At 36.6% G+C, this 288,358-nt stretch overlaps 3 protein-coding genes and 1 pseudogene across 6 annotated transcripts in view; 3 read left to right on the top strand and 1 right to left on the bottom strand.

The window, feature by feature from the left end:
- Positions 1-70,764, top strand: part of Magi2 (membrane associated guanylate kinase, WW and PDZ domain containing 2) — a 1,283,222-nt gene extending 1,212,458 nt beyond the window's left edge. For both annotated transcript variants that reach the window (XM_076862515.2, XM_076862511.2), the window contains 2 exons: positions 12,129-12,267; positions 70,106-70,764. In XM_076862515.2, the coding sequence (XP_076718630.2) occupies positions 12,129-12,267; positions 70,106-70,764 (798 nt within the window). The remainder of the gene's footprint in view (positions 1-12,128; positions 12,268-70,105) is intronic.
- Positions 70,765-145,049: 74,285 nt separating this feature from the next.
- Phtf2 (putative homeodomain transcription factor 2) lies at positions 145,050-280,661 on the bottom strand. 2 transcript variants are annotated; one of them, XM_076835020.2, is made up of 18 exons: positions 280,515-280,660; positions 244,704-244,783; positions 206,328-206,384; positions 199,571-199,640; positions 198,864-199,022; positions 195,524-195,686; positions 194,154-194,318; positions 185,330-185,516; positions 177,522-177,677; positions 172,718-172,936; positions 161,532-161,660; positions 159,806-160,078; positions 159,465-159,596; positions 157,360-157,446; positions 152,116-152,271; positions 150,446-150,541; positions 148,146-148,271; positions 145,050-147,508 (listed from the first exon to the last, which is right to left on the bottom strand). In XM_076835020.2, exons 2-18 carry the CDS (start codon positions 244,746-244,748, stop codon positions 147,488-147,490), a joined length of 2,241 nt encoding a protein of 746 aa, XP_076691135.1. In that variant the 5' UTR covers positions 244,749-244,783; positions 280,515-280,660; the 3' UTR covers positions 145,050-147,487. The 2 variants fall into 2 exon arrangements, with proteins under 2 accessions (XP_076691135.1, XP_076691143.1); XM_076835028.2 differs by lacking the exon at positions 194,154-194,318 and having other exon boundaries at positions 280,515-280,661.
- On the top strand, positions 273,093-274,105 carry LOC143404268 (E3 ubiquitin-protein ligase RING2 pseudogene; annotated as a pseudogene).
- A 312-nt stretch (positions 280,662-280,973) lies between the features above and the next one.
- On the top strand, positions 280,974-285,428 carry Tmem60 (transmembrane protein 60). Of its 2 annotated transcripts, XM_076862501.1 has the most exons (3): positions 280,974-281,263; positions 281,893-282,047; positions 284,735-285,428. In XM_076862501.1, the coding sequence occupies exon 3, from the start codon at positions 284,785-284,787 to the stop codon at positions 285,184-285,186; it is 402 nt and encodes a 133-aa protein (XP_076718616.1). In that variant the 5' UTR covers positions 280,974-281,263; positions 281,893-282,047; positions 284,735-284,784; the 3' UTR covers positions 285,187-285,428. The 2 variants fall into 2 exon arrangements, with proteins under 2 accessions (XP_076718616.1, XP_076718613.1); XM_076862498.1 differs by lacking the exon at positions 281,893-282,047 and having other exon boundaries at positions 280,976-281,263.
- Positions 285,429-288,358: the final 2,930 nt, after the last annotated feature.

Here is a 288,358-nt window from a genome sequence, read left to right as displayed (position 1 = left end):
GGATCACAACAAAAAATGTACAAGTGGGAACACCTGAGAAGTGGTGGCATGAGAGTGGGCTGGACTAAACAGAGAAAGGGTGGGAATAAGCTAGAAGGTCAGAGGGACAAGTCCTGAAGGATTCGCACACTAGGTTAAGGAGTTTGGATTCCGTTCAGGAATTTTGGGGGAGGAGGGCTGGTGTTTAGGAAGGAGAAAGCAAAGTCAGTGAAATTCAAAATATGTCTGTGATGGCCACGTGGACTCAAAGAAGAGAGGAAGAAGAAGCGGTGGGTGTAGAATGGTGGCCAGAGGAAAGGGAAATAATGAGAGGCAGCCGCTGGGGCAGGATGAGAATAGAACCAAGGAACGTGGAAAGTGACTGGATGCAAAGGCAACCCTGAAGTCTTAGGTAAATTCAAGAGACCATTTACTTTTCTGTAATGATAGCTTAAGAGGTTATCCATATTAAAACAAATAAAGGTTTCCGGAACCTGTTTGTCCCATATGATTTGGGGAAAGTAACGACCACCTCTTTTTGATGTCTTGTTCCTGAACTATTTCTTAAAGCCCTCATCTGTCACAGTATCTGCCATACTTACTCATTGTTTTAAAATCCATCCTATCCCATGCCCACCTCACCACAGTGCCAGTTCTTTTGTTAACTGTCTCCCCCAGAGCCCTTCCCTTTCTTTCACTGCCCTCTTCTGTGTCCTGGGGGACTGGTTACTATGTCCGTATCACCCCAGCTCTCTTGCCCTATGGTCACCCATTGGAGTTGGCCAATGAGAAACACCTGCAGGAAATGGGAGAACAGAAAGTGAGAATGTGTATTAGTTTTCTGTCCTACCATAATAAATCATCTCAAACTTAGTGGTTTAAAATGACACAGATTTATGATCTTACAGTTCTAGAGGTCGGAAGTCCAAACTCAGTTTCACAGGGTTAAAATCAAGGCGTCAGGTTGGCGGGCCAGTTCTTTCTGCCAGCTTTCAGGGAATCTTTTCCTTTTTTCAGCTTTTAGAGACCCTTGCTTTCCTTGACCTTTAGCTCCTCCTTCCATCTTCAAATCCAGCAGCTTGGCATCTTCTCTCTGACCTTGGCTCTGTCCTCATGTCTTTCTCTTTCTCAGACTTTGACTCTTGGAATTACATTAGGCCCACCCCAATAATCCAGGACAATCTTCCCATTGCAAAATTGCTCAGGCAAGCACATCTGAAAAGTCTTTTTGTGCCATGTAAGGTAACATATGAACAGATTCCAGGGATCAGGAGAGATTGCTATTTCTTACCCTGTTGCTCCGTGCCTTAGTGCTCGGGGCTTGGCAGTATTCCTTCCCTCCACAGCTCCAGCTGGGTAAGCAGCCTCTCTTTCATGATTCTAGCTCTCACATGGCCCTAGTAACTTTTTTTCCTCCTTGGGTTCTTCCAGACTAGAGATGATAACACCCACTATAGTTACCCAGCAGTGCTCAAGAACCCTTAATCCTGTCCACACTTCTAAAATAATTGCATCAGTAAATTATCTTCAAAATCCCAGCTGACTGATGTACCTGGCACCCTCCTTGATATTCCTTCTGCACTCTACTTCTAGACTCAGGTCTAGAACTGGCTCTCACACAAAAGTCTAAATGTAAATCCGATACACAAGATGTTTAGCTTCAGGAAAACAAGGAATCCTTAGCATGTAACCATATAGCAGTCATTGCACAAAGCCTAATGCTTACATCTGGAAAATAAATATATCTGATTAAATAAGTATGCAGAATAATATTCCCTTTTCCTCTCAATTACATGCAAGGAAAGGAAATGATAGTTTGCAGAGTCCACAATAAAAAGTTTTCTCTTTGATTTTCTTTTTGTTTATTTTCCAGTCAATGAGGGAAACTGACTTTATGACCTAATGTAAGTGATTTCTGAGCAAATTATAAGCTGCTAGCTGAGCTGCCAATGATAGCTTTCTATTCTTGCTCAGAAGAATAATTTTAAGAAGTAGTCCCAGGCTCTGCTTCTTTCCTCCACAGTCAGACTAACATGTGAAAATGGAATGGCAGTGGTTATTTTTTTCCTTTGTAGAAACTATTTCCACTTCAGCCAGCTTGTCCTTAAAAGTCTCTTTCTCTGTATTCAGGTCTGTGTTGTGGATGTTTCTCTTGGAGAGCTGACAATATTATACAAGCAAAGGCCAGTGCTCTAAAGAAATGCATTGGCAAGGCACCCAGCTGAGATGAGTGGGGTCACAGGAGCCTCCCTGGGTGACATCATACCTAAAGTTGTTCCTAAGGGATGAGCAGGATTGAGCTGTTTGAAGGGGAGGATGAGAAGGAAGCTAGAAACATGCAAAGACACAGAAAAAGAAACATTCTAGAAACCTTAAAGTGGTAGGAAGAGATGACCTAGATAAGCTACCTAAAGCCAGAAAAAGGACTTTAAGAAGGGGGCATCAGTAAAAACTAAAAACCCTGGAAGAGCAAGGAGATTTAGAAGCAGCAAGTGATTTGATGAGGAAAAAGGGAAGATCTGGTGAGAAGGATGCCAAATTGTCATTTAGAGTTCAACTATTTCTGCATTAGGGATGCGGCATCAACCTAAATTTCACAAATATTTCTATGTTGAAATTTAAAGGATTTTTTAAAATTATGATGAGAGATGGAGGCTTCTGAATGGAGCCTCCAAAGCCAGTCCCCTAATCCCAATGTCCAGCCAAGGCAGCAGTGGGGCAGTATGCACATGTCAAAGATGGAACGATTTTTTGAGCTGTGTCTAAATCTTTTTAAAGGATTTTTTGTATGTATGTTCCACACACAAAAGCGTGGAACCTTAAACTATACTACAAAGCTATAGTAACAAAAACATCATGGTATTGGCACCAAAATAGACATGTAGATCAATGGTACAAAATAGAAGACACAGAGACAAACCCACATAAATACAGTTATCTCATACTAGACAAAGGCATCAAAAACATACTTTAGAGAAAAGAAAGCCTCTTCAACAAATGGTGCTGGGAGAACTGGAAATCCATATGCAGCAAAATAAAAATAAACCCCTATCTCTCACCATGCAAAAAACCCAACTCAAAGTGGATTAAGAACCTAGGAGTTAGACCAGAGCCCCTGCGCCTAACAGAGGAAAAAGTAGGCCCAAGTCTTCATCATGTCAGGTTAGGCCCTGACTTCCTTAACAAGGCTCCTAAAGCACAAGAAATAAAATCAAGAATTAATAAATGGGATAGACTCAAACTAAAAAGCTTCTTCTCAGGAAAAGAAACAGTCAATGAGGTGAAGAAAGAACCTACATTTGGCAAGCAAATTTTTGCTACATGCACATCAGACAGAGCACTAATCTCCAGGATATGTAAAGAACTCAAAAAACTTAACACCAGAAAAACAAACAACCCAATAATAAATGGGCTAAGGAGCTGAACAGAGACTTCTCAGAAGAAGCTACACATTCAACCAACAAATATATAAAAACTGTTCAACATATATAGAATTAGAGAAGTGTAAATCAAAACTACTCTAAGATTTCATCTCATGCCAGTCAGAATGGCAGTCATCAAGAAAACAGACAAAAATAAATGTTGGTGAGGATGTTGGGGAAAAAGCACACTAATGCAATGCTGGTGGGACTGCAAATTGGTGCAACCACTCTGGAAAGCAGTATGGAGATTCCTTTAAAAACTTGGAATGGAACCACAATTTGACCCAGCTATCCCACTCCTCAGTCTATACCCAAAAGACTTAAAATCAGCATACTACAGTGACGCAGCCTCATCAATATTTATAGCAACCCAATTCACAAAAGCTAATTCTATGGAAGCAACCTAGACACCCTTCAATAGATGAATGGATTAAGAAACTGTGCTATATATATGGAATGGAATATTACTCAGCATTAAAAGATAATAAAATTATTGTATTTGCAGGTAAATGGATGGAGTTGGAGAATATCATGCTAAGTAAAGTAAGCCACTCCCAAAAGACCAAAAGCCAAATATTCTCTCTGATAAGTGGCTGCTGATCCAAAAGGGGGGGTAGGGGCATGGGGAAAATGGAAGAATTTTGATTGGGCAAAGGGAAGGGAGGGGAAGGTTGGGGACATGGGGGCAGCATAGATGTGGAATGTGATGATCATTATTACCCTAGGTGCATGTATGACTACACATGTGGTGCAACACTACATCATGTACAACCAGAGAAATGAAAAGTTGTGCTGCAATTGTGTACAATGAATCAAAATGCATTCTGCTGTCATATAAACCTAACTAAAATTAAAACTTAATTAATTTTTTTAAAGTGTGGAAGAAGGCACACCACCCACATTGAGGGTGGTCCCTCAGATTTCTGCAGCAGCCTTCACTCCCCACAACCACCTGATGCCCTTACCTTCACAGTCCTTCGAGGCAGGCATGTGCACAGACATAAACTTTATTAAGGTCTCTATACGTCCTCAGGGTTATTTCATGCTTCTATTTGGATAAAGTTTGGCCATTTGAAGCTTCTATTTAGGTAAAGTTTCTTGAGATATATTGGGAAGTTGTCTAAAATAATTATTGCCTAGAACATAGTATAAAGAATCTCAGACAGTTTTCATATGTACAAATTGATTGAGACAAAATTCAGTTTGGGTGGTCTCAAACGTGTTTCAATTTCCAGTTGGGTTAAGAGTTTTCTCTATGGAAAACCCTGCTGATCTGGTGGACTCCTGCCCCTTGCTGTGGCAACTATGCCCAATAGTTTAAGACAAGAGCCAGGCACTATAATAGGTCATGCATCCTATCAAAGCAATTCTAACAGGAGAAATGAAGATTCACCAAAACACTCATTGTGGCCCCTTGGAAATTATGTTTATTATAATGATTTTTTTAAAGAGAGAGAGAGAGAGAGAATTTTTAATATTTATTTTTTAGTTATCTGCGGACACAACATCTTTGTTTGTATGTGGTGCTGAGGATCAAACCGGGGCGGCACGCATGCCAGGCAAGCGCGCTACAGCTTGAGCCACTTCCGCAGCCCAATTATAATGATTATAATAATGTTATGTTAAAGAAATCATTGAATGTATGTTCAAAGATTCAGAAAGAAGCAAGTGATTTGAAAATTCTGGAGTAAGCTAAGATTTGGGGAGTGATAGCAATGGACACCGGAAAACAAACAAGGCAATTAGCAAAGCCAGGCAGAGCTCAAAGAGGCCCAAAACTAAACCAAATGCTGGAGTAGCCCAGAGATAAGGAGATGGTGAGGGAAGAGTAGGGGACAAAAGGAAGGTTAATTGTTGAAGTGTCAGACCAGAGTAAGGGTTAAGGGACCATGCTTTAATTGGGCTTCTTAGAGGAGAAATTATAAAGGCTATATACACAGTTAACTGGTTATCTAAGAACAAAAATAAATAAATAAATAAATTCTGAGATTATTTGCTCCTCACAGAAAAAGTTAACCATTGCTATCATGCCATCATAAGGAAACTGAAAATGTTTCTCCAGCCAGACTAAGGCAGAAGGATCTCAAGTTCAAGACCAGCCTCAGCAACTTAGGGAGACCCTATTTCAAGGCAAAAAATAAATAAAAATAAAAAGGGAACGTGGCTCAGTGGTAAAGTGCCTCTGAGTTCAATCCTCAGTACCAAAAATAATAATATCTAACAGGAGCTGGTGTTCAACCCACTAGTAGAACATCTGCCTAGCATGTATAAGACCCTGGGTTTGATCCCTATCACTGCAATAATAATAACAACAATAAAATAATATCTAGAAAAGGTTCATCATGAAAACAGCCATTAAATATGAAAAGTCACTATGAAGTAAAATCTCAACCTGTCATTTGTTCCTACAAGGCCATTAGGACCTGGCATTTTGTTGTTTGAGTACCCAGTGGCGATACCCATAGCAATGAAGAAGCCCCTAATTCTGATTAATTTTCCCTGGGCACTTCATGATTTCAATCAGTTCAGCCTCCATTTCCTCTTTATCTCAATTCTTTAGCATTTGTTTCTAGTACCTTTACCTACCTCTTTGCAAGTCTCCACTACTGAAGCCTAATTTGTTCTGTAAGAACTACTAAATTGTTATGGTTTGGCTGGGAGTGCTTAACGCAGTATTTCCAGAAAGGTTGAGGTAGGCTGAGGTGCCCTAAAGCTTAACTTTCTATGTCACGAGAATGAAGATGTTCATTGTATCTGAAAGGCAAACTGGATATTCTTTTACTCAATTTTGGTTAATTCCTCCTTATCAGGAATTATGACAGGGATGGATAACACAAATACAGCTGTCGTTTCCCTGTCCACGAGGGTCCAGATCAGTTGGAAAAATCAGCCTGTGAGGCATTATCATGACAATTAACCTGTGGCCTCAGAATCTATTTTGCATGTTCCACAGAAAGTCCTTCATGAAATAAGGGATAGAGATTATCCATTATTTATTGGTATAATATTCTGAAGATGTTCAATTCTTCATACCTAATTATAATCTAGGATCATTTCACTCATGTATCATCATGCAAAATAGGTTCTTATGGTAGAGTAGTAGTACAAGGGCAATTAACTAATAACAGCCAGCTAAGCATATTTATAAAGATGACCAAGCAACCTATTTCAGTCAGCTTTTCCTGACTGGCAAAAATACTAGCCAGGAACCGTTTAGAGGAAGAAGTTTGTTTGGGGCTAATGGTTTCAAAGGACTCAATTTATAGATAGTCAATTCCATTGCTCTGGGCATAATTTGAAGCAGCACATCACCGAGGAAGGACCTAGCAGAGGAGAGCTCCTCAGCTCATAGAAGGATCAGGAAACAGGAAGAGAGGAGGATAAAGGGACCACAGGGAACATGAAGCCAGCCAGGGCACATACTGTGACCCACCTCCATCCACCCCACCTGCCTATAGTTACCACTCAGTCCATTCAATCTAGAATGGACTGATTAGATTATAGCTCTCACAGTCCAATTATTTCACCTCCAAACATGCCCGCATTAACACAAGAGCTTTGGGGGACCACCTCATATACAAACCATAACACAACCCTTTGCCTGGGACTGCTATGCTGAAATAAATCCAGGACTTAATCAAATTCTTATAAAGTTTTCATTGAGCCAAACCAAATACTTTATCTATGACTTGGCACAAAAAAATGCATTCAGTGCAGAGTTAAAAAAAAATCTTTCTTACAACCTGAATTATTAATTACTTAAGAAATACTGAACATTTACTTTTACCTGACTTGGTCTTCCAATAAGAAGAGAAAATGTTTTTTTAACTGCAGAGCCTCAAGCAAGTTCAAGGATTTGTAATAGTTCTCTTAAAGAAAAATCTGCTGTGATGTATGAGCAGGAATTCAAGACTAGAAATGAGAACTTATTAGGCTGTGTCAGGGGATGGCAGTCATCCGCATCTGCCTTGCCCCAAGATATAACTGTACTTTCAGGTTTGTTAGCTGCCCGAGGGGGGCCATAGGAAAAAAGTATGTCTTCCACCAGGGAAAGAATCAATCAATGCATAAGAATTCCTCTTAAATCCTTTGGTCAGTTTCCTAAATGTGATATCCCCTTGACGCACACAAAGCTATACACACCTGCTCCCAAACTACCTCTTTCTCATTTGAGTTTCCGTACATCTCCCTCTCTTTCTCTCTCTTCCTCCCTCCTTGTCTTTTCCTTCCCTTTCCTTCCCTTCCCTTCCCTTCCCTTCCCTTCCCTTCCCTTCCCTTCTCTTCTCTCTCTCTCACTCTCTCTCTTAATTCTAACTAGAATGTGCTATTTAAAATGTTCTCCAAGAACAACTGGAGAACTTTAAGCTTTCATATTAGCCACACAGCTCAGTGGAAGGTAGTGCTATAGTGCAAAGAGTATAGAAAGAGTGCATCAGAGTCACAGCTGGTTGCTCTCTTCATCCTGAAAGGTCTATGAATTTTCCCTTGATTTTATTAAATTAATTCTTCCAATGGTGATATGAGAAAGTGATGCTCTTAGGTCATGTACTGGCAGCTGCCGTGAAGTCAGAGATAAAGAGAAAACATCTTCTCCCCCTAAAAAAATCCATCTTTTTGTAAATCCATGTAATACAAGGATGAAATCACATCTAAAATGTATTTTTAGAGTTTTGGTGAAAATGATTATACATAATACTGGTTTGGGAATGAAAATTAAACCTTTTTTATAATTTATGCTGTCACAGGGAAAGACAGGAGTTTTAAACCTGGGCTTGAACTAAGATTGTTACCATTGAAACCAGCTCCAAACAAGTCAGCCCACTTTTTAAAAAAAATGCCCAGAACACCTTGTATGATTGAGTCTGTTAGTAGAAGTTGTTTCATCCTGTTACCTAACACTTCCACTCTGCAACAAGAATTTTTTTTTTTTTTTTTTTTTTTTTTTTTTTTTTAGTTTGGTGATATCTTGAATTATTCCCAAACTTCCATTGTTCCCAATGACATAGGAAATCAGCAGACGGCCCCCCACAGGTACTCTGGCACGTGGGAGAAGGCTTAGAAGAGATTAAAAGCTCTTAGATGAAGGACTAAGGACCCTGGATTCAAATGGTATCAGATTGTTCTCTTCTCCTTTGGGGAAGACCCTGTATAGAAACCTAAAATTATGGAAATCTGCCAAGCAAAGAAGTCAGCCCAGGCCCTGGGAACTCAATGAAAAAAAGAACAGGGCTCTTCTGAGAGCACCATCCCTGAGATACACAAAGGGCCATCCACCCTACCCTTGTGCAGCTCTTGAACTCCTCTGCTGCTCCACCTCCCACACAGTCTTCCAAACCACCCCCTTCTTCCTTCCTTAATTTCCATAAGCTCTGTAGGAAAGAGGGGAACACAGAAGAGAATGAAGACATCAAATTTCTAAGTCTTGAAATGTTCAAGCATGGGACCAGAGGGCAGTTACTATTTCTGTCATAACACAAGATCCCTTCTAACCTCTTTCTTCTCAAACATGGTATTTTCTTGAAACATCAGTCTCAGGGTACAAGTGGTAGCTATCAAAGTTCAATTTTGGGGTCAGAGGTGTTTATAACTTTTCTTCCCATACAACATACCTCAAACCCATTACACAGTTAAATGGGATGGAGCCCCTCACTCGTTTGGAGTAATTTTGGAATCACATCCAAAATGTATTTTGAGAGTCCCAGTGAAAATGATTATACATAATGCAGATTTTGGAATGAAAATTAAACCTTTTTATAATTTATAAATTATATACACAAAAAAATTGAATTATAAAAAAACTCCCCAGAGCTTCTAATGCCTCACTTGTATAGACAGTGTGACAATCCCACCACTCATCTGTACTTCAGACTCCCACCTTTCTCTCCACTCCTCTTTCCATGCTGATGTGTCAGGGAGGCTTTTAGACATCATCCTGCTTCCATAGTTAGATTACTCCATATTTAAACTTCTCAATGAATTGCTGTTTCCTACAAAATAAAGCCCAAACTCCCAAGCAGCACAGTAAACTACCAAGAGTTCCCCAGATACACTGCACTCTGGAGTCTCGGGGTCTTTGCATTTGCTGTCCCCTGCCTAGGATGCTGTCTCCCACCTTCACCTGGGCAGCTCCTACTAGTATTTCAAAACTCAATTGCAGTGTTACCACTCCAAGCAACTCTCCCCAATTCTTCCCATTCTGTGTTTTAGATGTCCCTCCATTCTGCTCCCTTAGTACTTTGTGAATTTATCTGTTATAAAAAAATACATTGAATATTAATTATCTTATTTATCCACTTTTTTCCCAACTAGACTGAGAATTTACTGTAAATAGAAACTATACCATTTGCCTCTGTCCCCAGTAGGCTCTCTGGCACATAGTAGGAGTGAATAAAGCATTTGCTGACTTGAAGACACTTGTGGTCTAGGAAGGAAGGCTGAGGGTAACAAATCTGTAATGAGGCATGATACTTAACAGAGTAAGGAGCAGGGACAATGAACAAGAGACTGGACACCTCTGCTTGGGAACAGGATAGATTTGAGGAAGGTGCTCTAGAGCAGAAGAATCTTGGGCTGGCCTTGAGAAAATCCAGGTCTCACTCAACTAAGTGAGACCCTGTCTCTACATAAAATACAAAAAAGGCCAAGGATATGGCTCAGTGGCGAAGTGCCCCTGAGTTCAATCCCCAATACCACCCCCCCAAAATAAGTAGAGATGGGGAAAGAGTAGCCACAGAATATTGGAATAATCCAAGTAAAAATCCAAATGGATCTACTGGGTAGAGGACAGGACAGATGCAGAGATGTTGTGGAAATTAAGAGTCCAGCATGACACCTATGCTCTGGCTTTGGTAAATGGTGTGACATTAACTAGGATTAGAACTTAGGAGGAAAAAAAACTGCCTTGGGAGAAAGGCCTAAGCCCCAGATGGTGCTGTTGAGATTCAGTTACTGTTGGACTTGCAGTAGAAGTTTAGTAGTCAATTGGATGTACTATGGGTCTGAGGCTCAGAAGAGAGCCAAGCCAGGAAGGAAGCCTATATGTAATTTCTTTGGAACTTTTGTTTCATTATGTAATTTAATACTGTGCCACGAAGTTTCAGTTGTAGGTGGGGAGCAGGTGGGACAGATAATTGGTCCCAGTTCAGCCACTGATTTAGCTACATATCCTCGGGCAAGCTATTTGACTCCAGGTTGTAGCTGTAACATGTCTTGGAGGAAAGGAGAAAACTAAGGAGAGCTGAAGAAAGATCTTGGCCCTAAAACAAATTTAGTCCTGTCTTTATGGTTCTTCAGGGGAATATGGAAGTCATGCCAGGAAGGCTTTCCTTTTGCACTGCCCAAAAACTGTGCTTCCAAAGTCCACTAAGTTCACAAAGGGATGTCTTTACCTTCATTACACTGGGAAGGGTAAGGATCCCTCGTGGAGTCCTTCTGAAGTAGATTCATCACTTCCTCACTCAACAAAAATGTTTGTTTCCTCCCCAGACTTTGGGGGTCTTATCTCAATGCCCTCCTGCCTTTGTGTGGCAACTTTTTGTTCCTGTTCCTGCCCAACCTGGATAATTGTTTTGGCAGTTCCGTCTCCATTACAGAGTTTAGGCTGAGAGCTGCTTTAAGGGCCCCAGCTAGAATAGCATTTTTGCAAAGCAACTCATTGTGTTTTTCCTGGCTAATTTGTCTTGAATAACTTGCACTGGAATGAGACATATTTTCATTCAAAGGTTCCTGGCAGTAACAGTATTGTGGGAATTACATGATGTGCTCATGGTTGAACCTCTTTTATTTCAAATATTTATTCACAAAGGCAAAATGGGAATTGCTTGTGGAACCCAGGCATTTTTGACAATTCAGGAGGGAATGCTACTTAACCAAACAGCTTCTGGCGACCAGGTGTGAGCATGGCAAGGACTTAATGAGGGCATTAGTCATGTGTGAAGAATAAAGGATCTCATTTTTTAAATCAAGGGACTGTGATAGAAAACTCATCATCAAACTTGAATATCAACCAACCACTGGTTACAATGAGGGCAATATTGCAAGAACACCCAGGGAAATTTAAGTGATACATAATAAGAATCCTCAGAGAGGAACAAAAAACATTCATTCCCTCCAAAATACTGAATTAAATACTGCACCAAGTTGAAAGCTGGCAGTGTGTTCGATTAAAAGGCCTTATCATATTTGCTTTTTTTTGGGGGGGAAAGGGTGGTACCAGGGATTTAACTCAGGGGCATTCAGCCACTGAGCCACATCCCCAGCCCTATTTTGCATTTTATTTAGAGTCAGGGTCTCACTGAGTTGCTTAACACCTCATTTTGGCTGAGGCTGACTTTGAACTCTTGATCCTCCTGCCTCAGCCTCCCAAGATGCTGAGACTACAAACATGTGCCACAGTGCCCGGCAACATATTTACTTCTTGATTCAAAGATGCCACATTTTTTTTTTTTAATTGTGTATCAGACATATTTTCTAATAAATAGTTTTAAGTACAGCATCTGCCATGTTGGCCAAGGGTAGGCAGGATAGCACCACAACCTCTGCAGTTAAAGTTTAGGGAAATTCAGGATTCAGCCAGGAAGTGGTCTCTTCTAAGAAGCAGTAGACCGCAACCAAACTACTCAGGGTCTCTTAGGAAACGGATTTTCTAGGGATGCTCTTTTTAATCTGTAAAATGCAACTTGAGTAAAAAACCATCTTTGACTGACTTAATGTTTCTTTAATTAACAGGTAGGAGATCAAATCATTGAAATCAATGGGGAAAGCACAAGGGACATGACGCACGCGAGAGCAATAGAACTCATCAAATCTGGAGGAAGAAGAGTGAGACTGCTACTAAAGAGAGGCACAGGACAGGTTCCAGAGTATGGTGCGTTTCATGTTTTCATTCACTTTTTTTTCTGCTTCTGTGTACTGTAAATGCCTAAGCTTATTTACAAAACGACATCAATTTTCTATTTCTACCTAAATATATATTTGGCTTTAAATAGATATATATGCACATATGTATATTTAAGCCCAAGGTGTATATGTGTGTGAGCTCTTTCTTTTGCTCCCTCAATTAGAGAATGTTTTAAATATCAAATGTATGACTTTCAGGGCATCTCTGAGCGTGCTGGGAGATCCAGCACCACTTACACATCAGAACATTTGCAATTTGGCTGATAGTCCTCTGTTCATTTGAGTCTACAGTAATTTGTGAGTCATTTCCTAAAATTGCTCATGATCAGACTGTCCCATAGGATTTTTAAGTGGGGCCAGGAGACAAGCAAGGATACATCTTCAGGTGTGAAGTTTAAAAGGTTAACTTTAGTTCATGCAAAGGTTGCGTGCCTTTAGGGATTATCCCGAAAACTCACTCCTATGTTGTATTTCTATATGCTTTTGAGAAAAAGCTTTAAAGTACATTTTAGTTCATAGATTTGTCTTTAAAGATTTTTAAATCTTTAAAGTTATTTCCAGCATCCCATGACAGGTCTCACCAACAGTGTAACAGAAAGAACTGAGTGGTCAGGACACAAAAAGCCTTAAAACCTGAGCTGGTCCTCAAAACAATGCAGGGAGCCACAGAGAGACAGACAGACAGACCTGAGAGAAGAGGAGCACAGATAATCCTATTCAGGGTGAGAAAACAGAATTTAACTGCTGACCTGAACAATGAGCTCAAATTGCTGATGTGGGCAAAGTGACTCACTTTCACCCTTCCAATCTCTACCCAAAAGAATTTCCAAGAGTGTTTTTCCCTTTCAGTTTGTGCTCTTTTTCATACATTTTCTAAATAACTAACATCTCCACATTTAGCAGGAAAGATCATTAAGTTCAGTTGAAATAGCTGAATTCAAAGGCCCCCTTAATAAAGATATTGTGTTTCTGGAGAAACAAGCTCTCACATTGAGTCAGAGAGCATTCAGGCGTTTCTGTAAGGCTGGCTATAGTGTTGAGGAAATATTTTATCCCAGGTTTTTTCCTTTAATGCTTGAATCTAATGAAGTATTTTTGAATATTAATATTAGCAAAAATCATAGGACTTATTTCCTAAGTAGCACCAGCATTAATCCCTTAGTAAAGAATCTGAACTTCTGGAATAAAATAACTTTTGCATTAACTAATTCAATAATATTGAAGTGATCTGTGAAATTCTATCACTTCGGAAAAATACCTCATTCTCAAGCAATGTTTCACTCCATGGCAATACTGGATAATTAACTGTGCCAAGGAATTTTCAGAGGGCTACTCCCTTTCTTATTGTTCCAACAAGTTAACCTTTTAAAAATTAATCTGACTGACATAGCTATCCTCGAGTTTTCATTCTTTAGTTGAGCCACTATTTGGCCCATGCTTTCTGCATCCACCACACCAGATGTTTGTCTATAGTGCAGTTAGGACAACTGACCACCCTGTGGCTTAACTCAAAGTGTCATGAGTAAGTATGAAGCCGCTTTAAATTATCTTGAATAAAATCACATTTTGGAACAAGGCAAAAATCTAAGATCATATCAATATTATTTTATTAATTCCAACATCATCCAAAAATAGCTGGCTAAGTTAAGTTCTCAAATTAACCAATACAGAGAACATTTAAAATATCTGGGCATGCTTTTGAGAGGACAACTGCCAATATTATTACCTATAGCAGTATCATGAATTTTTTTCTAAATATATTTTTCTAAAATGTAGCATTTAGTTGTACTGTCTGGTAACGTCAGAGCTTGTCAGCTACTTTTGATGTTGACATGGATTTTGACTATATAATTAGTTCAGAAATGATGCCACAAAACAAATTTCTTTCCACATTTTTTATTGGCACTTTATAGTTGTACATATGGTGGGATTTGTTGTTATATATTCATACAGGCACACAATATAACACACAAAAGAAAAATTTAACAGAGTAGACCAATCTCCTTTAGGGCAGTAAAAGAATAGTCATAAACTGAGTAAATTTTATTTCTTCAGGAAAATCTAAGTTGAAAGATGCATAGGATACATGAGAAAACAGAAAGATGAGGGATCACATCAGCATCTTTGAGGAAGATGCCATCAAACAATATTTCTGGAATTTCATAGCAGCTAACGGGGAGAGGGGATGATCAGGAGTCCCAAGATCACCCCTTCGTTCAGAGATTTGCCAGGAGGGATTCTGGGGCACAGAACACAGTTGTTCTCATGGCTAAGATTTCTTACAGCAATGTAATAAGGATGCACAGTGGGCTCTATGGGAAAAAGATTTAGGCAGGGTCTGGAAGCTTCCTTATGCTCTCTCCTCTCTTCTCTCCCTCTCTTCATCTCTAGTTCTCCCTCTACCCTGAGAAAAGTCACCCAGAGCGTACTTTGCCCCCCAGCAACAAAAATGTAGGGATGGACCTGGGAATTCATTAGCAACTCAGCATGCCAGCTCTTCAGTGGGGCTTGTCAAGCAGGCAGCCTCTGCCTGGCACACACCAAAATTCCAGACTCCCAGAAGGAAGGCATATGTTCAACACAAACTGCATCATTTTTACAAACAGTTGGAGTACAATGAGACACCCCAATCATTTAGCAATAGTTTTACATCAGCATCGGGGACAATTTACCAGTCATGTTCCCAGACACAAGGCCTGGGCCAAAATTGTAAGCAGCCCTCCTAAGGAGAGCTGTCTTTGGCCTGTGACTGAGGTCTTCTGCATCAGAAGCCAGACAAATATGCATCCACATTCATGACTCTACAAATGACCCCCGTTTACAAGGAAGGCCCACAACTAGAAACACAATTTCTCCACCTTCGGTTACATAGACTACATACTGAAACAGACTTTAATGTCCAAGATAAGCTAACGTGTATTTTAATAAAATTCTCCAGAGGAAAGGATAACAAAACACAATAACAGAAAAATAACAACAAAAGAAAATGCTTGAGTTTGTCAATAGATAGAAACAAGCACATAATCTACTTTGTCCAGACGGACCCTAATCACAGAAGAACTGAATTTTCTGTCCAATATTAATCTAAACCTGTTTGTTTTCTTTTATTTGCCTTTTAAGTTCCTAAACTTGGCACAAAATCCATCCTTAAAGGATTGTTAAAGGGGGTTCTCAGAGTCCACAGGAAACATACTTGGCCTTCAGGCTAAGCCAGCCTGAAGCGGAGTAGACTCTGAGGATGAGGAGAGAACAAACAGCAGATGCCGGTTGCCAGTGATTTCCACAGCGCTCCCTCTGAGACCAGAATCCAGAACAGCTTGGAAGCAAGACCCTTATCTGGATTTACGAACTTGTCAAGGAAAAGCTGATCTCAGTCAAGAGAAATGCAAAACTCCAGCTCTGAGTTCTTAAGGTGATCTGTGACAGAGAGATAAGCACAGGTACAATTGAAAGGAAAAAAAAATACCAAGGGCAGTCTGTCAGATCACTGCTTAGCCAAAACCTGTGTGAAGCCAAGTGAGGGAGTGAGAACAGGAGTAAGTACACTGCTGCAAATAGGCCATCCATAATTATCATAAGACTCATTGTCAGGTGACACCTTGGCCAATTCAGAGGTGTAAATCAACAAAAGCAGCCACAAAGGCAGTGGCTGCACAGAGGGGGCTGTCAGCAGCTGAAGGGGAGTTGGAAAAGGATAAGGGCTTTGAAGGAGAAGTTGCTTTTATAGTTAAGTCCTTGAAAGAGAGAAGCTCAGGAGATAGGTACTTCAACTCTACTCTAGTCCTCAGGATGAGAATTTGTTGATTATAAACTCAGTGGCAAGTGTGAGTTCCTCTTCTCTGACATGCATCTCAGCAACTGGCAGGCATAATGAAACTTACCTACTGAGAAAAGAATCAAAAGAGGAGACATCAAAAGCAGTGCCCTCCTTGGCACTGGTTATTGCTATTCAAATTAAATCTAAAAAGTTGAGAGAAAAGAAAGGGTGTATCATGGTTTTAAAACTGCACAGGAATAAATTATACAAATTAGCTCCCACCTTGAAACACAGGTGTCCTTCATTAGCATTCAGGGGACACAGCCACACAGCCAGGGCAAGGTAAATAGAGGTGCCACTGGATGAAAAAAAATCCAACACAAGCAGTTCAGAACAAAGGGGAACATTTCCCTTGGTAACATTTGCTGTTAGGAGTTGATTGAAATAAAGCAAATATGCTTTTCGGTCTTGGTTGGTGCTCTGGCCTGCTTGTTCCCTTAAAAAGCAACAGAGCGGGTCTTTATGAATAGAATACTGAAGAGAGTCCAGTTGTCAGTGGGAGCCTCAGTGGTCTTTAGGAGGCCAGGCAGGGTTAAAAAGGATGAAGCCGAATTCTCACAATGTAAATGGCCCAGTGACAACGAACACCAAATGCCCACACAACGGTACAGAAATAGCCAATCTGCAAATTATACTTCTGCCTACACTTCCATTTTCAAAGTTAATTGCATCTTTAATAGGTTTTGACTTGATTACAGGCCCTTGGTAAACGAAATTGTTTACATTTTATAAGTATAATAAAAACGCACTAAGTAGAGAAAAGATCTATCTGAGCTAGTGACTATCGCTGAAAAAATGAATTGGCCAAATACTTGAGTTAAAAGTCTTCCTTTAATCAGTAAATTAAAATGACTTACAGCCATCATATTCAGGCACCAGTTTCAGCAGAACTGGTCCTTACTTAGATGGCAATAAGCAGTGCTTGTCTACATGTTCTTCTTAATAACGTATACTGACATACAGAAATAAGCATACCCTTATAATCTTATTTATAATTATTTGCTCAGCAATTCCTTTCTTCCTTCTGATTATTCAAACCTAAATTCCAGACACTATGCCCTTACCAAATATTCTATATGGGACAAATCCTGGGATGAATGTTGTTAATTAATATAATTAATATTTCCTCAACCAAACCAAGATATGCTACATACCTACTGCCTGTACAAACTCTTTGCAGGCACTGAAGTAAGGCACAATCCCAGCCCTCAGTGAGCAGACAATCTAATAAAGAGGGCATGTGTAACAACACTTTCTAACAGAGTGACAATGGATGAGAAGGTCTCGAAGGATCTGCTCTCGTAAAAAAAAAAAAAAAAAAAATTGAAATGGTTTTTATTAATTATTCATAGAATTTAATAAGTACATCTAGAGTGTTAAGAATTCTTGAAGAGCACTTGGCTTCTTCAGTTTGTTAAGCATTTCCTTTGTAATATTCAAACCAGTGATTCACACTGTTTCTGAGGAAAGGACTTGCTGAGTATGGATGAATCTCTGCTTAGATCTTATCTGAATAAAAAATTCCAAGTTAGTGAGCCAGAAGTCCATCCAACAAATTTGCTAATCATTCCTCTTCCCAGGCCAGCAGCCAGGTAGGAAAGCCTGCAGCACTGTACTATCACCTAAGCCTCAGGCGTGCTGATATGCCCCATGGGAAGACAAAGGGAGAGTGGCCATTGCTTCACCTCCTCCTCAGAGGCTGGTTTATGGGAGCCGTAAGTGGCTCTGTAGCCTTTGCACTAATTCACCTACATTTCCAATAGGGCAAAAGGCGGCTTGCTTCAATAATAAATTCTGAAATTTAATTTCATCTTCTGACATTCATGGTTGAGCGTATCTTCCTTTTCCATGAGAGGTTCCACAAATCACTCAAGAACACCTTCTGCTGAGTAAGAGGAAATGATAAAGCACCCAGGGAAGAGGACAGGCTGTCTGGCAGAACCCTGGGCTATATCACAGACAGCAGGGTTCCTCTTCCTGCCTAAAAGGCTCAACACTGCTCTCTGCAGCATTTAGACCACCCGAGGAATTCTCTACCTATAAAAAAAACTCACAGTACGCTCCTGTTCCATGGAGCCTGAGGCAGGGGCTTCCTTAAAGAACACATAACTTTGAAATTCTTTTCCTCAGTGCTCAGCCCAAACCTCAGATACTATTTTATGTGTTCTTTGGGTGAAATCCAATTTCTTCACATTGTTTTATTGCAACTCACAGACTATAATGATATTCCTCCTTGTTACATATTCTTACATGTTTTCCAACGTGCATTTTTTTTCTCCTTAAGTATATATTAAGTGACACACCACCAACCCCTGCAAATCCTTGCTTGTTAGGCATTTAAGACCCTAATAAAATGTATTTGACCACATAGTGACCAAAACTTCTCCCAAGGAGAATCCATTTCACTTTTAAGGTTCAATCAAAGTTGTGAAAGGAGATGAATGGACCAAGAGATATCTTCCCCAAATCCCATTGAGAAGAGTATCCAAGTGTATCTTGGAAAACCTAAATTTCTGCTCATCCAGTAACCCAGGCTGGAACATCTTATTTTTAGGGTCTATTTGAAACATTCTCTTCCTTGCTCTAACAAAAATGAAACTGTCCATAAGAGGCTACTTTCTACAAAAGTCCAGGAGGAAAGGCAGCTTTTTTAGCAGAAACACTGATAAATGGCAGTGATGTCACTGATAATATCTGATGAACCTCAGAGAAATCACAAATTCAAGAAAATGTTTCTTAAGTGGTGGGGAAGTGAGAAGTGAGTAGCAGAGGTCAGGTAACAATATTAAATATGAAGATTCAGAAAACCCTATGAGGCTAGAAATGGGGACGGGACACTTCTTTGAGAAGAGTCAGAAGCATCTCTCTCTCCTTTTCATCCTCACTCCCTCCTCCTCCTCTCAGTCTTTGTCCCCACCCCACTCCCAACAAGCTTTAGAGCAATAATTCCAACTTTTAAATATACAAATGCCCATACCTCCTCTCATACTCCAGGAGATTCTGATGGAGTCCAGTTGGGCCCAGGACTCTATTTTTTAAATACTATCCCAGGAAATTCATAGAACTCCATGCCCTATAGGTTGCTGGATCTGTCTCTTCTAACTCTGTTGTAAAAGAGGACCTTGCCTCCTCCTTTGCCCACCTAGGGAATCACTCTGCATTTCTATGACTTTCAGCCATAGCAACTTAGACAAAGAAAGAAGACTGAATTTTCCTCCCACTGTTATCCCATCTTCCATCTCCTTCCTTTTTGACAATCTGAGCCTGGTTTCCACTCTCCTCATTGAGGACAGTCTGACCCTGTGCTTCACAGCATGAGAGTGTTGATTCAAGATGAGCTTCTAACCCCTCAGCTAGACCATTAGGAAGTTACTGCTACATGCCAGAGATGCTTTTCCTACTGTCTGATTTTTACTTATCTTGAAATGAAGACATTACAGAAAAGGTTTTAATACTTGTGAAGGAGTTTGTCAACAATACCCTGGTATCCAGGTGTTCAAAGCAAAGTCCCATACCTTAGGACCAATTTGGGGGTGAGTTCAGCCAATTGCCATACCAGCAAACATCAAGTCTCCGAAGCATCATTTCAGAGGTGCCTGTGCCTACTGCCCTACCCTAGTTCTCCCAAGTCATGCAACACATCGGCCACAGCTTCTAAATTAAAGTATCCTAAACCCCTCTAGAGCCTCAATTTCTAATGCAAGAAATAGTCCCTAAGCCAACTCTCTTTATTAAAGACTATTTCTCTATATTAGTTTTAGTTCACAGCAAATTTGAATAAAAAAGGTACAGGTATTTCCCATATATTTCCTGGCCCCACATATGCACATCATCCCCCATGGTCACCATGCCCTGTGACAGTAGTACAGTTGTTATGTATGCGGACCCTACATTAACATACCATTATCACCCAAGGTTCATAGTTTACACTAGGGCTTACTCCCAGTGTTATACATTCTATGAATGTGAACAGATGTGTATACATGTATCTACCGTCATAATATTTTACCTGCTCTAAAAATCCTCAGCGTTCTGTATATTCATCCCTTTGTTTCTTTTAACCTGTGGAAACCACTGATTTTTGTACTAACTCCATATTTTTGCCACTGACTAGATTTTTGTTTTTCACAAACAGCTTCCAACTCATTCAATCCCCAGTGTCCTGTTCTGATAAGGACTTCCCAATAATTCTTTTTAAATGAATTCCCTCAGGACCAAAAATAAGTTCATACAACACCTTACTCTAGGCTTAAATTCTATGGTCTATTTGCAACAAAATCTCTAAACTTTGTGAATCACATATTCTTCAAGGTGGTATTTGGGCACAAAAACATTTTAATAGAACAAAAAACACACAGTCACAACTAAACAGTTATTAGCTATAATATGGCTAATACATTTGCTTACAGAATAGCTTACCTTTACACTTCTTTATAAAGGTCTCTGGTCTTTTCAGGGTGACCGGGGCTTCATGAGGATGCTGTGTTTAGGGCTAAACACATAACTCAAAGTGTGAGCCCTGAATAGACCGTGCGCAGTATGCAGCTCTCTGATTCTCACATTTACTAGAGTTTCTACTCCTGCCTTCACAACTATTTCTTTCCACCATGTTCTGAGCCCTTTTATTTGACCTTCTGGGTATAAGGTTTCCCAGCACTCTATCTTTCAAGCCCAGTAAATGCCATGCTTAAAACCAAATGAGAGACTTCTCTGTGTGACACTAAACAGCTTGATCATTTTCTCACAAAATTACTTGCATCTTGGCAGGGCTAAATGGTAAACTCAATTAATAAATCCTAAGATTTAATTTCCACGTGTGACATTCATTGTGAAGCATTCACTCCCTTGCCACAGGGAGTTCTCCTCCCTTTTAACCAGAGGCATTAGGTCTCCCACTGTGTTCTTCCTTAACTCAAACGTGCACCAGCACCATCAGAGGAAAAAGACTCCTGGGGAACCATCCAAAATCAGTGCAGAGTCCTAGTCCATTCTGCACCTTAAAGCCATATATACAGGACACATGTGGAACAAGTCAAGTCTAAGGGGGGGGGGGCGGGGAGTTTCATTTGTGTACACTGGCAAAGAGGGAATCAGGCCTCCACATGTCTGAGCTGCTGGACCAAGTGCTCTGCACAATGAGCACATGCTCCCTGACCTCACACTGTGTGGCACTGAGAGCACGGTAGCAGGTGTAGCAGGGCCAGTTATTACTTATACTATGGGTCTTGTCTCTTGGAGATTGTTGACCTAGATATTCCAGAATTTTTAGTGTCTATCTTTATAGAGGTAAAGAACAGTCGTCCATCAACTAAGCCAGACATAGTCCAAGAGGTTTTAGTTAGTTCCAGTGATACTAAGAGGTTGGTTTCAAAGCACAGCTCAGATCAGGTGAGTAGAGCAGAGTGGAACAGGCAAGACATGGCTGCAATTCTCTTTAGCTTTATTTTTCTTTCCTGGAAAGCAATTACACCCAGCAAGTCAACTGTGAACTTTGAATATAAGTAAGCAGAATGTTAGAGGTAAGGGGAACTATAAGAATTTATGAGATTATTAGACAAATCATGAATGTAAACATAGAGATACCATGTCATTATTTTAGAATTTTTTAAAATTTAGAAATGATTACTGATTCTCAAATGACAGCTGATAATGCTAAAACATCTCATTGTTACAAGAAATTCTTATAAGAATTTTGGCATTACCATTTCAAATTTAATTAATAGTTGTGCCTCCCTAAAAGCACCTCAGGATGCCCTCCGTGTTTTAAGAAAATTCTACTTTGGAAATACACATGTAGCTCAGTCTTTCACTAATTTCACTTGCTGCATGCTTGACAGGATTAGCTTTACTTAAAGTCTTTATTCTTACTACCTAGATAATTTTTATTCAACTGCTCTAAACATACTAAGCAATCTTGATTCTAACAGTAATAATATATCTTTGTCACTGGTTCTGTTAATTCTAATGATTGGTCCTAGGCTGTTCCTCCCCTTCCTTTAGGAATGGTACCTTCCAGTCTCTCCATGTGCATGAAAAGTGACAAGCATGGGTCCCCATATTTCTACTTATTGGGCCACCCTAAAGACACGGTTTGTAAAATCTGCATGAATATTATCTTTCTTCTAATGAGCCTTGGTTTTGCATATGTTTTTAACTGGTGTATGATGCTTTCTCTTTCATAGTAGCTTGTCTAATTACTGCTAGAGTTCTGGAAGACATTTATAACAGAGACCTTATAAGGGATAAGGATGGGATTTGTGAGATCATGAGAATTTGAGATGCACTGAATTCTAGAGGGACCAGCCCAGCCTGGACCCAGCAGGACGGAAGGCATGGGGAGAGAACAATGGGAGCTAAACTCTAAGTTCTTTTCCACATGGCTCAAAAAATGTCCCCTGGGCTTCAATGCAGATACTTCAGTTTAGTTCCTCTCAGCTCAAGTACAGACAGCTCCAACCTAAATCACCCTTTTTGCCCCAGACAGAAAGAGCCACGGTCAGCATCCCTAGGAACACTGAACTCCAGGTGGCCTCATAGGTACTTCCCAGCCTGCTTTGTGTCAGTGATCCAGTCAGCACTGGTCATCTCATCTTCCTTCCTCCATACTCAGTGATGTGCCAAGTTTAAGGGGAAAAAAAATTTTGTTCTAAAAAGAGTCCATTTGTGACTATGTTTTCAAAGTTGTATATCCAAACAGTATTCCCCATTATTTCAAAGTAGATATTCCCAGGTATTGGCGATATTTCATTTTAATATGAGGTTAAAAAATCTTAAGGTAAGAAGAAATATCCCACATATATTAGAACAGAAGTTTGATGGTAGCCTTGCAACTATGATTCAAGCAACTTTTTACCCCAAATACATTAGCAAAGGAACCCACTTTCCACTGCCCAGTCCTACAGTGGCATGTGGCTACTGCCATACTTTACCTGGAATGATATTCTTAAGTGTCAGTTTGGCTTTTGAACAGAAACTGAAACTCATGCTCAGTCTCCACAGTTAGCCATGTAAATATGAATCAAACTGACACATTTCTCAATTCTGATTTGATTATCCCCCACTCACACAGTCACCACCACCGCTAAGCATCTCTCCACCAAATTCTTTTAAGCTAGCTCTCTAAGTTTTTTCTGAAACATATTTTGCAATTGTTAATGATCTTGCTAATTATCATTACCATTCAGGATTGATTTAAATTTAACATGAAAGACAATATTATTCACTCAGGGAATTATTTAATTGGTCTACTGCTAAACATTTCCTTATCGAATAGTTTTATGCTGATATAATTATCTATACACACACATACCCTGTCACAATCATTCCTGGAAAATGTCTACAAAAACAAGTTTTAATTGTATCAGTTCTCCAAAGTGTCTCTCAAGGATAGCTTATTGATTGAGGTAAAGCTAAGTTAGGGCCTAAAGGAAAAAGTTGCAATGTGTTAGAAAAAGTATAAAGCCATGGAATAATTATTGGGAAAATCTAGTCCAGTGACCATAATTTAAAGGGGTATGTTTTTCTGCTTCTAACAAAAAAAAAAAAAAAAAAAAAAAAAAAGGACTGTTTTGCTGTATGATTGACTTTGTCTGTAATCCAATGGGGATGAAGAGGCCAGAATCAGCTCCCTGGAGTCTCTAACTTTAAAAGAGAGAGAGAGAGAGAGAGAGAGAGAGAGAGAGAAATGACTCTTTGTGGTTTCAGTCCAGTTCTACAAATCTATCAAGTGCCTCCTGTGTCCCCAGGCACGTTCTCAGTACTAGGGATATAAAGATTAACAGGCAAGACTCTGCCATGTACACCCACAGCTGGTAGGAGTGACAGGAAGAAAATCAGGCATTGGAACAAATATTAATAGTGTTGGCAAAAGGTGATGAGAATCCAAAGTAGGTGGTATACTAAATCTGCTTAGCAGAGTTAAAGAACGTTCTACCCAAGAGGGTAGTATGGACCTTGAGTGACAAGTCTGATTTCACCTGGCTGAACAAGACATAAGGCAGTTTCCAAGCAGAGGAAACAGCTAACACAAAGTCAGGGGAATGTGTTCAAAACAGCTGCAGCATAAGCTAAATGAGAAAGAGGAGCAGATAAAAGGAAAGAAGCTCTACTTGAAAATCCTTCTGGGGCTGGGTATTGCTCAGTGGTAGAGCATGTGTTGAGCATGCACAAGGCTCTGGGTTCAATCCCCAGCCACAACAGTGGGGGTAAAAGTCTTCCTTCAATAAGCAAAGGAATTCAAAGTTTATATAATCAAACGCCATCAGAAAATGTTTTAAATAAGAAGGTACAAGTATCTATATTTAGAAATCTACCTCAGTAATATTTAAGATGGGTTTATTAGGAAAATATAGTTAAAATGTTACAGCAAAAGTTGAGGCAAATGAAGTGTAGGCCAGAATTAAGGAAGTGAGGGTGGAAACAGCCCAGGGGGTTGGATTTGGGAACTATTTCAGACATTTCACTGATGGAAGTACTGAACTTGTAAGTAACGACAGTGAAGGAGAGAGTCAGAAAGGTAATGAGGTTAGTTTGGGACTTGTCATGTTTTGGGTGTCTGAAGGACACTTATGTGAGGCAGCCCAGAAACAGGGCACTTGAGTGTAGCTCTCAGGAGGTGGAGCTAGAGCATCTGGGGATTCCAGAAAGGACAGCTGGATCTATGAGTGGGGATGAGCTCCTCCACAGAGGTCACACAGTGTACAGAGAGCCCAGTGACAGTTACATTTAAATGGCAACTAGGAGAAGATGGCTGTGTTCCCAAACAGTACCCATTTTTTTCCACCACACAGTATGCTGATAACTGAGATAATGCATTTTGCAACAGAGAAAGAAAGTTTATTTTCAAGGCAGGTAGGAGGCCCAAGTCTCAAATCCCCTCCCAAGGGTAAGCTTTGGGCATATTTATGTGATAATTAAGCAGGGTGATTTAAGGCATGGGAAAGGTGATTTGAGTGAAGTAGTCTATATACACATGTAATCAATCTTTATGGCTCTTCATGGGAAGCATATTCAGAAAATGGTGAAATTGGCATGATGTGAGGGTGGGGTTTTCAGCTTTTGATATCAAAAGATCACCAATCAGACACTTGTGGAGGCCCAAGTGAAGAGTCAGTGGTTTCAATAAAAGTGCCCTTCAAGTCCCTGAAAAGTAACCTACAGAGGCATTATCATCTTTATCTACAGGTATAAAGTTAGTGAGAGGCTGATAATACATTGCTCAGCTATGTGACCTCCAAAACTGGCGATTTTTAAATAAGTTAATGAAAAGCAACTGAAGCTAGAGTTTATTCAGGTTTTTAATTCGTTTCAGCAGTCTGAGAGGTAGGAAGAGAAGGAGAATGTATGGAAGGCAGAGAGCAGGCTTCAGGGAGGCTGCAAGGAGAATTGCCCACTTACTTAATAAAATGTGGTTGTTCCACCCTGAGATGACTGGGGAAAGGGTTAGAATGGGAGAGGCTGGGAACAGAACCAAGCTTTCCTGCCTGTTTTGCCCAGTGCCAGGCATGTAGTCCTCAAGAAATGATGGCTAGGACTGTGAGTGGGAAATGGCCTTAGCTTTACCTGCCACTCCATGGACCTCACCATAGACCTTTCCCACACCATGCCTCATGTTCTGAGCCACTGAGGGAATCCACCCCAGCATGGATAACCACCTCAGATAACTAGGGCTCCTACTGAGCTCCTGTCATGGGAAGCCAGGCCCTGGGTTTTCTGGCTTGTTTTTTCAGAGGACTGGGTAGTCACAGTACAAAGATGAATAAGACACCATTTCTATCCTAAAGTAACCCTCTGTGTGGAGAATGTTTAAGAAAAACAGGGTGCTCATTATGTATTTTAAAAAGTCTGCCAGGCACAGTGGCACATGCCTATAATCCCAATAATCTAGGAGGCTGAGACAGGAGAATCATAAGTTCAAAACCAGGCTCAGCAACCTAGTGAGACCCTGTCTCAAAATAAAATATAAAACAGGCTGGGGATGTGGCTCAGTGGTAAAGTGACCCTGGGTTCAATTCCCAGATCTCATGTAGAAAAATAAAAAGTCTTTGCTGGGTCTAGTGGCACACACCTGTAATCCCAGTGATTTGGGATGGCAAGAAGGATTGCAAGTTCAAAGACAACCTAGGCAATTTAGTGAGATCCTGTCTCAAAATTTAAAAACGCAAATAAAAAGGACTAGGGATGTGACTCAGTGGTTAAGCACCCCTGAGTGCAGTCCCCAGTACAAAAAAAAAGAAAAGAAACAGAAAAACTCTAATTTGAAATCATGTCCTATGTGCTTAAAGTTTCAACATATTCTGAAAACAAGCATGCTGTGTTTAATTTTCTCTTTTCCAATGATACATTGCATTTTAAAATCTGAATTTCATCAAGGATGAAAAAAAAATGTGAAAGTGTCCCCTTAAAGACCACCAGTCTCACCATGTAACAAAATCCAATAACTAATTCTGTTCTCTAGCCCCTTTGGACTCTCTGTGGCCATCATCACTATTGGTGAGTGCATCAGCTGCATTCTCTTCCTCTCTAGTTGTTCCTGTACGACCTCCAACTCTCTTCCCATTGATATCACCCCTTCCCATCCTCTCCTTCATGGCTTCACCTGCTCTCATCATTCCACCTGTCACCACTGTGCCCATTACTCTGATATTTGTGATGTTATCTCTTCCTCCATTCAACTCCATCCCAAGACTTCCAAGTGCCTGCTGGACATTTTTACCCAGATAACCCCCATTTGTACATTCAAAATTGTATCCATGACCTTTCCTCCTACAACTACCTAACAAGGTACCATTAGCCCTCATAGTTGCCTATCTCAAAACCACCTTAACTGACTTCCCCACTCAGATATATACAATGAGTTCCCAAGTTTGAACACTACTTTCCTTTCACATCAACCCTCTCTTCCATTCCTCTGGTCATTCTACCCCAGTTCATGTTCACTCTCCTGGAACAACTTTCTACCTGTTTTCCCTACAACGGTGGTCAGTCTTCTCTGCTTATTGAGCCCACAACAATTGCACTAGAAGATTGCCCACTAAAGAAACATTTCCACAGGCTGGAGCTGTAGCTCAGTGGTAGAGCACTTGCCTCACATGTGTGAGGCACTGGGTTTGATCCTCAGCACCACATTAAAAAAATAAATACATAAAAAGATATTATATCCATTTACAATTTTTAAAAATTAAAAAAAAAATTCCACAAGAAACAGAAACAAAACAAGACCTAATTAAGTCCCCAAAGCCATCCCTGATTTGGCCTCATTTTACTTTTAAGTTCCTTATCTCCCACAATGTCCTATCAGATATCTGAGCTTCAACTACACTGGAACAACTTTCATTATTCTACATTCTGACTTTCAAGGCTGGGCATATGCTGATCTCTTGGCTTGGAAAACCCTTTCCCAAAGTTTTTCCTCCTTTATGACTGGTGTCAAAGGCTGCCTCTCCATGAATCTTTATTTCCCCAAGTCCATCAATCAGAAGTAGCATCTGAAATCTTATCACCTTCAAAGATCTCTCCTGTTCTCTCACTTCCTGTTTTACAACATCCTTATCAATATTTGCATATTTCCTTTTTCTTAAGGAATTCAAACTCCTGGAGGGCAAGGACTTTATGTTATTAGCCTAGGTTTATTTGTTTTTTTAAAATATTGTTTTAGCTATTGATGGACCTTTATTTTTTATTCATTTATATAATATGGTGCTGAAAATTGAACCCAATGCCTCACACATGCTAGGCAACTGCTCTACCACTGAGTCACAAACCCCAGCCCAACCTTCTTAATATAAGGCTTTGCAGGTTCAGAAAAAACAGAGTGAATAAAGAAGTGAATGAATAAACACCTTGCAGCATCACAAAGTAATCATTCTGATGGCAGTTTCAATATAGGTTTTAATTTTTTTTAGTTGTAATTGAACACAATACCTTTATTTTACTTAATTATTTTTATATGGTACTGAGGATCGAACCCAGTGCTTCACACATCACACCTGCTAGACAAGCAATCTACCACTGAGCTACAATCCCAGTCCCTCAATATAGGTTTTTGTTAAGATAGTGGAAGAAGACACAAGATTAATGGTCCCAGTTTTTACTAACCCTCCCAGCCTCAACCTAATCCAGAAGTATGGTTTTTTTCTTTTTCATTTTCAAATTTATTTTATTTTTGACTGGGGCTATAGCTCCGTTGGTAGAGTGCTTGCCTCACATGCACAAAGCCCTGGGTTTGATCCACAGCACCATAAAAAAATATTTTTATTATAATTATTGACACATTAATTGTACAGATTAATGGGATTCACTATGATATATTTATATGTGCATGCATGATACACTGATCATGTCCATCCACCCTTTATTTACCCTTGTTCCCCTCCTCCTAGCATCCTTCCCAGTCCCTAGTAAATTCTTCTTCTATTTTCAGACACCATTTTTTTTTCTTTTCCAGTTCCCACATATGAGAGATAACAAGTGATACTTGTCTGTGTCTGGCTTATTTCATTTAACATGATATCCTCCAGGTCCATCCAATTTCCTGCAAGTGTCAGGATTTTATTCTTTAGGCCTGAATAATAATCTAATGTGTATATATTCCACACTTTCTTTAGCCATGCATTCATTCATTGTTGACAAGTACATAGGCTAATCTCATATCTTAGCTATTGTGAATAGTGATGCAAAAAAAATGTGTATGCAAATATATCATTTTTATGCTGACTTCATATACAGTATATGCCCATGGATAGGATAACTAGATCAGATGGCTGTTCTATCTTTAGATTTTTGAGGAACCTCTACATTGTTTTCTATAGCTGAACTAATTTAAATTCCCGACAACATTGTATAAGGGTTTCTTTTTCTCCACATTCTCACCAGCAGTTGGTTTGGTTTTTGTTTTCTTTTGATAATAGGTATTGCAATTGGGGTCAGATGAAATTTCAGCTTTGAATTGCATTTCCCTGATGGCTAATGATAGTAATCTATCTATAGTATCTCCTCATGTATTTACCAGCCATTTGTATTTCTTTTGAGAAGTGTCTATTCAGATCACTTGCCTATTTTTTGATTGGAATACTTGTATTTTTTGTTAAGTTTTTTGAATACTTTATGTACTAACTCTCTGTTAGAGGAATAGTAGGCTAACATTTTCTCCTGTTTTGTGGTTTGTCTCCTCACTCTATCAATTGTTCCTTTTACTGTGCCGAAGCTCTTGTTTGATGTAATCCCATGTGGATATCCTGGACTTCTGCATGTGGATATCCAGCTTCCCCAGCACCATTTGTAAAGGGGCTGTCTTTTTTCCAATCTATATTTTGGCATCTTTGTTGGCGATTAGTTGACTACAGATATGTGGGTTTATTTCTGGATTCTCTATTCTATTCCACTGGTCTATATGTCTTTGTATGCCAATACTATGCTGTTTTTGTCACTATGGCTCTATAGTATATCTTGAAATCAGTATTCTGATGCCTCTGCCTTTGCTCTTTTTGCTCAAGATTGCTTTGACTATGCAAGGTCTTTGGTGCATGCTTACAAATTTTAAGATTGTTTTTTCTAGTTCTGTGAAGAATGTCATTGATATTTTGCTGAGGATTACATTGAATCTAGAGATCACTTTCAGTAAGACGAACATCTTAACAATATTAATTCTTTCAATCCATGAACATGGGAGGTCTTTCCATCTTTTAGTGTCTTCTCAATTCCTTCTTCAGTGTTTGGTAATTTTTTTTGTAGACATCTTTCACATGCTTAGTTGAGATTATTTTTAGATATTTTATATCTTTGGGGATTATCATGGATGGAACTGTTTTGATGATTTCTTTCTCAGCAAATTCATTATTAATGTGTAGAAAAGTCACTGATTTTTGTCCATTGATTTTATATCCTGATTTTGTCCTGAATTCATTTATCAGTTCTAAAAGTTTTCAAATGGAGACTTTAGGTTTTTCCATATATAGAATCATATCATTTGTAAATAGGGATAATTTGATTTCCTCCTTTCCTACTTGTATGCTTTTTTTCTTACCTAATTGCTCCGATTAAAATTTCTTACACCATATTGATTAAGAAGAGTGAGAGTGGACACCCTTTTCTTGTCTCCAATCTTAGAGGAAATGTTTTCAGTATTTCCCCAATCAGTACAATGCTGACTATGGGTTTGAGGTATGATCCTTTTAGCTTGGTTTAGAGCTTTTAACATGAAGGGATGCTGAATCTTACCAAATGTCTGTTCTGCATCTATTGAGCTAATCATGTGATGTTCATTCTTTTTGTGAGATGTATTATGTTTATTGATTTGTTTATGTTGAACTGTTCTTATATTCCTGAAATAAAACCAATTGGATCATGGTGTCTGATCTTTTTGATGTGCTGCTGAATTTGATTTGCAAATGTTTTGTTGAGTATTTTGCATCTGTATTCATCAGGGATTCTGGCCTACAGCTTCCTTTTCTGTTGTGCCCTTATCAAGTTTTGATAATAGGATAATGCAGGTCTAATAAAATGAGCTTGGAAGGGTTGTCTCTCTTTCAAGTCTATGGAAAAATTTGAGATGAAATGAATTAGTGTTAGTTCTTTAAAATTCAGCGGTGAAGCCTGGGCTTTTCCTTGTAAGGTGGTTTTTTTTGTTACTGATTCAATGGCATTTCTTGTTCTAGGTTTAATCAGGTTTTTTACACCCTCTTGGTCTAATTTTGTAGGTCATATGTGTCAAGAAGTTTGATCATTTCTTCTAGATTTTCTAGTTTGTTAGTATTATTTTCAAAATAATCCCTAACAATCCTTTGAGTTTCTACATTGTAATGTTTCCTTCTTCATCTCCAATTTTATTTATCTGGGTGTATTTCATTTATTTCTGCTCTAATCTTTATTATTTCCTTACTTTTACTAATTTTGCATATTGCTCTTTCTTGTTTTTCCAAGACCTTGAGAGGCATCATTAGATTATTTATTTTAAATCTAGTTTTTAAATGTATGCTATAAACTTTGCTCTTAATGCTGCTTTGCTGTATCCCACAGGTTTTGGTATGTTTTGTTCCCATTTTCACTTGTTTTAAGGAATTTATAAACTTCTTTCTGACTTCCTCTATGATCCACTGTTTGTTCAAAAGTGTGTTGATCAGTCTCCATCTGTTTGTGTAATTAATGTAGCTTTTCTGTTTATTTCTAGTTGCATTCCCATGTGATCAGAAAAGATACAGGATATGATTTCAATTTTTTTTAATTTGTTGAGATTTGTTTTATGGACTTATATATGGTCTATTTTAGAAAAAGCTTCATGTCTTGATAAAAAGAATGTTGAGTTTATTTCCAGCTGGACATGATAGTATAAGTCAGAGTGGGAGAGAGACCACTGTCTCTGCAGATCATGCCAGAGTGTGGACACTGTAGCAGTTTAGGCAGGTGTGGGATAGGTAGCAGAGGGTGGAATATGCAGCCTGTGTGTTACCCCCACTATGGGAATGGTGGTTCCTATCAGGTGATAGGAGTTTCCTCAGGTACTAACATTGGCTGTAACTTGAATGGCTCTCTGGTATTTGCTGCTCCAGCAATGGTGAGGACTCCAAAGCATTTGTCATCTAATTAGACACAGATCCAGGTCCAGGTATGGGTGCTTCATGGGGAAAGACAAGGGCAGGAATCATAGCACCCCACTTTGTGGCCCTCATACCCACTCTCATCAGCAGTGCATGATCAGAAAAGGTATGGGGACCACCAGTGCAGGAAACCCCACCTATATGCAGATGCAGGAATAATTGTTAATTCCCTTGCTAGTACCATGGGCATATCCACCCAGAAGCAGGACCTCAGCCCTCACCCCCCACACCCAGGTATGCATGCCTGTGGGCAGGGACTTTCCCCCCACCCCCATTCTTCAGTTGTAGTGACCACGGGAATGGATTGCATCTACAGCTGGGTAAAATTGCTCTTGATTGAGGTATTGACAGGAGAGAAATGAAACACAGCCATCACTAGACAAAGTTTCTCCCAGACCTTCTTAGGCTATGTGCCTCAGGTGGGTTACAGCCAGGGCTGTAGTAATGATGTTCATATCTGCTCCAGTACATCCTGTGGGCACCTCTCCCAAACACAGTTCTGGGAGAAGGATTGAGAACAGGTAACCATCCTCAGTCCTGGCACCATGGGAAAACACACACAACTGGCCACACACCCAATCTCAGAGGGCAGGCTTCCTGAGCCCCCAGTTCTAGAGGGAGCACACCCTCCACTCCCATCCTGTAGTATGTAGCATTCTTTATGGTTTATATCTGTCACACCACTGAGGCTCAGGAGGCAGCCACCTGTCAAGCCAAAGCAGGGGATTATGCCTGGGGTCCTGGAGAGAGGAATAATGGGGGCTTCTGACCACTAAAGCAGTCTAAATTCAGACAGTAGGTCCCCTCTTTATAATAGCTCTGGGCCATAACACTGGGATTTGCTAGGAGTTGAAGTGAATTCCTTTGACAAAGCCAGACGCAATAGTGCAGATTTCAGGCCTCTTGTCTACTTAGGCTATAAGCCTGTAAGGAATGCAAAACTTCCCAACAGCTAGGATTGCCAGTATCTGTACTGATCCACTTTGCTGAGACTATCTTTAACCTTTCCCCTGCGGAGAGGAAAATTCCCCTCTCCCTCCCCGCGGTGGAGCCCGGGTGGCTAGAGATGGACATTTTGTTTCTCTTGTTCTAATGCTGTCCCAGGTCTCTGTGTTTCACAAGTCTTCTGTTTGTCTAGTGTAGAATTCCAGTGTTCTCCCACAGTCGCTCACCTCAGTGTTCCTACACACCTGTTGCTTTGGTTCTTTGTGGAGAAGCAGTTGCCTCTATGCGGCCATCTTGCCTCTCAGCTTTATTCCTTAACAGATATCTTCCTGTCTGTCCACTTATTTCTTGTAAAGTATCTCTTTGTGTTAAAAGTTAAGTGAAGGAAAACTGGATAATTGAATGTTCCAGGTTATATTGTTTCTGTGAAGTGTTTCTCTCAAATTGTAGTTTGCGACATATGCTGGCAGCTCAGAATGTAATGCAATGTGCCAGGGCTACTTCTGGGCTACAGAAATGCTGTGTGTAGCTCAGTTTCCTGGAGACTTGGAGCAATAGGGACTTGCAAGAAGGAGCTAATGTTAGGTCTGTCTGAGCAGAATTCTGTGTCTGCCTTCCTGCTATGCCTTCTGGGTCTATAACAAGTTCAACCAAATGCACCTCTTGTCAGGACATGGTTTGTTGTTGTGGGACTTGCAGGAATAAAATGTGACAGTGTTCTTTCCCCCGAACCCACCCTTCAGGGAGTTCTCCCTCTCACCAAAGAGTCAAAAAAAAAAAAAAAACTTGAAACGAAACAGTACCAATCAGAATGATAAGTGATTTTGAGATTAGAGGAGGAAATCATAACTATAGTAGTCAGGGCTCCATGGAGGAAAGTGGTCTTCAGATACCCTTGAGAAACCACTGGGGTTGGGATTGTTAGAGAGAAGGGCAAAGGGTTCTGCAATTCAAAATGACTATAGAACGTTGTGAGAAATTATTTTGAACCAAGTAATAAATGATATGACCATAGGATTCCTACAGAAAAGCAAGGGGAAGAGAAATGCAAAAACTTGGAATGTTTACAAGACATTACAATGACGTTACAATGTTCTTATATCTGGGAAATAAGGGGTCAAGGAAGATTCTCACACATCATACCACAATGGCCAAGGAGAACCTTAGGGGTGACGGGAAACATTTTTGGAAAGGGTTTTCAATCATAGCTACCCATTAGAATCACCTTACAAAATTTGAAATAGACCCATAAAGCTTCCTTCCCACACCAATTAAACTAGAATTTAGGGGTAGGAGGCTGCAGGCAGAGAAATACATCTCTTGTTGCTAATGTATCCCAGGTCAATATAATGAGCAGACACAGTTGAGAACCATGAGACAACGATAGATCAGACAAATATTACAATAACCTAGGAAATGCAGGAATGGGATTTTGAGGCACTAGAAACAATAGAGTGATATTCAGGAGAATTTGCAATAGCAAGAGTCTGGAAAAAGTAAGATTTAGTGACTGGTGATATAAAGGAAATAAAAGAATTCCAAAAAAATGTCCCCAGGTTGGGTCCTGAATATTTTAGAAAGTGGCAGAACCATTGGCAGTTGGGAGGGAGGAAGAAGGAAAATTCAAAAGTGATGCTTTAAAATAACTTAAAGTTCTTTAAGAACTACTAGCTTCTTTGGGTATCAATTTTCTCAACTATATGATGCCTTAGTTCTTTTCAAATGCTAAAATTGAGATTACTATGAGTGATCTAATTTAGGAATATGAGAAAACATGGTATTTTCAGATGTCTATGGACATTCAAATGTAGTTCACTACAAGCAACTGCATCAGTCTCCTATGTAATCAGCAGGTGAAACAAAAGATGAATGGGGTCCCCAGGTGAGAGGGGGGCTGGAAAAGGAGAGTAAGAACAGGAGTTACCTAGTTGCCTATTCCATGTTCTGTGTCACCTCCCTAATACCTGGGACAGGTCAGCAGTGATTTAGAAGGTACTTCCCATCATGCCTCAACTTTAATGTGTAGACCCAATCATTTTACTAGGACCACTTGGAGTTGCTTTCATACACTAAGTTTTTCTACTCATTCCTGAAAATTGATTTTAATGCATTTTAAGTGATATATCAAAACATAAAAGTGTACATATTAATGGGATATTATATAATATTTTAATATGTATATTATATAATGTTCATATCTGGTTACATATATCTCCAACATTTATCATTTTATCATGAAAACTTTGAAAATCTTTCTAGAATTTTGCCAGAAGTACAGTACAGTATGTTATTAGTATCTATAGTTAACCTATGGTTCAGTTGCAGCCAGAACTTCCTGCCCCTATCTAACTGTATTCATTGATCCACCTTGCCCCATTCTTTGCGCCACCCCAAGCCTTTAGTAACCACCATTCTACTCTCAGCTTCTATAAGATCAATAGTTTTTAGGTTTCATGTGAGTGAGATCATGTGATACTCTTTCTGTGCCTGGCTTATTTCACATAACATGATGACCTCCAGTTTCATCCATCTTGGCACAAGTGACAGGATTTCATACGTGTCACCTTTACTTCATCACTCATCAGGTAGAAAGGCCTTTAGGTTGTTCCTGTTTCTTGGCTACTGTGAATAGTGCTGGAGTGAGCACAGGAGTGCAGATGTCTCTGAAATTCTGATTTCATTTCTTTGGATGCACATCCAGTAGTGGGAGTGCTGAATCATATGGTAGTTCTATTTTTAATTTCTTTGAGGAACCTCTATACTGTTTTCCATTGTACTAATTTACATCCCCACCAAGGGTGTGCAAGGGTTCTCGTTCACTACATCCTCTCTAGCCCTTGTTATCTTTAGGCTTTTTGATAATATACATTTTTACTGGGGTGAGGTGACACCTCATTATGGTTTTGATTTGCATTCCCCTGATGATGAGGATGTTGAGCCTGTTTTCATATATCATTGCCCATTTGTATGTCTTCTCTTGACAAATGCCTATTTAGATCTGTTGCCCATTTTTTAATCAGGTCATTTGTGAGTTGGGGGGTTGTTTTTGTTTTGTTTTATATTGTTGTTTTGCTTTATTCCTAGAGTTCCTTATATATTTTGTATATAAGCCCCTTGTCACATGTATTGTTTGCAAATATTTTCTCCCATTCTTCACTCTGTTGACTGTTATCCTATATTGTGCAGAAGCTTTTGAGTTTGGTGTAATCTCAATTGTCTGTTTTTCATTTCCTGTGTTTTAAAGTGTTGTCCCAAAACATCCTTGCCCATCCCAATGTCCTGAAGCATTTTCCTGTTTTCTTAGAGTATTTTTATAGTCTGAGACCGTATATTTAAATTCATTATTAGTTGATGTTTGTAACAGGTAAGAGATAGGCATTGAGTTTCATTCTTCTACATGTAAATATCTAATTTTCCCAGCACTGTTTATTAAAAAACTGTCCTTTTTCAGAGCACCTTTGTTGAAAATCAGTTGGCTGTAGATACGTGGCTTACTTCTAGGCTCTCTGTTGTTCTATTTGTCTGTGTGTCTGTTTTCATAACAATACTCTGCTGCTTTTACTACAGCTTTGTAGTATGTTTTTAAGTTACTAATTCTAATACCTCTCTTTCTTGGTTCTTTTTGCTCAAGATGGTTTTGACTATTTGAGGTTTTTTTGTGGTTCCTACAAATTTTAGAATTATTTTTTTCTAGTTCTGTGAGGAATGTCATGGTATTTTGATAGAGATTGCATTGAATCTGTAGATCTCTTTGGTTAGGATGGACATTTTAAAAATATTGATTCTTCTAACCCATGAACACAGGATATCATTCCACATTTTGTGTCCTCTTCTCATTCCTTTCATTGATGTTTTATAATTTTCATTGTAGAGATCTTTCACCTTTTTTGTTAAATTTATTCTTAAGTATATTTTTTGTAGTCCTTGTAAATGTGATTGCCTTCTTGAGTTCTTTTTTATATAATTTGCCTTATATTGATTTTGTATCCTGCCACTTTGCTGAATTTATTACTTCTAAAGGTTTTTGTTGGCACCTTGGGGGATTTTCTATATAATATCGTGTCATCTGCAAACAGTAATAATTTGACTTCTTTTCCAAACAGGATGCACTCTATTTCTCCTCTTGCCTGATTGCTCTGGCTGGTACTTCCAGTTTTACACCTTCTCATGTCTTCTCCTTAGTCATCAATGTCATTTTCTTTCAATTTGAAAAACAGATCTGGTGGTGATAGATTCCCTTGGCTTTTGTTTGTCTGGCCATGTCTTTATCTCTTCTTCATTTCTGAAGGATAACCTTGTTGGGGACAATATTCTCAGTTGACAGTTTTTTCCTACAGTAATATGAAAATATCATATTATTCTCCCCTGGCCTGTAAGGTTTCTGCTGAGAAGTAAGCTGTCAGGTGAATTGGGACAATCCTGTGTCATTCTTTTTTTTCCTTGTCTTGATAGTCTTTTTCTTTGACTTGATTTTAAGATGTCTTGATTTTAAGATGTCTTGGGGTATACTTGTTGAGTTCAATTTAGTGATCTTAGGCCTTCCTATATCCAGATAATTTGTATCCTCCTTTAGGTTTGATTTCTTTGAATAAGCTTTCTACCCATTTGGCTTTTCAAGCCCCTCTAAACCCTGGTAACCTGAATTTGCTCTTAGAATGCTATACCTAAGTTTCTGTACACTTTTATTCTTATTTCCCCTCTGGATATTTTCAAATTGCTGGTCTTTAAGTGCACTAATCCTTTTTTTCTATTTGATCTGTCCTGCCACTGATCTATCACATTTTTAATATTGCTAAGTATTCTTTTCAGCTGAAGAATTTGATTTTTTAATTGCTTCCATCTCTTTAATTTTCTCTGTTACATCATTAAAATGTTTGTCTGTATTTTCTGCAAGCTCATTGAGTAATCTCAAATTGTCTGAGATTTTTTTTCCATTCTTACTACTACTTGTTCTGGAACCTTATTAGATCATGGTTTTGTGAAATCCCTTGATGCTTATTGTCATGTGACATCATTTGTGTTTTGAAGGATTCTGTATTTATTCCAGTCTTTCTGATCTGGCTTTGTTCCTAAGCTATCTTTCCAGAACTTCTAATCAGGCTGTTTAGTCCATAGTCATTTACTCTATTTCATCACTAGATGATACCCAGGTCCAGATTTGACTTCAGTCAGCTATTGGTTTGTTATCACTATTTCAGAATTAGAGGGAAATTCAAGACCTAATTTGTCACAAATACACTATTCATGTCCTTTTTAGAAAGAACCAAGACAATACCTAGAAGAGTAGTCTGTCCCCTTAAGCCTAGATTCTGTCCTGCCTAGATTCCTCATCCACAGGTACCAGTCAGACACTCTGGGACCCTGCTCAGCTCTAGGCAGAGTCACCATGAATGACCATCCTAGACTGTGTCAAGCCTATGGCCACCAATGCCATCAAGCCATCAAATCTTTACCCCACCAAGACTAGCCCAGAACTGGGGTAGGATCAAGGGTTGGTATAGGTGGCTTAGTGCTGAAACAGACTCATGACTCAAGACTGCTGCAGACAGCCACAGGTGATGCTGGCTGGAATGGAAGTCTAACAGACTGGTGCCCCATGGCCTCCCCCTGGCACTGTGCAGAGTCTTCAGTTTCTGCTGGGTGCTGGGTTTCACTTACATAGCACTGGGCTCTAAGGCAACATCCTCTGCTAGCTTTCATGCCCTGCTCCCCAGCAGGTTGAGTCTGCTCTGCACCTGAGGTGGGAGGGATACTGGAGGCAGTCAGTTGCCTGTCTAGTGTAGTTCCAGAGGCTGAGCCCTTGGGTATTGACCTTGCAGTCGTCGGACATGGCCCAGCACTGGATTTCACTGTGGCTGGCCTGGTACCAGGTTTCAAGTCTAAGGCCTGAATTTAATTCTCCCCACTGGCAAGCAGGGGGCACCTCTCTCCACACTGAGCTGGTTGGGGTTGGGGCGATATAGGCAACTCTTACCTTTCTGCCTTCTTCAGTGTGTATTTTTGTTTTGTTATGCTAAAAGCAGGCACTCTGGTCTCTCACCGGATTTCCTTAGCTCTTGTGGAAGTCATTTGGTGCATGAATAGCTCTTCAACTTGGCATGTCTGTGGGAAACCAATCACCAAGCATCTTACTCTCAGCCTCCTACACTAGGTTTTTCTGGTGAAAAATCTTCCCAAGTTAACATAATACCTTCCGAACTTGATCTGGGTTTGTCATATACTATGTTTCTCACTAGCATAGAGAAAGCAAATGGCAAGAATTATTAATGTCTCTTTTGATACTCAAAATGTTCTTTTCTCATATAAAATGCCAGGAGGGAAAACAATTATAAAAGTAAGGAAAATCCGTGTGTTCAGTTGACTTTTTCTATTGTAGCCATCAATAGCTTATTAAATGATCGATACCTTTAGCATATTTCCAAAGTGAAAACAGGCCAAAAAAGAAAAAAGATACTTGCTGCTTATTCAGTTTCAAAGTGAAAAGTTGATTGCCTCTCAGTGGTCAAATACAGTGAAACAATGTGCTAGTGTTTCTGCATACAAAGCCCCAGGGGAACTAAAAGTTCTAGCTAAAAAACCCCCTTGTGCTGTGATTGTTCAAAGATACAAAGACACAGATGGCTAAGAAGCATAAGAAAAGATGTTCAGCAACATTAATCATTAGGAAAATAATTAAAACCACAATGTAGATGACCACCATCAAAGCAAAACAAAAAAAAGTAACAAGTAACTCCTGTAACAATTATAAATGGTACCCTATAGAAACAATATCAAGGGTCCTCAAAAATTTTCAAATAGAGTTACCATGCAATATTGCAATCCTACTTCTGGGCTTATATCCAAAATACTTGAAAATAGGATCTCAAAGGCCATAGCTGCATACCTGCATTCGCTGCAATTTTATTCACAGTAGCCAAGGGAACAACCTCAATGTCAATCAGTGGATAAACAGATTAAGAAAATGTGGCACATTCCTACCACCAAACATTATCTAGCCATAAGGAAATCCTGTCCTGCATTACAGCCTTGTGGAACCTTGAAGACATTGTGCCAAATGAAAAGAGCTAATTACAAAAGACAAATCTTGCATGATTTCACTTCCATGAGGCATCTAAGGTCATCACACTCTTAGAAAGTATAATGTGGTTGCCAGGAGGTAGGGGTGAGGAGAAAGAGAAGTTGTTCAATGGATTAGCGTTTCCATTTTGCAAGATGAAAAAGTCATAGAGATCTGCTGCACAGAACACCGCTGTACCGCATGCTTACAAAGGGGTAAGATGGTCAAATTTGTCCCATGCCTTTTATCACACACACAAAAGCACTGCTACAGTGGCTCTGAGATGTTAGCAGAGGTTAATGCACAGATGATTTCCTACATTGCAAGCTTTATTTTGAAAATTGTGCTGATGTTTGGCAGCCCTTGGGATGAGAGGTGATGTTTTTAAAGGAGCCATCGGTAGGAGAATGGCAGATGATGTAGGACTGGGGTCATTATCACTTTACTCTGGTTCCCAGATTTTGTTGAGCTTCTGTTTCTACTGTTGTTTTGGTTCTTTGTTGTGATTGATTTTAGAATGAGGACTCTGCCAGGAGCAGCAAGGAAGTAGGACCACCTGTGTAGAGAAGGGGTCACTGAATCTGAGGTTCCAGTGGTTTGCTTGTCCTTGTTCCTTAATACACACCACTTCTCACAAAGACTTCTTTGAGGCAGCAGCTCAGGTTCAGTGGGAAGAGGAGTATCAATTGTCCTGCCAGGGCTCTAAGTAGGAGCCTGCAAAATAGACAAATGCTAACAGAACACAATCCTGATTCCCACTGAGAAGCTCATAGACAAGGGAAAAGTGTTCCCATCTGTCTTCATTGGGAGCCTGGGTGGCCAACCTGGAAGCCTTCACCGCAGGGGTGGGGATGTGAATGTAAACACATCACCAGGTTATTAAGTAGTGCAAAGTGTGCCGTAGAGATGAAGGCATTCTGACTGCTTATCTGTCCTGTGAATGAAGGGGCTTAAAAAATAATTGTGGCATAAGAACTCAGTACATACACAACCCCAAATGAAGGAGAACTCCAATTCAATTAGGTGAGTGGGGTAGGAGGGTTTGAAAGAAAGAATTCCCACCTCTCCAGTCTTCAGCCTGCTGATATAAAAATGAAATCCCTTTATCTGCAGCATCTGTTGCTTAAAGCTACACTAAACTGCTCCACTTTTTTATATGACACATGAAGTCACTTCATTCTAAGAACTTCCGTATATAACTGGTAGCACCGTTTTCCTCCACTTACAAAAAGCAGGTAAAAAATAAACTCAGTTCCTCAAAGAAAGTGGGGCTGGCTGCAGCTGATTCTGAGGCTGATCTCATGGGAGTGTGAGCATGCTTGAAAAAAATCAAAAAGCTGGAACTAAGCCTTCAGTGCCTCCCAGCAAGCTAGGAGTCCAGTTTGGACTGTGGAACAGAGTGTGGCACAACCCCCTTGATCATCCCCACCTCTCTAGCCCAGAAAAGGGTAAACAATTTTCAGCTGAAGTGTGTTCTCAGCCTTTCATCATCTTTCTCCTCCATTTGGTCTTTTCTCAATCCACCCACCTCAGAAAATAGGCACTTTGAAATAAGGAAAGGGCCACAAACTTCTGCCAGAGACTTCAGAGGAGAAAATACAAGAATGTATTTCTATTTTCTTGAATTCCTGGTTGATAGACTACTCTGGTGAGAGAAAGTGTTTACAGACCTTGGCCTCACTTTTTGACCTATGAATATACACATATTCTGGTGGAAGAAATATAGTGGTCTGTCCTCACCTGCTTGGAGCCTGTCAGGCTAGAGCCAGAAGCAAGGCAGAGAAGGCCCCTGCACACTCCCAGTTGCCTGCACCCTTCCGTGGAGGATGCCATGGTCCTGGGGCCCCTTCTGTTCAGAGTCTCTTTATCCACTGCTCTGATGGAGCTATTTGAAAACCAAATATTTGGAATCTTTCTCTCCTCTCTCCCCCTCCTCCTCTTTCTCCATTAAAAAGAAAAGAAAAGCTAACATTCTGAAACTTCCAGGAGAGAAATTTTTTAAACATTTTTTTTACATATAAATTTTGAAAATGTCCCTTCTGTTATTCTGAAGTTTTTTAGTTCTCAAATAATATCATAACGGGCTTTTAAAATAACTTTTAAAATGCTATATATTAATCACAGAATATCTCAAAAGTAGAAATAATCAAGAGGAACTTCTCTCTTTCTACCATGTAAACATTTGTTTTGAAACCCGTTTCTTTCATTTGACAATATGTTTAGACTCGTCTCCCATGATATTATTCAGCCTTCTGCATGTCAGTTTTAATGGCAACTTCACATTATGTTGAATATATTTATCATGTAGCCAATCTTCTATCAAGCTATTTTTAATTTTTCTAATGTCACTATATAAAAAATTCAACCAAGTAAATATGCTCTTGTGGCTATATATCTTCCCACCTGTTTTTTATCCATTCCTTAATAACTGTGGAAGGCAAAACAGGTTAGAGCACAGGCACATTCTCGCTGGATGGGTGAGGTCAGGGAGTCAATCAAGTCCTGGTTGTTATGTGGGAGTTACTCTTGAGCAATGGAGTAAATTCTTTATTAAAGTATCTTTTCTAATAGCCAAGCCTGTGGGAGCTCTGGCAGAGGCTGTGTGCTCCAGTAAAAAGTGCCAAGAATTGAGAGAAAGCACAGGGCCAAAATGTCAGGTTTCCCCACACACCTAGCAGAGGAGCTAAGCCATGGCCTCCCTTCTGGGAGGCTCTTGAGCTGCACTTACAGCATGTGAGATGGACACCCAACAGGTTCACCCTCTGGCACTGACCCAAGAGGGCTGTCTTCAAAGCTGGGAAAGACAAAGGGGAGCAACCACTGTGTCATATTTATGTATATATACAGTTTACTTTATTTTTATTGTTCCTGCCATTTTCTTGAGTTTGTTTTTAAACAGCACTAACAATATTTCTCAGACAGAGGGCTATGTACAATCTCCTAACCCACTTCTTTGACAGTTTAAAAAAAAATCATGGGCCTTCTCCAGTAGCTCAGAACTTGCCTGCATCTGTGTGTTTTATTTCTTTGGGGAAGGGCAATTAGTCAAAAGGAAACCCAAGCCCATGACACTTCTGACATTACTATGGCTTTCTTCTGAAGTGTTATGGGCCATAAGAGCTTTCCAGACATTTCTCTGAGAATAAATGCCAGGCAGGCTTCATTTGCCAATAGCAGAACTGACCTATGGCACACTAAACAGTGACTTATCTGCAGAATCAAAGCAGGCTGATGCGAATTCACCTTTGCCAGGAGACTGCTGGCTTCTGGTTCAGAGAAATTGCTGGGAAAAGCAGAGTTTTGTGGTCAGTTCCTGTTAACTTGATGTGAAAGTGCTCCAATTTGGGAATGCAGAAAAGCCCATGTTAACTAAGCTATCACCCTAGTAACAGTGCCTTAGCCTTTAAACCTGTGCTGTTGCATTAAGGCCTTATTTTCAGGCAGAGTGAGAACTGGATGAGGCAGGTCTCTGAGAATCCTTTAAATCAGATTAAAACAGATCAGACCCATGGGAGGATGATCTCCTCCTCACAGCTAAGAAATAACACAATATGTATTTCTGACCACCCTAACCTATAAACCTGATGAAGAACGAACTGCCTCCTTCTAATCATTCAACAATATTCCTAGCTGCACTGCATTTGCCTTTGAGAATCTTCCACTGTTGTGTGGTTGCTATCTAGAGCAGACATCCCCCAGCAGACATCCCCCAGCTGTGTCTTGTCTCTCCAAAGCACCTTGACTGAGCTGAAGGTGTGCATTCACATTAACTTGCACTTCAACAGCCATCCTCTCTTTTTAGTAATATTGACTTAATTTGAAGATCCTCTGGTATGGACAAAATGAGTCACACTGATGATCAGTGACATTGGTCTAAAACCATCAGGCAATTTAAGTGAGAGCCCTAGGGTTCTGAGCCCTAAGGTTTATAGCTAAGGGTAATAACTATTTGAGGGCAAAAATTGAAGATGAAAATGTGTTATACAAACACAGCTGTAGCACTTAATAAATATGTAATAGCTAGCAAAGTGAGTTGAGGAAATTTTCTTTAGCTGGGAAAAATAGAGGATTTGGACATCTTCTACCTGATGAATCCCCTCTGTTGTGAAAGATTTATGGACCTTTTACATAAGTATCATACAGCTTTCATTATCAGTCCCAATGTAGTAAATGGTATTTGAAAAGAGAAATAGTGACATACTTCATAGGCCAAGGGACCATAAGATCATAGAGTGAGCATTGTCATTGCCAAGAGCACAAATGTGTGGAAAATTACAGATATAAATTCTAAAGCACATCAGTGTTCAATGAGACCCTGAATACTTGGAGTTCTCATCTTCCCCTTCTGAACTAAATAGGAAAACATTGAGACCTCCTTGTAATATCTTAAAAGAAGCATTGCATTGATGCTTTTGCTCTGCCAGGTGTATTGTTAGAGGACATCATCTGGCAGACTGGCAAGTCTTATGCTTGGATATGATGGGTTTTGTTTATTAAGTTCAAATAGATCCTCCCCCCACCCACATCCACTCCTGGGGGTAGAGAAAGGTTAAAAGTTGTCATGTGCTCTACCACAGCCACTAAAACATCATGGAATTACAACTCTGTCTGTGACGATTTGTTATAGGCAGAGCAGATTACAGGAGGAACTACAGAGCCCTTGGCCATGATTTATGATAGAAGAACAGCTCAGAGAGGAATGTGGTCAAGACGAGCAGCTGAGCAGTGCAGCTGAAGTCAGCCCAGGCATGAGCACTAAGTGAAATATCTAGAAGGAAAAAAATCTTCATTCATGGGCCTCAGCCCTCCATATCCTGAGCCAAGGAAGAATTAAGCTCCTCTCACCCCTCATCTGTGCACTTGTTTTCAATTTGCAAGGACCATTTCCAGAGGAAGCACTTTATTGATCACACTAGTAATGGCAGTGGTAATTATGAGACTCCTTCTCTTTTTATCATGTCCTGTCCTTTAAATAAAGGCAGCACAAAAGTCTGAAGGTGAGAGGAAAGAATACATTTAAATTAAATTTGAAGTCTTTTTTTTAAATTCCCCAGCTTTCCTTATGAATATAAGGAGGATTGGAGACTCCCCAGAATGCCTTAAAGCCAAGAACAGAAATCAATACAACTATTTATGTTTCTGTTTCATCCACAAGCGAATGGACACCCTGGGACAAACCACTCACCACACTCAAAAACAATAGGAAGTAAAAACCCAGTTTACATAAATATGAGGTTAGAAAGGATAAATATTATAAGAAGAAAAAACTGGAGGAAATTAAGTTTTTAATAGTCTTTTTTTTTCCTCCTGGGTAGTGAAAAATACTAGAAGATAATACACTTTTATATATTACCCAAAATAGTAATATAATAATATATATTATTTTATATATTATAAATATACTAATACAAGTCTCTAATAAATCACTTTAGTAAAAAGTAAAAAATATTTTTAATGAAAACTGAGAATAAGGAAGAAGGTAAGAGAGTGACTGCAGCTGACAAGTCTCATCCTGATCATCATCATAGTAGAGTCGGGCATGTATGAAAATACTGAGTATGTGCACAGGGACTTTACTCCCAACCTAATATGCCCTGCCTGTGGAAGACACTCAGTGAGGACATTATAATATCCCTTTGGTTACCTGCTTCATTGCACCTGGGTGAAGCTCTCTCTTGAAGCAATTCTTTTCTCTAGTCAACAACATTTGGGTACAAGGCACGCTCCTTGGCAGAGTGAAAAGAAAGACAAGCAAGCCACAGCTGTTATCTAGTAAACAAGACCAAGCAGATCCTATCGATAAGTAGATATCGGCAACTTGTGCTCAGAAGGCATGTGCAAATTTGGTCTCAGTGCAAGCTTACCAAGAAAGATTTCAGGAATGTCGAGGATTGGAGCTATGAACAACAGACAGAGTTTCAGGAGGCAGAGAGGGATTGCAGCAATCCAGTCAAGTGAGGGTTTGGAGGTTAAGGCAAGAGAAGTAATTTGACTTGAAGGTAAGATGTCTGCCAGTTACCTGATTCAGGGGAAATGGAGGGAAAAACCTTCAGGATTAGTCCCTGAGTGAGTGACTAGAGGAGGAAAGAGATGAAGGAGTCAAGATGGCAGGCAGCAGGCCTGAGGCAAATAACAAGGTCATCACCAGAAAATCCAAGAAGATGCAGCAGCCCTCAGAAGGCAACATGCTGCTCTGCAAAATATAGACTGGTGCAATTCCAGGCTGGCTCACCGGGATACAGTCCTGTTCATTTTCTCCTCCCTGGACAGTTCCATTCCTGAGCTTCCCCAGACAGTGGAGCTAGGAAAGAAGATTACACTGTCCCTCCCATTTTAATAGCATCCCCAACCGAATCCATTATATGTGGATAATTTAATCATCCTGCCCCATGTTGTTCCCAATACACACAGAACACATTACAGAGCCTGTGGTCCTCTGCAAAAAGTGCCTATTCTCTGACTGGTCAATATCAAAACCTTCCCATCCTGTTGATGTGGGTTTCTCCTGTATATTATATAGATCTATAAACAATTGCCTAGTTACCTAGTGATGCAAAATGTCCTTAAGCTACTTTATATTGTCAATTAATATATTGAATATCATAAACCAACATGCAATATGTGACTTTTAAATTATTTACTCCATATATGTTTTCATTAAGGAAGAGCATTTTTATTAGCATATTTATGATACCATCTCAAAACTTAATATGGCTTAATTCTATTAATAAAAACTAATTTAAAAGTCATTATCTTTTTTAATTACAGCTTTTGATTTAGTTCTTTCCTGCTCTGCAAATAAGGTGGCAATAGCTGTTATTCTGTTGGTCCATAGCTAACTATATTCTTTTTACTGCTATCATAAATTACTTGGTGGGGAAGTTGTTTAAAACCAACAGCCACAGAACTCCTGATGTGACCCCATACTTGGCCACAGCTCAGTTTGTCATCTGCTCTGTGCAGATATTTAGCCTCAAGTAAAGCTGTTAGGAAATTCTGTGTTGTGATCACAATCTTTAGCTCATGTTGAAAGCAATTCAAAGTAGAAAGTCAGCAGCCTCACCTACAATGCCCCAGGTGATCTCAGCAGCTTCTTCCTTGGGCCTGATACTAGGCTCATTACTAATCCTGGTCCTTTTAGGTCCCAGAGAATATGAGATGCTTCTGTTGATATGAAGTTCCTAGTTGCTCAGTTTCTCAACTGTATGTTCATCATTCAGGTTCTGTAAATGCAATGCTGCCAGGTCTGGAACACCAGAGGCCATCAGGTTCTTGACCTTGGCATTGACAGGAAAGATACAACACTGCTGAGTGTCTAATAGAGCAAGTGTACCAAGGTCAAGGAAGCACTAAGGAAGAGAGAGTGGAAATGAGATGTCACAACTCCCATCCAGATTGTTGGTCACCTGGGATAGCCTGCAAAGCACCCCAAATATAACAGTAGAGGTCTGCCTGAAAAGAAAGCATAATGGGAAATACAGGAGGTCTGTGGCTCACCCACAAAAGAGTATGCCCAGACCTTGGTGGTTAATAAGCATGTTGCCATAGTCACCAAATATCTTCCATTACAGGAAAAGGCAGCTTGTTTTAAGAGTTAAGCCAGAGTACGTCAATTATAGAAAAACTGAACTTTGATCCAGCTCTAGTTTCCAGCTAGGCAAGGTGTTGAGCCAGAAAAGAAAAGAAGAAACAAAACAAAATGCAGTGGCCAGAGGTGAGCCAATTATGCAGCTCCAAGGAAACAGCTGAGTGTTTCCCTCACACTGTTGCATATGGAAAGTTCGAAGAAATCAGCTTGTGGCACTGCTACAGCTCCTTTCAAGAACAAACTTCAACTGGTCTGTACCTTAAAGGAAGTTGGTCCAAGCAATGATAGAGCAAGAAGGGCAAGTGACCTTGAGCAGTCAAATCATTTCTAATTCATCATATGCCTATTCATTTTAAAATTAAGATTCTTTTATTTGTTTCTATGCTCTTTGCTAAGAGAACTGCACATAGTTTAAATGATATTGGAGTTTGACTCTGACTTGGATGAGTGTTCAGGTAGCAGATGAAGGCAAAGAGGGCATATCACACGTACACATATAACCATAAAATTGTTGACTGGAACTGAGAAGGCTCATGAAAACACCACACTATTCAAATACATTCACTCAAACGTACATTGCTAAAGAGCTTCTCTGTATCTTTATATCACTCACTATACAACTCCATAATGATTTGCATCATATTTATTTTCTTTGCCCTTCTCCCTTCCCTAGAATATGAGCTCTAACAGGTCAGAAAGAGAAGATTCCAAATTCATTTCCATATTCCCAATGGCTTGCACATTGCTCTGCATTGAGGATATGAATAGACCCCTCAGTGTTTGATTGAATGGAGAGATGAAAGAATGAAGAAATTAAAGAAGGAACACCAACCCAAGAGCATACAGTCATTGCTGTCCTGTGTGCCTAGGTCTCTCAATTTAGATCTACCCTTCAGCATTTGAAAGAGACTTTCCAGGTGAAATCTCTTGAGTCCTAAATTTCCATTCACATCTGGCCTTTGTTCCTACTTTTAGCAAAAGATGACACCAAGGTCTTTTGAATGGTCACCTTGACTTTGAATGGTCACCACTGATTCATGATTATCTCTCAGTGGGAGTCCCTGTGTGTCAACCACTCTCCATACACAAAGTATGTTAGCTCTATAATGGCACTGACCTTGCCTTATTGACCACTGTAGCCCAAGGTCCCCCATCTCATAGTCACCCCCCAAAATATTTGTCAAGTGAGGAAAAAGAATTAGAGATTTCCTCACCTACTGCCGTGCCATCCAGTCTTCTATACTGCTGTGATGAAAAGCTATACATTTACTGCATTAAGACTGAAAATGATTCCTTAGTGCTCAGCAAAAGGAAACCCTGGAGTCTGAGGATATGTTAATAACATTGGGGGTGGTTCTCCCACCTCTGTCATTCTGTTCTTGGAATGCAGTGACAGCAATGGACCTGTCTTCTTCATGAGGATGTCTGAGGAAGAAAAGGCCTTTTCTCTAGTCCTGCACACACATCTGCTTGTGCACGTGCACGCGCGCGTGCACACACACACACACACACACACACACACTATACCCACTTAAAGCAGCAATATTTCCACTTAGAAATAATTGATGACAAACTTACAAAGAGAAAGAATGCCCTTGGAACTCTGGATCCTGTAAAGGGAACATTAATAGTGCTGTAAATTTCGGGAAGAGAAATCACATTATTTTAATGAATGTTTCTCATAAAATAATGGAATAAAGATGTCCTCTTCATAATAGAAGTACAAGTTCTGACAAAAATTACCCCTTTTTTCCACTTACCTTTAATCAAGCTACCCTGGGAAGATGAAAGAATAAAGAGAATGAGCTTGAACTTGAAGAGAGATAAGATTTATACCCAAGTAATTGGCCTGATCCATTCATCGTCGCTATTCCTTTTGCATTTGCTTTTAGTTAGGGTTTAGAAAAAGAAATTAAACTTAGTAAAACTATAATAATTATATCAAAAATGCATTCAGTCTCAGTTTTTAAGGTTTTGAGACTTAAATTTAAACCTCTTAAGATTTATAAATATTTCCTCTCGGCACAGAGTGGATTCCTGTGTCCTAGGGAAAGACATTGCCAAAAATAAAGAGCAAGGCTGATAGGTCTTCACTCATTACTAAGCAGACAACAATGTGAAAAGCTGACCGTGAAGATATTGGCCATGCAGCCGTTAAAATTCCTTTGACTTGCTTGATTCATTCAAGCTTAAATGCTAAAAAGAGGAAGACACTGACAGGCCATCCTCTGGGACGCTCTGAATCCAGAATCCAGCTTTGTCAGTTATTTCAAGTGGATATAAATGGAGATTCTGACCAATCTTTTTCACCCCCAGAGGTCAAGAGAGCAGCTGAACTTCTAAAAATTCATCTCTAAGTTCCCGGTGAAACTTTCTATTGACCTTTAAAGCTGATGTGAAACTCCAAAGAACAAATTTACCTTGTAGAGTTTTCCCACCCCACACTCCACCTGCCACACACAGACACAACAGGACCACTTAACTCACCTGGGATGTAATCAAAAGCCTTTGATATTCATTTCAGTTATTAAAATGTAGCTCCCAAAATAATATTTCTGAGTTAAGACTTTTCTTGTCAAGTGATATAGGTAATAAAAATAACATCTTACTCTACATTTGTATAACGCTTCTAAGTATCTCTTAAAAGAGAACTTTTTGAAGAAAGCAAGGGATGTAGTAAACATTAACAGTTACAAAAATTGAGTCCCAGAGAGATTAAGTGGTTTTCCCAAGGTCTCATACCTTAAGCAAGCAATAGACAATATACTTAAACCCATCTTCTGACCTCCCAGAGATGATGCGCTTTCCACAGCATTGTGCCCTGTTAGCCTGGTTGACAAGATTTACTCAGCTTGCTTAAGGGATGTCGGTACATCCCAGCACATTAAATATATTGATGTATTGATAAAGCCCTGAGTCTTGGGGATCTGGCAATTGTGTCAGATGGCTGCATTTGGCATTTCCAGATACCCTCAGTTCTGTTATTCTGTGTCTGGCTAAAGCTGACTCTTCTGGACTTCAGGCAGTTTCACTCAGTCTGAGGCCTTCAGAAGGCCTCCAGGGAACTGGGTCTTTTTTGGTCAACCAATAACAATAGCACTTATTTCATTTTCCACTTTATTTTGTTGACTATGTGCCAGAAACTCGAGCTAATTGATGCCTTAAGTTTTGGGGCTCATTTGTACCTCACAACTCATACAGGTGGGCCCTATAATCACTTCCATTTTACTAATAAGAAAACCATCACTTAGGGAGTTTTGGGTGACCTGCTCCATTAGGGAACATGATCAGGACAGGCATCTTTACAATTTGACTCCACAGCCCAAATTTTAAACCCTGTATGACAACAACCCAGAAATTCCACACCTTCCTGATCAGCCTGTAACTCCCCAGAAATGCCCCCAAATTCAACCACACTCTGAGCCATTACAGAGACTACTGTCCTACAAGCAGTAACCAACCCCCATTGGCTCAGGCCTGTAATGTTTGCCAGAATTGAAAAGAGCTGCCATTTCAGCATTTTAAAGCAATCACATTGTTTCTCTGTGGGTAATTGATTAAATATGTAAGGATAGCCAAAGAACATTCTCTTCCATCATTTGGGAACTAGTGCAAAGGCCTTATGATTCCGGTTCTTTGAGGTCAATAGCCAAACACTTCAAAGACCTTCTTATACTAACAGGGGAAGAAAGAAAGCAAATTACTGTCTGAGATCTGAAGAAGCAATTCAGGGCCCCTGTCTTCTATGCTCACAGATACTTTGAGTGTCCATTCTAATGAAATCATCCTTAGACCTTTGAAAATAGCGAGTGGTAAAGGGAACAGACTCCTGCTTAGGCCTTCCTTTTCAATAGGCTTCAGGTGCAGGTGTGTGGTCTGGGAAGGAGCCTCACAGGGGCTCCATTCCCTCCTCCGCTTCCCCCAGATAGCAACCTCACTTGTAGGTTAGGATTCTGTGGGTTTTGGAGTGGGGTGGGGGGAGCAGGAAAGCTTTTTTAAATAAGACCCCTTAAATGAACTAACTCAGCGGGAAAGCAAGCCATGGTAGGTTCTGACCTCCGCCATTCGCCATTTGAGGTGCTGACTTCCCAGTCAGTTAAGAGCCTTAATTAGCAAGCTGACTGGAGGCTACAAAGCTCCCAGCCTCAAGAATTTCCTATTAAGTCTCTTAGTTAACGCCATCTATCTTGAAAGCATCCTTCCTATGCTGTGTGATCTAGGTCATCCTCCCCCAGGGAACCCTTCTGCTTCAGCAGAAGAAGCTTTCACCATCCTCCTGCCCTCAGCCAATGTCCCGCACGGATCTAGCGTCCCTGGGTGGATTTTTCTTTCCACGGTGGCTCACATGGAGGCACACAGCTTCAAATGAGAAGCAGATGTGGACTGTGATACTAAAAAAGGAGCCAAGTTACCTTTCTATCTTCCCCCACCAACACCACCTGATCATTCAAAAAGTGGCTAACAGAGGCATGAAATGCTGCACAGGAGGACAGTCATCTTTTGCCCAGAAGCTGACTGTCCCCCACCTTGTGTACAATGGCAACACGCATACACTGGCTGAGGCTCCTTGAGAACTGTCTAGTAGCCTTTGGTGGACAGGTTACTAAAAGACCTCTCAGAGGACTGACACTTCCCAAATCCGCCTATCAGCAGCGGAGTCTCATTCCCTGCGAGTCACCAATCATTCCTGAGTCTAATCATGAAGCAGAGAATAATGGAAAAGTAAGCCTAAAGAGCATTTAGACTTCTCAGGTGAGAAGGATGATTGACTCCTATTACCTGTTATTAAGTGCTGTGGCCATAGCTGTTGCTAAGGCAACAGGCCTTCACCCTGCCTGCACACAGGAATGGCCTGCCATGCTCTATAAAGTAGGGACAAGGGCTCCACTAGGGTAGCTCTAAGGGATTCCCCATTGCACCAGGGCTGAGACCCACAGCTCTGCGTCTTCTACCAGTGCAGGCTGAGAAGGATCCTCTTATTCCCAGATCTAGAGCCACCTTTTTCTTTCTTCTTCTTCTTCTTCTTTTTTTTTTTTTTTTTTTTTTTTTTGGTACCAAGGATTGAACTCAGGGACACTCAACCACTGAGCCACATTCCCAGCCCTATTTTGTAAATTTTGTATTTTATTTAGAGAGAGGGAATCACTGAATTACTTAGCACCTCACTTTTGCTGAGGCTGGCTTTGAACTCGCGATCCTCCTGCCTCAGCCTCCCCAGCCGCTGGGATTACAGGCATACACCATGCCTGGCGAGGAGCCACCCTTTGAACCCCTGTGGACAGACCTTGCTAAACCAGGAAAACGTGATGGGGGCTGGAGAGCGAGAGGCTGTGGTGTGCCTGAAAGCCACCAGGGGCGCTCGACCTTCCTCTGGCCTCAGACTCCTCTCATTTCCTGCTCTAAGCAGATATGCCTTCAACGCCTGCTTAAGTAGTACAGGGTGATCCAAAGGACGTCGTTATCCTCTCAGCACTTTCCTTTGGAAAATACATATAAAAATAGTCCCCATCCACAAGCACCAGAGGGGTACCGTACACAAGATGTCTCTGCACTGCTCTGGCAAGAGCAGTCCATTTGCTCGAATTGTTATTGCTGATAATGACTTCCCTGTTCAAGTCTAGCGGCTGTATGAGAACAGTTGCATGCGTGCTAGAAGCTGCCCTCTGAATGACTCTACCCACACATTAATGTGAGGATTAATCTCTCAACCTGCAGAATGCTATTAGCAGGTCGCTATGGGGTTCATCTCTCAAAACCACATACTTAGAAGGCAGGTTTCAGGTGGCAGCTATGTGGTCTGGCCCCACCGCTGAGGGTAAGGCAGAAGAATTAGCAGCTGCTTAATTACTCATGGGCTGGGGCCGACAGACTTCAAGACTGAGGCTGAAGGAAGGAAGTCTATTGCCCTGGAAGAACCCGCCCCATTTTTCAAGCAACTTCTCCAGTTCATTTGTTTCCAGCACCTTTAAATTCCTCTGGCATAATCACCTTACCCTTTGTCAACACAAAGTGATTGTTTAAACGACTCAGTCAGATCATGCCACAGGCGACTATTTCCATTTATTATGATTTATTGCCTGTTTAGCACCAAAGTGCCAGGCACATTCAACAGAAGACCAGAGTTGAAAATGGTTTTTCTTTCTGCTCTGGAGGCCCACAGAATAACAACCACCTGCTCAAAATGAAGGAAAGATTATCCACACTGATGAGGATCAGTGACTAAGGACATCTTGGGAAGGAGGTTTAATTTTCCAGATGAGAAACAAGAAGACTTTTTCAATGCTATTGGTCCTCCTGTTGACCTAGGGCCCTGGAAAAGTAAGTTGATTGAAGAGAGGGGATTCCTGGTTTTTTTTTCACCAGGTCAGGAAGAGATTTGTCATGGATAAATCCCCTTGAAGGCAGGAATCTGGTACTATTGTCTTTGTTCCCCTGCAGCAAGCCCACACTGGCATTTTTAAGCACCAAATAAATGCTTATTTAATTGATAACTCAAGCTTGAGAGATCATATCACTTACTTTTCCTATCACAAATCACATCTAAACTTATAGAATGGAGATTTTTTGTTTTTGTTTTTCATGTTTTAACTCAGCTTTTCAGAAGAGACCACATCTTTCTAATCCTTTTGATTGTTGCCGTAAATGAGAGGAAGAGCTAGGGCCTTGCCCAAGTGTCAGAACCAGCTGAAAAACATCTGAGGAATATGTTCTAGACAGGCTCCAAGTTGTTCTTTATGACAATAGTCAATTCACTAACCTACTTTAAAAAAAAAATCCTATAAATGAATATTAAATACCAAGTAGAATAATTTGTAAAAGTTAAGAAACACCAGACCTTCTCTCCAGTCACAACTGAGAGTCAAGAGATGGTTTCTGTCCATCCTGAGTGAGATTCTGAATGGCTTCATGGTGTTAACTCTGCCAGTTACACAGCAGGAGTTATGCTTAGTTAAAATGCCCACTAACTGAAGCAACAGACTCTTTTTTAGATTTTTGATACAAAAATTGGCCAGTGACGCACAGAATTTCTCATTCTTCGTGGAACTATCACTCACTTCATCACCCTTGGCTCCCTGGCCAAAGCTATTCTGTCTTTCCTCAACTTCAGTTAAACTGCCTCCTACAGTTCACAAAATGATTTCCAAGGCTACATTGTGAATCTTTAAAAATACAACCTGCTTCTCAAACTTCAGTAGCTATGTGAATTCCTGGGGAGCTTGTTAAAATGTAGATTGACTCATTGGGTCCAGATGAAGTTGAGAAGGGTGAAATTCTGCAGATCCATCAAGCTCCAGGGTAATGCCAGTCCAGAGGTGACCCTTTGAGAATTAAGATTTTTAGAAATGCATATAAATTGTTTTTATAGCATGCATAATAATCTTTAAATTATTTGCATTTAACAATACAGTACTATAAAATTTAACTAAAGAGTTTTTATAACATCAAGTTTATCTTATATGAATAAGGATACAGATACATATCCTGAGATATATACACATATTCAGATAGGACAGGTCTTTCCGTATTTCTCTAAATTATTAAGCTTGTTCCATTTTCAAGAAAGGAGAATGAGCACTCTCTGATTCATTCATTCTTCATTCAATTAACATTTATTGAACACTTAGTAAGTGCCACTATGTTAGGGGCTGAAATCACAGCAACGGACAGGGACTACAGTTCCAGCACTGAACAAGACACATTGTGGTCCCTTACAGATAGATATCTACATTCTAGTAAAGGGAGACACATTTACCAAAAAAAGAGTAAACACTTAAATTATAGCCAATGTTGTGAAAGAAACAAAGAAGGAAACAAAACAGGGGTGGAAATAAAGCCACTTTGGGTAAAGTGGGAAGAGGACTTCTCTGAGGAGCTAACACCGAAGGTCCAGGCTCTGTACTAAGAGTCCACGCATGCAGTCAGGCGGTGTGTTTCCAAACGTGCACACAGCCCAGGAGCCAATTCCTGCTTCTTCAGAAGGCATTGAATACCAAAAGGGACCTCTCCACGGCGGGCCATCCACACAACACCTGTGCCCTCAGCTACCATTGCCACTACCTGTCAGCTACTACTCAGCTACCTTTCCCAAGCCATCCCATCGCTCTCTGCCTGTCTGCAGCCCTCATTTGAGGTGCTGATACATTAGGGTCTTGGTACATGTTCACACACAAATCGGTAAAAAATTCAAGGCCCTCATAAATTATCGTCTGCAAAGACAGTCAGATAGTTTCTGATATTTCTTTCCAGTTCAATTTTATTGCTGAAGAAATGGCTCCATAAACAATCTTATCTTTGGCTAAAATGAAATTAAACCTGCTTGAAATAGGCCGCTATATATGAGTCCTAAAATCTACAGAAAATGATGCCAGTCACTTTTTTTCTAGGAAGACCTGGGACTGTCTGCAGAAATAAAAATTCATAGGCAGGTTTTATTAGACCCTAGCCAAAAGTCTCCTTTTTAAGGTCAGGCAAACTCACCACTTCTCTCACCCCCACTGCCCTTGACCTACCTGGCTCCAGGCCATTTCTGTCTTCAGCTAGTCTCTAATGTAGTCCAACCCCGGATCCTGTCATTTCCCTCTCTTCCCACCTGTATTCATCCTGTCCCATAGACCCCAACCCCAACCTTGGGAACTGTGATCTGAACACAGTTGCTGGCTCCAAATAGTGTTACCTTTTGTCCTTTGTTACCAAAGCAGGGAAGATATGGGGGCTTTCACAACCCCATGGGAAGGAGGTAAAGTTTTTCTATATCATCAAACAGAGAAGAAAAGAGGCAAAAATCAGGAGCTTGCAGCTGGAATGAAGGACACAGCTGCCTCTGGGCCCTAAGTTTAGAATCCCCAGCTAGGCCATGCACAGCCAGGGCCTCCACCTGCCGAAGGGCTTGTTTGCAGCAGCCACTGCTTTCCTTTATGATAGTACCTTCTGTGGATGCTGTGTTGGCCGTGGTTCCTGCACAGGTGGGTTATCAAGCTGGCAGATCTACCAGAATCTCCAACTGTTCATCTGTCCCTAGAGTCATTGCTGTGCTCATAGCATCTTCTGCAGGATATTGAGAAAAAAGTGACAAACCCACACCTCTCCTTTTGCTTTTTATGAAAACTTTAAACAAAAGTTACCCAATGACTACAGAGGGTCAAAGGGACAATCCCTGGATGAGCCACTCAACTTTCATGAACCTCTGTTTCCTCCTCTGTGTAATGAAGATAAAAAGACCTCATAGGTTTGCTGTGAAATTTAAATGACAGGATGCATGCAGAGCACTTGGCATGAAGAATAAATGCCCAATGAATGTCACTTGGTTTTTACCATGATCATTTGTTTTTACAAGTGCTTACTATGTGCTAAAAATGTGTTAGATGCTCATTTAACTTTATGAAAGTGTGCATAATTTTAATTTTCATGAAAGATCTCTAAGGTAGATATTTTATCAGTCTCAGAGAAGTAATTTCCCCAAAACCACACAAGTAGTTAATAATAATGCTAAGATCTAGATCTACACTGCCTCAACTCTAGATTTCAAGTCTCTTCTGTGTCTGTGGTATTCATGAATACTGATGTTACAAAACAAGCTGTTAAGATGGAATCCACTCAGTACCTGATCTACCTCAGGCTGCTATTAGCAAGAACTTGGATGACCTAACTTAAAACCCAAGCACACACACAGCCCAATACCTGACTTTTTTAAAAATGCTTTGAATTCTGAGACTTCATAGTCATATCTACTACAATGAATTCTTACTGGTTTTAAAGCAAAATTTAATCAACACAGATATACTGGGCAAGATTTTTGGTAGGCACTACTGACAATACAAGGAAGATTTAAAACACAGTTTCTATCTTCAATGAACTTATAATTTAATGGCAAAAGAAAGACATAAAAGGTGAATAAACACATGAATCAAGACAAAAACTGAAGTTAAAAAAAAAAAGAACTCATGATGAGATGTCAAAAAAGAGAATATATTTCAGGATTCAGAATGAGCTGAAGAGGGGAAGCTAGTGGCAAGACAGCAAACCAGGATGATGCCGTAATTATCTAAGGTTAAAGTAGTGAGGGTCAAGGTTAGCCTTGGAACAGTGGGGTGAAGCCCATGGACATTCTGAAATAAATGCAGAGGGAATTTAATGAAAGACTAAAGAGATTAAGAGAAAGGAGGATGTTAACGAAGGTTTCAAAATGTCCTCACTGGGGAGATCTGAACCTGCTTGTCCTCCAATCTATATTCCCAGTCTCAGTCATAGACACCAACATCCTGTCACACAACTCCTGAGAGCCACTCAGGACCCCTCACTCACACTCCCCCACCTTCACACATCTAGTCCTGTTGTTCTTCCTTCTGCACATCTTCTGTAACTGATCTTTCCTGCCTTGTCCCTGTTTCTTCTCATCTCTCCCCTGCACAGCAGAGCATCCTGCAACTGTGACTCCTGCCCCAGTGTCATATCCCCATCTTTGTCCCTCACTCTGTCCTCCATGCCAGTGACATAACACATGTCTTTGAAGACCAGGCTTCAAATCTTCCAGTGATTCTCCAATACCTGCACAATAGACCCACCAGTCCTGTGTGTGTCCTACAATCGAGAAAACTCCCTGTGGCTTCATTTCCTGTCACTCCACACCTCATCTTATCCGTCTATGACCCCCTATTCAGAGTCCCTTCATATTCTGTGCACAGAGCTTGAACAAATGAATGAGCGAAGGTATGAATGTAGGCAAGTCAAGACTGCATAGCTGTTGTGAAAAATAATAATACATTTCTTAAAATAATGAAAAGCTTAATTTGGGTATATAAAAATGAGATATTTGGTTTTATCTCTTTTGAAAGCAGGCAAGATCTGGACATGCTCCAAAATAGAAGAACCACTTGAAAGAAAGGCTAATTATTAAAGAAATAGGAGATGATTTTCCTGCTAATAATAAAATTATAATCAACCTAGTCCTCACTTGAAGTTATTTCCTCAGTGAGACCTCCCTGAATTCCTAAATGAGATTAGCTCCCCAATAAATACTTCTGTGGCTACCTTTTTTTTTTAATTTTATTTTTTGATAGATGAGATTTGATATCATTTGTTCTATGTCTCCCTCCTGCAGTAAACTCCATAAGAGCTAGGACTTCTTTTATGCTGAATTCTCAACCCTTAATAGAGTGCCTGGGACAGAGTAGATATTCAATATTCATTAACCACAAGATTAATAGTATTCCTCTGCCCTAAGAGTTATTATCCTTCTGCTTGCCAACACCAATAAAGTAAAAGGAAATTCCATTTGTTGATAAAAGCATCTAAAACAAAACAAGGCTCTGATTGAAGCAACACACATTAAGTAAGTTCTAATTTAAGTATAATTTACTTGTCAATAACAGTAAATTAACTTACCTGTTTAGATAAAAAGGACGGATCACCCTTATCACTCTCCTGCTTAAAAGCCTCCTGGTGTCCCCATTGTCTTCTGAGAGAAGTTCTCACTCCTTAGTGACAACCTGCCTCCCAAGACTCCTTTGCTATCACTACCAAGTGCCCCTCCCCATTTCCACATCAACCCCCCACCCCCAACACCCTGGACCACTGCACTTGCTGACTCCGCTTTCTGGAATACTCTTCCCTACTCTGCGTGGAACTGTTAATCTCCCTTCAAACACAAACTGAAACTTTCCTTAAGTCCTATTCACAAAACAATCTCTTCTCTTCCTGTCTACTCCACAGGCACTCTGGCTGGCCCCCATAAATCTAGAAATCCAAAGTAGTACAGTCTGATTTCCTTGAAGGCACTAATTGTGTCTTGTTCATCTTTACCTCTCTAGTGCCTTGCACAAGCCTGTGTAAAAACCAGTACACTTTCTAGTGAACGAGTATAAAAGAAATCCCTGGGCTCTCTTTCCTTGTACCCCATATGTAATCCATCAGTGGGTCAAATTCAGCCTGTCTTCAAAAACACCTCCTGCATCCAACCTCTTCTCACCACCCTGCTCCAAGTCCAAGCACTATCATTTCTTGCCCAAACTACCACAAAAGTCTCTTGACTGACTCGGCTTTGTGATTCCACCTATAGTCCATTCCGCACACAGCAGCTTGTTGGTCTTTCTGCTAAGAACCATTTAGTGGTTTCTGTCACACTCAGAACACAATTCAAACTCCTTATAAAAGCCCCAGGTGGTCTCATGCTTCCCCTCTTCTGCTTTTGGTAGCCTCCCTCTGCCAACCCCTGTCTCGTTAAGGTCTTTCTGCCTAGAGTGTTCATGGTCCAAGTGACCGACCACCTGCTCCTCCTTCGGGTCCCTACCAAGCACCCCATAGTTCATCTCCTAAACGTTATCTTTCCTCATTACACTGACTCATGTCACAGTTTCTATTGTTACCTATTTCAGCCTCTTCCACTATGATAGTAAGGCCCATGAAGATAGAAATGGTGCTTGTTTCATAGTGCAAAGACAAAAAGTAGATGCTCAATTTGTTGAATATAAAAAAGAAAATGAATATAGCAGCTAAGTACTGGACCAACAGAGAGACAGGGCGGGGGAGGGGGCAGTGGAGGACAAAGAGAAGAAAGACAAAATATAAAGCTAGGTACAGAACAGAATTGGGATATCACCTATTATACACCATGTGGGCTTTACCCTAGAAGTGAATTAATGTTATGTCTGAGTCCTGTCTGTGAATGATGTACAGAGGAGATGAGAGACTCCTGAGGAAGACTGTGATTAAGTAACTCCAGAAGCTGGCACCTAGAGCATCTGAGGGCTGGGGTGTAGCTCAGTGGTAGAGTGCTTGTCCTGCATGCATGAGATCCTGGGTTCAATTCCAGCCCTGTGTGAATATCCTCTGAGTAACTGACTTTCATTTCTTCCATCTTTAGCAAGATGTGGCTATCATCAGTTTCCATCATTTTTCCCAGGAGATAGGTACCTCTGACTGATGATTCTCATCCCTTAGTTAGGCTCTCTGCCACATCAGACAGGGCTATATTTCTGTGATAAAGAGCATGATTCTAGAAAAGATTTAAGATTAAAGGTGCCCTCTATAGATTAAAGTAAAACCTCTTTAATTCAGATTATTCTAACTCTGTGAACTCAGAATTCATTATCGGTTTCGTTGGGCTGAGGCTTATCTTGGTCCAATGGTGAGGGACGCAGAGGGAGGCTATCAAACAAAGTAGTGCTGGGAACATTATTTGCAAAAGGTGTAACCAATTTTAAAAGACTTTTTCAGCCATGCTTAAAAACACTTTATCAGCACCATTAATTTTCTCCCATTTTTTAAAATCAAGGTTTAATTTACATACAATAAAATCAAAATATAGAACAGACCCTAACCTATTAGCATTTTCTCATTCTCTGTTGTGGTTAAACCTCCTCCCACACCCAGCTTCTGGAAACCATTGGTTAGTTTTCTGTTCCTTTCATTTGCCTACTTGAGACTGTCATATAGATGGAATCACTAGAACGTCACCTTTTGAATCAAGCTTCTTTCACTAGCATAATGTATCTGAAATTCATTGCCGTTGCTGAGTGCATGTCATTTGTTTCATTTCGGAGCTGAGTACTATTGTACTCAGAGTGTTTATCCACTTGGCAGTAGATAGACATTTCAGGGGTTTCCAGTTAGGGGTGATAATAAAGTCACTATGAAACTTCACATACAGGTTTTTGTATGAGGATAAATTTTGATCTTACTCAGGAAGGCAACTCAGAGTGGCATGGCTGGGTTGGTTGGAAACTAAATGTTTTAACTTTTTAAGAAACTGCCAGACTGTTTTGTAAAGAAACTGTTCGTTTCCAACAGCTACTGTGAGAGGTTTAGTTGCTCCATATTCTTGCTAGTTGTTTTCATTCGTGCTGTTGCTGCTGTTTAATTTAGCCATAATAGGAAGGCTGTAGTGACTTCACCCCATAGTTTTAATTTTCATTTTTCTACTAATGAAATTAATAAGAACATCTTTTTATGTGCTTATTCACCAGCAGATATCATTTTGGTAAAGTATCCCTTCAAATCTTTCACCCATTTTAAAATTTGAACTGAAACAACTTCATAGCTGGTGTATGTATAAACATATAAATATACACAATAAATATACCTTATTTTGTCTGACAAAGAAGTAGAGCAGGAGTTATTCTATGTTATGGATGAGAAATTGAGGCTGAAAACATTTGTCCAACTTGCCTGCATTCACACCAAGTGGGAGATTAAATAGAAGCCTCCCAGTTCACACTCTCTCCACAAGAGACAAGTAGGACAGATCTCAAACCCGTAGGGCTGTGAACTGACAAGAAGGGGCTGCACAGGACTGAGTGGCCCCTCACCCTCCCCACACACAAAGTCCTGGAAAGGTGAAGCTTGTCATTGCTGGCTGTGGGAACACATTGTGTGAGCACATTTGCTACTGCCTGTGCCCAGCCCTGAGTCCAACTCCCAGCTACTAACACTTAGAAAATAATCTCTTAAGCAAATCTTCCCTGACTTCCTTCCTTTCTACCACCTAAGTAGAGATTTCTGCATTTGAACAAACTTTGAGAGATAAACCTTCTTCATGCAGTGGTTTTCAAACTGGGGCTGGTGACGGGTAGGGAGGGAGAATGAATGCAGGAAGCTTAGGTTCAAACCCCCACCACCACCACTACCACCACCAGTCAAAACAGCATCATTTTTTATCTGATTTTACATATTGGCTTATCACCGACAAATTTATTTGAAAAAGAAGGTACATTGATTTCCGAAAGTTTGAAAACCACTACTTTGGAGCCTTTCTTTAATTTGAGGGTAAAAAGGCCTCCAAGCCCCCTTCAAACACTTAAATCATCCTTATATTAAATTAACCAGCAAATTTCTTATATATCCTACAATGCAAATATTTTACTAATTTGAACTGATCCCTAGACAACCCCACATCCCCAGACCAAATGAAATCACTAAGAGGTTCCTAACCTGTGCTAAGACACACCTCTGAGGTTGCTAAAACTTGCCACAGGATATTGATTCCCCTTAGCCCTGAGGACATTGAGGAAGGGTTGTCTTCAGAACCTGCTCTTTTTAAGTGAATTCCAGTGTTTATCTATGAATTGTCCTTTCCTGTTCGCGAACTGATGTGAAAAAGTTGGAAAGCCTTGGATTAGAATCCTGGTGATTTGGGCATAGACTCTGGAATTAGGTAGTCAGTTATCCTGATTCACACTTACTGGTTAAATGGTCTTGTCAAATTGCCTTAGTTTCCTAATCTGTGAAATGAGGATAATAGCACCTTGGTTCTTAGAACTGTTGTGAGAAGTACAAGGTAATATACATGATACCACACACAGCACAGTACTAGTACACTTGAAGCACTCAGGAAATAGTCCATTAATGGCCCAATCTAACTCTGAGACTGACCCCTTCAGCCACAGATGAGCTAAAACATGCCACATATTTCACAACACTCCTTAGATTATGCTTTCAGAATGAGGGTAAATGTGAAGCTTCAATAAGCAAATATGGTCACTATTTTTAAAGTTATTAATAATGTTTGTAACACCTCATTTACATCTCTCTGGTAATAAAGGTGAAACATATACATGTTTAAAGACCATTAACAATGTCTCCAGACTAGAAACAACACTTCAAAAAGAGCAGAAATATAGGAAAATAGTTAATTTCCAAAATATTTTAGATGCACATTTTTCTTGTTTATATTTTATTACAAAAAGCAATCACTTTAGTGATGGTTGAACAGACCCAAATGCCTCATTATGGTTTGGACACAATCCTTTAACAGGTTTTTCTATTGAATACCAAATGACTTCACATTACTGTCCTTTGATCTACCTTAATCATTTATATATTTACTAATAATATTTCAAATTAGAAAAAATAGACTCCAATACATCCTCATAATTATTCACTAACCCCAGTCAACAGTAGGTTTCAGCAGGAAAAGTTTATATAGTAAGAAGTAACACCAAATTCATGGATCTCTTTGCAGAATAATTTTACTTATTTAGCAGAAAAAGTACATGTGTCTCAAACTGATTCCGTGTTTCCAATATCTAATAGGAGTATTTTCAACTCAATCCTGGTTCAAGGAGTGACTTTGAGAGAAATATTTTTAAAATATAAGGTATTATCCCTGCCCATAAAAATTTCTAATCTTAGTGTTCTTTGATTCATGCTCATATTTCCAGCTTTTTCACAAATCAGTACTTGACTATAGTGATGGTCCTTCTGTGTCTAAGTTTCAAACACAAATGGCTTTTCAGAGTCTCCATTAGAAATATCAATAGATCTGCTTCTGACCATCACCATAGATGAAGGTTCTGTTGCATCACCCCAGAAGAAGATATGAGCCCCCATTTCTCAGTTGGAATAGAAAAAGCAAGGCTATTCTGGTGACAGTGCTCCCGCTAAGTTTGTTGTACATCATCCAATTCAGAAGGTCATTCAACAGCCCTGCTAGCTAAGTGGTCTTGAGCATGTTATTGGAGCCCTGTGTCTCAGCAGCCTTCTCAGTAAAGCCTGTCAGTTTGCATGTTTTAATGTGAGTTAATACATTTCAAGGGCTTAGAAGAGTGTCAGGCCCTGGCAAGTGCCTCATTCATATTGGTATCACTATCGTAGTACTAATAGCAATGAATTATTATCTTCCTGAGCATCCCACTCCAAAATGCACGTATTTGGTTTGTCCTGGGTCCAAGTCCTGTACCAAAAGGAGGAAAGCAATATAGGGATTTTTATTCAGGGATTGGAGGACAATTCAGCCAACTGGAAGCCCTGAGTCTATTGATGAAGTATAGGGCAGATGACAGGCCCTCTTTCCCCTGCCACAGTCTCTGGCTCCCTCTAAGGGTTTCTGCCTTATTCAGCACAGGATCAAAATAACTCTCCCTTGATTTGAGTTATGCTTTCCTCCTCTGTACATTTTTTCCCCAGAGATTACAGCCATCTGGAAAAACCAATAATATAGATACTTATTTACTGCAACAAGCAGTATATTCCTAGCAGGTCAGCTCTCTGGTTACTGTCACTTGGGTTATATTTTAAAAACTAAACAAGCTGTTGAATCATAGTTCCTGTATATTAGGATTTTTATCTCAGCATATGAAGTGAAAGGAGTACATTTTCCTTTTCAATATTTCTGGGCTCCTGCAAGATAATTTAAGAGATCATACATCTTTTAACTCAAAAATAATTGTGTGTGTGCATAATCTGTGTGTATTTATACCAAGAACATATACTTCTGTATTAATCAGTCTATGTTCTAGACAGCCACAATCTTGGTAGAAATGGTATTAGGAAGGGCAAGAAGCTTGTTCCTCATTTAGGAGAAGGATTTGCTTCTCTCACAATGGAACATACAGTATTTAAGCTCCATCTTACCCATGGGGTGGTGAGAACATTCCTTAGCATTTTGGGTAAATAATCCTCAGGGATGAAGCTCCTTTAAGCAAAGCCATTACATCCTTACAGTTGATGAAACTAACAAGGGAAAAAAATCATCAGTGGAAATTCAGGGGATTCATTGAAAATGGAGGCTCTCTGCCGCTGGCTTCCTCCTTCTACACTTCCCCCAACATTCAGTCATCTCCCCTCCCATTTCAAATATGCATTACCATTTCACAACCATCCTCCCCTCTCAAGAATGATAAAAGTCACAGACACAACTCTGCTTTTGACATACTATAATTTAAATAAAAATTGTTTGCCCTGAAGTGTTTCCTCAAGTAGGCATTTGGTTTCAGGTCTGCCAATTCCATTTGGGGAGTAGATTTATTCACTCATCAAATATTCATCAAGCACTTATTTTTGTGTCAAGCACTATCTCGGTTATTAAGCACACCATGATAAACAAGACCAATGTGGTCATTGCCCTCAGGAAGTTTATAACTGGCATTTGAAACTGATGTTAATCAAATAAACAAACAAATGCACAATTACGAGCTATGTTTAGGAGGAAATAAAGACAGGATGCCGTTGAGGAGGATAGCGTACCTTCCACAGATTGGAGTTCTCTAGGGTGACATTCAAGAGTCCAAAGATGAAAGAAACCCACCACACAAGTGGTTGGGAGGAGAGACTTCCATAGCAGAGGACACAACAGTGACATCCCTGAAAAGAACATAAAACAGTGTGGTGGAGAATAGGGAATGAATGGAGATGGAGGTGGGAAGAGACACAAGCTAAATCATATAGGCTTCTGTAGGCTATGTGAATAATTTGGGGTTTTAATCCAAGAGCAGTGGGAAGCTACTGAAAGTCTTAAGCAAGGAATGGGATAATCTAACTTATGTCTCAGAGATTGTGGCAGATACTATAGGGAGATTCATTGCAGAAGGGTGGAAGGAAGGAAAAGAGGGGTTACTGTGGTAGCCCATGTGAGAAAAGACAGCTTGGCAGGCCAACCCTTGGAGTGGGTTAACTACACAGGTTTCCTGTGGAGGACGCGTGGTTCGTAGTACATTGCACTGCTCTTTTCTAAACAGTACTGAACTTCAGTTTTGGAATTTTTGTCTTTACCAATCTCCTCGAGGGTTTATGAACGATATCCATAGCCTTCTTTTATCTGAGATAGTCTTGAGCATCCTACCCTGGTCTCATCCTTCCAGAGAATTCCCTGTAGCTTGAACTATAGTGGTGAAAATTTAGGCGAACATAAGTTAATAAAATCCACTATGTTTAAAGATAATACTAATAAGATTTGTAGGTATATTATACAGGTGAGACAAAGGAGAGCAAGGAATTGAGGATAATGCCAAGTGGTGACTATACCACTTACTGAGATGAGGAAATGAGGGAGAATGAAGAACAAGCTTGGAGAGGAAATGTTTCTGTTTTGGATTTGTCACAATAAAGATGTCAATCAGGTAGAGCCATCAGGAAGGTGGATGGAAACACCAGCATAGAGCTGGTAGCAGAAAGCTCAGCAGAAACATTTGGTAGTACCGCTGTATAAAAGCTACACAAATAGATGAGAACCCCTCAGATGATCTGTGGAAGAAAAAAATTAGCCAAGATCAAATCCTAAGGAGGTCCGGGAAAAGAAGAAGAGACAGGAAAGTGAGAAAGAATTACCAGAAAGGTCGGATGAAGAGCAGGAGAACAGAATCTCACGAAAGCAAAGGGTCCAGTTTGGTTCTAGAAGTATTGATTGTGTGAAAATGTGGCAAGTGAAAGGATGAATACAGAGAAGCATCTTCTGGGTTGACAACAAGAAGTTTTACTGTTGTAGGTGGAAGAGGACAGGCTGAGATAGCCAGTTTGGAATGAAAAGCTTCTTCCTTCTGGTTTCAGCCAGTGAACCTGGGGACATTGTTTGGATGAGGGAGCTGCAGAAATCCCAGCAGGCCAGATGTGTCAGTTGCTTTCTTTCTAGAATGCATCTCTGTGATTTCTAATTTTAATTAGAACATTTCAGACAGGAAAGACTATAGAGCATATCATGTTTGATCACTACTTTGTAAATGAGCATGATCACATGCTTTAGCCAGTGCCCAAGTTCAAGAAAGAAAGAAAAGAAGAAGGGAGAGGAGAAAGAAAGAAGGGAATAAAGAAAGCAAAAACATTGTCCAAAGGAATCAGAACTAAATGGAATTCTTCTGTCTATAGTGTGTCAAGATTTCATGAAAACTAGAATTTGAAATATTAGAGAAGTCTCTTCCTATCCACACTTCATGTCACCTTAAGGTAGGGATAGGGCCAGTTGGGTAAAGAGGCTGCCTGCCTCTTGGTGCTTTATGGAGTTTTGCAGGTTCATGTCTGTAAGGACACCACATGTTTAGAGAGGAAATATTTAGAATTGAACTGGAGAGTTCCTTTGCACAAAAAATGGAAAATATAAAACCATACATATATGTCCACTTTGAAATCATTTTTACTTTATGATAAATTGATAAAATTTCAATTTCTGATTAATATTCTTAATAGGCAGGAGCTTAGAACATTCTAACTTTTAATTTCTCCCACTTAATATTTAATGATCTACAAACAAACTCTTGGGAAATCTTTTTATAATAAGAGAAATCCCTTTGTATTTGTAAATAATCACTTAAGGAAGGCAAGAATAGAAGGAAAGACAGTCTCCCCTTATCTCAGAAGTAATCTGAGGTCATCTGATGGCCATTTATATGTGTGGCTCAACATTTTTCATATTCCTGGACAGGAACTCTCCAGTTCAATACCAGACACATGGTAGGTAAGATGTTCTGGAATAAAAGCTAAGTATTCTGTTCAGTGATGGTACTTAGCTACTGTTGGTTAGCAGTGGCTACTGAGCATGTTCATTTCACAAGTTTGGATCCTATTTGCAAGGTAACGGCTTGGGACAGTTTTCTCAGTAAGTGAAAAGAGTAAAGAAGCCCAAATTTTACTCCTGGGTGGCCTATTTTGTAATCTTGGTCAAGTTACTTAACCTCTCTCTGCTTCAATTCCTCCTTCAGGAAATGGTGTGAATAATGTCAGCCTTCTCCCTATGTCTCAGAAGTAATTTAAGGCCAGCTAATTGACTCTACCATATGTGATGTAATGGTGGGGAAAAGAGCTATTACAATGTGAAATATCATTACTCTGGTTCAAGTCAGAGACTACCCTTGCACACACTATCCTATAGCTAGGCCTCTGAAGCCTACTTTTAACTACCCCACTCTTGGTACCAGAATTGAACCTAGGGGTGCTTTACCATAAACCACAGCCCCATTCCATTTTATTTTTTGAGACAGGGTCTTGCTAAGTTGCTTATGTCCTCACTAAGTTGCTGAAGCTAGACTTGAATTTGTGATCCTCCTGCTTCAGGCTCCTGAGCCACTTGGATTACAGGGATATGCCACCATACTTGGCCCACTTTTAACTCTTTAAAGCAAAATCTTCCTATGTGGGTGAAGTTACCACTATCGTTGATTTTGAACTCTACTGCTGCCCAAAGGACCTAGTCCCCTTTTCATTGAACATTTTTGCATTGGTTGCAGATTATTCTTTAAGGTAACCAGGAATATCTGAAGTATAGCAAAACCACTTCTGGGAATCATAGCATATGGGAATAACTGACCTCTTGCACTTATCCAAAACCTCACCTCCAAATCTGCTAGTTCCACAGAAGCCAGTTCCAAGGCAGCTTCCACAGGAGCCCAAACCCTAAGTGGGCAGCCACTGTAGCACAGAGGAAAAATAAGGCTCAACTATGTGAAAATAGTCATCATAACCCTCCAGTTGCAAGTGTTTCTCCCTTAGGAAGTATATATCTCATATCCATGAGGTTGGACATTTTAGCCCCATCTTATAAAGGAAGAAATTGAGGCTCAGAGAGATCAGTGGTTGGCCCAAAATCACATTATTGGTAAATAAATGCCAGAGGAATGATTAGATTCCAGGTCTTCTGATGCTTTCCTAGGATTTTTTACTTAGCATGTGAAAATGATAATGGACATCAATCTATGGAAAGAAGGAAGATAACACTGTGCCTAAAAATATTCAAATTGCACATCAAAAGAGAGAGGTTTTTTTAATAGTTGATTTGATATTCTAAGGGTAACCAGAATTATTGGAAAAATCAGCCCCACTGCCCTCCTCCTCTGCTCATCTCTTTATAGATCAATATCAAAGGTACCATATAAGAAGCTCCAACTTAAAGTAAACCCTTGACTTTCACAGACTGTATATGTATGGAACTTGAATCACATACACTGAAACTGGTGTGTGGGGCTGAATCTTCCAGCTAGTAAGGGATGCTCACCAGCCACCTAGAATTCAATTATGAATGTGGGTTTTTTGTTGTTGTTGTTCCCCACCCATGACCCTATACCAATTCCTCAAAGAAAAAAAATTACAGTTTAGAATGGTATTACAAAGTTTGAGGATTTCCAAAGTCAGGAGACATTTTGTCACAAATATCAAGGGTTCGCTGCGTTGAATTGTTCTGCTTCAATTTTGCTTTAGTGGGGCAGAAACTCAAGGATAATGTTGTTGCTCATGGTAGTAACTAACTCATCTTGGATTTCTAACACATCTGTCCTTCTACTTGGCTTTCTGACCAGTGGTTGCTTTAAAAAAAAAAAAAAAAGTCACTTCTCATTTTTATCATTCTGCTTTATATGTGTCTTGATGTTGTAAATTGTCTTAAATCCTTTTTGGAAATGGTTTACATCCTAAATAAATGCTGAAACTAGGCTTCCTAGAAAGAACCATTTATTATTTAGTCTGGAGGCATTCCATGTTAGAACTACAAAAAGAATTAAGGACAATGGTGTTTTTAAAGGCAAAATAACAATGAGAGTTTTTAGGTGAATTTATTCAAATTCTGAGATTATCTGGCAGTAGCTAAGGATTATGCTTTGAGTGACACCTAATGGTTGAGAAAGTCACTCTCCCCAAGCACTTCAAACTACCCAGAACATTTTTTCCTCAAACCTTGGCTGTCTTTTTCAGAACTGCCTTGGTAATTGTTAAAAATATAGAGAGATGTAGGCCTCTTAACTGCTGGGATCTCCCAGCCTGGTCCCTGGGCAATCCATCCAGAGTGATTCCAATGTTTACTTGAGTTTGAGAACCGTTGATTCAAGAGCTGCCAAGTCAATGTGCCCAAAGCACTGTCAGGCCTGATGGCACCTCAAGAAGTTAGAGGGCCTAGGCGAAGGGTAGACCTCCCTGGTCTACCAAAGAGCGCGGGCAGAGTAAGAGAAAGCACAAAATCTCCCTGGGCGCGGGCACTGCCCTCCTGGCAGTGAGGGTGGGGGTAGCCTGGGGCCTTGAAAGCAGTCCCCCGGGGCTGCCTGCCTTTGTCCCCGGGAGGTCGCGGGAGTGTGGGACCTGCGCTGCGGACGGCCTAACGCCTGTTCTTCGTGTCCACAGACGAACCCAACTCCTGGAGTACTCCCGCTGCCGCCTCCCCAGGTCTGCCGGAAGTAGGCGTCTCCCTCGAAGACATCCTCTCTCCATTCTCTCCATCGCATCCAGCCCCACCCTCCGACCCTTCCCACCAGATAAGCCCAGACCCGACTTGGGATATCAAAAGGGAACACGACGTTAGGAAACCAAAGGAGCTTTCAGCCGGCGGCCAGAAGAAGCAGCGCCTCGGGGAGCAGAGAGAGCGCTCGGCGAGTCCGCAGAGGGCCGCGCGGCCGAGGCTCGAGGAGGCGCCCGGCGGCCAGGGGCGGCCCGAGGCCGGCAGGCCCACCTCGGAGGCCAGGGCGCCCGGGCTCGCGGCGGCGGACGCGGCGGACGCGGCGAGGGCCGGCGGGAAGGAGGGTCTCCGCGCCGCGCCGGGCCCCGAGCTCGGCCGGCGCGACGGCCCCGGGGCTGCGCTCGCGGGCCGGGGCGGCGGGGAGCGGCCGGGCGCGCGGGAGGCTGAAGGCAGGGCGGGCGCGCGCGCGGGTCCCCGGCAAGGCCCGCGGCCCCCAGGGGGCGCCCCAGCGCGCAAGGCGGCCGTGGCGCCGGGGCCCTGGAAGGTGCCGGGCTCCGACAAGCTGCCCGGCGTGCTCAAGCCCGGCGCCTCGGCCGCCAGCAGATGAGGCCAATGCCCACCACGCGCCCTGGCACAGGCCGTTCTTCTTAGGTTCCGTTTCATGGCGTTTTAATTTATTTTCACTGTCACACGCATAGATCCGCGAGGCACCAAGGCCTGGGAGCATCGATGTGAAGTCCCACACGTCCAGCGAGCATGGGCTGCACGGCGTCCACACGCAGACCTAAACTGATCCTAAAGCCCCCGGTTCCACGGTGGGGGCTTTGGCAGCTATGGAAGAACCAAAATAAAGTGAAGAACATCACAGAGAGACGATGCAGTGTAGCTTTAGTTTTAAAAAAAATAAGAAAGAAAGAAAAAAAATTCCCCCCCACTGCATGAAGGATTTGGATGTCATCCAAACTTTATATCAAGAAACCGGACAAGTTAAGAGCAATCACAAACTGGAATATCGCCTTAAAAATCAAACTGCACGGAGCAAGCTGAAACTGAGACAAGATTATATCTTTTAATTGATCTAAAGCGTTGTAAATAAATTGTTCTTGACATATCTAGTCAGGGGTTAAAGGGTTTCTTTTGAAACATTCGGAACTGTTCGCCCATGACATGTTTCCATGGCTCACCCTTGGCATCCATCACCAGTATTAGCGCTGTTCCCTGCATACAGCAGGATGTTAGAAATATAGTGAATTCATTGGTGTGATGCCATTTTTACTGCCATTTCTGTGATCAAATCATATTTCTGTACATTTTCAGTGGTAGGAAAAAAAAGGTTTAAAAATTGTATCCTAGGAAACAGTTTGCCATAAGTCAGAGTTTTGCTGTTTAGCTCATAGATCTTAATTGATTTTCCTCTAAAATATGACTTTTAGAATTGAAAGACCACAATTTGTTTAATCAAGATTGGCAACGCTGCAGTTCCTTTATGAAAAGGCTTTCCTGTTGTCCCAGACTAGCAAAGATAGTTTCTTTGTCAACACAGTTGTATTTCTCTTATTTTATTGTCTTGTTTTAAACCCACTCCATTACTTCATTTTGACAGAACAAAGGCAAAGTATTTCTCTTATATTTCCCAGATTACAATGAATCTCTAATATTAAAAAAATCACTATTATAACTAATTTATTTTCATTAAAGAACACGAGTACTTTTAGCATTCACTTCTGCTTATCTTTCCTTATTCATTTTTGTTTCCATTCGGTTTGCTTTTGCCCTATGTTTTCTGCAATTTTGTTATTTCATTAGCAACCTCCAAATGTTTGTGTTTTATCTTCATGAATCTATGATTGATCCCCTAGTGAAATTCTAAGACTTGCCTTTCTTCCCTGCTGTTTTAGTATTTCTTTGTAATATGTTAGCTTCAATTAATTATCCATTGGTACTTATTGTAGCTACACATATTAAAAGGCAAAATGTTTCTGAAGGCAATTTGTCTTTAATATGCTTTATATAAATGAGTCTTCATCCTTTCCATATTCTGCCCCTTACAGGATTTGAATGCAAATAAGTCTCACCCCCCTGCACTTGTAGTCAAATAAGTAAAAGGGGAGATCAGGTCCATCACACAAGGTCACATATAATAGCCTCCCTCACTGACTCTTTCCCTCTCCATAATTGCAGTAACTTGAGCACTAGCAGTTTAATTTCCATCAGACAGAGGAGTAGTTTAGTTATTTGACAAGGGAATGTGGTTGAAAGCCTCATATGAAGGGTCTTGCAGCTTGTAAAAGCAGTTTCCAAAAATGAAACCCATTCATCATAAACAAAAGCACAAACACATGTAGCAGTTATAATACTTTTGGTTTAATCTCAATTAGTCTTTCTCCCCTGGACTAGAAATCCAGTATAGTTTGCCATTAATTTATTGAATCTGGTTTTGGACAATGCTTCTGTAGTGTAGCTGCACGTCCTGGTACTGTATCCTCCAATCTTTATTTTCCATGTGTTACAAAAGGAAAAAAAATGAGATTACGCTTGCATAAACTCTAATTTGCACAGTTCACAGCTACTACTTGTGCAGTAATTGCTTTATGCGGCTGTAATCCATAACATGTGAAGACAGCACATCATCTAAATCCCATTCCAAATAATATTTCTGTGTAGTGTTAGCTGTGAATTTACCCTGTACAGCTGTATCTCTATAAATATAATTCCATGTATTAATAGTCACAGAAAGACTGTAAGTGAGCAACTATTTTTATGAAACGCACCACTATGGATAAATTAACTTTTACAGAAATCTTGTTTACTGTATGATATTCTAAAACACTGTCAAATAAAATATATATCCAAGAATCTTTTCTTTTTTCAACTATATAAGTTGTGTGTTAATTTAAAGTAGAAAATTACTGGGGGTTTATTTGGTTTTTAAAAACTGCAATTTTTACATATTTACCCCAAATAGAACTTCTTTGAAACTTGATTCTTAATGTAGTGGCATTACATTGGAAAGACTGTTGACTTTTTGTCCCAAGTAAACTTAGAATTTTCTCAGAGACAATCTAGCTGGTATTTGCCTGTCAGCTTACTACCTTCTTTTCGAATTGGCAATATGTTTCCATAGCTTGCTATGTTGATTGATACTGGGCCTTTTTTTTTTCCAAAAAGAATTCAAAATATCAATCAACAATAAGTTCCATCCCATCATCTCCTATTAATTCTGAAACTTTTTCATACAAATTCTCAAGGATGTAAAGTTCCAAAATGAATAGCCAAATATAGATTTTGCAACGTATTGTAATACCTGGATCAGAGAGAAAAAGGGTTCTACATGGGTATTAATGATAACAACTCTGCCATCAACGAGTTTGTAATTCAAAGAAACAGTCCCCAGTCCTCATCCTGTCAGGACTTACTATTTAGGTTAGTAAGAGTCCTAAAATTCCCACACTATCAATCTTTTACTCCAATACCAATTTTTAAAAATCAAATACAATATGTATCACTTTTAGAAAAGAGGTGACATAAAATATGAAATCAGACACAAAAGATATTTGTAATAAATCCATGTAGTTTTTTATGAAATAATCTAAGAATGGCCCAAGCTGAAAAACTAAAAATATCTAAAAACTAAAGTAGTTAGCAAAATGGGATATAAATATTAATAATATAAATAGCTAATTACCATTTTAAAAGAAAAAATAAAAAGTATTAGGACATCAAAAAGATAAGAAATCAAAAGCCAAAGGACAAGGCAGAGACTAGATGAGACAAGCCAGGCCCCTGTCCTGAACAGGGTTCTTGTCATAAGTTCAAGGGTCTCCAAGGTCAGAAAGGAAAATTTGAAAAACTGAAGGGAGCCAGATGGGCACTAGGCTGAAGGACAGGCAAGCCTCTCCTCCAAAGCTGCTATTTTGCTAAGGTCAGTATGGAACAGTCTTCCAGTTTTTCAAGAGAAAAAAATGATTAGGTACTTGAAATTTTGTGTCTTTTTAAAGTTTGACACATTTAATTTACATTTTTAAGAAACAGTGAACAAGAAGACAAAAACTCTACCATGACAAACCACCTGCAGGACAATTCCGGCTCCCAGCCGGCTGATCTGTGGCACTGTCTTAGAACAATCCCCAGGCCTGCAGCAGAGAATGCTTGGCTTGCATCAGTAACAGACAGTACAGACAGCAGAGAGAGGGTGAATAAAGCCTGTGGCTCCAGAGGTACAGATGTGCCTGGAAAAGCTTCAGAAGTGCATGCTAAACATGAGGCTCTCACCAGAAACCAGCCTGCTATTCAGGCAGTTGAGGTGGGTTTGCCCGATCTTATTTGGAACTTTATATTCTCTTTTTAATTAATTTCCCCCAAATTGTACAAGCTTGGGTAACATCCCAAAATTGAATCTGCCCTGTCCTCTTGATATTGATCTTTTTCAGGCCAAATTCACAGCAAAATAATCAAATGACCTTACTGCTGCAAAAAAATAAGGATTTAACAGAGATTTCTTTTTCAGACACCATAGCACCAGACAGAAATCACAAGAGTAAAAATCACAAGAGTACTCTCCCAGTCTTAAAATAGTAAGGGTACTATGTCTAATGATAAGTTCTGCATCGTGTCTAGATCATGCAGAGCCCCAATTAAATGTGTAGACGTTATGGTTATGATTATCAGTGGTAATAATAGTTGTGGCTGTAAACATTTGTGTATAAACAACAGAATAACACCCTAGAATTAAACAGAACCCTTGCTGGGCATTTAGGAGTACATCACCCAGGCAACTCAGTGATCAGGGATTTACAGAAGCTTAAATCTGTCCCACCAACCTTGAGGAGGGCAACTGGCAAGCGCAGATGGAAGCCAGTATCTCTTTTGAAGGGCTCTGGGAATTTGATGGGCTCTTTCTCCTGGGGAACTACAGTGACTTCACGTGGAAGAACCTGAGACTCTGTGAAGCAACAAAATGACCTTCAACCTTGGATCATAAGTGGGAAGTAAATTTCCTAAAACCTTATAGAGATGTGTCCATCCATGTGAAAGGATCTAAAAATATTTTTGTGTGATTCTGTCCTAGCTAAGCTGCCTTCACACTGAGGAACAGCATCCTTGGGAGTACACAGAATTTCTAGAGGGTACACAAGCAAGGAGAGATTTATAGAGTCCATTTCTAGAACTTCAGTTTTCATTTTTATTATTTTAAACTCGTGATCTGCCAATTCTTCACTGTAGCTATACAAGGGCTCTTTACATTACAGAGAAAACCTAGATCTCCACCTGTCCTGCATTTATACTTGTTCATTCATTACCTCAAGGTGGAGGAACTTCTGGGGAGTTAAACAAAGAGACAACTGGAGAAAGTGGCCCTCATGAGGGAGAACCAAGGGAACATAGCAGAGAGCATCAATAAGAAATCCTTAGGTGGGCAATGCCTGACTTCGTTCTTGAGCCCTGTAGGGTTTCTAACTATCTAAGAATAAGTACCCACACTTACTTAAATCTCAGACTTTTCCTAACTGAACACGTGATCTGGCTATGTGGCTATTTGTTCTCTGGTCAACAAGGACTGACGTTGCCAATTACACTCTATGGAAGAAATTTCCCATATCGGCATCAACTCTGCGATTACAAGGTTTAAGGAAAAATATATTTAAAGCCTGCACACGAGAAGGAATACTCCCTTTGCAATATTTAAGTTTATGATTTTAAAACGTAGATGTCAGCCAGTACAGTGGCTACTCAGGAGGCAGAGGCGGAAAGATCACAAATTCAATGCCAGCTTGGGCCATTTAGCAAACTCTATTTCAAGATGAAAATTTAAAAGCAGGGAGGAGCTGGCAGTTGTATGGTGTTAGCAGGCACAAAGTCCTGGGGTTCATCCCCAGTACCACACACACAAAAAAAATCATTTTAAAAAATTGGATCTAGTGTTAGGGGCTATATGAGCTAAATAAGGGTACTCAAATAGGTCAACTGCTTTAATTTAGTACAATAAAATTGTTTTAAAATCATTCTTTCAAAGAGCCCCACACAATTTTCAAGTTGCCTACAATCCAATTAGGAGACCAAGCTGAATACATGGCAGAATGTGGTCCTATAATAGTAGAACAGCAAAATTCTATAGAATGCAGACATAACTAGAAGTGGTCCTGAACAAGTGGCATTTTAGTTGAGTTTTAGGAACTAGGATTTTTAAGAGGCAGAAGAGATATAAGGGAGGGAACAGTTTGAACAAAGCCTGATTAGGAAATTTGGAGGAATCTTAGGGGAATGGAAAGTAGCTCATTTCGACTGAGAGTACATAAAAGTAATGAACAGAGAGGGAGAAAAAAGCAGATCACAGATGATATTCGTGAACAGTGAAGAAACAACAAAATCAGCGCTTGGCTTTGGAAGTTATTCCTAAAAGTCTTATCCAGGAGGGGAGTAGAAGTGGAAGGAGCTCTGTCAGGTGCTTATCATCAGTTCAGGTGAGCAATAAAGAGACCTGAGCACTTGAATATGCAGACGAGAGTTGTTTGGGCTCTGAAGAGGGGAAAAAGACTTGTTGGATGCCAAGAATCAGAAACATCCACAGACTTCAAACTTGAGCGAAAAAGAGAAAAATGGAAAGAGAGCTGAACCTATAAGGGATATCACCAAGTTTTGTAACATCCAAAGTATGAGATGGAAATATTCATTAGGCCAATAATCACACACTAGAATGAGTTTCAGGCAATGAAGTTTGGGTGCTATGCTAAGGCTAAAGATTTAGGAATCAACTCCCCAGAGCCCTCCCAAGGCCCACTCCCAGAGAGTCTAAGGACATTAACTGGGGTAAGACCTGGGCATCATGATTTTTTTTAAAGCCCTTCTAGAAGGCTTAAAGGTTGAGCCACCCAAGTTGACAACCACTATTCTAGAAGTAAAAACTGATAGTCTTGAAGGTAGAGACAGATCAAAAGGAAATGGAACAAGACCTACATTTGAGAGGCCAGTGCAGACAGATGGGTCAAGAAAGAAGGGGTCAGAGATGGGCTGCTCTGGGCTTTGGCATCCTAGGGACGAGAGAACCTCAACAAATGTGGAGCAGCCACACCTGCAATGGTGTCCCTTAGGATCAGAAGTAAGATTGGACCATGTATGCTGATTTTTGGAGGTTCAAAAGAACTTTTAATAGAACAGTAAGTTCAAGTCGCCCAGTGAATGGGGGATAAGAAAGGAGAGGCTGTGAAAAGAGAGAGCAACACTGTTAGCTCCAAGGAAAAGCAGGCTAGAAGGCTAATGGTCGATGGTTGGTTGGCTCTTGGTCTAGAGGTAATGGTTTCCTGCTCCCAGCCCCCAAGGGAAGGAGCTGGTAAAGTAGAGAAAAACTCACTGTAGAGTACAGGCTGGGAGTGGGGAAGTAAGAAGCCCTGGAGGAAATGGAGATAAGCAAGGAATAGGGGCCACTCCCAAGGGATAAAAAGGAGATATGGAGAGAGGACACATGGCAAAAAAACAGAAAGTAAAGATTTGGAGAATCGCTGGGGCAGCAAAGACACCAATTAGAGGAGTCCATATCATATGCCTCCCATCATTCAGATAGTAGAAATCTGTGTGAATTGGGAGGCTTTAGAGGTGGCACTAGTGAAGTATAAAGAATGTAAAGATTCTCTTAGGAAACTTGAACAAGGGAGAGCAAACAAAAACAAGAGAGAAAAAACAAACAAAAAAACAGAATGATTCCTTAATCATTCTTTCTGAAGCTAATAGCCTTTCTGAAGCTAATGCATGACATATCTAGAATCCAAGCCCAGGTCTGTCTTAATACAAACTTCACTGTTTAATAAGTGCTCCATTAATAGTCGTTGAGTAAATGAAACTCCCTGTTTATTTGTAAGGATTTTAGAAGCAAACATGCTCTTTCTATGACTCCCTGAGGCAGCTCTTCACCTGTCCCAGGGCACTTGGGTAGGACTGTTCCAGTAACAGACCCTAACCTCATTCCAGGATCAAGAGCAAAGTACAGGGACAGAGGGGTTTACCTAGCGTTGGAATGGCTAAATTATTACTGGGTAATAATATATAGCAAGTGAGCACTTTCAAAGGATATTTTGAATATTTCCATTTGGTCCTCATACTATGTAAAATGGGAACTATTATCTTTCCAGACATGCATGCCTTTAAGGTTACTTGCCCAAGACCACACAGCTACTCAACTCCTAAATCCCAATCCAGGGCCCTTTGCATTGCATAGCAAGAGAAGGGTGCAGGGGGATCACAGTGCAAGGCCCAGAAACAGGAAGGGACTGTGCAGTAGGCAAAGGGAAGAGACTGGAAGTGAGAAGAGGGGAAGGAACAAGTGCATGTCAGGCATAAGTGAGGAGCGTAATAGGGATTGGGGGACTGAAGACCATACAGCTGGAAGGAACCTTAGAGAGAGAGTTGCAGGAGGTGGTGATTCCAAATGTGTGTGATTCCTTCTGAATTTATGATAGAAGTGACTCTTAGGAATAAAGAATAAAATGAACTGATGAAAGTGAACTGCTCTTACAACATCTTTAAATACTTGTCTTAAGGCTAAGGCCATAATAAAGGAAGTTCACTGAGCCATTGGGGAGGGGAAGTGGCCTATGCCTTATGAATATATCCATAGGAGTGTTAGGGTGAAGAGTTCATTGTTACAGAAAGCAAAAGACTGGGAAAAGATTTGACTTGTTAAAACCCAAGTGCTAGGGGCTGGGGATGTGGCTCAAGCGGTGGCGCGCTCGCCTGGCATGCGTGCGGCCCAGGTTAGATCCTCAGCACCACATACAGAGATGTTGTGTCCGCCAAATACTAGGGAATAAAAATTTTAAAAAATTCTCTCTCTCTCCCTCTTTCTCACTCTCTCTCACTCTTTCTTTAAAAAAAAAAAATACCAAGTGCTACCAGAAAAGACATGAGCCAATTAATTTTTCCAGTCCTTAACAAGATAGTAAAAGTAAGCAAGAAATACTTTAACTATAATGGACATGAAATAAAGAGAAAATTTCATATAAAGAATACTTCAGTACAGATATCCCAGAATACTACAGATACTCCTCCACCCTTTTTGAATTTCAAAGATGAGCAGAGGACATAAAACTCAGGGACTTATCTTACAACTAATTCTGTGTTATTTAAGAATACCTGGACAGGTGTGGTGGTTCATGTCTGTAATCCCAGGGGCTGGGGAGGCTGAGGCAGAAGGATCACGAGTTCAAAGCCAGTCTCAGCAACAGTGAGGCACTAAGTGACTTAGTGAGACCCTGTCTCTAAATAAAGTACAAAATAAGGCTGGGGATGGGGCTCAGTGGTTGATTGCCTCTGAGTTTAATCTTCGGTACCCACCCACCCCACTCCCCAAAAAAGAATACCTGGATTCTTGGATTCTTGCTTCTTTTTGGGGGGTGGGGGTACTAGAGATTGATCTCAGGGGCAAAACTTGACTACTGAGCCACATCTCCAGCCCTATTTTTGTATTTTATTTAGAGACAGGGTCTCACTGAGTTGCTTAGCGCCTTGCCTCAGCCTCCCGGACTGTTTGGATTACAAGTGTGTGCTACCGCACCTGGCAAGGACTCTTGCTTCTTGAACTGGATTTCCTACTCCAAGATGACCCAAGCTGTGCCTCAAAGCAAGCTAAGGTGAGCAAGTAAATCAGCTACAAGATAAAGGCTGAGAATATACAAATATACAAATACACACATCCAGAGACTCACACACAAACACATAGATTCACAGACAGGTACCACACACATCCGGGGACTCTAATTTTAATATTTTTATTGTGACAAAATAACATATACAAACTGTCTACAAAAACACATGGTTTATTCAATTTCCAAGTAGACTTATTTTTAAGTACCATCCAGACTGTGAAACAGTCAGGGACTCTTATTTGAGTGTGGCATACAGAGTAAATATTTGTGTCTACTAGTAGTAAATTGATATTATTACTAATCTGAAGGTACACAAACATTCACAGCAGTGCTCTGGAACTATCATGCAACAGATATTTTTAGGTGTTAGCTATACACCAGAGTCTGAGCAAAGGCTGGGAGTTCTAGTGGTGAACTGGACAGGTGGAATGCCCGCCTCCTCCCGACAGGGGGCAGCCAATTCCACAATTAGTCACAGAACTTCACCCTGGTAAGTGCTACCGGGAGGAAGTAAGGGAAGCCACAGCTGGGAAGGGGTGGTCCACGAAAGCTCCTGTGAGGATACAGCAGGTGTCTCTACTGGAAACTAAAGATGCTCAGGAGTCAGGCCAGCTCAAGGGTGGGCCAGCTAGGCAGAGTCTAGGCCTGAGGAACTCCACCACCAACTCATCCCAATTTGCCGAGGACTGTCCTGGTTTGAAAACTGAAATCCACGTTCTGAGAAACCTTTCTGACAAGGCAAAGTGAATGGTTTGGTCACCCTAGAGGAAGTGGAGCAGGGCCTGGGCTGGCAAATCTAAGTATTCGACAGAAGCCAGTCACCTAGGGCATAAAGGACAAGAGAGAGCTCACTGGCATGAGGCAGCGAGCCACAGGGCCCAGATCATGCAGGGCCTAATGGTCCTTGTCCAGGACTTGGACTTCCATTCCAGTGGCAGCAGGAGGCCACTGATGGGTTTTAATTGGGCAGAACGGCTTGATGTGATGTGAGTTTCTTGTAAATAACACTCTGGCCATGAGTGGACGCCCCCGAGGAAACAAACACCTTGTGGAAAATAACTACTTTGCTCACTACTCCCTGCCTCTCTCCCTAAGCCCCAGTCCCTCCCCTCCTTCCTCTCCAGCCTCTGCTTTGGGCTTCCTTGCCTCACTTTAGCCATCAGAGACCCCTGCTGATTTAGAATTCTTGCATGTTTGTTCCTAGAGGGGCTCTAGCCTTTCAGGGGAGGCTCCATGCCTTGTTGGGCCTCACAGTTCTGTGTCTGGTCAGTACACAGATTCACAACTCTTATTTGATAGGTTCTCAGCTCTTTTCTCCAACATCGAGTTATGGATTGAAGATTCATATGTTTCTGGAATTAACAGTGCCTAGGATTGAATAGGTGGTCAGCAAATATTTGCTGAAGATTGGATAATCTTTTTTTAAAAAATTGTCTTCTTTCTAAATCCAAGGTAAGAGATGGATTAAGAATCCAAGAATGCCTTTCAGCATGGTAAGTGGCCCTGACTAGTCAGAGTGGGTAGTTTATGATTTTTCTTAGGTTTGCAGCTGTGTCTACAAAACTTCTGGCACAGAGACTTGATATTATTTGAGCACCACTTGAAGTAGAAGCTAGCTTCTGGGATGCATCCATCTTTTTTTTAACTTTATCCAATAAAAGTCCCAAAAGTTATTTCCCCTGGACTTTCTCTTGCTCATGCTCAGGCCCAGCCTCCCCCTTGAAGCCAACAGAACCCGAGAAGATCTGGCGCCCCAGCTCTTATTTCAGACAAACAAGATCAAGACCAGAGAAACAGTGACAAGTCAGGCCTTCTTGTTCTAGCCTCCCTTGCACAAACCACACGGACAGACTTTCCACTCATCTTGGCTGAATCCTAGCACATAGGGACCAGCTGGTCAGAGTTCCTTAGATGAATTTGGCCTCTCCATTGTAAATGTTTGCTGGAAGCATGTAAAAGGTCCCTGCCAGTTTAGGGCCTGGATTGGTCCAGACTTCTGCCTCTCTGCTACAACTGCAGCTCTTCCAAATAGCTTGTGCGTGCACTCACGCACACACTTGTGGGCGCACACGCACACACACACCACCCTATATCCCATTTGACTTCCTGCCCAGGCTCCTGTTCATGTCAAGCAAACTTTGAGCCCAGTAGCGGGGCCCCTTGATGAAGACACTCCACCCAAGCCCCTGGCATTGGCCTCCCAAGACCCAAGACCCTCATGACCTCTTCTTCACTTACCTTCTCACCAAAGAGGCAGATTATTCACAACCGAGTCCCAAAGTATATTTTCACTCTGCTTTTAATCTGAATCAACAAATAAGAAACAATTTTTTTTCCTAACCAACCACTGCCTCATCAAGGAGCTGATTGTGTGGGATGAGGGTGTGGTGGCTGTAGAGTATAATTAGGTATAAACCTTCCAAAACATGAAGTAGACATCTGGGACTTGTGCACATACCTACTAAGGGGGGGGGGGGGTGGGTAGGGGCAGCCGGAGGTGACTTTGTCCTGAGTTGCCCTGCCCAGAGAGTTAAAATGGGAACAGTGAATTGTACTTCTTTCTGAAGACTAGCTCCTGTGACAAATACTCCCCATCCTTTATCCTCCCCCAAAGCTTTCTTCTCACCCAGGTCAGGAACTGCTTCTGTTGAAAAGGTAGCTTTTCTTTCTGTAGTGACTCAAAGCCTCATGTTTCTTATCTTTCTATGGCTCCTTCCTACAGCTCTGCTTCCGAGAGAGTGGCCAAAGCACCAGCAGCCCTGGCTTCCCTCAGGAGTTTGTAGGAAATGCAGGATCCCAGGTCCCCGCCCACACCTGCTGTGTGAGAGCTGTACCGTGTGCAGGTGACTCCTATAGAGATCTGGGAAGCCCTGCCCTAGAAACTCAGAGCTCTCTGCCTCCAGACACCAGATGAGAAAGACTTCAGAGCAATTGCAGCCGCTTCTTTACTTCCTTCAGTCCCGATCTGTGATACCATTCATATTTCAGTAGTGAGAACAAGTCACATGACTCCAACTGGACTCTGAGATAGCTGGGAAATACATTCCTGATGGACAGTCGTCAGGCAGCTACCATTCCACACTACAGAATTGGGAGGACAGACTTTGTTGGACAGGTGTTTCTGATTCACAGTATTTTTTTTACATTTTTACATTAGAAGAAAGAATTGTTCCTTCTCTTTCCTAGAAACTGCTTGGGGCAGGGGAGGCATTGCAGGAATTTTTCCAGCTTCTTTGGTGAAAGTTGCGCTAAATGTCCTGACTTTTCTGACACAAGATGTTTTCCCACTAAGCATCACATTCAAAAGAGTTCATGATCACATGTGGTTTCCACCAGTGCCTGTTTCCCACCTTGCCCCCAATGCAGAGGCCGATCCCCAGCGACCTCATGTTCTTGGAGACTAACTACTGAGGCATCTGACCACGGCTCAGCAAATCTTTTCTATAAAACATCATATAGCAAATATTTTAGGCTTTTCAGACCATATTGCCTCTATTACAGTCACAGGTTCTGCCACTGTAGCATAAAACTTTGATAGACAAAATATCAATAAATTCACTCTATATAAATGCAGACAGAACTGTCATTTATTTTACAACTCTTTTTTTTTCCATATATTAATGGGTGTGTTTTAGTTGTACATAATAGTGGGATTCATTGTTACATATTGTACGTGCACACAATATAATGAGATAATTCATTTACAACTCTTTATTGAGCATTTGTTACACTACTTAATGCACCTGGCCCTAGTCCAAAGGCAAATTCCATGCAGGCAGGAATTATATCTATCTTGTTCTTCACTCTAGTCCTTGAACATCATAATTGGCAAATTTATAGAATAAATGGCTAAGTGAATATTAGGCAAAGAAAAATTTATAGATTGAATAAGGCATAGCAAACCCTGAGATTCATTCTGGTCAGGAGATTAGAAGGTCAAAGTGGCTATAGAGCATATGATCAGAATAAGACAAGAGAAAGTAGATGCAAGCCCCACAGCAGGATGTGCCATGCCTGAATGTATAGAAGACAGACAAGAAGGAGCTATTCACAGGGAATTCTCAGAGCAACAGTCCCAAAACCTAACACAAAGGTCCTGGACAAGTGCAGAGACCATGCGGAAAGTATTGCAAAGAGGAGAAAACTTGATCACGGTTAGAAGGAACAAATAATAAGGAAATTAGAATTAATTAGCATGAACTGTGTACCCAGCACATTTACCTAAGTTGTCCTGTTTTACCCTCAGAGTGACATTGTGTGCTCATAGTATTCTCCCTACATCTTTAAAACTACTTTTGTGAAGATCACACTATGTCTTTCCAAAACTTACCGTAAAACTACACAGAATTCTTAACTTCAGCACTACTGACATTTTGGGTCAGATAATTCTTCGTCATAGGAAGTTATCCTGTGCTTTATAGGAGACTCAGCAGCATCGCTGAGTACTACCTACCCATTAGGACAACCAAAAAGACTCCAGATATTGCCTAATATCCTTGGGCGTGAGGATGGCAAAATTGCCCCCAGCTGAGAACCACGTCAGCTACAAGAATCAAAATAGCAATGTACTCATAAATGATAGACACACGGATCAATGACCTACAACAGAGTCCAGAAATAGAATCATATATACATGATCAATTAATTTCCAACAAAGGCACAATGGCAATTCAACAGGGACAGAATAGTCTTTCAACAAGTCCATAGCTGTATAAAAAATGTATCTTGATGCATATCTCATACTATACACAAAATTTGATACAAAATGGATAACAGACCAGCTGAGCCCAATGCACATGCCTGTAATCCCAGCAACTCAGGAAGCTGAGGTAGGAGGTTTGCAAGGTCAAGGTTGGCCTGGGCAACTTAACAAGACCCTGTCTTGAATTAAAAAATAAAAAGGGTTGTGGATGTAGTAAAATTCCCCTGAGTTCAACTCTTAGTACAAAGAGAGAGAGAGAGAGAAAGAGGGAGAGAAAAGTGAGAGAGGAAGAGAGAGAGAGAGAGAGAATATCATAACTAAATATATAAAACCTAAATATTTGATGAAGTAGACTTAAAATTTAAAACCTCTGACCTTCAAAAAGCACCGTGTTAATGGTGGGGATTGTAGCTCAATGGAAGAGCATGTGCTTAGCATGTATGAGGCACTGGGTTCAATTCTCAGTACTGCATATAAGTAAATAAAATAAAAATCCATCAACAACTAAAAAAAATTTTAAAAAGCACTGTTAAGAAAATGAAAAAAAAAATAACAGATTGGTAGAAAGTATTTGCATGTAAGAGTTGTATCCCAAATATATACATGTCTCAAAATTTAATAATAAAAACATAGAATTCAGTTTGTTTAAAAAGTGAGCAATTTGAAAAGGCACTTCACCAAAGAAAACACAGAGAAGGCAAATAAGACTTAAAAAGGTGCTCAACATCATTAGTCATTGGGGCAAAGCAAATTAAAACACAAGGAGATATCATTTACACATGTACTAGGATGGCTAATAGTTTTTAAACTGACATGCACTGCTAATGAGAATGCAAAATAATACAACCATCTTAGAATACTCTTTGGCAGTTTCTTAAACAGTCAAAATATAGTTACCATATGACCCAGAAATCCCTCTCAAGTGAAACAAACACGTATGTTCACACAAAAACCTTCATGGAGATGTTTATATTGTGTCTACTTTCACTCTCCAAAAACTGGAAACAACTCAATGTCCTTCAATTTGTGAGTGGATAAACAACCTGTGGTACATCCACACATTGGAATACTAATCACCAAGAAAAAGGAACCAAATACCGATATTCACATGATAAATCTCAAATGCATTACACTAGGTGGATAATCCAGACCCAGAAGTACAGAATATAATTCCATTTATATGACAATATATAGGCATACTCATGGGAAAAGAAAACCATGAGGACAGAGAAGAGTACAGTGGTAGCCAGAGACTATCAGGGTTGGGGTGAGGTGTTGAGCACAAAGGGGCCCACGGGTACTTTTCAGTTGGTGAAACTAGCCTCCAACTTGACCATGAGGATAGTCGAATGTCTTTAAATATTTGTCAAAACTCACAGAACTCTGCACTTACAAAGGTGAACTGCACCTCAAACAATTGTATATAAATAGGAATTTGCTTAGAAAATCTATCATTTATGAACTTCAATCCATTCCCTTACCTGTAATGAAGTAAAACAAGTCCGATGGCAAATCCCTGCTCACTCTTGGCATCAATCACCAGCACCCAGCGCACACATCCACCTGATTTCACACCTTCACTCCCCCCTCATCTCACCCCAGCTACACTGTTTTTCTGGAAACAGTTTCTTTTACTTTTGCTCATGATGTTCTTCTAGATAATCCGCATGGCTCCCTCCCTCACTTTCTTCATGGCCTTTGCTTAAATGTCACTTTATCTAGAGTTTTTCTTCTTTTCTGCTTTCTCAATATTCCCTATCCCTTTCCTTTTTTCATTTCCTCATAAAAATGTGCTTCTCATGCATCTATTTTTTTTATTTCCATGCGCTAGAATGTATCTATACATTTATCTGCTGCCCTCACTTTAATCTCCTCAGACACTTCCAGGAACATAGTAAGTGTTCCATAAATATTTGTTGAATGAATAAAGAGAAGGATGAATGGATATATAGATGGGTAGAGAGATGGAGAGGAAGGGGTGGGTAGATTCGATGGTGGAGTGAATCAAATTTTCTCTCTCACAGAATGTGAGTAATTTGAATACATGTTGTTAAGAGTGAACAGAAACTATAAAACTTAAGACAGATATATACCAAAACGATAAAACACTGGATTAGAAGCCACAGATACTTGCTTATTGGAACTTTTGAGTCAATAGAGTCGCTGCTACATCATAACTGTGGCAAACAAACAGACCCTCATTTTTAAATGGCAATGCCCTTCTCTCTAAAGCTGAGCTGAGGCCTCGCTCTCTTCCTTGCTCCCCAGATGATGCCTACAATTATCCCCCTCTGACGAAGGCACCCCACAGCTATCACTTCTGCTCCCTTGCAACAGGAAAGTCCAAATCACACTCATCCCCACAGCCCCTCCTTCTGGGAGATTCAGTACTGACTATGCTCCCTGCTCAGAAAAGCATCATCCTCTGCAGGTCTCCATCCACGAGAGTCAGGAGAGATGAGCACTCGGAGTGAAGCCTGAACCAGCCTCCAGCCCCAGGAACCCCCAGAATACACCTCCCTCCTTGCAGAATCAGGACAATTGAGCTGATCATATTCCTTGACCTTGCTTGGGTGAGCACCTTTCATCCCTAAACTCATCTCCACTCCACTCCAACCTCCCCTTTTCTGACCTCCTTTCCTGAAACTCTTCTGCTAAGTCCTCTGAAAATCATCAGCAAATGCCCCACAGCCTTTGACCTCTTCCCTGAACTTTTCTGCATCCTTGTGCTGTAACTGGATCCTGGCTTTTGCTTCTGACCTTGCTTCCGTGTCAACTCTCAAGGGGGGGGCCCATTTCTCTGCCACTTCTTTTGTTCCATGAGAGGAGTTGTCTTTCTTACATCCCGGTGCCCCTTCCCCATCCTCCTGCCTAAAACTTCACACCTGACTCAACCTGCCCTTCCTGCATTGCTACAGTCTTCTATTTATATAGGGATCCCTTCTTCTTTTCTACTAAACATACTCAGTGCCATAAATTTCACATTGTGTGTTGCTTTTGCTACATCTCATTAATTCTGATAACTTATATTTGCATTTTTAGTTCCTTCAAACTATTTTAACATTTCTCTTGAGACTTTGCTATGGTCTTTACTATGGCTCAAATCCATATGTTGAAACCCAATCACAAATGTGATGGCATTAGGAGATGGAGTCATTTGAAGGTAATTAGGTCATGAATGGGTTCACAACCCCCCCCATCTTTAATAAGGGGACTGACCTCATGAATGGAGTTGGTTCCCTTATCAACGAGACACAAGGAAGCTTGTTTGTTCCTTCTGCTCTGTGAGGACACACAGAGAAATTGCCATCTATGAAATGTGCTAACACTGAATCTGCCATGACCTACTTCCCAGCCTCCATAACAATGAAAAATAAGATGTATCATTTTTAAAGCTCCCAGTTTATGGCATTTTATTACAGCAACCCAAACAGACTGTTTTTACCTTTGATTCATGTGTCATTTAGCAATGTTTAATCTCCAAATATTTTGAGATTTTTCCAACTATCCTTCTGTTACTAGTTGCTAGTTGAATTCCATGAGGTCTGAGAGGATTCTTCATATGATCTCTATTCTTTTGCATTTCTTAAAGTATGTTTTATGTCCAGAATGTGTTGTATCTTGGCAAATCTTCCATGTGAATATGCAAAGTCTGTGCATTCTGCCCTTGTTGGTTGAAACTGTCTATAGTTGTCCTATTGTGTCTGATTGACTGATGGTGTTATCTGGTTCAACTATGTCTTTACTGATTTTCTGCCTGCTGGAGCTGACCTAGTTCAAAACCCATGGTCAGTCACAATATTCAGCCCCTCACGTCTACCTTCAATCCCTGTTCCTCTCTGCTCCTGTGCATTTATGTACATCAATCACAACCTGATCCAGCTCTGCTTGGTTCATTCACATTGCCTGTCTCCAACATGCTGAATGTAGTTGGAGAAAAACATCCCATATTGAGTGGTATCTCTTAAGTTCATGACCACTCACCCCGGATGGGCACGTAGGCTGCCATGTAAAGAGACTGACCTTCCTTGGTCCATTCACACACATGACCCGTTCTCATGCCCCGGCTGTGGAAGACTCTTCTGGACCTTCTCATTTCAGTTCAAATCACTAGCACCTCCTCCTTAAACTTCACTCTCAGCAGAAGATCCAGTTCACCAAGAAAGTAGAAGTCTTCTTCGCCATACCTTCTGTGGTGCCCACAGACTCTGCCTCCAGGTCTTCCACCATGAATTCCTCATCTCTGCCACTAGAAAATATCAATCTCTTCACTCCTGCATCAAGCTCCCCCTGTTTACCAGAGACAATGATGCAGCAATTCTCTCCCTCTGTCTGATCTTTCCCAGTGGCACACAGACCCCTTGCCCCCCCCCAAATGTTTAATGGCAGGCACATGCCTCAGACTTTTGCATTTTCATTCTTCTGTAGTGGAGTTGCTCTCCCATACCCCATGACCACATAACTCTCTTTCCCCAAGTCTTACCTGATTCCTCCCAAGGATCCCTTCCCTGGCCACCCTGTCTAAAACTGTAACCCTCCTGTGGCTGAGGTGCCTTTAGGTGACCCAGTGAGCCTTTGCCCTTTCAGAGTCCCCCCTGCCCTTGTGTGAGAGTGACCCTATTACTTGTTTCTAACTAATAAAAGATAGCAAAGGTAATAGGGTGTCTATTCACTTGATTAGGCTACATTATATAGCCAGGAGACAGGCTGCTGCTCTTGTAATTATATTACAGTATAGAAGACGATGCTAGTAGACTAGAGCATGAGATTTTCCTTATTGATTTGAGGAAGTAAGCAGCCATTGAGAACAAAGATGATACAAGTGTTGAAAATAAATCAGGTCCAAGTCCTGAAGTCCTCTGTTCCCCAGTGTTGAAGACTGAATACCTGATAAACACCAAGCCAAGAGCAAAAAGTTTTATTTAAAGGACAGAACACACACACACACACACACACACACACACAGAGAGAGAGAGAGAGAGAGAGAGAGAGAGAGAGAGACTCCTCTGCAGAGGAGGGGTCCAAAGCTGGCGACCAAAGGAGTGGTGGTGTCCTGCCCCTTTTATAAATTTCACATTTCCTTTGTTCTCATGCCCCCTGTTTCTATCCTGCCTACATTACCCAAAAGGTGGAGTGATCCAAGGGCGGGAACATAGCCACCCAGGGGTACATGCAGGAAAGGAGCCACCCAGGGGATACTCATTCACAACTTCTTGCAGGGAGGAACAATTCCCTGGACACAGTAACCTTGGCAACAGGTCGGAGGAGGGGGAAGTGCTCTGGAGGTATTAGCATTTTATTTCCTTTGAATCAGCCCACATTGTCCTAAACCAATCATTCATCACCTACACTGACTGTCCTTTTGTTCCAGCCTCACCATGTTGTAAGAGGATCCATGGAGCTGAAAGGCCTCCAGGATCTGCAGGTCACCTCCACTGGACTGCCATCACAAAACCAGTGACCACAGTTATAAGAACATAAGGGAATAAATTCTGCCCATAACCTGAATGAGATGGGAAGAGGATTAGTCTCTAGTTAGGTCTCCAAATGAGAATATAGCTAGCTGACACCTTGATTGCAGCCTTGGAGGACCCTAGACCCAGGGCCCAGTTAAATGCTGTTCAAACTCCTGAACTCATAGGAACTGAGAGATAATAAACATGTGTATTGTTTTAACCTGCTAAGTTCATAGTAATTTGTTATGCAGAAAATAGAAAACTAATATACCCTAAGCCCTCTTTTTTTAACCTTAGCACACATAACTACTTAACATACTTTCTCTTTTGCTCATTTAACTTCCTTATAACCTGTGTTTCCCATAACTCCCAAATAAAATTTCCACTAAGAGGGCTTTTTGTCTATTTTTTCTGCCATCAGATTCTTGGCGCCTTCAAATTTTTCAAAAATATTTTTTAGCTAATTGCCGCAGTCCGGCTGCAGCAAAATAACCGGGGGTGACGAACAACTTGTGTACATTAATACAGCAGGAGTGGGAGCCATTTATTGTAGGACAACAGAGGTATTTATACATTCCACACAGCTTATCTTAATTAACATAAAATAGATACAGCAGTCAACCAATAAGGAATCTCCACACTTAATGGCTCGCTGGCGTTACTTCACAAATCACTCCCTCTGGCATTTTGCCAGGTGCCATCCAGACTTGTTTACAGACTCTAACAGCTAATAAGTACATACTCTAAATCCTGTTGTCTGAGCAGAGAAATTCATTAAATGTACATGACTCTCAGTGACGTCAGACATAGAAAGGAAAGGTTTGTCTTATTTTTAACTTGTTATTATGGGAACATTTAAGCATTGATTCAAACGCTGGTGTGATGTATCTAAGTAAGAGCTTCTTACCAGTCTGGTTTATTCCAGACTTGAATGATAATTTCTTAGAACAGTATTCCTCAAGGTCTTTTGACTTGACTCAAATTTTAAAAATACATTTCACATCATGTCTCAGTATACACAAATACCCACATACAAAGTTGAGACAAGTTTCCCAAAATAACACTTGTCCTTCCTTTTACCATGCTCTACTTGTTTCCCATTCTGTGTCGCTCATTTCTTAAAACTGGATGGGACCCACTCATCTAGGACCAAGGTCCTGGAGACCCCTCCAGCAATTCTCCATGAAGACCAAGCCTCCTTGTTGGCAAGCTTCTCTGCTTGCATTCCTGGGGATTTTAAATTGTTCTTCCTCATGAACATGGCAAGATCACAACTTCCATGCTAACTGGAAATTCGGGCTGTCTGCCTTAGTAGCTAGGAGAGCTGGTGACGGGACCCACAGTGAGTGAGAATGAGTAGAATCACTCTCCACTGCAGCAGGGCCAGAGCAGCACCAAGGATGGACGCTCAACATCAGTGAGTGCTCCAGTATTTCAAAGATGATGTGATATCCAAACAAATTCTACCAGTAATCTTCAATCACAATCATGCCTCAGATGTTCAAATAGTTCACGTCACTACCATTTGGCCTTTGAATCTCTGATTAGAAAGTGTTTTTTAAAATCACTAGAACATTAACCACCTTACATGGTTCCAAATGGCATAACTTGTAAAGCAAAGCTAATGAAAAATTACAGTAAAGCACTTTTCATGTACTGTGAACTAATCAGAGAGCCCAGAAGTGATGATGTTGAGGAAGTACCATTAAGTTATGGCATAAAATGCCATAAGCAGGTATATAACTGGGTCTAATTTGCCATTGTAAGGAGTTTTCTATTTATTTGGACGTGAAATGAAGCCTAAGGGTAGAAGATGATAAAGAGGACGCTCCTTCAAAACTGATTTAATTTGAAAAGTATTTGTCCTTTCTTAAGTATGTAGTTCAAGAGAATTTTTTTAATCCTCTTTGGTTTTAGCTCAGCTGTGTAGCCCAAGGAGAGAGTGCTCCTAATGCCTTACCCCTTTCTGAGCTTGACCACCCCACTGTTCCAAAGTTAAGATTCCAAGGAGGAGGAGAGGATCAGGGAGAAAAGGACCTCAGAAATCAGGAGTCCCTGATTCTAGTGTGTTTCTTTCTCTCTCTTTGGCTCTCCTCTACTTTTTGGATCCCATTTTCCTCTGGATTTTGTCCCTTTTTATTGTTACTATTTTCTTTTGGTCAGATGGCTTCACCCTCACTTTCTTGTTTTTTTTTTTAAATTAATTTATTTATTTTAATTAGGTTTAAATGACAGCAGAATGTATTTTCATTCATTGCACACAATTGCAGCACAACTTTTCATTTCTCTGGTTGTACATGATGTAGCGTCAAATCCTATGTAATGTCCATCACATTACACCATCTTTCCTGTTCCTATACCCCCTCTTCTCCCCCCCTCCCCTCCCTCCCCTTTGCCCAAAGTTTCTCCATTTTTCCCATGTCCTCCCCCACTATGGATCAGCATCCACTTATCAGAGAGAACATTCAGCCTTTGGCTTTGGGGGATTGGCTTACTTTGCTTAGCATGATATTCTCCAATTCCATCCATTTACCTGCAACTCACTTCCTTTTTGTTTCCATCAGATCCTTCCATTTACCAGCAAGTGCCATTATTTCATTCTTCAAGTCTGAGTAATATTCCATTGTGTATATATACCATATTTTCTTTATCCATGTATCTTTTAATCATGTATTAAAGGACAGACATCTAGTTTGGTTCCATAGTTTAGCTATTGTGAGTTGAGCACTATAAACATAGATGTGGCTACATCACTGTAATATGCTGATTTTAAGTCTTTGGGGTATACACCAAGGAGTGGGATAGCTGGGTCAAATGGTGATTCCATTCCAAGTTTTCTGAGGAATTCTCATACTGTTTCCATAATGGTTGCACCAATTTGCAGTCTGACCAGCAATGTATGAGTGTAAATTTTTCCCCTCATCCTTGACAACATTTGTTGTTGCTTGTGTTCTTGATAATCACTATTATCAAGAATAATTAATTAATTAATATAATTGCAATTAGTATAACTGCCACTTACTGGAGTAAGATGAAATCTTCGAGTAGTTTTGACTTGCATTTCTTTAATTGCTAGAGATGTTGAACGTTTTTTTCATATACTTGTTGATCTATTATATTTCTTCTTCTGTGAAGTATCTGTTCAGTTCCTTAGCCCATTTTTTGACTGAGTTAGTTATGTTTTGTTTGTTAGTTTGTTTTGGTGTTGAGTTTCTTGAGTTCTTTATACATCCTGGAGATTAATGCTGTGTCTGAGGTACATGTGGTAAAGATTTTCTCCCATTCTATAGGCTCTCTCTTCATGTTATTGTTTCCATTGCTGAGAAGAGGCAATTGCTGGTAAATGGATGAAGCTGGAAAATATAATGCTAAATGAAATAAGCTAATTCCCCAAAAACCAAAAACCAAATTTTTTTTTCTGGTATGTGGATGCTAATTCACAATAAAGGGGGGAGGGTTAGGGACAAATAGATTTACTTTGGATAGGGCAGAAGGGAGTGGGGAGAGGGGAGGAAGTTTGGGAATAGGAAGGATAGTAGAATGAATTGGACATTATTACCCCATGTGTATACATGGCTACACAACCAGTGTGATGCTACATCACATACATCCAGAAGAATAAGAAGTTATACTCCAAATAAGTATGATGTGTCAAAGTGCATTCTACTGTCATGTATAACTAATTTAGAACAAATTTTTAAATACTGTATAAAATTAAAAAAAAAAAAACCTTCCTGCCCCATGTCTGTAGGACCTCTACATTTAGTGGATTTCTCTGCTAAAGTAACACTCTCTTGTCATCATGTGGAAGCAACAGGAAATCCATATGTGGAGAACTCTACAGAACAAGTGACCTGGTTTCTTCGCCATATAAATGGTGGTAGTGTTTGGAGAAATGTTAAAAGAGACAAGAAACACATTAATCAGATTTAGTTTTATCTCAAAGTAGAGACAAGAATCTAATGAATCCCCAATTGCACGTCACCCAGCTTCAACATTTATGAATATTTTGTTCTTGCTTTAACTATTCACTCCAACAGGTGTGTGTATCCTATAGTAGTATGATCTGAATGTGTCCCTCCAAATTCATGTGTTGGAAACTTAATTTCCAATGCAACAATGTTGGGAGGTGAGGAAAGTGTTTGCAGGGCTCAGATTAAATTCAGTGATACAGCTTTATTCACCATGAACCAGGGCCTGGGTTCAATTCCCAGCACTGCAAGATACAAAAAACAAACAACAAAAACCAACAACAACATGCGCGTACACACACACACACACACACACACACACACACACTTGCAGAAGTGGGTTCTCTCTCTTTCCCTCTCTCTTGCCCTCCTTCCATTTGAGAACATGTTTGTCTTCTTTTGCTCTGTGAAGATGTGGCAAGAAGGTTCTCATTAGATACCACCAGAACCTCATTTTTTTACTTCCCAGCCTTCAGAAGTATGAGAGGATTCATTTCTGTTATTTATAAATTACCTAGTCTCAGGTGCTGTTATAGCAGCATAAGGCAGACAAGACAATAGCATTTTAAAGAAAATCACAAATTTCATATTATTTCACCTATAAATACTTTAATATGTGTCTCTTATAGAAATGCCTGTGGGAGAAAAACCTTTGCATAGGGGCTCCACTGGAACCATCCCTGTGATTCTTCATGAGGAATAAAGACACTATTATGTTTTATTAAAACACATTGCTCAGGCTAGAGATGTAGCTCAGTGATAGAGCACTTGCCTACTATGTATAAGGCCTTGGATTCAGTCCCCAGCGCCACAAGAGAAAACAAAACAAAACAAAACACTGCATATTGTTCCTCTACACACTCTTGGAATAAAATTAGACTTTGCCTAAATAAATTCCATAATCGCTCATCATACAAAAAATTAAATAGTTGATCAAATTTTATATATATATATATATATATATATATATATATATATATATATATATATATATATATAAAATCTACTAGGATAGAGACAAATCTGTAGCCAAACGTGGCATATCTGAACTCTATGAGATGAAACTTGATTAATTTTATGTCTGATTCTAAGTATCACTCTCTTGGTTGTTGCTTCTTTTCTCATCTACTTCAAATTTGTGTTCTCTTGCTGAATTTTTATATCCCTATAAGATGAGGCATTCAGATGAATGTTTCACAACTAGTTCTCTGAAAAAAATGCATATTTAGATAGATGCACATGCACATAAATTTATCACAAATTTTGCAATTATAAATAATGTACAGCCCACAATAAGCAAACAATAGTAAAATACTTAATATTCTTTATTGAAAATTCCCCATGCTGCCAATTGATTCTCATAGAGTACTTCAGTTAAGTTTTTTTTTTTTTTATTATTAGAGCTTTATGGTTATACATAGCAGTTGGGTTACTTCAGTTGATTTTTTCCTAACTTTTTATTCATAGCTAAACTCTGGTTGTAATTGGCAAATAAGAATAGCTCATAAATTTTGGTTGATATTGTATTTACTTTAACAATAAGATGAAAATGAAATAACAAAGATGAATGTCACAAGTAAAACTTTACTCATTCCCCAACAATATGAGCAATTTCTCTGTTGAATTGTGTTATGGTTTGGCTGTGGGGTGTCACCCAAATGATATCCTGGATTACATACTTTAAAAAAAAAAGACTATTATTTCTTTTCTTTTCTTTCTTTCTTTTTTCTTTTTTGTAGTGGTTTCAATTCCCAGTACTACATATGAATACATATGGGTCTATTGACAAACATACTTTTTAAAGTATTGCTTAGCTCAAAAGAAAATATGGGGACTCATGCAGATTCAAGGGGCAAAATAAGAGCTATGAGCTGAAACCATGTTAATAAACAGCAAGTGGGGAAAAAAAAGCAAAACAAAAAAGATTTGGTTTTCCCTGTTAGGTAGATGCTTCCCCTTGCACAGATAACTGTGGAGAGAGATTTGAACCTATGCAAAATATGGCAAGTGAACCTAAGGCTCCTGCTTAAGCCAGGAACCTCAGGAGGGATTTACCCTTTGCAGAAGAGTAGGGCAGAAAAAAACAAAAATCACCTTCCAGCGGAAGAAGCTGACCCAGAAATTAGCCTGTCCCATAATGACTGCAATGAAATTCTTCTATTTTTATTCTCTCCTCAGAATTTGCAACCCCAGGCTTATTCTACCCTGTTGCAGAGATTACATTTGCATTATTCATGCTGTCAAACTTCAGTATAAAAGTTAAAACAAAGTGGTGGTTGGTAGTACCACCTAATGCCCAAGCAGAATCAAGCACAGTTCTCTGGGGGCCAATTTACATGTGAAATGTTTAAAGAAAATGATGCAATCAGAAAATGATCAAGAGACAGAACTAAGAAGAGTAGAAGATGATTCATATGAAAATTTTAGAAAGAAAAAATATTATCAAAACTAAAAACAGGGACTGAGGATATAGCTCAGTTGGTAGAGTGCTTCTCTGGCATGCATGAAGCCCTGGTTTCAATCCCTAGCACCACACACACAGAGATACGGAAAAAAAAAAAACACTAAGCTAAAAACAGTGAATGAATGGGTTAAATAGATTAGATATGCTGTAAAAAAGTAATAAATAGATTAAAAAAAACTTATACAAAATTAAGACCATAGAGTTCATGGAAATAAAAAATATGAAAGTGAAGAGATATGAAAGATAAAGTGGAGGGCTGGGGTTGTGGCTCAGTGGTACTTCAGAGGCACTGGGTTCAATCTCTGACACCACATAAAAATAAACAATAACAACAACAAAAAAGCTTCCTTCAAAAAGAAAGAAAGGAAAAAGAAAGATAATGTGAAAAAGCTTAACAAATGTTAAAAGAATGGAGCAAATGTAAAATAGCAGCTGAGAGTTTCAAAAATTCATAAGAAACATTGATACATATAATGAGAAGCACATAAAAAGAAATTTCTATATAGACATGTGGTAGTGAAACCACCAAACAACAAAGATAAAGATGTTCCCACAAGCAGCCAGAGAAGAAAGTGTATTTACAAATAATGACAACTAGACCTATAGCCAACTTTTTCTGCAGCTGAAAAGAAAGAAAAACAATCTCCTAAGAGAAACTAACCATTGACTTAGAATTACATATCTAGCAAACTGTATTTCTAGAAGACACGTGAGATAACCAAATTGAGAGGGTTTGCCACTGAGAGGATCTGCATAAATGGAAGAATGTACTGTAGGAAGAAAAAACAGTTCCAACATGAAAGGACTGTGAGTAACGAAACACAAACATGGAAATAATATATACACTAAGGATACAAAATACTAATAACTTTAGGAGAGAGAAAGTCAACAAAACTCTACAATAGTTTGGAAGTAAGGAGAGGAGATCTCAGCTAAAGTTGTCTAATGTCCTTATATTGATGGGAAAGGTATTGAAATTTTGATTGAATTCTACTTTGATAAGTTAAATATGCATGTTAAAGTATCAAAGAAACACTAAAAAAAGTGGAAATAGAGGGTAAAACTCCTCAAAAAATAAATAAGGGAAAATGGAATAAGAAAACAAGCAGCAAGAGAGCAAACAAACAGCTCAGGACCAGATGGCTTCCTTGGTGAATTCTATCAAACATTTAAAGAATGAATACCAATTCTTCTTAAATTATTCCAAAATACTGAAGAGGAAGGAATTCTTCCAAACACATCCTATGAGGCCAGTATTACCCTAATACCAAAACCAAACAAGGACACAATAACAACAATAAAAAATGAAAGGAAAGAAGGAAGGAAAGGAAGGAGGGAGGAAAGGAGGAAAGGAAGAAGAAAGAAAGAAGAAAAAAAAGAAAGGAAAATGCAAATATCTTTGATTAACCTAGAAACAAAAGTCCTCAACAAAACACTAACACATTGAAACCAACAGCACATTAAAAAGATTATTCACCATGATCAAGTGGAATTCATCCCAGGGATGCAAGGATGGTTCAATATCCACAAATCAAAAAATGTAATACATCATATCAACAGAAAGAAGTACAAAAACATATGATCATATTAATAGATGCAAAAAAAAGTGGATAAAACTCAGCATCCCCTCAGGATAAAAACTCTGAACCAATTAGGTATAGAAGCAATGTACCTCAACATAATGAAGGCTATATACAGTAAACCAACAGCTAACATCATGCTGAATAGGGGAAATATTTAATACTTTTTTCTTAGATATGAAACAAGACAAGGATGCCCACTTTTGCCACTTTTATCCAGAATAATAATGGAAATTCCAGCCAGAGCACTCAGGCAAGAGAAAGAAAGAAAGAGCATCCAAATGTCCTTTATTTTATTTATTTATTTTTATGTGGTGCTGAGGACCAAACCCAGGGCCTCGCACATGCAAGGTGAGCACTCTACCACTGAGCCACAACCCTAGACCCAAGACATGGTCTTATGTAAAGAAAATCCCAAAAACTCCACCAAGAAACTATTAGAAATAATAAATTCAGCAAAGTTGCAGGATAAAAAAAAAATCAATATACAGAGATCAGTAGCATTGCTGCATACCAATAGTAAATATCTGAGATAGAAATCAAAGAAAGCAATCTCACTTATAATAGCTACAAAAAAATACAAAAGAAACACTAGGGAATAAATTTATACAAAGATTTGTACTCTGAAAACTATAAAACATTTATGAAAGAAATTGCAGAGGACACACAAAAGATGGAGAGATATCCTGTATTCATGGATTGGAAGAAGTAACTTTGTTAATATATTTATATACTATCCAATGCATCTACAGACTCAGTGCAATTTCTATCAAAATACGAATGACAAACTTCACAGAACTAGAAGAAATAATTCTAAAATTTGTACGGAACCACACACACAAAAAATCCTAAGTATCCAAAACTATCCTAAGGGGGGCACAAAACAAACACACACACACATACACACACACACACACTCACACACACACACCACAAAATGAAGTGGGCAGAATTATATCACCAGACTTCAAAACATACTGCAAAGCTGTAATAAACAACAACAACCAAAAAAAAAAAGCATGCTATTCGCATAAAAACAAAAACAAAATCCCATGGAACACAATAGAGAGCCTAGAAGTAAATCCACACATCTATAGCCAACTGATTTTCGAAAAAAGTCTATGGACACACACTAGAGAAAGGACAGTCTTTTCAATAATAACGCTAAGATAAATGGATATTCATATGCAGAGGGACAAAATTAGACTCCTCTTACAAAAAGTCAACTCAAAATGGATTAAAAGCTTAAATGTAAGAACTGAAACTATGAAATTGTTAGAAGAAAACATAGGGGAATTGCTTCAGGTAATGGGGATGGGTACAGATATTTTGGACAAGATTCAAAAAATGCAGGACACAAAAGTAAGAATAGAACAATGAGATTACATCAAACTAAAAGTCCTCTGTAGCGAAGAAACAATCAACAAAGGACAGAAACCACCTACTGAATGGAGAAAATCGTTGCAAACTATACATCTGATAAGGGGTTAATATCCAGAATATATGAGGAAAACTCAATAGCAAAAAACAAACAAACAGGGGCTGGGGATGTGGCTCAAGCGGTAGCATGCTCGCCTGGCATGCGTGCGGCCCGGGTTCGATCCTCAGCACCACATACAAACAAAGATGTTGTGTCTGCCGATAACTAAAAAGTAAATAATAAAATTCTCTCTCTCTCTCTCTCTCTCTCTCTCTCTCTCTCTGTCTCTTTAAAAAAAAAGAAAGAAAACTGTACTTTGTTTAAAAACAAACAAACAAACAAAAACCTTATGTGCCAAAATATATCCAGTGTAGCAATGTTCAGAAGTGAAATTATTTGATTATGGGAGCTATATTCTTATCAGTGAATTAAGCCATTTGATGGATTGAGAATTCAAATGGGTTACCAGTAGTTACTATAAGCAAGTGGGGCTAGAGGAATTAGGTGGCTGGGGCATGCCCCCTTGGAGATTACATTTTGTCTACACTCCTTGCTCTCTCTCTGCTTCCTGCCTACCATGAGCTGAGCTGCTTTCCTTGGCCATGCCCTTCCATCCTTATGTTTCTGCCTTGAGCCAATCAAGCATGGGTTGAACCTCTGAAACTGTGAGCCCAAAATATACTTTTTCTGACCTTGTCAGGTATCTCGGTCACAGCAATGAAAAGGTGATTAATACAAAAATAGACACAAACAAACATTTCTCCAAAGAAGACATACAAATGACCCATAGGTATAGGGAACACTGCTCAACATCACTAATGATTGCCGCAGTCTGGCTGGGCACAATTCAGGAGCCACTTGTCAAGCAGAAACGAACTTTATTTTTAGAACACACACACACACACACACACACAAGCCACACCACACGAGCTCTTCAGGAATTCCCTCAGAGCCCAACTGCCACCACCGGCTTCCCACAAGCCTCTCAACCGCCCCACTCCTCCTGCTCTTGAGGCCGCTTGGCTGGTTCGCATGGGCAGAGCCAAAAAAAGTCCCCCAATGAGCAGCTCCGTGGTCTGAAAGGGCGGGGAAACAGCCCAATGAGCATCACCGCAGAGGAGCCAATCAGCTGGCAGCTAGAAGTTTGCTGGGGCCGCTGTGAGCCAATCATCAGCTGGCAGCTGGAAGTTTGCTGGGGCCCCTTCGGCTGTGGCTCTCAACAAATGATCAGGAAAATGACAATTAAAATAAAAATGAGATATCACATCATTCCAGTTAGAATGGCTATCTTCAAAAGACTTATGACAACATGTTCTGACAAGGACATGGAGAAAAGGGAACTCTTGCACACACTGAGTTTAAATGGTGAGGTTGGGGATAGCTTTTAGGAGACAGGAACTTGTTTTCAGTCTGTTTTCTGTTGCTATATCTGACTACCACATACTAGGTAACTTACAAAGAAAAGAGAATTATTTAGCTCATAGTTCTTGGAGTCCCAGAGCTAAATGTCAACATCTACTTGGTATCTGGTAAGGGACTTACTACTAGGTCACAACATGGCAGAGGGCGTCTTGTGATGAGACCGAACAAACCAAAGAGGGTTGTTTTAAAACAAAACCACTCCTTGATAATCCATTAACCCACTAATTCATTAACCCATGAATGGCTTATACCACCCATGGGGCAAAACCCCAAAAACCTAATCACCTCTTAAAGGTCCCACGTGGTCCTGATAACTCACAGTGGGGATTAAACGTCAACATGAATCTTAGTGAGGATATTCAAACCACAGCAGGACTCCTTTGGGGTATATGAAACAGGAGTATTTTTTCCTCAACTCACACTTACCCATCCCTCTGTCTCTGGCCACATGTCTAAACTCTAGTCACTTCCTCTTAGACAAGAGAGAGACTCTGCCCTTTGGGTTCCAAATCCAGAGCCTCTCGAGTTCTCCTGAGCAACTCTGGCTGGGTCTGAATGCTAGCTGCCTCCCTGCAGGCTTTGATTAGTTGTATGGAAGAAACATGAAATGTGTAGATACGGATAGTTAAGGCCCCTGCAGCACAATAGCAGTGAACTGGATGGACCCAGAGTTAGCCACTGCTAATCCCTGCACCACCTCGTGTAAACTGTGTAAACTCAGGATATAGCTCTGCATTTATTTTCCTTCTCTGTGCAAATGAGGAAGTTGAACCAGGCACTCCTCTAAGGACTTTGCAGCTCTAACATCCCTTGATTATGCTCTTCATTAAGTGTGCATCAGATACATTCACTGGCAAGCTTTATTTTCTCATAATATTAAACTCTGCTCTGTGGACATAGCTCCTATAACTTGCCACACACATAACATGTTCATTTGCTCACAAAAACAAATCACAATATTCCCTCTAATAACCTTGTGTTCAGTTATTGTTTTTCTAAGACCTCACGTGAGGAGATCTTGAAAACATTTTTTTTTTTAAAGTAAAAAAAAAAAAACCTCAGCACACTCCCCTTCTGCTTTGGTGTATTCCCTTTGCCTTTCCTCAGAAGCAGGAGGGCTATGGACCTGGCTCAGATCTTAAGTCCCCCACTCCAGGGACCTAATGGACCTTTATCCGCCTGGATTTAGATGCCAAGTGCTACCAACAGCACACTATTAAGAGCTGCAAATGACCTTTTAGTAGCTAAATTAAATGGCCATTGTCCACCACAATCCTATTTGATTTAAGAGGTGTTTTTGATGTGATTAATCACAGGGCAGTGCTTCACTAACTGTCCTCATTAAACTTTCAAGGTTCTGGACTCCAGGCTCCAGTGTATTTAATCCTGTCCACACCTTCTCCTAGACAGGTTTAGTGCCCATCATTCTCATGCAGAGGGCACTCCAAAGCCTACTGCTTTTAATAATGCTGGTTATTCTCTACCCATGACACCTCAGGCACAAACTCAGACACCTTTTCACTAGAATAGCAATTGAGAAATGGAGCGGGCCTGTTCCTTAACCGACTACTCCCCTCCTCACTCAGTCTTCAGCCTGGATGGGGGCATTGTGGTCAGGTGGAGGGCCCAGATGGCTCCAAGTACAAGTCCAAGACCAGGGTCCCTGTTGCTTTCCCCTGTTGTCCTAGGTTTCTTCTTCAAATCTGTCAGAACATTCTCCCTCCTTAAGGCCGCAGGCATCTTCATAGAGTTCTCATCTCAGGCTGACCACTGGCATCTGATGTAATCTCACTCAAACCACTCATACTCTACACACCCAAGACCATCATTGTAACCCTACCCCCCTCACAGAACTATGCCCAGAACATGACTTTGGTTCATTCTCCTGTAATTTAACCCCCAGAGGCCTGACAGCCAGCTGTTGGCCCCTATAAGTTCTAACGAGTGATTTCCAGTGCATGGCCATTCTCACTGGCCTGTACCTGTGCCGTGCCAGCTAAAATATTAAATATGACCTGGAGATAGATGCCATTTATGGCTTATAAACGAGGAGACTGAGGCTCTAAGTTTTGCGAAAATGAGTACGGCACAAGGCATCCATTTTGCTGGTGTAGACTGTGGTCTCCTCCATGCAATCAGAAAGCCCAAGCAGAGAAACGTGTCCTTTATCCTAGGGAAGAGATTAGAAAGAGTCTATAATAATGAAGCCCTGAGTGAGAACCAGAAGTTGGCAGGAAGCTGATATAATACGATCAGTAGACAGCAAGGAGATGGTCAGATTGGGGAGTTCATCTTCAAAATGTGGTCTTCGGACATCTTGTACCAAAATTAACTGGGAACTTACTACACGAACAGATTTCTGTGCTTCGTGCAAGACCCTTAGTCACATTTCCTATCTAAGAGGCTCCCATGGTGGTCCCCACCCATGCTAGCTTGAGAACTGCATACATTTGCTGGATATGCAGATGATACTTCAGCTACAGAGATGGAAGTGCCACCTGTGCCAACCGGGAGTGGGGAGGGGACAGCCACAATATTTTCTCACTTAAATTCTAGATAGTCATCCTGTCCCTCTATGTGGACATCTCTTGGTATTCAAGGAAAAACTAAAACTAGAGGTAATAGAGGAATGTCGGTTAGGTTTTTGTCTGTTGTCTCCAAACAACAGAAAGCCTGTGTCAAACTGTCTTGTTCAACTAGCAAATGTGTAGTCTCCCAAAACTAAAAGTCCCAAAGAGGGTCACATTTCAGGACTGGCTTTGCCGAGTGCTTCAGATCCTTTTTTGCTGTCATTCTCTTTGAGAGTATCAACACTAACTTGGACTGTAATATCTAAGCCAAGAGTCTTGGGGAACCTGAGCAATCTCAAGTGGCATCGGATAGGGGGGTTCCTGCATTTTTAAACTTGGACATTGACCACTGTGTCTTTACAAGTGGAGTTTCATTTTGGCTTCAAAGCAAAAGTATATTTTCTAGTTCCATTACACATCCCTTATTGTGTTTTCAGAGTTTCAATTTGAATCTCAAACATAACTATCATGACTCCAGCCCACTTCTCCTCAAACTCTGATTTGGCTCCTGGGTTACACACTATGTTTGAAGAAACCTACTGAAGAAATAGCAGGCTGAACTAGTGTGACATTAGATCCTAAAGTGACCTTGGTACCCCCACAAGCAACATCTGCTAATTTTAAAATGACTCCACTCTTCAAGGCAGGATAATTAATGCTGAGGCCTGTTGATTTATTTATTCTAATGTTTAACAAATATTTACTGGGCTAAGTGTGGTGGCACAGGCCTATAATCTAAGTGACTCGCAAGGCTAAAGGCAGGAAGATGACAACTTGGAGACCAGCCTTGGCAATCTAGTGGGATCCTGTCTTAAAAGTGAAAAGAGCCGGGGACAGAGTTCAATCTCTAGTACAAAAACAAAATGAAATTTACTGAGCAATGAAATTCAAGGAAAGTAGAAGTAAGGAAAAAAAACAACCAAAAATTAAAGCAGAAATTGATAAAACTGAAAAAACAAACATTATAGAGAAATTAAACAAAAATAAAAATTGAGTCTTTGAAAAGATCAACACAATTAACAGAATTGTACCTAAACCAAACCAACCAGGAGAAAGAGGAGAGAGAGATAGAAATAGAGATAGAAGTAGAGATAGAGATAGAGATAGAGATAGATATATAGATAGATAGAGATTGAGAGAGAGAGGAAGAAAGAAAACTCAAGTTTTTAAAAATTTATTTATTTTTATTCTAATTTGTTATATATGACGGCAGAATGCATTACAATTCATATCGCACATACAGAGCACAATTTTTCATGTCTCTGATTGTATTACAAAGTATATTCAAAACTCAAGTTTCTGTAGGGGATGCAAATCAAGTCAAGATGGCACCTGGCACTTTGCCAGGAGGAGTGGTTTGTGAAGTAATGTCAGTGAGCCATTAAGAAGATGAGGATTCCTTAATGACTGCTGTATCTAGATGATGTTAATTAAGTTAAGCTGTGTGTAATTAGTTGGGTATATGTACCTCTGCTGTCCCACAGAGAAGCGGCTCCGGCTACCTTGGGTGCCCACTACTTTGAGTTCTCAGTTCCTGCTGAGTTCACTCACAATAAAGTAGTTCCTGCTTCAACCTTCAAGTTGCTTGTCACCTCTCAGTTATTTTGCCCAGCCGGACTTAGGCAGCCCAGCCGGACTTAGGCAGCCCAGCCAGACTACGGCAAGTTTCTAAAATCAAAAGTGAAGGCGTAAATCCTTAAGCACAAACTACAAACAATTGTACATGAACAAATTAGATAAATTAGATGAAATAGACAAATGTTTAGAAAGACATGAACTACTTACACTGACTGCAAAAGAAATGGAAAAATATGAGTAGATTGATAGCATAAAACCTGAATTAGGAAATTAAAATTATCCACAAAGAAAAAACATGAACCAAATGATTTTGCTGATGACTTCTGCAACACACTTAAAAAACTATCAATTCTTCACAAACTCTTCCAAAAAATAAAAAAAGAGAGAAAATTCTCATCTTATTCTAACGCTTGTATTATCCTGATAGCATACCACACAAAGACATCAAAATAAGAAAAAACTACAGATGAATGATTCTTGTATATGTATATGTAAAAATCCTCAACAAAAAATATTAGCAAGTTAGACCCATGAAATACACAAAAGGCATCATATATATATACACATATACATAAATTAATACATAAAATATATAAAAGTATTACATAAAAAGTACTTAAGACAAGTAGGATCTATCCCAAGAGTATAATATTTGTTTAACATCTAAAAAAAAATCAATTATATAATACATCACATCAAAAAAATAAAGGGGGGAAACACATGATTATCTCAATAGACACAGAAAAGGAATTTTGACAAAATTTAACACTCCTTTTCAATCAAATAAATAAACAAATAAGAATTTCCTCAACCTGATAAAGAACATCTTTGAAAACTCACACTAGCATTATACTTGGTATTGAAACACTGGGTGCTCTCCCCACTTTGTATTCTGAATTGGTTTGCCTAGTCTACAATCTCTCCAGACCCTGAAAATATTGAAATAAAAGTGATTCATCAATAAATATGTACTGTAAGAAATATGCATGCATATACACAGACCCCAATTTGGTTTGTACATACATACCTAGAAATAAAAGAGAAGGTACACACAAAAAATTCAGTTTCTTCCTGATAGGAGATTATTATTTTTATTGTCTTATTTAAATCAGAAAAAGAAAACTCTTTAAAGGAAAATAAATTAAAGGAACTGTTTAAATTTCATGAAACATACAACACTCATGAAAAGAGTAGCTTTTCTTCTTCAGCCATCTTCTCTCACTCACAGTCCTGTCCAGTTCCTTCCTTTGCTAAGAAGTGTCAGGTAAGCCTAACTTTCAGAAGCAAAACTACCTTGACAGACTTGGTTCAGGGGATATTAATCCTTGGAAACAAAATAAGAAAAAAGTTTTCCCATACTTCTTCCAGGGAGGTAGGATTGTGTTAAGAGCTAACTCTTAACCTGATCAGGTTCTGCCTCTGGCCTGAGAGTGATGACCTAGGGCACAGATGTGACCTCCTTAACATTACTCTCCTCAGGGATGAAATGGGCTGGATTTATAGGGTCCTTTGGTTGAATAATAAGTTAATTCCTATAGCAGGGTTAGCATAAAACACAGTGTAAAAGTTAGCTGAGCCAGATTACAAATTTGGTTTTGAGAGAGAGCAAAAACCTCTGACCGTTGGAACACCTGCACCCAGCAAAAAGTACCAGCATTAAGGGTTTTAATGGTATCTTGTTCCTGACCTCACCTGATCTACAGTAGTTAACAGAGCCCTCCTTTCAAAAGTCACTTCCAGTCGGCTCTCCCTTGACATCCATGTGCCTTTAATTATATACTGACAAAGTCATGCACAAGGCTCAGGACCTAAAATTGCAGCAAAATTGTGCCTGCTATAATGGCCTGAGAATTTAAATTTTGCTACTTAAACAACAATTCAAACTATTAATGATCAAGCAATCCAAAGAAACAACAATAACAAAAAGAAATGTGATTTTTTTTTTTTTAATATCAGCAAGAGATCTCAGGAAACCATGGCCAGGTGACCCATAAACCCCACGTCAAATGAAAAGGGGCTGGGGGCCCCATCAAAATGACAAACCTATAATGAACTCAAGCATGCTAGAGAAGGTATCTCAGGGATGATTCAATCCAACTTCTTCCTTTTACAGGAAAGATAGGAACACCTTTAGTTCTTGTTCTGCATTCTGGCTTCACTTCCGTAGGGGACTCACATTAAAGAGCAGCACTAGGGTTTTGCTGTGGTCAGAGCAAAACCTCAGGAACTTGCCTGGCTCCCCAGGGCTTTAGGGGCAAGCATTTCTGGAATTAATCTGGCAGAGAAGAAGGTGTGGGGAGAACCTCCTGTTTTTCATGAACCAGTTCCAGCAACTGAATAGCAAAGGAACAGTCTCTAAAAGAAGGTTCAAGGACAGGAGAAACTTGGGCTTCCCTGCCCCAAACATTCCTCAGAACAAAACTCTGTTCCTACTATGTGGATCCAACTTACTCATCTTCTTCAAGAGATTCCCTCCCTCAGTGAACACCACCACCATCTCCCAGACAAACCTGCCTTCCCAGGAAAACATCTGCATCCCTCACTGTCCTTCGAAACCTAGTGCAAATCACTAGTCTCCAGGAACTTCCCCTTCATTGCCCAATAGGAAAGCAGAGACTCACCTGGAAATCAATAGCTGAACACCTTCTATAATCATCTAATGAAGAGCACAGGACAAGAGGCTCCTGTCTTACCTGTTGAGGAGACCCTGAACCCCCCCGAGGAGTAAGGAGCTCTGTTTTTATGTTAACATCTCCCTGGATTCCCAGCACAGAGAAGGGAGTTCTTAAGGAATGAACAAACGAATGAGCAAAAGAAAAAACAGACCTTCATATTCCATCTCCTCAGCTCAAGGGAGACAATCCCTTAACAGGAGATAATTCCTCTTAATGACAGTTTTAGCCCAGGTGCAGATCAGAGAGTATACTGAGGACCTAGAGAAGAGATCATGAAAAAGGTGAAGCACATTTATCATCAACACTAAACAAACAAACTTTATGATTTCTATTTTTTTCTCTTCCCTTTCAATGATGAAATAAATTCCAGACCCAGCAAATGGCAAACCTCTATTTTTAAAGCACTTAGATTTTACTAATTTACTTTGCTTATACATAATTCAAAGGAGGATTTTATTCCAGTGTTTTATTTGAGTCTTCTAGTAATTATTCCTTCTGAAAATGGCCCTTCATGCATATTAGGCCCAAAGTTCAATTAAAGGTTTTTGGGGTCTGTGTGTTTTTAATTTCTTTTTCTTAAGTTCGGGTGACTGACTGCTCAGTGGTGGTGTTCAACTCATACCACGTGAACTCTCGTGTGGAGTGGAGGTAGAATAGAGGATAAAATGTCGAAATACTAGAATAGAGGCTTATGGTGTCTGAGGAAAAAAAAGAGCATATCTGAGCCAGACTTTCTAATTGCAGAGGAAGTGGCTGATTCTGAATCTAACAGCACCTTACTTGGATGCCAGAAACTATATTCCACAGTGCCCAAATAAGCATGATTTTTTTTTTTAAAGAAAGAAGCCCATTTTATGGGCTGGGGCTGTGGCTCAGTGGTGGCGCACTTGCCTGGCATGTGTGAGGCACTGGGTTTGATCCTCAGCACCACATATAAATAAATAAATAAAATAAAGATCTATCAACAATTAAAAAAAGAAAGAAAGAAATCCATTTTACCCAGCATTGTGATGTAGGACATTTTCTATGCTGAGGCAGGGTGGGGGAACTGCAAAAGAAAATTTCATTGACTTGAGGGATAAGCATTGAAACCTTAAGGGGGACAGGCTAAGAAGAGAGCTACCCACCCTGTCTCAACTTCCTGGCTGCCTGGTTATCAGTACTGAGCTGATGGAGATTCTTGCATTTCTGCGGGAGTAGAGGTAACATATAAGGAGCTTAAATAAAACCTTATTTTAAAAATAGCATTTAATGGCATACCCAGAGCATCAGGAAGGGTTCATGGATGGAGGGGAGAAAGAGTCAGAAAAAAGAAGCAAATGGATCTGATTTGGGGAGTATGGACCATCTATCAGACAGCATGGCTCCTCTAGGAGAACCTTCTACTCCACCAGGAGACCTGACAAGGCTGCTTTAGGCACCCTCCCACACCACCTTACCCAACAGCACCTTTCTAGCCACCTCTGTGCTTCCGCCACCATCTTTGTCTTTTCCCAACATAGTTCAAACCTGCCCCTGATGAACATCAGGGAGTCGGGGTTCTTAGCAGCAAACAAGGAAGGAGAGGAGACAGAAGACAGCTTTAAGAGAATCCACGGGGAGGCTGGAAGCCAGAGTCAGAGAGTGGGCGGGACTAAGGGGAGATTAGACAGCAGGAACAGAGCCAGTAGGTGGCCCTGAAGCCCTATACTTGCAACACTGCCTTAGGGTGTGGGATGGTATGCTACTCTGCACTCACCTCCACTGCTGAAGCCACCTAGAAATTTCTCACTCTCCCTCTGTGTCCTTGTGTCTGTGGCTCTGCTTGAGCAAATCTTGGCACATGCCCCCATCCTGGCTGCCAGGGATCCTCTGTAGCAGGTAGCCAGGCTCTCACTCCATCTACTGTGAGGTTGTGATCAAAAGAAAGGAGGTTTAGCTACCAGACAGCCAAAACAACAATTTCAAGACCACTTTGCAAGGTCCAGGAACTTTAAGTCTAAGGTCTTGACCTACCTGTAGCTGGAAGCTCTTGGCACTACGACACAGTTACTTAGTCTGAAATGTCTTCCAGGGGAGCTGATACCAGTCTGGCCTTACTGCTCGATAATGACCTCTGGCTAAGCCACAGCCTCGGAGTCTGAAGGGAGCGTGAAAACCATCTAGCTCAATGGCACGAATGAGGAAAACTAAGCCTTCCTGAGATGAAACCTCTACCTCCAATCCTGTGACTGCTCCAAGGGAGTCAGCTCCAAGGTCTCTGAGTACACCACTCTCTGGCTTCACTTACATGGTCATTGACAATGAATCCAACTGAACTTGAATGCATTAAATATAATATTTTTACTGTCCTTAAAATAGAAACCCAATTTATCTCCTAACATTTTCTGTCTGCCATTCCTTTTGCTAAGTTTTTTCTTACATTCTGTTAAGGAAATCTTTTGCTAAAACAAGTCTGCCTGTTGTGGACTCCTGAAAAATATGCCTCAACCTCCTGGGGTAAACTGGTAAATATTAGCCTGAATCCAGAGACCTGTGATTGAAAAAAAAAAAAAAAAAAATCTGGTGTTATCCCATGGATTTGTTGAGAACAAGAGCTGAAGGAGGAAAGAGTAAGACAAAGTGACATTTCCAATTACAAATCCTTTGAACACTTTAATACCCAGCCATTTCTCCTGGTGATTGCTGTCTTGATCTCCCTAATGATTGAGGCCTTGTTTTATTTAGTCACTTGAAGAAACAAACTAGTTTCATTTCACTGGTATCTAAAACGCCATAAAGAACAGGGTATTCCGGGGTGAATGGTTGTATTTCTGTTGTTTAAAATGAAGCCTCTATTTTAATTGTGGAAGTTAACCTTGCTATAGAAGAATATGGGGGAAAAAGTGAGGCCCTAATATTTACTACACGATTGGCAGCTTCAATAGATTTCTTCCTCCTCCTTTTCCTTCTGTATGGAAAACCTCTGATACATCTAAATTTCAACACTAGTGATGATCTGCCCTATCGTTAGCACATCCCATAACTGAGTAAGCTTAAATTTCCCCAGGTGATAAAAATCATCCCAAGAATCCAAAGGATGGATGCCAAGGCAGCTGCAGCTTGTGTGTGTGGCTAACATATTACAAAAACAAAGAAAAAGAGATGGGCAACAGTTACTGCCTTTACCAACAGGCTCCATGGGAAACTTAACAGATTTTGAGTCTACTAGGGAATAAATTTACTATGTATCAATATGTATCACTTGACAATGGGGACACCTTCTGAAATAGGCATCATTATTCGACTGGCTCATTATACAAATATCAGAGCATGTGCTTACATGTCCCTAGGCTTTAAAATCTTATGGAAGCACCATAACATAATGGCAGGCAAAAATGTCATTATGAGGCACCCAGCTATACAGCATGATTTAACATATAATTACAATAACTGTCATTTATTAAGCAATTTCTATGCCAACATTTCACCTATCCATATTTTCTATCTTGTAACCTTTCTAATAAACTATCCATTTTTATATATGATGAAATTGAATCTCAGCATAGGAAGGTGGCTTCCCCAAGATCTCACTGCTGCCACGTGAGAGCCAGGACTCATCCTAGGTCAAACACTGAGATCCACCCATGTTCTTAAAAAATACACACACACACACACACACACACACACACACACATACATATTTATTTATTAGTTGTAGTTGGACACTATACCTTTATTTATTTTTATTTATTTTTGTGTGGTGCTGAGGATCAAACCCAGGGCCTCGCATATGCTAGCTGAGTACTCTACCGCTGAGCCACAACTCTAGCCCCCCCGACCCATGTTCTTAACTAGGATCTGATACTAATGAGTGCAGCTCTTTGCAGATTTCTAATTGACTTAGTTCTGAAACAAGAGGACTGAGTCAGAAAGAGCAGTTTCCACAGGCCTGGTCAGAGAAGACTTCAAGTTCTGCCACACTGCCCTGTTCCAAGGAGCGCTCCATCCACAGGAACTGTGTCCTGGCTAGGCCCATCCAAACCTCCCTTCTGGGCTTGTAGGCAATCATAAGAGATGAGGCAGAAGTTCTCTTGGCATGTGACAAGTGCAGACCAGATAAATGCTGAGAAGAAGGCTTGGTAGTGAAGGGTCTGCTTTCAGGGAAGGGGCCTGGTGCTACCAAGAAGAACTATGTGCCTCTGACTCTCCCTTCTCATAGAATACACTCCTACTCTCCCCTGCTGACTCCCAGAGGTAGGGGTGAAATCTCTCTTTTTGAGTCAATCTGAAATCTTGGAAACCAGAGACCTAAACCTGAATTCCACTGGGCCCTCCAATCTCTTCTTAAGAGGTGTTATGGTTCTTTTTCAGACAGACTCCCCAAGGAGCTAATAGCACAACAAAGGGTCCTGATGTAGGTACATAAGTCAGGACCCACTGGAATTCTCCTTGCAGAGCAGGACAGAGTCAGAATATCCAGAATGGGGTTCAAGCCAAGGGGTTTTCTGGGGACTAGCCAGTTTAATTCAATAGGTATATCCTGCTTAAGCATAATTCGGTGCATACCAAGAATGTTTACAGTTTGAAGAGATGCAATGTTTTTAAAAAGACTTTTATAGTAGGGGCTGGGGCTGGGGCTCAGTGGTAATGCACGTGCCTAGTATGTGTGAGGCAATGGGTTTGATTCTCAGCACCATGTATTAAAAAAATAAAGATCTATCACCAACTTAAAAAAATATTAAAAAAAAGACTTTTATAGTAAAAGTGATATGGGTTCATTGTAGAAAATTTGAACAGTAAAAAAGACTAGGAAAAAGAAAATTAAAATCACACATATTTTGAGAGACAACTTCTGCCAACTTTTTGGAGTGTTTCTTTCTAGCAGACCAGCCTTTTATTGGCATATTACAAATGAACTTCAGATCCTTGTCTTCATGAACTGTGACCCTTACCTGAATCTGTAGAGTGTTAAGGGACTTATATTTTAATTCTAAATGCAGATTTCTTAGCTTGAATATTCTATAACATAATAGCCACCTGGCATATTGCTTGTTCATTCTGATAGTGTCAAGTTGAGCGTAACATGTAGGTGATAAGCAACATCCTGAAATTATGACTAAAACAACAACTTAGATCTTATTTTTCTGAGTAAACAGATTCAGAATCTACATTTATATTCATTTTTTTTTGTAAGGCAAAAACAGAAATTGGATTCAAATGTATTAGTAGAGTGAGCTTTTTATAATAAGTTGCTACTTCAGAGAGAACAGAATATGTCTTGAATACCAACTATTTCTGGCACACTGAAAAAATTCTTCACCTCTATGTTCACTTTATTTTGCACTCCCAAGTTTTTAAATAACTAAAAATTAAATCCAGTGAGGATTCTTTTTTTTTTATTGGTTGTTCAAAACATTACAAAGCTCATGACATATCATCTTTCATACATTTGACTCAAGTGGGTTATGAACTCCCATTTTTACCCCAAATACAAATTGCAGAATCACATTGGTTACACATTCACATTTTTACATAATGGCATATTAGTGACTATTGTATTCTGCTACCTTTCCTATCCCCTACTATCCCCCCTCCCCTCCCCTCCCATCTTCCCTCTCTATATCAATAGACCCTCCTTGCTTTTTATTGATTTGCAGTTTTTTAAATTATCAACTCTAACTCTGCATATCTGTTTTAAATCAGGGTTACCGAAAAAAGTCAGGTAGGAAAACTTAGACTTGAAAAGAAGTATGAATGTGTTGGTAGGAATTGGAAACACTGATCAGGAATGCTCTAGGTCCAGGTGACTCTATTCTTGCTGTAACAAAATTTGATAAAAGGCCTGAGAGCAAAAGTTAAATCTTAACCACACAGAAGAAATATCTGAAAAAGAAAAAGATTAAACTATTTCTAAGAAGGGGTTTGGGGAATTCAGAAAATTTCAAACTCCCTGTAGTGCCATACTAGTTAAATGGCTGAGTCCTTTAAAAAAAATCCCAAAACACATGATAAGCAGAATTTGCTTTACTTTATGATACCTGGTTACAGAAGAGGGCTTGAGAGTGAAGGGTCTGCTTTCAGGGAAGGGGCCTGGTGCTACCAAGAAGAACTATGTGCCTCTGCCTCTCCCTTCTCCTAGGATACACTCCTACTCTCCCCTGCTCACTCCCAGAGGTAGGGGAGAAAGTCTCTCTTTTTGAGTCAATCTGAAATCTTGGAATCCAGAGACCTACACCTGAATTCCACTGGGCCCTCCAATCTCTTCTTAAGAGGTGTTATGGTTCTCTTTCAGACAGACTTTGGCACAATGTCCACTAAACTGCCCTTTTCTCATTCCATGCAGTTCCGAAGGGACTGTCAATTCGGAATTCTCCTCCACCTGCTCCCTAAAGACCAGGCACATGACATACTCTGGCCATGTCAAAGGATATTGGTTCAAAGGATAAGCATGTGATCAAGTAAAACCAATAAAAGTCTTCAAGGGACTGGACCTATGGATACTAAGAGAGAGCACACTTTGGATCTGTCTTTGGAACCCAAAGGTTCATATGGGCTTGGAGCCCCTGGAGTCTATTTTGCTGGTGAATGGAGAAAATTTGACTGAGAACAAAGCAAATAGAGCTAAGCAGAAGAGAGTAGGCAGAAAACAAGAACGAATAGACAAAAGGAAGAAAAGATGGTGATGCTACTGTAATACTACTTGAATGTTTGAATCTAACAATGCCAGGGCCAGCACTGGCCTAGCTTGGCTTCTTAATTGAGTAAATAAATGTGTTTTGTGCTCAAACTAATTGGATGTAGGTTTCTTTCATTTAGGACAAAGACTTGGAAATTTTTTTTACCTATTTTGTAAATGTGGAGAAACGAAATTTCAGAGAGATGTTGCCAAGACCAGACATTGAGGCAAGTTGGAGGTGGGGGTCCAGGTTCTCCAAAGATTGTGTGACAAAGAAACAATCAGTGCAGTAAGAGTCACCATAGAATCATGGAGAGCCCCTCTGCAACCCAGTCTTGGTTCCTCTAGCTTCACCTGAGCATCATAAACACTCAGCCGTTGACAGCCTTATGGCTTCTGGACCCAGATCTCTTCCTCTCAAGCCTCATTGGGCTTTAATTTTTCTCTTTAGTTTCCTTTTTATCTTTAAGGAATAAAGATGAGGGATTTGTTTTTAGGATTATCTCAAGGTAAAACTGGGCTTCACAAATACCTACACAGTGATGGGAAAATTAGAAATCTATTACTCTCTATATCTCTTGAAGGACACATTGCTTCTTAATTTTTGTTTTTATCTGTTCTTCTTCTTCCTTTTTCTCTCTGGTTATGGGGCTTCTCATCTTCAGTACTCATGACCTCTCCAAGTTTACCCAACCCTCCAATTCAAGAATTCAAACAGAAACCAGTTCATTTAGATCCGTTGTTCTCAGAATTCTTGGTCTCTGTACTACATTACATTCTCAAAATTGAGACATCCAAAGACCTTTACTTCTTTCTTTCCTTTCCTTTTTCTTTTTCTTTCTTTTTTCTTATGGTGCTGGGGATTATAACCCAGGCCTTGGGCATGCAAGACAAGCACTCTACAAATAAGCTATATCCCCAGCCTCCCAGAGACCTTTTCTCTTTTTTTTTCTTTTCTTTTTTTAAGTTCATAAGTATCTCTATTGGCTTTTTTTAAACTTTCCTTTTTATTGATTTTTTATATGACAGTGGAATGTATTACGATTCATATTACACATATAGAGCACATTTTTTCATGTCTCTGGTTGTATATAAAGTATATCACGCCAATTGATGTCTTCATACATGTACTTTGGATAATGATGTCCATCACATTCCAATATCATTTCTAATCCCCTGCCCCCTCTTTTCCCCTCCCACCCTCTGCCTATCTAGAGTTTGTCTATTCCTCCCATGCTCACACTCCCTGTCCCACTATGAATCAGCCTCCTTATATCAAAGAAAACATTCAGCATTTGGTTTTTTGATTGGCTAACTTCACTTAGCATTATCTTCTCTAACTCCATCCATTTATCTACAAATGCCATGATTTTTTTTCACTTTTATTGCTGAGTAATATTCCATTTTGTATATATGCCTCATTTTTTTAATCCATTCATCTACTCAAGGGCATCTAAGTTGGTTCCACAATTTAGCTATTGTGAATTGTGTTGCTATAAACATTGATGTGGCTGTGTCCCTGAAATATGCTCTTTTTAAGTCCTTTGGGTATAAACTGAGGAGCGGGACAGCTGGGTCAAATGGTGGTTCCATTCCCAATTTTCCAAGGAATCTCCATACTGCTTTCTATATTGGCTGCACCAATTTGCAGTCCTACCAGAAATGTATGAGTGTGCCTTTTTCTCCACATCCTTGCCAACACTTATTGCTGTTTCTCTTCATAATAGCTGCCATTCTGACTGGAGTGAGATGAAATCTTAGAGTAGTTTTGATGTGCATTTCTATAATTGCTAGAGATGATAAGCATTTTTTTAATATATGGTTGGTTGATTGTATATCCTCTTCTGAGAAGTGTCTGTTCAGGTCCTTGGCCCATTTATTGATTGGATTATTTGTGGGGTTTTTTTTTTTTTTTTTTTGGTGTTTAGCTACTTTTATCAACATTTTCCATGTTCAAAATTAAACCTGAGAAAAATTTTAAAGATTTATGAATTTATTTGGTGACAATGATAATAAGCCAATTAATTACATGTTAAGCTATCTATTTTTATGAAATATATATTTTCCAAAACAAAACCAAAAATGGTTTAGTGTTGAATTATTATATATGTTTGTCAATCTCTAAAATAATGAGCTTAATAGAAGACAACTGGGATTTCTGATTCCAGAGAAGATGGAATAATGAGAATTATATTTACCCTCCTGCTTGAAACAATAAGAAACTGGAGGGGGGTGGGGGGGTGGGGGGGTGATGAGCAACTTGTGTACATTGATACAGCAGGAGTGGGAGCCGTTTATTGTAGGACAGGAGGGGTATAAATACATTTCACACAGTTTATCCTAATTAACATAAACTAGATATAGCAGTCAACCAATAAGGAATCTCCACACTTAATAGCTTGCTGGCGCCACCTCACAAACCACTACCTCTCGCAAAATGCCAGGCGCTATCTTGACTTGTTTACAGACCCTAACAAACACAAAATTAGTGAATGACCTGAAAAGATTACAAAATGCACAAAAGGCTGAAAATCATTTCTATTCCCACTAGTTAGAGTAGAAAACCTCATAATTCATGGAACAACAGGTAAAGTACTCGGAAGGCTATGCTTCAGTTATTAGGGAAAGCTGAGCTGCAACTCAACTAAAGATTTCTCTGGTCCTGCATTAAAAAAAAAACTGGGCACAGTGGCACACCCATATAACCCCAGCAACTTGGGAGGCTGAGGCAGGAATTCAAAGCCAGCCTCAGCAATTTAGTGAGACCCTATCTCAAAATAAAAAAATAAAAAGGGGTGAGGATGTAGCGCAGTGGTGAAGTGTTTCTGGATTCAATCCCCAGTACCACAATAAATAAATTAACAAATAAAAAGCTTAAAAGCAAGACCAAAAAGATCAAACCATTTCCAAGTAATTTGATCACTTCCCAGAACAAAGTTCAAGGATATTTTATAGGAATACAAAATATCCAACACCTGACAAGGTAAACTTCAGTGTCTGGCATCTAATAAGTATTTACTAAGCACACAAAAAAGGGAGAAAAAAGAATCTAAAAGAAGAAGCAAAATCAATCCGTTGAAACAGAACCAGAAACTATGTAGATAATAGAAGTACTCAAAAAGAAGATTAAAAAAGTTATTTTAACTGTATTTCACCTGATCAAGAAACAAGTCAAAAAAACTGAACAGCTTCATTAGAGACAACAACTTACAAAGAAGACTCCACTTGAAATTCTAGAGGAAAACTACAATATCTGAAGTTGGAAACTCTTTGGAGATTAACAGACACTGAAAAATTAATAGACACCTATTCTATTAATACAATGGGAGAAAACATTTGCTAGCTATTCTTCTGACAGAGGATTAAGATCTATAATATATGCAGAACTCAAAAAACACCAAAAAATCAAATAACTTAATACATGGGCAAATGAATTACACAGAAACTTCTCAAAAGAAATACAAATGGCCAACAAATGTATGGAAAAAAATGTTCAACATCATTAGCAATTAAGGAAATGCAAATCAAAACTACACTGGGTGCTGGGGATAGAGCTTCGTTGGTAGAGTGCTTGCCTTGCATGCACAAAGCCCTGAGTTCCAGCACCACCACCAAAAAAAAAAAAAAAAAAAAAAAATACAATACTGGAGAGGATATGGAGAAAAAGGAACACATTTACACTGTTGGTGGGACAGTATAACTCATTCTATAGATATCAGAATGGAGTTTTCTCAAAAGACTTGGCATGGAATCACCATATGACCCAGCTATACCACTCCTTGGTAGTTATCCAAAACAATTAAAGTCATTGTACTACAGTGATATAGGCATATTCAAGTTTTATAACAGCACAATTCGCAATAGCCAAACTATGGAATGATGTCCATCAACAGATGAACAGATAAAAAACATGTGGTATATATACAAAATGGAGTTTTATTGGGCCATAAAGAAAAATGAAATTATGTCATTTTCAGGAAAATATATGAAACTAGAGACCATCAAGTTAAGTGAAATAGTCAAACTCAAAATGTCAAGGGAAAAAGGAAAAGAAAGTGGGGGGAAGGGATCTCATAAAATAAAAAAGAGATCAGTAGAGAAAAGGGACTAGGGAGTGAGAGGTGAGGAGGAAGGGGGAAGTGCTTGGGAGTGATATTGACCAAATTATATTGTTATATTGTGTGCATACATGACCATGTTATAAAAATACCATAATTTTATACAATTATAATGCACCAATAAAAATGTGGAAAGAAGAAAAAAAGAATATTTTAAAAAATTCTGAGCAGAAAAATATATATTAACTCACCACATAATCAAATGGATTAAAATAAGTTATAAAAAGAAGACCTTGAAAATAATGAGAAAACACCAACTACATTATATAAATGAACAAAAATCAGAATGAATGAGAATTTCTTATCATTTATATTGAAAAACAGAAGGCAAATGGAACTAAAAAAAATCTCTACCAACCTGAAAATATTACTCTATAAAAATGTACTCCAAATAAAAAAGCAAAATAAAGATCTTTTCAGACATAAAGAAGTTGAAAGAGTTCATCACCCGCAGACCTGCCTGAAAGAAATGTTAAAGGAAATCCTTCAAGCAAAAAGAAAAGAATAATAAATAGAAATCTAGATTTACACAGCGGGATGAAGCAGAACAGAATGATGTCAATAAATTTAAAGATTTCTTTTCTGTTAAATATCTTTAAAGCAAAAAGTCACAATGTGTTGTGGGATCTGTTACATTTATAGAAGCATAGCTGGGTGTGGTGGTGCATGCCTATAATCCTAGCAGCTGGGGAAGCTGAGGCTGAATGATCACAAATTTAAAGCCAGCCATGGCAACTTAGTGAGTCTCTATCTAAAATAAAAATAAGAAAGGTCTGGGGGTGCAGCTCGGTGGCAAAGTGCATGTGGGTTCAATCCCCAGTAGTGAAAATAAAATTATAGAAACAATATATATGAAAATAGCACAAATGCTCAGAGGGAAGAAACAAAAAAATATTTTCCCAAAGTTCTTATGCTATCTATGATGTGTATAATATTAGTTGAAAGTAGACTTTAGTACGTTTAAGATGTATGATATACCTTGTTGTCAGCAAGATGATGGAATACAGGAGGTCACTTTCCTGGCTGCTCTGTGGCATGAAACCAAGAAAGCAGATAAGCAGCTTCTCAACAGGTGGATGAAAAGGGGGAGGGGTGCCTACTGGGATTTAATACTGGACATCCAAGGTAGAGCAGGGACTCAGGAGGTTGGATAAAAAGGAAGAAATCCCCAGTACCATCATCACTGCCACTGCCTGAGGCACCAGCCAGAGCAGACCCTCCATAGCAAAATGGGAGGATGAGGGAATTAAAGAAAACTGCATTTTAAGGAGGACTGAGGTGCATTTGGGTAGGGAGAGGTCAGAGATCAAAGACACTACCCAACTAAACTAAAAGCATGCTGCACAATATTCTTGTGCAGGAAAGAAGCACATCTCTCCTGCCTTCCTGTGGAAGAGAGAGGAAGGAACCGTTTTGGAACCACAGTGTGGGGGCCAGCAATTGGGGGAGCCAATTCTTGGCAGGTTCTGAGTTTGGCCTGAGTTACAGGGCTAGCAAACCTATGCTGCACAACATAGAGGATGCCTAAGTGACCAGGAGAAAATCAAGCGTGGAGAGGTGTTTACACAAGGGACACTGGTTGTGGAAACCCATCCAGCTCCCTCCTCTCCCTCCAATCCAGCCATTTGCAAGACCAGCTGGGAGAGACATGCCTGGCCAGGAATTTGATTGAGAAGGAGAGGGACAGATTGAGTTTGGAGACCAGGAGATGTGGGGTCTGCAGGTGACAGAGGAGACTAAGAGTTGGCTCCTCCACCCCATGAGTGTTTGCTTTGGTTGTTATTATTTGTCTTCTCCTAAACAGTGAGGTACTGGAAACTTTCAGGGACACTATAGGTCCACAGAATAGAAACTCTACTGCCTCAGATACATACTTTTAGGTGGGTAGACACAAAAGCAACATGAAAAAACAAGGGAACAAATTGCCCCCAAATAAACTAAGACACTTCAATAAGAGAATTCATTGACACCATAATGGAAGAAATGTCACAGAAGGAGTTTAGAATGTTCATAGTTAAACTGACCTGTGAGGTAAAGGATGATGTAAGAAATGAAATCAGAGAGAAAATATAGGAAATGAAGATCACTTAAAAAAAAAAGATAGATTTACTGAAAAAAAATCAAATAGAAATCCTGGAATGAAGAAATCAATAAACCAAATTGAAAACTTGATGGCAAGCATCACTAACATCTGGACTACTTGGAAGACAAGTCTCACACAATGAAGATATATATATATATATATATATATATATATATATATATGTGTGTGTGTGTGTGTGTGTGTGTGTGTGTGTGTGTGTCTTCATTGTGTGAAACTTTGTCTTTACATATATATAAAATACACACACACAATGGGGATTGAATCCAGGGGCACTTAACCACTGAGCCAAATCCCCAGCCCTTTTCTGTATTTTATTCAGAATCAGAGTCTCACCAAGTTACTTAAGTCCTCCCTAAGTTTCTGAGCCTGGTTTTGAACTCATAATCCTCCTGCCTCAGCCTTCTGAGCTGCTGGGATTACAGGCATGTGCCATCATGCCCAACTATAATCTTTAAAGAATAAGATTGATAAGAAAATAAAGTTGACAATGAAGAAAAGATGGTAAGAGACTATGAACGGAACTTCCAGGAAATATGGGATAACATGAAAAGACCAAAAGAAAGATTTATCAGGATAGATGAAGGCTTGGAGATGAAAACCAAAAGAATGCACAATTTTTTCAATGAAATAATTTCAGAAAATTTCCCAAAAACTTATGAATGAAATGGAAAACCAAATACAGGAGGCTTACAGAATCCTGCAAAATCACATTATTATGGAATACCTAACATACAGAATGATAGAATTTTTAAGATTGCCAAAGAAATATAACATGTCATATTCAGAGGGAAACCAATCCAGATTTCAACAGACCCTAAAACCTAGGTGGTCTTGGAATAATATATACCAAGCTCTGAAAGAAAATGGATGCCAGCCAAAAATACTATACCCAACAAAATTAAGCCTCAGAAAGGACAATGAAATAAAAACCTTCCATGTCAAAAGTTAAAAGAATTCCCAACTAGAAAGCCTGCACTACAAAACATACTCAATAAAATATTTCATTAAGAAATGAAAAATAAAAGTTAAAACCAGTAATGACACCATAATGGAAGAAATGTCACAGAAGGAGTTTAGAATGTTCATAGTTAAACTGACCTGTGAGGTAAAGGGAGGAACTGCACTAGACAGAGAGTCAAAGGAAAAACGAATTCAAATTAAAAAACAGAAATAAGGGGCTGGGATTGTGGCTCAGCGGTAGAGCGCTCGCCTAGCACAGACGAGACCCGGGTTCAATCCTCAACACCACATAAAAAATAAAAGGCAGGGGCCTGGGGTTATGGCTCAGTGGTAGACACTTGCCTACATGTGTGAGACAAGGAGTTCAATTCTCGGCACCACATATAAACAAATAAAATAAGGTTCATTGACAATTAAAACTGTTAAAATAAATAAATAAAAAGCATTGTATTGTGTCCATTCACCAAAAAAAAAAACAAAAAAACAAAAAAAAACAAAGATTCTCTCTCTCTTTTAAAAAACAGAAATAACTAAAAATTACAAGGAATAACAATCATTTCTCAATAATAATATTGAATGTAAATGGCCTAAACTCATCAATCAAAAGGCATTGACTGGCAGATTAAAAAAAAAAAGTCCCAATAATATACTGTCTCCAAGAGACTCAAATCATAGGCAAAGACACCCACAGACTGCAGGTAAAAGGATGGGGATAAAAACATAACATTTACCTGGATCTCATAAAAAAGCAGAGGTTTCTATCTTCATATTAGATAGAGTAGAATTCAAGCCAAAGTCAATCAGAAGGGACAAAGAAGGGCATTTCATATTGCCTAAGGGAATTATACATCAACAAGACACAGCAATCAAAAATATTTATTTCACAAACAATGGAGTGTCTACATACATCAAATAAGCCTTTCTCAATTTTAAGAATCAAATAGACCACAATACAATATCAGGAATGACAACTGAATTATGGGTCTTGAAATGTCCTGTGACAGAGGTGATGCCTGTATTGGGAATCTTGGTGCAAGGGTTGATTTGAGACTGCCCAGTTGCTATGGTGATGCCTGTTCAACAGGAAGTTCTGTGTCAGTCACAGAGGTTCAGATCTCAGCTGCTCAGGGGTAGAAAGTTATGGGCACAAACTAATCATTGTAATTGGGCTGCTCATACTCATGACCTTGGTTCTGATTACTTTGAAGAAACTTTCTCACAATAAATACTTTTGATGTTTATACCTATATAATAAGTGTACTGAGTGTGTTGTGCAGTACTACCTCTTTACCAAGGAATATTTAACCACTGAGACCTTGCTTTTTCTCTATTTGTGTGTCTGTTTGTCTTTTCTCCATCCCCTCACTGCCCCCGCCAGGAACCTGAATCAATGGCCATGTAGGACACAGGAACACAATAATACTTGATGACTTTAACATGCCTCTCTCATCACTGGATAGATCCTCATGAAATAAATAAATAAATAAGCTATAGAACTAACAAGTTCAATTAATAATTTAGACTTAACAGAAATGTATAGAGTATTTTATCCATAAATGACAGAATACACCTTCTTTTTAGCAGCACATGGATCCTTCTCTAAAATAGACCATATTTTAGGCCACAAAGTAACTCTTAGCAAATATAAAAGAAAATAGAGATAATCTTGCATTTTATCAGAACACAATGGAATGAAATTAGAAATCAATAAAATAAAAAATAGAAGATACTCTAATACCTGGAGACTATATAATATGCTAATAAATGACCAATGAATAGTAGAAGAAATCAAGGATGAAATATAAAAATTCTTAGAGGTAAATGAGAATAGCAGTACAACCTACCAAAGTCTCTGGGACATAATGAAGGTGTTCTAAGAGGAAAGTTCATTGCACTGAGCTTATTCATTAAAAGAATAGAAAGTCATCAAATAACATAACATTGCATCTCAAAACCCTAGAATAAGAAGAAAAAATCAATACCAAAAGCAGTAGAAAACAGGAAATAATTAAAATCAGAGCCAAAATTAATGAAATTGAAACAAACTAACAAAAATTCAATGAAGCAAAGAGTTTATTCTTTGAAAGATAAATATAATTGATAAACCCTTAGCCAAGAGAGAGAAAAATCTCAAATTACTAAAATTTATGATGAAAAAGGAAATATCACCACAGACACTATTGAAATACTGACAACAATCAGAAACTATCTTGAAAATTTATACACTATTAAAATAGAAAATCTTGAATACATTGATAAATTTTTCTAGAGACATATGACTTACCCAACTTGAACCAGCAGGACATTCAAAATTTAAGCAGATCAATTTAAAGCAATGAAACTGAAGATGCCATTAAAAGCCTACCAAGAAAGAAAAGTCCAAGATCAGATGGATTCTCAGCCAAGTTCTACTATACCTTCAAAGAAGGACTAATACCAATTCTCTTCAAATTATTCCATGAAATAGAAAAGGAGAAAACTATGGTAATACTATGAAGATAGTATCACCCTGATACCAAAACCAGACGAAGACACATCAAGGAAAGAAAACTTTAGAATAATATCCTCATGGGCTGGGGATATAGCTCAGTTGGTAGAGTGCTTGCCTCACATGTACAATGCCTTGGGTTCAATCCTCGGGGAAAAAAGCAGAATAATATTCCTAATGAACATAGATGCAAAAATTCTTAATAAAATACTGACAAATCATATATAAAAACATATTAAAATAATAGTGCATCACAACCAAGAGCAGTTCATCTCCAGGGTGCAAGGTTGATTCTACATATTGGAAATCAATAACTGTAATTCATCACATCAATAGACTTAAAGAGAAGAATCACATGATTATATCAATAGATGCAGAAAAAGCATTGCACATCCATTCATACTCAAAACACTAGAAAAACTAGGGACAGTAGGAACAAACATCAACATTGTAAAAGCTATCTATGGTAAACCTAAGGCCAACATCATTCCAAATAAAGAAAAAATGAAAGCATTCCCTCTAAAAACTGGAACAAGGATGCCCTCTTTCACCACTTGTATTCAACATAGTACTTGAAACTCTAGCCAGAGCAATTAGATAGAAGAAAGAAATTGAAGGGAAAATAACAGAAAAAGAAGAACTCAAACTATACCTATTTGCCAACAACATGATTGTATATTTAGAAGACCCAAAAATCTCCACCAGAAAACTTCTGGAACTCATAAATGAATTCAGCAAAGTAGCAGGATATAAAATCAACACCCATAAATCAATTGTATTCCAATACACCAATGATAAATAAAATGAGAGAGATATTGGAAAAACTACACAATAGCCTGGAAAAAAATACTTGGGAATCAATCTAACAAAAGAGGTGAACATTCAATGAACATACAATGAACAACCAGAACACTAAAGAGAGAAATTGAAGAAGACCTTAGAAGATGGAAAAACTTTCCATGTTCTTTGATAGGTGAAATTAATATTGTCAAAATGGCCATATTACCAAAAGCTCTATAAAGATTTAATGCAATTTCTATTAAGATGTTGTTCTTTATAAAAATAGAAAAGGCAGTCATGACTTTCATTATAAAGTGAGAAAAATGAAAAAAGAGAAAATAAAATCAGGAGGCATTACAATACCAGACTTTAAATTATACTACAGAGCTATAGTAACAAAAATGGCATGGTAATGGTACAAAAACAGACATGAAGACCAGTGGACAGAAGAGAAGTCACAGAGACAAACCCACATAAACACAGTTATCTCATATTAGGCAAAGGCACCATAAACATACATTGGGGAAAAGATTGCCTCTTCAACAAATGGTGCTGGGAAAACTAGAAATCCACTAGAATGAAATTAAACCCTTATCTCTCACCCTGCATAAAACTCAACTCAAAGTGAATCAAGGACCTAGGCATTAAACCAGAGACCCTGAGCCTACTAGAAGAAAAATTAGGCACAAATCTTTATCATGTCAGCTTAGGAACTGACTTCCTTAACAAGACTCCTACAGTGCAAGAAGTAAAATCAATAATCAACAAACGGGATGAAATCAAACTAAAAATCTTCTCCACAGTAAAGTAAACTATCGTGAACATGAAGAGAGAACCTATAGAATGTGAGAAAATCTTTCCCACTAGCACCTCGAATAGCACCTTACTCTCCAGGATATAGAAAGAACTCAAAAAACTTAAATACCAAAAAAAAAAAAAAAAAAAAGATAACCCAATCAATAAATGGGCAAAAAAACTGAACAGGTACTTTACAGAAGAAGAAATATGATTGGTTAACAAATATATTAAAAAATATTCAATATCTCTAGCAATTAGAAAAATACAAAGGTGTATTAAGAATTGTAATGCAAAAAAAAAGATAGCTCATGTATAATGGCATAATTTGGCGTGTACATACTTTATATACAGAGTTACGGAGTTACGAGAAATTGTGCTGTGTATTGATAATTATGAATGTAATGCATTCCACTATTGTCATATATGTAAGAAATAAATTTTAAAAAATCAATCAATAAATAAATATAGTCCATAAAATTTCAAAAAAAAAAGAGAAAAGAAAAATGAAAACTAAAACAACTCTGAGATTTCATCTCACTCCAGTCAGAATGGCAATTATCAAGAATACACATGGGGGCTGGGGATGTGGCTCAAGCGGTGGCATGCTCGCCTGGCATGGCTGCCCAGGTTCGATCCTCGGCGCCACATACAGGCAGAGATGTTGTGTCTGCTGAAACTAGAAAATAAATATTAAAGAAAGTCTCTCTCTCTCTCTCTCTCTCTCTTTAAAAAAAAAAAAGAATACACATCAGTTGGGGGAGGGGCAGAGCCGCCACCAGCGCCTGCTAGGTAGACAGACTGCAACAGACAGACAGAACAGGCCTAGCGGCCAGCAGAGGGGCAGAGCCGCTGCCCATGCCTGCAAGGTAGGCGGACCTGTGACCACCGAAAGAACAGGCCCAGCGGCCCGCCATCGCCCCGGTTGGGGCAGGGGCAGAGCTGCCACCAGCGCCTGCAAGGTAGACAGACCTGCAACCGACAGACAGAATAGGCCCAGTGGCCTGCGGAGGGGTTGAGCCGTGCCCCCCGCTGCCCCCCCCCGGCCTGCAAGGTAGGTGGACCTGCGACCCACCGGCAGGTCAGGCCCAGAAACGTGCGGAGGGGCACAGCTGCCCCACGCGCCTGCAAGGTAGGCGGGATCGGGACCACCGACAGAACAGGCACAGCGGCCCGCCAGACACATCGCCCCAGTTGGGGAAGGGGCAGAGCCGCCGCACGAGGGGCAGAGCCGCCGCGGGCCTGCAAGGTAGGTGCACCTGCGACCCACCAGCAGAACAGGCCCAGTAACCCGCGGAGCAGCAGAGCCACCCCCTGCGCCTACAAGGTAGGTGGACCTGAGACCCACCGGCAGAACAGGCCCAGAAACCCGCGGAGGGGCACAACCGCCCCCCGCGCCTGCAAGGTAGGCAGACCTGTGACCCACTGGCAGAACAGGCACAGTGGCCCGCCATCGCCCCGGTTGGGGGAGGGGCAGAGCCACCACCAGCGCCTGCTAGGTAGACAGACCTGCAACCGACAGACAGAACAGGCCTAGCGGCCCGCAGAGGTGCAGAGCCGCTGCCCGTGCCTGCAAGGTAGGCAGACCTGTGACCCACCGGCAGAACAGGCCCAGTGGCCTGCAGAGGGTCAGAGCCGCTGCCTGCGCCTGCAAGGCAGGTGGACCTGCGACCACCGAAAGAACAGGCCCAGCAGCCTGCCGGCGTGGTAGGCACATTGCCCCAATTGGAGGAGGGGCAGAGCCACCGCCAGTGCCTGCAAGGGAGACTTTGCAACTATACAAGAGCAATATAAATATATAAGGGGAAAAATCAATAACACAACAGTTTAACCAAGCAGAAAGAAACGCAAACAGTATGAAAAGACAAGGAAAGAAAGGACCACAAGCAATGCAGGTCAACTCAACTTTAGAAGAGGTAATATCTGCAGCAGATGGAATGTCAGATAAAGAATTCAGGATATACACGCTTCAGATGATCTGGAGTCTCAAGGAAGACATTAGACAGCAAAATCAGACAATGAAAGACCACTTCAACCACTTCGACAATGAATTACATAAACAAATCCAAGAAGCAAAAGATCAATTATACAGGGAGATAGAGGTTATAAAAAACAAACAAACAGAAATCCTGGAAATGCAGGAAGCAATAAACCAACTTAAAAACTCAATTGAGAACACTACCAGAAGAGTAGAACACGTAGAAGATAGAACATCAGACAATGAAGACAAAGTATTTCAACTGGAGAAGAACATAGACAGCTCAGCAAAGCTGTTAAGAAACCATGAGCAGAACATTCAAGAAATATGGGATAACATAAAGAGACCAAACTTAAGAGTCATTGGGATACAGGAAGGTATAGAGGTCCAAACCAAAGGAATGAGCAATCTATTCAATGAAATAATACGAGAAAACTTCCCAGACTTGAAGAATGAGACAGAATCCCAAATCCTAGAAGCCTACAGGACGCCGAATGTGCAAAATCATAAGAGATCCACACCTAGAAACATTATAATGAAGATGCCCAACATACAGAATAAGGAGAGAATTTTAAAAGCTACAAGAGAAAGGAAGCAGATTACATTTAGGGGTAAACCAATCAGGATAACAGCAGATCTTTCAACACAGACTCTGAAAGCTAGAAGATCCTGGAATAACATATTTCAAACACTGAAAGAAAATGGGTTCCAACCAAGAATTGTGTATCCAGCGAAATTAAGCTTCAGGATGGAAGATGAAATTAAAACCTTCCATGATAAACAAAAGTTAAAAGAATTTGCAGCTAGAAAACCATCTCTTCAAAACATCCTCGGCAAAATATTACAGGAAGAGGAAATGGAAAATATCAATGAAAACCAACAGCGGGAAGTAGTACAGTAAAGGGGGGGGATAATCAAAGAGGAAAACAAATCATGTTTAGTAACATAAATAAACAAATATGGCTGGAAGAACAACCCATATCTCAATAATAACCCTAAATGTTAATGGCTTAAACTCACCAATTAAGAGACACAGGCTAGTAGAATGGATCACAAAACAAGACCCAACAATATGCTGCCTTCAGGAGACGCATTTGATAGAAAAAGACATACATACACTGAAGGTGAAAGGTTGGGAAAAATCATATCACTCATATGGACTTCGGAAACAAGCAGGAGTGTCCATACTCATATCAAATAAAATAGATTTCAAGCCAAAGTTAATCAAAAGGGATAAAGAGGGAAAGTACATACTGCTCAAGGGAACCATACACCAACAAGACATAACAATCATAAATATATATGCCCCAAACAATGGTGCAGCTATGTTCATCAAACAAACTCTTCTCAAGTTCAAGAGTCTAATAGACCACCATACAATAATCATGGGAGACTTCAACACACCACTCTCACCACTGGACAGATCTTCCAAACAAAAGTTGAATAAGGAAACTATAGAACTCAATAACATAATTAATAACCTAGACTTAATTGACATATATAGAATATACCACCCAAGATCAAGCAGTTACACTTTTTTCTCAGCAGCACATGGATCCTTCTCAAAAATAGATCATATATTATGTCACAGGGCAACTCTTAGACAATATAAAGGAGTAGAGATAATACCATGCATCTTATCTGATCATAATGGAATAAAACTGAAAATCAACGATAAAAGAAGTAAGGAAAAATCATGCATCACTTGGAGAATGAACAATAGGTTACTGAATGATCAATGGGTTATAGAAGACATCAAGGAGGAAATTAAAAAATTCTTAGAGATAAATGAAAACACAGACACAACATATCGGAATCTATGGGACACATTGAAAGCAGTTCTAAGAGGAAAATTCATTGCTTGGAGTTCATTCCTTAAAAAAAGAAAAAACCAACAAATAAATGATCTAATACTTCATCTCAAAATCCTAGAAAAAGAAGAGCAAAACAACAGCAAAAGAAGTAGAAGGCAAGAAATAATTAAAATCAGAGCTGAAATTAATGAAATCGAAACAAAAGAAACAATTGAAAAAATTGACAAAACTAAAAGTTGGTTCTTTGAAAAAATAAATAAAATAGACAGACCCTTAGCCATGCTAATGAAGAGAAGAAGAGAGACAACTCAAATTACTAGCATACGGGATGAAAAAGGCAATATCACAACAGACACTTCAGAAATACAGAAGAGTATCAGAAATTATTTTGAATCCTTATACTCCAATAAAATAGAAGATAGTGAAGGCATCGATAAATTTCTTAAGTCATATGATCTGCCCAGATTGAGTCAGGAGGATATTGACAACCTAAACAGACCAATATCAATTGAGGAAATAGAAGAAACCATCAAAAGACTACCAACGAAGAAAAGCCCAGGACCAGATGGGTATACAGCAGAGTTTTACAAAACCTTTAAAGAGGAACTAATACCAATACTTTTCAAGCTATTTCAGGAAATAGAAAAAGAGGGAGAACTTCCAAATTCATTCTACGAGGCCAACATCACCCTGATTCCTAAACCAGACAAAGACACTTCAAAGAAAGAAAACTACAGACCAATATCTTTAATGAACCTAGATGCAAAAATCCTCAATAATTAATTCTGGCAAATCGGATACAAAAACATATCAAAAAAATTGTGCACCATGATCAGGTAGGATTTATCCCTGAGATGCAAGTCTGGTTCAATATACGGAAATCAATAAATGTTATTCATCACATCAATAGGCTTAAAAATAAGAACCATATGATCATCTTGATAGATGCAGAAAAAGCATTCAACAAAGTACAGCATCCCTTTATGTTCAAAACTCTAGAAAAACTAGGGATAACAGGAACATACCTCAATATTGTAAAAGCAATCTATGCTAAGCCTCAAGCTAGCATCATTCTGAATGGAGAAAAACTGAAGGCATTCCCTCTAAAATCTGGAACAAGACAGGGATGCCCTCTCTCACCACTTCTGTTCAACATAGTTCTCGAAACACTGGCCAGAGCAATTAGACAGGCGAAAGAAATTAAAGGCATAAAAATAGGAAAAGAAGAACTCAAATTATCACTATTTGCAGATGACATGATTCTATACCTAGCAGACGCAAAAGGGTCTACAAAGAAACTATTAGAGCTAATAAATGAATTCAGCAAAGTGGCAGGATATAAAATCAACACGCATAAATCAAAGGCATTCCTGTATATCAGTGACAAATCCTCTGAAATGGAAATGAGGACAACCCCTCCATTCACAATATCCTCAAAAAAAAAAATAAAATAAAATACTTGGGAATCAACCTAACAAAAGAGGTGAAAGACTTATACAATGAAAACTACAGAACCCTAAAGAGAGAAATAGAAGAAGATCTTAGAAGATGGAAAAATATACCCTGTTCATGGATAGGTAGAACTTACATCATCAAAATGGCGGTATTACCAAAAGTTCTCTACAGGTTTAATGCAATGCTAATCAAAATCCCAACGGCATTTCTTGTAGAAATAGAGAAAGCAATCATGAAATTCAAAATATGGAAAAATAAAAGACCCAGAATAGCAAAAACAATGCTAAGCAGGAAGTGTGAATCAGGCGGCATAGCGATACCAGACTTCAAACTATACTATAGAGCTATAGTAACAAAAACAGCATGGTACTGGTACCAAAACAGACGGGTGGACCAATGGTACAGAATAGAGGACACAGAAACCAATCCACAAAACTACAACTATTTTATATTTGATAAAGGGGCTAAAAGCATGCAATGGAGGAAGGATAGCATCTTCAACAAATGGTGCTGGGAAAACTGGAAATCCATATGCAACAAAATGAAACTGAATCCCTTTCTCTCGCCATGCACAAAAGTTAACTCAAAGTGGATCAAGGAACTTGATATCAAATCAGAGACACGGCATCTGATAGAAGAAAAAGTTGGCTACGATCTACATACTGTGGGGTCGGGCTCCAAATTCCTCAATAGGACACCCATAGCACATGAGTTAATAACTAGAATCAACAAATGGGACTTACTCAAACTAAAAAGTTTTTTCTCAGCAAAAGAAACAATAAGAGAGGTAAATAGGGAGTCTACATCCTGGGAACAAATCTTTACTCCTCACACTTCAGACAGAGCCCTAATATCCAGAATATACAAAGAACTCAAAAAATTAGACAATAAGATAACAACCCAATCAACAAATGGGCCAAGGACCTGAACAGATATTTCTCAGAGGAGGACATACAATTAATCAACAAGTACATGAAAAAATGCTCACCATCTCTAGCAGTCAGAGAAATGCAAATCAAAACCACCCTAAGATACCATCTCACTCCAGTAAGATTGGCAGCCATTAGGAAGTCAAACAACAACAAGTGCTGGTGAGGATGTGGGGAAAAGGGTACTCTTGTACATTGCTGGTGGGACTGCAAATTGGTGCGGCCAATTTGGAAAGCAGTATGAAGATTTCTTGGAAAGCTGGGAATGGAACCACCATTTGACCCAGCTATTCCCCTTCTCGGTCTATTCCCTAAAGACCTAAAAAGAGCATACTACAGGGACACTGCTACATAGCAGCACAACTCACAATAGCAAGACTGTGGAACCAACCTAGATGCCCTTCAATAGACGAATGGATAAAAAAAAATGTGGCATTTATACACAATGGAGTATTACTCTGGATTAAAAAATGACAAAATCATAGAATTTGCAGGGAAATGGATGGCATTAGAGCAGATTATGCTAAGTGAAGCTAGCCAATCCCTTAAAAACAAATGCCAAATGTCTTCTTTGATATAAGGAGAGTAACTAAGAACAGAGTAGGGACGAAGAGCATGAGAAGAAGATTAACATTAAACAGGGATGAGAGGTGGGAGGGAAAGGGAGAGAGAAGGGAAATTGCATGGAAATGGAAGGAGACCCTCAGGGGTATACAAAATTACATACAAAAAGGAAGTGAGGGGAAAAGGAAAAAAATATAAGGGGGAGAAATGAATTACAGTAGAGGGGGTAGAGAGAGAAGAGGGGAGGGGAGGGGGGAAGGGGGGATAGTAGAGGATAGGAAAGGCAGCCGAATACAACAGACACTAGTATGGCAATATGTAAATCAATGGATGTGTAACTGATGTGATTCTGCAATCTGTATACGGGGTAAAAATGGGAGTTCATATCCCACTTGAATCAAAGTGTGAAATATGATATATCAAGAACTATGTAATGTTTTGAACAACCAACAATAAAAATTAATAAAAAAAGAAAAAAAAAGAATACACATAACAGTAAATGTTGGCAAGGATGTGGGGGTAAAGGTATATTTATACATTACTGGTCAGAGTGCAAATTGGTGCAACCAATATGGAAAGCAGTATGGAGATTCCTCAAGAAACTTGAAATGGAACCACCATTTGACCCAGCTATCCCTCTCCTCTGTTATACCCAAAGGACTTAAAATCAGCATACTACAGTGATGCAGCCACATCAATATTACAGCAGCTCAATTCCACAATAGCTAAGTTATGGAAACAACCTAGTGCCCTTCAACAAATGAATGGATAAAGAAAACATGGTATATATACACAATAGAATACTACTCAGCCATAACGAAGAATAAAATCATGGCATTTGCCAGTAAATGGATGGAACTGGAGACTATCATGCTAAGTCAAATAAGCCAATCCCAAAAAACCAAAGGCTGAATGTTCTTTCTGAAATGCAATCACACAATAAGTGTGTGTGGGGGTGTGTGGATACAATAGAGAAATTCATTGGATTAGACAAATAGGAATGAAAGGAAGGAAGGGGGAATGGGAATAGGAAAGTACTGGGGGGCCTGCCCCTCGAGCATCGACTGTGTGGGAACTTGAGGACATAGAGAATCTGCTCCAGAGACAGTTTCAGGGAACCGTGTCTGCTAATACAGCAATAAACACAACAAACATAGCTTTTACAGTGGATATGTGCCAATTTACATATAACAGTCATGATAGGCCAGGGGTGATACAAATATATTATCTTACAGAAGTCAACACACCAAGAGTCCAGAAACTGCCACATAGCCCAACCCCACACCAACATAGGGATAACTCCCTGTCAAAGAAGCAAGGAAATTTTGCTTGCCAGTGCTCTGACAGCACTTTATCCCAAAACATAACGTTCTATGTTAGGATTTCCCTGCTGCACAAAGAGCAAGATAAGCATTCCTCCTTGAAGGTCCAAAGTTAGGCCTAGCAACAGGAAAGACAGTAGAATGAATTGGACATAACTTTCCAGTGTTCATATATGGAAAACACGACCAGTGAAACTCCATATCATGTAGAACCACAAAAAAAGGGAACCTGATCAGAATAATTTATACTTCTTGTATAGATAAGTGTCTGTTCTAAATTACCACACACACACACACACACAAAAAAAAAAAACACAACAGTTTCCCTCAAATTAGGACGATTGACTAAAGCAGAGTTCTGTTGGAATAACAAAGCAGTTGCATCTCTCCACAAGAAAAACTCTTAATTTCCTCTTAGAAATTAGATGCTTTAAATTAAATATTTACATTAGGAAATTACAACCATAATGTATTTTCTGAGAATACAATAATTCTTTATTCTACTGCTCATTAGAAATAGAGAAAGAAAAATTGTAGACTAAGAGTCTCACAATGCTGAAGCTGCATGAGAATAGATCAAATAGTCTGTCTCACATTTATTCAAATAGTGGCTAACTGGCTCTCCTGATCATCAGGAAATCTGTCTGAAAGCAAAGACACAAAACTAATTTCCTGATATTTAGAATATCTACATACCTCACAACATGTTCAAGTGAGATAAAAAACATTAACACTTTAAGTATTACTGACTAAGCAGTGCTTCCTTCCAAGCAGGTGAACTCCAAGACTGCCTGAGGCATTCCTAGGGTGAAAGCATCCACAACCTCTGTTGACTCAAGGCATTGTACTTGATGCTTTTCCACTCTTCTTTCCTTTCTTTTTTTTCCTCTCTCTCTCTCTCTGTGTGTGCGCGTGTGTATGTGTGTGTGTGTGTTTGTGTTTATCTAGCCAAAATCTCACAATGTGAGTCAAATTACTATGTTGCTTTAAATCCTGGGGTTAATGAGGAATAGATGATCAGACGGTTTTGCTGTAAGCTGCCATAGGTTTAAAGACAAATGTAGGTTTTCCATTTTTAAACATTTCTATATTGAGTAATCCAAGTGCTTTCTCCCAAAGCCCGATTTTCAACCTTTGAACAATTTAATTTCTTTTTTAGACAGCATTAACTTCTCCTGTTCATTTTCTAACTGGATAACTCAAGATTATTTTTGAATTCTTGCCTGATGTCCAAAAAGGATGCTAATAAAAATACTTATAACTGATATTATTGTGGGATTACCATATACCAGACACTGAATTGAGTATGTTGTGTAAGTTACAGGATAATATGGAATATTTGCCCCTGGGAAACTCTAAAAGGATGAATGATCTCTTTCCTTCTCCAATTGCAAGAATCACACAATTCTATTTTGAGCCCAATTTGTCACCTCCAAAGGGTGGTACAACCTTTGGAGTTTTCAGTCTGAAAGCAGAAGTTTTCAAGTCCCAGAAGACAATGCTGCAGCCAAACTTTGGTTTGGGAATTTGGTGAATAAACAAAGGCTAGTGGAGACTGAAAAGGTGAAAACTTATGGTCAAAGGGCTTGTCCCAAAGATGGGTTGCACTTGTATACAAAGGGACATGATTGTGAGGTGTGTGTGTGGAAAGATGGGCACCGAGATCAAAGGTGAGCAGAGGGAAGCCAAACCTAGGTAAGCAGGGAGGACCTCTGTGGAGAACATTGCTGAACTAGCGGGAGCATCTACATCCCACAGGCACAGAAGAGTTGGCCAGGCTGCAGAAGGCATCAGGGGAGGGGGACAGGTCCCACCAGACAATAAGGACCAGGCTACTTCCATATTTTCCAGACACTGGCTGAATCCCCTGAATTTTTGTACCCACCCAGGGAAGAGGGGTAATGGATTGAATTCTTGGTATTCTTTTGAATAGGTACTCAAAACCAGATTGAGGTTGATTTAGGACAAATGGACTAAAGTTCTGTTGCCCAAGAGTGCTCTGGATCAAGGCCACGTACATCACATGGACATTCTCTTATTCCATACTCACAAGAACTGCATGAGGCTCCACCTTTAGCTGCTCTCAATCTCATTTTACAGATCAGGATCCAGGAAGTTAAGCAATGTATCCAAGGTCACACACATGCTACAAGATAATCTCAGCTCTGCCTGATTTCAGAGCTCACCTGTGAATCTTTTTTCTTTTCTTTTAATTGATTTTATTTTTTTAAATACATGACAGCAGAATGTATTACAATTCTTATTACACATATAGAGCACAATTTTTCATATCTTTATACATGTACTTTGATTTTTTTTGCATTACAATTCTTATTACACACATATACCACAATTTTTCGTATCTCTGTATATAAAGTATGTTGACACCCAATTCGTATCTTCATACATGTACTTTGGATAATGATGTCCATCACATTCCACCATCCTTGCTAATCCCCTTTCCCCTACCTTTCCCTCCCACCCCTCTTCCCTATCTAGAATTCATCTATTCCTCCCATGTTCTCCTTCCCTACCCTGAGTCATCCTCCTTATATCAGAGAAAACATTCGGCATTTGTGGGGTTTTTTTGGCTAATTTCACTTAGCATTATCTTCTCCAAAGCCATCCATTTACCTGCAAATGTCATGATTTTATTCTCTTTTATTGCTGAGTAAAATTCCATTGTGTGATCTTTATCATAGTGCAGGATGACTTCAGTTAATCTGTGAGTTTTTTAAAAAAGATGTCACTTTGCAAATAATTATAAATTAACTCCATCATCCAAATGTGACCAAAGTAACAGAGGCCAACTTAATTATATTTACCAAATTTGTGGATACAAATTTGTACCATGTTCAGTTTCTCTAAAATTGCATAAAACTTCCATTATAAAGAATAGAACTTTTAACGTATTGTTAGCTTTCTACTACTTTAACAAAATACCTGAGATAAACAACTTATAAGGAGGAAAAGAATCTTTTGCTCAGTTTCAGGGGTCTCAGTCAAGGGTTGACTGATTCTGTTGCCTGTAACCAAGCAAGTACCTCATGGCAGGAGTGTGTGGTAGAGAAACTGCTCACGTCACATCAGCCAGGAGGTAGAGAAAGACAGGAAGGGGTAGAGGAGTGTCAACATTCCCTTCAAGAACATGCCCCCATTGACTTACTTTCCTTCCACTATACCCACTTGCTAAAGGTTCCACCACCTTCCAATAGCACCACAGGCTGGAAACAAAGGCTTTAACAAAAGGGCTTTTGGAAGACTCTTTTCCAAGTCATGACATGCATGCTAAATTTTAAGTTAATAATATTGTCAGTATGGAGTTGTTTACTAAGTATCCTAGTGAAAAAAGTGATACTGTAATGCAGTACTACATTTGTGGGACCCCAATAGACCTCCAGGAGCCGAATCCGATGCAATCACACAAGAGTCTTTATTGCAAGCTCGAGCCTGGACTCACAATCGTTCCTGACACAGCAGTCCCAGGGAGTGAGTCCCGGTCCTTTGTTCAGTGAGATTTTATAGGTTTTGGGGGATATTCTATGCGTCACAACATCACACAGCACATCATTCCATACCGCGGGAAATCAAACAACAACTCTTAACATTGATTAGCACATTCACTGGTGGGAACAAGTTGGGTAGGGGTGATTGGTTAGTGCAAGAGGGGGATTCATTTGAACTGATTGGTTTAAACCACGAGGGGTGTACGTGATAAACCACCATAAACTACTGGGGGGTCATCTGGCATCCCAGGTATTTTCCCTGTCTCATGCTGATTGGTGGTTGCTAGGGGGTTGCTATGAGTCCTCACCTAGCCTAACTGGGTCAGGGACACCTGGTGCTACAGATCTCTCCTGTTATTTGCAGACAAACAACTCAGCAGGATAGGTATGTGCCTAGGAAGGCTCTTGGGGTTTTCCAAGGACAAGGGTCATGCCCCTTTCCTTGAACAGGCTTTGCTCTGAGGTAGAGGCTGGTTTCTCAAAAATGGAGTCACATCAGTTTCTCAATACCTCAGTGTTGTACTCACCAAGCAACATGAAATTTCAAGGTCCCTGTGCTAGGCAGCCCTTATCTTAAGGATATAATTCAAATCCCTTGGCTCCACAAAGTTGTTTCCCAGCCTTACCTTCTACCCCTTGCCTATACTTCCAGCTATACTAAATTATTTGCATATGATTGTTATACTGGCCACTCTATCACAGCATTTACCCTCCACAGCCAGCTACTGGTTTTTAAGACCGTGTAACTAGCCAAGGATGTTGGCATATATCTGTAATCTCAGCAACTCAAGAAGCTGGGGCAGTAGGATCAAAAGTTTAGGGCTAGCCTGGGCAATGTGGCATGGACCATCTCAAAATAAAAAGAGTCAGGGGTGTAACTTAGTGGTAGAGTACCCCTGGGTTCAATACCTATTTTAATTTCTATATCCCTAGCACCTAGCTCAATGCCTAGCACATATTGAAAAACCATCCATGGAATAGATAAAAGAAAAACTATAAAATTGGCATTTTAAAAATGCTTGATCTGTTTCCATTTCCTAGGCTGACCTCTTATCCTAACATCTTTCTCTAAACAGCAGAATTCATGCTATGAGAATATTTCAAGCCTCACTAAACTAACCCAGTAATTTTGGCTGATAGCAAGAGGTATAAATAGAAGTCAGAATAGCTGTCAGCTCAAAGTCTGCATTTCCAAGAAAAACAAGTAAATGCATTTGCAAACACTGAGTATATATCTCAAGGGATAAAAACTGGTCGTAGCCTTTGGCAATATGTCTGTTTTGCCTTAAAGCACACCTCTTCTTTAAGAGAAACCAGAAATTCTCATATATAAATAATTTATCAAAACTTACAGGAATATTTGACCAAGATTAAAATACAATGACAGAAATCATATATAAATATAAATATGTATTAACCCTGTCAAAGAGGTTAATACATATTTATATAAAGTCAATTATTGTTAGCAGTACAAGTTAGATTTGACTTTATTTATTTATTTTTTTTGGGTAGTACATGACTTTTTATTTTTTTACATAATTTTTTTTTTATTGCTTGTTCAAAACATTACAAAGCTCTTGACATATCATGTGATTCTGCAATCTGTATACGGGGTAAAAATGGGAGTTCATAACCCACTTGAATGAAATGTATGAAATATGATAGATTTGGCTTTAAAGACAAAAAGAAAACAAACCACTAAGTTATATTCCAGATCATTTGTTGAATATACAGAATTGAATAACATTATATAAAAAGGAATAAGGAAAACACTCAGCATTGAGATTAGTAACTATTTTTCAGATAGAGGAGGCCTAAATATGTTAAAAGTGTAGGTAGCATTGAGAGGCAAGTACCACATTCAAACAGGATACAAGACAGAAGGAGACAGAAAAAAAAATGGTGCGAGATTGAACAGCCATTTGTGTGAGGCTTTTTCAGGTTGAGTTCACATTTGGTTACTTCAGGTATTAAATGTTTATTGTAAGGATAAATGGAGACATCTGGCAGCACAATTCAGAGAACAAGTTGAGGTTACAACATTCTGAGACCAGCTCTAATAATCCAATAAGTAGCACAGCCTGTCAAGTACACAGTTTTTCTGCCTCTGTCATTCTTGGGTAATTTTTGTTAATTTTTTCTCTTTCCTCAACTATCACTACCTCCTCTCTATCTTATCATTTTGTTGAGTTCATAGCTTCTTCTGGATCTCTATTTTTCTAGCATTTCTGTCTTCTAATGCTATGTCCTAAACTCAAATTTGCAATAAGAGAGAATCTAACTAGTCTGCAAGTCTCCATCAAAGACAGTGCCTCTATTGAGCAAAGCTCTCATGCTAACTAGTCCCATAGGCTCTCTGAGGCCTACTGAATGGTTGGCCACTATAGGGTCAGGCACCAATCATTGACCCATTCAGTGATGGCTGAGAGAAAAAAGTGACACATTTCAGCAAAGCTTCACAAATATGCAGAAACAATTTTCTGCTTTTATACTCTAGTCTCAAGTTGATCTTATTGAATCTAAATGATTTACAACAAAAGTCAGAAAGGAAAAGATTAAAGATAATGGCAAGAGGAAGAATGAGGTGGCCTTGTTCATATAGGTTGGGCAGGAAGAGAATATCGAGGTTGGCCTCACAGAGCAATATCTCCTCCACAGAGCTAAGGCAGGGAGAAAATGGCAGAATTAGTAATGCTTAATGATGTCCACTCTTCTTATAAAGAGAAAACATGACAATAATTTCAGGATGAGAGAGATTAGGAGGTTAAGGATAACAAAGTTTTGAAAGAGTCATTGTATAAAATATATAAGTGGATGATATTGATTTTTAAAAATTGTCAAATATAGGACTCAGAGGTTCCAGTAATATATAAGCATGATTAATAGAAAGTCAAGTTGGATGCTCTCCCAACTAAAAGCAAGCAGACAATGTGAGGTTGAGGGTTGAGAGCAGGAAGGAGGTAAAGACTCTAGGGTGTTGTATCCACAACTGAGACAGAGATCCGACAAGAACAGTGAATGGAATATGCATATGACAATTTGGTAAAAGTGTTTATAATTGGATATAGTATATATGCTTACAAAAGAATGAGAAAACTTCCCTCTCACATTTTATTCTGTCTCCTTGTGAAGAAAGAAAATTAAATGTTGGCTTTTTGTGAAACAATTCTTCATGTAAAATAATTTATATGAAGCATAACTATTAGTTGGCAGGAAGGGATTTGATCTTATATAGCATCAATGCCTAGTAAAAAACTTTTTTTGTTAATTATCCCAAGCCACTACTTATTTGTTTTTCTTGTTGGGAAAGGGGAGGAGAACTAACCTTTTTGCAAACCAGCCCTTATCAGTTCCTATGGTAGGTGCTTTACTTATATTCTCATTAATCCTTCTAGTAGACCTATAAGACAGATATTACTGTCAGTAACCTACAGAAGAGAAAACCAAAGCTCACACAGGTTACTTAATTTGTTCAAGATTGTAATTCAAGTCTGAAGCCAATGCACATGTTCTTTTCAATAGGTCATACTGCAGAGAGCTGAATAGGGAGATGTTGAGATGCATTCTGACTTTTTCCTATGGCCAAAGATTGGTGGTTATATAAAATATATATGACCTCTCTACAACAAATATGGGCACATAATTTATCAGTAACACATAATGAGGTATTTTGATAAGTCAAGACATGCCAAATTGTTTATATAAAGATACTATTATAAGGGTTGGGGTTGTGGCTCAGTGATAGAGTGGTTGTCTAGCATGTGTGAGGCACTGGGTTCGATTCTCAGCACCACATATAAATAAAAAAATAAAATAAAGATCCATCAACAACTAATAAAAAAGTAAAGATACTTTTATAAAATATACCTACAAGGAGTATAAGGAGAGTCTGGGTTCTATAATTGACCAGTTGTACAATATTGGCAAGCTTCTTAACCTCTTTTGTGGGCTGTTTGTTAAATGAGGAATTTGGATCAGGTAGCGTCTAATGTCCCATTAAACTCAATTCATTCATCCATTCAGTCAATACACTGAGATTCTTCCATGTATCAGGCACCATTTTAGACAGTGGTAAATACAGTTTCGAATTCATGTAACTTACATTCTATAAAATTTCTGACCTTAAGTCAGTAATTCTCAGGAAAAAAAAAAAAAGAAAGAAGGGGAAAAATGGTGATAATTCTCTAGGAGGTGAAGGGTGGTGACAAATTTTCCAAATATTTTTTGAAAGTATATCTGTACCAACTCTGAAAGAATAAGAAATATATACATATCGGTGGTTAGTCATCAGAAAGACTAAGCTACCTTCCATTCTCCAGAGAGGGATGAGGGGCTACAAATTATAACAGATAATAACCACAGAATGAAGCCCCTATAAAAATTCCTGACTATAAAGCACAAGGTATTTTCAGATTGCCAAATAGGTAGAGGTACCTGGAGGGTGGGTGCACCCCAAGATGGAAGCTCTGTGTCCCTTCCCCCATACCATCCCCTAGGCATCTCCTCCTTCATTTGTATCCTCTACAATATCCTTTTAATAAATTGGTAAACAAGGTATTTCCCTGAAAACTGGAAATCCATATGCAATAAAATGAAACTGAATCCCCTCCTCTCGCCATGCACAAAAGTTAACTCAAAATGGATCAAGGACCTTGATATCAAATCAGAGACTATGCGTCTGATAGATGAAAAGGTTGGCTCCGATCTACATATTGTGGGGTCGGGCTCCAAATTCCTTAATAGGACACCCATAGCACAAGAGTTAAAAACAAGAATCAACAAATGGGACTTACTTAAACTAAAAAGTTTTTTCTCAGCAAGAGAAACAATAAGAGAGGTAAATAGGGAGCCTACATCATGGGAACAAATTTTTACTCCTCACACTTCAGATAGAGCCCTAATATCCAGAGTATACAAAGAACTCAAAAAATTAAACAATAAGAAAACAAATAACCCAATCAACAAATGGGCCAAAGACCTGAACAGACACTTCTCAGAGGAGGACATACAATCAATCAACAAGTACATGAAAAAATTCTCACCATCTCTAGCAGTCAGAGAAATGCAAATCAAAACCACCCTAAGATACCATCTCACTCCAGTAAGATTGGCAGCCATTATGAAGTCGAACAATAACAAGTGCTGGCGAGGATGTGGGGAAAAGGGTACTCTTATACATTGCTGGTGGGACTGTAAAATGGTGAGGCCAATATGGAAAGCAGTATGGAGATTCCTGGGAAAGCTGGGAATGGAACCACCATTTGACCCAGCTATTGCCCTTCTCGGACTATTCCCTGAAGACCTCAAAAGAGCGTACTACAGGGATACTGCCACATCGATGTTCATAGCAGCACAATTCACAATAGCTAGACTGTGGAACCAACCCCGATGCCCCTCAATAGATGAATGGATAAAAAAATGTGGCATTTATACACAATGGAGTACTACGCAGCACTAAGAAATGACAAAATCATGGAATTTGCAGGGAAATGGATGGCACTAGAGCAGATTATGCTAAGTGAAGCTAGCCAATCCCTAAAAAACAAATGCCAAATGTCTTCTTTGATATAATGAGAGCAACCAAGAACAGAGCAGGGAGGAAGAGCAGGAGGAAAAGATTAACATTAAGCAGAGTCATGAAGTGGGAGGGAAAGGGAGAGAAAAGGGAAATTGCTTGGAAATGGAAGGAGACCCTCATTGTTATACAAAATTACATATAAGAGTTTGTGAGGGGAATGGGAAAAAAATAAGGAGAGAAATGAATTACAGTAGATGGGGTAGAGAGAGAAGATGGGAGGGGAGGGGAGGGGGGATAGTAGAGAATAGGAAAGGTAGAAGAATACAACAGTTACTATTATGGTATTATGTAAAAATGTGGATGTGTAACCGATGTGATTCTGCAATCTTTGTAATGTTTTGAATAACCAATAAAAAAAAATTAAAAAAAAAGGTATTTCCCTGAATTCTGGGAACTGCTCTAGGAAATACACTCAGGCAAGGGGTTGTTGGAACCCAATTTATGGCTGGTCATTCAGAAATACACATCACAATCTGGAGGTTTCAACTGGCATCTGAAGTTGAGGGCTTTCTTGTAGGACTGGGCTCTCAAACTGTGGTATTTCCTGGTAGTGTCAGAACTGGGCTCTCAAACTGTGGTATTTCCTGGTAGTGTCAGAACTGACTTATAAACATACCTATTGGTGTCTGCTGAAAAATGTGTCAGGAGTATTATGCTGACTAGTGTGTGAGATAAACACTTTGGTTTTTCCTGTCCCTAATAGTCTCCTATACCCCCCAGGAAGTAAGTGCTATGGAGAGCCAGTGCTATTAAGCATTTGCATTTGTGGTATCCTTTATGCAGGATGGCAGAAAAAAGGTTGAGAATTAGTGTTTTATGTAATACAATGAATGAAAGAGGAGTAGTGCTATTGCTCTCTTTTCAAAGTCTGAAGGGAGATTCATTAAAAGAGCCAATTCTAGCCAGGTATGGTGGCATATGTATGTAATCTCAGCAGCTAGGGAGACTGAAGTAGGAGAATGAAAAGTTCAAAGCCAGTCTCAGCAAATTAGTGAGGCCCTAAGCAACTTAGCAAGATCCTGCCTCAAAATAAAAACATAAAAAGAACTGCTCCTGATTCCTGGGAAAGCTGGAAATGGAACCACCATTTGACCCAGCTATTGCCCTTCTCGGACTATTCCCTGAAGACCTTAAAAGAGCGTACTATAGGGATACTGCTACATCGATGTTCATAGCAGCACAATTCACAATAGCTAGACTGTGGAACCAACTTAGATGCACTTCAATAGATGAATGGATTAAAAAAATGTGGCATTTATACACAATGGAGTATTACTCAGCACTAAAAAATGACAAAATCATGGAATTTGCAGGGAAATGGATGGCATTAGAGCAGATTATGCTAAGTGAAGCTAGCCAATCCCTAAAAAACAAATGCCAAATGTCTTCTTTGATATAAGGAGAGCAACTAAAAACAACACGGAGGAAGAGCATGAGAAAAAGATTAACATTAAACAGGGACGAGAGGTGGGAGGGAAAGGGAGAGAGAAGGGAAATTGCATGGAAATGGAAGGAGACCCTCATTGTTATACAAAGTTACATATAAGAGGATGTGAGGGGAAAGGGAAAAAAATCAAGGGAGAGAAATGAATTACAGTAGATGGGGTAGAGAGAGAAGATGGGAGGGGAGGGAGTCACTAGTATGGCAATATGTAAAAACGTGGATGTGTAACCGATGTGATTCTGCAATCTGTATACAGGGTAAAAATGGGAGTTCATAACCCACTTGAATCAAATGTATGAAATATGATATGTCAAGAACTTTGTAATGTTTTGAACAACCAATTAAAAAAAAAAAGAACTGCTCCTGGGTTTAATCCTTGATTGATATATATATATATGGAGTCAATTCTAAGCTTAAAGCAAGTTTGAAACACACTTCAATAGACCCTGATTAATTTTAATACCATGAACACTTGTACCAGACATTAGAATGCATAACCATATTACTATAATCTTTCAGTCTAAATTCATATGGCAAAATTATTTGTTAAAAAAAAACACTACTTTTGGGGCTGAGGTTGTGGCTCAGCGGTAGAACACTCGCCTCTCACGTGTGAGACATTGGGTTCGATCCTCAGCACCACATAAAAATAAATAAACAAAATAAAGATATTGTGCCCATATATAACTAAAAAGATATAAAAAACCACTACTGTTCTTCTATGAATTTTAATATTCCAGGCCATAGCCAGTTTTCTGTATTCAAATACAAACAAATAAACAAACAAACACTCATAATATAAAAGCATTTTGGTAATGAAAAGCCTGTGTATGTATAGGTACTCTTTCATAGGTTCTGAGAATCATCAAGTATTGGGAAGTTAAAAAAAAATTAGTTTTATCCCCCCACATCTAAAGGTTGGAACTAAAGCTTATGCTATAGTAAATACAAAATTTAACACAGAAATGTATATGACTTAAAAAAAAGTCAGTCATAGAATGTTTTATTTTAAACTTGCTGTTCAAACTTTCAAATACAAACACATGTGGCGAAGAAACAACAGTTAACACACAACATCTGCCACAATTCTATCTTCAAACTGCCTTTTCTATAGTATATGATATGTTACAATTTCTTTCAATTTCTTACATTCATGGTATTCTTAAAGGCAGCGATGTCAATTTTCTACTTTGAAAGAGTTCTATTAATGTTCTAAAATTGCTTAAATGACAACTTTTTCCTTTTAGTATTCTACTGCTGCCCACATTAGTGACATAATTCAGCATATTATTAATAAGTTGTTGAGAGGTATACTGTACTTAATAAATCAACTCCCAACTCTACATTAAATTGAACTTCAACCTAAAACAAGCATTTTCCTAAATCAGTATACTCAGCTACTTTTCTCAAAAATATTTCCATTCTGAAATAAGTTTTTATTTTTTTTCTGAGATACAATAGTTTCATCTTTGACTCCTAACAGAACTCATGCCGTACTTTTTTTTTCTCAAAATATATTTGATATATTCTGTGCAAAATGTTAAGTTCTGTTTAGGTATGTACCTTATTTTGAAAAAGTTTTATAAAATATATTTCCTAAAAACAACCTCAACATTAGACAATAGAGGAAGAAGAAACATATCAGACAAAGCCTAATTTTTCACATGAGAAACTAAATATGTTCTTAAAGCTCCAGTAATACATTCCTTGAAAAAACTCAGAATGCACTTTGGTCATTATTAAACATATTAGAACATAGGCAAATAAAACAAAATGCTTTATGTTGTTTTCTGTAGAAAGAAAACATACTACACAATGAGGCTGAATTGAGGCTGGTTAAAAGGAATGGTAAGAGCAAAGTGATATGACATGGCTCTGTTCTCCACACATTCCTGATTTTAAGATTATAATTTGGGAATTAGAACTGCACCAATCAAATAAATTATTTACAATGAATTATCTCAAATTCCTTAAAACATGGTTAAAAACATGAGGATATTCAATATAATACACTTTGCACCAAGAAAATTCTAGATTGTTTCAAATAAATTCTTTGTTTTAGAAACCAGATGATCAATTAAAAAAAAATCACAAACATTTTACATTTCATGTAATTCCTAAAACACACTTGATTGTACAAATACAACAACTTAAAATCAAGGCCCAATGTAAGATACTATCATATTTGCCCTATTTACCTAACATGCCAACATGATAAGTTCTCATTGGACACTTGGCAAATTATTGAAGGGGGGAGCAGTTAACTTTCCAAGTTAAAAGCATCTAAAATAGCCCTTGTATAATGGAGGGTGTGGATGTGGATATGGGTGGGTAAGGGGGTGCACCAGACTAAGTTTAGAGAATAAAATTTGCAAGCTGAAGCTGTCTTTTCTGAAAATTTGGATATAATTTTATAATTAGCACTCAAACGAATATTTCATTGGTTCTTACCTTATTCTTAAGTTGTTCATTTAAGTGTGGTATGAATAGCATACACTATAGTGTACCATGGGAGAAAATTATTTCACTTGAGTAAACATAATGTACTTTAGTAATATCAGTAGGCACTTCACTTGTGAGATGAGTATATACCTCACTCAAAAGGATACCACATCATGCCCTAGTACACTATAACATATCCCATATAAAGATACACATTAAAAGTAACAATTTTAAAAAGTGCACATTTTGAGCATGCACAGTTGGAGCTGTGCAAACAGCCCAGTGTTTCAAATAAATACAATTATTACTAATTAATTTTTATCAAAATATTTTACAGTATGGTAACCATTTACAATTATTGCTCCATTAAGAGTTTTATCATCAAAGAGCACTTGTTGACCTGTTATGTAATACCATATATATTAATACTGAAGGGTGCTTAAACTGCAGCTTAATCAGTTTAGATCCTGGCATTGTTCCTAAATATTTCAAGAGAAAACCTGAATGGATCTTGATTTACCCAATAAAATGCTGTATGTGTCCAATATAATATTCCAAAGTTAAAGGATTTTTCCTTAAGTAAGGCAATTTCATGGCATTGATGGAAAAACAGTGCTTAGCAATGGCTTCTATTTTCATAACATCTTATTTTGTCAATTATTTATGAGCAATTACCAGGATCTCAAGTATCTGGATATCAGTTTTATCACCCTTTCAACAACTAAGAACATAAATGCTTAACAATAAAATATAAAGATTAAAATAAATGTAAAAAAAAACAGTGAACAGGTAAAATAAATATAAGAATTGCACAAGATAGTCTGATGTAAACACTTCAATTTCCCAGCGGAGACTCCTGAAGCAGAGTCAGTGACTGCTTTCAAGCAGCTTAGTCAGTACTTGTATTCTGGAAAAGAGGCTACATCTTCTTTTCTCTGAATTGTCATGATTTAATCTTCCACAACTAGAGAAAAAAGTAATAGAATTAATGACACTGGAGTTAGTTTCAGTATGAAAACTTAAATTATACCATATACTATTTTTTATCTAAGTTTCATTCACAAACAAGTGCAGGTTCTAGTATTTTTAATTCCTCTCTTCTCTTTTCAAGAAAAACTCACCTTAAAAACAAACAAAAGGGTTAAAAACATATTTCTCATTTTCTTTTACAGGAAAGTACCAATATATGATCATTCTATACCTTAACAGTTGTGCATATATTGGCAGATATATGCATTGCTATATAGATAAGTAATACATCTTTTGGCCAACAATAGAAATAGGATTATTCCTTTTCTTTATCAGCAAAATTAGATTCAAACTATATGAGGGGAAACAAAAACACTTCCACTTATACCACATAACAGTCCAATATACAATGAATTCTGTTTCAAATTAGGAGTTCTATGAATGTCAGAAGCCATGAATAAATATCATTCTTCCAAATTAAATGTGAAACTATTTTATTAATTGCATACAATCTTATCAAAATTATTCCACTGCTGTGCATATGAGATTTCAAAAGAATGACAGGGTAAAAAAAGGCCACAAAAGTGCAACAGAGTGTTAAGAAATTCGCATGCACGCACGCAAGCTTTTACCTTTAAATTAAATCCAAGCAAGTCACTGATAACACCAGAAACAGCTGACAGGATGACAACCTGGGTGATATTATAAAGCAGTGGATTCATTGTAAGACCATATAATCTAAAGGGACTGTCCAATTCCTAGCCAAAGAGAAAAAAACATTAGCCTCAAATTCAATAAGAACTATCAGTTTAACTAATTCAGGACAAAATACAGCGAGGATTTAAAAGAACAGTGTTCCAAAAAAGTTACAAATAATGGATGTTTTTTGAAAGTATAAACTTAAACTTGAAATAAGTAAATTTTAATAATAGTTTTAAATTTCTTTTAAGAGAAAGTGACTTCCTTTAAAATAACTCTCTCTATATAAACTAAATTTGTAACCCCAATTGGTTACTAGACTGGTGTAGTAACTATAAGGAGGGTAGAGAAATGTTTTGGTATAAGAGCTGGAATAGAAACCGAAACAGAAAAAAATATCTTTTTGTAGAAGAATTAGAAAGGTAGCCAAACTTTCAGACAATATCAACACATATGTCGAAATGCCTCTTTTAATCAATTTATTTTCAAATACACTGATTGCCTGATTGGTTGACTCAAAAATTTAAAGTTCTACTTATGCTAGATCCTGTACAGGTCTCTGCAAAGTTAAAAAACAATTCCTTAAGGAACTTACAGTTTAGTAAGCATGCAAATAATTTGAATGACAGTTCTACAACAAAGAAAAGTACGAAAAGCAGGAGCCAGGGGAAGGTGGTTCTCAAACTTAGAGGGTGAAAGAAATTAGATATTTCAGACCACATATAGCAAGATGGTACATTTGAATTGCTACAGATTGCTCAGCATTGTTGGAGCCTGAATACAAGAAAGTACTTTAAACTTGTAAGACTAGTAACTTAAGGATCCTTCCTTTATGGCGATTGTATAGATAAACTGACACTAAAGGAATTTAAGCTTGTTAGAAAGACCACTGTGTCAGCCATGTGCAAGATCAGTTAAAGAGCAGCAACACCAGGAGCAGGAATTCCTTTAAGGAGTTCTGTGTATTAAAAACTCAAGGGAGCGACAAGGGTCTTACACAGGGGAACACTGACAGGGAAGAGGGAATGAATAAGATGATTATCTGAAAAGCTGAATTGATGGACCTTTGATTTCTTGGCTGTGAAACATGAGGCAGAACGTCTAATCTATATTAGGGTCCAGGTTTTAGACTAGGAGATTGTGTGTAATCAAAAAGAATAAAGAGAGCTGGAGGAAGTAGCGCATGCCTGTAATCCCAGAGGCTCAGTAGCTGAGGCAGGAGGATTCCAAGTTGAAAACCAGTCTGAGGAGATAAGCAATTCAGCGAGACCTTGTCTCTAAATAAAATAGGGCTGGGGATGTGGCTCAGTGGTTGAGTGCCCCTGAGTTCAATCCCTGGTATCCCCCCAAAAAAAATAAGGATCAGAAGTTGTGCTGTATTATAGGTATTTTTAAAAATTTTTTTTCTGCTCTGAAATTATAGCTGTTCATTAAATCTCACCTTTGTAGCCTCCTTTGGTTCAATACAAGTCCTACATTCTGAAGATACCCAATATTCATGTATCAAGCAAACACAAAACTATCAATTCTAATTATGGAGCTTTTTCCCATAGAGCATTTTGGCAAAAAACAGAATTTGCTTATCTTATCTAGCTTATTATTTAAATGTCAACATCTTCTTTAGGATTCTTAAAGGAATTTGAAAAAGAAAGCAATTTGTAATTTGTAATTACTTTTTCTCTTAGCCCCTCATCCACCTCTTCTGAACTCATACAATTATGGGTATATGGTAAGGTGTACATTCCATATCCAATTAATTGTTTTTAGCTTACAGAATTAACCATACCATTGATACACAATTAATTTCAAACCAATATTTGAACACTTACAAGTAATGCTGATGTATATTCATTATAGTGACTACTATTACTTTTGAACTCAAACCAAGCAAAAGACTGTTCTGAGAAATATAAAGTAAAAAAATTCCCAAGTTAATATCAAATCTTCTTTTTTTGAAATCTATTTTCTAGTGATGAGGAGGCATAAATTTCCAAAGATGCCACCTATACAATACTCTCAACATCAGTAAATTTTAATATATAATTTCCAGAGAAATTATTTTGATTATTTGAGCAATGAGAAATAAAATAAAAATTGCATGCCTGTGCTCAAGTATAATTTGGAAATAGTTTGGATAATCATGAAAACCAAATTCAAGTTAAGATCGACAGAGACTAAGATAAAATGTCTGAACACTATGTTCTATATTATATCCATTTTAAATTGTTCTTACCTTTAATAGTTTAGTAGCCAGTTTTAAAACATTATTCACTAGTGTCAGTTCCTCCTTTTTATTAGGTTTTTTCTCCATTTTCAAGTAGAGGTTTATCTTTCATAAAAAAGAGTAAAAAAATATTTAAAATTATAACCAATACACTCTCTGTCTTAATTTGCCAGGAATTGAACCTATGGCATCACACAGGCTAGGCAAGTGGTCTGCCACTGAGCTATATCCTCAGCCCCCAAGTATACATTTTTAAAAGGACTTGAAAGATATTCACCAAAATATTATAGTGGTTCTTTGAATATTGAGATTATATGTGATTTTAATATTTTCCTTTAGACTTTACTACACAGTCAGTCTCCTATAATAATATTTAATATAGAAAAAATAACATTTAAATTTTTCTAATATAATTAAAAGTCAAAAAGAAAAGAAAATTAGATGGCAGATAGCATTATTAAAAAGATAAGACACTTATTCCCTGAGTCAAATCAACTTAAAAAATAAATAATAAAATTTTTTTTGCTGAGGCCAGCTTTGAACTCATGATCCTCCTGCCTCAGCCTCCTGAGCCGCTAGGATTACAGGTGTGCACCACCACTCCCAGCTAAATAATAATGAATTTTTTAAAAATAAAATTATATTTCTCTAATAAGCCATTAAAAAAGAATAAATAATAACTAAACTAAATCAATTGGTTTGTAATTTCTTATTTTGAAAATAATTAAAAATTATTTGTATATTTTTATTAGCCACTTTGGGTATCTGCCCCGTCCACATTTCCCTTCTTTGAAAATGCTAACTACAAACCTGTGGAGGAAACATCATATGGCAGCTGCACTTATCTACTTGATCCCACCTTCCCATTCCCAATATGGCAACCACAACCCCAATCAAAGCTAGTCAATGCACTGTATTAGTGATAATACAGTATCTGCCAAATATTGTAAGTACGTGAATTGAAAAGTTAGTAAAGTTCAGGGCCAAACTCATATTGAGACAAACTCAAGACCATGTGTAATCCAAATTTACACAGTGGCAAATCTATAGAGCAGTCATGGGTCAGAAGATACAAAGAATAGCAGAAATGAGAAACCATTCACCTCAAAGTTAAGGAGGAGATGGCTGACTACGTCCAATTCTATGAAACCCAAGTACACTTTCTTAGAGATCTTTGTTGGTTACTCTCCCTGTTCTCTTTAATTTAGCTCATTTGAGGGGGTTATTGATTCTTTAAAATCAAACCATTCCTAAGGAAAATATTCAAACAAGCTCATTGGTAATATGTTTTTTATATAATTCTTATGAAATGGCGAGAGGAAAATATTCAACAAAGTCATACAAAATAAAATTATGCTTTAATCTTTATATTGAACAAAAATGCATATTTATTCCAGAGGGACTCTACAAAGCAAATATATAAATAATGCTTTAAAATCCATCATTTTCATAAAAAGTAATTCCTTCTTGACAAGTAAAAATGGGACATAAGAAAAGATTAGATTTGAAATCTGAATCAAGGCAGAAATATTAAAGAAAAATTTTGCCCTTATCAAATTTTAAGTTTGCTTTACAAAGATCTTCAACAAGTATATTCCTGAAAAACAAGAAGTAAATGAAAATATTTTAACATATTATATGTAGATTATAGAGATTAATTTGTAGCATAACAAACTCACCTGTTCAGTAAGTAATATTGAGGTATTGCTATATTTTTTACTTGTTTCTGATCCAAGAGTAACAAATCTTAAGAGAAAAAGTGTTAATGAGATGCACCAGATTACAAGTTCCCAATTGTAGTGACAATCAAGGAAGATCTCATGCACGTGAAGCAGCTAAAAGGGTATGGAAAAAGGCAATATGAAGCAGCAATATTATTCAAACCATTTCATTTTAAAAGAAAAATTAAACTTTACACAGTTTAATCATAAATGCAGTACAACATTTTCAAAATATGCCTATTAATTATGAGATATTTTAAGTACTCAAAAGTATAAATAATAATGTAATATATAGCCCTAGGTCCTCTACCCAAGTTTTGTCAAATTTTAATGTTTTGTAATGTTTCAAATTTTTGAAAAATAAAACATTACAGATTTAACTGACACCTCTTTAAACTTGTCCTTGACCCTGATTTCTAACTGCTCCCTGAGGTAATAAATTTTGTGTTTATCTTTTCCAATGAGGTTTTTAATAGTTTAGCTACATAAATATGCTGAAACTATGTTATGTATATCTTAAATTTTATATAAATGTCATCACATATTCCCATCATGCTTTCATGTGTATATTTTACTGAATCTTTTTTTTCCAAGACTTACCATGCTGATATGTTAGCTCTAAATTTGTTCATTCTAACTCATATAAAACATTGCAGTAAGAGAATCAACCACAATTCCTTGGCCTATTCTTGTCACTTAACAATTACAGTTTTCCCTATTATAATCAATGCAGTAATAAACATCCTTGTGTTCCTTTGTCCACATATGCAAGGCTTCTTCTAGGAATTAATATCTACTTGTTCGGAGGTCACATCTTCAATTTTATCAGATACTGCAATTAGTCTTTAAAACAGTTGTACCAATTTATATTAGCCATGTATCAAATTTTATGTACCCTCATTTTTGTCTACACTTTCTTACATAACTTTTAATAAGTTTTTATCATATTTCTCCATAGGGTATTACTTATCTTGTGTTAGATTTGTTCTTGAGAACCTACTATTTTTTCCTTGTTGCTACTGAAAATGACATATTTAGTTTTTGTACATGGCAGGGTCCAACAAATGATGGTTCACTGGCAAAATCCAGCTTAAAGGCCTTTTTCTGTTTGTCTTTGAGGTATGAATAACTTTTACTTTTTTTTCCATTAAGAATCGAGAAGAGGAATAAGAAGGGGAAACAGGAATATTTCAGGGACTCTGTGTGTCAGGCAAAAGTCTAAAATATTTACTATATGGCCCATTATAGAAGTTTATAGGTTTGCTGGGAAATTCTGATTAATTTCACTTATTGACTTAGACATAAAATTCCTTAACTAATGTGACAGAGATAAAACCAGAAATTTTATAACAATATGCCATGATCAAGATAATAAATTCTCAACCATGGAATTTTCTCAACCATGTATCAAATTCAGTTTTCCTCATTTTTGTCTACAGTGGTTACTATCCAACTTCTTAACATCTGCTAATCCTTAGGAAGGATGAATGTTTCAGATGTTTACTGGTTACTGGTCACTTTTGTTTCCACAAACAAATTTAGAAACAAAATTGATTTCTATGTTGATGTTATGTATCTGTTGATCTTGATCTTCTAAAAAATATACCATGTTTTATTTGGGGGGGCAGATACCAGGAATTAAACTCAGGGGCACTTGGCCACTGAGCTACATCCCCAGCCCAATTTTGTATTTTGTTTAGAGACACGGTCTCACTGAGTTGCTTAGTGCCTTGCTTTTGCTGAGGCTGGCTTTGAACTCATGATCCTCCTGCCTCAGCCTCCTGAGCCCCTACAATTACAGGTGTGCACCACCACGCCTGGCTATATCATATTTTTAATCCATATCCATAAAGCTATATCCATAAATCCATATCTGTAAAGCCACCTGGATAGCCTACAGAGAAGTTCATAAAGTCTATGATTTTGTTTCTTCCAAAGTTCATATCATTTACCTCTCCCACCTTTGTTGGTTAGTATCCTCTATCAAAATGTTGACTAGAGAGGGTAACTTTGTCTTAATTTAAAGTACATAACCCTAAGATAATATCATTCATTACGTAAAATGGTTGGTCCAAATTTTGAAAGATAAAAAGTTCATCAGATTAAGGACAGTACTTCCTAACACTTGTACTATAAATCTTCATTGAAAATTTACAAATTATTTTCTTCATTTGTTTAGATCATTGCATGTTTTTGGCTCCTTTCATCAACTAAAGGATTTGAATTATTGGATTTTCTAAAGTTGAAGATCTCTGCATTTCGGAGATAAATTGTCATATTGCTCTCTGGTATTGGTAAAAAACAAACAAACAAACAAAAAAAAAAAAACAAACAACAACAACAAAAAACTAAGAAACATTTCCTTTTTCTATTCTCCAGATCTTTTGTGTAAAATTAGGATCATATGTTTCAATGTATGATTAGATTCACTTGTAAAATCACATGGGTCAGGGCTGGGGCTGTAGCTCAGTGGCAGAGCACTTGCCTAGCACTTGTGAGGAACTGGGTTTGATCTTTAGCAGCATGTAAAAATAAACAAATAAAATAAAGGCATATTGTCCATCTACTACCACCACCAAAAAAAAAAAAAAAATTAAAACATCTGGGTCAGAAGTAGTTTTGTTAATGGCTTTTTTTTTTTTCGGTGGAACTGGGCATTTAACCCAGTGGCACTCTATCACTGAGCTACATCCTCAGCTCTTTTTATTTTTATTAAAAATAATAATTGCCCAGACTGGCCTCAAACTTGCAATCTTCCTGCCCTAGTCACCCAAGTTATTGGAATTACAATGGTATATCAGGATCCCAGCTTGTTAACGGCATATTTTTAAACTACTAAATAAATACTGCCTATCATTTTATATCCTCAGCTTTTAAATTACTTGTTGAGTCAGTTTTAATAAAGTATGCATTTCTACAAAATTGTTGACTCATGCTTTCAATTTTAATGGCATAAGGCAATTCGTATTATTTGAAATTTTCAATTGTGCCAGTAAGTTAGTTTAATACTATGCTTTTTCTTTGGAAAATTTATAAGTCTGTTTTAAACTACCTAAATGAGTAGGGCATGGTGGTGCATACCTGTAATCCCAGTGACTTAGGAGGCCAAAGCAGGAAGATCAAAAGTTGGAGGCCAGTTTCAGCAACTGAGCAAGAGCCTCAGCAACTGAGCAAGACACTGTCTCAAAATAAGAAATAAGGTTGGGACTGTAGCCCAGTGGTAAAGCACCCCTGGATTCAATCCCCAGTACCATAAAAATAAAATGTCCAAGTATACGAGTTTCACTGTTGCTATCATTGTTTTCTAATTTGAGTGTATTATAGCTAGATCATGCGGTCTGTATGGCATCATTCTTGGTTATTAGTTGAAAATTATTTTGTGGCCTAATACATGGGAAAGTTTTTATGAAGTGTTCTTGTGCCTGAAAAAAAAAAATCTCATTAATTCAGAATAATTCAGGTACAATGGTACATGTCCGTAATCCCAGTGATTCAAGGTCTGAAGCAGGAGAATCACAAGTCTGCGGCTAGCCTCAGAGCTTAGTGAGATCCTGTCACAAAATAAAAAATTAACAAAGGGTTCAGGATGTAGCTCAGTGTTAAAGAACCTGTGTGTTTGATCCCTAGTAATACACACATACACACACACAGAAGAGAAAAACTCATAACCGTTATCTCTAAGTATTCTACTTCCTGCTACTCTTTCCTCCTAGAATTCCTATTAGACATGTGTTGGATTTCCCACCTATGTCTCAATGTTGTTTTCACATTTTCTATCTCTTTGTCTTTGTCCTAGATTTGAGGTCATTTCTTTTTCTCTCTGTTCACTAAATGTATCTTTCGCTGTCTTTATGTTATTAATTCTGTTCATTGTGTTTCTAACATCAATGACAGTATTTTTCATTTTTCTTAAGTATTATTTGGTTCTTTTTCAAATCTATCTCTGTTCTTTTCTCACAGTGTTACCAAACTTTTTAACCATTTTTGACAAAATTACTGTTTCTGATCAATCTATTAACTGAAACAGCTGGAGATCTAATCCTGCTATTGATATGCTGACTCATGTTGGATTTTTTCTTCAAGAGGCTTTATCTGTGGAAATCCTGCAATGTCTAGGCTGAAGTCACATCCCCCAGAACAGTCTTGGTTCTGCTTCTGCTAGACATCAAGGAGCAAAATTAGGGCCACTTTTTATATTAACTTCTTGACATAGGAATTATAAGATAAGATATATAGTGCCAACCTGAACCCTAAATCTGTAATAAAGAAGACCTACAATTATATATATATATATTTTAAATATTTATTTTTTAGTTGTACACAATACCTTTATTTTGTTTATTTATTTTTATGTGGTGCTGAGGATTGACCCCAGGGCCTCGCACATACTAGACGAGCACTCTACCACTGAGTCACAGCCCCAGTCCAAATTATATATTTTTAAGAGAAACATTTCCCACCTCCTTTCATACAAAGCTTCCTTGTCGTCCTGTGTGGTGGGCAGACTATTTTTCTTATCTACGTTCTCACTGAAGCTGGAGGCTTTTCAAGGTCTGACTTCAAAGATATTCATACCAAACATATTCTGGTATGATATGTTTAAAGTAGTATGCTAGACAAGCCCTCATTGCTAACCTCATGTGCGCATAAAATTTCAAGTTTATAGGATACTAAGATTGACAATGCACCTCACTTTTTTCACCTGCCATAGGATTAATGCATATACATAATTGCTCTGCTTTTCAGTTTTACCTTCATTTTTAATCTTTTATCATCTCGTGTGTTCAGATATGTACATTAAAAAGCTCAAATAGCAGGCTGGGGTTGTAGCTCAGTGGTGGAGCACTTACATAGCACATGTGAGGCACTGGGTTCAATCCTCAGCACCACAGAAAAATAAATGAAATAAAATAAAGGTATTGTGTCCATAATTTTTTAAAAAAGCTCAAATATAAAAACTAACATATGAACATGTGTGTTTGTCTGTCTACTGATCACGACACAGAGATAAATAAAATATATTTACTCATTCCACTGAAAAAAAAATTGTAAAAAGTCAGTTTCGAAACTTACCTATTTAGGCTTACTTACACTATTACTTTATTATTAGAAAGCCTTCTGAAATAATGTTTAGTATCTGATGTTTAATTTCTACCTAGAACAAGTCAACTCACCTGAGCACAACAGATAAATACAACTCACCTGAGCACAACAGATAAATACAACTGAGATAGTCAACAAGAAAGCAGATGAAACTATTACATCAACTGATCTCTGAGGACCTCGGCGCTAGGGAGGAAAAAATAAAAGAAAAACACTTTTAAATATATTTACTAATTAGCAGCTAATTTCCATTCTTTCAATAAATGTGTTGATCCATCACTGCAGATTGGTCATAGTTTATGATACTGAAAATATACCTAACTTTTCAGATAAATTTTAATTACAAAGTGTTAAAATTTCCTGCCAACTTGCAATATACTAAAAATAGTATCCACACAGCATAGAATTGTTAGCACACCTTTCAAATATTTTTGTCAAACACAATAATCATTTATTCAACAATTGTTTCTTGAGTGCCTGTTCAAAGTGAGGCACTGTATTATGCATAATAAATATAACCAAGAACAAAACAGGCATGGTCTCTACTGTCACAGGAACTAGTAGGGGCATGTAACATCAACTTGTAATTACAAATATACACGTAAGCTGTGATAAAGTGCTATGAAGGAAAAGTAAAGATGGGTTGCTTTAAGATAACACTCAGGGAGACTTAATTTAGATTTGGGGGCTATGAATATGGACCTGGGACCATCTCCCTGAGGAAGTGATAGTTTTACACCAAACTAAGGTGCAGGGGAAGGATGACAGATATCAGTGCTCTAGGCAAGAAAGAAGAATATGTGCAAGTGCATGAAGCAGGAAGGATCATAGTGTATTTAAAGAACTGAAGCAGTCTAGAAAGTTAGGGAAGTTATTTCAAAATGAGACAAAAGAGGTGACAAAGTAGGGCCTATGTCATAAATAGCATCATAAGCCATATTAAGATTTTGATTTTTATCCTAAAATCAATGGAGATCTTCCAAAAAGTTTTAAAATTCTATGATTATATGAATTAAAGATTTCTTTTGACAGGCTGAAGAAAGCACTGGAGGGAGTATATATGAAGTCTCAGAGGCCAGTTAAGAGACAAATGCAGTAGCAGAAATTGAATGATTTAGGGTGGCAGAAATGAAAACAAAGAGGAAAAATATAATAAGATATATTCCAGAAGTAGAAAGGATAGGAATTGGTAATATTGAATACTAGAAACCAAGAGAGGAAAGCTAATATCAAGGATAATTTCTAGGGCTGGGCTTACATGTTTTCCTTATAGAAACATAAGCTCCTAAGGGCAAGGACTTTGATCTAAACAATAGTAAATGGCACATGGTTAACATTTAAATAAACATTACTATTACTATATAAAATCATCGAAGTACCAAAAATAAATGTAATACCTACTTAGGATTGCTAATGATGGGAAATTTTGAAAGAATTCTAAGTCAAGCAACAGAGATCATATCTATCCTCTCCATACATCCCTCACAGTAAGAAAAAAAAAATCTATTCCAATTTTTAGCATTTACCAATGAAGACTAACAAACTAAACAGAAAAACAATTTTAAAAAATATATTTAAAAGCAAGTAGTACAAACTTTTTCTTTTTCTTTCTTTTTTTTTACTTCTTTCATTGTTACTTCAAAATAAAAAGCATTAAAGATCTAGGTATGTCAGAGTTTACTTGTCTTTGAGTCAATTTTAGTAACAGTGTTATTAAACATCCTTGAATTTGCATGATTATTCCACCACATATAATAAGATTCATTACTATTTAGTACAATAACAAAACAAAAAAAAAAAAACCCAGAAAAAAACTATTGTTTCTAAGACTAACTCAGATGTTTTCTTTTTCCTCTAGAATTTTCATATCTTAATTCCATAAATGAGAGAATTACTTGAAAGATTAAAGAAGAGAACAGCATGAAACAAATGACTTAGAACCACAAGCTAATATTTTAAAACAATTATAGGTCACATCAATAAGGAGACTCATTGGTTATACATTTTTCAAGATTTTTTTTTAAGTGGTGGGCTCCCTCTGCTGGTTGTGATTATCATTCTAGGTGGAAACATCCTTAATTCAGTATTTGAATGAGGAATTGGAAACTATACATCAATAGACACATACATATTGACAAAGAAATTGGAATCATTAGAGGAAACCAGCATGTAAGAGTATTTTTATCACTATTATTTATTTCTACCTTAAGATAGGAACGGAGAGAGAGCCACATTTTTATATTCTGTACTTTTTTCAGCCGGAAATGAGGAACCTCAGATTTTCGTGCCCTCCTTGCAGATGTTAAATGTCCAAAGAGTTTTGCAAAAAGCAATCGCTAAGAAAAATAATTAAGATGAGGATTAATTTTCAAGTAGATTACCACAGAAAGTCAAAATATTGATTATTTTTATTTTTTATGTACTATAAAAACAAAATAAAAATAGGTCAAAATGATCTAGAAAAACACTAAAATACTTCAAGAATACTTTGGACATTATGAAAAGGATATTATGTTCTCTATTCAGAAACCTACTTTATACCTACCTGTTTATAAGTTCTTTCTGCTACACAGAGCAAGAAAAAGAAAATCCATACAAGAGACACACGAACCACAAAACTTATTATAACCATAGAAAGAACCATGACATCTTCATTAGAACCAAATGCAATCACATAAAGTTCTGAAGCAGAATGTGCTGTGAGTTGTTCCAAGTCTGTAGCTTGAGAGAGTCGGAAAACAAATGGGGTTAAACCCAGGATTAGAGAGATTACATTTCCAAAAATCTGGTATCCTATTCCTGGTATATGGCTGTTCACCTTGAGAGAGCCAGAGGGAGAGAGGAAAAAAGAAAAAAATATAAATATATTTTATCTAAAGTAAAATGAACTCTTATTGAGCCTTTATATAACAACAGGAAATAATTTTGTTAAATTTTATTAGTTTTAATACATGAAAAATGAAACTTGAGAGCTTACTACACATAGACTATAAGTCATTTATTTCTTCAGTTTTTAAAATTGTTGCATCATTAAGTAGATGCAAAAGGATTATCTCATATATTAGATATTTAAAAATCATTCACATCTAATTATTTTAAAAGCTAGAAATATTCAAATATTGCAATGTTAAAAAATGAGATTTCATACACTTAGATTTGATTCTTTAAGAAAAAAAACCCTAAAACTATATTTATCTGATAAATTTCTACCTGTGTTTTTTTCATTAGAGTTCAATATACAAATAAATGTTTCCTTAAAACCAGTTTAGAAAAAAGAGCATGACAGAAAGAATTAAATAGAAAGATGAAGAAAATCTAAGGAGATTATTAAAAATGAGAAATATTAAATAATGGAAAAACATGAGTTTCCAATATGCTAGGCTGGTAGACTGTAAGGATCTTAAATACCATGTAGCTAACTTTTCTCATATACTTTAGGTAAATAAGATTGTTCTAAGTTATGTAACAGTTCACAGATAGTTAGGCTACAGAACACCACTATATGCAAGTCTCTAGAACCTCCCTAGTTGATTGGTTTCAATTATTCACATTGAGGTATGAAATAGGGAGCATATTAATTTCTAGATCCAGTTATTTTATTTCTTACTCTGCAAAAAGTAAAGACTAGACTTCTAGCATTAAAATGTACCAAAGAAATTCAGAGTTGAAAGTTAAATCATACCTAGTTGTCTAAAGAAATCAGGAAAATTTTAAAAATAATTATCTTATAAAGGAAATAGTTTAATAGAAACTGAAATTAAAATCCATAGTATTTGTACTATACTTCTTCAAACTTCAATATTTTGACGAATGTCTACATAACTTCTATATATTTAAGAAAGTAAGCAAGAACAAATATAAATTTTCTACTTCAATTTTTTTTAAATTTTAGGTTCTAATAAATATATGATCCAACAAGGACAATACAGAAAAATAAGTCTTCATCAACACCTGTTGATTAAGTTTCTCAGTTTTATCCACTGAAAGCAAAAAAGACAGTAACATAAAACAGAAAAATTTTACACTGTATTCTATTCTTATTACATCTATTCTTAGAGAAATGAAAATGCTTTTTAAAAAGATTAAAGTGATTTTATACCAAAATAATTGTTTAAATCACAGATGGAGCCAAAAACACACAAATAGCTATTTTTTTTAGGGTGAAGGCAGGAGGCAAGCAGGTCATTAATATAACATTCCAGTAATTATTTTTTATATTGACAACCAATAATTTTACCCTTGAATTAAAAGAATAAAAATTTAAAACTCACTCTGTTCATTATCATTCCACTGATTTCAAGTACAGACATGTCTGCTTTCTTACAGTCATTGCCTTCCCATACTATAGCACTTATTTTTTCTAATCCCGGGTGGGAGCTATGAAGCCAGGGCACATGACTCTACAAAAAATAAAATAGAAATTGGTGGATCTATGTATCACATTTCATAAATTAAGAGTATGTATATAAAGTTATATATAGCTACATATACAATTTTAACTATGTTAAAAATAAAAATTGATAAATACATTTACCATTTTATTTTTTTATTTTTTATTTATTAGTTGCTCAAAACATTACAATCATCTTGACATATCATACATTTGATTCAAAACATTTACCATTTTATAAATGGAACATAAATATCTGTGCATTAGCTCTAACTATTCACACATGATTTTAGCTACCATAAATTCTAAATTAAATTTATTTTATACAGTGAACAGATGGCATAATTAATTATATAGTTATAAAAATGTAGAACCTTTCTATGATAGATATTAGGCAAATTATCATTTAAAAATATATTAAAATGTGTCAGCAAAACTACTTGCCAATCAGTCTATATAGCTTCCAATATACTAATATTAAAAGACAAATGGATGTCAAATTGTCCATAATGATCAGTGTCTAATTTATTATCAATGAATACAAAATATGATAGCAGAAGTTTGAACCTCTTAGAAAGACTAAGTAGTGATATAATCTCATCCTGAAAGAGATTCTTCCTCATACTTACCTTTATATTTGATTTAGTAACTTTTCTGATATTTGAATCTAGAATTTCTCCAAAGGATCAACTTAAGTTGTTTTGGTCCAGATTAGAGAAAACATTGTAAGCTGAAGCACAGACAACTAGAAGTATTATCTGAAGTAGAATAAAGTATCTCTCAATGTTTCAAAGAATAAAAGAAAAATTGAAAACTTTATGATGAAGAATCAGATACTTAAGGTTTAGATCTATAATTAAAAGAATAAAACCTCAAAATAGGATAGCTGTATTAAAAATAGCAAGATGATTAATGAAACACTAACCTCAATGTAATTAGATCTTGTGAAGAAAAGTAACACTAAAAGATATAAGACCCAAAATAAGATGAATTTATTTGTATATATCACAGAATTTGTGACTTATAATTTTTCTAACAGGTTGATATACTTCCCATATCTTATAATAAAAAGGGTAGGTTTGCCATTCATAACAAACCTCAGGGAACTAATCAATAGATTTTTTGACATTCTAATATTTAAATTTTATAACATATCTCATTAAAATAATTTCTAATGATGAACAGAAGACTATTCTAGCTATAACAACCTTTGGAGAATAAAAATAGGATTAAAATATGGTAAAGAAATGTTTCTGTAAATTTAAGGAATATAATTTTTCGTCTAGTGGGAGTAAAGTTGCACTGAATCATTTCAATTGAAGTTGACATATAATAATATATAAGAAAACAGAGATAGAAAATTTTTATCTTTTCCAAAGATGTAACTATAATATACATTTACTTTTATGCTATATATTTCACTATTTGAGAACTTTAAGAGTTGGAAGATACTAGTCAAGTTAATGCCAACACACGATGTTTCATAATTTATTCCTGAAATATTCTAATTTGGGAAATAATTCACACCAAAATATGTTATCAAACTTTCTCTGAAAATTTAATAATAGTGAAACATAATGGAAACAACACTAGGAAACAAGAACCTGAATGGAAAGAGAGTTAAGCTTGGGAGGTAACAGAATTATAGACTTTTTAGTAAAAAAACCAAAAACTCTTAGTCTATATATAACAGGAGTTAAAGGTCTTCCTGATTACCTTAAAGAAAGGTATAACAATAAGATTGATTGACCTGGACAAAGAAATAGAATATCAAGTTCTTTACTGTCCTTCCAAAAGTACTTATTTTGTATTCAATTACCTTACCAGTTACTCTAACCAACCTTTGCTATCATTTTCTTATTCTAGAAAATCAAAATGTAAGAGAATTTTAGAAGTTAATTAAAAGAACTCTTGTTTCCCCCTCCCCATATGAAATATATAATGAAAAATAATCTTGTTGAAACATGTGAATGGAGAACAGATGAAATACCCACCCCTTTTTCTTTTTCAATGATTTCCACTATAAAGCTTTTTGTGAAATACAGTTTGGAAGACTGGAAGATTGGCTCAATCTAGTCATTTCTTTCTTTTTTAAAAAAAACATTTTATTTATTCTAATTTGTTCCACATGACAGCAGAATGCATTTCAATTCTTGGTACACATATCGAGCACAATTTTTCATGTCTCTGGTTGCACACAAAGTAGAGACACACCATTTCTTCATACCTAGGGTAGTGATGTCCATCTCATTCCACCATCTTTCCTTCCCCCATGCCCTCTCTCTTCCCCTCTGCCCTGTCTAAAGTTCCTCCATTCCTCTCTTGCTCCACTGCCCCATCCACATTATGGATCAACATCTACATATCAGAGAAAATATTGGGCCTTTGGTTTTTTGGGATTGGCTTACTTTGCTTAGCCTAATATTCTCCAATTCCATCCATTTACCTGCGAATGCTATGCTTTTATTCTCTTTTATTGCTAAGTAATATTCCATTCTGTATATATACCACAGTTACTTTATCCATTCATCTACTGAAGGGCATCTAGACTGGCTTCACAATTTAGCTATTGTGAATTGTGCTGCTATAAACTTTTTGGTGGCTGCGTCCCTGTAGTATGGTGTTTTTAAGTCCTTTGGGTATAAACTGAGGAGTGGTATAGCTGGGTAAAATGGTGATTCCATTTCAAATTTTCCAAGGAATCACCACACTGCTTTCCATATTGGCTGCACCAATTTGCAGTCCCACCAGCAATGTATGAGTGTGCTTTTTCCCCCACATCCTCATCAACAGTTACTGTTGTTTGTATTCTTAATAGCGCTATTCTGACTGGAATGAGATGAAATCTCAGAGTAGTTTTGATTTGCATTTCTCTAATTGCTAGAGATGATGAACATTTTTTCATATATTTACTGATTGATTGTATATCATCTTCTGAGAAGTCTGTTCAGTTTGTTGGCCCATTTACTGATTGGGTTATTTGTTTTTTGGTGTTTAGTTTTCTGAGTTCTTTATATATCCCAGAGATTGGTGCTCTATCTGATACGTGTGTGGTAAAAATTTGCTCCCAAGATGTAGGCTCTCTATTCACCTGATTGTTTCATTTGCTGAGAAGAAGGTTTTTATTTTGAATCCATCCCATTTATTGATTCTTGATTTTACTTCTTGAGCTACATGAGTCTTATTAAGGAAGTTGGGGCCTAATCTGACATGGTGAAGATTTGGGCCTACTTTTTCTTCTATTAGGTGCAGTGTCTCTGGTTTAATTCCTAGATCCTTGATCCACTTTGAGTTTTGTGCAAGGTGAGAGGGGTTTAATTTTATTTTGTTGCATATGGATTTCCAGTTTTCTCAGTGCCATTTGCTCAAGAGGCCATCTTTCTCTAACGTTTTTTGTGCCTTTGTCTAGTATGAGATAACTGTATTTATGTGGGTTTTTTTCCATGTCCTCTATTCCATATCACTGAACTACAAGTCTATTTTGGTGCTAACACCATGCCGTTTTTTGTTACTATTGCTCTGCAGTATAGTTTTTAAGGTCTGGTATAGTGATGCCACCTGCTTCACTCTTCTTGCTAAGAATTGCTTTGGCTGTTATGGGTCTCTTATTTTTCCAGATGAATTTCACAATTGCTTTTTCTATTTATATGAGGAATGTCATTGGGATTTTAATATTTATTTTTTTTTAGTTATCGGCGGACACAACATCTTTGTTTGTATGAGGTGCTGAGGATCGAACCTGAGCCGCACGCATGCCAGGCGAGCACTCTACCGCTTGAGCCACATCCCCAGCCCCGACATTGGGATTTTGACTGAGATTGCATTAAGTCTGTATAGTGCTTTTGGTAGTATAGTCATTTTGACAATATTAATTCTGCATATCCAAGAATAAGGAAGATCTTTCCATCTTCTAAGGTCTTCTTTTATTTCTTTAGCATTCTGTAGTTTTCATTGTAGAGGTCTTTCACCTCTTTTGCTGATTCCCAAGTTTTTGTTTGTTTGTTTTTTGTTTTGAGGCTATTGTAAATGGGGTGGTTTTCCTAGTTTCTCTTTCGGAGGATTTGTCACTGATGTACAGAAATGCCTTTGATTTATGGGAATTGATTTTATATCCTGCTACTTTGCTGAATTCATTTATTTTAGAAGTTTTCTGGTAGAATTTTTTTTAATTAATTTATTTTGTTATGTATGACAGCAGAATGCAGGTCAATTCATATTACACATATAGAGCACAATTTTTCATATCTCTGATTGTACACAAAGTAGAGTCACACCATTTATTCCTTCATACATACACTTAGGGTAATGATGTCCATCTCATTCTATCATCTTTCCTACCCCCATGACCCCTCCCTTCCCCTTCCTTCCCTTTGCCCTATATAAATATCCTCCGTTCCCACATTCCCCCCCCCAAACATGGTACATTATCTTTTAAATATATTTTTAAATACAATTTTCCAGAATTTTATTGAGAATTCTTGCATCTACATTCATTAGAGATATTGGTCTGAAGTTTTCTTTCTTTGATATGTCTTTGTCTGGTTTTAGAATTAGGGTGATATGGGCCTCATAAAATGAGTTTGGAAGTGTTCCCTCTTTTTCTATTTTGTGAAATAATTTGAGGAATATTGGTATTAGTTCTTCTTTGAAGGTCTTACAGAACCCAGCTATGTATCCATCTGGTGCTGGGCTTTTCTTGGTTGGTACACTTCTGAAGGCATCTTCTACCACTGCTAGAAACTGATCTGTTTAACTTGTGTATATCATCCTGATTCAGTTTGGGCAAAACATATGACTCTAAAATTTATTGATGCCTTCAATATTTTCTATTTTATTGGAGTACAAATTTTCAAAATAATTTCTAATTATCTTCTGTTCTATAGTGTTCATCATAATATTTCCTTTTTCATCACAGATGTTAGTAATTTGAGTTTTCTCTCTCCTTCTCTTCACTAGAATGGCTAAGGGTTTATCAAATTTATTTATTTTTTTCAAAGAACCAACTTTTTGTTTTGTCAATTTTTTTAATTGTTTCTTTTGTTTCAATTTCATTGACTTCAACTCTGATTTTAATTATTTCCTGGTGTTGATTTTTTCTTCTTTTTGGTGTTGACTTTTTCTTCTTTTTCTAGGGCTTTGAGATGTAATGTTAGGTCATTTATTGTTGACTTTTTCTTCTTTTTAAGGAATGAACTCCATTCCATGCAATGAACTTTCCTCTTAGTACTGCCTTCATAATGTTCCAGAGATTTTGATATGTTGTATCAGTGTTCTCATTTACCTCTAAGAATTCTTTAATCTCCTCTTTGATCAGTCTTCTGCAACCCATTGTTCATTAATAGCATATTATTTAGTCTCCAGGTGTTGTAGTAGCTTCTATATTTTATTGCTAACTTCTAATTTCATTCCATTATGATCTGATAGAATGCAGGGTAGTATCTCTACAATTTTGTATTTGCTAAGAGTTGCCTTGTGGTATAATATATAATCTATTTTAGAGAAGGACTCATGTGCTGCAGAGAAGAAAGTGTATTCACCCATTGATGCATGAAATATTCTATATGTGTCTATTAAGTTTAAGTTATTGATTGTATTATTGAGTTCTATAGTTTCTTTGTTTAGCTTTTGTTTGGAAGATCAATCCAGTGGTGAAAAAGGGAAACACTCCCTTTTTTTGATGGCTCAGGGAAAACAGCAAATAATTGCATTTTAAAATTTTATCACATAAGGTCTTCTTATGTTTTCTAACTCAAATTTAGAGCTCATTCAGTGATTGTTCTTCATCTTCAAGCAAAATCTAAACTGTTTTACTTCTTATCCATTCAAAACTGCTTAAAAACCTTAACTCTTAAAAGATGGTATGTATTTATTTCAAATAAAATCATCCTGACAACTGCTTCACTGGTGTGTTCAAAGGTGAGAGTGTAGCCATTAAAATCTAGCTTCATCTATTGAAAGGTGTTACTTGATCATGGCTTTATATTTTATGATGTACCCAGCCATGACTACAGAAGAAAAATATTCCCCCATGAATAAGTTGTTACTATTTACAATAAAAATAAACAATAAAACAAAACTCTACATTTGGAAATTTCCTGACTAGAACATGTTGTTTCTTCACAAGGAGGGATTTTACTTTTTTATGGTGGGAAGGAAAGGAGCCTGCAAACTTAACACAGACCCTGGTCAAACAAGAAAAACAAATCTGCTAACTTTTCATTAAAGAGAGCTAGTTTCTATTATCTGATTACTAGTAAAACTAAAAACATGATCCTATGGTGGGGGGCGGGCACTGAAAATAGGCAATGTGTGTGTGTAAAAATCAAGACTTTAACCTGAAAGCAAAACCAGTAATATGCTTAGGATACCATAATTAGAAAGGTAGAATAGAATATTAACAATTTTTAATTTTACAAAGAAGAAGAAAAAAGAAAGATAATGATGATGATAATAATAATAATAATAATGCCATTTATTCTGTGTAAATATCATGAAACATTTTTTTAATCATTTCAGGAAAGCCTAATTGCCATGCACTGAAAGAAAATTTAATTTTTTCATATATTCAGTCTGTTAATATTCATTAAACACAAACTACATACCAAGTAATGAGTGATAAAATAATAAGGCAAAATACATATGATACCCACTTCAAATGTTCCTATGGTATCTCTGGGAAAACAACTTCCTTCATCTTAATTCCAGTTATTAATCTTGGAGACTTAGGTGAGTACTGAGATGACTCAACCAATACCCTATATTCTCATGAACTGTTCATTATTTTCACATTTTTTTTTTTTTTAAACCCAGAGACCCTTTAGCTCTTCTCTATGGCCAAACCCTGAATCTTGGCACCATACTGAATTGCTAATACTTCTGAAATGAGTCACTGACCACAATCTCCCATCCTTCCAGGTCTCTCAAACCTTCAATTCTTTTTTTTTTTAATTTTTGTAGTGTAAATGGACAGAAAGCCTTTATTTATTTTTATGTGGTGCTGAGGATCAAACCCAGTACTTCGCACATGCTAGGCAAGCGTTCTGCCACTGAGCTACAGCCCCAATCCTCTCAAACCTTCATTTCTAAAACATTTGTTTCCTTCAAAACACTCACCTTTCAACTTGTAAGTTCCTTCCTGTTTCATTTGCTTCTCAATCTGACTTATTTAGACTCCCACCAGACCCATTATTTTAATTATCACCTTTCCTGTCTTTTGAATAGCAATTATTAATTGAGCACCTAATCTGTGTGACTTTAGGCACACTACCCAACTCAGGACCTCAATTTTCTCATTTATAAAATGAAAAATAAACTACACTGCCACAGAGTATGAGAATTACATGAAATAATGCACAGGCCTGGCATATAGTGAATGCTTATTAAATGTTTGCTGTTATTATGATTGTTAAGATATCCTAGAGAACATCATATAACTGAATTGGGAAACTGCAAATACATGTTTCAGATTCCAGCTAGACTCTCATAAATATGGCTGTGTGATTCTTTTAATGTGTTCATTGCCTCAAATATGTACATATTATATTCTCATTCCCATATCTCCACTCACCACAAATGATTACTTCAAGCCTTAAGTTCCCTACCCAATCATTTCCCTTCTCATTGTCTCTAGGCTCCTTGGCCTTTTGTACCTAACAAAATAGATATCATCAGACAATAACTCTCTCATGCTCTTGCCTGCTTCATGCACTTGTCTTCCTCCTCTTATCCTAGCAGAAATTATGTTCCTCTCTCAAAGTTAAGCTTTCTGATTCCCCTCCAGAATCCTAAGAAACTCTCATTCCACCAATCAAGTTTTTCTTCTGTACCTCTTTCAATTCTTCCCTAGTGGTCTTCTCATATGTACATAAATATGCTCAACATCTTACATATTAGGGGATAAAGATCAAAACATCTAACACTCATGAAAGTTTTCTCCAAACTTTCATGAGCACATTTCATAAAACCTATTTATTCACAGTCCTTGTGGTGAAGCTTCCTTTCCCTGTCACTTTTCCTATATCCAAAGCCAAAACCAGTATTTGTTAATTGAATGTTTCAATTAGATAGAGAATAAGTTAGCTTTACCATATTTTATCTTTTCTAACCTTCACCTGCTCCAGACATTTCAACAAATAAAATATTACAGGTAAAACTAAAAACCATTTTGTATCCTTCTCTGCTAGATTCTCTTCCTTTATTTCCTAGATCTATTATCCATAATTTGGTTTTTATTATTTCCTTGCATGTTTTTATATTCCTAATGCATATGCTTTTTATTCATACACAATATATAATACAATTTTGCAATTTTAAAACTTTATATAAATAGTAAGCTGTATAGTTCTGCAAATTGCTTTTTTCATTGAATAAATAATGAAAAATCCTATTCACATAATTTATTTGTGTTGATATATATAGCTAAGTACAATTTTATCATATGCTGTGGTTTATTAATTTTTCTATGGTTGGATCTTGTTTTATATTCAATATTTTACTATCAAACACAATGAACATATTTTTATATCTCCCTGTGACTGACCATTATCTAAAGTTTCACTGAAGTAGATGAAAGGTTCCTAGAGTATTCAGACCTTCAATTTTACTATACAATGACAAACTGTTCTTCACAGTAATTGAATAATTTTATACTGGCAACACTATTCACTAAGAGTTCATATTTCTTCAAATTCTTGCCAATATTTAAATTTATCAGAGTTTCAGATTTTGACAATCTGATCAATATGAAATGGTATCTCATTTGCCTGACTACTAACATTTTTACTTACATAACCATTTTTACTTACATTTCTTACTCATCCAGGTGAGTTGCTGTTCATTTCTCTATTGATTCATTTGTCTTTTACTTACTTACTCTGTAGGAGTTCTTGATGTGCTCTGTACAGTAGCACTTTACCTAAATTATTAAATTTTAAGATATTTATATTTATCAATTCCCCCATTTTTGTATGTACTTTTTATCATCTTATTTTAAAACTTATCTTTTAAACTGGGACAAGAAAGACTTTCATGTACATTTTCTTCTCAATGTTTTAATTTTTTGTTCCTCATACTTAGGAACTATGTTGAATAAATTTTTATGTATGGACTAATCATTTGACCTACCTTCATCTAGTCCATCTTTTCCCCACTGAATTGTAATGTCATTTATGTCATGTATTAGGGATCCATATAAGCTTGTGTCTACTTTTAGATTTTTTATTCTGTTGCATTAGTCTATTTGTTATACATCCACACCAATTTTTTTTTTCTTTTGGTACTAGGGATAGAATGCAAGAACACTTTACCACTGAGATATATCACCAGTCATGTTACTTTTAAATTTTGAGACAGGTTCTTTCTAGGTTGCTGAGGGCCTACCTAAATTGCTGAGGCTGGATCAAACTTTCGATCCTCCTGCTTCAGCCTCCCAAGTCACTGGGATTATAGGCAGAGGCCACCACACCCTGTCCATACCATACTATCTTGAAGTTTTAAATGTAAAATAAAACTAGCAGGAAAAGTCCCCTATTCTTCAAAATAGTTTTTGCTCTTCTTGACATTTTGCTCTTTAATGTGGACTTTAAATCAGTGTTAAGTCCAATCAAAAACAGAAAAAAATGAAGAAACAAGCTGTTTGAACTGTGACAGAAAAAGTGGTCATAATGGGCATCTCTGCCTGGTACCTACCTTCAATAAATATTCTCCTAAAATTTTATCATTGAGAATGACACTGAATGTCTGTGTCCTTGCCTGCCCACCTACCTCTGGGCAAAATTCATATGGTGAAGTCTAAACCCCCAAAGTAACGGTATTTGGAGGTAGAAACTTTGGGAAATAATTAGGCTACTGGGTAGAACCCTCTTGAAAGATATTAATGTACTCATAAAGACAGAAAGAAACCAGAGCTAGCTCACTGTTATAGGAGAGGATACAGGAACACTACAATGAGCTATAAACCAGGAAAAGGGACTTCACACAGACTCAAGACAATGTTGACACCCTGATCTTGAACTTCCAGCTACCAGAACTGTGAGAAATAAATGTTGTTTAAGCCACACAGTCTGTGGTGTTCTGTGATAGCAGAAGGTTCTTTAATAATTATCTTTCATCAGATTAAGGGGATTATCTTCTACCTCTAGTTTTCTAAGATATTACTTGTTGATTTAGTTGACAGGATTTGATGAGGTGAGAAAGAGTGAGGATTTTTAATAACCATCACATTTCTGTACTAGTGAGTGGATGAATAGAAATGACACTCATCAAGATTTTGAGTGCAATAAAAGAAAAAGATTTTCATGGGAAATTTGGTTAAATTTAAGATACTGATGGAACATTTAAATGAAGACATCCTTTAGAACTATACACTGTTCAATAGAGTCCCCTACTCACGTGTGGTTATTCAGCACTTGAAATATGGCTAATCCAAAATGAGATGTGCTTTAAGGGTTCACTTTGAACTTTGTAGATTTAGTACCAAAAATGTAAAATCTTCATTATTTTTCATACCAGTTATATATTAAAGGGATAACACTCTGAATGTATCCAGTTAGATAATACATTGGCATTAATTTCACCTTTTTAATGTTTTCAATGAGACTAATAGAAAAATTTTAAATTATACAGGTGATCCTTATATTCCTACTGGACAGCAAGACTATAGATACTTGATAACACAAATGTCATATTCATAAAATGAAAATTTGTGAATCATAATCTCATAGGTAGAGTTCAGGCCAATGTGTATATGAATTTGACCATGAAATGTGTTGAATGAGAAAAGGTCTAGTGTATTTAAAACACATTTTGACTTACAAAACTCCATTTACCAATAACTTCTCAGGAATATATGTGTGTGCAAGATAAGAGACCCAACCAAACAAAACTACAGAGATTCTCTATTCTAATGAAGTCAGACCAAAGCTCACACAAAAAGAAAAAGAATGTTATTTTAATTGAATGTAAGCTACTTCTTTATCTCCGTACATACATTCTCTGTACATAAATCTGTACATACATTCAAAGGAGCTCAACTGATAGCCCCCACATAATTCAACACTGTAAACCAACCTGATGAAAAGGGTCGTCTCTATATTCTTTTTTCACACATGGATTAATTTGAGGATTTTCCACATCTGTCTCACTGGTACAAGATGAACGGCATTCTGCGCAATGTAACAAGTCTTCCCATAATACATCTTCTGTTTCAGATTCTGGCCTTGTGCTCTCAGAATCCTGTCTGGAACTTGAACAGCGAGAGCTGCAACTAGTACCCGATTTAGGGGCATCCTGAAATCAAGATATTCTTTGACATTAATACAATTTATGTACCCCTTCCAACTCAAAGGATTCTATCAGAACCATATATTGTTACTTTTTCTAAAACAACAAACACACTGTCAAAGGATAGTGAAAGAAAAACCTTAAAAATATATATTAATCTTTAAGGAGTAACAAAATACCCTCACATCAAAATGCACTTCATTTCATATTTCAGCTCAGGTGTTATTTCACATGCAAAAGTTGTGCTCATTTGTCTTACATCTTATTTATTTTTAATTTTTTAAATATTTATTATATTTTTAGGTGTAGATGGACACAACACAATGCCTTTATTTTTATGTGATGCTGAGGATCAAACCCGGGTCCCGCCCGTGGCAGGCAAGCGCTCTACCACTGAGCCACAGTCTCAGCCCCTATTTTTAATTTTTTAAAAAAATTTCTAAAAAAGATAAACTGACAATTTGTGTTCTTGAGATAATATATGGCATAAAAGTCAAAAGCTAAACGATACAGGTATTTTCTAATAGTTACTTGATCCCAGTTTTTAATATATAAAATAAAGATGAGTAAAATTTTGATTTAAATTTTAAAAAGTTTAGTTAAGAATGGTAATAGCTATCCTTATAACCAACTGTGCTCAAATTTTTGGACTTGTTTTTAGCTGTCCTCTGCCACTAAGTTGTCAATCCTACTATTAAAATGTTTTATATTTATCCCTTTGTTTTCCCCATGTTATCATCAGAGTTAAGACTTTATCATTCATTCACACCTTAATCATTACAAACTCTTCCTTATGGATACCCCCCTTCTTTTCAGATTAACTTTCCTAAAGTATAGCTCTTTTACTTCTTCAAGAACCTTCCACCAAGTAGTATTCCCACTACTTTCTTTGATTTCAAATTCTTTCCACCTAGCTTACTTGTCTTTGGTGCTACTTTTTGACCACAGCCTTTTCCTCCAGTGATATTGGGCTACTCTCTAACTCTTAAACAAAGCAGTTTCTTGCCAGTTTAGCCTCTGACTATGTCCCTAACATTTACCATCAATCCTGCCTTCCTTTAAAGATATGTTGAAAATTAAATGAGCACCACGTAGCTCTAATACAAAGTTGGCACAAAGCAGGAGTTCAACAAATATTAATTTTAAGCTGCCTACCTAGAATACTACCTTGTCTTCAAAGTGAGTTATATTTATATTCATATGACAGTAGACTTTTGCACTGCTTTCCAGAGTCTGTAATACTGTCTTAATTAGATGTATTTCATATTCTCCAATACATCATAATTCTCAAATACTCCATCCTTGGAAGAAACCAACACTTTTTTCTTTGGCTATTCTCACCACAGGTAACAAAATGCCTTGAATGATTAGAATGGGACACCAAGAATAATATAGTATATTGACAGATGTTTGTGGGAGGAAAGCTATTTAGGAAAAAGTAAACATTTTATGAAGAGATGACCAGGAAAAAGAATTTTTTTAAAAAAATAAGAGAAAATAAAATAAGAAAAACAGAAGAGCAAAAATCAGTCTGCTTTGTTTTACAAAAAACACTCAAAAATATTTCAGACTCACTAATGTCAGTTAAAATACTTGAAACCAAGAAGTTTTCATGATAACGAAATAGCAAGACACAGAAAGTACTGAGTTTCCAGTTAGTGATAATTTAAAATTTTAAATACAGCTATTTCATTATCTATCATTAACTTCTGATACATACTTACTAATCAGATAGAAATTGGTAGCAGAATTAAAGAGATGATGATATAATGATTGATTTCAGGGATAAGGACATGTTTGTAATAGTAAGTGTATTTTGCCAAAAACTACTCAGTGCGTTATTTTACAAATGTAAAGCCTAAGAATTATTTTCTATAATCACTTACATTTCAAACAGAATTTTACCTGCCATATTTAGGTAATTAAAAGCCATTTTAAATTTTATTACAAACTGCTGATTACAGCCTAAAAACTTTAAGACATTTTAGAATTGAAAAACACAGTTCATGCTAGCCACATCAAATCTGATTTGTTCTGTTCATTTCAAATCTTTAGACAGAAGGTTAAAACTAAACATACAACCAAATTTAGAAGAGGCGATTATTTACTTGAAGGGAATAATCACTTATAACAGAAATTCCTTGTGTGAGACAATTTTTGCATAATTTTACTGAACCCTATCGATGTGTTGAAGTAAGTTTTTTCTTCTCACTGTAAGAATGCAGAAACTGAGACAGAAGTTAAAATATCTTCCCAAAGCCACTTAAATGATCTAACCCTAGGGTTTCTTCTTTATGCTTCCCATCAAATGCTACCTTCATTAGATGAAAAGCTAATCTATAACAGGGAGCAAATTTTTAAAAATACTAATAGAGTATTTTAAAGCAGGGTAAAGTAGCAAAAAAAGAATACATGCGTAAAAGAAGCTGTCCATTTCCCCAGGACACCCCCTGCATCCCAGATAACCAAGAAATTCCATCACCATCTTCCCAATAGGAGAACTAGATGAAGTCAACTAGATACAATACAGAAAGGCAAAAACAGGAGTAAGTAAAAGTATACACAAAGAATCACAAGATCCCCACCTCAAATCTAGCACTCTTGTGCCAAACACTATGGCAGCCTTGTATATTATCTACGACTCCCATCCTACCAGAAAATTGAATGATTCTTCCTGAAAAACAAGATGCCCCTTAAAACTGTATTTATATAAATATCACCATTGGGAGGTTTACAATACATTGCTGGGTGTGAAGTCCACCAGTCCCATCCATGAACAAGAGCTTCCCCAGATGTGTTTTAAATTTCTTTTTCATTTACTAGTTGGGATATTTTTATAAAGAGAAACTGAATTCAACTGTTCTATTTTTAGCTACCAAGTTCACCCGAAAAGAACCTAATTAATAGCCTTTGATGATTTCCTTGCTTTCTATCAACATAAAGAGTTTCCAAGGTCATTTTGTATATTTCCTACAACATATAGGAACAAGGAACTGGTCAGTTTTTCAGGGAGACCTATATTTTGCCTGTCTTTGTGTGTGTGTGTGTGTGTGTGTGTTTAAAAAGAAAAGTGATCACAGGCTAGAGATGTTTACTGTGTTTTAGGCTTGCCCAAAGGAATTTTTGTACTTCACTCTTGAGGAAAAATAACACCAATAATTTGAAGAGATTATAAATTTATAATAGAAATAAAAACACAAAACTACAACTGTTTTGTAGTGTACAAACAACACTACAAATCTTTTTTCTACATTTTTTCAAGAGATTTTATTTTGCTTTTGAAAAAAATCCTTTAAAGATAGTTTAACTTAAGAATCAAAGATTTTTAGAACTAAATACAACCAATATCTTCTAGTTTAAAATTTTTATTATTCAGAGGAATAATCTGAAGACCAGATTTTTGTTTTATGTCATCTTTTATATCATTTGAAAAGATTTAAAACAATCAATGCCTATTAACCTATACTTAATACTTAAACTAAAATCTAAAAGGTTTTAAGAAATTTATTTATTTAAAAATCAAGATAAGTAGAATGCTAGGACTGAGTCAAGAGACAGTGTATCCTTGCAGGTATTTTAAAAAAATCACAAATTTCAAAAATAAAAATTTGTAGAATAAGGTTCTGCCCTTCAATAGTCTCAATAGTTCAAAATACAGCTACAAACTAAAAAGAACAAAAAACATAAAGTGAGAAAATTAACTCCAAAACCAAATAATTTCTTCCATAGGAAAGGGGTCAAGTAGCCTTCCAGCACCAATGAACATATGTGTGTAAAAAGACTGAATTTCACAAGTTTGACTGCTTGGTTTAGAAAAAGGAGACAGCACATCAGATGATTTGTGTGTTTGTATTATTGTCTGTCTAATGTCAGCCACAAAAAAACACAAAACCATAGTCACCAGAAAGATTAACCAGAGATATAAACAAAAAGCACTGTGCAAAGAAGTAACTCTTCTAATCTTAACACTTTGAAAGTATTTATATTCCAGTCCAGCATATCATTCGATTTTTAATAAGTTTAACCCAAAATCTTCAAGAAAAAAATACTAATATACTTCAATAAGAGTAGAAGATAATGTTGAACAAAAAGTAACAAAAGGAGTAATTTGCTTTAAAGGCAGATAATGAAATTTCTGTCCTTAAAACAGAAACTAAAAATAAAACAACCTTATGTTGTTTTAAGGTCAAGAAATGTGATAAAGTTGGAAAAGCATTTTAGAGAAAAAACAAAAATCAATAAGGAAAAATAGAATAAAGGAAGTCAGAAAAATAACTTTACAATAATCAAGAATACATAAAGCCTTCTAAAAGAAAAGAGTGACATAGTAGTTTACAGATTGTTTCCACAGGATGGTCTTCTTTAAAAATAAACAACAACCTGAATATATGAGTCTTCAGAGATATTGCACAAAATGAATACAAGTGTGTAGCTGTTAATCAATGTGTATAATACCTAAATCTAAATTGACTATATATCAAGATTGTATAAAAATAACAAATATAGGTAACTTATTTCAACAATAATTATCAATTATAAAAATAAGTTGTAAGTTAGCAACACATAAATCTGGTAAGACCAAATTTTATACCTCATTAGGATAATGCTTCTTATAATGGTGTGACTTTCTATTCCGAAGAATGTTTTCAGAAGTCCTGTCCACATGACGGCGTATTGAGTATCCTGTTTCAGGACCTTCCTCACTGGACACTTCATCAGAGACATTTGTTATTGTTCTTTGGGCATCCTAAATTGGGAGTACACAAAGAGGATTATAAGCAATTTCTGACTAACCCTTTAGTTTTTAAAATGGCAATATTTCAAACTATATATACATACACACACATATATACATAATACACAGATTTTCAAAACAGCTTCAATTATGTCAAAGTAAATAGTAAGTACTATCTTATTTTCTGCTAAAGTGTATTTTTTATTTTTCATTTTTGCATAAATGTCTTAAATCAGTAACTATACTCATTTTACTTGGACTGAGAATGTAGCTCACTTGTCTTAGCCATGTGCAAGATCTTGGCTTTGATCCCTAGCACTACAGGGAAAAATAAAATGTATATTTCACTTTTAAAAGTAATTCAACAGTAATTTGTCAAATATTGTTCCATAATATTTTATTCATAAAATGATCTGAAACAGTCTACAAAATTAAGAAATATAAAATAGGACAGAAGCAGAACAGAATAGAAGAAATTGAGAGACCTGAGAAGAACTTTTTCTAAACCAAAAAAAGACCAACAGTTGTAAGATATGCTACTGACTTAATCATGGTCCACAGTGCAGCAAGAGGTATATGGTGGTATACATATCAGATACACATTATGTATCAATCGATTTTTAAGAGACATTCAGATTTTAGAAATTCTGAAATTGAAAAACTCTAGGACCAAGATGTAGCTCAGTGGAAGGTGCTTGCTAAGAAGGCACCAGACCCTTGATAAAATACCCAGCACAAGAAAGAAAAGAGAAGGATGGAAGGGTGGAAGAAAAGAAGGAAGGAAGGTTGATTTCAGAGGCATAAGTTCTTATCTTCGTGCTCCTCTTAATGATAGTAGGTGACAAATACACGAGTATGTGTTTGAAAACTGTGAATGAAAATATATTGATTGAGTGATGACAGTGATATGAAGCTCACATTACAGCTAAATGCTTGAAAAAAGTCTAAAATCATAGTAAGTGACTAGATTAAATTATAGGCCCATGCTGTTACATAGCTACTGACTAATACTAGAAAGTAAATGTACACTCAAACAGTAACACACACTTCACCCCAAATTAGAGAATCCTCTTTATCTACTTCCCCCGAAAATGCTAATGTTCACATTCCTAAATGTAACAAAGGTAACATCTTTTAATTTGACTATACTGTTGTGTTTTTTTTGACTAGAAGAATTTTAACCAGAAAACTTAAGCAAAAAAATGAATCAGAAGTCATTATATTAGGCTCTGTAACAATAAACCCAGAGTTTAAGTTTTATTTTGGAAAAGTAAACAAACAATTATTACCTTCAACAAATAAATATGTTCTCAATAAGATTTTGTTTTCAGAGCATTATTACTAATAGAGTCCCTTGGGCAAGATGGCTAACTAGAGGCCACAAGCTTCCCTCCAAAACAAAGACAAAAACAACAGCTATTTCACTGGAGTGTTTGAGGCAGAATGCAGAGGAATGTGGCAGAGACACCGAGAGCACAGAGATAAAAAAAGAAACTAAGTACAGGGCACTCATCCTCCTGTCTCTTAAGATCAACCCTTAACCAAGAGGGGCTTTACTTGACAGGGAAAGAATAAAAACCCCAGCAGTCCCCAGGCATATCACAAACACCCAAGCATTTGCTGCTGGAGAAGCCTGCAGTCCTCACAGATTCTGAGCCTGTTTTAGGGATTACCATACTACTGCTTGCTCCAGAGAAAGACAGAGCCTAGCCCATGTTGTGTCCTCCCACACCCAGGTTCCTGCTGAACAGTTCCATCTTAAGACCTTTCTCACCTTCCCACATCTCCACAAAGCATCTGGGAAGCCCTGACCATACTCCAGCTGCCCTAGCAAGCAGCTGGGTGATCTTATTAACCTACCTTCAGCACCCTGGAAGCAGACAGGCAGCCTTGCTTGCACACCAAGCAACACCAAAAGCAGCAAGGCAGTATACTATGAATAGGTTGGCTCCTACAGGCTCTGCAAAATCATACATGTACAGCCCTCAAACACTGAAGGGCACCCTCTCTGGACACTTAGAGGTACTCTACCCAGTCACCTACAGACACTACTGACATTGATTATAGCTGAAGAAGTTATACAGAAACTACACTATACTTGGATGTGAAAACAGCCTACTTAACCGACACTCTAGGATATATCATCAGAAGAAATCTATTATGAAAGCTGCCCTATAAAAGTGGTATAGACAATCTATCAGATGAACAAAGATCCATGTAGGGACATAAAAGTAATAAGGGAGCTTGATGCCTACAAAAAACCCACAATAACTGTAGCAACACACCTGAGACCAGAAAAGGAAATTAATTAACTGTAAAAGAATTAAAATGTTTTAAGGAAACCCAATTGATACAAGTGAACATAGTCAATTCAATGAAATAAGGAAGACAATTCATAAGAAAAAAATGCATCAGAGATAAAAATCAAAAACACAACAATCTTAGATAAGTAACTCAATAAAGGAAATAAAAATTCAGTTGAGAACTTCAAAGCAGAATAAAGCAAGCCAAAAAAAGAATTTCTGAGTTTGAAGATAGGTCTTTTAAAATGAGAGAGAGAAGCAAAAGAGAAAAATTATGAAGAATGAAAAAAGCCTACAAGACTGATGGGGAGTATGCCAATTTTCACTTTATAAGAGATTCAGAAAGAGGTGAGAAAAGGTATAGAAAAACCAGTTCAATGAAATAAATGCTGAAAACTTTCCAAATGTTGGAAAATATACAGATATGCAAGTTCAAGAAGCTCAAAGGACCCCTAATGGACTGAACCAAAAAAAAAAATCCACTTCAAAGCATATTTTAGTTAAGCTATTAAAAGTATAAGAGAATTTTTAAAAATCACAGAGAAAGGCTCAGTTCCCATAATAGAATCTTCACTCCACTAACATCAGACTTCTCAGAAGAAGCCAGAAGAGAATGGTATGACATATTTCAAGTTCTGAAAGGAAAAAAACCTGCTATTCATGAATACTGTATCTAAAAAAGCTATTCTTCAGAAATGAATGAGAAAGAAAATCTTCCAAGACAAACAAAAACTAAGGAACTAGTTCTACAGGAAATGCTTAAGGGAGTTCTACACAGAAGTTAAAGGATGATAACTATCTATCATCATAATAAAAACACCTGAAAGTACAAAATTCACTAGTAGAACAGAGAAAAAAAAGAGAAAGAAAATCAAATGATCAACACACACACACACACACACACACACACACACACAAAAAAACCTACTAAACCACAAAGAATGAATACAAAAAAGGAACAAAAAAACCACCAGAAAAAAATAAAATTACAGTATGTCTTTTTTTTTTTTAAAGAGAGAGTGAGAGAGAGAGGGGGGAAGAGAGAGAGAGAATATTTTTAATATTTATTTTTTAGTTTTCAGCAGACACAACATCTCTGTTTGTATGTGGTGCTGAGGATCGAACCCGGGCCGCACGCATGCCAGGCGAGCGCGCTACCGCTTGAGCCACATCCCCAGCCCCAGTATGTCTTTACTTGTCAATATTAACTGTGAATATAAGTGGATTAAATTTCTCAATTAAAAAAAAAAGTCTGGCTGAATGGATTTTTTTAAAATAACCAAAAAGATATAAAGATATGCTTCTATATGAAACTCACTTCACCATTACCAGTGAAGACACAATGATGGAAAGAGAAAGATAGAAAAAGACATACCATGCAAATGAACACCCAAAATGAACAGGAATAACTATACTGTTATCAGATAAAACAAACTGTCAAAAAGTATAAAAAGAGAAAAATAAATTCACCATATAATGATAAAGGGATCAGCTCAACAAAAAGAAAATAACAATCGTAAATACATATATGCCCAACACTGGAGTACCTAATTATATAAAGCAAATAACTATTAGATCTAAAAGGAAGATAGATTCTAGATTCTATTACAATAATAGTTGGGGTAAACACTAGTTAGTATCTAGGAAAGCTTGTTGTCTTGGGTAGTGAGATAAGAAAGACTCTATGAAGAACTTATTTAACCACAAAATTGTAGCCACCACATAATCATTGCACCCTGTTTCTTCAGTTCTAAAATTTGTTTATAATCTTTTGTTGCATTCTGTTCATCATGCTCCTTCAAAGGTAAACAAAGAAGTAAAATATTTGCCAGTGGTATGGGGATGCACTTTTGTCTTCTCATGCACTGATACCAAAACCAGAGAAGAACACAATAAGAAAACCACAGACTAATCTCCATAATGAACACAGATGTAGAAGTCCTCAATAAATTATTAACAAATCAAATCCTAGAGTACTTCTAAATGTTATACAATATGATCAAGTGGGTCTTCTCCTAAGGATGCAAGCATGGATTAACAATTGTAAATCAATAAATGTAATACAGTATATCAACACTGAAGGACAAAAACAGATGATCATCAATAGTGCAGAACAAGCATTTGGTAGAATTCCACATAACTTCATAATAAAAACCCTCAAAATATTAGGCACAGCAGGAACATACTTCAACACAATACAGGAGATTTATACACACTCTCACAGCCAACACCCCAGTGAATGGGAAAAGCTGAAATTGTTTCCTCTAAGATCAGAACAACAAGACAAGAATATTTATATTTACCATTCTTATTCAATGCAGCACTGAAAATCTTATTCAATATAATACTGAAAGTACTTAATCAGAGCAATAAGGCAAGAGAAAGAAATAAAAGGCATCCATATGAAAAAGGAGGAAGTCAAATTATTCCAATTGCAAACAACATAATTTTATATAGAAAAATACCTTAAGATTCCACTAAAAAAAAAAAACTGCTAGAACTGATACATTCAGTAAGGTAACAGAATATTAAAAAAAAAAAAAAACAACATAGGGCTGGGGATGTCGCTCAAGTGGTAGCATGCTCGCCTGGCATGCATGCGACCCGGGTTTGATTCTCAGCACCACGTACAAACAAAGATGCTGTGTCCGCCAATAACTAAAAAATAAATATTAAAAAATTCTCTCTCTCTCTCTCTCTCTCTCCCCTCTCTCACTCTCTTTAAAAAAAAAACATACAAAATTCAGAAGTATTTTAATATACCAATAGCTTAATTACTGAGAAAGAAATCAAGAAGTAATCCCACTCACAACAATTACAAAAAATAAAAAGTAAAAGCCCAAGAAATTAAACCAATAAAGCAAATTATATTTAAATGAAAATTACAAATCATTGATGAAAGAAATTAAAAACAGAAGGCATACCATGTTTATCACCAAAGTGATCTACAGATTGAAGACAATTCCCTATAGCAATCACATTCTGCACAAAACTAGAAAAAAACACTACTTAAATTTGTATGGAATCACAAAAGACCCTGAAGAGTCAAAGCCATCCAGAGCAAAAGGAACAAGACTAGAGATATCATAATTCCTGGCTTCAAAACACACTACAAAGCTATAGTAACCAAAACCATTATGGTACTGGCCTAAAACACAGACAAATAGACGAAAGGAACATAATAAAGAACATAGAAATAAATCCAAATATTTATACACAACTGATTTTTTTTAATTTTTTTAATATTTATTTTTTAGTATTTGGCGGACACAACATCTTTGTTGGTATGTGGTGCTGAGGATAGAACCCAGGCCGCACGCATGCCAGGCGAGCGCGCTACCGCTAGAGCCACATCCCCAGCCCCTGATTTTTGACAAAGATACTGAATATACTGAAGAAAGGAAAGTCTCTTCAGTAAATGATGGTGAGAAAACTGGATATCCATATGCAGAAGAATTAAATTAGACCCCTATTTCTCATCATGAACCAAAATGGAAGAAAGACTTAAATGTCAGACCCCAAACCATGAAATTACTGTTAGAAAATTCTGGAAAACCAGGGGTGATGCTTTAGGATATTTGTCTAGGAAGAGATTTTTGGATATAACCCCAAAAGCAAAGGCAAAAAAAAAAAAAAAGTTGACAAAGAGGATTACATCAAACTAAATTATCTCTGCACATCAAAGGAAATAATTAACAGAGTTTAAGATACAACTTACATAATGGGAGAAAATATCTGTAAACTATTCATGCAACAAGGGTCTAATATACAGAATATATAAGAAATAACAACCAAAAAAACTCAACAGCAAAAAAACCAAATAATACAATTAAGAAGTGGGCAAAGGACATAAACTTTCAGAAGAAAATATACAAAGGGCCAATAAATATATAAAAAAATGTTCAACATCACTAAATGTCATAGAAATACAAATCAAAACCACAATGAGGGCTGGTATTGCAGCTCAGTGGTAGAGCACTTGCCTAGCATGTATGAAGCACTGGGTTTGATCCTCAGCACCATATAAAAATAAACAAATAAAAGAGAGGTATAGTGTCCACAACTAATATATATATATATATTTTTTTAAACTACAATGAGATTCTACCACACCCCACTTAAAATCCCTAAATATAAAACATTACAAATGCTGATATGGATATGAAAAAAGGAGAACTCTCATACACTATTGGTGGGAATATAAATTAAGACATCTATTACAGAGAACCTTATTGAAGTTTCTTAAAAAAATAGAACTGCTTTATGATCCAGCAATCATACTATTGATGAAATAAAGTGAGTATGGTAAGCAAATAACTGCACTCATATATTTACTGCAACACTATTCACAACAGCCAAGACATAGAATCAACTGAGGTGTTAACAGATGAAAGAAAATATATACACAATAAAATATTATTCTGCCATAAGAAAAATTCTTTCATTTGCTGCAACATGAATGGAACTGGAGGACATTATGTTAAATGAAGTAAATCAAGCACAGAAAAGATAAATATCACACACTCTTATTTAACTAAAAAAGTTTATCTTGTAGAAGTAGAGAAGTAGAAGTAGAAAACAGTGGTTACCAGAGCCTGGTAATAGGGAAAGAGGGAAAAGTGGGGATGGAGAGAGGATGGTTGAGGGGCACAGGGATACAATTGGATAGGAGGAATAACTTCTTATTTTCTACAGCACAGTAGAATAATTATGGTTGACAAAAGTGAATTGAATATTTCAAAACAGAGAGTAGAAAGCACTTTGAATGTTCCCAACAAAAAGAAATGGTAAATGTTTGAGGTGATATACGTGACAATGACCCTGATGTGATGATTACAAATTGTATACATGTACTAAAAATCACCCTACACCCCATAAATATGTATAATCATTATGTGCCAATTTTAAATGAAAAGGTATTTTTTTCCGATTAAATACAAAACAGATATGCCATCAAAAGTAATAAATGTAGGATAAACAAGATATTTTTATAGAAAATATGAAAGAAAGTGTTGTAGTTCAGCTTTCAGAATAATTTAGATATTCAGCTTAATGCAAATTCTTATACATATATGGAAATAAAGAAAGAGAAAGTAAGGTTTAGCAGACACCAACTATAAAGTGCTTTAACATTTTGGAAAAATTCAAGCCATCAAAAATCAGTTCAGAAGGTATAAGTTATATTGGCAATTAATTTTAATCATAGTACTTATCTAATTTTAGCTTCATCAGTACTATTTATATAGCCTCATAATATAAATTCTGGAGAAAACGTTTAGTTCAAAGGCAACTACCGTATCTAAATCATTTCATTTTGGCTAATATAAAATCACACAAGGGTATTTTAAAAATTACACTTACTTTGCTGGGAACATTCCTCACAGTTCCTGTGATCCAGGCTGTCTCTTCTGGTTTAATAGTTTCACACTGAGGTTCATGGTTTTGCATTCCATCTTCACTGCTTTTAACAGTCTTTTTTCCATCAAGAGAAACATAGCCATTGTCAGTCTCAGTTGATTTATCAATTGAATTCTTTGCTTTCTTTGATCTAAAAATAAAAATATGTAGAAGAATGTTATATGAATTTAGCTTATTTTTTAAATTTTTTTTGAGTTGTATATGGACTCAATGCCTTTATTTGTTCTTATGTGGTGCTAGGGTCAAACCCAGTGCCTCCACTTGCTCCACCAATGAGCTACAACTTCAGCCTGAACTTAAGATTATTTTAAATGTTACTGAGAGAGTAACCTATCATAGATATATGATGTTGATAACTACATTGAGTAGTTGTTTCTCAGAAATTTCAATGGCTACCTTTATTTTTGTAAGAAATAACTTAGAAACATAATGTCAGATAAAATAAACAAGTATATTAAAATCCTAGTTCAACTATTTATTGATTTTGAGGTCTTACAAATAGCAATTCTAAGCAATTTATGTGGCCTAATTTATCAAACAATTCTTAGTCAAAATCACCTGGTCTCTAGGCATAAGATCAAAATTTTGCCCATTTATTATATATTTTTATAATACTATTATAAAATTATAAACAATAATATTTTGACACTTTTTATTTCAAAAACTGAGTAATTACCACATAAAGTTGCAATTAGTGGTTTAACTTAGTTTTTTCCTTTTTGCTTCTGGGGATTAAACCCAGGATACTTTACCACTGAGCTACATTCCCAGTCCTTTTTATTTTTTATTTTGAGATATGGTCTTACTAAGTTGCTAAAGATCTCACTAAGTTGCTCAAACTTGCAATCTTCCTGCCTTGCACCTGGCTTCACTTAGTTTTAATATTTTAGTTTAGCTAAATACTTACTTTAGTATACATATATGAATATCTCTGATAAACTAAATATACATTGGAAACAAGACATTTTGTAACACAAAAATATATGAAAAAGAAGAAAACTTTCAATAAGATCCTAAATAATGAAAGAAGTAAAAATGAGTAACAAAGAAAATGAATAAGTAATCTCTTTCACTCACTGAAATACTCTCTGGAAAAAAATATTAGTACCCATGTAGCTAATAAATACTTAAAAAGCTAGAATGGGGGATATTAATTTACAGAAATATTTTTTTTCTAAATGTAAAATATAACATGGGAAATAATAAACAAGTCATTTTTTATTAACAGGCAAATGCATGACTAGTTCTTTTCAGAGATTATTGTGGGTGAAAGAATGGCTGTCAAAGTTAGTAAATGGTTAGTAGAAATATGTGAGTCCCATACAAAATTAAAATGTGCTCGTTGCAGATTAAGTCTATCATAAAACATTATTTAAAAGCAATTATATTTAAATAAATCCCCTTGAATTTTCCAAAAATTATTGGTTTTCAAGAAAGGAAAAATAAAACCAGTAGTTTGTCTTCACATAGATTTTAAAAATTAGGCTTTTAAAAAAATGCATACTAGTTAGTTATATTGGAATCCATATTTTAGAACCGAGGAAGGCCTTATAATTTTCACCTATTATAACTGCTCATTTTGCAAATAAGCAATCAGTAGAACAAAGAGGTCAGAGTGACTTATTTAAGGTCAGTCACCCAGAGGCAAAGCTAGCATTAAAATATACACCTTCAGACCATGAGGTTAAGTACATTCTCCATACTACCTCCAACTGTTCACTTTTTGGAAAACTGTCTGTCAAGATTTATTCTTACACATTCATCAAAACACAGACAGTTTCTGTCTTATGCAAACAGGCCCCTCTCCTTCTAAGGCCCTTCTCCTCCGGAACTCCTAAAGGAGACAGAGATGTAGGTTCTCTACAGAGCTTAATGCTTTTTAGTCATTCAGAACACAGTTTCAGAGTTACAATACTCAGCAGCCCCATCTCCTTACCCTTTCCTTTCCATATGATCCTCGGAGGACTGAAGAAATTAAGGGAACAATGAGTCATAGAATAAAGACCATGTACGAGTAGTAGAAAAACAGAAGAAAATGGATGATATTAGAGACAAATAATGGGTGAAAATACAGAATAAAAGTTACAGAACAAATATGGCCTTCTCTGGGGAAGAAAGTAATGGAAATACCAATGATTAATTGTTCACCTCTTCCTTGAATAATATATAACACACAAATGTGAAATGAAAAAAAGGTTAAATTACTCATCAGAAACTCAAAGATAAAGAAGTGTGCTGAATTCTCATTTCATACCCCATTTGACTCAAATGTATGATATGTCAAGATCATTGTATTGTCTTGAGCAACTAATAAAAAAAAAGGAGTGTGCTGAAAGGTAATAAAGTTCATGGAAATGTGCTTAGGCTAGGAAGGGGGGAAGAAAGGAGAATAAATAAGATAAAAGAATGACTGAAAATGTTGGTAGAACTATTAATCATATAGAATGTGTAAGAAGAGATATTTATTTGAGAAGAAAGATGGAACATCCTGAAAAAGGTCAGTAGGCAGTTGGAAACGGGCCTGGAAGCCAGTAGTCATAAGTAGAAATAGTGACTGAAAACTCAGGAAAACATATAGAAGTGAAAAAATACAGGACAAAAAAGAAAAAAGCTTTGTGGAAAGATCTTTGAATCAAAGAGTTTTCTTAAAAGAATATATTCTTTCTCTATCAGGACAGGTTAGGCACTGTCAAAGCAGAGGGGAACATAACAGCAACACTCATTCCATACAATACTTTTCACTCACTACCTCCCTTCCTTACTTCTGCTCCCTTCTATCTTTTGATTTCCTTCTCCTCACAGTACACAAAAAAATTAAGTTACAAAGCTATGGTAGCTATATGATGCTTCTTAAGAACCAAGTGCAGATAAATTACAAAATAAACAGCAATGGCAAAAGAAAATACAAAATGTAAACACAACCCTCAGCTTACAAAGCAGCTCAAAATACAAAGGCAATCTGGCACTTCAAAGAATATCACTAGAGTGAAACAGCAGGGGCAGCCCAGTGACAGTCAATGACAGCTAGCCAGTATGAGAACAATGTGAATGAAGGGTACAAGATGCAGCCTGGCAAGGTCAGATAGGCTACATATGGAAGATTCATTGAATAAGTAACCATACTGAGAATGATGGCAATCAGATTTTCCATTAACAGATATATAGAAAAAAAGAATAAACCCTTTGGGATTGTAAATTAAATTGAAAGCGACACTGTATATGTAAAGTGAAGCTATCATTACAAATGCACAGTTTAAGATTAGATAGATAGATGTGTTTGGAACTATACCGAATAAAAATGTAAAGGAATAAACACACACACACACACACACACACACACACACACACACTTTGTTAGCTCTGCTCACTGAAAAGGCCTGGGTATAGCAACATCTCAATAGCAGTGAGCACATCTTGCACTCAGATTTTGGTTTTCATACATGGTTCTTCTTGAAGAAATGGCTGACTCCAGGGCTGCAACAGAGAAGTACAAATTGAACCTGAAATGATGTGCTGTGCTAGAGAATGCTCAAAGAATGATAAGAACATGTCAAAAAGAAAAAGAACCTGCTCAAGGGGATTCTACTTAAAAAACTTAGGTCAATCTAATATAATTTAATCTAATGGGTTACTTTCATAGCTTTAAGGCATCATAGGATTTTTTTATTATAAAAGGAAAAATAAAATCAATTTGTATTTGGAGAAATCTGATAGGTATCCTAATCAAGTGATTAATGCAAATATTACTAATAGAACAATCCACATTGTTTGCCACCTGATAGAATGCAATGAGTCAAACCAGAATCATTTCTGTGATATTACTATAAAAAATGTGTAACTTGGGTTTAATAATGAAGAATATGTTTTTAAATGTTTAAAACCAGCTCGTCAGGGGTAAAAAGCCCTAGCCTGTGTACTTCATCATTTCTATGGTATAAATATTCCACCACGGTCAATTTCAGGTATCAACTGATATTGCTGATCAAAGAATTGGGAAGAGATATGTCCATTCAGTTCTCAAAAGTCAACTTGGAGCCAGATTCAGCATATTACCTGCATAAAACCCAAACTAAGGGATAGTCTACAAAGTGGCTGCTCTAATGTCTTCAAAAAATATAGAGCATAAAACTCAAGGAAAGGCTGAGGATCTGTTTTAGACTGCAGGAGAGTAGAGGCACATGACCACTAAGTAAGATATATAACTTCAGATTACAGTCTTTTGTTATAATAAACATTAATAAAGAAAATCAGCAGAATTTTAACCAGTTATTTGGATGAAAGACACAGGGGAATTCTTTGTGTTGTTCTTGCAATGCTTCTCTAAGTTTGAACCTCTTTCAAAATAAAACTGTATTTTTTAAAAAAGTACAAAATAATTTGTCCCCTGATTAGAGCATTCTATGGATTTGAACATAGAAGAAATGCTGAAAGAAAAGAGAAATGGTAGAAGAGGTAAACTCCAATTATTGCAGGTAAAGAATAAAAAACTGTAGCTGCTCCAAGCTAGGTTTAATTTTAACACTGACTACTGACTCATAGTTCCATTAATAAATGAAAGTTAAAAAGTGTCAGAGAATAATACTAATATTTCAAAAGGAATACAGGTTACCAAGGCTCAGATGTTTAAATAATCCTCTTGTCCCCTTGTTTGAAGGAGCAAAAATACTAGGGAAGAGAAAAAAAATATTTTTTTTTCCAAAACTCTACTTACAGCGTATTTTTAAAGAGAATCTACTTCTATTTAAGTCAACTTTAAAACATAAAAAAATAAACTAAAGCAAGACAGTCTTTTGATTTTAAAATAAACATATACATATAAATTACCATTCCTCACCAAAAACTGAAAGCAAAGTAGAAAGAAACTGGTATTGATTAAAGTATTGCACTATAGAAAGAAATGATACTTTTTAGTATTATACATACACACACAAATGTAACCTTCTGATATTTACATTTAATGCATATAAATACAATAATTTAATAAAACCAGAGTTAACAGTATTTTCTTAGACCAGAAACCCAAACATCGAGTCACAGGAATCTGGGAAGTGACATTAGTATCTTGAGAACAGGAGATATAGCTCTATACTGGTTTTACTTATTCCATGATAGATGCAGTTCTTCTCTGGCAACTGCAGGGGCCTAGCAAAGAAAGAATCCCTTGTCAATGGCTGTTTTTGTTAGTTATGTTCTGGAAGGCAAAGTGTGAAAGGGAATAGAGTACAATAAATGGTAGCAGTAGTGGTGGGGCGTGAGCAAGGGGGGCACCACAGAGCCCAAAAGGTGATGGCTCTCCTTGTCCTGAGGGCAAACTCTCAGGAGTTACTCAGGTATCCACTCCAGGTAAAAGGTGGTGCGAACTCAGTGTGTCATGCACATGTGCTAGCAAGCTTTTCCTGAATGAAAAAAAAGGAAGCCATCACTGTCACCTGAAAAGCAGGCAGTGTGACCCAAAAGTTAAGGGACGACAAGTGCTTCTAAATGGAAGGATTTTGGCATAAAGGCTGGCACATACAGAAAGAATGCAAAACCTCAGGGTAATTAAAAAGACATTTGGTTCAAGAACTCTTGGTTCTGCTGTTTTAAGTGTTTCTACATTGTTATGCAGAACAAATTATGAAGTAAGTGAAAAGTGTTTTAGAAATTGCGAACATGGCTGCAAATTTTACTAATTTTTATTGTTTAACCCATAACCTCCCTCCCGAATTTTGAAAAAAAAAAAAACGCTTAGCATAAAAATAATGAGAAAATAGTTTATACTTCATCAGAAGACAGCTCAGTCTTCTGAGGGACCTCCCATAATTCTGACACAAATCAAGAAAACTGGGCATTCAATACCACCAGAAAATGTGCAATCTCTGGTAGGCTTTTTAAAATATTGAAAATTGATTATAGATTTACATTTGCCATTTTGAAAATATCTAACATTCTGGAGATATAAAGAAACAACTGAACTTTGTCATTTTCCGTATTCTTTCCAACTCTTATACATATATTTTTAATTCTATGATTCTTAAAGGAAAAGATCTCAGATTTAATTCTATCCTAAATGTTAAAGAAGCTTATAGGGGAAACTAGGAACTTTTCCTAGAACCACAGATCCATCCTGAGGGAGAAGGGCTTAGATGAAGGCTCAGTCACCCAAATCTAGTCATTCATCAGGTCAGTCGACCATCATAATGTTGCTACTCTCTTCCACCTTCACTGCTCACCTTCCTGACCTCTTGGATTTAGCTTACATTTCCATTCAGAATGAATGAATGAATGATCTTACCAAATTTCCAGGAACCTCCCTTCTTGTAAGAACATTACATTATCCAACTCTTTGATTAAATTCACTTTCCAGACTCACCTAAAATATGAAGGTGTGCTGATTTTCCTTGGCAGAGACAGTTGTACCTTTTTGCTCCTAGGATGTTCTGTTTACATTTACAACATTATATTTTAGTCCATCAGCTTTAATTTTGTATTCCTAGCATGTAACATAATACCTGGCTCATGAAAAATGATCATTTTTTATCAATAAGAAAATAAAAAGCCAGAAATAATTTGTGAATTAGGTTTTGAATAGAAAACATTTGCTGAGAAACAGTGTGCAATTGTCACTGTCAAGACTTAAAGTTTTATAACTAGCCTACCACTTTAATTTTTGGATGATAGGACCTTTGTAGAATTTTCCTTAGAGTATTATGCTTGACATTCAAGGAAGAGAAGCTCCGTCAAAAGATGATGGGAGAGAATGACATTTTGAAATACATGAGGTATAATCACCTTAACTCATTTGTGAAAAAATAAAAGATTTTATTCTTTTCTGAAAAAAATGTAAATAAATATACAATCTACATCATAAATAAACCATAAAACTTCATGTTTTCATGTTGAAAACTTAAAAAGTTAACACAACTTTCAAAGGTCTTGCTAACTCACAAATCTCAAATTTATGAAAACTAGTGTGTTTCCATAAAACACTAGTTGGGCAATCAGACACTCAGTGTTCTTTTCCACCATGAAAAAACAAATGTTAGAAATATTTTCTGGTATTCTGAAAAATACTATGAAGTATATAAATAGATACAAGACTGAAGAGAATCCTTTCAGTATAAAAAAGACAGTATGGGGAAGTTTAACAGTAGCAGGTAACTCTTGTCCTAGAATATGATATGAAATTTCTAGTCCTGCTCTCACTTTCACAAGGTTAGGAAACAAAGGGGAAAAGGAGACAGTAGAGAGGCATAACATGTAAAATCTCAGATACCAGACAACATAAGAGCCTACATATAACCATCATTGTTATCTGGAACTATGCTTAGACCTTGATTAAAATAATTTAGCTTAGGACTTAAAAAATAACATTTCTCTTAAGATCTTTTTGTACCTAATACTTAACATAGCCTTATTCATATGCTGACAAACAAGCCCCAATGAGATGGGTAAAAGCAGTTCACTTTTAAAATATTTAGATGTACAGTTGACATGATAAAAGGGAATAAATCCATTTACGACTGGTAGTCATGGTCATGGTCAGGGTATAGCCCAACAAGAGAAAAACTGAAGTCTGGATCTCATTTGAGTAGAGAAACATGGTAAATTTTCAAAGGCACCAACCTACTAGTTTTAGAGGATTCTAAATACCCACGTAATATATTATCCATTGTAGAAACCAAAAAACTAAATGACTTTCTGAAAGCAAAACACATCCACTGTGTTATTTATAACTGCTTATCTGAAGGTCTTGAGAAATGTTTAAAAATCTGACTTTGCAATGACTAAACACTTTCATCCTAATGTTAGAAAAGAGATCGATTATAAAAAAACGAAGAAGAGAGAGAGAGAGAGACAGAATCTAAGCCAAGTTAAAACACTAAAACATCATCACTGGAGGAAGAATAGGTAATTGCAACACAGGGTTTCAACTTAATCAATGCCATGTAACTGTAAATTATTAAATTTTGGAAAACTTTCCTGAAAATTACAAACAGTAAAAACTTATCCAGGATATAATTGCTTAGTTTTATAATGCATGATAAACTTTATCATAAGAGCACAATTACAAATTGATGAAACAATATTATTAGTGAAATAGTAACAAATGACAGAAAATAGTTATTTGCATTATCCCTTTTCTTACTAAATTAGCACCTTTCATCAATCACACTCATTATTTCAATAATAGCTTTCTAACTTTTTTATAACATGTACATATTTACACTATGTAGATTATTCAAATAATAATATAATTATATAATGGTAAATTATATAATGTATATTATATAATAATATATAAGATTGAGTTAAGTTTTATATGTTTTTGAAGTTTGCTATAATTTATTTTCCTATTTGTACCTCACTGATGGTGCAAACTATACTAAAAGCCCAGTGTACAAAAGTAGGATTTTATACTATAGTACACATTTTATTTGACACAACTCTTACAACTTATTAAAACCATTTTAATGGTGATAAAAACAAATTAGTTAACAGAAGTATAATACTACTTGAGAAATACAAAAGAAGCCAAAATCAAAAACTCCTAAATAAATATACTTTGCTAGAATATATTCATTCTCAGATAGATATATTTATACATAACCCAAAGCAAACTTCATGATCTTCATTTTCCCATTACTATAGTATTATAATTTATCAAAACAGAAGCCATTATGAGGCTGTCATATTTAAAGTCATTAATATTCATTATCTGAGACTGAAGTACCAGAAAAGGGATAGTGCAGCTCTATGCCATAGAAAGCCTTGAATAAATACAAACCCTGATAAAAAGAAAGCAGCATGCCAGAGATCTCTGAAGACAGCGCCAACACTGTAAGTGGTGCTTGTACCGTGGCTCTGAACTGCTCCTTCCTGTGTGTTATCTGTGGTACTAGAACCATCTCCTTCCCTATGTACTTCCAAATGGGCTGCTTTTCTTAATTTCCTTCATCAGAAGAAATTAAAGAGCAGAAGGTAGCTTTAAAATTTTAATAACCACTTTCTCAATAGTACATTCAAAATTTTAGAAAACATAAACATAGAAAATTTGATAAATAATAAAATTCAAATTTACTAAATAAGATGTAATTCAAATATCATAGTGCATATTCAAGACCAATTTCTATAAATAGTAAGGTATTTTTCCTTGCTCATCCTGACAGGTCAGTGGCAAAAGGTTGTAAGGATCACATTGGACAGGTATTTACAAAAGTTACTTCTTCCCTATTTGAATGTCACTTATCTGCAGGTAAAGAAAGAAGAAAATTTAGATTGGAGAGAATTATAATCTAACTAATCAACAAAGCTATTTATCTGACATAGGCATTATCTTTAAAAAATGAGATGAGCTTAAATCTCGATACCCAAAAACTGAAAACGTCACAACCTCTAATCAACAATTCAACAATATTCAAAAGAAGATTCTCCAAAAGACCATTAAAACAGAATTTCATTGTGCTTTGTGAGACTTGCTATGTTTAATCCCCCCGCCCCCCAGCCCGTCCCCAGCACTTGGTATTGAACCCAGGGTAAAGAACCCAGGAGTAATTTACCAGCAAGCTACATCCCTGACCCTTTTATATTTCTTATTTTGAGACAGGGTTTAACTAAGTTGCTGACTTTGGTCTTGAAGTTGTGATTCTCTAGCCTCAGATTCCCAAATTGCTGGGATTACAGGCATGTGACACCACACTGGGCTTCTATGTATACTTAATTAAGGGCAATATCATACAGCTTTAAACATCATTTAGAGAATAGAGCCTAGCTGAAATTTCTTTTTCTTTCTTTTTTTTTTTTGGGGAGGGGGCTGTTATTTCTTCCAAGCCATCTTAGAAATACAAAATTTTCTAATTAGTAGGAATTTTTATCAATTCCAGCTAACACATTCCCAATATTGTTCTTAGATGACTGGAAATGAATTTTAAGAAAACAACAATTAAGAAAAACACAGGCATGTGGTTTCAAAATAACCTTGAATAAAGAAAATAAATTGCTTGTTAATTGATCTGAGAACTCAGTACTTTATTTGAAAGAACACTTTTATAAGACAACATTTTATTCTATGAAGGTAATGAGAATAGTTAAGAATAATCCTGGATTCAAATTACAGAAATTTACCCCCCAAAAAGATCACTTTTCAATAGACAGTACCTTCTTCTTTTACCGCCTGTACTTATAGGTTTAGGTGTTCTTGTTGAAACAATCTGGCAATGCACAGTTCCCAAGAGCAGCATCAGCCATATTGGCCCAATCACTTCTGTCAGAGGTATACTATGTGGGCTAGAAGCGGAACAGAATAATACTATTGCAGCAACTACAAAAAGGGAGAGAAAATACATTTAATTATAGATCTGACAGTCACTTCTTCAAAACTTTTTAAACTGCTCTTACATTACTTCTTGCCAGATTCTTTTTCCACATTTAAATAAATTTAAAATGTTACTCTACACAGCTCTTTAGACTATTTTTTTGTTTGCCATAGCCTAATCATGGTATTTAGTAATACACTATTAGACTAAGATAACACTCAATATCATCTCTGAAGTACACACCTCAACACCACAAAGAAAATTAGATGCATACAAATTTATGGGCATTCCAGGTTAGATAAATGACAGAAAATAAAAAGAATCACACTAACTTTTAGTACAATTATTTCTTTATTTTATAAATAAGAAAGTCTAATGATAATAAGTGTGTAATATGGCTATAAAAAGCATGTAAATAAAGGTCTATGTATACAAAATTAATAGCATAAATTTACTTGGGCATATTTTCCAGAGCAAACAATAAACATAAATGTAACAATTACCACATGAAGGAGAAATCTTGTTTTTGCCTGCCCTGTATCCCTTAGACTTTCTGAATATAAACTCTACCTTTTGGGGGTCTCCCTCCTTTATCTGTCACTGAAATAGTCTTATTTCTCCCACCTCAGGCATGGGCAAAAAACCTAGGCTTACCACAAATTAATAACTCTGGGCATAGGAGTAATAATAATAAAAATAAATAAATAATTTTTAAAGGCTTGTGGCCTAAGCAGGGGTGATCAGAATCTTCTTCAGGTATTAATATAGATGCTTTAAAAAGGCTATTCTCCTAGATCACAAATACTAAGGATTACGGAAATGTGAAATTGTCAGTGGCCACTTTAGCCATCACCTAGAAAGGGCCAACCTAAGAATATAACCAGCAAGGAAAGCAGAGTCAACAGAAAAAAAGTAAAGACATCATCTGAGCCTTCATATCCAGCCATGCCTGAAACCAGTGTCTATGAGTATCTAATTCTGAACAAGCAGAAAATTTTAATATTAGGACATTTTTGTTCATTTTGTTAAGTGTGATCATTGTAATGTACATATTACAATGAAATGCCTATCGTATTCATGGGTAAATATGATGATGTATATAAGTCAACATTAAGTTTAACAAAATATCAGGTAACAAAACCCAGAAAATGTTTGATCAGAAAAATTTAAAAGAACTGTCATGGAAAGCATTAACAAAAATATCACCATTTTAAAAACAATTAGAATTTCATACACTCTAAGAATCTACAATAAGAAAATAAGAAAAGCTTCATAAATATTTACTTCAGCATTAATTATAATAACAAAAGAGAGCAAACAGTTTAAATGCCAAATACTGATGTACAATGAGATGCTTTCTAGTAATTTAAAATCATACACATAGACTGACACTTTGACATTAGACAAAAAAAAAAATTTATACACACACACACACACATATAAAACTGTTTTTGTAAAGTACTCTCAACAATATAAAAATGTTATAAGGTAAACTGAAAGGCAAGATTATGAATAGTTTTTTTTTTCTTTAGCTTTTTCTATATTTCCAAATTTTCTGCCATGAACAAATATCTTTAATCAGAAAAAACAGGGCTGGTGTTTATCTTAGTGGTAGAGTACTTGCCTAGAATGTGGGAGGGATAGGTTCATTCCCTCACAATGCAAAACAAAACAAAAATTCTAGTAACAATCACAAAATCCTCATAGTCTACGCACGCACACACGCACGCACGCACCCTTGGGTTAGAAGAAACAACTTTTAAGTCTAATTTTTATTTTAATTTACTTACAATGTATCAAGAATCTTACATAGAGTCCATTGATCAACATATAGAAATAATCATTCAGGACTGAAATAATTTTTTTAAGGTAACATTAAAGAGACAAGCTTTTCTTATTTTATTTATCAACCAAATTTTATATTATTTTATATCATCAACCAAATTAAAATAATTGCTTTGTTAATGGGATGAAATGTGAGTTGTTTCTTGTTAGTCTCCAAATAGTCTGTAATACTATATATGTCATGTTGTATAATGATACTATGATTGTGCACTAGAATGCTGCTGTGTTGGGAGACAGTGTAAGTTGTTAGTGTCTGGCTCTGAGTCAGAAGACTTAGATTTGTACTTGTACACTATTACACCTGGTGATTGTGTGGCTTTGAATCTGCAGATCTTTCAGGTCCCATATCTATAAGCTAGAAATATATTTCATTGGGCTATTGTGAGAATTAAGTAACAATCTGACAAAGTACTCAGTGCACAGTATATAAAATTTCAATACAGAATGAGGCTAGTTCAGATCACCATAGTAAAAGGTTCAGAAAAATGAACCATGCTTTAGGCAGGAAAAATGAACTTGCAAAGGTTGTTATTTAAAAAAAAAAAAAAAAGACTTGTGTGTGTGTGTGTGTGTGTGTGTGTGTGTACATATGGTGGCAGATGCATTTTAACGATTTTTTTTTTTTTAACTTTAGAAAATCCTCTCATAGCTAGATGCAATGGTGTACCTCTATAATCACAGCAACTCCAGAGCTGAGGCAGGAGGACTGCAAGACCAGTTTGAGTGACTTAGCAAGAATCTGCCTCAAAATAAAAAATAAAAAAGGTTGGGGATTGGGATATAGCTCGGTTGGAGAGTGCTTGCTTCACATGCACAAGGCTGTGAGTTCTAATGCGAAGCACCAAAAAAGTTTTTGGTAGAATGACATGAACATCATTACCCTAGGTACACATATGATTGCACGGATAGTGCATCTCTACACTGTATACAACCAAAGAAGGGAAATGTTGCAATCCATCTGTGTACAAATTAAAATGCATTCTGCTGTGATGTACAACTAAGTAGAATAAAATAATAATAATGATGATAATAATAATAATAATAATAGACTTTAAAGTTGTAAAGTGTCCCTGGGTTCAACCCCCAGTATAAAAGAAAGAAAAAGAAAATTCTTTAGCCATACACAGATTTAAATTTTTGTATAATCATACTGGAAAATACTGCCTTATTTTCTCAAACATTTTTAATACTAAACTAGCTTTCTCTTATTGATATATTCATACTTACTTCATTCTAGGTAGTAGTTAGTATATGTTTAGAACAAAGCCTTAGTAAATCTAAAAATATAACATCCCTGAAAGCTAAAAGCAAATTGCATTTCCATCACTTAATTATACCTTGAAGAAGATAAAGGACAAGAAGCCAGAAAAAGATGACCTTTGATGTTACTTGTAACCACCAGCGAAAGAAAAAGGGAAAAAATACAACTCGAACAATTCCCTTTCTGGTCAGAGAAGTCCAAGGACTTTCAGGCTTTGCCTTAGCAAATGCAGACCCTGAAAAAAAGGTAAAATACAATGACAGACTACATTTATTTCCCTACAGAAAAAAATGTCACTGTTTGAAAAACCACACATGTGTAATTTTATTCTGAACTACAAGTAAGAAACATCCAATTTAGGGAGTAGTCACTTTAAAAAATATTCATCATGGTATCTTAATATGATAACTCAAATACTCTGAAAAAGATTATTAGTTGAAATAATAGAATTTTTCCCACATATTTTATAAATATAATATAGTATTCAAATGTCAATTTCAGTTAGGAATTACAAAATGCCACTTTAATTTTTATAACAAAGTGCTATGCTTTGCTAAGCAAACATGAACTGCTATCTTTTATATTTATTTCAGTGATATTTAGTGGGAGGAAAAGCTACTCAAAGGTATTTATCTTCCATTCTCTCTTTTTTATGCTATTCCTGTTCTTATGTCAGCTCAAACTGCTTTTACTTCTAAAAGTGTACATATCTAACCTATTTTAAAATTACTTCTTCAAAGTCAATGTCTCCTTATATAAAGCATTTATTCATTGAAGACTCACCTCTTACAAGATCAACATCTATGAGGTCTGGTTTCACATGTGCTGTTTTCTTTGGTTTATTTCTTAATCCCTGCAATATATAAATAGTAGTACTGAAATTTGTACATGTTATTATTTTAGTCTAGAACAGCATAAAAGAATTAAATTCTAGGGATTTCAACTTAATATAAAATCTTTAATACACCAAACAAAAAGATATATTTTGCATTTGTTACAAGTGGAATATAATTATAGTACTGTAATAAATTTGTTTTTCTAAAAGGATATGTTTAGGGATTTGTGTAACATGCAAAGACAGTTCATTACTAATAGTAAAATTTTAATACAAAGACTATGACTACACCAAGCAAATTTGGGTGTACAGTCTAGATGGTTCAAGAGACTACACTGGCCCCAGACTGTCATCAGGAGAGGGTTCAGGATGGGGTGAGCAGTAGCCCTGAAGGCCCTCAAGATGTGATGTTGAGGTGTTGCCGCAGGAAGCAGTAAATCATAGAGCTAAGAACTAGACAGAGATGTAAACTTCTCAGCAAATGCTAGCATGTTATGGGGGTATCAGCTGAGCCCCAGAGAGGATTATGTACATCTTAGGGTTGCACTATGTCCACATGCCAATGGAAGAAGAGGCAGTTTTTGTGAATTGAATTAATTTAAACTTGAAATTATTGACCACTGGCTAAAATTAAATTTCTGCTTTCAGTGTAGAGAGTGCAGGGGTGGGGTGGGGGTAGTCAAAATTAGTGGGAAAAAATGAATTATGTTATTACTTAAGACCTAATATGTTAAGAATTGTAAGCTTAGGTTAAATTCCTCAGAAGACATTCAATTAAACAACCAACTTTGCAGTAAATATTTTCTTTGGTCCTAATCCAAGTAACAATGAACAATAAAGTTAAAATCAGATTTAAGAACTGTTTATGAAGTCAAACAACAACAAGTGCTGGCAAGGATGTGGGGAAAAAGGTTCTCTTGTACATTGCTGGTGGGACTGCAAATTGGTGCGGCCAATTTGGAAAGCAGTATGGAGATTCTTGGGAAAGTTGGGAATGGAACCACCATTTGATCCAGCTATTGCTCTTCTCGGACTATTCCCTGAAGACCTTAAAAGAGCGTATTACAGGGATACTGCCACATCGATGTTCATAGCAGCACAATTCACAATAGTTAGACTGTGGAACCAATCCAGATGCCCTTCAATGGATGAATGGATTAAAAAAATGTGGCATCTATATACCATGGAGTATTACGAAGCACTAAAAAAATGACAAAATCGTGGAATTTGCAGGGAAATGGATAGCACTAGAGCAGATTATGCTTAGTGAAGCTAGCCAATCCCTAAAAAACAAATACCAAATGTCTTCTTTGATATAATGAGAGCAACTAAGAATAGAGCAGGGAGGAATAGCAGGAAGAAAAGATTAACATTAAACAGAGACATGAGGTGGGAGGGAAAGGGAGAGAAAAGGGGAATTGCATGGAAATGGAGGGAGACCCTCATTGTTATACTAAATTACATATAAGAGGTTGTGAGTGGAATGGGAAAATAAACAAGGTGAGAAATGAATTACAGTAGATGGGGTAGAGAGAGAAGATGGGAGGGGAGGGGAGGGGGGATAGTAGAGGATAGGAAAGGTAGCAGAATACAACAGTTACTAGTATGGCATTATGTAAAAATGTGGATGTGTAACCCATGTGATTCTGCAATCTGTACTTGGGGTAAAAAAGGGAGTTCATAACTCACTTGAAGCTAATGTATGCTAATGTATGAAATATGATATGTTAAGAGCTTTGTAGGGTTTTGAACAACCAATAAAAAAAATAATGAAAAATAAATAAAAAATAAAACCAGAGGCAGTATTTAAGGTCAGAACTTATAAGTCTAAACCAATAATGTACCCTGACTTCAAGATGTAATTAACCTTTGAACTTTTTCATATGCTCCATACAGCTGAAGTTGCAAACTACCCAAAGATACAAAACAAAAGGGAGGGGGAGGTCAGGTTTGAAGATAGAGATAGTTGATCCTTACATTCTCAGATTCTGTATTTGCAAATACACTTATTGTTACTGGTATCCCTAAATCCATATGCTTAGTTCTTTTGCCCTTATTTGCAGAGTGGAAAAAATTTTTGAGGCTCCCAACATGCACATTCTCAGCTGAGGCCATACAAGGCAACACTCTGCCTTTTTGTTTGAGTTTTCATTACTGTAAACAAGTTCTCTTTCCAGTATATTTTAGTTTTTTGTTCTTCACATTTTTGTGCTTTTCATTGGCGGTTTTTTAAAATGACCCCATACACAGTGCAGTGCTGTCTAGTGTTCCTAAGTGCAAGAAAGCTGTGATGTGCGTTCCAGAGAAAATGTATGTCAGATAAGCTCCATTTATTTATTTATTTATTTATTTATTTATTTATTTGTTCTTTCATTTACAGTGCCAGGATTTAACCAAGGGGTGCTTAATCACTGAGCCATATTCCCATCCCTTTTTATTTTTCATTTTGAGACAGGGTCCCATTAAATTGCATAGGGCCTCACTAAGTTGCTGAGGCTAGCTTTGAACTTGTGACCCTCCTGCCTCAACCTCCCAAATTGTCAGGATTATGAGCATGTACCACCATGCCAGCATAACCTCCATTTTAAACCTGACTTATAGCATTACTGGTCATAAGTTTATTGTCAATAAAAATCAACAATGTATATTAAATAAGGGATCTTAACACAGAAACATACATAAAACATAGTTATATACTGATCAGTTGACAAAAGTGTTATGACCTAAGGCTTAGAGAAACCTATTTCCCTTAGGAGCAATGGTTCAGTATTCACCACCAATTCAGTGTTTGTGGTGACTTTCAAGAATATAACTACCATGAATAATGAGAATCCATTGCTTCTGTACTTTACTTTCATTTTAATGTAACTACAGGGTAGCTAACAGATTATAAATCATTTCCAAGATTTTGCAAACTGGAAAGACAATTCTAATACATACATTCAAACAAAATTTCATTAATAAAGCACTGTTTTGATTTGGTATAAAGTTTATTATTATGGTATTTTACCTTTATTGTGCCAAGAATTAAAAAAAACAGTAATATGTTTACATTTACTTCTATCATAAGTCTTTCTCTAACTTCAGAATAACCATTATTGCCAGTGTTTTCTGATTAATCTGAGACATAGTTTATTGTTGTAAACCTAAAATTTTTATCAAAAGTCTTTTAATAACTAACCAGAAAAACAGTAAATGGTCTTGATTTACACAATTATGCTGGTTTTCAACATGCTCATTGTACTTGACCTTGTATATACATGGTTCATTTCCTATTTTGCATTCTATTAAAACATTTATTTTGAGCTTTATTATAGAGCCACACCATAATGGCCAGTTTCAGTAAAACTTCCTTTTCAAGGGAGTCTATCAGAATATTTAAAGGGTTTTTAAAAAGTAAAAACTTACATTGATAAATTGAAAATTAATAATTTTAGTCACAAAAGTGAAAAATATTGGAGTTGAGGATATAGCTCTGTGGTAGTTTTGCCTAGCATGCCCCAGGCCCAGGGTTCAATCCTTAGCGTTGGGAGCAACAATGATGTGAGTATTCATAAAACATGATTTTAATTAAGTAGACATTTTAGTTTGAAAATTTTAAATTGATTTGGGGTAAACTGCATTCAGACGAAGTATTCCTAGCTATAATCATAACCTGCACAAAGTTAAGCAAATATACAAAAAATGAAATTTAAAAAAAAAGAATGAAATTTTTGAAACTACTCATTTATGCACAAAGTAGAAAACAGAAACAAACAGTATAAATGTAATTAACATGCTAGAGTCAAAATGAAATATTCTTTTTTGAATGTACATTTAAACTCATAGTATGTTTGTTTTCCATAGTGCAGTGACTCAAATACTATGAAGTTTTGTATTTTTAAAAAAATTCCCAAATACACAGATAATATTGACCTCCAAAAAAAAATTTTTTTTAAGAGAGAGTAAGGGGGGGGGAGAGAGAGAGAGAGAGAATTTTTTTTTTAATATTTATTTTTTAGTTCTCGGCAGACACAACATCTTTGTTTGTATGTGGTGCTGAGGATCGAACCCGGGCCGCATGCATGCCAGGTGAGTGCGCTACCCCTTGAGCCACATCCCCAGCCCCTGACCTCCAAAATTAATGAAGGCTGCTTAAGTTTATAAAGTTCTTTTATTAGTAAGTAAACTTCCTATGCATGGAATTACTGTAAAACTTAGAATACATCAAGAACAGAAATATCAGTTTCACTTTCTAGAAATCCTTTTCTCCCTTCCATCTCCTTTTTCCTCTGTCAATAAATAAAGATTTTCATAAGCTTTTTTGAAGCTTTTAAAATCTAGGAGCTATGAGGGAAATTCTGCATTTAAGTTTCTTTTTTTTTTCAATCGACACATAAAAATTGCACAGATTTATGGATACTGTGTGATGTTCTGATGCATGCACAGATTGTACAACGTTTAAATCAGGGTAAACATATCTATTTCCCCAAACATGTGTGGGGAAACATTTATGGTGAAAACCTTCAAAATCCTTTCATCTAGCTTTTTAAAATATACAGTCCATTACTGTTATCTATAATCATGCAACTGTGAAATAGCACACCAGAATTTCTTTTTATATATTTACTTTTAAATTTGGGCCAAAGTGATCAGAGAATAAAATGAAATTTTAGTTATAATTTCTAAAATGCTTAAGAAAAATAGTTGGTGGAATGTAATAGTCATCGTTATACAAAGTACATTATACAAAATACATGTATGAAGATGTGAATTTGGAGTCAACATACCTTATATACAATCAGAGATATGATAAATTGTATTATAAAGGTATATTAAGAATTGTAATGCAAAAAAAAGAGCTCATGTATAATGGCATAATTTGATATGAACATACTTTATATACAGAGTTACAAAAATTGTGCTGTGAATGGATAATTATTAATATAATGCATTCCACTATTGTCATGTAATAAATAAATAAATAGAAAGATTTGAATTGCATGTCAACACAATTTTTAAAAACACACACCTTATATACAAACAGAGATATGAAAAATTGTGGTATATATGTGAATTAAGAATTGTAATGTAAAAAAAAGTACATGTATAATGGCATAAATTGATGTGAACATACTTTATATACAGAGATACAAAAAACTGTGCTCTATTTGTGTAATAAGGATTGTAATGCATTCCACTGTTGTCGTGTATTTATAAAAATATAATAAAATCAATTAAAAAATTCTTTCAGTGTCAACCCCACTTTTTTCCAGATTATGTCTAAATTCTTAGGTTAGGCATTCAAGACCCTTCATAATTTAACTTCCATTTTCTTTTCTAGTTTTATGCATAATCATCCTTAAATCCTTCCTCAATCCAATCTATTACCACGTCAAACTCTTTGAGTGTTCCTGATTCAGTCATGTTTCTTCTTTTCTTTATATTTTCATATGTTCTTCATCAGTCTGTAATGTCTTCACCATTTGCCTCCCCAAAGTCTGTCAAACACTCTGTTCAAGAACTACTTTCTCTATTAAATTTCTCCTAATCTCCCCAGAGCTGCCTCCCTCTGCATTCCCTATAGAGACTTACACAAGTGTCTCTGAATTTATCTCATTTTCAATTACATATCTTACCTACAAAACTGTAACCGACCTCATCTTTCTATGCTCCTGACTTAAATCCTATATTTAACATGTAACAACTTTATTAAGTGTATTCATTCTTTTAATTTTGCAGTGCTGGGAATAGAACCTAGTGCTTTTCACATGCCAAACAGGTGCTCTTCCATTGAGCTACATGCCCCACCCTTAAATGTATCAATTCTTCATTTAAAAAAAAAGTGTAAAGATTAAAATTAACAAATGTCAAAGAATCTTGTTCTTTATTATAGTTAAATATTGGCAGGTTTTTAAAAAACAGATTGTGAAATAACCATAGACCTAGTTTTCACTGTAACATAAACCTTTCTATAAAATAGAATGTCAAGTAAACTAAACAGACTCTGGTAGGGCCCAAATTAAATTCAGCTCGTGCAGGAACACACTGATTAGTATCTTTGCAAATGAAAAAAATATATAAATCTTATTATCGAAAAAAAAATGCTGAGAAACAACAAATTTAGTTTAAAAATAGTTTTCATGCCAGCAAGGTAGCCTAGGAGAATATCATATTAACATATGAGGTAGTTGCATGTTCAAGAAGAAAATGCCTACTATAAAGACATTTAATTAATGTTTTATTTTTCTAAATTCTTTTAAAAAATGACCAACTTTTCAGCGACTCTTTTTGCGTCCAAGTCATTCTGTTAGTAGCACCAAAAGCAGATCTCAAGCAGAGCAGCATTTGCACAGGATCATTCAGGCGGGAAAAATCCTAAAACACTTACCAGTTTAATAAACTGTACAGTGCAATGACAGCATCATAAGGGAGGAAAAGTAAACTAGAAGTATAAGGTGAAAAGTGAAAGGGGAAAAAAGCTAACAAAAAATAACCATTAGAAATTAAATTTTAAAAGAATGGAAAGATGCTAAAAAGCTCAAAAAATAATTAGCAGTAAAGACATGATTATGCTGTTTTTAAAAAAGAGTTTACTTCTTATTTAAAGAATAATAATAATATTAATTTATACCTTAAAAGTATATAAAAAGATATTAAATAAAATGTGACACATAATCAATCCACAGAATTATATTTCAAAACAAAATGAAATAAACTTGTTACCTTGATTTCTCTTTGTTCAACAGATTTTTCCCATATTTGTTGATCATATGCTCCAATCTATGGAGAAACGAAGACATTGAACAATCATTGCTCATACCCAATTTTAAACTACAAGCTACTCAGTGTTCATTCAGCACAAATTAAATCTAGTTCTGTCTCAAACTTCTGGAATAACTGTGGTTCTTTTTTTTTTTTAATTTGCAATTATTCTTTTAAATTCTTTTTCTTTTTTTAAATGATTATTTATTTACTTATTTTGCATTACAATTCTTAATACACCATTATACAATAATTTATCATATCTCTGATTATATATAAGGTATGTTGACACCAAATTCACATCTTCATACATGTATTATGTATAATGATGAGAGTAACTGTGCTTCTTATAGTATCATTTAAGGCCTAACAATATTACCATCACCTTGGAACTTATTAGAAATACGAATTCTTAGACTTTACCCCAGAGTTACTAAGTCAGAAATCTGGGAGTGAATGGAGCTCAAAAATCTGTTTTAAAAATCCCTCTGATTTTCTGATATTTGAAAACCCCTGCCCTAGGGAATCCTTTATTTATTTATTTATCCTTTGTTTTATTTACTTACTTACTTTGGTACTGGGGATTTAACCTAAAAGTACTTTACCACTGAGCTGTACCACCCGCCCTTTTTATTTTTTTATTTTGAGATAGGGTCTCATTAAATTGCTAAGAATGGCCTTGAACTTGGAATCCTCTGTGTCATCTCACCAGATGCTGAGATTACAGGTGTTCTCAGCAGGAATCCTTTATTTTAAAATAAACACAAATGGTATGGCACTAGCACATTTGAGAAAAAAAAATATCTCCTAAGTGGTAAGTCCTTTATGGAATTGTTTTCTAAAACAATAATACTAATATTCCACAGAATTGCAAGTCCATAAACATGCAGACCACAATTATCACTTAAAGTTTAAATTTAGGTCAGGCACAGTGGCATAAGTCAGTAATACTAATGACTTAGGAAGCTGAGACAGGAGGATTCCAAGTTCAAGGTCAGCCTCAGCAATTTAGTGAGAACCTAAATAACTTGGACCCTGTCTCAAAAAAACAGAAAAGGACTGAGGATGTAGTTCAGTTACAGAGTGACCCTGGGTTCCATCTCTAGTACAAATACACAAAAAAAGTGTAAATTAGAACATAAAGTTGTGAAGTAAATGAAGACACAGGGAAAGAATCAAAAGTAAAATTTTAAAAAAGAAGTAAACTTCCTATAGTTTCTATGTCCATTACTTTTAGATTCTTAATTCTCTGAACTACAGGATGAACAAGCCATTTTTACTGCTCCTACTCATGGTTCTTTGCTTGGATCCTATTGTATATAGATTCTATTAATTCTGTAACCCAATAAGAAACTGAAATGGGCCAATAATCTATAATTATGATGGAATTTTAATTATTTTATTAATTGAAAATTAGAATTCTAAGAAATTTAAAATATTTGAGATAATTACACTTACAGGACTAAATACAAAGATAGGCAAAGCTATTATAAAGAAATTCTGGAGTGAATTTTCTGACTTAAATCATTTTACCGCAAGTTCCTTTTATCTACACATTATTTTTGTAATCTCATTTTAAGAAATGAGAATTTGAAAATACCAATGTAGATATAAAGAAGGTCAAATAATTTACTAAGTAACTCCAAAAGAGCCCTTCATCTCTATTATTTTCTCTTGTATATAATCTTATTCATACTAATCATTTTAGTTCTACAAATCCCATCCTCATATGACTTTCCTATTTTTAAAAATCACATGATGGTACAACTTAACATGAAAATAAAAACTTTAAAACACCTAGACCAAGCTATCTAGACTGGCCAACTCACTTATATGTAACTAAAACTTCTGTTCATCTCTATAAACAGGGGAAAGCAGCCCTAAAAAAGTAACAAGCAACTTTTTAGGTCTAATGGTAGAGCTGACCAGGAGTAACCAATTCTAATTCTTTTAAATTCTGAATTTAATCAAATAAGCATCTTGGTTAAAACCAGAAAAGGTAAATATGGGAATACAGATTCCACATAAATATTTCTGCTCTAAGTTGATAATTCAGAATGACTGGGTTTAATGCAATCATTATTAATTTTTAAAATATGTAACCATTTCAACATCTTGCAAACTTTTTGGTGGAACCATAACCAAGACTAAGTACTGATATTCTTTTTAGAAATATATTTATTTTTTAGTTGTAGTTGGATACAATACCTTTATTTTATTTATTTATATGTGGTGCTGAGGATCAAACCCAGGGCCTCACACATGCTAGACACTCTAAAACTAAGCCACAATCCCAGCCCCCTAATATATTTTTAATGGTTATTTGACAGTAGTTTATTTTCCTACACAAAAGAATGCTTAAATTCTCTTTAAAAGAACATTGGTTTTATTTCAAGATGACCCAAAAGGATGGACATAAAGATACATGTTCCATAATCATAAAATTAGAGAAAATAAAATAATGCCTATGCAATAGACCAAATAAAAAATGCATGTCAGCCAGTCATGGTGGCATATATCTGTAATCCCAGCAATGTGGGAGGCTAGGCAGGAGGTTCACAAGTTCAAAGTCAGCCTCAGCAACGTAGCAAGGCCTAAACAACTTAGCAAGACCCTGTGTTATAGTTTAGATAAGAGGTATCCCCCAAAAGTTTGTGTATGAGTCAATGCAAAAAGGTTTAGAGGTGAAATGGATGGTTATGAGAGCCTTAACCCAATCAGTGAATTAATCCCCTGACAGTGATTAACTGAGTGGTCACTATAGACAGGTAGGATGTAGTTGCAAGAGGTGGGTCATTGGGGGTATGCCTTTGGGGTTTATATTTTGTCCTTGTTCAACAAAGTTCTGTTTCCTGGTGTGATGTCTTTAGTCACCATCCTCCATCAAACTCTTCTGCCACGATGTGCTACTGCATCTCCTCTATGGGTTCTTGTTAGGTCTTTTGGCCAAGGCAGTGAAAAAGCTACTAAAACATCCTGTTTCAAAGTAAAACATTTTAAAAAGAGGGGAGAGAGCTAAGCATGTGGCTCAGTGGTAAATCACTCCATAGTTCAATCCCTGGCACAAAAAAAAAAAAAAAAAAAGAAAGAAAAGAAAAAGAGAGAAAGAGAGACAGAGAGAAAGGAAGAAAGGAAGAAAGAAAGAAAGAAAGAGGAAAAAAACAATGTCAGTACAATTCTAGCATGATACTGAAAGCGCCAAGGTTTAAAAAGGTACCGAAAGTCTAAGAAACCTTGTAATGAAGTAGTGGGGGAAAAGTGGAAAAGCGTTTGGAAAGTTCAGATACTTTACTTGTAAATAGCAGAATGCAACCTTAAAAAAAAAAAAAAAAAAAGGTGGGTAGATACTCCTATAAAAATTCATAGGATAAAATGGGTTGTTTCAGAGAAACATTTTTCAAAGATTGAATGGGTGAGAGTAAGACAACTTACATTGTAATAGAATGCCTTATGGGTCTTAATTTTTTTAACTAGGAATGAGTGTGTGTGTGTGTGTGTGTGTGTGTGTGTGTGTGTGTGTTTATGTTGTAGATGGACACAACACTTTTATTTTAACGTGGTGCTGAGGATGGAACCCAGTGCCTCACACACGCCAGGCAAACACTCTACCACTGAACTACAACCCATGACCCCTTTTCTTCTGTTTTTTAACTGAGGATTGAACCTAGGGAAGCTTTACCACAGAGTTACACTCCCAGTTTTTTTGTTTGTTTGTTTTTGATTTTTACTTTGTGATTCAGGGTTTTGCTTTGCTGCTGAAGCTAGCCTCAAATTTTGACCCTCCTTAAGTCACTGGGATTCTAGGCATGTGCTACCACACCTAGCTCTGAGTGTCATTTTCAATTACAAGTGAAAGTATCTAAGTGGAGGCATCAATTCCCCTTTGCAGCATACTTCTTTTGTTTTAAACATACCACCAAAATTAACCTTCTATTTATAGAATCAAACAGACTGCTTTCTTGGAAAAAACTGAGGGTGCTATTAACCTAAATGCATGGAAATCAGAAGGAGATTGTTCATGGCTCTGCTTAGTAATACAAATGCCTTAACAAATCACACTTACGTATGAATCCAGACTGAACTACCAGAAATTGTTTCTTCAGATATGTGTGTATGTAGTAGATCAGAGGCATCATAAAATCAGGGTGATGGAAGAATCCTAGAAAGGAAGTTAAAGAATTCTAAAGACCCCTTCTAGCCTAAGGCCTCACTTTATTTCAGACTGAAATCTGGCAAGACAGATGATTACAACACCTGTGGCATAGGTTCAGGTTTTTTTTTTTTTTTTTCCTCTCTTTATAAAAGAGAATCTTGTTGTCAATCACCACAGAGTAAGAAAAGACGACATGCTTACACTGGGTAAAAGAAGAACCATCTTTTCAAGTCATGTAACAGATCAAAACAACTTGAAGAGCTATACTACCAAAATCAAAAACAAACAATGAGGTTTCCAGTTTCTATTTTACCTTTGGCATGCAAATACTTGGCAGACTTGACTAAGTCACAATAAACTAGATAGTAGCTATTTCGTTTTTTTGTATTTCTACTAACTAGAATTAAATCACAAAGCCAAATTCAATTATAGTTTTTTGTGAAAAGTCAAGAAGGAATAATGGTGTAACTACATCATTTTCTTAATGCAATATAAAAAAAAACTAAAAAAAAAGCTCAATAGTAACATTTATCTAATAAAAACAAAATTTAATCAGATGACATCAAATTGAAAAAAAATAACATAATATTTTGATTACTTCCAAATTTCATCTAATTCCCAACTGCTCTCCTTTGCTTTATTCCAAATGTCTCTAATGTTTGGGTTTAAAAAAGTGTCTATATTTTTGGGGAACAAAAGGGTGTATACTCAAATAATGCTTTGTTAGTAGCTACTTAGAAATACCAGGGTAATCATGAATGGGTAGTTCAATAGATGTTCAACCATATTCTTCATAAGTGACTATCTGTTTAAAGGAGGAAGAAAAACATTGTTTCCATGTTGTAAAAGGAGATTCTGAAATTCTAATTCACATTTTGTAGCTAATAGTTTCATACATATTAAGAATGTAAAGTTTTTCTCTGGTGCCTGCTAAGGTAAAGAATTTTGTCAGTGCACCTGTTATTAGTCTCAGAGATGTATGAATATAGTAAGCCTGTGTTACACTCATAACCAACTAAAGTTGACCTATAGTCAGTTTTTTCTATTCCAGATCCCAGATGACTAAGTATTTGCCCTTAACAAATTCATCCTGTGTCTTCAACAACCATCTGGCAATCCTATACTGATCTCTTATAATATTCCCTATAATGAAAGCAAGGATAATTCTACATTTTCTTCCTACAAGTTTTAATTCCTAATAACCATGAACATTACCACTCTGGCAGAACATGTACCAACTACTTCCCCCCCAAAAAACTGAATCCATAAAACACAAATATCATTTTTTGTCTTCTTCATTTCTTTTATCTTTTCTCAGCTAGTTTATTTTCCCTTTCCTCTTATCTTTATTAGCAAACTTTGAGCCATTGCAGAGGTCAAGCTTGACAAAAACAAACCAAAAAACAAGGAAGCAGCATTCTGAAAGCAGTAAGAAAAACATTAAAAAAGAAACAAGAAATTGAGATACTAGAATTTATTAATATGAAGCAGAATAAAATTGAAATTACTAATCTTTAGATGCTTCCAGACAAACTGAAGAGCGTTTTAAAAGGAAAATGAATACATTAAAAATATAAATTAATGTAGCTAATGCTACATTATATAGTATATGTAAATATATGTAGCAGATATTTAGAAGGATACATGAAAATCACTAGTAGTGATTCTCACTGATAAATATGGAAGAAACTAGCACTTTTCCTTTCTGCTTTATATTAATTGATACTGCATTTTTTTTCAAAATCTATACATATTGTTTTTATGAACCAGGATTGTCAACCAAGCTAATTTGAATTATTTGTCTAAGAAATGAAATGTGTTCCATAGTCCTATTACTGAACAGTAACTTTATAAAGAATCATTTACCTCCCCTTACAATCATTCTAAATTTTTATCTTCCTATAAACTGAGATGAAATGCAGAAAAGGAAGGAGAGAGGAAGACAGCAGGGAGGTATCTAAGGAGAGGAAGAATAGGAAGTGAAGGGACAAGAAAATAAGAGGACTGGTACGTAGGAAAAAAAAAAATGATTGCATCTGTCCAGGTATCAGCCAAGGTTTGCTCTGGGTCCTAAGAAAATAATTTTGTAATGAATATGATGGTATCAAAAATACAAATGTTAAACTAGATAATTAAGTTATGAAATGGCAACCAGTACCACTTAGGAATTCTAGAAAAGTCATACCTTTGAAAAGCAATTTGAAAGTTACTCTTAGGTGATTGGATTACCCCTTAGGGCATCACATTCAGAGGAGCAGTAGCTCAGGTATCAAGAGGCTAAGGAGAAGGTGTCTAGCTTCAAATGTAGTTATAAATAGTTTAATTAGATTAAGTGCTTAGATAAAAGATTAAGAATTCACAAATAAACACAAGCATGATGAGGAGAGGCCATGATTTGCCTGTTTTAAAGCACCTACTTTCCTCAGCTAATGAACAGACATAATATAATACTATATGTCAAAGACATCATTTTTGCTGCCATTTTTTCCGACTATTTCCATGCTTAGTTTTAGTTTTCTGTATCTAATGTAAACAATTCCGAGGAGCAAACTTTTGATTCTCATAAACATCAAGTGTTATTCAAAATGTAGTATACTATACGCTTGCAAGAGTGTATTTGTTAAAAGCAGGACAAGAGAATCTCCAAGGCAAGAGGTTAAAGAACCTCTTTAGCTGGGCACGGTGGCACACGTCTATAATCTCAGTGGCTCAGGAGGCTGAGACTGGAGAATCGAAAGTTCAAAGCCAGCCTCAGCAAGGGTGAGGTGCTAAGCAATTCAGTGAGACCCTGTCTTTAAATAAAATATAAAATAGGGAATGTGGCTCAGTGGCAAAGTGCCCCTGAGCCACATACCCCCCCATACCTGCCCTGCCCCCACAAAAAGAACAGCTTTAGATAGTTCTCTCCTTATCTTATCTCTCCCTGTATCTTATCTCTTTCATTTATTTATTTGACACTGGAGATTGAACCCAGGGACACTAAACCACTGGATCTACATTCCAACCTCTTTTTATATTTTATTTTGTGACAGGGTCTTGTTAAATTGCTTAAGGCTCCTGAGTTGCTGGGATTATAAGCATGCATCACTTTCAAAAAAATAAAACAGGGGCTGGGGATGTGGCTCAAGCGGTAGCGCGCTCGCATGGCATGCGTGCGGCCAGGGTTCGATCCTCAGCAACACATACAAAAAAAGATGTGCCTGCCGAAAAACTAAAAAATAAATATTAAAAAATTCTCTCTCTCTCTCCCTCTCTCTCTCTCTCTCTCTCTCTCTCTCTCTCTCTCTCTCCACTCTCTCTTTAAAAAAAAAAAAGAATAAAACAGTAAGAAAAGCAAGAAGATGCACCTATTCTTGGTGGCAATTTCCATCTCTGAATTGATAATAACATTATTTTTTCTATGACTTTTTTTTTGGATAATGTATCACCCACCATAAATTCCTAATAAGCAATGGTTATGCTGTTAATGTACCTAATATGAACATTTCATATTGTACTAAATTTAAAAGCTGTAAAACCAAAGGTAATTATCTTTTATTTTTGAGTACTTTTATTAACATAAAAGTCACTGCTCAGAACACACCTTTTGTATATTCATAGTGCTATTTTTTTAACCCTTTGTTATTCCCACTACCTAGGTCAATCAGCCTTTAATGTTTGCTGACACTGGAAAAGGCCCTGGACTACGTAAAAACTCTGGAGTTTTGTCCCATCCTTTCCACTACTAGCCTTCCAGATTTGGGCCTCACTTTTCTCTAAGACTCTGTAAAATGGGGACAAAAAAAACATATCTCACAAGCAACAATAAGTGTTGGTAAGGATGTGGAGGGAAAGTACACTCATATATTGCTGGTGGCACTGCAAATTGGTGCAACCACTCTGGAAAGCAGTGTGGAGATTCTTTAAAAATCTTGGAATGGAACCACTATTTGACCCAGCTATCCCACTCCTCGGCCTATAGCCAAAGGACTTAAAATCAGTATATAATAGTGACACAGCCACATCAATGTTATAGCAGCTCAATTTACAATAGCTAAACAGTGTAACCAACCTAGATGCCCTTCAATGTGGTTTATAGATACACAACGGAATTTTATTCAGTCTTAAAAGAGAATAAAATTACGGCATTTGTTAGTAAATTGATGGAGTTGGAGAAGATCATGCTAGGCGAAATAAGCCAATCCCAAAAAACCAAAGGCTGAATGTTCTCCCTGATATGTAGATGCTGATCAATACTGGGAGGGAGGAGAGCACATGGGAAGAATGGAGGAATTTGATTGGGGGTAGGGGACATGGGAGTAGGAAAAACACTGGAATGAGATTGACATCATTACCCTAGGTACATATATGACTGCACATATGGTGCAACTCTACACCGTATACTACTAGAGAAATGAAAAGCTGTGCTCCATTTGTGTACAATGAACCAAAATGCATTCTGCTATCATGTATAACTAATTAGAACAAATTAAAAAAAAAAACATACCTCGCAGAAATGTGAAGAGACAGTTTCTGGGTACCACGAAAATATTAGTTCTTTCCTTTCTTGGTAGATTTTAATCTCTTCAGGTCTCAGTTATCTCATTTTTAAACTGACAAAGCTGAACTATATTTAAATATTAATCATGCTTTGGATAGCCAGAGTTTTTTGGACATCAGAATGGAAAGAGAAGATTCAATGCTAGGTGAGAGCAAGTAGAAGCAACAAAATAGTAGGGCGAAAGATACAAAGCAGAAAGTAAAATGGGTTTGTAGATAAATGTCCTTTTCCTAATTAATAACCAACATAATATTTTTGGTAATTGCCATAGTTTATGAATAAAAACAGAGCTGTTTACATCTAAAATATCATTTGCCCAGATAACTAAAATACATGCCTTGTACTGCCATAATCATCTACCTACAAGTATATTAAAAAAGAGAAAACTGGGGCTGGGGTTGTGGCTCAGTGATAGAGCACTTGCCTAGCATGTGTGAGACACTGGATTCGATCCCCAGCACCACATAAACAACTAACTAAATAAAATAAAGGTATTGTGTCCATTTACAACTAAAAACAATATTGAAAAAAAAGAAAATTAATGGGGTACATAATACAATAAAATTAAAGTTACAAAACAAATTAGTGGAAGTGAGAATACTAATCATCAATGATAGAAAACTTATACCCATAATTCTCAAAACTGTGTTGTACTAGTGGACATTCCAAAGTTATTCCTAGCACTTCTGCTCATAATGCTAAAACATACAGAAGAAACATTTAGAGGCCACTTCAAATCACTAAAATTAATAACCTTCAGATAAATCTTTACCCAGAATTAGTAGAGAATAATTATTTTGACTATTAAAAAAACTTATAATTCCAAGTAAGTATCAGTACTTTGAATATTAAATAGGTCTTCACTATTTCTTGATCATAACTACTGCCTCTCAAACAAATTTGTCTATTAAACATTTAGGAGTGTCTGAGTCCTACAGTTTCTCCTACAAAGGCTCATTTCTAATCTACTAGTAGTATTGAGACAGCAATTCCCAATACTACTCCATTTATATGCTACCCTATTCCACTCTTTTGTTCCTTATAAATATTTTATTGTAATTAACATATTGTTCAATGTTCCTATTGAATGTCTATTACATATATCCATACACAGCTCTCCTAATTTAAAAGTATGCAGAATTAAGAAACTCAGGTGACTTTAATGATGAGACTCAAATGAGGAAACAGACTCATATAATTACAGTAACTCTTTCAAATGCATTAACTACCAAAGCATTTTATCAAATTTTTAACTCTTCTGAGTCAATCTTTTCTTAAAAATTAAAAAAAAATATATGAGACAAAACACAAGTCTTTTGACCCCATCATTAAAAACATACCAATATAATTTTAGTGTTATTTGAGGGTACCATAAACATATAATAATCAAATATAAGATATCTTTAATTAGGGAAAGAAATTGAAATCATGAAATAAGTATTATTGTTTTTTATACTGGTGATTGAGCCCATGGGTGCTTTACCACTGAGCTGTATCCCCAGTCCTTTGTATTTTGAGGCATAGTCTTGCTGAGGGTCTCACTAAATTCTGAGAATGGTGTCGACCTTGCAATTCTCCTTTCTCAGCCTCCTGAGAGCTGGGATGACAGGTGTATGTCACGGCTCCTGACAATATTATTAATTATAAGCAAAGAGTTTTCTTTGCAACCTCTTGGAAACCTCTTTACTTCAACTTTCATTTATTTCTTTTGTTATGAATTATTTTCAGGATTATATAATAACTAAAATGTATTTTTAAAATTCTACTGCTTGAGTAGAATTTTAAAAATACATTTTAAAAAGTCTTGGGCAGAGAGAATATATAACTTTTCAAGGAAGAAAATATATTTCTAGAATGCAATGAATTTTAAAATATGTATCAAGCTAGCCTTTGGACCAAAACGTCAAAGTCTAAAAACAAATTCTTATCTATAGATATTAAACTCTAGCTAACTGTCTGAAGTACTGAAGTTCTGGATATAATCTTAGAGGGATTCCCCCCACAATATCTGAGTTATTTAATACTGCATACTCCCTCCCCAACAATGATCTAAAGCCAGACATCTGACTCACACTGGGTCACTCAGATTCCCTCACCATTCCAAATATCAGAAAAACAGAAGAAACGTGGAAACACATGGCTAATAGAATAAATTAAACACTAACAACAGAACTCAAAAGAAATGTTTCTAGAAATTCTGCCATTAAGGAACCCATTATAGCCTTGGTTTGCCTTTCATTCTCATGTCTTGGCTGTCTGCTGCTGGCAGAGTTTACATGTGTAGTGAAAAGTAGAAGCAGAATACAGTGGTGTTTTTTCCTGGCCCAACTTTAATGAAAACATTGCTGTTAATGCAAACTAATACCATTCTGCATAATTTATGAGGACTGTTTATTTTCCAACTTGCTGGTACATGGCAACATGTTCTCAGTGGATTTGCTAATCAAGATACTACTGAATTAATATCCTATCCTTTCCCAAGAAGTCATCTGAGCAAAGTTAATTTAACATCTGATTTTCTACTTAACCTAACCTAGGATCATGGATTACAAAGACCCTAATAGTAAGAAAAGAAAAGTTCATTAGTTATTTCCATTAATCACAGGAAAATAATTTAAACATGTCTTACTTTATCAATCAAAAAAGATGATCAAAAGAGATTTATACAAGGTATATATTAGTGTTCTATTTAACCTATCACATTAATTACCAATTGATAAAGCTTTCAGAGCCAAATCCATAAAATTTAACATTACTCAATTAAAATTATTTGGATGTTTTTATAAATTTTATTTTGATTATTATAGAGTGAAAATTATTTAAAATAGCTTTGGAAAGCTATTATTTAAAAATAAACTTTGGTTTAAAAAATTAAGGGTTGGCTTTTTAGCTTCTAAGTCAGAAAAATAGTGAAAGGACAAAAATAAACTTTGTCTTTATTTTACCACTAACAGTGTTGCTTATATTCTATATATATCAAACTCTACGGGAAAAAAATGAATTCTGTCATGACACAAAGCCCAAGAAAAGACATTCATCAACATTAGTCATAATTCTCTTAGCTGAATATATATTTATAAAAATTATATTTAGTCCGTTAAGAACACTGACCAAAGTCAACCTAGTCAATAAAGATTTCTAATAAGACTAAACAACCACAATCATGAATTAAGGACATTCTGGTCCACAAGGGACCACATTAATGACCACATTTATGTCATATATATGACCCACAAGATTATAATGGAGCAAATAAAATTACTATAGCCTAGTGAACTTATAGCCATCTTAGTGTAATGCTGGTATAAACAAACCTACTACATTGCCAGGTATATAAAAGCATATCTATGTACAGTACATAATATTTGGTAATGATAATACACAAATGTTAGTGGTTTATATATTCATTATACTATACTATTTATTATTTTACAGCATATTGCTACTTATTAAAAAAGAAGTTTATTGAAGAATTGGCAGCAGCCTTATACATCTTGTGTTTACCACATCTCCTCATTGCTTCAAGATGCCACATGGAGTGACTGAGCTGTAACATCTACATTCATGCAAGTATATTCTATGGTGTTCACCCAATATTCTCGGAAAGTATCCTTGTTGTTAAGCAAAATGTAACTGTTTAATATATATATATATATATATATATATATATATATATATATATATATGTTTAATTTAAATAATAGCTGTATTAATGAGAGATTCAAGATGGTAGATGAAAAAAAGACTGCTTTTCTAGATGCTCTGTGCCTTGGGATTCAAGCAGAGGGAGTACTGCTTCTCAGTGAGGTAGGTGAAATATGGAATTCACTAAAAATCAAACTCAGGTAGTAAGAGACTATTAGAGACATACAAATCCGGGTGCACCTAAAAAATGACAAGAAAAAGAACACTGGAGCCAAGCCTATGGCAGCACTGGTGCCAGATCACCACAGAAGGGAGGGGTAACAGAGAGAAAACCAATGGACAAATTCGCTATGCAAAAACCTATAGAACAGAAAATCAGTCTGAACTTAGTTGAACCAGAGACTACACAGAGAGCTGATGTTTTGAAAATTCTTCTGTGTTTCTTAACTGGCTAGTGGAAAGCTGAGATGGGGAGCCATCTTGAGGAGGCCATACTGCAGCTTGCTAATGCAGGAGCCAAGGAGATCACAGCAACCATTGCCATACCACTCTGGCAAACATTTACTGTGTAGTCTACAGTGTACCTACAAGAATGTGACTGAAACAGTACAACAGAGAAGACTGTAACTAGGAGATTCAAGTCAGAGATACAGAGGAAAAGAACAACATTACTTTCCCTTTGACTCTGGAGATGCACATGACCAGCTAAAGAGGGTTAGGAAACTGAACAGGCAGGTGTGATTTCACAAGAAGACTGAGTTTGGCAAGTCCACATTCATGGTTAGTGGAGTATGTGAGATCTACAGGGAGTTGGTTCCCCTCCACAAGAATTTTTGAGAGGCCCGAGATCCAAATACCCAGCAGAGATCCACATCTGCCTAGCCTTGGGGTGTGTTGATCTAATCTCTCCAGAGCAGAAACCACTCTGCAAAGCCCTAAAGGCCTGATTAGAGCAAAACCCCAGAGGCCAGAACTTTCCATTTCAAACTCTGTAGCAGTTCCACCCTGAGAGGGCATCTATGTAATTTGTGTGAACAAAACTCCAACTGATAGTACTTCCCATTCTATCCTACTTTATCCTGGTGAGAAGGGAAGCTGAGAGTTATTTCAATCAGCTCCAGTTCCAGGCCACTCCAACTGGCATTTCAGTAAGCAATACAAAAAGAGGAAGCATTTATCAACACAGAGCCCTTGCTCTCTCTAATGGGTACTGTTATGGTTTGGATATGAGATGTCCGACTAAAAGCTCCTGTACTGGGGCTGGGGCTGTAGCTCAATGGTAGAGTGCTTGCCTTGCATGTCCAGGACACTGGGTTCGATCCTCAGCACCACACACAAGAAATGAATTAATAAAATAAAGATATTATGTCCATCTACAACTAAAAAAAAAAAAAAACTTAAAAAAAACCTCCTGTACTAAAACAGGAATACCCCAGAAGTGAAAAGATTACCAGAAGTAAAATGATTAGATTTTAAGAGGAGAAATCAGTCCATCCTAGTTTGAATGGACTGACTGGATGGTAACTATAGGCAGGTAAGGTGTGTGACTAGAAAAGGTGGGTCACTGAGGAGCCCTGGAAGGGTTCAAATTCCCTGCAGCCCATTCCCCCTTCCTTTTTTCTGCCTCCTGGCTGCACGCCTTCTACCATGATAATGTTCTACCTCACTCTGGGTCTAGAGCAATAGACTCTGCCAACCATGGACAAAACCTATGGAACCATGAGCCAAAATAAACTTTTCATTCTCTAAGTTGTTCTTGTTGGGTATTTTGGTCACAGAGACAAAAATCCAACAAACAAAGGTACACAGCTCAAGAAAAAACAGAAAGAAAGGTAGTCTAGCATAGGAAGTGAACATCCACCACTGTCAACAGTTCTGACCACTCACCAGTCACAATTCTTTCATTTTCATTAAAAATTTCTCCTGTTTTTTTTTTTTCTTAAAAATGTTTCCCTTTTAAAAAAAAAAATCTTTTTTGTTCTTGCTATGCTGATTGGTCCATGAAAGTACATTTATATTTTTTCTTTTTTTCCTCATTTTTCATTATTCTTATTTATCTTTTAATGGTTAGCAATTGTTTATTTAGGGTGTTTTGTTGCTGTTTGTTTCTCTTATCTTTCTCACTTCTCCCTCTAATAGCCAAACTTTTCTTGTTCTTTCTAACCTCTTTTTTTTTTTAATTTGTTCTCTTCCTTTATAGCTACCACTTGCTTTTATCTCTTCTGCTTTCCTTCTGTTCGTATTTTGAATTCTAAAATTTTTAAAAATCTTCCTACCAGATTTTATTTTCCTTCAATGAACTGTATTATTGATCACCATGACCAAAATACCTGACCACAACTTAGAAAAGGAAAAGTTTATTTGGGGGATTACAATTTTAAAGGTTCAAGTCCATGAGAGACCAAGTCCATTGTTTTGGGATGAAAATGAGGCAGAGCATCAGGGCTGAAGGGCCCAGCAAAGGAAAGTTGTTCAGCTCATAGTGGCATCAGGAAGCAGGGGACCATAGGTAAAAACAACCTTCTCAGTGTATACCCCCAGGAATGCACCTGCCCAAGCAATGAACTACATGCCTTAAGTAAACACCCACTCCATCCAAAGCAGGATGACTTGATTACGTTACAGGTCTTGTGATCCAATCATTTTACCTCTGAATACTCCTGCATTATTAACACAGGAGCTTTGGAGGGAGAAGAGGGTCCACCTCATATCCAAACAATAAATTCTGTCCCTGGTACCAAAAAGTTCATGTCCTTCTATGATGCAAAATGTACTTAGTTCATCTCCAAGAGTCTCACAGTCTTAACAGTTCTAGCATCACTCAAAAGCCCAAGTCCAAAGTCTTATCTGAGATTCTAGGCAAACTCTTGGCTATGAATTTCTGTAAAAACCAAAAACAAGTCAGATATATCAATATACAGTAGCCCAGAATAAATACTCCCATTGCCAAAGGGAAGAATAGGGGAATAGAAATAAAGGTTGAGGCCAAAGCAAGACCAAAACCCAGCAGGGCAAACAGGTCCCATAACTCCACACACAACATCTACAATATATGGCTGTGTGACATTGTTTCCAAAGAACTTAGGCAGCCCCACCCCTCTAACCTTGCCTGATAAATTGCACATGGGCTCTCTCTTAGCTTGGCTCTCTCCAGAGCCAGCAGCTTTTCTTGGCAGACAATTCACATTACTGGCATCTCTTAATTCCTGAGGTATCTATTTCAGTTTGGGTTTCACCTTCATGATTTTTAAGCATCACCCTCTGAGGAACAGCCTGAAGGGACCCTGATACTCCTACACTTTGCCTGGCCTTCTGAAATCTTGGTGGAAGCCTCTGTGACCACAAAATCATCCCACATTCCTGCAGAAACAGCACCAATTGGACGACACCACAGTCTGCTGCCAGTTGCACAATAGATCCACTCCATGGGATCACAGCAGCAGCATCCTCTGAATGCATAGCTAGTTGAATATGGTAAAACAACTTCCCAGGCGCCCCCTGTGGGGGCAGGGCATCTATAGGGTTTCTTCTCAAAGGAATTCTCCCTTCTGGACCCTTGAAACTACAATGGGTGTGGTCATACAAATTCCTGAGATCCCCTCAAGGCATCTTTCTATTATCTCTCTATAAGTACTTAGTATCACTTCAGGGGTTATAATTATTTTAGCAAGCATGCCTTCCTGGGTGCCAGCTTTACATGCATTTCTCTGACCAACTATAAGTTTTTAAAATCCTTCAGGTATTTTCTGCTCTTGATTTTTACAATAAACCTGTAGAAAAGCTGCCAGCAACATCCATGCCACTGACTGAATGTCGTGCTGCCCTGAAATTTCCTCTGCCAGATTAATTAGTCCATCATTCATAAATTCAGTCTCACTTAAAGTCTCAGGACATAAGTGAAATGTAGCCAGGGTCTTTGCAAGAACATAATATAAATGGTCTGTAGTCCAATTTCCAATAGAATCCTCTCCTCTCTCTGAAACTTCATGAGCACTGTCTATATTCCTGAGTTTTTTGAGTTCATGCTAGAATCATTTATTAAGCTCTGCTGCAACATTCTAAAGCATCTCCTGCTTTCTGGCTTTCCCACAACCCAGTTCAAAAGGCTTCTGAACCATATGGTCAGGTTAGTCATAACAACAACCCCACTTCTTGGTACCAACTTGTTTTAATCAGCTTTGCATTGCTATAACCAAGATACCAGACCAAACACTGTAGAAGAAACCTTTATTTGAGGACCCAATATGTTGTTTGCAAGAGACTTATCTTACAGGCAAAGATATCCACAGGCTGAAAGTAAAACAATGCAAATTGATATAACAAGCAAATGGAGCCCCAAAACATGCAGAAGTTGCTACTCTAATATCCAACAAAGCAGATTTCAAGTCAAAATTAACCAGAAGAGAGAAAATTAACCGGAAGGTCGCATCATTCTGGTAAACAGAACAATTCAACAAGAAGATATAACAATGGTAAATATTTATGTACCAAACATCAGTGCAACTAATTACATATAATAGACATCAGTTAAATAGACAGACCACAGCAAAATGATGCTGGGTGATTTCAACATGCCTCTCTCATCACTAGGCTATTCAGATATAAACTTAGTAAAGACTCTTCAAACAAAAGACATATTTTTTAAAGGGGGGGGAAAGAATTAACAGACATCTGCAGAATATCTCAGCCAGGTATGATGGTGCATGTCTGTGATCCCAATGGCTTGAGAGGCTGAGGCAGGAGGATCACTGCAAGTTCAAAGCCAGCATTAGCAAATTAGAGAGGCTCTAAGTAACTTAGTGAGATCCTGTTTCTAAGTAAAATATAAAAAGGGTTGGGGCTGTAGCTCAGTGGTTAAATATTCCTGGGTTTAATCCCAGTACCAAAAAAAAAAAAAAGAGAGAGAGAGAGAGAGCCAATTTCATTTTCTTCTCAGTTTACATGAAGGCTTTCACTAAAACAGACCACAAAGAAACTCTTAGCCAAAAAAAAAAAAAAAAAAAGGATAGAATTCCTTGCATCTTATCAGATAATAATGGAATGAAATCAACACAAAGGTCAGGCATGGTGGTGCATGTTTATAATCCTAGAAGCTCAGGAGGCTAAGCCAGGAGGATCGCAAGTTCAAAGCCAGCCTCAGCAACTTAGCAAGGCCCTAAGAAGCTCAGGGAGACCCTGTCTCAAAATAAAAAATAAAAAGGGCTGAGGTGTGGCTCAGTGGTTAAACATCTCTGGGTTCAATCCCTAGTACCAAAAGAAAGAAATCAACACTAAAAAAAATAAAACACCTCAGAAATGATATAAACACATGGAGATTAAATACTACATTTTTGAATGATGATGGATGATAGAACAAATTAGGGGAGAAATTTTAAAATTCTTAAAATCAAATGAGAATAGTGATACGATATACCAGAACTTCTGGAACACTATGAAGGCAATTCTAACAGGAAATTTTATAGTTATGAGTGCCTACATAAGAAAATCAGAAAGATTCCAAATAAATAACCTAATTAATGATGGATTTCAAGGCCCTAGAAAAACACAAATTAATCAATTCCAAAAGAAGTAAGAAAAGAAATAATTAGTATGACAGCCCAAATCATGAAATAAGAGAATTAAAAAATAAAACAAAAGGGGCTGGAGTTGTAGCTCAGCAGTAGAGCACTTGCCTTGTACATGTGAGGCACTGCATTTGGTTCCCAGCAATAAAGGACCATCAATAACTAAAAATAATTTTAAATAAATAAATAAAACAAAGGATCAGTGAAACAAAGACTAATACACCCTTAGCTAAAATGACACAAGAGAGAGAGAAAAGACCCAAATTAATAAAATAGAGATAGTGGACATCATGGAAATCCAGAGTTTCATTAGGGATCATTTAAAAAAACTTTTTCCAATTTATGCTCCAATAAACTGGAAGATTTACATGAAATGGATATATTTCTAGATACATATGACCTACCAAAATTGAACCAAGAGCATATAGAAAACCTAAACAGACCATAAACAAGCTATTCTACAACAGTAATAAAAAGCCTTCCAACAAAGATAAGCCCAGAACCAGATGAATTCTGTGCTGAATTTACCAGACCTTGAAAGAACTAAAGTCAAAGCTCCTCAGGTTATTTCAGGAAATTCATTCTGTAAAGCCAGTATCCCACCCTCATACCTAAAACATATAAAGAACCCATTGAGGAAACTACAAATCAATATCCCTTATGAAATCTGTCTTAAGCAATTTTGCAAATTGTATATTAGCAAATCATATTCAATAATGTATTATTAGAAATATGGTACAACATCACCAAGTTGGTTTTATTCCAAAGAAGCAGGAATGGTTTGTTTGTTTATTTGTTTTTATATGACAGCAGAATGCATTAGAATTCTTATTACACATATAGAGCACAATTTTTCATGTTGTATATTTTTTGGTTGTATACAAAGTATATTCACACCAATTCATGTCTTTATACCTGTACTTTAAATAATAATGATCAGGGCTGGGGATGTGGCTCAAGCGGTAGCGCGCTCGCCTGGCATGCGTGCTGCCCGGGTTCGATCCTCAGCACCACATACAAACAAAGATGTTGTGTCCACTAAAAAGTAAATATTAAAAATTCTCTCTGTCTCTCTCTCTCACACCTCTCTCTTCAAATAATAATAATAATAATAATAATAATAATAATCATCATCATATTCCACCATCATTTATAACCTGATGTCCTCTCCCTTCCCCTACCAACAACTTTGCCCTATCTAGAGTTCATCTATTCCTGCCATGCTCCCTCTCCCTGTCCCATTATGAATCAGCCTCCTTATATCAAAGAAAACATTCAGCATTTAGTTTTTTTAGGATTGGCTAACTTCACTTGGCATTATCTTCTCTAACTCCATCCATTTACCTGCAAATGCCATGATTTTATTCTCTTTTATTGCTGAGTAATATTCCATTGTGTATTTTTGCCAAATTTTTTTATCCATTCATCTATTGAAGCACATCTAGGTTGGTTCCACAGTTTAGCTATTGTGAATTGTGCTGCTATAAACATTGATGTGGCTGTGTCCCTGTAGTATGCTCTTTTTAAGTCCTTTGGGTATAGACTGAGGAGAGGAATAGCTGAGTCAAACAGTGGTTCCATTCCCAGTTTTCCAAGAAATCTCCACACTGCTTTCAATATTGGCTGTGCCAAGTTGCAATTCTACTAGCAGTGTATGAGTGTACCTTTTCCCCCACATCCTCACCAACACATATTGTTGTTTGCATGCATAATAGCTGCCATTCTGACTGGAGTGAAATGAAATCTTAGAGTGGCTTTGATTTGCATTTCTCTAATTGCTTGTAATGATGAACATTTTTTCATGTATTTGTTGACTGATTATATATCATCTTCTGAGAAGTGTCTGTTCAAGTTCTTGGCCCATTTATTGATTGGGTTATTTGTTTTTTTGGTGTTTAACTTTTTGAGTTCTTTATATACCCTAAAGATTAGTGCTCTACCTGATGTGTGGGGGTAAAGATTTGCTTCTAAGATGTAGGCTCTCTATTCACTTCACAGATTGTTTCTTTTGCTGAGAAGAAACTTTTTAGTTTGAGTCCATGCCATTTATTGATTCTTGATTTTAATTCCTGCGCCACAGGAGTCCTATTAAGGAAGCTGGGGCCTAATCCTACATGATGGAGATGAGGGCCTACTTTTTCTTCTATTATTTATTCCTAAGTCCTTAATCCATTTTGAGTTGAGTTTTGTGCACGGTGAGAGGTAGGGGTTTAATTTCATTTTGTTGCATATGGTTTTCCAAGCACCATTTGTTGAAGAGGCTATCTTTTCTCCAATGCATGTTTTTGGCGCCTTTGTCTAATATAATTGTAATTTTGTGGGTTAGTCTCTGTGTTCTCTATTCTGTACCATTTGTCTACCAGTCTATTTGGTGTTTTTGTTATTATTGCTCTGTAATACAATTTAAGGTTTGGTATAGCGATGCCACCTGCTTCACTCTTCGTGCTAGGGATTGCTTTACCTATTCTGGATCTCTTATTTTTTCAGATGAATTTCGTAATTGCTTTTTCTATTTCTATGAGGAATGTCATTGGGATTTTGATCGGAATTGCATTAAATCTGTATAGTACTTTTGGAAGTATGGTCATTTTGATAATATTAATTATGCCTAACCAAGAGCAAGGTAGATCCTTCTATCTTCAAAGGTCTTCTTTGACTTCTTTCTTTAGGGTTCTGTAATATTCATTATATAGATTTTTAACCTCTTTCATTAAGTTGATTCCCAACTATTTTATTTTTATTTTTTTTTTGAGGCTATTGTAAATGGGGCAGTTTTCCTCATTTCCCTTTCTAAGGATTTGTCACTGATATACAGAAATGCCTTTGATTTATGGGTGTTGATTTTATATCCTGCTACTTTGCTGAATTCATTTAGTTCTAGAAGTTTTCTAATGGAACTTTTGGGGGATCTTCTAGGTATAGAATCATATCATCAGTAAATAGTGCCAATTTGAGTTCTTCTTCAGGAATGGTTTAGCATATGAAAATAAACAGATGTAACTCTTCATTTAAATAAAATTAAGGACACAAATCACTGTCATCTAAAAAGACAGAGAAAGCCTTTGACAAACTTCAGTAACCACTCGCGATAAAAACAGTGAAGAAACTAGGAAAACTTAGGCAATCCAATTCCTATAACAGCAAAGAGACTACCAGGAGAGAAATAGAAAGGCTGGCTACCAAAATTTTCCTAAATAAACTCCTTGAGTTTTTGAGGGAACTAGAGTTATGGTGCCTACTACATTTAATTTTCTCTCTGCTTTTCCCCAACTATTTCCATTGTAACTTGTTGACTAATTAATAACTGATGACATTTTTTGCACTGTCTTAAGTACTTTACATACATTTAATCATCACAAGAACCTTATTTAAATAGGGATTACCACCATTGTACTTATTTTATAACTAAGGAAACTAAGGTTCAGAGAGGTCTGGTAGTTTCTTCAGTCACAGTGAATGCATGGTTGAGCCAGAATTCAAAACCATTACATTCTAGGATATAGCATCTACACTCCTTATTCAAAGTGATTTCATTTCCCCACTTTACAACCAAACTTGTCATATTTCTTTCATTTTTCCCTCATTTGGCTGTGAGCACTTAGGACAAGTGGCATTATACTTGTCCTCTGTGGCTATCCTAACAGGACTGCTATCAAAGGAACAGCAAATATTCCATAAATAGTAGCAAGAGTTATTGTTTATTAATAAAATATTTTTTCAAGTTTGCATTTAAACATATTTTCCATATTTTCATTATAATTATACATAATAGTGGGATTCATTGTTACATATTCATATGTACACATGACAGAACAATATAATTTGGTCAATATCACTGTCCAGTATTTTCCTTTTCATTCTTCTCCTCCTTCTCTCTTATTCCTTTCCTTTACTCTACTGGTCTCCCTTTGATTTTCATGAGATTGTCCCCCACACCTTTTCCTTTTTCCTCTCTAGCTTCCACAAATGAGAGGAAAACATAATGACCCTTGACTTTCTGAGTTGCACTTATTTTGCTTAACATAAATGCTTTCAAGTTCCACCTATTTTCCTGCAAATGACATAATTTCATTTTTCTTAATGACTGAATAAAACTCCATTGTGTAAAATATACAATATTTTAAACATCCATTCATCTTTTGATGTACACCTAGGCTGGTTCCATAATTTGTCTATTGTAAATTGTGGTGTTGTAAACACAGATGTGCATGTCTATTGTATGCTGACTTTAATTCTTTCTAAATACAAAGATGTGAGATAGCTGTGTGATATAGTGTTTCTATTTCTAGTCTTTTGAGGAATTTCCATAGTGGTTTTATTAATGTACACTCCCACCATGTCAAAGTGTTCCTTCCCTTCACCATCCTCTGCAGCATTTATTGGTACACAGTATTCATTTTGTTGTTGTTGCTTAGTTGTAGATTAATGCAATATCTTTATTTTATTTTTGTGACAAGTAGGCCCTTTTGATTTTACCTAAAAAGATCTAAATCTTAAATCACAATTCAAAGGCTTTATTTCTCAGACTAAAAGATAGAGTAAAAATCTTCAGGGAAAATATTGCACAGCGCAACAAAAAAGACTGGCCCAGTTTAAAAGCCTTTCAGAGCTATAGAAATTTCAAACTAAACTTATAATACCCAAGATAATCAATTTAAAAAATGGCTCTGCAAATTAAAACCACAGATAACATTTCTTTGGTGTCTAGAATGGCTAAAATCAAAAAGATAATAACAAGTGTTGTCAAGGATGTGAAAAAACTAAAATACACACACACACAAATGCTCCTAGGAATATAAAATGGAACTGCCAATTTTGGAAAATAGTTTGGCAGTTATGACCTACTAATTCCACTCCTTTTTATCTACCCAAGAAAAATGAAATAAGTCTTTGTAAATATTTGTACATAAATGAGTCTTATCCATAATAGAAAGTTAAAACTATCTAAATGTCCTTCAATTGTGAATAAATAAACAAAATAGGGTACCTTCTAAAAAACAGGAGCCTACTCAGCAATAAATAGTACTCACACATGCTACAACATGGATAAACCTAAAAACACCTGCTAAGAAATCAAATACAAAAGACCACAACTTACACAGTATATATCATTTCACATCTCTCTTACATCAACTATTCAAAAGAGGCAAATTTATACAGACAAAAAGTAGATTAGTGGGTGCCTATTGCTAGAGCTGAAAATGAGAAGGAGCTATAAATGAGTATGAGCTTTTGGGTGTTTTTTTAGGGTAATACAAATAATCTGAAATTAAATTGTTATGGTTACACCCTATTATGTACAAATTTACTAAAAATTAACGCACTATACATTTAAAACAAATAAATATTATGTGTCTGTTTTCTGTTGCTACAAAAAAATACCTGAGACAGAAACAGATAAAGAAAAGAGGCTTATTTAGTTCTGGAGACTGGAGAGCACAGTGCCAGCATTCTCTCTGGTAACAACCTCTGGCTACATCACAACAAGATGACACATACCATGGGAGTATGTGTAAGTGGTAAAGATCATATAGTAAGAGAAAATACCAGAGAGATTCGGGAGCCAGGTTTGCTCTTTTTATAACAGTTTACACTCCTGGGAACCACCTAGGAGACATTAATCCTTATATTAATCCTTTCTGAGTGCAGTGCCCCCAATGGCCTAATCACCTCCCACTAGACCCTATATATTAAAGGTTCCACCAGCTCAAAAATGCTATGCTAGGAACCAGCTTTCCAGTATATGAAACTTTAGGGGACATGTTCAAAACTTATTCAAACCATACTAACATGCAAATTACATCTCAATAAAGCTGTTTCTTAAAAAAGGAAAGAGCTATATTTTTATAAGATTTCTTTAAATAAAACAAATACAACAAGCATTTAAGGAATGCTATACATATTCAGAAGCCCTAAGATCCAAGAGGACTTGGAATAAAAAACTTTTCAAAAGTTTTGGCTCCTAATAGGCTATCCCTGTCTACATCTATCAGACTGCTTCTGGTAATTCTGTGTGTGTTGTGTGTATAGAAGGTTATTAGGTATTACTAGTTGTTTTTAATACTGGCCTGATATTAACTTGGATATCTACAGGGTATACTTCCCAAATGATTGGAGATATTTAGATATAACACAGTTTAAACTACAATTTGTTCTATGCAAATAAATGTAACATAAAGAAATAGTCTATGCTATATAAATAGTTGCTGTATATGTATTATTTGAAAGATTATGATTTACTAAAAAATGTATATGAAACTTATTTGAAATTAGCCTTTAAAGATAGAAGACCAGGGCAGGCCAAACCGACAATTTATTCAGTGATCTGGAACACTTTAAACAAAACAAGTGAAAAAAATCTCAGAGCCAGTTTTCTCAGGGATGTTCTGAAAACTGGACAGTGATTATAAATAACTTATCATAGTACTTAGGATATAGTAAGCACTTCAGTTTTGCTTTAACTTCAGCTATGTCTAGCATGACAATAAAATGCCATCAAATATAAGTGCAGAAAATATGTGTAACTAGATTTCATTAAAATGACATCCCTGCTTTTGGGGATCTACACTAAAATAAAACTATGTGCTCTTTTTTAAAATATAGCTTTATTTTTTATTTTTTTATTTATATATAACAGCAGAATGCATTACAATTCTTATTACATATATAGAGCTCATTTTTTCATATATCTGGTTGTATACATAGTATACTCACATCAATTTGTGTCCTCAATCATGTACTTTGGATAATAATGATTATCACATTCCACCATCATTGATTACCCCATGCCCCCTCCGTTCTCCTCCCACCCCTCTGCCCTATCCAGAGTTTGTCTATTCCTCCAGAGCTCCCCCTCCCTATCCCACCATGAATCAGCTTTCTTATATAAATAAGAAAACATTTGGCATTTGTTTTTTTGGGACTGGCTAACTTCACTTAGCATTATCTTCTCTAATTCCATCCATTTACCTACAAATGCCATGATTTTATTCTCTTTTACTGCTGAGTAATATTCCATTGTGTATATATGCCACAAAAACTCAAAAAGCTAGACACCAAAAAAACCAGATAACCCAAGCAATAAATTGGCCAAGGACCTGAAAAGACACTTCTCAGAAGATGATGTATAATCAATCAACAAACACATGAAAAAATGTTCATCATCACTAGCAATTAGAGAAATGCAAATCAAAGTCACTCTAAGATTCCATCTCACTTCAGTCAGAATGGCAGCTATTATAAAGACAAACAATAATAAGTGTTGGCGAAGATGTGGGGAAAAAGGTCTACTCACACACTACTGGTATGACTGCAAATTGGTGCAGCCAATATTGAAAGCAGTATGGAGATTTCTTAGAAAATTGGAATTGAAACCACCATTTGACCCAGCTATCCCTCTCCTCTGTCTATACCCAAAGGACTTAAAAAAAGCATATTACAGGGACACAGCCACATCAATGTTTATAGCAGCACAATTCACAATAGCTAAATTGTGGAACCAACCTAGATGCCCTTCAGTTTGTATATAATCATATCATAGTAGGCTAAAAAGGAATTTAATGTTGATATTAAATTATGTGGAAAAAACTCATTCTTATTTTAATGTATTTATTATTCCGCATCCTACCACTTAAAAACTGATTTCAGTCAATTTACTTTGACCTCCCTGGTTTTTCTCATTTATTGTAGTAGGGTTTCTAAAGAAATTTTTGATATTTTAGAGATCTTTCCTCTAATTTTAACACTCGGGAAATCATGTAATAACAATGTCTATATCTGAAGTTTTGTTTGAGAAATAGTATGTGTAAAAATTAGAAGGAACTTGAAAGTAAATAAAAAGTATATTGGTACTAGGGAATACTTATTTAAATGAAACAAAACAAAATTTCTAAGCCGCTCAAGAGGAGAACAGAAAAGGTTATCTATCTCTAAAGTAATTACTTGACACTATAACACAAACTGACTGGGCCTCCATCTTAGATGAAAGACCTAACCCTGGTTATTAAAAAATACCAGGGTCTCTTGTTTCTACTCTTTTGTCAACTAAGGAAGTTAATAAGAATAATAACAGCAACAATAATGATGAATAGTAAGCATTTTCATTTATCAAATTCCAGATACTTTCAACATATTAACTCATTTAATCCTCTATACTATGAAGTAGATATTATTGCTATCTCTATTTTATAGTACAAAAACTTAGGTAGTCCACGGATAAACAGTAAGTGGCAGAACACAGGAATTCAAATTCAGATTGACTGTCTCTACAGTTGAACCTGTATCCATCACTAATTTAATTTATATCCTTACACAAAAATGAGTCTATATATTCTTGTCACCAGTAGGTGTATAAAAGGGTGGTGTTCAATCCCTAAACATAGTCAGATACTCCTACTGACCCTCTATTTGTTTTCTTACCAGCAGGGAAGCAGTTGGAGCCTGTTAAGAAAGCAAGTAAGAATATACAAAACCTTCATAAAGTCCAACTTACTTAGTTCTAAAAGTATGTAAAGTAATTAATATTATTATACTTAGAAGGTAATTACAAGGATTAAATGTGCTAATACACATGAAACTAACAATAGTTAACAAATAGCTCTATAAATGTTACCTATTATGTCATCTCAATTAATTATGAATGCTTCCTTTTCCTTCATATTATAGCATAAGGAAAGAATGTATCTTCCAATGCAAATAGCATTCTTTCAATATTAATCATAGGATATATTCTGGTTTATTATTCTAAAACATGATCTTGACGAAATCATGTGTACATAATATGAATCAAGACTACAGCAGCTTCCTTGTTTACATATTTCAAAGTTTACTATAAATAGCAGGAATAGTTTTAAAGCAATTTAAATGCCAAGAATACCAACCTATCTTAGTTATCTAAACATCTCTGTATTTAAAAAAAATCTAACACATTATTGCTGCTCATTCACTAGAAATTTAAAAAAAAATGAGACTATAAAACAGATTTGACTTTTCCAAAACTTTTTTGGCTTCCTTCCAATTACCTACAGAGGGTAAAATAAAATGGTGAAAAAGTTAAGATAAACTGTGCTGGGTACTTAGTTCAGGTCTTCCAGAATAAAAATCTAAGGAACGTCAACCACTGTCATCACTGGTCAAGAAATATTTTGCTTAAAACTTCTTAAATTGTACATTTTGAACAGATGCAGTTTCTTATACATCAAACATGTCTCAATAAAGCTGGTTAAAAAGAAAAAGGAAAGGAGGAGGAGGAGGGGGGAGGAGGAGGAGGAGGACGAGGAGGAGGAGGAGGAGGAAAAGAAGGGAGAAGGAGAAGAAATAGGTTGCTGTAATTACAGAGTCCAGGTAGTTCCAGAATTTCTACTAAGGATGACTTTAGGTAGGCATTTGGAAGTTAGACCTTTTATCTTCACTATGGAGAATTAGATTAGAGAAAACTGAGAAGAGGAAGAAATCAAATATTCATTTATAGTATTAAATTGAGAATGAACTACTTATCTACATAAAACTATGCCAACATACTAATCTCTATCAAACACACTGTAAAGAATTTGCGATCTTAAACTGTATGGACTAGTACTTCTTTTATTACTGAGACAATTGAGGTTTGAAGAGACATCAGAAGGTTTTCAACTTAGTATTTGGGGGCAGAAATCCAAGTTCTGACTTTCAATTATATGTCCATCCACTGTTCTACACTCTATGCAACATTTTATCCACAGGTCAGCATTTTCCTAAGTATGTCCATAAGGATGATACTCAGAAAAAAATTAAGTAAAAAAGAAAAAACAGAAATGTTTTCTCTTAGTCACACTGCACATTATTTGCATTGTGAATTTCTATAATCATAAAACTTGTTTACCTTTTCTTCACTCAATATTTCCCAAACTGAGTTGACCACAAAATTATTTTTTTCTACTAATACTTACTAACATTATGCAGAATACATTTTGAGAAATGTACAAGGTAAAGGTAAAGTATGATATTTAATACCTAATATAATCATGGTACTCAATTTAAGAATGAAGAACTATACAAACTAAAAGTTCAATATGAATGTTATCTTCTGATAGTGCGGTTATCAAAGCAGCAAACATTTACCAAGAACCAACTATGAGGTAAGACACTAAAATAATGGAGATAATGATTCTTACCCTCATGTATTACCCAAGAAGATTAATTATATTTCAAGTCAGGCTGTGATAAGTGTTATGATAAAACAATACCATTGAAACATAGAGGAAGAAGACTAATTGATATTATAAAAGAGATTCCCACAGAACTGTTGTTAGGTGAAGTAGAATACATTTAGTTTAGCATGAACATAGCATGTACATCTCAGGATGTTTATATCTAGGATGGTAGAAAAGGATAAATAAAGATCTCTCTGTAGTTTTTTCTGTCTCTGCCCCTATGCAGGCAAGATCATTTCCATTGAAATTTGTTTCCTCAAGGAGTACAGTCAAATATTACTACAGTCACATCAAAGAGGCTCAGAAGCCAAAATATAACAATCATTAAGGACAATAACTTCAACAGGATGAAAACACACATCAAATACCTTTAAAACCAAGAGTTCATAATAATAATTATAAACAAAAATACAGTGTTATCCTTTGTAGGATGTTAGGCAATTACTACATTACTTGGTTAAAAAGTACTCTAGGGCACACACCTATAATCAGAACAATTTGGGAGGCTGAGGCAGAATCCCAAATTCAAGGCCAGCCTCAGTAACTCAGCTGGTTCAGCTTTCCAAATTGCTGGGATTACAAGAGTGTGCCACCACACCAGGCCCACTTTTGAGTTTCAAATACCAATTTGCAAAGAGTGCAGAAGAAAAAATAAAAAGCAGAAATGGGCACAAACACCGAGGTGAAAAACAGCACAGGGAGACTTCAAATAATTGTATTTGCTGGAGGAATGGCATTAGAAGAAAAATTATCCCAGGCATGACAGCACATATCTGTAATCCCAGAGACTCTGGAAGCTGAGGGAGGAGGTTCTTAAGTTCTAGGTTTCCTTCAGCAACTTAGTGAGGCCCTATGTCAAAATAAATTTTTAAAAGGGGTGGAGATATAAGTCAGTGATAAAGTGCCCCTGGGTTTGATCCCTAATACCATCAAAAAAAAAGGTAAGAATAGTTAAAGTCTGAAAGAGATAAGCAATGAGACTACAAAGTAATTGGAACTAAATCATAAAGATCTTTAAAGGCTTTGAGAACAAGCTTGAAATTTATATCATATGTGAAAGGAAGCCTTAAAGTGTTAAATAGGTTAAGAGACAAGATCAAATTTTTGTTAAGATAAATCACTCTTGTGGGTATGAAGAGAAAATAACTGGAATAAGAATGAAGGAAGATCATAGAAGATTTGAGAAATATGTAGAAAATGAAAGCAGTAACAGAATGGTGAATAGAAGAACAAATTTAGAAAAAAACTTTTTTGAGTTCCCATAGCACTTTAAAGTTATAGCTTTGTTGTAAATACTTAACCATAAAGTACAACATTTATTTACATTACTTTTTCTATGAATCAAGAGTTTCTTGTATATGTGGACCCATCATAAGAAATCAGTGCCTGAGGGCTGGGGTTATGGCTCAGTGGTAGAGCACTTGTCTTGCACATGTGAGACAATGGATTCGATTCTCAGCACCACATATAAATAAATTAATAAAATAAAGGTCCATCAACAACTGAAAAAAAAAAAGAAAGAAAGAAATCAGTGCCTGAGACATATAGGCCCATCATAAATATTATTCAAATATACAAGGGTACAAATACCACCAAGACATTAGTTTTTTTTTTTGGGGGGGGGGGAAGAAAGAGAGAAAATGTATGTCTTGATAATAAAAGTCTTTTATTCTAAAAATAAAACTACTATTAAAATTAAATGTATTGAATTTTCCCTATATTCAGTCAATATAATGAACCTCTACTTAATGATTGCTCTGCCTCCCAGTTTTCTACTAGTAGATAAAAAGAAACCATAAAACAAAGTGTCAGAATAGACTTCCCCGCCCCCGCAAAAAGGCAATAATTAAAAATATATTCTCCTGCCTACCATTTGGAAGGTTGGAAAAATAAGACCTCATCTGGATTCTTCAAAAGTCTAAAAAATTAAATTGTAATAATATTAATAATTTAATATACTTCTTTTACCTATTTATAGAGATTGCAATAACCTCCTTTTCCATAAACCAGGTAAACTAGCACTCTTTATCCTTCTAATGCCATTACAGACAGGGAGGGAAAAGGAGAAGGGGTTTAAGACATCAAAAACAGAAAGCAAAATGAAGCAATTTTTTACTTAAAATTGTCAGGAAAATATATAAAAGAATTTTAATCTGTGTCAAAGTTCAAATGGGAAACTTTTAGGTTATATATCTTCCAGCATTTCATTCTCTGAATCAATCCTGGATACTGAATCAAACAGATTGTATTTTAATAAACTCTATGGGGTATTTGGCAGAGAACAATTTAGTTTCTAAGTTACCCTGCTAAACAGCATTTGTAAATGTCATTCTTTGTAGAACTATAAATACATGGCAAGCTAACAACAGTGTTTTAGTCTCTTTCAAGCCTTTCAAAGCTGGCATTTGCCTAATTGGTAATGTACCAACTTATTTTACCACTATGTCTGTTCCATGGTTAAAATAATGCAAGATATTTAGAATTTGACTGCCAAAAATATCCTTGACTAATACCTCTATTTTGAATTTACTCAGCAGAGTATAAAAATGGTTAGAAACTAGTTTTCCAGTATGTCATAATTTTCCTTCTGATACCTAACAGGTGTAAGAAGCATTATTCATTAAATAACTTTATTCAAATATGGTTTCTTGGATCTCCTTATACCTCTGTAAAAATGACTAATATTTAGGCACTGTTTCTGACAACTGCTATAGGCAAAGAGTGCTTTCATTTAATGGAATAAGTAATTTATTTAAAAACGAAAAACATAAGCAAATGACTGAAGCATTTCCAAAAAAATTATGTACTATGTAGAAATTCCTATTTCTGATATTCCAAGATATTTGCAAAACAAAAATCTTCTATTACCAAATATTCAACTAATAAGAGATTAAGTACTTGGATGTTTATGTATTCATAATGCCTGAAAGTGATGAAAAGCTATCTCAAAAAACTTAAATACAGATAAAGAATTTTCTACTAATATTATTTTAGTGAACCCAGTACCTTTATATGCAGAAGTAAAGAATATGGCCTTTCAAATATGTAAATATTACCTTGTAATATTTCAGAAGTTATGGCTAGAGAACAGTGTAAGGCTTTTTTCTATTTTTCCATTTTCTTTACTCATGGGAATTGATTCTGCTATCTATACTGTGTTCAGGTACTAGTAGCTCAAAAAGAAATTCTGTAACTCATGGTAAAGTTGACAAAATCTCTAGATCAGATTAAAAGTGGGGAGCAAGACAATAATACTTTGACCTCCCTTCTTTCTCAGTATCTATTTCTGTAAAATAAAGATACTTGAAAGGTTCACTTCTAAGTTACCTTTAAAGCCACTCTATATTTTCTGATTCTTTAGTAAAAAGTTAGATTCTAGCACGAAGTAAACTCAGTGATACCTTCAGGAGGGAAAAAAGAAATGAGGGCTTCTGAATCATGGAAAGAGCTGAATTATAGCAAAATCATTTCATTGGAGACCCAAATATTTGCCAAAGAGAAGCTTTTTCTCAGGTTTTTCATTAGAGAAATATAATTCTTTTACTAACAATTCTACTAATCAATTAAACAACAAAATCAAAATAAGGTTGTACAAGTAACAATTCAAATTAAAGAAGGACAGATAGGTCAAAGTCATAAATGATAGACAATGATAATCACATAGGGATAACATTAGAAAATGATCATTTCTGTTCCATTGCAGTGTTAATGAGCTTTTGGAAACAGTCAAACTTAAAAGAAGTCTGGTCATTTAAAAAAAGATATCTTGGGCTGGGGATATAACTCAGTTGGAAGAGTGCTTGCCTTGAATACACAAGGCCATGGGTTCAATCCCTAGCAACACACACACACACACACAAACAAACAAAAAAAAAACTGGTAAATTCACTAAACAGTATAGTGCTTCTCTAAAATTACCATGTAAAGTAAAATGGTGGTAAACTTAAACTATATCTGCCTTCTATGTATCTACACTATTCACTTTCCAATAAATTATTTGTTTTGTTCCTTCTCAAAATACTGCTTTTTACAATGAAAACAAAGTACTCCAGATAAAGAATGCCACATAGCAAGGAAAACCTATTTTGTGCTAAAAAATAAAGCAAAGAATGAGAGAGAGAGAGAGAGAGAGAGAGAGAGAGAGAGAGAAGATACAGGTATAGGATTCTCAAAAAATACAAAAGAAAATTGACCACTTTCTCTAATGCTGTTTTTTTTTTCTTTTTTAGAGGACACAGAAATGTTCAATTTTTAAAAATTAACTACAACTGGGGCTGGGGCTGTAACTCAGTGGTAAAGCGCTTCAATCCTCAGCACCACATAAAAATAAAAACACTATGTGTTCATGTACAACTAGAAAAAAAAATTAACCACAATCTTTAAGGAACTAAATATACTATCAATAACAGTCCATATTCAGCAGAAGTGAAGAGAAGGGAAGGGAACTGCAATAGTAATATTTATGGAATAACTACTATACACCAAGCACTGTGCTTAGTGTTTATAAGTCTGATTTTATCAGCATAGCAATCTTAAAAAGATTCTTTTTTAACTATTAACACAAAAATATAAAAGTTGCACATAGGTAATGAAGCAGCATGTAATGTTCAATATACATATATATGTTTAAGTCAGGTTACACAAAGTTATCTCCCCAAACATTTGTTTTTTAAATGATGGAAACTTTCAAAATCCTTTTAGCTTTTTAAAATTTTCAGTACATAACTGTTATCTATAGTCACCATATTATGCAATAGTACCCCAAAGTTTCTTGATCTAAAAGGATTCTCTTCTCAGACTTTCTTTTTTTTTTGAGCCAGTAGTACCTGTACACAGTATACTACTGAAGAAAATAAGCTTAAGTAAATTAAGAAATTCACCCTAGTTTAGTAAATAAAGTACTTAACCTAGGATTATTCAGAAAAGTTATATATGTTTTCCAACACATAATCAATCTAAACTGTTGTATAAAATAAGTCTCAATACAAAAAGAGAGAGATAGCTTTTCAATAGTCTGAATTACAGAAAAAAAAATATTTTTTTCACACATTTGTTTTCAATGAATTTGAATTTTTAAAACTTCACACTTAGCTGCTACAACTTTTTTTAGGGGATGGGAGATACTGGGGATTGAATACAGGGGCACTCAACCATTGAGCCACATCCCCAGCCCTATTTTGTAGTTTATTTAGAGACAGGGTCTCACTGAGTTTCTTTGCACCTTGCTGTTGCTGAGGCTGACTTTGAACTACCTCGTGATCTTCTTGCCTCAGCCTCCCAAACCATTGGGATTACAGGTATGCGCCACTGTGCCCAGCTACAACTTTATGCTACGATTTTATGAATGAAAAAATGTATTAATATTTTATAGACACTTAAATGCATATTTTCTATTCAATATTTTTGGACCTCACAGAAACTATCAATCAGCATTAAGAGTTAGCCAATAATTTATCACTAAGTAGTTCTGACAACCCTCCAAGATAAAACACTGAGAAAAGTAAACTCTGGTTTAACTTGCATGTACTTTTTTAAAAAGTGAAATGTTATTTTTATTTATAATAAGTAAGACATACATCATAATAGTTTTGTTTTTATGTGTGTGTGGAGCTGGGGATTGAACCCAGGACCTTGTGCATGTGAAGAAGACATTCTATCAAATGAGCTATATTCCCAGCCCCCTAACAGATTTTAGATAATGATTCCAAATATTCATGTAGTTAATAACTAAAAGCACAAAACAGTTCAGCACAAACATCCCTTAACACTTTAGAGGGGCTAAATGACTGACAATCTTCTAAGAAGATGAAGAAAATATTTAGTATCCTCATCTTCTCTCATTCAGTTCGATGCTGGTTGTACAGCTACACAGAAGAAATAAAGCTAAACATTTCCACATGAAGACAATATATGCTTTAGCTATATGCTTCTGCAGCATGTTAAATGGTATCTGCTACAACTTCATAACATTATCTTATTTGGAAATAGGCTCTCTGCAGATGTAATTAAGGATTTCAAATGAGCTCTTATCTTGGATGGACCCTAAATCCAATGAGTGCTGTCCTTACAAGAAGCAGACATGTCACAGAAACAGAGTAAATAAGACCATGTGAAGATGGAAACAGAGATTAGAAGAATGCACCTACAATGATGAAATACCAAAGCTCAGCTCACCAGATGCCAGGAGAAGATTTGGGATAGTTTTTCCCTCAGATTATCTTGCCTGTAATCCCAGTGGCTAGGGAGCCTAAAACAGGTGGATCTCAAATTCAAAGCCCCCCTCAGCAACTTAGCAAGGTTCTAAGCAACTTATCGAGGCCCTGTCTCAAAATAAAAAACAAAAGTAGGAATGTAGCTTATGATTACCCCTGGATTTAATTCCAGTACCCATACCCCCCCCCCAAAAAAAAAGAAATGATAAACTAGAAATACAAAAGCAGAGTATTTTGTTATAAAAAAACACTCAACAGCCTATAATTAACCAAAAACAATCCTAATTTCTCCTGTTACCATTCCTATCACATGACTACTCCTCCAAGATAATAAATGAAAATTACTTTGTAACAATAGGAACTTCCAAGTTATTCATGATTATGTTGGCTATAATAGTATACAATTAAGTTTAAAATTAGTTAAGAGCCTTCAAAAATCTCAAACCATGCATAGAATAATTTATTAAAAATACCTTATACTTAAATTGAACTTTTATATACTATATACATTTAATTTTTATGATTATTTTTCTTTATACACGTGTGTGTGCACACATGATACAGGGTCTTGCTAAATTCTTTAGGGCCTCACTAAGTTGCTGAGAATGGCCTCAAACTTGTGATCCTCCTATCTCAGCCTTCTGAGCCATTGGGATTAACACATGTGTGCCACCACAACTAGCTAATACATATGTACAATTTAAAATAATTTATTTTTATTTTCTCCAGAAATTTCATATCTAATATCAGAGTTCATTATTCAAAAGAGTCTACAAGTAAAGGCTTTGGGGACTAACTAGTAATCAGTACTCAAAAGAAAAATATGAAAATGTCACCATTCTCTAGTAGAAAAAGGTAATTCCAAAGTGAGTCAAACAAATATTCAAGAAAATGAAGGTGAATGTTTCTTCATTTTTATTTATAATGATACTATCCAGTATAGGATAGGTACTACTGAATGGTGATAGTCACAAAAATAAAAAACACTAAATTTTTTTTTTTAATTAATAAAACTTTTTAAATATTGTAATCCAGGACATCTTAACCTAAGTTCCAAATCACAGGTGACAATCTGTGTGTGTGAACATACACATTTTTCTCAAAATGAGGTCCTCAGCTTTCATCACAAAAGGACCCATGATTGAAAAGAGGTTAAGGCCATTATCTAGTAAATGGACAGAAATAGAAATTGAAGTTCGGAGAAATGCAATTATTTGCCTAAGGTTAAAAAGTCAGCAAATATCATTTTCCGGACTTAAGCCTTCTTTTCACTGACACATAAATACTTTTAAAAGAATTTTTAATAAGCTTGAGAGAAAAGCAAATCTATATAACCTAAGAACAATAAGAGGAACTCTCAAGCTAATGACAAAAGAAAACACCAAGATAGAAAACCTTAGGCAAAACGTGAGAACAATCCATCCAGTAGAACACAGGAGGAAAAACAGTTCTAGGAGGACTGTTCACAAGAAAGGGAAAAAAGAACTGAGAGAATACCTGAATGTGACTGACTACAACAAAAGAAGTTTGACAGTTTTATCAGAGATTGAAGAATTCAAAAAACCAAGCCAAAAAAAAAGGTAGCAGACTGAATTTATTATCACAATACACTACAGGATACAGTTCTAAATGATACACACACAAACATAATAATGTAAACAGTGAACACTGATTTAACCAAACTTTGTAGTCATTGAGAGGATGGAGGAGATGGCGGCTTTTGGGGAAGTTTATTTTAAAAAGCTAAATCCTTATCATAAGATCAGAAAGAAATCAACAACTAACACCTACTATGAAATGACCAAGAAAAGAAAAGGTAGAGATATAACTACAATAAAAAACCATCAATGTTATTCAATAGGACTCTATTGCATTTTGCACAATTCTTTGTTACATGTGGCTGTCATAGAGCAGAAGTTAGCAACTTAGGAAATATAACTCTTTTGTCTGTTTCTGTAAATTAAGTTTTATAAGAATACAGCCATGTGATTCATTTTACACATTGTCTATGGCCAATTTTGTACTAAAAAGTAGAGTTGATTATTTGTAAACAGAGTGTTTACAAACTTCAAAACCTAAAACAGTTACTAGGTAGGCCTTCACAGAAAAAAGATTACAGACCTTAATTCCAGGAACTGCATGACATTTAGTATCTGACTGCTAGCCACAAATGCTAATATTACCCTCAAAGTAACTATGAAAACCAAAATTCCATGCCCCATATTTGCAATCCCTCTCTTCTCAATCTCCTACTAGGAATGAGAAATGACAGGATTTTGGTTTGAGAAATACTGAGCAATCAGGAATTTCAAATGATTGCCATGGGGAACAGAAATCAGACACCGGCAAGGATAGGGAAAGGTACTATAGTATTGGGGCTTGTTATTTCTTTTTTTCCAATAAGCCTTGAAACAATAATCTTTCAAAACATTCATGTGCATTTCTTCAAGTAAACCAAATTTAAAAGCAAAAGAAAAAAAAAAGAACAGATGAAATCTAGCTACTAGTTCTGGTAACTACCTACATATGTGAGGATATGAGGCCGGGGTTTTGGCTCAGTGGTAGAGCTTTTGACTAGCATGTGTGAGGCACTGGGTTAGATTCTCAGCACTGCATATAAATAAATAAAATAAAGGTCCACTGATAACTAAAAAATATTTTTTTAAAAAATGTGAGAATATTTGCTGGTATATTTTGTGATATTTGTTATGATTGCTCTAGAAAATAAGCTGCTAGGTAAATGACTCTTGAATAAGAGAGGCATTACTATGCTAACGTATGTGAGTATAATATTTCAAACCCTCAAAACCCAAGAAATGTCAGCCAGATAAGTATGTTCTATAAATGGCCTTCAATAAAGTTTTAAATATTTAACATAAAAATCCAGATAGACAAACTGTTTTTAAAAACATTACTTCTGTAGGTAGAAATTAGGAAAAAGAAAAACTCAAAGATAAATGTAAAATTTTTAATTTTTTTCTTTTATTTATCTCTTTAGCAAACTGACTGACTGGAAATTTAAAAGCTGACACGACATTAATACAGAACCACAAGGGCTGGATTAATCATACATCAGAATCAATACTTTCAGTTTACTGCTTACTTAAGTGAAAGCACTGATAACATATCCAAAGACAGACTATATTCTTAGATATGTCTAATCTTTAAAATATTTTCATTACCACTTACTTTTAATTCAACTAAATTTAAAAATTGTCTAATTTCCCTCACAAGGAAAAAGCTTTAAATGTATAATTATATTTTGCTAACAAAACTCTGAAATAATGCATCAAAAAGATTTCAAGATGTGAAAACAAACATAATTCAAAAAACAGCATACATTTTAAGGAATATAAACATTCTAAGAGTAAAGAATCTACTGTTTCTACTACTGTATTTTCAAAAGAGCTCCATTTTTCTTTGGGACTTTACAAACAAAACATTACATTGATAAACTTATTTTGAAATATATAGAATGACACAGCATATTAAGTAATTATGAACACTAATTCTGAAACATCAAAATAAACATTTCAATGCTTCAGTTTGGAAAATACAACCCTCAATAGCTTTTTTTTTTTACTGAAAAAAATCAGCTGTTGAACTATAATTTACAGTGAACACATACTGAAAACTAAACTCTTGACATAAAATAGTAATAAAATTATAATAGTTGTGCTATCCTAGCTTTCACCTGAAAAATATAAAAAACAAGAGATATTTTAATATAATTCTAATTATATGCATAATCCTAGAGATTTGGTTTATATTGAATTCACAGTAATTAGTTCTAGCTACTTTGATAATGTGGAGTAAAATGTGGAGAAAAATATTTTTAGGCATCATCTAATTTATTTAGAAGTAAAATAAGCACAAGGACAACCAAAATAATTTTCCCCTTCCATTCAAAATCCTAACATCTATTTGGTCATTATTTTAGGTAATATCTGACATGACATCTATATCATAAAATAAACATAAATTTTTGGAATGAAAACAATTAAAAGGTTAAAAGATTTGACTATCAACTTACCTTTTTTTGATACCAGACTATAGCATCTGTGACTTTGGACGCCATTTATTCCACTGAAATTACACATTCGTCATTTTAAGCTGTACAAGAGAGAAAAATATGCAAATGATTTTACTTCCACATTCCAAAAGAAGCCTGAACAACTTGCATACGTAGCACTCTGGTTACTTGCAGAGCAAGGGGTGTATGACTATACTTATATTACACCCTTCCTCATTACTATTTTAGCAACAGCTTCTCTTAAGTAAACAAAATCAGTTGTCATAATAAAAGGTTTTTTTGCATGAATACAGTCTTCAATGTCCTTTAATAATAGGTTGAATTGGTTTTTAAGAAAAATAAACCTTTGAAATAAATTTCAGAATTTCCCAGGTTTTACTGGAAATTCTTCATTCACAAATTCACCTATAATAGAAATCAATTCATTCACTCAGTAATAGATAAGTTTTACTATAGTTTCTGTCAAGGAACTAGCAATTATTGTTGTTGAAGGATGGATTTATAAAGATGCCAATATTTATAATCATATTTAATTTTCCTTGATAATCAGTAATCACAAAATTGAACTAAAATTAAATTTTAAACCAAAAAAGTTTAAAATTTGTGTTAAATACTATGCCAATATAGTTATTTATAAAGATAACATGGTTTGCTATATTTAGAAATTTACCACAGAACATCTCAAAAGTATCTTTCTTGTATTTTTCTATAACAGTATTATGTAGTAAATGCAATAATTCCTTAACCTTTGAGGGAATTTCAAACTGATTCCAGTTAACTCTAGAATACTACTCTAGTCATAAGATGACACTGGAATGTACAGCACCTCTTTTTATGATGTTAAGGAGAAGGTTCAAAAGAAGAAGATACTGGCCTAGCACTTATTGCAAAAGCTAGATCATCCAAAACCACACAAGCTCTCAGGGAAATCTAGGGAATGAGGGACCCTGTTGAGCCCGTACAGATCTGCAACTATAGAAATGCTACTGTATAGTTTGCCACAGTATACCAAAATATCACAGATTTTATATACCATTCTTGGGACCATGTATGCTTCTTTAACATATTAGGATTCAAACATAATGAAAAGTATTATCAAATTCAGATGTCAGGCCAGGTTCTGTGCTACTTGCCAGTAATCCATCTACTCCAGAGGAGGAGGTAGGAGGGTCTCATATTCAAGGCCAGCCTAAACAACTTTGGCAAGACCCTGTCTCAAAATAAAAAGGGCTGAGTCTAGCTCAGTTGTAGAGCACCCTCAATCCTCAGTACTTCCTACACACAGAAAAAAAGTTCAAATGTCAGATGATCAACACCTAAAATTTAAAGCAGAATTTACTTAATTCTTATATTTTTCTTACAAGTGTTATAGACCACATTATTTTATTACCTTTCCTAAGATATTGATTCTCTTTAACAGATCAAATCTAAGCAAACTTAGAAAAAAAAAATCCAAGCCAAGCAAAACATTTTGAAATTCCTGCCAAATACCCTGATATAATGGAAAGAAAAGGATCTCAGAATCAAAAGACCACGATTCAAGTATCAGGTCCATTATTCATTATCTAATACTGAAGAAGTCATTGAATCTCTCTGAACCTCAGTTTCTTTCACTTTCAAAATAGAAATACATGTTCTTTACTTCTTATAAAGTTTTGTGAGCAATAAATAATATACATAAAATGCCTACCACAATCCAGAACATACAGATTACCCAATCGTAAGTATTTTTATAATTAGCTTTTGTATTTAAAAAATTCCCCAATCCATATAAATACTGGGAAGTATTTATATTTCTTTTTTAAAACATGGAAAATAACTGAGAGCAGGAATACACTGAATAATAAGTTTTGTTGACACTGAAAATAAAAATAGCTCCCTCATTATCATAAGATCACAATGTCAATTCTCAACTACATACACATGAATTATTTAGATTTCAAAGTTCACCTGTCTTAAGTTTCTTGGTTAGGTGTAGCTACCTTCATTTCTCTCACCAGGATTTTTTAGGGAAGCTTTCCTTTACCGACTTAAAATCTCCCATTTTGGTTTTTCTGTTCTAGAAGGTTTTGAGATAACTCATTTAACCAATTTGATTCTGTTAAAGGATGGTTCATTACAATATTATTCATATCCTCATTACATTTGTCAAGACAATGGTGACCTCCTCCCCTGTAAGGATGGCCTTAGGCCTGAGCCTAAGCAACTCCATTTTAAAACTCCAGTTTGAAACCAGCAGTCTCACCAGGCACACCTAACAGAGCCTCCAGTAAGGCCCTCAGGCACAAACTAGGAAAAGGCAGGTATGAGAGAAAAGTGAAAAGATCCGGGTGGGGACCACCAGACCAGATGTTTTAACCCTAGGGTAGATGATGTCACTGAGAGCTCAGGTGGCAGCTGATAAAGATTGAAAGGGGGGGGGGGGTCAAAACCCCCCAAATTTAGTATAAATAATAAAGCAATGAACAGACAGTCAGCCAGCTGACAATGATGCCTTCACACTGAGAGCCTAATGAGGACCTGGACTGACATCCCAATACTTTTCATCAGTGCTGATCCTCTGCATTTTCCTCAATGCTTTCAAATTCTACAGCAATCTTGACCCTGGTAAAAGCCCTAACTGCTCCCTATGACCCTCTCCTCAACCAGCCTTCCACTCCACATCAGAAGAAGCCTGCCTTGGTTCTGGACCGGATCACTTGGGTCTGAGTGAGTGTGCATCTGCTGAACTTAAAGCCTAAGGCTTGAGACTTTTGATCTGACACTTGAACTTAGCACACAGAGAGAATGTCTGTCATTAGCCTGTCATGATCAAGTGTGTTTGTAGTGTTTAGAATTAATCTAGAATTGTTTGCTGTGAATTAATTAATCTAGAATTGTTTGCTGTGAATTGATTATGTCTATTGCAGTGCCCAGCATTAAGGATTGTCGTTTTCTTGATTAAGAACCTATAGAGTGAAATTGTATTGAGTGATTTGAGTGAATAAAACATTGACTAGGGCAGAAACTCATGAACATTTTTTATCTCTCCCCTCAACTGCAGATGTTGCACCTTTTGCCCATTGTGACATCCCCCCCAAACTATAATAAGTGGTACAAAAATATGAGAATATTTATTTACTTCCTTTCACTTTAGCCAGTCTTTATTGAAAACAAATTTCCAGATTATCTACCAGGATAAAAATCCCCTCTCCTAATTCCCCAAGAATATAGAATACACTTCATATAAAAAATGTAAAAGGGTTTTTAATCACCCAATCTATTAAGTTTATGAGATATTATATATAGGGAATATTTAAAAGTTTCCATATGAACAATAGTATTAAAACAAAAAGAAAAAAGGAAAATCTTCAATAAAAATTAAAAAAAATTTGCCTGCCTCAAAACAAGACAATTTTAAAGCCAATTTTTAAAAAATACATTTTGGTTTACACCAACTTATACTCAGAAATAAATTTCAAAGATCTAACAATATTTAGATATTTAAAGTGTCCTGTATATTTTTAATTATATTTATGTGGATCTACAGAAACAAAAATTCAATTTTCCAATTTAAAAACCCCTTTCTTCAGCAATGAGGTGCTCTGAAAACTCATTTAATAGTTTTTCCATTGTGTCAACAACCTTTCAGTGACACCAAGTGGCTCATACCTATTTTTAAAACAGGTTTTACAGCATGCTAAGATAGGTTTCTGAATCAGACATCTGACAAAACACACGCAGACACCTAAATTTCACAAGTAACCATTAAACAAAAATAAAAATAAATAATTTTACACGAGTATAAATAAGATTGATATACCAACAAATGCTTTTCTGGATATAAAGACTATTACTAAAGCCTTTCCAATTTCTTTGATTCAATAACAGCACAGGAATATATAGTTTTATAGCCTCTATTGTCAGGATATGTTATGTTATACAATTTTTTTCATGTTAAATTATGACATTAAATTTAATATACAGAGGGAAATGCAGCACAAAAAAAGTTGTACTGGGGGCTGGGGAAATAGTTAAGTTAGTAGAATCCTTGAATCCTTGCCTTTCATGCACAAGGCCCTGGGTTCAATCCCCAGCACCATAAAAAAAAAAAAAAAAAAAAAAAAAAGAAAGAAAAAAGTTGTACTGGGTAGCTTGATACAGAATGTAATTTTAAAAAAAAAAAAAACAAAACTCATCTAACCTAAGAATGTGTGTTACAATATGGAAATAATCCAACTCTAAAACCAAAGGGCTAACTATATGTATGATACTTTTAGGGAGTTACTTTGTGCAATTCTCTCCTTTATACTAATTTAATCATCATACCTATCAAAATATCTGGATTTACTCCTTACTATATAAATTTCCACAAAGAATGCACTTATGATGCCAAAGACCACATTGGAGGAAAAAAATTATTATTAAAAAATAATATATGAAGTCTACCTTTTTAGACTATCAAATATAATAATGTCCAAGAGTGTTCTCTGTACAGATGTAGTAAAAAAAATTGCCAGGTTTTAATTATCCCTGATATTATCAAAACTTATTCTATCATATACTATATAATCTTACAATGTACCTCCCTCATTCTGAAACAAATTTATTTGTTCCATGATGACTACCACTATCCTTACAAAACACTTTATTCCCACTCACTCCCATTATTCTCATTGTTCTTTTCTCTACTCATCCCACCTTACTTCTTCCAATATAAAGCTTCCTTAACAAGTACACAATGGAATAAAAACTGCTTCAGCCTGATGTCTCTCTTTTGGTATTTATCTAAACTAAAAAAATTTTCATTTAACTAACAATGCAAAACAACAACAACCACCCAGCCACACAGGTCACTTGATGATATGTAAACACTTTTTTTTTTTTTTTTTTTTTTGCAGTGCTGAGGCTCAAACCAGGATCCTTAGACATGCTAAGTAATATGTAAATACCCTTGAAGAAAACAGGGGGAATCATTCTTCCTCTGTGTCTCACTATGTAGTACTCTATAATATGCAATAGAGAAAGGAGAGGAGAGGAAAAAGCAATAACTAAGAATAAGGAGAATTGAGTTCTAGATCCAAGTTCTGATACTAAGAACTGTATGCTCCTGAATAAGTTAGTAAGTTCACTGGGCCTCAGTTTCTCACCAGTATATCTAGCCAAGTATTTCACAACTCATTTAAGATTAAACAAGCAACAATTCCAATAATGTACAAGTGTTCCTCTCTATACTTTTACTGACACACTCAAGAATATTAATATTAGATAAATTCATGTTACATATAAGGAATTTAAAATAGTAGAAACTTAGATCAAATGGAACAAATCTTATTTTTTAAAGGTAATTTATGTAAATCTCCTCAGGCCCTGGGATATCAGTATTATCCTTTTCTAACAACTGTTTCATTCCCTACTGCTTACAAAATAAAATCCATAACCCCTTTAGAATTGTTACTTCAATCTTACAGTCTGATCCTAACCTCCTTACCCAACATTGCCGCATACCATCTTCTCATTTAGTTTCAATCATGCCACACTTTCTACATTTTTCTACCTCTGTGCTAAAATTATTATTTCTTCTTTGCAAAAAAAGGTGGTTTTGATAAGGCTTCATAAATTCCACTTTCTCCACAAGTTTCTCCCAAACTCTTCCAATCAAGATTTTTCAATCTTACTCTGTATTCAAATTACACTTAAAATATTCTGGTTTGTATAGACTTTGGTGTACTTACCTATATGTGCCTCCATTTCCATTTATAAGTTGAGAGCACCCCAATGTTTTTAATCTCCAAATTATCTATAGGATTTTTTTTGTTTATATTAAACACAAATATTTACAAACCAAATAAAAGGTTGCTGACCAAAGCACCATCAAAGATGAGTTAAAACTTAAGGACTCAAATTGAAAACTCTACCTGTTCAACTCCTATGACCACCCCAAACATGCACATAAACGTACAAATGTACTCTTTCTTAACATTAAAAGGTGCAAAGATACTGTGAAAAAGAGTAAATATAGTTGGTGTATTTATTGACATATCAATCAATACATAACAATTTGTAAACCTAAAAGTTTCAATAAAAATGACTCAAGCTGGAATTGTGGCTGAGTGGTAGAATGCTCGCCTAGAATGTGTGAGGCACTTGGTTTGATCCTCAGCACCACATAAAAATAAGCAAATAAAATAAAGGTATTGTCCATCTACAACTTAAAAAAAAAAAAAAAAAACAGAAAATGACGTAGAGTCAAACCTGCCAAGTCTAGTCTAACTCCATTCCCAAATGCTAAAGTTAAATATAACTCAGTTGCCTCCTCCACTGCTAAAACAAGCAATTTTTAGACTTTGAAAACTGGAAATGAAATTGCTCTGCCCTTAAAAGGATAGTAAATGCTGAGGTTCAAGTCAAATTTTTCATAATGATAATGAAGCTTGAGAATAAGGTGAAATTAATCCTGATACAGGGAACATAGATAGTATGGGTTAGAATGAAATCCACTAGTTTCTGCTCCATGCCCCCACCCGGGGAAGAGGGATATATAAGTTTTTTTTCTCTTTGTTGTTTTTAGATATATATGACAGTAGGGTGTATAAATCTTACTATTTTCTGAATTGCTATGTTGTAATCATGTTAGCCGTAAGTTACCACAATTTCATGGAAAGTTTTTAATTCTTCATCTGGAAGGATAAAGAATTAACTAAATAGCATATTTATTAAGAAAACAAGGGCTGAAGTTGTGGCTCAAGGATAGAGTGCTCGCCTAGTACGTGCGAGGCCCTGGGTTCGATCCTCAGCACCACATAAAAATAAATAAAGATATTGAGTCCAACTACAACTAAAAAATAAATATTAAAAAAAAGAAAACAAATAAGTATATTTCATGGAAATGTGCTGAAGACAAACATTACATTTTATGTTAAAAGTTATTTCAATCTTGGAATAGAAAAATTAAATGCAAAATAAGAAGTAATAAGCAGAATTATCCATTTACCGTAATAATTCATAAAAGAAATATTTTTTAATTTTTTTATTCCTTAGCAGAACCAATACAAAGTATGTATTTCAAACATATTACATAACTTAAGAAGAAAAATCATAGGCAATTAATATCACTCTAAACTTGTATAAACAAAAACATTATATTATTGTAAAATCTAAGAAAACACCTAGTTTAGTTAACTATACCTCATCATAAAGAATACTGCTGAATATGTGCTGGGGTTGTGGCTCAGTGGCAGAGCGCTTGCCTAGCATGTATGAGGCCCTGAGTTCAATCCTCAGCACCACATAAAAATAAATAAATAAAATAAAGATATTGTGTCCAATAACAACTAAAAAATAAATATTAAAAAAGAATACTACTGAATAAAATCTGAACATTACTTTAATGATATTTCAGCCAATACTGATCATTTAATATAAATATTTATTTGCTGAACATTTACTAATATCATACAATAACAGGAACCGATTAAAACAATGAGCAAGAAACAAGGTCCCTGTCTTGATGAAACCTACACTTCATAGAGAAATAGAAACAATTAAAAAGATAATTTAGTGTTGAGGAGGTACCATGAAGGAAATAAATACGGTGATATGATTAATATAGTGGGACACTTTAGGAAAGGATGACTATTATGGTTTAAATATTAGGTATCCCCCAAAAGCTCATGTGAGGCAATGCAAGGTGGTTTAAAGGTGAAATGATTGAATTATGAGAGTCTTAACCCAATCAGTGAAGAGATCCCCTAACAGGGATTAACTGGGTATTAGCAGTAGGAAGATAGGGTGTGGCTGGAGGAGAGAGGTCACTGGGGGCATGCCTTTGGGGTATACATTTTGTCCCTGGAAAGTGGAGTGTGTCTCTGCTTCCTGATGCCATGCCATGGGCCACTTTACTCTGCCATACTCTTCCGCCGTGATGTTCTGCCTCACTTTGGGCCCACAACAATGAAGCCAGCTGTGCATGGACCTCTGAAACTGTGAGTACCCAAGTAAACTTTTCCTCTTTTAAAACTGTTCTTGTCGGGTCTTTTGATCACAACAGCAAAAAAGCTAACTAAAACAATAATCAAAGCACTCCCCTCTGGGATGATATATAATTTGAGAGCTGAAGGATGAGACCAGCCAGCTACATTAAGAATTGAGGATAGCATTTTTAAGTGAGAAAGAACAAAAAGAGAGAAGTGTGAAGAATGAGAGCAGAACTTTCAAATGAGAGGGAAGGGCAAAGACAAAGACCCTGAAATACAGAGGAAGGTGGTTCAAGACAAAGTCTGAGAGGAAAGCCAGAGCCACAAATATCATGGCAAGTAATTTGTCTTGAGGGGACAAAATTGCAACATATGCAGTCGAGCGGGAAAAATAATGTCCACGCGCTTCTGCCCTTTTCAATGCTTTATTCACTCAAATCGATCAATACAATTTCACTGTACAGGTTCTTAATCAAGAAAACGACAATCCTTAATGCTAGGCACTGCAATAGACATAATCAATTCACAGCAAACAATTCTAGATTAATTAATTCACAACAAACAATTCTAAGCACTACAAACACACTTAATCATGACAGGCTAATGACAGACATTCCCTCTGTGAGCTGAGTTCAAGTGTCAGATCAAAAGTCTCAAGCCTTAGGCTTTAAGTCCAGCAGATTCACACTCACTCAGACCGAGGTGATCAGGTCCAGAACCAAGGCAGGCTTCTCCTGGTGTAGAGTGGACAACTGTTAAAGTGATTTTAATTTTAAATATCGTTAAAGTAATGCTCAGATTTTATTCAGTAGTATTCTTTTTTTAATATTTATTTTTTAGTTGTTGGACACAATATCTTTATTTTATTTATTTATTTTTATGTGGTACTGAGGATCAAACCCAGGGCCTCACACATGTTAGGTTAAAGCGCTCTGCCACTGAGCCACAACCCCAGCCGGCATTCAGTAGTATTCTTTATGATGAGGTCTAGTCTCCTGGTTGGTCATTGTTTTAGTTAGCTTTTTTTGCTGCAGGAGGGTCCTATGGAGAAGTTGCAGCTCTCACCAGGGTCCAGATGAGTAGGTAGAGTTTGAGAGTGATGAGGATCATGCAGAGGATCAGGAAAACAATGACAAGTGATGGGATGTCAGTCCAGATCCTCATCAGGCTCTCCAGCTTGAGTGCATCCTTGTATCCACTGGCTGAATCCCTGTTCATCAGCTCTATTATTTATACTAAATTTTGGGGCTTTTGACTCCCCTTTCAATCCTTATCAGCTACCACCAGATTTCTCCATGACATCATTTGCCCTGGGGTCAGAAACATCTGGCTGATGGACTCCACCCCTATCTTCTAGCCTTTCCCTCTTATCAGGAGAAGATAGCCTGCCAAAGGCTTCACTCTGCTTATCAGGGTGAAGGGAAGTAACTTATCTGAGACCATACTGGAGGGCTCTGTTAGGTGTGCCTAATGAGACTTGGAGTTTTAAAAATGGAGTTGCTTAGGCTCAGACCTAAGGCCATCCTCAAATAATTACAAACACAACTATAAGTAATTAAAGTGATCCAAGCAGAGAAGTGATGATCTAACTTCCAAAAGACTACTGCTATGGAGAGCAGATCAGATTATCATAATCCCATGCAGAAGGTGAGTATATGTTGGTTCTGGGGGCAAGCAAAAGACAATGGAAACAAGTGCATATTTTTTTAGTTTTATTTATGGGTGAAATCAACAAGATCTGAGAATAGAATGGGATAGGGCAGGTTGGGGGAGGGATTAGGAAGAGAAGAATCTAGGTTTGGGGCCTGAGCCATTTTCTCAGATGAAGGCCCAAAAATAACAAAGTAAAACAAACAACAACAGCAAGGAAAAAAAATTATGAGGATTTTAGACATGTTAAGCTAATGATACCTATGAAACATAAAAAATTAGGAAGTCAAAGAGGTAATAGAAAAGAAGGATAGAGATAAGAATTTGGGAGCCATGTACACAATGACAATATTTAATCAGAGATGGTTACCTAGATATATATATATGCATTTTTCAAAATGATCAAGTTGGATACTTAATTAAGATCTGTGCACTTCAAAGAGCTCTTCAGTAAAAGCACAGGACTGAATTATATCACTTAAGAAAAGTATTATGAAAGAAAGTCCACAAATATTCAAAGGAAGGGTAGGTAATGTAAGGGAAGCCAAGAACAGAAAACAAGCTGGTATTACACAACCCCAGAGAAGAGTCTTTCACCAAGGACCGAAAAGGCAGTTAACAGATCACTGAATTTAACAAAACAAGAGTTTAGGATTTCAGTGGAGTGAAGGAAATGCAAGAAGACAAATAAAAGTTAACACATTTTTAAAAACTGACAACATCAAAATGTAGTAATTCTTTCAAAAATATCATAAACAATGCTGAAAGACAAATCAAATGGGCAAAAGGCCTGCAACTGAAAACAAAGGATTGCTATCCAAATTATTTTAAAAATTCCTACAAATAAATAAGAAAATTATAAGCAAAGGGATATAAAACAGACAATTCACAAAGGAAGACATTAAAAGCCTAAAAAATGGAAGGGGGGTGGGCGTTGACAGCTTAGCTTCACTAGTATTCAAAGACATATATAATAACAATAATTAGGTCTTTATCATAAGGTTGGCAAAATTTTAAATCCAGTGTTATTAAGTATGGAAGAAATGTGGGGTTTAGTGTTTGGTTTTTTTTTTTTTTTTTTTTTTGGATACCAGGGATTGAACATTCAATCACTGAGCCACATCCCCAGCCCTCTTTTATAGTTTTATTTAGAGACAGGGTCTCACTGAGCTGCCTAACACCTCACTTTTGCTGAGGCTGGCTTTGAACTCACTATCCTCCTGCCTCAGCCTCCCAATCCACTGGGATTATAGGCATGCACCACTATGATCAGCCAAAATGTGCACTTTTATTTAAAAGTAATAATAGTGTAGTAGTAGTAGTAGTATTTATGAGCTAGTTTTTTCTTTATGCCAAGAACTATTTCTAATAGTACAGCTTTTTATTATTTTTTTATATTGATGGATCTTTATTTTACTCATTTATTTGTATGTGGTGCTGAGGATTGAACCCAGTGCCTCACACATGCTAGGCAAGTGCTCTGCCACTGAGTCACAATGCCAGGCCCTAGAACAGCTTTTTAAAAGGGAACCTTCACATTAACTATCAGAATTTTAAATAATTATATCTTTCAATCTTAACACTAGAGAAATGCATTTAACTCTTGGTATACCTGTACAAAGCTGCTTATTGCAGAACTGCCAGTAAATGGAAGAAATAACTAATAGGAGTATAAGAGATGTTTTTTTTAAAGGTACAGAACAATGAAGAATATGAAATTTTTATAAAATAAACACACAAATCCTTATTAACTTCTTTAAGCAGAGAACAGACTAGATGGATATTCCTCTGCAAATCTTTAAAGGGGTAAGGGAAGAATGGGGTGAGAATGGAAAATAGAGAGAAAAACAATCAGGTTTTCTACATTCGTTCAAATGGCTTTAATTTATTAAAATAAGCACGTATACTTTTTATTAAATTAAAAAAAAATTCCATGAACTCTACAGAAAAGAAAAACTGAAAGAACTCAGGAACTTTTAGATGTTTTACCACAAGAGGTATTTAACTCTTCAAAGATCTTTCTAGCATTAAAAAATAGAGTGACAAAACTCATCCTTTAAAGTTGGGTGGGGAGGGACATGCCTGTAGTCCCAGCTACCTAGGAAGCTTGAATTAAGGAGTTCAGGGCCAGAATGGGCAAAACAGTGAGACCACTAACTAATTAAAAATAAATAAAGGTTTTAAAAATCATTCTTTAATAAATCCACAATGATTTCAACTTTTTGCTACATTTCAACATTTTATTATGCCTAATGATTCCCTGCTATGAAAATAACATAATAAACAAGTTTATACTTCCTCCAAAGACCTAATTATTGCTTATAAATCTTGAGCACTTAGTAGTATTAAGATTTAATTCTCAGGGTGGGGATGTGGTTCATGGGTAGAGTATTTGCCTGGCATGCATGAAGCCCTGGGTTCGATCCGCAGCACCAAAAAAAGAGAGATTTAATTCTACAATCAACATTCTCAAAGTTGTTCAGTTTTCTTCCACATTTAAATGGGACTCAGTACTGATTTCTTTTAATATAAATTTTTTTAGTTGTAGATGGACACAATACCTTTATTTTATTTATTTATTTTTATGTGGTACTAAGGATCAAATCCAGTGCCTCATACATTCTAGGCAAGCATTCTACCGTTGAGCTACAAGCTCAGACCTTCACCACTGATTCTTTTACAATGGCTTCACTAAGCCTGAAATTATTACTGTTCATTCTTTATTTATTTGAGGTTGACTTGATTTAATCATTCTTTTTTAGTTTTTTTAATTGACAAAGTATACATATTTGTGGGATTTCATGTGATATTTCAATACATGTACGCATGTGTCACGTTCAAATCATGTTAAGCATATCTATCTCCTCAAACATTTACCATTTCTTTTTGGTAAAAACTTTCCAAATCTTGTCTTTTAGCTTCTTTGATATATAGTACATTATTACTACTTATGGTAAGTAATATTTGTCAAGAAAGGCTCAGGAGTGCTACATTCCCTGAGCTCTTACATGTTACAAACATCAACTTGTTTTGTGGGTTTTTTTTCCCTTTTTTTTCTCTGTCTTTCTTTTCTTTGTGTGTGGGTAAGAGAGATGCTGGGGATCAAACCCAGGGCCTCATACATGTGAGGCAAACTTTCTACCACTGAGCCATACTCCAGCTTTCTTCCTGTGTATCTGATTAGCAACTTGGTTGGCGTGGCAGGCTGCTAGGCTGCTAATTAACTCATACTATTCCACCTTCCTCTTTTTTAGTCAAAAATGTTGTCACATCAGCTATTTGAGAGGTTAGGGCAAGAGAATTGCAAGTTCAAGGCCAATCTGAGCAATTTGGAGATATCTGTCTCAAAGTTTAAAAGGGTAAGGATATAACTCAGTGGTAGTGACCCTGGATTCAATAACCAGCATCCACCCACACATAAACACATAGCACATTATTGCCCCAAATAAAAATCTTTTCTAACATTTCTAACAGGTAGGTATAGTCACGACTTTGTTGACTTTGTTCTGGTTCCAAAACAAGGACAAGTGTTAAACAGAACTTTCAGTTGGAGAAAGCTCTTTTGTTCTCTTGCCTCATTCTGTTTCCTACTTTCAGCTAGAACTGATAAACCAATTCAGTGAAGATGCAGGATATAAGATTGATATAAAAAAGGAGTAATTCTGATACACCAAATGAACTAGCAGAAAAAGAAATCAAGAAAGGAGTCCCATTTACAATAGCTACTAAAAAAATAATAGTAACTAGGAATAAATTTAACTATAGAAGTAAAAGAACACTACAATTAAAACTATAAGGTCGGGCATGGTGGTGCACACCTGTAATGCCAGCAGCTTAGGAGGCTGAGGAAGGAGGACTGCAATTTCAAAACCAGTCTCAGCAACTTAGCAAGGCACTTAGCAACTCAGCAAGACCCTGTCTTTAAATAAAATGCAGGGGATTTGGGATATGGCTCAGTGGTTAAGCACTCCTGGGTTCAATCCTCAATACCCCACCCCCCAAAAAAACTATAAAACACTGATGAAAAAAAATTGAAAAAGGAGAAAAGAAAGAAACAGACAGACGGATGATCCATGGACTACTAGAATTAATACGGTTAAAATGTCCACACTGCTCAAAGTGATCTTACATTCAATGCAACTCCTATCAAAATGGAAATGACATAATTCACAGAATAGGAAAAAAACACTCCTAAAATTTGTTTGAAACCACAAAAGAAACCAAAGCAATACTGACCACCTGGGGAGTGGGGGAACTATAGGCATCATAATACTTGATTTCAAAACATACTACAAAGCTATAGTAATCAAAATAGCATGGTGCTAGCAAAAAAATTGACACTAAAGCAAAAATCGATAAATGGGGCTCCATCAAACAAACAAAAATATCTTCTTTAAATAATAAAAAATGAAGACACAACCTACAGAATGGGAGAAAATATTTGTGAATTATACATCTAACAAGGAATATCAAGAATATATAGGGAATTCAAACAGTTTTTTTAAAAAAATGCATCAAATTTTAAAATGAACAAATGATCTGAACAGACATTTCTCAAAAGAAGATAATACAAATGACCAACAAGTCATGTGAAAAAAATGTTCAACATCATCATCAGGGAAAAGCAAATCAAAGTGACAATGAGATATCATCTCACCTTAGTCAAAATGGTTATTTTCAAAAAGAAACACACACACACACACACACACACACAAATGATGTCAAGGAAATGGAGAAAAGGGAACTCATGCAGGTTGCTCAAAAACCTAGAACTGGGGGGCTAGGGCTGTGGCTCAGTGGTAGAATGCTTGCCTAGCATGCATGAGGCACTGGGTTTGATCCTCAGCACCACATAAATATAAACAAATAAAATAAAGGCATTCTGTCCATCTTAAAACAACAACAACAAAAACAAACAAACAAAAAAAAAAAACCTAGAACTAGGGCTGGGGTTGTGGGTCAGTGGTTGAGGTCTTACCTCACATGCATGAGGCACTGGCTTTGATCCTCAGCACCACATAAAATAATAAATAAAGATATTGTGTCCATCTATAACTAAAAATATATATATATATATATTAAAAAAAACCCTAGAACTGGGAGGCTGAAGTTGTGGCTCAGTGGTAAAGCACTTGCCTGGCATGTATGAGACCCTGGGTTTGATCCTCAGCACCACATATGAATAAATAAATAAAATAAAAGATCAATTGAGCCGGGCACGGTGGTGCACGTCTGTAATCCCAGCAGCTCAAAAGGCTGAGACAGGAGGATCTCGAGTTCAAAGCCAGCCTCAGCAACTGCAAGACACTAAGCTACTCAGCGAGACCTTGTCTCTAATAAAATACAAAACTGGGCTGGGGATGTGGCTCAGTGGTTGAGTGACTCTAAGTTCAATCTTTGGTACCCCCCCAAAAATCCATTAACAACTAAAAAATACATATTAAAAAAGAATCTAGAACTAGAAGTGCCATAGGATTCAGCAATTCAATACAAAGTATATAATAAAAGGAAAGGAAATCAGTATGCTGAAAAGATGTCTATGTTCCTGTTCACTACAGCACTATTCACAATAGTCAGAATCAACCCAGGTATCCATGATTGAATAAATGGATAAAGAAAATGTGGTGTATATATACAAAATGAAATATTATTCAGCTGCAAATAAGAATGAAATTCTTTCATTTTCAGCAATGCACACAGAACTGGAATTCTATATGTTAAGTGAAAGAAATAAGGCCAGCACAGAAAAACAATTACTGCAAATTCTCATATATGTAAAAACTAAAAAAGTCATTCTCATAGAAAAGTAGAAAATAGAACAGTGTTCAGCAGAAGATGGGAAAGTTGGAGGAAACAGGTATGTAGAAAGGATGGTTAACAAGTACAGAAGTATAGCCGGATACAAGGAAAAACTTCTAGTGTTCTATAGCCCAACAGAATAACTATGATTGATAATGATTAAATGTATATTTCAAAATAGCTAGGAGAGAGGATGATTTTGAATGCTTCCAAAATAAACAATATAAGAGATGTTTAACGTAATGTGTGTGTATGTGTGTGTGCATCAATGACCCTGCTCTAATTATGACACGCTGTAAACATGTACTGAAATATAACACTATGCCCCATAAATATGTATGATTATTGTGTGTTAATTAAAAATCAATAGTTTAGGGGACTGGGGTTATGGCTCAGTGGTAGAGCACTTACCTAGCATGTGTGAGGCACTGGATTTGATTCTCAGCACCACATATAAATAAATAAGTAAAATAAAAGTCCATCAATGACTAAAAAATATATTTTTTAAAAATCAATTAAATATTAAAAACAATCCAATTTTTAAAAACTTCTGTTTTAATAGCTATTGCTCCAGTAGCCACCATGGACAAGTGGTATTGCTTTAGAAGTCAAATGTATTCATATAGAGGGAAGACCTGAATTGTCTTTGTTAAAATCATTCCAGGCCTGGACTGTTTCCATACTTTTTTATACCACAACATCAAAAATTCTTATATTTTTAGTCACTGTTAGTAGCGAGACAAACCAAATCTAATTCTGTTGTGCATGATACGTCAGTCCACACCTTCTTTCAACCAAAACTTTGAAAACATTGCTACAATGACTTCTAGAATTGCCCATAACTGAGAAGTTCACAGCAACTCAAAATTTTTTTTCCATCATGTTCTCTTCTTTCTCTCTCTTTCTCTCTCTCTCTCTCTCTCTCTCTTTCTCTCTCTGGCCAAGACAACATATTAATTCTCTCCTTATTTCTGAAGTTATTAACTATTATGGTATGCGACTTTTAATCATTTACATCATTTAATCATTAAATCATTTCATAATTTTTTCCTAAAATTTGGTATGCCTTTCAATCTGCAAGTACATATTTCATTTCAGAAATTCTTGGCATTATATTTCTGAATATTTTTTCTATTTCATTTGCTGGAGTATTTATTTCATATATAGCAATTATTCTACATAGGATAATCTTTTCATGGTTGCTTCTTTCCTTTATTCTTTCCCTGTAGCATAGCTATAGAGTTGGTGTGCCATTTTTTTAAAATCATGTTTAATGTGGGCAGTGCTATCCTGAGATCCTATTTACTCTGATATCCAATAAGTTCTCCTGAACAACCTTTGACATCTTTATCACCTTAGCTAGGACCATTTTTATTTTTGTGCACCTGTATGCAAACACATACACACACACACACACACACACACACACACACACATACACACACACTTCATTTTGAGAGCAGATTCATGAAGACAGTTAAAACTGATCTAAGTACAGACACTACTGTATGTTCTGTAACAGGATCCATCCCCCCATTCAGGGAGCTAGTTGACCATCATGATGTTGGGCTCTTAACCTTAACTAAGAATACCATTCAAAATGGCAATGTTCTCTTCATATTACTTGGCTATGGCTCTTAGCATCTCCCCGCTTCTGTTTAATTAAGCAACAAGCAATGTGGCTTAGGGACCGTGCCTGTTAGGTTGTCCAATTCAACATATGGTTCTTACCCATCATCGGATGATGCTAAGAACCATAGCCAAGTAATATGATGCATGGCATTTTTGGTTGAAAGGTGACGCCAGCAAGCCATTGAGATGATATGATTATGTTAAGATCTGCATTCTTATGGATATTAGACTTCTGCTGTCCACCTCGGCCTGCTACAGGACTCCTGGAGAGTTCCCATTGGTTGGGGAAGTGCGGTAGGAGGGAATTCCTGTAGGGGTCCGGGAGAACGTGTGTGGGTCGGTAGGCAATTTTCCCTGGAGCTTACAGGGCATTGGCAGGAGTTTCAAAAATAAAATTTGTTCCCATTTGAGTGGCTCGTGATTTTTGTGCCCAGCCAGACTGCGGCAATTGGTGGCCCTGCTTTTTTTTTTTTGAAACAGGCTCACTAAATTGCAGAGACTGACCTCAAGATTGCAATGCTTCTGCCTCAGTTTCCTGAGCTGCTAGGATTCCAGGTGTATGCCACTGAGCACAATCAGAACTATAACATTTTTAAATAAAGACATGACTAGTTGATCATATAGCCAAAGACTATATTCACTTTATTTTTGGTAGCCATGACGCCAGTTAAATAAATATCCCTTTCTGAAAATTAAGATATGTTACATGTATCCCCCACATATATACTTAAACATACACATTTAGCTGGCCACAATGGCATACGCCTATAATCCCAGAAGCTCTGGCTGAGGCAGGAGGATCTTGAGTTCAAAGCCAGCCTCATCAACTTAGCAAGGCCCTAAGCAACTTAGCAAGATCCCGTCTCAAAATAAAATATAAAAAGGGCTGGGAATGTGATTCAGTGAATGAGTGCCCCTGGGTTCAATCCCCAGTACCAAAACACACACACACACACACACACACACACACACACACACACTTTTTTAATTATGTTCACTGAGAGGGCCTAGAAGCAATAACTCTTCACTAGCAATAAACACACCTAGCAACCAGATCTCTAGAACTATTCCATAGTAAACGGAATCCACACTCCTTAAAGAAATGTCTGATTACAGGGCTAGAGAAGAGATAGTACAGGTTTTAGTTCATAAAGTAAGAAAATGCTCAAAGAATTATAGGAACATTGGCAAAAGTTTAAAATATTAATCTATCACTGCACACTGATATGAATAAATGAATATATACATACTAAAGGGAAAGTTTTCTTCATTACAAGAAGCCATCTAATAAATAGAAAAAATTAAGAGAATTGAAAAAAAAAAACACATCATTTAGCAACCATCTGGAGATAACCAATTCACACAATACACAACCATCAATGGATATTAAAACTAATGGGTAAATTTGAGAGTAACAGGATATTTACATAAACTCAAAGTACCTCTCCACTAAGTACTTAGTAATCACAAAGAGTAAAATAGTGAAGTTATCACAAGGAAATATCTACCAGTAAAAGGAGAAATTACAGCATTTGCTTCCTAATATAAGGCAGTATAAAGTAACATATCTGAGGTGTTTCTGCCAAAAGTACACAACCTGAATCTAATTATGAGGGAGGAAAAAAAATCAAACTTATATTGAAGGATGCTACACAAAAAAAACTGGCCTTAGCACTTAAAAAAAAGTCAATATCATGAAATATAAATATAGGTTCAAGAACTGTTAGAAAAGGAAATTAGAGAGACATAACTAAATGCAGTATGTGATCCTGGATTTTCTTTTGCTATGAAGGATGGTGAAATGTGAATATCTATAGATTCGAAATAGTATTATATTAGTGTTAATTTCCTGATTTTGATCTTTCTACTGCATTTATGTAGGAGAATGATCTTAGATATAAAACTCATTGTTAAGAATAATTATATAAACAAATTCAGAATGCTCAATAAGCATGGTACATGAACCATTCCTATTTTAGCATGAAGACTAACAAAACAATTGAGAATAATTACATTAATATGCTAAAAATGGACAATATAGAAAAATGCAAATGGGATCTATGAAATTCAAAGTGTAGTATATATGTGCATAAATACATATTAAGGGAAAGATTTTATTACAAGAAAACAAAAATTTAGAGTACAAGTGTAGAATTTTTTTATATTATAATTTCTCTTGTTCTTCTATTTGTTCTTAACTTTATGATCATATTAACTTGCTATCATTTCAAAATAGCTTGTATCAATACATACTACTAGAGCAAATCATGTAAATACAAAGGAGACTGCAAAAGAAGAAGAAAGGAAGGCACTACAACAAACTAGAAAACAAGTTCCATAATGGCTGTAGTATGACCTGACCTATCAATAACTACCTTGAATTAAATGCATTAAATTCTCCAATTAAAAGACATAAAAGTGTGGAGTGGAGTTGTAGTTTAGTGGTATAGCACTTGCCTAGTATGTGTCATGTCCTGAGTTCAATCCACAGCATCATAAAATAAATAAATAAATGACACAGATTAAAAAACAAGACTCAAATATATGTTACTTATAAGAAATTCACCTCTAAAGACCCACATAGACTGAAAGTGAAGAAATGGAATAGGATATTTCATGCAAATGGAATCCAAATGAAAGCCCTAAAGATAGACAAAAGAGGTCATTATATAATGATAATGGGGTCAATTCAGCAAGAAATAATTCTAAATATATATGTACCCAATATATGAGCACCCAAACAAATTTTAAAATATATATTAAAAGACCTAAAGAGAAAAACTCCAATACAATAATACTTAGGAAACTTAACACTACACTTTCAGCAATGGACAGATCATCCAGGCAGAAAAATCATCAAAGAAACAGCTGAGTTAAATTGTACCCTAAACCAAACTAAACTAACAAATATCTACAGAACATTCCACCCAACCATTGCCAAATACACATTTTTCTCAAAAGCATAAAGAATATTCTCCAAAATAGATTAAATGATAGACCACAAAACAAGTCTCAAAAGATTTTTAAAAACTGAAATCATATCAATTATCTTTTATAATTCCAATGCAACAAAACTAGAAATTAGTAACAACAATGATCCTGTTTTATGTAAACAAAAACTTAAGCTATTAAAGGTAAGGGAATATTATAACTCAAATGACTTGAGACAGAGGGAGAGGGGGAGGGAGGGAGGGAGGGAGAGAGAGAGGGAGGTGTGTAAAGAGAGACAGAGGATAAAGTAAATATGGTTAATATTTGAGTAATCTGGGCAAAGGGTTTACAGAAATTCTTTGTATTATTCTTGCAACTTGATTTTTAGTCTGAAATCACATTCAAAGAAAAAATAGTTATGATAAACTTTGATTCAGTTTTAAAATACCTTCTTTTTTCATGTTAATTGTCTAAATGCAAATTGTCAAAATAATATACACAAAGCCTTCCTCTTATAATTAAGTTAATTTTTTCATTTAGTGTTTGCAGTAGAAGTATAGGACTGGCACAAGAAAATTAGCCTTGGGCTTTAATTTTACCATTTCACATAATGCATCCATCTCCATCAGAAGAAAAGCTAAAGGTCATTCCAGTTACCTATAATGAGAATATAGATTAAGCCCATTTTGTTCACAAAGACTTTTAACAGTCCTTAATATCTATTATTCCCAAGGCTAAGTTAAATTGAACAACCAAAACATGAAAGATTATTTTCCAATCAAGTAGTATTTTCAGGCAGTGTTACAAACATTTTCTAATGACAATAAGTGAATTATTATACCCTTAGGGAAATAAACATTATTCATTGGTCTTCCTTGGAAATTATCTAGACATATTTTATACACATACTGTCAGTAAGAACTGGGTTTATAAAACAAGAAAAAGAAATTAGCTGCTTACATTTTAATTCATCATATTTGCCTACATTTGTTTCAAGTGAAACATGAATGGTGAAGATAAACAAAAACATATTCAATCAATCAAAGCTCTGGTTCCAGGCATGCCATGCTAATGCACTCTAAAACCAAGGGATTTACCAAGGCATAGTGGCACATGCCAGTAATCCCAGAGACTCAGGAGACTGAGGCAAAAGAATTGCAAGTTCGAAGCAAGCCTCAACAATTTAGGGAGGCTGTAAACAACTTGGTGAGAACCCGTCTCAAAATAAAAAAATAAAAAGGGCTGGAGACTTAGCTCAATGGTAAAGCATCCCTGGGTTCAATCCTAGTGCCAAAAAAAAAAAAAGGCGGGGGAAATTTAATTCTAATTATGTTAAAAATTATGTTTCTAATATTTTTAATTTAGATTATTGCTTTAAAATTCAATATAAAAGAATTCTACTATTTAGGCATGACAGAATGATTGAAACCAAATTAATATTCCTACCTTACAAAATTTTAAAAAATGGACAATATATGTAAAACATTTTTCAGGCAGAACAATAGCCAGAACAGTGATTCCTAAAAGAGTGGAAACAAAAAGCCCCACGATTGTCCAAAGATGCTGTCTAAAAGAGTTTCTAGGATCAGTGCTAGGAGAAGGAAGCATGCAAGTCTTCCCAAACTGAGAAGACAGATTTTGAGAATTCAAGGCACTAAGGTAGCTGAAGTTCCTGGGCAAAGTACCAGAAAGAGAGCTGCAAAGAAGAGTCCAGAATTCTGCAAAGGATTCCCCCTTCTTCAGCTGAGTCCTGACCAGCAAGGATGGGTAGGAAAACTAGCGTGAAGTCAGGGGTAAAAAATCACCAGGAAGAAGTAGGCAGAACAAAAATTACAAAAGCTCACATATGGGTGGTGAGAATTCAGTTAAAACACAGAAACTATAATAACGCATAACATCTAGATATTTAAAAGGATATTGTTCAGTAATAGGACCAAATTAGCCTTATACTAAAGGATGCTCAGATCTCACCTAACAATGTTTATCAAGCAAACCTTGAAGATTAAACTGTTTCAAATTATTTAACTGTGTCCCTGAACACAGCTCAAAAATATTTAAAAGAATACAAAGAAAATCCAGCTCCAATTTAAAACATACAATTTCTAGCATCTAAGCAAAAATTATCCAGGCATGTAAAGAAATAGGAAAATTCAACCTATAAGGAGAAAACAGTAATGACCCAGAAATAACAAAGATGATAAAATTTTTAAATAAAGACATTAAAACACCTGTTATACACAAAACATTGTTAAAAGAAATTCAAAGTCTCAAATAAATGGCAAGAAATCCCATGTTCATGAATTAGAAGACTTACTATTGTTAAGATATCCATATAGTCCCCAAAGTAATCTACATATTCAATGCAATGTCTATCAAAATCCCAATGGCATTTTTTGCAGAAATAGAAAAAGCCATATTAAAATTCATAAGGACTCTTAAGTGGCCCCAAATAAAACCAAACTGATTCTGAAAAGAGATAAATTCAGAGGACTCAAACTTCCTGATTTCAAAAGATATTTATAAAGCTACAGCAATCAAAACAGTGTGGTACTGACATAAAAGAAAACAGACAAATGAAATAGAATATAAATCCTAGAAATATACCCTTGTGTATATGTCAAATGATCCTCAACAAGGGTACCAAGACTACTCAATGGAGAAAGAACATTCTCTGCCACAAATGGGTGCTGGGAAACTGGATATTCACATGCAAAAGAATGAAGGAGGACCTTTATTTTACACCATCACAAAAATTAGCTCAAAATAGATTAAAGACATAAACATAAGATCTAACATTACAAAATTCCTAGAAGAAAATACAAAGGCAAAGTTTTATTACACTGGACTTGGCAATGATTTATTCATTTTTGTACAAGGCAACAAAAGTACAAACTGACAAATGGATTACATCAAATTTTAACTGTTGTGCCTCAATGGATCCAACAGAATAGAATAAAAAGGCCCTACAGAATGGGAGAAAATATGTGCCAAAAATATGTTTGGTAAGGGGTTAATAGCCAAAATATATAATAGATTCCTACAATTCAACAAGAAAAAAAAATCAAATAACCTTATTTTCTTAAAGATTTATTTAAGAAAGACACAATATCTTTATTTATTTATTTTTATGTGGTGCTAAGAATCGAACCCAGTGCATCCCATGTATAAGGCAAGTGCTCTTCCACTGAGCTATAACCCCAGCCCCAAAATAACCTTACTTTTAAAGGGGCAAGGATTTGAACAGACTTTTCTCCAAAGATAATATACAAATGGCCAATAAGCATATGAAAAGATATTCAACATCACTAATTACCAAGAATACTAATTAAAATCACAATGAACTATCAGTTTAAAAATAAAAACAGAAAATAATAAATAATGGTGAGGAAATTGAAACCTTTATGCATTATTGCTAGAACTATAAAACAGAATAACCAGTTTGGAAAACAGTATGGAAGTTTCTCAAAAAACTAAAAATGGAACTACCATTTGATCTAACAATTACATTTCTAAAAGTATATCCAAGAGTATTAAAAGCAAAGTCTCAAAGAGATATTTTCACAACCACGTTCAAAGCAGCACTACTTATAATAATTAAGGGATAGAAGCAACTCAAATGTTCATCAGTGGACAAATAGAAAAATCATATATAATTTGAACATACAACAAAATAGTATTTGGCCTTTTAAAAAAAGGGAAATACTGTCAGATAGTACAATATGGATGAATCTTGAGAACATGATGCCAAATTAAATAAGTCAGTCATAAAAAGACAAATATTCCTATATTTGATTCCTACATGATGTGCCTAGAACAGAAAAAGTCACAGAGACATAAAGTTGAAATGGGGTTGCCTGGAAAGAAGTTATTGTTTAATGGATACAGAATCCCATATTTGCAAGATGAAAAAGCCATGGAGAGCTGTTTCATAACAATTGTGAATATACTTACCACCACTGAACTGTACACTTAAATAGTAAATTCCAAATTATATGTTTTTACCAAAATTTTTAAACTATTATGTTCTAAAAAGAACAAAAAAAAAATTAGGAAATATTTGAGAAAGTACACAAAAGCATAAGAATGTTAAAAAGAGGCATGGAAGATAAAAAGATGCAAACTGGGGACTGGGGTTGTGGCTCAGCGGTAGAGCGCTTGCCTAGCACATGCAAGGCCCTGGGATAATAAGGCACCACATAAAAGTAAATAAACAAAATAAATGAAAAAAAAATATATCCAAACTGCACTTGGACAGATGAAAAATTCAATATCTTATAAAATATAGTAGATAAGATTAACAACAGATTAAGAAACTGGCAAAAGAAAAGGTTAGTCAACTTGAAGACAGCAATAAATATTATCCAAAATGAAAACAGGAAAGAGAAAAAAAGACTTAAAAAAAAAAAAGACAACAACAGAGCATTGGTTAGCTGTGGGCTGTGGGTTATCACTGGTTAGCTGTTGGTTATCATGTGGCCTAATATAAGTGTAACTGGAATACCGGAATAAGAGGAGAAAGACAGAAAAACTATTTGAATAAACAATGGCCACAGTTTTCCTAGAATTGATGTAAAGGTAAACCCAGAGACCTAAGACACTTAATAAACCTCAAGCATAATAAACCCCTCCAAAGCACAATATAATAAAAGTGCTTAAGATCAGTGGTAAAAGATAAAATTGTCATCCTATGATTCTATCCCAGCAAAAATATATTTCAAAAATAAAATTTTAAAATTTTTTTTTCAGATATATGAAAGCTGATGAAATTTATCAGAAGCAGATAAGCACCATAATACATGTTAAAATGTTTCCTTCACACAGAAGAAAAATGACACAAGAAGTAAATCTATTATACTCAAAGGAATGAAGATCTTTGAAAATAGTATATTGTTTTTAAATCTCTTCAAAAGAGAAATATTTAAAGCTTTAAAAATTGACATTATACTGGGAGGTTTATAACATGTATAGAACTAAAACATATGACCAAAGCACAAAGTTTGGGAGAGAAGAAATAATCGTGTTATACTTCTTATATGAAGTCTTTTTTACACAAAAATAGACTGTGATAAGGGGCTGGGGTTATAGCTCGGTGGTAGAGTGCTTGCCTCACATATGTGAGGCACTGGGTCAATCCTTAGTACCACATAAAAATAAAGATATTGTGTCCATCTTTAAAAAATCTTAAAAAAATAGAATGTGATAAGTTAAAAATGTATACTAGCTATTGCAAACAAAAAAAAGCTAAAGATAATAAGACAAAAAAAATAACATAAAATGGTATGATTAAAAAATACTCAATTCGAAAGAAGGCAAAATGTACAGATGGAACAAAAGCAAGATGATAGCTTTAAGCCCAACAATATGAATAATCACATTAAATGTAAATGGCCTAAATTAAAAGGCAGAGATTGGGAAACTGGATTTAATAAAGCAAGATCCAACAATATGCTGTCCTTAAATATAAACAAAAAGACAGATAAAAAGTAAAATAATATACCGTGCTAATACTAATTATAAAAAAGAAAAGTGAATGACTATAACAAGTAGATCACAAAGCAAATTAAGATGGATAAAGAGAGCAATTTATAATGATAAATCTAACTCATTAAGAGATCATAAAATCCTAAATATGCCTATGTCTAGAAGATTTCAAAATATATGAAGTAAAAACTGGTAGAACTTCAAGGAGAAATCTGCAAGTCCACAATTACAGAGATTTCAACACACTTCTCACAAAAATTGACAGAACAAGTAGACAGAAAATCAGCAAGGACATAAAAGACTTGCACAATGTTATTAACCAATCTGACTTCACTGATATTTATAGAACACCCATCAAACATTCTTTTCAAGTGCACATGTAACATTAAAAACAACAGATCATATTCTGGGTAATAAAACAATACTCAATAAATTAAAAAGGATTCAAGTTATACAATGTATATTTTTGGCCACAATGAAATCCATTAGAAATTGATAACTGAAAAAAATCCCCAAATATTTCAAAACTCATATACATAATTTAAATAACTGAAGGGGTCAAGGAAATCAGTGAAGACTTTAAACTTCAATAAAAATGAAAATATAATCAAATTTGTGGGATGCAGTGAAAACACTATTTAGAGGAAATTTTATAGCATTGAATACCTATTTTAGAGGATAATGAATCTTCCAAACTAATTAGCTAAATTTCCACTTTAAGATACTAGTAAATCAAGGGCAAATAAAATGCAAAGTAAACAGCAGGAGGGAAATAAGAAACCAGAGAAATTAAGAACTGAAAAATTAAGAGAAGACTAAAACCTGGTTTTTGAGAAGAACAATAAAACAGATAAACCTCCAGCCAGACCAAACAGGTTAAAAAAAAAAAAAAAAAAAAAAAAGAGCAAGGGAGAGAGAGAAATAGAAAAGTCACAAATTAAAGTCAGACATGAGAGTAGGGATATCACTACAGATTTTAGACACTAAAAAGATAGGAAGAGGGGCCATGGATGTGGCTCAAGTGGTAGCGCGCTCGCCTGGCATGCGTGCTGCCCGGGTTCGATCCTCAGCACCACATACAAACAAAGATGTTGTGTCCACCGAAAACTGAAAAATAAATATTAAAAAAATTCTTAAAAAAAAAAAAGATAGTAAGAGAATATTATGAACAATTTTATGTCAATAAACCTAACAATTTACTTTAAATGAACAAATGTCATCAAAGATAAAAATCTATGGCTACTCAAGAACAAATAAATTGAATAGTGCTTTGTGTAGTTAAAAAAAAATGAATTTGTAGTTAATATCCTTGCTACAAAGAAAATTCCACGCCTAAATATGTAAATCACTTAGCATTGTCCAAAGCCTAAAATACACAGAGGAAAGAATACTTACCTGTCATGCGAAAGCACTATGGATATAATTTTTATATGATTATGTTGGTATTTCAGCAACATCATTCTGAAAGGAAGCTATGTGAAGAATTAAATAATATGAGGCAAATTCAAAGGAAACTAAGAGTAATTTGGGGAGAATGATGAGGACCTAAACTAAGTAAAGGGGTGTTGCTTTGGTTTAATTGTGGGTATTGGGATAGAGCATGATTGAAAGATAATTAGAAAAATGATCAAATACAATGATTAATTAGTCATGAGGAGAAAATCGGACATCCATGATTCTTGGTTTGGACACTGTAAGAATCACTCAGCAGGACAGGGAATAGAAAAGGAAAAAAAAAAGATGTATGTTTTTCAATAAATGATACATTCATAGATTCAGCATCCAAAAAATAGAGATGGCAACAGGAGACATAGAATGAACACTTAGAAACTGTGTGCAGTTATATCAGCTTGCTCTATCTTTCAAGGATTTCTTGCAAGTTTTATAAAATTAATGTCTTGCCTCTTGTAAAGAATTTTAGGACTACATAAGAAGTTGATTAAGAGGTTTGAGAAAACAAGTCCTTTTTCCCTATATACTTTAATTCATAGCACTAAGACCAAATTTTAATGATTTTAATTGTCATTTAGAATAACAAATTCTATTTACTCTACCAGTTTAATAAGTTTCACATAATTTCTTCAAAAAAAGTATGAGACAGTAAAACTATTTTCCATATATATATGTGTATATATATACACACATTTATATATATTATGTATTTATATTTTATATATTATATAGGTATCATATATAATATAGAAAGATATATAGTATTATATATAAAATATATATTATATGAATTTGTAGTTAAAATATAATATTATATATAATTCATATATTCTATAATATATTTAATATATAATATGAATTTGTTGATATATATTATATGTATATACATTTATATATATTTTAGTTGTAGATGGACACAATATCTTTATTTTTATTTATTTATTTATTTATTTATTTTTATGCAGTGCTGAGGATCAAACCCAGGACCTCATGCATGCGAGGCAAGCGCTCTACCATTGAGCTACAACACCAGCCCCTATTTTCCCTTCTTTTGTATGGAGTTGCAATGATTCTTTATTCAACTCTACCTGATAACTACTTAACATCCTATTGTTTCAAGGTTAGGTTTCATTGTTTGCCATTTTCTGGTTTTCCTTACCTCTATTTGGAAACTGTCTTAAAAAAAATAAAAATAAAAAACTGTTTGACAGTACCAAATAATTACAAGGGCTTTTTTTTTTTTTTTTTTTTTTTTTTAGCAAGTCTTATAAACTAGATACTGTTTCAAGAGCTTTAAATACAGTATCTCATTTAATTCTTAAAATCTGCCAAAGCAGTATTTTATAAATAAATAAGACTGAACTTCAATATTGTGCACAGCAGCTAATACCTGAGTCTCGCTCTGGCCCCGACCAGTGGAGCCCCAGCTGGGGTAGGAGCCATGAAATTTTAACTGCCAAGTGAAAAACATGGACTCTCCTGCAAAGCAATGTCTCAGGCTGTGCACACAAATGGAACTCAACCATTAAACAAAACAAGGGAACTCAGTTTATATGAATTACAACAAACACCTCAGGAGGCAATAACAGATGGCTTGAAAATTGTGGTTTCACCTAGTAGTCTGCACAGTGAATTATGTGCCCAATTTGTTTGGATATGTTGAAGAATGCCATGACTACAAAGGAGTGTTTGCATCGTTTTTGTACAGATTGTATTATCACTGCCCTTAGAAGTGGCAAAAAATAATCTCCTACTTGTTGGAAAAAACTAGTTTCCAAAAGATCACTAAGTCCAGACCAAACTTTGATGCACTCATCAGCAAAATTTATCCAAGTCGTGATAAGTATGGAGCTCATCAAGAGAGAGTATTAGCCAGAATCAACAAGCACAATAATCAACAGGTACTCAGTCACAGCATTGAGGAAGGACTAAAGATACCGGCCATGAACAGATTACAGTGAGGCAAGAAACAACAGATTGAAAATGGCAATGGAGCAGAAGATAATGGTGACAGTGACAGTTCACATTGTAGTAATGCATTTACACATAGCAATTAGGAAGCAGGCCCTAGTAACAAATGGACCAAAACATATGATGATTCTGGGCTTGAACTTGATAATAACAATGCAACAGAGGCAACTGATCCAGTAATGGATGGTGCTAGTGAAACTGAATTAGTATTCAGGCCTCATCCCACACTTATGGAAAAAGATGACAGTGCACAGACAAGATATATAAAGATTTCAGGTAATGCTACTGTTGATCACTTATCCAAGTATCTGGCTGTGAGATTAGCTTTATAAGAACTTTGAAGCAAGGGAGAATCAAACCAGATGAACCTTGATACAGCCAGTGAGAAGCAGTATACCATTTATATAGCAACAGCAAGTGGCCAGTTCACTACATTAAATGGCTTTTTCTTTGGAATTGCTCAGTGAGAAGTACTGGAAAGTGAATAAACCCAGGGAACTTTATTACGCATCCACCAAGGAGCACAAATGAGCTTTTAAAAACCAATTTTAAAAACCAAACCAATTTTTTATAGCCTGTTTCTTTAACATTAAAGATGTACCATCATTACTTTTATGAACAGATCTTGGATATGCTGTTCAATTTTTCTTTCTGAGCCAGACTTGTTTACACTTTTAGAATCATTTCCCCATGATATAAGATTTACTTTTTGGAAGGGATTATAGTTATTCATTACTTTTGCTTTCCTTTGAGGAATTTATCTAAGTTGTGTGCTTTCACAGAGTAGTTCCATTGGGAGCATCTTTGACCTAGGTATTTATCATAGTTCTGTATTCTTAAGTGAAGATTCAGTTGGCCATTCTTTTCCCCTCTCCCCTCAAAGTTTTTTAGGCCTATAGATTGTTAATTTGTATTCTGACTTTTTTCCCTTAGAGTCTTGTATATTTATAGTTTTCTATATAAACTGCAGTATCTTCATGAAGACTGAGGCTCAAACTTACTGTGCTTAAAAACAATTCTCATAGGATTATTATTTTCATGGTATTTTCTTCCATAACATTTCATTTTTAAAAGAGGTTCTTTATGAACTTGATTTCTATTGTCATGCAGTGTTATTTTTTTGCCTTTTTTTTTTTTTGTTACTTCCTGTAAGTTCAGATATTCTGGTCATGTGGAAGAGAATCAAAATCTTAAGTTCTATGAGCACACGGGGCATTGACATATTTCACCGAAGAAAGAAAAATTAAATTGATAGTAATTCGTAGTCCTCAACTTAAGCTTTTTGTATAGTTTCTACTAACACTTTAGTTCCTTCTTGTATGTTTTATGGTTTTTCCCTATTAAAATATCAAAAATGTGGAGAGATTTTGTACTTTAGCCTTGATGAAAAGTACAAGATATTTTCAAAGCTTCCCTAATTCTTTTCTTATTGGTAGCCATTAAGTTTTGAGAACAATGTGTTACATGGAAAAAAAAAATAGGTTTGCTTCTGTTTGAAAAGTGTGCTTAGCATTTTGAGTTGCTATACCAGTGTATAAAATTGGTACTCTGCTAATTATACTCTGTAGAAGCAGATTAATGGAGCTCAAGTCCTGCTTTAATAAATAGTGAAATGTAATTCTGTAGAAGAATGTCAGCCACTACAGGATGAAGTCATTCTACTCTTACTAGTTTTATATTAAGGGACAGTGTTGACTGGGAGCCAGAAAGCTTTATGTTAACAGGTCAGAAAAAAGACTGACTTACATGTTATTTTTCATCCTTGTCCTGATTGTAGGTATGTTTTAAATTTTATACTATCCACAGTATTTACAAAGACATGTTTGCATTGAGAAATTAACCTCAAAGGGTTTTGAAGGGAGGGAGTAGACCTCCAATACTGCTGTAACTAAAGTCTGTCTAGTCGTTGTAAATATTTATCTGTCAATTTTGACAGATTGGGGCCAGCTTGATGTTTTAAATCTTGAGCATAAAAATTTAAAGGCTTATTCAATTTTTTACCATTTTAGTGAATATATTTGAAATCTATTTTTACAGTTTATTTTGGTAAATTGTGCCATGAAATTTGAAAACCACCAAAAATTATAAATTCCTTTTCTAGTGTAATGTTAAGTTGTATAGATTATTAACGCATGTCCAGTGAATATTACCCTGGTTTTGAGATAAATCTGCTTAGATTTTATTGGTAACATGTTAGATTAGTGGTTGCATTAAATACCTAAATTCCTATTGTGGTTATTAATTGAAATTGTCTTTAAGCAGAAAGTTATTTGTGACTATAAGCATTGTGCTTAGAGAATGTATGTGTTTTTATCTGTCAGTATGGGAGGACATAAACTGTTTGCATCATTTTAAAAAAAAAAAAAACTGAACCTCAGAAAGATTACATAATGAGCCCAAAGTCAGAGAACTGGTGGATGTTAAAATTGAGACTAGAACCCAGGACTATAAAGAACTAAAACTTGTGCCATATACTTTTCATATATTTTTTGCTACCTGTAACTTCTAATACTGAATATATTATTAAAGTAGTATCATTCACACAACAAACCTGAGTGCTTACTACATGTCTTTGACATAGCTGATAGCTGTTTGTTTGAGGGCTTATTTGTTTGTGTTCGTTTTCTTTCTCTCTCTCTCTCTCTCTCTCTCTCTCTCTCTCTCTCTCTCTTTCTTTCTTTCTTTTGGTATCAGGGATTGAACCCAGGGGCACTTAAACACTGAGCCACATCCCCAGCCCTTCGTATTTTTTATTTTGAGACAGGGTCTCACTAAGTGTCTTAGGGCCTCACTAAATTGCTGAAGCTGGCTTTGAACTTTTTGAACTTTCAATCAATCCTCCTGCCTCAGTCTTCAGAGCCCTAGGATTATAGGCTTGTGCCATCACACCCGGCTAGATAACAGTCACTTCCTCTATTATTTCTACAACTGGAAAGCTGCATAGTATGCATTTTTTCTTTACTTCCTCTCATTAAATGTCAAATTTAATTACATTACGATTATTATCAGGTAGTTCTTCAGCCACAGCCATTTCCTGCCTCAGTTCCTGTTCAGAATGAAGTCCAATAATTTTTTTTTTCTTATTGCTTTAAAGCTACCTGTTTTAGGATATAGTGAGTTATTCTCAACTGAAAAAACTCACTTCTATTGTGTCATTTTCACTATTTATATAAGATTTTAACAAGCCGGACAAAAAATGCAGAAGTCTAAATGTCATTTAATAGTTTCGAATTTAGTCATATGATTCCTGACATCAAGTGATGTTTCACATTTACAAATTCAATGCAAGTATGTACAGTTTTGTGCTAACCTAATATAGGACAATATAGGCATGAGTGAGTTTGTTTGTTTTTCCCTCAAATTTTCTTCTTCTTCTTTTTCCTTTTGGTACTAGGTATGGAACCCAGGAGCACTTTAACAGTCAGCTATACCCTCAGCCCTTTTTATTTTTAGAGACAGGGTCTTGCTAAGTTGCCTAGGGCCTCACTAAAGTGCTGAGGCCGGCCTCAAACTTGTAATCCTCCTGTCTCAACCTCCTGAGTTACTGGGATTACAAGTATGTGCCACAGTGCCCAGCTTTTCTCAAATTTTCAAGAGCAGGCCCAACTGAAAACATTCTATCCCACAAGCAGGTCTCAAACTAGGCTTAAGAAGATAAGTCAACATATATGCAAAAGAGAGTTTGCAATATCAACTCTATTTGGCTACAAAATAGGTAAAGAGGTGAAGTGATGACAACAGTCACTTTGAGATTCCTCTTATATCAACCATCACAAAATATGTCTCACAAATTAAGTGCAAATGCCTCTAGTAGCCAGGCATTGTGGTGCACATCTGTAATCCCAACTACTCAGAAGACTGAGGCAGAAGGATTATAAATCTGAGGCCAGCCTGGGTAACTTAGACCTTTTTCAAAATTAAAAAAATAAATAAAAAAGGCTAGGCACGTAGCTCAGAGAAGGCTCTTGGGTTCATTCCTTAGTCCTGGGGGAGAAGGGAGTCTATGGTAGTGTTTTGTTAGTCGTCTTTTACAGAGCGAATAGAATATCTCAATGAATAATAAAACAATTGCTCTGCTGGACATGTTTGGAAATAAGAGATTTAATTGGCTTTGGAAAATGAGCATTGAAAGACAGTAAACAAAAATGTAGAAAACCTTTCTATAGTTTTAGTATTTAAATATGCAATTTGCAACTACCAAAATTGGGTAATATTAACTTTGCCCAGTCACATTTACATATAATTACTATTTAAAATTGGTCTTCTCAACTTTTTTATATGAAGCCACAATTACTTACCATTCCTTCAATAATCTATATCCCTATTCTGAGACTCTACCTCCTCTTGTTTTATCTGTATTGAACAATTTCTTTCCCCATTTATGAAAACAACCTTTAAACCAAGCTCCAATGGTAGCTCCTCCCTGAACCTCCCAACCCAATCTTTCTTAAAATTATATTTTTTCTTTATTCAGTGTTTATTATGTGTATTTTAATTTTATGTAATGCTTAATATCCCCTTTGAAGTATCATCTTCTCCACTAAACAGATAAGGAGAATGATGCTGAAAGATATTTGGTATAATGTTCAAAACTACAAAGCCCAACAGGTATTCAAACTCTAGTTTATACTTTAACTATATTCTCTTTCCATAAAACCACCAATTCTGAATTACTCTCTTATAGTATATATTGTACTGTGTGGTGATTATTTGTTTAAATATCTATCTTCCCAATAAATGATGCTCCTCAAAGACAGGGAAGGTGACTAGATCCTGTTATCTTAAGCAACACTCAACAGTGCCTATTATAAAATGATTTCAAAGTGTTATAAAATTGGTCCAATACTGGGTTCAGTTCATGGTTTTGCAGCATGGTTTTCCACTGATTAGTCTCCTTCTAACAGGTCTCTAAGAAGCCACTGTACTGTGCTGGTAAAGCATAACTGCTTGGAATCAGATTGGTTCGACGTGAATCCACTGACCAATTGGCACCAAAATCTTAAAAAAAAAAAAAAAATGAGTTAACCTAAATCTTGGCTAACTAATTTAAAAACAGAAAGGAAATCATGGTAATCATGGTACCTATCTCATAGGATAGGGATTAAATGAGATAATAATTAGATAGTCCCAACTATTTTCTGATCCTCATTTTTTCAACATGCCACCATAAATTCTCTTTGGCTCAGTCTAACCACACTTTTGTCATTACAAATTCTTTGCTTTTTTGTTGGGGGAAGGCTGGGTGGGGTGCTGGGGTATCAAATCAGGACCACATGCCAAATCACATCTCCAGCCCAAGTTCCTTGCAATTATGCATTTAATGGACTAACCAAAAAGGTTTGTGGTTTAAAACTTAGTCAGGATACCTTTTTTATTTTTAGAGCCAACCATCCAGTGCCAATTTGGGACTGACTCCTGAGGCCTAAGTATTCAAGAGTGCCCCCATTGTACACTATATTTGCTTTGCTTACCACATTTTCAAGCTCTGCCAGAAAGGGGTAAAAATCAGAAGACAAAAACACTCCTAACATCTAAATTAATACTATCTGAAGCATAAAAACAACTTCCCTGCGTAGGAGGTAGGCTTTTCCAGAGCAAAACATTTTCCAGGAACCACCTTGTTTCTACTCCCAGACCTCTAGATTGCTTTCCTCTGGAATCGGCAGGCTGAGCCACTATCGACAAGTCATACCAATTTCCTTCTCTTAAAATTAGTAGTAAAATCCAAGTAAGGATTTCAAACTGTTGTTTTATGGCTCTTTAGGCTAAAAGTCCATAGTCTTCAAATTCTCAGAATTTCTCTTCCAACATTAAAAAAACGTTGTGGAAAAAGTCCGGTTTTGGAAAAAAACTAATTTTACAAAAATGTCTAAGATCAAGTACTAAGAATATTGCTAAAGCGGGGGCGGGGGGGGGGGGCATTTAAAAATGTTTGGTAAAGCAAATCAAAAACAATAAAAGTATCTCACCTAATCTCAAGGTAAGCAGAATATACCATTAACAAGGAAAGCAAATGTAATATCTCTAATACATTTACCATGAATTTTAAGATTACTTGGCATATTAATTACATATTGAGATTACTAAACTGTTCCACACTCTTCTTCCTGGGTTAGTGTATGCTCATATAAAGCAGCTCCTTGGTTTTGCCAGGCTAAAAATAAAATGGGTAACAGAATGATCCCTGAAGTTCTACAAGATGTGCTGAGTTAGAAAGCCATGACTCAAGAACAATACTAGAACTCCAGCTGTCAACATTAGGCAAATAAAAACAGTACAAGGTGAAGCATGCTGATGGACCACGGTATTGTTTCCAGAAGGGAAATATCCCTCAAGGTCTTTGCATAGGATTTCAGTACCCGCTCCTCAGTCAATGTTGGGATCAGAAAACTTAACTGTCGCCTGCTCAGCTGGTACTCTGCAGCAACCCTCCTTCTCCGCCAGCAATCAGCGCGCTGAGCCGCCCTCTCCCCCGAACCCGCCCCCCATTCCCGGCCGCTAGCTGACCTATCCAGCCCGCTCAGTCTGGGCAGCCCGAAACCCCTTCACACACTCCTAGGACACGACGACACCCCGCCACCCCCTCAAAGGAAGGAAGTGAAGGAGGGGATCCTGAGGAGGGAGGCGAGGGGCGGGAGGCGGTGCTGAGCTTCGGCCCGACACCTTCAAGCCTTGAGAACCGCACGGGCTCGGGAAGAGGAAACCTGAGCTTCTGCCACTCGCCAAATGATGCGAGGGGGCCGCGGCTGACCCGGGCCCGCAGGTGCAGGAGACTGCCGAGGAAGACACCGGCGGCGAAGGGCGATGCGTTGACCCCGGAGCCCCCACATCCATCCCGCGGGCCGCTCTCCTCCCTCGTCCAGATCCATCCTCGGGATTCTGTCAGAAGCCGACTACCTCCACACGGCCCCCCCAAGCGTGGAGGTGGTGCGGCTCTTACCGTAGGAGCGGGCGTCGCGCCGCTAGGAGGCGGCTGGGGTGCGCTGGGGAGACACCGAGGCGAGCGCTGCTGCTGCCGCCGCCGCCGCCGCCGCCGCCGCCGCCGCCGCCGGAGCCCGAGGAGCCACAGCTACGCTGCGGGCGGGCGCGCTGCCTCCAGAGCGTCGCCCCACCCCCTCTCCCGCAGGATTTTGCGCCGGAGCCTGCAGTGTCCCCGCGCCGAGACTGGGAGGGCCTAGGAGGCGGGGCCCCAACCGGGGCGGGGCCGAGTGCTGCTGGCTTGATTGGCATGTGTGCGCCCAATGAGACCACGATAGAAACTCCAGGCTGAGCTAAGACTGACTTTCCTCCCAACCCGTAGCAGTAAGAGGCGGGCCCAGTGGGTTCTTTCCTTACCGCCTCTTTGTCGAACTCGAAAGTAAGGAAAGGTCGGTTGGTTTACACTGACGGCTAAATGGTCCAATTACCGCAGGGAAACGGGTCTCTGCATCAGATTGGCATCCCCTCTACCTATAGGATAGGCCCAGGGGCGGTGAGAACCAGCTCCGGATGTGGGCGCGGCCTGAGGTAGAACTGAGAAAACCTCTACCGCGGCGGTTTAGAGAGGCGGAACTGAACCTCTTTCTGAATTATCATGTGACGGGTTCTGAGTTTAATGGGGGGGAAAGTGTGGAAAAGGACAAGAATCCAAACTGGCGAATTTACTGATCTTCGCGGCCCTCTCCGCTCTCCGGCCAGCGGCGCTGCCAGGTGAGTCGGAGCATGGCCCCCGCCCCCACCGTGCTGCGGTTCTGGACGCCCAATGTTCTGGGCTGCGCCGCCACCTCCATCCCGTCACACTCGCGGACCCAAATGCTCACACACCTGCTTGGCATCAGGGCTTTGTAGTGCATCATGCAAAAACTAAGTTAAATTTCAAAATGTGCTGGGCCCAAAGCCTAGAATGGGGGAGTTCAGATACGGCTGCACAAACCTATGGTCGGTGTCCACGAAGGAAGGACCAGGAGGGCTTAGTTCCTGAAGTTCAAGGGCGAAGTGGACCCGAAAATCAACTAAGTTGTAAGCTGAATGCTGTTCCTCTGAAAGAAGGCCAGGTTGGCCAAGAATGTTACAACACGAGCCTTTGGAAAGCAACTTAATATGATAGAAACTTGTGGGTTCATTAAGCCAAACTGTCTTTGAGATGAGGCAGATTCATTTGAAAAAGTATTAGGAGTAGCAAAAGAAGGGAAATGAGCGTGGTGTAGAAGATTCCGCTCACAGCTGATAGAGATGCAGGTAATGTAGTCGTGGCCCTTTAGATTAACCATATGTGGTCTAGTCTGAAGGTTTCAACAGTGGATAAGGAATCATTTGAGAAATATTTAACTATCTTACAGATACTAGAAATAACCACATTAAGTGGAAACTATGGTAAGCAAATTTTGGAGTGCACACTTGAACATTGAGAAGAAAGGAAAATAGGAAGCAAATATGGCTGATTAGATTAATGAAGATGTAAATGTCAAGCTGGGGTCCTGTGTCACTGATGTAGGTGAGCATACACAATCCTTTTTTTTTTTTTTCAATTTCTTTTTTAGTTGCAGATGGACACAATACCTTTATTTATTTTTATGTGGTGCTGACGATTGAACCCAGTGCCTCATACATGCTAGCAAGCACTCCTCCCCTGAGCCACAACCCCAGCCCAAGCATACACAATATTTCAAGCATCATTTATCAATAGGATGCATCCCCTATTGAGCATATTTCACTGAAAATGCATATGAACTTTGTTGTATCTCAGATTATAAAGCTTTGTAGCCACAGTAAGATTTTGCCCTTGATGTCCTTTCACTTCCAGTTCTTATTGGGTGAGTACAGTGCTCTTCCAATGATCAGTAGCTACTCAGTCCTTTATGGGGAGGGAGGGGGACATTATGGCAAATGGGAAAGTTACATTTAAACGAGTATATTATCATAAACCTATTCTTAGGTTCACAGAAATGGCCAGATAGATGGGAGATCAAGATTAAGCAAACAGTTTACAGAATGAAATCTATCCATAGTTATTAATCAGTCTACAGATTTCCACCTTCCAAATTCAGTCTCACTTTCCATTATATGGCAGCTTCTGGGAAGGGAGACCAGCATAGAAAATGCCTTCCTGGAAACGAGCACACTGCAGTAGGAAGCATTTGCAAACTAAATAAACAAGTGCAAGTAGATGAGTATATCTGGGGAAAGGTGAGTTAGGACACTCCTACCTATTGAAGTAAAAGAGTTGATGCTGGGCTCTACAGCGCATACTTGTAATCCCAGTAGTTTGGGAGGCTGAAGCAGGAGGACAGCAACATCAAATGCCAGCTTCAGCAATTTAGCAAGTCCCTAAGCAATTCTGGGAGACCCTGTCTCCAATAAAATTCACAAAGAGGCTGGGGATGTGGCTCAGTGGTTAAGTACCCTTGGGTTCAATTCCTGGTGCCAAAAAAAAAAAAAATGTTGTATTCTCTCTTGCTCCATTATTGCCACCCTATTTAAAGTTCTGTTTAAAGTAGAGATGTTGTAGAGTACATCAAAGTTTGCCCTAAAATATAATTGAGCACACTAATCTAGGGTATTTATTTGGTCCATCTAGCCAATTTCTTTACCTCTTACTTGTTTCTTCCTGCACTTTTATTCCTACTCCCATCACCCATGCTTTTGTTCCATTCCCTAATACTTTCTGATGTTTCCATCAGGTCTTCTCATATTTAAGCTATCATTTCCCAGTGGCTTATATCCCCCAGTTTAGTCATACTTAGAATTCTCCTTTCCTAAAACTTTTTCCTGTCCCTTTCTCAGTCTGTCTTATTTTTCATTTTCTCTTTTCCAAATAGCTCAAGGGAATAAAATATTCTCAACTGTTGCCATTTCTTTATCTTCTGTTAACTCCTCACCCAACTGCATACAGTCTGTCTTCTGATTTCTCATTCATTACTTACCCCTAGTCCAAATATTTGCAAGATTGATATATAAAAACTTGAACAAATACAGAATCACACTTTAAACCTATATGTGAAGATGAAATATAATGTTTATATGTAGGGTGGAAGTTAATGAATTCCCAATCAAAATTCCAGGTTATTAAGCATTAGTGATTTTAGCATTGAAAAATGAAAGGGAAATAGAAAATATTCTGGAAGCTGGGCATGGTGGCACACACATGTAGTCCCAGCTAAAAAAAAAAGAAATTAAAAAAACAGGTACTGGGTCTTCCACGTACTGGAGTATATCCCAGAGCAATAGTAAGTCATGTAGTTTTAGTGTAAAATTAAAAAAATGGATCAGATGCAAGCAGCAACTCTAATTAAAATTCCCCGTCAAGTAATTACAAAACATCTAAAGTTTTTAAGTTACCCCTTTTAATAAGAAAATACCTAAGGGTTTAAAAATATAAAATTCATAGATTAAACTACATAAAAATCCAATGATATACCTTTCATATTGTTTAATCTAGTGACCTCTTTACAATCTTAATTCTACTTGATGTTCTTAAAATACTTACTAACCATTTTGTCTTTTATAAACTCAGCTGGCCAGTTGGTGGTGCACGCCTGTAATCCCAAGAGCTTGGGAGGCGGAGACAGGAGGATCATGAGTTCAAAGCCAGCCTCAGCAATGGCAAGGTGCTAAGCAACTCAGTGTGACCCCCTCTAAATAAAATATAAAATAGGGCTGAGGATGTGGCTCAGTGGTCAAGTCCCCTGAATTCAGTCCCTGGTACTCATAAAAAAAACAAAACAAAATCTTACCTCCCTTTTCACCACTTTGGTTTTAAATGTTTTATCTTAGTACCCCTTGAAATTGAATGAAAAACTGTAGGTTTTCAAATTTTAGTAATGAGATATAAGAAATGATGGATGTATCAATGATTACTCCAAGAAGTTTTGAAATGAAAAATAGAACATTTTCAAAATTAGGAAGTCTTTGAATAGCAAAAAGTCAACCTTGTTTATTAAGAATGAAAGTAAGCCTAAGGCTGTATCTCAATGGCAGAGAGCTTACCTAGCATGCCTGAGGCACTAGGTTCAATCCTCAGCACCACATAAAAATAAACAAATAAAGACATTCTGTCCATCTACAACTACAAAAACAAATTTTTTTTTTAAATATATAAAAAAAAAAAAGAATGGAAGTAGTTGGTTTTTTTTCCTGGCATCAAAACCTTGACTTTTTTTTTTTTTTCTCCTCTCCTCTTAGGGCATATTTTCCTTTTTTCAACCCTGCAACAGCCTCTTTAAACTGTTTAAATGAGAATGTCCTTGGCTCAGAGAGTACTACTTACCTGGCTCTTCACCTTACTCTTCTTGATCATGTTGGTGTTGAAACTGGATGAGAAGGCACCTTGGAACTGGTTCCTCATATTTATTCCTGTCTGGATATTTGACACTATCCTCCTTGTCATGTTGATTGTGAAAATGGCTGGGCGCTGTAAGTCTGGCTTTGACCCTCGACATGGATCACACAATATTAAAAAAAAAGCCTGGTACCTCATTGCAATGTTACTTAAATTAGCCTTCTGCCTGGCACTCTGTGCTAAACTGGAACAGTTTACTACCATGAATCTGTCTTATGTCTTTATTCCCTTATGGGCCTTACTGGCTGGGGCTTTAACAGAACTTGGATATAATGTCTTTTTTGTGAGAGACTGACTTCTAAGTACATCATCTCATTTCTATTGCTGTTCAACAACCTTTAAAGTGTTCTGAATCTTTGCAAGCTTCAATACCAGAGAACTGAGGGAAAATACCAAATGTAATTTTGTACTGCTTCTATAAAACAGGATTGATGAATCATGGACTTCTAGTTAACCCAAAACTGAATTATTCAATATTTGAGTTGTTGATATCCTTATTATCCCTATGTAAATAAAGTTTGTTTTTGACCTCATTTTTCCAAATGACTCTTGAATACACTGTAAATACAGAGCTGGGGTTATAGCTCAGTGATAGAGCATTTGCCTAGCACATGTAAGGCACTGGGTTCAATCCTTAACACCACATAAAAATAAATAAAGGTATTGTGTCCATCTACAACTAAAAAAAAAAAAAGTAAATACAGACCTTTTAATCTATCTTTGGATAGAAATTTGTCATGGCTCTGATATGACCAAAGTAAATGGTATTTATGCCTTTAAATTATGGAAGAAAAAAGTTACTAAAGTGAAAAGGGGTGAAACTTCATGTTTATATTCAAAAAGAATCTTGAGCGTTTGACAGATTTTTATCTAGGCTAAGTTTATTGTTAACTATACCTTCTGTTTGAGACAAATGAACTAGAGATGGCATGTTAGAACAAAAGTTTGTGTATTCCTAAATTTAGGGAGATCTTACATCCTGGTTCTGTCAGGACAGATCCAGTTTATGCCTATCATCTTGGGGTCCCAGGGAGTTCCTGCCCTGTTCACTGCTAGAAGTGTCCTGGTTTGAGAAATTATATGATCACAGGATACTTAACCAATTCCAATAAAGCAGAGATGGCAGGACTTTAAAATAAATTCCCAAGACACCGAAGCATCTCATAACCCTAAAGCAGGATTACTGTTTCAGTTGAGATATCCAAATTAAGTAAATTAAAAATAAAGCTTTCATCGCTGTAAGAAACCAGTTAAAAAAAAAAAAAAACTATTCATGTAAGTATTATCTAATTATAAGCTCTCACAGGGGAAAGAAGAGGCAGCACCACTTAAACTCAGAACAGGAATCAGCAAAATTTTTCTATAAAGGGCCATATAATTTGTTAGTACCCAACTCAGCCCTTGTGGCAGAGAAAGCAGCCATGGCTGTGTTCAATAGAAGTTCATGGACATGAAATTTAAGTTTCATTTAATTGTCATATATCACAAAATACTATTCTTTTGATTTTTGTTTCAATCACTTAAAATTAGAAAAACTATTCTTGCCCTACAAGCCATATAAAAACATACTGGGCATGTAGGTTGTAGTTTGCTGACCCCTAAGCTAAGACAGAAAAGCAGAACTTCTGTATGAAAGGTAGAAAAGGTCTTTTCATCCTGCAAACAATTCTAAAAGGAAGGAAGACATTAGTAGGGATTATATATAAAAGGCAACACAATAACCAATCTGTGTACACATGAGGATCAATCAATTTTAATGGCATCTGAAGGGCTCCCCGAAAATAGAACCCTTCTCTTATTTAATTTGGTATACTGCCACACTAAATGACTTGAAGAAGCACAATAAGTTATCATTGGTGTGTGCCTCAGTAAAATACATTTAAATATTAATGAAAGATACTAAAGACAGAAATCATGCATACAGGTGACAAATGAGATAATAAACAACATTGCAGAGAAAAATGACTTTTTAGGTTTTTTCCAGAAGATACTTCCTTTATGATAGTTATTTGCTAATGGCATCTCTAAGATAAATACATTCTGCTTGAAAGAACTTAAAGGCTCTTACTGAGGCTATTATTTTCCAGGTTAGCAAGGATATGTAACTTGTGGACATACAACTTCTCTGGTTTGGGCAAAAGACTTGCTATAATTTCTGAGTAAAAGTAACTTATGAACAAAATAACTTTTTAGAAGACTTGAAAATATGAAAAAAGAGATGTTCAAAGGATCCACAACTTATTCAGTAACATTTCATGAACATAAGGCCCAATATGGCAGGCTCAGCCAGCTGTATGAAACATGAACTGAAATCCATCAATGGAGAATTTTCAGGCATCAAGAAACACACTTGTACAAAGCTTAAGAAGTAGAGATCTACCCTTGGGTTACAGCAAAAAAAAAAAAAAAAAAAAAAAATTTTAAAGAGAGAGGGAGAGAGAGAGAATTTTAATATTTATTTTTTAGTTATCGGAGGACACAACATCTTTGTTTTGTATGTGATGTTGAGGATCGAACTCGGGCCGCACGCATGCCAGGCGAGCGCGCTACCGCTTGAGCCACATCCCCAGCCCTTCAGCAAAAATTATTAAGCTTACAAATTTGATCTGTTTTCCACTTTGCTTTTTCACAGTGCAGCAATACAAGGAACTGATTGATGTTGACTAATGAACGAACATAAGTGATAGTCAAAGTAGAGGAAATCTTACATTTCATACTAGGGCAGGCAGGCATATCACTAAGTACCTGAGTCATCAAGAAAAGCAGCTGTTTCTCTTTATTGAAAGAAAAATTACTTTTTATCAATCTATTAAGAAGCAAGTCAAAAATGTCAATTTCTTTTAATGTTGACTGATCATGTTTGCAGAGAAAATATCACCTGAGCATGAATTATCATTGGTGTCCTTATACTTCATGACTTAAATATTTAAGATGCATAGAAGTTACAGTGTGTTGTAACTAGGGGGTTGGTTGGGAAACACCTACTCATTATAATAATGTAGACATAAAGCCCAGGAAAGAGTTTTAACTCCAAGTCTGTTTCTACAAATAGGTGTTTTATTGAAGGAAGAAAATGAGAAGATGCTCATTATTAAATACTAGGTAAAGATAACACAGGGTTTAGAGTTTTATGAGGGAACTTCCTCATGTTTTAATGTTTTACTCATTTCACTTAGTCAATCATACTATACTATACCATAAGGCAGTTTACTACCACTATCATCTCTATACTACAATCATAAACTTGTGTTTCACCTATTATCAGAATAGGTAATCTATGACATGATTTTGGTTTGTTTTGTTTTTGTGGTGCTGGGGATTGAACCCAGGGCCTTATACATGTGAGGCAAGCAACCAACTAAGCTATATCCCCAGCCCTATGACATGATTTTGAATTGCCAACCCTGAGCAAAATAGTGACCAGTAAGTTATTTTTTAATGTCAACCTGCCTCCAACATACCTTGTT

This window comes from Callospermophilus lateralis, chromosome 1 (assembly GCF_048772815.1).
Source record: "Callospermophilus lateralis isolate mCalLat2 chromosome 1, mCalLat2.hap1, whole genome shotgun sequence".
Lineage (NCBI taxonomy): Eukaryota > Metazoa > Chordata > Mammalia > Rodentia > Sciuridae > Callospermophilus > Callospermophilus lateralis.
The sequence above is the reverse complement of the archived record's forward strand: the minus strand, read 5'-3'. Positions and strand labels throughout refer to the sequence as shown.

Bases quoted from the DNA above. Each gene is read 5' to 3' on its own strand.
- Phtf2 (XM_076835020.2), bottom strand. From the start codon at position 244,748: ATGGCGTCCAAAGTCACAGATGCTATAGTCTGGTATCAAAAAAAG. The intron at 159,597-159,805 runs GTAGGTATAAAG...TATTTTTCTTAG, and splicing joins CAGAAAGAACTTATAAACAG to CGATTGCTTTTTGCAAAACT. The intron at 150,542-152,115 runs GTGAGTTTGTTA...TTTTTATGAAAG, and splicing joins CAATATTACTTACTGAACAG to ATAAACCTCTACTTGAAAAT.
- Tmem60 (XM_076862501.1), top strand. From the start codon at position 284,785: ATGAGAATGTCCTTGGCTCAGAGAGTACTACTTACCTGGCTCTTCACC.